General features: G+C 43.7%; 2 protein-coding genes across 5 annotated transcripts; both read left to right on the forward strand.

Annotated features, from left to right (window-relative positions):
• Positions 1 to 279: 279 nt before the first annotated feature.
• Positions 280 to 28,101, forward strand: NTPCR (nucleoside-triphosphatase, cancer-related). The gene is made up of 5 exons (XM_033963949.1): positions 280 to 410; positions 7,020 to 7,182; positions 13,759 to 13,855; positions 18,205 to 18,414; positions 27,861 to 28,101. The coding sequence occupies exons 1-5, from the start codon at positions 377 to 379 to the stop codon at positions 27,927 to 27,929; spliced, it is 573 nt and encodes a 190-aa protein (XP_033819840.1). The 5' UTR covers positions 280 to 376; the 3' UTR covers positions 27,930 to 28,101.
• An 8,557-nt stretch (positions 28,102 to 36,658) lies between these two features.
• On the forward strand, positions 36,659 to 195,336 carry TM9SF4 (transmembrane 9 superfamily member 4). 4 transcript variants are annotated; one of them, XM_033914646.1, is made up of 18 exons: positions 36,660 to 37,123; positions 43,574 to 43,693; positions 51,576 to 51,675; positions 55,246 to 55,414; positions 55,490 to 55,619; positions 55,872 to 55,995; positions 62,384 to 62,502; positions 94,297 to 94,408; positions 95,941 to 96,011; positions 136,849 to 136,981; positions 137,177 to 137,258; positions 137,339 to 137,414; positions 138,536 to 138,619; positions 144,338 to 144,513; positions 156,030 to 156,093; positions 172,868 to 172,987; positions 186,604 to 186,693; positions 194,443 to 195,336. In XM_033914646.1, exons 1-18 carry the CDS (start codon positions 36,965 to 36,967, stop codon positions 194,590 to 194,592), a joined length of 2,079 nt encoding a protein of 692 aa, XP_033770537.1. In that variant the 5' UTR covers positions 36,660 to 36,964; the 3' UTR covers positions 194,593 to 195,336. The 4 variants fall into 4 exon arrangements, with proteins under 4 accessions (XP_033770540.1, XP_033770537.1, XP_033770538.1 ...); XM_033914647.1 differs by having other exon boundaries at positions 36,661 to 37,172; XM_033914650.1 differs by lacking the exon at positions 36,660 to 37,123 and adding an exon at positions 37,400 to 38,009.
• Positions 195,337 to 209,799: the final 14,463 nt, after the last annotated feature.

The raw sequence follows: 209,799 nt of genomic DNA on the forward strand, positions 1-209,799 counted from the left end.
AAGGGAGGGTAACTTGAAGCTCTGCTACAATGCACTGGGGAGGTAAGCTGAAAAATAGGACAGACGTGAAAAGTGAGCAATTTGACAGCTATGGTACGGTGCAAGTATAATTTTGGTGTTTGTAGATGCACAGCTGGACGTTGTGAAACTGGGTTCAGCAGGGACAGTTTGAGTTTGAGTGTGCGCATGCTCTCAGACTGAGCATGCGCACACTCGATTTTCCGACCTAAACTAAATGAGAACTACAAATCCATGCATGCAATGGGACATGATGCAAGGCCCTGGTGACTATCCCGGGCGTGGCTATTATTTGGGTTGGATGTCCAGGAAATAGGGAGGTAGAAGTGATAGGTTGCATTGCGGAGTCTCGGCCGCTATGTACAAACACGTTTTCCTAACCGGGCCACCAGGTAAAGCAACCCTCAACTCCTCGAAACAGCGCCTTCCAATCTATTTCCCTTTACTGAGAGCAGACAGGCGGCGGTGTTTGTGGATTTTACTGTACGAGCGCGTAAATCCGGTGCCCGGCTCCTTTAAGGGAGGGACGAGGCCAGTTCAAGAAAAGGATTTCACTAATGGTTTGCTTTCAGAAGCTGCTTTTTTTTTTTGCTTTGAAGAATAAATCGGACCGTGTAAACAAGTAAATGAATATTACTGTTTGTAGATGCTAGTTTAGTTGGAGTCTAAGTAATATCTTAAATTACAAAAATACTTTTGTACTGTATATTTTAAATGTATTATTCACATAACATGTCAAATGTATCCTGAGTAAAAAAAAAGATAAACTTCTTAAAACTGTTAACTGTGTCAAGACTCGGTGTGTATTCCCAAAGAGTCTATACATGTTTTTTTGTAAAATTTACAATCAAATTAGAAAATAGTTAAATCATTACATTTCTAATAATATGATGTAAAGAAAACAAAAGAGCTTTCAATTAAACCAACCGTTTTTATTGGAAATTCCAGATTGGAATACAACAGGGCCATGTAAAGTCCCTTTTTTAAATAACATCTTTAAATAATATTTAAATAACTTAGAAAGTGTCTTAAGTGCAAACTGAAAACACTGCTTCATGTAAACATATGCATTGGGCATGCTCTGAAAAAAATTAATGTGATTTTTGTTGTTGCATGCATGCTGATAACTTGTCAATCCTTGGCTCATAGTGCGTTAATTTCAGAGCAACACATGCAGCACTCATGTCATCCGTTAATCTGTTTCTAGCATCAGATTTTATATGATTCAAAGCCGAAAACAGCTGCTCACAAGCATAGGATGACCCAAACAAAGTAAGAAGAGCAATCCCAAGTGCTTTCATGGACTTAAAATTGTCTGGCAGAGAATTCCACGCTTTTAGGATTTCATTTTCAGAACTGCTAGCAGTGATTTCATTTGTCACCCTTTCACACTCAATACGTTCAAGAGCCGCACGCAGGTCATTGAATTTACTTTTCCAGATAGAGCTTTCTTGAAATTCCAGTAGCTCCATTTCCAAATTTTGAATATCCAACCACTGTAAGCAGGAAAGATCAAGATCTTCAAATGTGGACTTTTCTGGGGAAGTTACAAATGAAAGGGTTGTCTCCATCTTATGGAACTGAGAAAATCTTTTACTAAAATTCTCCTTTGCTTCGGCTACAATGGTGGAATATGCTTTGTGGATTTCCTGGTGTTTTTTATGATTGTCCACAAATGTTGTAGAATTATCCAAATGTATTTTTAGGTTGGGAAAATATTTTAGCTGTCCACTCTCAAGGTCTTTTTCAAAAACATGCAATTTTCTCTCAAAAGCTTTGATGTCACTAAACAAGGGGATTGGTTATGCTCCCTAGATGTCAAAGAGACATACACTCATATTCCAGTCCAGCCTCTCGCAGATTCCTAAGATTTTGGGTGGGGAATCTTCAACTTCAGTACCGAGTTCTTCCATTTGGCCTCGCCTCATCTCCCAGGGTCTTCACAAAATGCCTGGTAGAGGTGGCTGCAACCCTGCAGAAGCAGGGTCTTCAAGTCTTTCTATATCTGGACGAATGGCTCATCAAAGCATCGTCTCAACAGGAGGTTATTGTAGCGACCCAACGAACTATAGTGTTTCTCCAAAGTCTTGGGTTCAAAATCAATTTTCCAAAGTCCCAGTTACGTCCCTCCCAAATTCTACAGTTTATTGGAACCATACTGGACACTGTTCAACTCAGAGCATTCTTGCCTCAACCACGTCACGATGCTCTCATTCACCTTTGTCAGTGAGTGTCTTCCTCACGTCAATCTCAGCAAGACACATGATGGTTCTTCTCGGTCACATGGCCTCTACAGTTCACGTGACTCCTTTTGCCCAACTTCACCTCAGAATTCCTCAGTGGACCCTGGCATCTCAGTGGCAGCAAGCTTGCGACCCACTCTCTCAACACATTAATAATAATAATTTTATTCTTATATACCGCCAAAGCCATGATAGTTTGAGGTGGTTTACAACAAGATGTGTTGGACAATCAGCGAAGTGGTTACACTATAGAGTTATCAAATATAAGCCATGTTTCGAGCCAGTTTACAACGAAAGGTGCTGGACAAACAGCGAAGTGGTCACAATACAAAGTCATCGAATACAAGCTTACAGAATGGAAGAAATGGAAAGTTATAAAATTCTTAGGTTACAAATTGAGGTAGGATGAGGAATGCGTGATAATGTTACCCAGCCAATCGTTCCATTTGCCTGCCTGGAAGGCGAGAGTTCTGTCCAGGAATCTTTTGTAGTGGCAGGCCTTTATTGTCAGATAGGTGAACAGATGAATTCTACATGTGAGCCTAATAGAACTATCCAGATTAAATTGAGAAACCAGGTATGTGGGGGCCAGACCAAATACTGATTTGTAACAAAGATAGAAAAATTTAAACAGAACTCGTGCTTCCAGGGGCAGCCAATGAAGTTTTTGATAATAAGGACTTATGTGTTCCCATTTCTTCAGCCCAAAAATCAGTCGAACTGCCGAATTCTGAATAACTCTGAGTCTTAGAATGTTTTTTTTGAAGAATCCCAAGTAAATGATGTTGCAATAATCAAGCATGCTCAAGATGGAAGATCGAACCAAAGTATTTTCTGATGGTTCTGAGTTTCCATAGTATCGAGAAGCATTTTCTAACCAGTAAATCTGTGTGAACATTTAGAGTGAGGTGGCGGTCCAGAGTCACTCCCAGAATTTTTATGGAATGGTCAATAGGGAAAGCCTGACCATTCAAGAAGATCGATGAGTCTTTAATTTTATCGTTTGGGCTTGCCAGGAAAAATTTGGTTTTGTCTGAATTGAGTTTCAATTTGAATTCGGTCATCCATAATTCAATTTGCTTTAGAATGGATGATAGTTGATCCTTTGTCTCAGAGGTCAGGGTAGTAAGGGGAATAACTATCGTGATATCGTGACTCCTTCGTTGGTGGATGCTCTCTTCCAATCTTTCCAAAGGTTTGCTTTTTCACATGCCCCCCTCATCAGAAGATTCTCACGACAGATTCTTCAACCTACGCTTGGGGGGTGCATCTCAATGGTCTCTGTACTCAAGGCCATTGGTTCAGCACGGATCGTCAATGTTATATAAGTCTGTTGGATCTCAGAGCGATCTTCAATGCTCTCAAAGCTTTTCAGCACCTTCTTCATGACCAGGTAGGGAGGAACGGGATCCTCCCTCTTTGTCAAGAAGCTCTGAAGCTTTGGAATTGGGCAATCCTTCACAACATCTTCCTGCGAGCTGTCTACATCCAAGGGCAGCAAAACTGTCTGGTGGACAAATTGAGTCTTCTTCTACAACCTCATGAATGGACACTCAATTCCTCGCCTCTACATCACATATTTGCTCAATGGGGAACTCCTCAGATAGACCTCTTTGCGTCTCCCCACAACAACAAGCTGCCTCAGTTCTGCTCCAGGATATATTCTCCTCACTGTCTCGAGGCAGATGCTTTCCTTCTGGAATGGGCGAATCAGTTTCTCTATGCGGTTCCCTCCATTCCCTCTGATTCTCAAGACTCTTGTCAAACTCAAGAAGGAGCATGCCATCATGATTCTGATAGCTCCTCAGTGGCCCAGACAACATTGGTTCTCCCTTCTATTTCAATTCAGCAACAGGGAACCACTCCTTCTACCAGTATTTCCTTCTCTGCTTACACAGAGTCAGGGTCTGTACTTAATCCCAATCTGCAATCTTTACACTTAACAGCGTGGTACCTCTCAACCTAACTGCCACTCTACAGTTCTCTCATTCTGTACAGGACATTCTAGAGGCTTTCAGGAAGCTGTCCACTAGGTAGTGTTACACCCAGAAATGGACTACTTGGTGTACTACTCATCACAATGAGTCGCAATCTACCTCCTTGTCTTCAGTTTTGGATTACCTGCTGCACTTTTATCTCACTCTGGTCTCAAATCCACATCTATTAGAGTCCACCTAAGTGCCGTTGCTGCTTTTCATAAGGCTATTGAAGGGAAACCCCTCTCTGCTCATCCTGTAGTTTCTAAATTTATGAAAGGACTTTTCAATGTCAACCCACCTCTCAAGCCGCCTCCGGTGGTTTGGAATCTCAATCTTGTTCTTACTCACTTACTCATTTGAACCAATAGATTCGGCTCATCTTAAATATCTCACTTGGAAAGTGGTGTTTCTCATTGCACTCACCTCTGCTAGACGAGTGGCAGACCCACTTTTCACAGTTTTCCATCATGACAAGGTGGTCCTCCATACTCATCCAAAATTCTTACCTAATGTGGTTTCAGAATCTCATCTCAAACAATCCATTGTCGTTCCAGTGTTTTTTCCAAAGCCTCATTCTCATCCTGGAGAAATAGCGCTTCATACTCTGGACTGTAAACATGCTTTAGCTTTCTACTTGCAACGCACTCAACCTCACAGAACTGCTCCTCAACTTTTCATCTCCTTCGATCCAAACAAGTTGGGACATTCTGTTTCTAAGCGAACCATCTCCAACTGGATGGCTGCTTGCATCTCTTTTTGCTATGCTCAGGCTGGTCTCCCTCTGTAGGGTCGAGTCACGGGCCATAAAGTTAGAGCTATGGTGGCGTATGTAGCTTTCCTCAGATCAACTCCTATTGAGGAAATCTGCAAGGCTGCCACTTGGTCCTCGATTCATACATTCATCTCTCATTATTGGCTGGATACTTTCTCCAGATGGCACGGCCATTTTGGCCAGTCAGTTTTACAACATTTATTCTCCTAAATTGCCAACTCTCCCACCATCCTATTCTGGTTAGCTTGGAGGTCACCCACATGTTGAGAATATGCTGCCTGCTTGTCCTGAGATAAAGCACAGTTACTTACCGTAACAGTTGTTATCCAGGAACAGCAGACAGATATTCTCACAACCCACCCACCTCCCATGGTTGGCTTCTTAGCTAACTATCTGAACTGAGGTACCTCACAGGAGACGCACGACCTATGTTTGGCGGGAAGGCATTCACACATGCGCGGTGCAGCACTTGTGAACTCTGAAAGTTCTACAAGCAAGTTTGCTTGCGAGGCTGTCCGCCACGTGGCTCCGTGGATGACATCACCCACATGTAGAGAATATCTGCCTGCTGTCCCTGGAAAACAAATATTACGGTAAGTAACAGTGCTTTCTAGTATTTCCCCTGTGCCGATCTCCCTGCCTTCATTATCTTACCATTCTATGATCCTCTCCTATGTACAGGGAGTGGGGAAAAAGAGAGACATCCAGGATGCATCTCTTCTACTCCCTCTCTCGTCCCCCAGATCATATGCAGAATTTTTCACCATACCCGACATTTCTCCTTCTATCACCCCTCTCCAGCACCATGTCACACCTCTTCCTCCGTTCCCACCTGTCCACCATTCCTCCCCCTTACATCCCCTTCAATCTGTCCCCTCTCCACTACCTTATCTAACATTTCTTCCTCTCATCCTCTTCGCCATGTATTTCTACCTCACTCCTCACTCTCTCTCTGCCCAACAGTTTTCCTCTTTCTTCCTTTCCCCATGTGCACCATCTCTTTCCCTCTCACACACTAATGCCCAACAATTCTCCCCTTTCTTTTCCCTCCTTCCCAAGTTAGTGTCCCCTTCCTCCCTCCCTTGTGTCCCAAGTTCATGTCCCCTCCCTTTTGTGTCCCAAGTTCATGCCCCCCTCCCTGCCTTCCAGCCTTTGTCCCAAATTCGTGCCCCTCCCATGTCCCAACGAGTTCTTTCCCCCCACTCCTTTTTCCCTTTGTCCCACATTGATATCCCTTCTTTCCCTTACTTGTTCCCATCAGAGCCGCATTCACTCTCTTTAAGCCATCCTGCTGGGCTGCTCCTTCCTGCCTTCAGCGGCATTTGATTGCATGGATGCAGCAGCAGCTCTTGCACGCTACATGTGGCTGACCCAGAAGTCATCTCTCCAATGTCAGGAGAGATGTCTTCTGGGTCATCCACATGCAGCATGCAAGAGCTGCTGCCTGCATCCATGCAAAGAACAAGTTCGGCTGAAGGCAGGAAAGAGCAGCTCACTTGGAAGGAGGACTGTTGAGGTATATGGGATTCCTGGCTGATCCACAAGGCTTCCCTCCATCAGCTCTGACATTGGAGGAAAGCTTTCCGGATCGGCTTCAGCGGAGGAGGGCATGCAGCTGGAGGGCATAAATTGGATCCCTAGTGGCAGTGGCTCCACATAGGGTGCAAGGGTGGGGGACTGTTGGACCTGTGATAGGGAGGGGAGGCTGAAGGATTCATGAGGGGGACTGCTGACCAGGAGGGGTGGGAAGGCAGATCCTTTACTGTGGGGACAAGGCCCTTCACCGTTCCACGGGGCAGTGAATGGCCTTTTCCCCATACCCGTGGCAATCAGTTGATTTTTTTCTCCCATTCCTGTAGGTTACCCATGGCTACCCGCAGGTAACAGTCATCGTGTCATTCTCTAATCAGTGCTTCAGGATTTGATTACTAATGAAACACTGTTCTCAGACAAAAAGGAAGTAAAACCTATACCAGGTAATGAAGAGTTGTTTTAATGTTTCTTTAGGAGTTGGAAAAACAACTTTAGTTCAGAAAAGCATTGAAATTCTAAAATCCTCTGGTATTCCTGTGGAAGGATTTTACACAGAAGAAGTGAGACAAGGTGGAAGGAGAACTGGATTTGACATTGTCACTCTGTCTGGACAACGAGGACCTTTATCTAGAGTTGGGTACTGACCTTAAGATAAATTTTTTTGTGTATCTGATTGTCTTGTTCCCTTTATGGATTTCCCATGTGAGATGTTTCCTGTCTTTTATTTTTATGATAAAATCCTGAGAATCCAGTTTAAACATATCATTTCACACAATGCAGGGTGGCAGTTGTCTGGGCAGCAAATGCAGCTGTAATGAAAGCAAGACAATAAATGCTGATATAGCCACAGGAACGGTGGACATTTTTCAAATAGCTCAATAGCCTATTTATTTTTTTAAAATAACTAAATAGCCGATTTATCTGGGTAAATTATTTTTGGAATTTGCCCTTATTATTTGAGTATGTATTTAATATTTAAAAGCATGATGTCTTGGGGAGGGGGATGCTTTAAGGGCCTGAAAATTAATTTTGAGGGGGTGGGGATGTGTGCCTAAGGCTGAAGGTTTGCCTAGAGCAGGGGTGCCCACACTTTTTTGGCTTGCAAACTACTTTTAAAATGACCAAGTCAAAATGATCTAACAACAATAAAATTTTAAAAAACACAAAGCACACTATACGCAGAGAAAATGTTAATTACTTTATCATTTGTATTTGGAGTTTTTTTCAGAGCTGGATCAGATTGAAAAACAACAATGTAAATTTAAAAAGAACATGACTACTGCCCAAGAGGTTGCCTTGTCTGCGCTATGTGAAGATAAAGGAATTGTGATCCGTAGGGCAGACAAAGGGGGTGGTATAGTTGTCTTAGATAAACAATATGATTATCAAGTGGCCTATTCTCAGTTACAAGACACTACCACCTATTCCCAACTCTCCCAAGACCCTTCTGATGACATTATGACTCAATTGTTATTTATTGTCAATGAAACTAAGAAACTGTTTTTTTTGACTAGTTCTGAATATAAATTCTTAACAATTCAATCTTTTCAAATTTCAATACTATACTTTCTCCCGAAGGTTCATAAAAATCTTTTGCAGCCTTCGGGACGACCGATCATCTTGGCTACTGGTTCTCTTTTGGAAAGGGTGTGCAAGTATACAGATAAATTTTTGGCCCCCTTGATGCCTTCATATTTATAAGATACTACTCAATTTTTACAAGAACTGGAGGCTTTTGATCAAATTCGGGATGTTACTTTTCTAGTTACTTTAGATGTCAAATCCCTGTATACCTGTATTCCTCAATGTGAAGCAATTTCAATTATAGAATAAAGACTGAATGAACGAGAAAGACCACATCTAGTCCCGACGGAGTTTCTTGTACAGCTTATTACTCTTGCTATGTCAAAAAACTATTTTTTGTTTGACAGAAAATTTTTTGAGCAGAAATCTGGTGTGGCAGTGGGTGCTTCATTGCTCTGTCCATTGCCAATTTATTTATATAAGTTTGCGGTGCTGCCAGATCTTATTTCTGAGTCTTTGCAGGAGTTGAACTTAGTTCCTCAGCCGACTCCATCCACCTCTTTTCTTGGCTTTGTGGTGTGCGCTCGCAGTCAGCTACTTTTCCCTGGCACCCTGATGTGAGTTTTCTGGTTTTGGAGCAGTTTGACTCCCTGGAAGGTCCTCTAAAGATTGCTAGAGCTATGTCACGCTTGTATCCTGTGGCACAGGAGTGTCAGCAGCCTCTGGCGCAGCCTTTAACATTCCTTGGTTGCACAGGTGACTAAGCACACCTCTCTGCCCAGTGAGGGTGGTGTGTTGTTGAAGGATATGCAGGATCGCAGGATGGAAGTGATCCTACGGAAACTTTTTGAAGCTGCTACTGTGGGTATTAGGGCTGCTTCGGCGATGATGTTCGTAGCATGCAGACTGTACGTTCAGCCATTGCTGCAGTGGCCCTAGGAGAGTTTCTGGATTCTCTAGATCTCACGGAAGCATACGTGCACTTTTCCATTTTTCCGGCCCCCTGCAAGTTTTTGCAGTTTCATGTTCTGGAACAGCATTACCAGTTTTCAGCCCTATCCTTTGGGCTGGTGATATTGCCCTGGACCTACCTAAGAAAGATGGGTCTCTAGGTTCACCCTAACTTGGATGACTGGCTGATCAGAGCGCTCTTTGGAAGAGGAGTTCCAAACAGTGGAACATATGCTCCTAGTGCTGGAGGAGTTGGGCTAGATTGTCAACTTCAGGAAGAGTCATCTAATGCCCACTCAATCGCTGGAATATCTGGATATTTTCTTTGACACATCAGCAGGACGTGTACTGCAGACAGAATCTGTGTGCCCAGATCTGCCCTACTTCTGTGGCTGGCTTCTTCAGCATGAGATTATCTTCAGGTTCTGGGATCCATGGTGGCAATGCTGGATGTCATCCCTTGGGCATAGGCGCACATGCGTCCTCTTCAGCATGCATTACTCTACCTTAGACTCTGGAAGCCCGAGCGAGCATGGACTGGTGGCTTCTCCCAAATTCACTTTGCAAGGGCATCCCATTACGCATTTCCTCCTAGGTCGTGGTGATGACAGATGACAGCCTTCGGGGCTGGGGAACACAATGCAATTATCCGGTTCAGGGGTGTTGGACACCCTCTCAGTGGAAGTGGTCCGTCAACCGGTTGGAGCTCCAGGACATTTGCCTAGCCCTGATGAAATTGCAGATGATCCTGGAGGGCTAGGCGGTCAGAGTCTTCTCTGAGAAGGCAACAGCAGAAGTCTATGTCAATCACCAGGGAAGGACCAAGGGCTCTGGCTCAGGAAGCCCACTTGCTGTTTCTTTGGGCGGAGCGTCATCTTCTATTACTGACAGCAGTGCATGTGGTGGGAGTAGACAATGTTCAAGTTGATTTCCTCAGCAGACAGACGCTGGATCCAGGAAAGTGGGCCCTGTCTCCAGAAGTGTTCCAAGCGATAGTGAGGCACTGAGGGCAGCCCCTTTTTGACCTCATGGCGACAGCAAGACACAGGAAAGCATATCACTTCTTCAGTTGATCCAAGCCCGGAAGCAAAGGGCTCAACGCTCTGGTACAGCCGTGGCCTCAGGAGATTCTCCTGTATGTGTTTCCTCCTTGGCTGCTGATCGGTCGGGTTCTTCAGAGGATCGCGACTCATCCAGGCCGTGTCATTCTGGTAGCTTCAGATTGGCCTCAAAGACCTTAGTACACAGATCTGATGCACTTGCTCAGAGTCACAGCCTTTACCTCAGTGTCTATCTGGACCTTCTCAAGCAGGGTCTGATTGCCATGGAAGACCCAGGTCACTTTTCTCTTACGGCATGACTCTTGAGCTGCGAGACCTTAGAGCAGTGTTCTTCAACCTTTTGACACCTATGCACCGGTGGAAATAAAATAATTATTTTGTGGACCGGCACCGGTCCGTGGACCAACAGTTGAAGAACACTGGGTTAAGTCTTGCCCATCTCCACCCAATCTCCGCCCCAGACCCCTCTCCCATAATAGTACTAATTGTAACATCATGTTTTCCATCCATTTTTCATATATACACACATATAATATAATCGTATTAACAAAATCACAAAATTAAAATACACAAAACACACTGTATGCTTTTCAACATTCATTCCTACCAGAAAACAGATAACCCCATGCAAACAAACAAACCCTTGCAAATGCAGGACCAAAAACTAAAAGTACTAATATTCACAAACAAACCCTATGAAACCCTACAAAACAAAAAGTACTAATATTCACAAACAAACCCTATGATGCAAGACTATGCATGCAGTACAATCCCCAGAGAAAAACAAACAAATGTATTTCTTCCTGAACAGTTAGGACAGACAATTAGGGCAAATGTAAAATCACTAAATAAAAAAAATAAAAGCATTTCCCCTACCGTTGTTGTCTCTCTCCCTGGCCTTCTGGCCTGCCCCCTGGTGTTAGCATCAGGCCGTCTACGGTGCGATCAACACAGGGTCTTTGGGAAGCAGCTCTTCGCGCGTGTCCCGCGCCTTATCTGGAAGCCTTCCCTCTGACGTTGCAACATCAGAGAGAAGTCTTCCGGGTCAGGCACAGGCTGTGGGTAGGAGCCTTTTCCAACGGCTTTGTGCATGGTAGCACTCAGGGAGCTGGCCCAAAGACACCGCATTGATTGTACCAAGGACTGGCGACTACAGAACAATCTATTGGGCCCGATGGAGATGCCGGCCCTGTGGACCAGCACCGGTCCACAGACCGGCGGTTAAAGAACTTCCAGTCTTTGTCCTCTTCCCCTCAAGATTGTTGTTGGGAACAGTGAATGGTACAGTAGGCATGAGGAGATTTCCACTCCAATGACATAGCTGGCCCAGTGGCTTCTTCCCCTTATGTAGACAACTTGGTTGTTTACACATATTTAGTCTGACTTGTTTAACTAAAAGTCTATAGATCTTAATGAAAGAGTATGGGAAAGTAATTGCCCCCTCCCCCCACATTTTCTATCCATGTCCCTCAGCTCCTCCAGCTCATCCATGTCCATCAGCTCCTCAAATCAGCCTTCACCATCCCATCTCTGCTCTCAAGCTCTTCAATGTGACCTTCATTCCAGTTTCCCCTACATTTTCTGCAGAGGCTATTTGGCCTCTGGAACAAATATTTTCTTCCAACAACACATGATTTTTCAGTGAGCTTGAATTGCATGGTGTCCTGATTCCTTCACTGCTCTTCCTGTCTTGTGAGAAAACGAGTCTGGAAAATACATGGTTCAAACTTACAGAGAGCAACATGGAATAGGCAGAAAACAGATAAGATGCCAGCAGCAAGTCTTGGAACAATATGGAAAAGTCAGGGGGCTGCAACTTGGGGTCAATGAGGGCTATCACTGGCCCTCAGGCCTTATATAGAACTAATTTACCTGAGTAAATGAAGTGCAACAATGGCTAGGGTTCAGTGTCCCTTTCTTTCTTCCTCCTATGTTCCCCTCACTGTCTACCAGCCTTTGTCCTCTTCTGCCCCCCCCAGCCCGCCCGCCGAATTCAATTACCTGCTGTTGCTGCCGTTGGGAGGATACATCAATGAAGTAGCAGCAGTGGGGGGTTTGAACTCCTGGCTCAGCAGCGGGTCAAGGGAGCCAGCATGGAGCGAATTGCAGGGAAAGGCCAGGCGGGTGCAGCGAAGGCTGATTGGCTGACTGGGAGGGGAGGAGGAATCAGCTTTGCAGAAGGCTGATTCGGTCATTCCCTGTATTTTCTGACCGGAAGAGGCAGTCAGAAAATACTGTGAATAACTGAGTCCGTGATTCACGAACTGCAAATTCACGGGGGAGCACTGTACTGTGTGCAATTTTGGTCACCGTATCTCAAAAAAGATATAGCAGAACTAGAAAAGGTACAGAGAAGGGCGACAAAAATGATAAAAGGAATGGGACAACTTCCCTATGAGGAAGAGGAAAAGGCTAGTCTAGACCTTCAGTCCGACGTCAGAATTGATGTTGGGGATAAGGCTTCTGGGCTGGCGGCATGCAATCTCTGCACCCACCTAGCCTTTCCTTTCCTCTTCGGGGGTTGCGGGTCAGCGGGGGGGGGGGGGAGGGGCGATCGGGGGTTCTGGGGGGCGTTCATTGGGGGAGGGGGGTTGCGTCGAGGGCAGGAGGGCCTGGGATCCCTCCTGCCCATAATGTAGTGGGGGGTGAGGGATAGGGGGTCGCCGGGGCCAGGAGGGCTTGGGCTCTCTCCTGGCCCGATGTTAATCGGCGGGGCAAGAGGGCTTGGGCTCCCTCTTGCCCCGTTGTCGGCGGGGCAAGAGGGCTTGGGCTCACTCTTGCCCCGATATCGTTGGGGAGTCGGCGGGGCAAGAGGGCTTGGGCTCCCTCTTGCCCCGATATCGTCGGGGAGTCAGCGGGGCAAGAGGGCTTGGGCTTCCTCTTGCCCCAATATCGTCAGGGAGTCGGGGAATCGGCGGGGCAAGAGGGCTTGAGCTCCCTCTTGCCCTGATGTTGTCATGGGGGGGGGGGTCGCGGTTGGACGGGGCAAGAGGACTTGAGCTCCCTCTTGCCCCGATGTTATCGGGGGGGGGGGGGGTCGCGGTTCGACATGGCATGAGGGCTTGGGCACCCTCCTGCCTGGATCGTTGTGGGGGGGGGGGGGGTTCTGTAACCGGTGTTGTTTTTGACAGACACCGGTTACAGAATCCAGCTTTTAGGCGAAGGACTGGCTCCTCCTTCACCTAAAAGTCCTTCTGTTGGACGACTTTTAGACGTAGTGGTGATCTGGGCGTTTAGTAGAGGCAGGCCATAATCAAAACAAGGACGTTTGTTTTGGTTATGGACACTTTCCCTGCTTCTGCTTTGAACGTTTAAGGACTTAGGCCAAAAGGGGACTTAGACGTTTTTTTTGATTATGCCCCTCTAAGCACTTTTGAAGAAATATTGGTTGCTAAGTGACACAGTTCAGTAAAATTATGCTATGCTGTGTACTTATTTGACTTTGGACTGAAGATACTGCAATATATCTTTAAGTTGATGCTGCAGTTCTTAAAACTGAAATCAGTGTGAAAAACTGATTTAGAAAAATGTGCTGTGTTGGCAGATGATTCAGGAAAAAAATTTTTGTTGCCTTGTTACGAAAGACTTTACTTTGGCTTATGCCACAATAATGAAAGTTTGAATATATATACACATTTTAAAATATTGAATTTAAAACCTGCTTTTGTTCTTCTTAGGTACGAGTCTTCCTCTGGTAGATGTGAGCATTGGGTTGGGCAGTATGTAGTAGACGTTGTGTCTTTTGAGCAGTTGGCTATTCCAGTGCTTAGAAACGTGAGTATGATATTACAGTTTGAAGAAGGTTTGTCTCTCATAGGCAGTATGGCCTCCTGTGCTTTATAGTAAACAGATATCTTGAGAAAGAGAAATAGTAGATCTCTTCAAATTGAGCTTACAAAGATGTAGAATATTTTCTCACACATTTCCCCTTCTTCCAAAATAGTATTTCAAACCTGAAGAACCTTGGGGGTGGGGGGGTTCATAAATATTTTGAACATGGAAAAAGCTTAACTAATTTTAGGTTTTGGTTGGCAGCAAGTCTGACAGATTTTGGCAGCAAAAAGGCTAAATTTTGCTCTGGCTGGGGATGTGTTATGTTAATCAAGTTTTCTATTCTGCCTTTACCTATTCAGTTCAAGGTTCAATTACATTACATGTATACTGTATACAGCACGTTAATAGAAAATGAAATCACATCCAGTATACATAGAGAATGAGAGAGTTTAAAGAGAGAGAATGATGTCAGTTTCCTGCTGTAGTTTACATATGGGTTTTTTTTTGTCGTTGTTAAACTGCTTAAGGACTGATCAGGATTGACTAGAATATGAACAGTGGACATGACTTCTCATGCTACCTCTCATCACCATGTCAGAGATGCTGAGTAGGAATTGCCTGGACGTGAAGCACAGTTAATTCTTGAAGTCGTCTTCGATTCTGACTTATCATTTTCTACGCATATCCAACAAGCTGCCTAAAACCTGTCGCTTCAAGCTCTTCAATATCACCAAAATTCGCCCCTTTCTCTCTGAATATACTACTCGAACCCTTGTCCAAGCTCTTGTAACCTCATGCTTAGATTACTGCAATCTACTTCCAACTTGTCTCCCACAGTGTCGCCTCTTACCCTTACAATCTATGCAAAACTCTGCTGCATGACTCATCTTCTATCAACCTCGCTACGCTCATATCACCCCAGTCTTTAAGTCACTTCACTGGCTCCCTATCCGCTATCGCATATAGTGCAAGCTCCTATTGCTGACCTACAAGCGTGTTCATTCTGCTGCCCCTCAATATTTCTCCTCTCTTCTCTCTTTATATATTTATTAATGACCTGGAAGCAGGGACAAAGTGCGAAATTATAAAATTTGCGGTCGACACAAAACTCTCCGGTAAGGTTAGCACAGTTGAGGAATGTAGAGAACTCCAAAGGGACCTGAACAAACTGAGTGAGTGGGCTAAAAAATGGCAGATGAGCTTCAATGTGAAGAAATGTAAAGTCATGCACATGGGGAAAGGAAACCCGATGTACAATTCCACGATGGGGGGGATACCATTGGGGGAGGGCAACCTAGAAAGGGACTTGGGGGTTATGGTGGATAAAACAATGAAACCGGCGGCACAATGTGCTGCGGCCTCAAAAAAGGCGAACAGAATGTTGGGCATTATCAAGAAGGGTATCGCTACCAGAAGCAAGGAGGTTATCCTTCCGCTGTATAGGGCGATGGTGCGACCGCATCTGGAGTACTGCGTTCAATACTGGTTGCCATACCTTAAGAAGGATATGGTGATACTGGAGAGGGTCCAGAGAAGAGCAACAAAAATGATAAAGGGCATGAAGAACCTTTCGTATGCTGAGAGACTGGACAGGCTGGGGCTCTTTTCCCTGGAGAAGCGGAGGCTTTGAGGGGATATGATAGAAACTTACAAGATCATGAAAGGTATAGAGAAGGTAGAGAGGGACAGATTCTTCAGACTGGCAGGGGCAACAAAAACTAGAGGGCATTTGGAAAAATTGAAGGGAGACAGATTCAGAACAAATGCCAGGAAGTTCTTCTTCACTCAGAGGGTGGTGGACACCTAGAATGCACTTCCGGAGGAGGTAGTAAAGCAGAGTACGATGTTAGGTTTCAAAATGGGACTAAGGCAGGAGACAGGTCAACGACGTTGGGAAGCTTACAACTTGCTGTTTTTACTTGCTTCGGGCCTTCCTCGTTGCCGGGTCCTGCCTTCACGGCAACAGAAAGTAGGCAGAACCCGGCAGCGAGGAAGGCCCGAAGCAAGTAAAAACAGCAAGTTGTAAGCTTCCCAACGTCGTTGACCTGTCTCCTGCCTTAGCCCGTAGCGAACTCATGCTTCGGAGCTCTAAGGCTTCTCTTCTTCTCCCCACCCGGGACGTAACTTCCGGTTTCGGAGGGAAGAGAAGGGAAGCCGGCACGTACACCTTAGAGCCCTGAAGCATGAGTTCACTACGGGCTAAGGCGGGAAATTTCCAAGCCGGTGAGAGGTGTTTTTTGAGGTTTTTTTAATGTTGAGCAGCTGCGACAGTGGCAGGATTCGCGAAAGATGGCAGCCGGGCGGTCATCTAAATTAGCGCCTGGCTAAAAGGCCCTAGGGAGAACACTGCATATAGAATGTATCCTTTATTTTTCTTTCCTGTGAATTTCCTTTTTTTACCCATTCAGGAGCAAGCTATTAAGAACATAAGAATAGCCTTACTAGGTCAGACCAATGGTCCATCTGGCTCAGTAGCCCATCTTCATTAGCCTTATTAGCTGGAATCAGAGCCTGCACACAGCCTTAAACACCATTACCCCTATTCAGACATTTATTCCTAATACAATGCGCAAAAAGTCCTGGTATCACAGCAGTCTTCACCTCCTGAAACAACAGTACAGAGTGAGTTTGGCATAAGCAACATAATTCCTCTGATCTACAAGCCTGTAGAAACCTTCAAAAGGAAAATAGCAGGATGCAAGATCTGATAACCCCCCAAGATGTCTTTTTCATTAATATTAAGACTCACTTCTTACCTTCCATTGTGCAATCTGTTTCCCTCAGCTGATGTTTTAGTGAATAACTTTCTCAATAAAATTGCTAAACTTAGACATTCATTGTTACCAACAAATTCTTCAACAGATACGAAACCATGTTCTACAGATTCTTTAGTAGTTCATTCTCCATCATTTACTACTTCTTGCCCCTATCAGACTGGTCATCTTTCTCACTTCAGTCTCTGGATAAATTATCCAAGATCCTCTCTTTAATGAGAAGTACAACTTGTTCTTTAGATCCGGACCCTTCCTCGTGGTTAAAACTGTCTGCTCACAGCCTTTTGCCACTTGCTTTAAATTTGATTAATGTTAGTTTATCATTAGATGTGGATAAAATCCCTTATCCATCCAATCCTCAAATCCAACTCTGGAGATCATTCTGACCCTAATAACTATAGATCTATCTCCAATTTGTGCTCTCTTTCCAAATTGAGTGAAAGAGCGTTTTTTGAACAATTATCATAATTCGCAGATCGAACTCATGCTCCACATCCACGACAAGCAAGCTTTCGGAAAGAACATAGTACAGTAACTGCTATTATTGCCCTCCTGAATGAAGTTCATGTCATCTTTGAATCGGCAGAGTCGCAAGCTTCCCTCCATTGCTGACGTATCTTCCAAAGGTCAACGACGGAGGGAAGCTTACAACTTGCTGCTCTTCCTTACTTCGGGTCTTTCTCGTTGGTAGGTCCTGCCTTCGCGGAAACAGAAAGTAGGCAGGACCAGGCAGTGAGGAAGGCCCGCAACAAGATGTAAGCTTTCCAACATCATTGACCTGCCTTAGCCTGTAGCAAACTCATGCATCGGAGCTCTAAGGTGTACGTGCCAGCTTCCCTTCTCTTCTCCTTCCCCCGGGACGTAACTTCTGGGTTCGAAGAGAAGGGAAGCCGGCACGCACACCTTAGAGCCCCAAAGCATGAGTTAGCTACGGGCTAAGGCGGGAAATCTCCAGGCCGGTGAGAGGTGTTGTTTTTTTTTTTAAATGTTGAGCAGCAGCGGCAGGATTCGCGATAGATGGCAGCCGGGCGGTCATCTAAATTAGCCGGGCGGAGCGCCCAGCTAAAAGGCCCTAGGGAGAACATTATGCTTGCTTCCAGGAAAGAACTAAAAGTTTAAAAAAGTTAAACAGAGGGGGGGGGGTTGATGAGTAAGGTCTTGAATGAGAGAATGGAAGGAGAGATGCCAGATGAGGGGACAGAGTTCTTGTGCTCACTCATTTTGGGCTTACGCCCACCCCATGCCAATGCTTTAAAAATTTTATTTGTATTAAAATTTTAGGGCCTGTTTTACAAAGCTGCGCTAGCAGCTGCAGTGCGGTAACGGCCCCGAAACCCATAGAGATTTAAAGGGCTTCGGGGCTGTTGCCGCGTGGCAGCTGCTAGCGCAGCTTTGTAAAACAGGCCCTTAATGCGTTAAATACCTATCTTCTAGCATATATAAATATGAATGTGATTTAATAGCACCAGAAGGCTTCTAATATAATGGAAACATGCAGACTTTAGAGATGTTTTAAATTGAGATTTTCCCATTTCCAACTTATAATAATCATTTTCTTCATGTTTTTTTCTGCAGACTGACCTAGGCAGTGGTACAAGGTCAAAGGTTTGTGTGATAGATGAGGTTGGTAAAATGGAGCTCTTCAGCCAAGCTTTTATTCAGGCTGTACGTCAGACTCTTGATGGCTCAGGAATTGTGATACTGGGAACCATCCCAATTCCTAAAGGAAAGCCTCTGGGCCTTGTAGAAGATATAAGAAACAGAAGAGATGTTAAAATGTTTACCGTAAGTTTTTTTAGCCCATCTCAGAACAGATTTTGCTGTTTTGTTTTGATATGCAGGATAAGATGATATGCTTATGGGGCAACTTTCAAGCATGTGTGAGTATAAAGTCCATGAAAGCAAAGGAGCATGTATCAAAATGGCACCCACTTGACTCCTAGCAGAGGACTTCTGATACTGATAACTTATTCACTTACGATAGTATTGTGAGACAATTGCTAAGAGCCTAGTGGTACCATTTTGACAGTGGCAACTAACAAGGCAAGAGTGAATGGGATCAGCTACCCCAAACATCCTCTGGACTCTTCAGATGATCCTCAGCTTTTGAGTATCTTAAGGTATGGGGATTCAAATAAAATTTTATGTCCTGTATCAGGCTTGGATGTTGGCAGGGTACTGCTAAATTACCAGGAATTAGAAGCCCTTTCCCATGGAGGTCTGGAGGACTTCCAATTCGATTATTAAGGTCTTTTAAGTCCTGCTGCTTCCATGCAAAATGGGGTCTTCTTAAAACATTTTTTACACTTTATCACATGTGAAAAATTTCTTATGGGATTTGTCAAGAACATTTACATCCCATTGGTTAGTATTTGAGGACTGAAACCAACTACTGTGTTTAGCCCTTAAGTGATGACTATATTCCCCTCCCTTGGGCACTGAATGCTGCTTCTACAATATTCCCATGCTCTGTCAACTTGTGGGGCTTATTATAAATACCCTTCTGGATGAGGTTTAATTTGGTAATGGAAGGAACTTGATCACAATTACCTAAGGGCTTTCTTGCTAAATTCTCATCAGAGTAGGAATTTACAGAGAAAAAAAATGAGAGAAATTTACATAAAAATTGCCATACTGGGACAGACCGAAGGTCTATCAAGCTAACCGTGACCAACCCAGGTCCCAAGTATCTAGCTAGATCCCAAGTAGTAAAACACGTTTTATGCTGCTTATCCTAAGAATAAGCAGTGGATTTTCCAAAATCATCTCAATAATGGCCTATGGCCGTCTCATATAGGAAATTATCCAAGCGTTTTTTAAAATCCCACTAAGCTAACTGATTTCACCACATTCTCTGGCAACAAATTCCAGAGTTTAATTACACCTTGTGTGAAGAATATTTTCTCCAGTTTGTTTTAAATCTACTACTTAGTAACTTCATCGCATCTTTTTTTTAGTTGTTTAAATTCATGCAGAAATAAATGGCTAGATTGAACCTAATGACTTCATTAACGCCTGTCCCTTTTTTTAACTTCTATACCATTTGAAAGAGGGCAAATACTTCTTAAATTTAGTAAAAATATTCTGGCACAAGTGTCAAACCTTAAAAAAGGAAGTCATATTGAGCATTGGAAAATAATAATAATAATTAACTAATAAAAATAGGGCTCCTTTTACTAAGTTACGATAGTGGCTTTAGCGTACGCCACGCGCGCTAGATGCTAACGCCAGCATTGAGCTGGTGTTATTTTTCCCACGTAGAGCAGGGGTTTGTGCGCGCTAGACATATGTTAGTTTAGAATAGATAGGTATAGATTAGTTTAGTTTAGGTTAGGGCCCTGCTGAAAGAGTCTACCTTGACGTGGTTGCAGGCTTACAAATCTTTTGGTCAAAGAGTGCGGTGACAGAGAAAAGTATGTTTGTATTCGGCCCATGGAGGAAGGGGGGTGGGGAAGGGGTGCATGGGGGGCCCAATAGGATTGCTCAGTAAGGGGCCCAGAAATTTCTGATGGTGGCCCTGGGTGCAATAAATAGAGCTACTGACCTGTAGGTGAAGAAAATAAATATAAACAAGAGAAAAAGGAAACCGATATGGTTTTCCAAATTAGTGGTGGAAAAAATAAAGGCAAAAGAATTGGCGTTCGTGAAATATAAAAAAATCAAAAAGAGGAGTACAGAAAGGAATATCGGATGAAACTGAAAGAAGTCAAGAGAGAAATATGTCTGGCAAAAGCGGAAGACCAAATGGCTATAAATATAAGAAAGGGGGGCAAAAAATTTTTCAGGTATATTAATGAAAGGAGGAAGACAAAAATCGGAATTATGAGACTGAAAGAATGTACGAACTGCTATGTAGAGAGTGATGAGGAAAAAGCAAATGTGCTAAACAAATACTTCTGTTCGGTGTTCACAGAAGAAAAACATGGAGAAGGACTGCAATTGGTCGGCAAAGTAACACCTGAGAATGGAATAGATACTGCACCGTTCACAGAAGAAAGTGTTTATGAACAACTTGAAAAATTGAAGGTGAACAAAGCTATGGGACCGGACGGGATCCATCCCAGGATATTGAGGGAGCTCCGAGAGTTTGGATCCTCTTGAAGATTTGCTCAATAAATCTTTAGTGATCGGAGAGGTTCCGCGAGACTGGAGAAGAGCGGATGTGGTCCCTCTTCACAAAAGTGATTGTAGAGATGAAGCGGGAAACTACAGGCTGCTAAGTCTCACTTCAGTTATTGGAAAAATAATGGAAACATTGCTGAAAGAAAGGATAGTGAAATTCTTAGAATCTAATGGATTACAAGATCTGAGACAACATGGGTTTACTAAAGGTAAATCATGCCAAAGAAGGAAACCTTAGTTAATGTTTGTGGGAAGGGTAACACCCCGATTGTCATGATGACAACTGATAAACTGGTTAATCATAAAGGTTCTTGTAGCCCCTGATAAAGCCAAGGGGAGGAGGTGTGTTTAAACCTGTCCAAACATGTCCCTGCCTACTGGTATTGTCATAGTGATGTATGCCTTAGCTCTTTAACAAGCAGAAATAAAAAATTCTGGGAAAAAACCCCCACTGTCCCTAACTACCTCTGTTAAAAGACAGAGTTGTAAGACATTTTTTTATTTAGAGCGAGGTTAACAGAGCTGACTGGAACAGGGTACAGATGAAGGAATCTTTGTTGAAGCATATTTATTATGATCCAAACGCAGCAGACAGCTATGGTGGCATTAACCCTCTACTTCAAGCGGCTAAAAAAGAGCAATATTACAGTCTGAAGAAAAGATGTGGTGGACTGGGTCGCCAGGCAAAACGCATACAATTTACACAGACCTGCTAGAATCCATTTTAAAAGAAATAAAAGAATTGTGTCAGAAGTTGACAGCCAGTGGCAAAGCGACTTAGTGGACATGTCAGCCTTAGCCCATTATAACAACGGTTACAAATACATCTTAACAGTAATAGATATCCTGTCAAAATATGCATGGGCCGTGAATTTAAAAACAAAAACCGGTCACGAAGTTACTAAAGCCTTTGAAACAATATTTAATTTAGGGCATACACCTGAAAAATTACAAACCGACAAGGGTAAAGAATTTTTAAATAAGTCTCTGAAGAATTTATTAAAACAAAAAGGTGTTCACCATTTTGTGACCCATAACGATGTTAAAGCAGCTGTAGTGGAAAGATTTAACAGGATTTAAAATAAAAAATGTGCTATTTTAAGGATCACAAAACAAAAGGAATTGACCCCAAAATATCCACAAAGAAGAAAATCCAGAGAAAACCAAAAAAACCTCTGTGGATTGATGATGTTCCTAAATGGACTTTATTTGAAAGTGTCAAAGTTCCAAAGGTACACTGAAATCATCCACGTAAAATAATTTCATCCACATAAAAATAAATCATCCACATAAAAGCCTTAAAGGACCTAGTCCGCTAGGGATACAGGACCCAACACGGACCCACGCGTTTCGACAAAAAGACTTCTTCAGGAGTCCCTGGGGGTCCTATAAAGGTGAGTACGTGGGAAACAATTGTGTGGTGAGCCAGAAGTGAGACACTGCTTGCATTTGCAGCTCTGTATGTGGATGGTGAACAAGTACCTGGGAAACCTCTACAACCCAACTTTGAAAATGGAAATTGTGTGAGAATTCTCTCACAAATTTCCATTTTCAAAGTAGTTGATTCAAGCAACCAGTAAACATCTGAAAGACAACGCTCTGCTGGTTGATCGTCAGGAGCTTTACAAAGGTTATATGCTGCTAGCCTTTGACCTATTGCCAGACCAGAAGTGCGCTGACCACTACTTGCTGATCAAAACCGGTAACCTGCGGGCTGAAATACGTTTTGCCAGAGCTTTACCTCACACTGTGAACATGATTGTATACGGGGTTTTCGACAATGTGATAGAAGGAATGTTCTTTTTGACAATTCTTGAACATGAATACCATACAGATCTTTCGTATTTTAAAGGACTCCTGTGTTGCAGAATCTTTTTTAGATGTACTGCCCAGTGACTGGTTAACAGGATTAGAAATACCAAGGAAACCTGTGGGAATTATCGTGAACACACACCCACACAACCTACCGTGAGAACACTGGTTGGCCCTCTATGTGACCAGGGATGGAACAGGAGAATTTTTGATTCTTACGGACAACCACCAGATAGTTTATTCTTTCCTAACAGCTTTATGAACTTTTTCAATAAACACTGTAAGACTGTATTATAGCATAACAGACAGTTAAAGCACCCGCTGTCTGAGGCCTGTGGCTATCATTGTGTGTGATTTTTACATCATCACTGTAAAGGGCAACCTTTTGAAAATATATTAGAAATGTATTCTAAAGATTTAATGCAAAATGATGAAATGGTACAGAAAATTGTAAAAAAACAAAACAAAAAACAAGTCTTGTGTAGATCTTTTCAAAACCCGTTTCATACTCCCCAGGGTTATATTTCCTACCATGAATGTCATGCTGTTTCTAAATAAAAAAGTAAACTTTAAAATCAAAATAAATGTCTGCACTCTTTATTTTCTTTTATTTTTTTAAGTATTATTTTATTGAAGATATATTTTTATACACTTAACCACCAGTAACTGGGAAATAATTTATGTTTTTTATGAGGAAGGAGTTCTTTGGTCTTGGTAGGTTTCGTATATAGTTAAGCAACCTTCATAGCTGGGTTCTCCTTGAGCGTAACAGTACATATCTGTTGGCAGCGTTACCTATAACTGTGGAAGGCATATTTAATTCAGCTAGGGTTTGCATGAACTCCCCCCATCCTATGGGCCTTCTTTGCTCTGAAAGAGCGTGGGTCTGCGTAACACAGCAAATGAGGTCGAGCAGGTTAGAACCACCGAAAGGATTTCCTTGGTATACGTACGTAACTTTGTGCACTGGATTGAGGGTCTTTATAATAGGCCCACGGCCCGTCTTCTTATTAATGGAGGCCTATCGTCCTCTTTTGAACTCTGCCGGGGGACACGCCAGGGATGCCCTCTTTCGTCGCTCCTGTTTGTCTTGGCCTTGGAGCCCTTGGCCATTAAGATACGTAACTGCCCTGATTTGCAAGGGATCCGGGTGGGGCGCACTGAGTGTCGCCTCACTCTATTCGCCGACATCTTACTTTTTCTCGACCAGGCTCCCATCCATTTGACGATAGCTCTTCGCTTGGTGACAAATTTTGGTGTTCTTTCAGGCCTCCAGGTCAATTGCGATAAGTCTGAGGTGATGCCCCTCACGGGACTTGGCTGGGAGCCTTGGCATGCGCCGGTGCAAAAGCCCATGCGGTATCTGGGTATATACCTCCACCCGGATCCCCGAGTTCTTTACAAGGCTAATATCCTGGACACCATCAAGAAGATTGGACTTCTCTGCGACACTTGGAGGGATCTCCCCCTGTCCCTTTTATGATGGGCTGCTCTCATTAAGATGATCCTTTTACCTAAAATTCTTTACCTGCTACAAACGGTGCCTTTTTGGATTTTGCAACGCGACATTGGTAAGCTTCGTTCTGTCTTTACCACTTTTTTGTGGCGTTCTCGTTCGGCACGCATTAGCTATGCCAAGTTAACCCTTCCTAAAGGGCCAGGTGGTCTCGGTCTACCTGATATTAGAGTTTACAATGTGGCGGCTCTTCTGCACTTTATTCATGAGGGGGTTTCCCGATCTGCTTGATTCTCCCCTCCAGGGTGGCTGAATGATTGGTGTGCTCCATTTATGTTTCTGAATGTGCTGCATTCTCCCCGTGACAGTGGGAGTGGGGGACTGTCCTCTAAGCTATGGTTTCTGAAGCCCTTTTGTTTGGCGTGGCGGTGGTGGCGTAGAGTCCAGGCGTCTCCGTTCTTGCAGTTGATGGGCAATCCGGCTTTTCCATGTGGTCTGGGATGTAGCCCTTTTGTGACTTGGGCTTATCGTGGGGCCTGTGCCCTCTATGAGATGATCGATGAGGATTCGGGCGCCTTCGCCTCGTTTGCGCAATTTAAGGACCGTTGGGCCATACCAGTTTTTTGCTTATTTCCAGGCCCGGCATTATTTCAACAGCCTTTCCCAGACCCATGGGTTGGCGTGGTTGTGTGGGCCTTTTATGCATGCCTGCCTCGATGGGGTCGCTCTCTGGTACAAAATAGCCGGTGTTGTTCCCTCCGCGGGCCATCTGTCTCAATTACGGGACCAGTGGAACCGTGATCTTTCTACTTCCTATATGCCAGATGCCTTTTGGGAGCTTTTTCAGGTTATACAGGTTTTCGTGAGATCTGCAGCTCGGCAGGAGACTCAGTTCCGGGTTCTCCATAGAGTCTATATTACTAGGCAGAGGGGGGCTCGGATGGGCCTGTGGGATGATGATTTGTGTAGTAAATGTGGGGAGAGCCTTGGGATGCTTTTGCACTCCTTTTTGGAATGTCCTCAACTCACTTTGTGGAATACGTCTTTTGCGCAGCTTCAACTGGTCTTGCAGAGGGATTTGGAATGGGATTATAAAACGTTGCTTTTGGGTGATCAATCCTTGCTGGACACTCAGGGACTCACGGAGCCTCAGCGACGTTTTGTATACCTGATTTTCTTGGCGGTCAAGTGAACTATTTTGATCCACTGGACACAAGATGGGCCCATCCCGCTCGACAGTTGGCTGGGTCAGCTGTCAGATCTGGCTAGCTTTGAGCTTTGTCATTACCGGCATTCTTTAAACCCTGAGAGGCTGGCATATAAGGCTCTATGGCATGTGTTTCTACAGCTACCTTTGGTTGCACGGTATAGAGGGGGGACTAGGGGGGATTGACTGGGGTGTGTGGTTGTGGTGTGTTTGTCGTTCTGGATGGTTGGTGTTGAGTGCTGTGGTGAGCGGCCCAGTAGGGGGAGCTGCGTTGGATGGCTGATTTTTTGTTGTTTGTTCCACTATTAAAAATTGTTGGGGGCCGAAAGGGTACCGTGGGATGACGCTTTCTGTGTCTATTCACCCCCTCTGGGGGGGACCCTTTTTTTGTATATTTTTCTCTTGCTGCTGTAGTGGGATGAATCTGCCTCCTCTTCCTCTGTTTCAGCTGTCAGCTCTTTCCCTGTCTCAGTATGTTGGCAGAGGCTAGTTCCCCGCGGGAATTCTATTGTCTCTGTACCATCTCTGTGGCCTTCTCCTAGGGTGCAGTTCTCGTTCTCACATTGCTGTTTGTACTTACATTTTTGTATTTGCACCTTTGGTGTACTTGTTGTCCTTGTTATCTTGTTGTTCCCTTCCTAATAAAAATGATTTACAAAAAAAAAAAGAGATGCTGTTTGCACCAGGGAAGCTAAACGGGGAGAGGGAGGGTGAGCATGCACGGCAGGGGGGCAGAGAAGAAGGCAAGGGAGGGCACCACCACCCCAGATGCCTCCCACCCTCGCTATGCCACTGGGAAGGCCCAAAATTTTGAAAAGGCAGGCCTACAGGGCATCCCTGTGTGGGCATCCCTGTGTGGGCATCCCTGCTGGGCATTACTGTGGGGGCATCCCTCTTGCTTGCTTTCTTCAACAAGGTATGAGAGGGGTTTTGGTGGGGGGAGTTGGAGTGGGTGTGCTCGAGCAGGGGAGAGTTCTGACCTGACACCCCAGACCTCCAGGGCCTTCTTTTGGGGACGTGGGAGTGTTTGGGAAGGGTCCAGGCTGTTAGTCAGGGGTATGGGAGTGGTCCAGGTGGCTGAGGCGGAAGGGAGTGGTCATCCTTCCTGCTGACTTTTTTCTTTTAAGTTGTTGGGGATAGGGGCCATTATCGGGGTGGTGGGGGGAGGCGGGATGTATGCAGGTGGCCGAGGCAGGATGGAGAGGCATCCTCCTGCCTCTCTTTTTATTCAGTGGCCGTCATCAGGAGGGGGCATCCGTGGGAGGGGGAGGGGGCAGCACGACTTTCGTTTTAATGTTTTTTTCTTTTTTTTAACATTGTACGTGTGTAACACATGCACATCTGTGCCCAAACAAAAAAGTCTTTCTGCCCCAAACAGCTAAGCGGTAGGAGGCTGCTTTGGGGCTTCTTCTGCCACTGAGCTGTTCGAACTTCCCCTGCTTTCGGGTGGGATTACAGCCAACCTCCACGAAACAAATTTGCATGCAAAGTCAGTCGTACTGTGGACCCTGAGGGCCACTAGATAAAGATAGAGGGCCCCCCCTTCAGAGAAAGATGAAAGATTTGTCAGAGCAGGATTTTGCATACACTAAAAAATGTTAGTCATGTAGCAGAGTTTTGCTATGAAATCAAATCCTTGAGAAAGAAATGTCATGTTTATAGTTTCAGTGCTCTTTGCTCTGATAAGAAAATAGAGCTGATTGTTTATGAAACACTGCTTGGACGTTTGCAGAAACCTTGAATCTAAAGAGGACAGAGGTTATTAGTTATTAAGCAGTGTAAAAAGAAATCGAGAATTAAGATTTTCCTTTAGGAACTTAGATACAGAGGCTTTTAGAAACGTAGATACAGAGAATTAAGAAAGGATGCTGCCTTTAGATGCAGAGTACTGTATAGTATATGCTTTATTATGTAATGTACTATTGATGGTTTTTACACAACATCATTACATCTAAATTCTGGTGCTGATCACATCTAAGTTCTGATGCCTATGTTATGATATAGGTTTTGTTAACATGAAAATGCCCTGATAGATTGTAATGAGATTACTGACGTATTGTATCAGGTGACATATTGTGTCAGATGACATGTTGATTGATAACTGCTTATTTAATTTTGATCTAATAAAAGGCAAGGGACTGCATGATTTCTTTAAGACAGTCTCGGTTGCATGCCACATTAGGCCAGCCAGAGCGTCTCCCTGAAGCTTCTGTGTTATTCAATATTGATCCATTTTGTGTACCAGTGTGAGTTTCTCTCTCTCCCTTCGCATTCCAATCTAGGTCCCCCTGCAAGGGTTGCTATCTAGATTTGTGTGTCCTTTTTGACAACAGTTCATCGATTGCCATTTTAAAATCAAATAATGAATCGGCAACCAGAAAACCACTCGGCAAGAGCAACCATTTTTTAGTGCATCTGGGTCCAAGTCTTGAGTAAGACTTCACTCTAGCCCCTGTAGCTGGTGGAAGCAAATTTAACACTAAGGCTGCACAAAAGAGAAGCAAATGTCAATTAGAAAAAAAATTCAGTAATAAGAATTTTGGTTTGTTTATTTCCATGCTAATTACAAGCTTGAGTATCTGGAATGCTTATTATTCTGCTATAAAGATTAATGATTTATTGTTATCATTTTAGGTTACCAAAGAAAACAGAGACAGCATTTTGCAAGATGTTGTGACAACAGTGCAGAACTGCACCAAGTAAAAATACGTAATATAGCAAACTGGAACTTTGGAAAATATGTGATGCTATCATGTTAAACCAAAATCTTTGCTTGTTGGAGATGTCTTTGAAATGTTTTTGTTTTAAAACTGTTTTGAACAACAGATTCTCTGATTGTTAATGCTTTAATAAACCACCCTGCATTGAGTTTCTATAGATTTGCTTATGATGTTCAGATGTTAAGGAGCCCTTAAACTAAAGCTTTCCACAAACTAATGGGTTGTGGGTTCAAATCCCACACTGCTCCTTGTTACCCTGGGCAAGTCACTTAATCCCCCAGTGCCCCAGGTACATTAGACAGAGTGTGAGCCTGCCTGGACAGATAGGGAAAAATGCTTGAGTGCCTGAATAATCTGTATTCTGCATAGAATTGTAGGATATGTGGAATATAAATAAACAGATAAATAAGTCTTAAAAAATAAAAGTTAAAAAATGTGCACTAAATGCTAAGAAGCGCATTTTCTACCAATGGGCTTCTTAGCATTTAGCGGGCTAAGTTAAATGGTCCCTAAATTTGGTTCAGTTTTACACAATGACACTGAAAAATGTATGACCACAAATTGATTATGAAGAAAAAATTTGTCAGTAAATGTTTTAGTGCATCCTTTTTCTTAGAGATTCAATTTTGATATATTTAGTGCTCGTAAGGTGTCAGATTTGAAACTTGGGACTTTAACACTGCTTGCCCATTCATTTGAGCCTCATCCATACCAAGCAAGTTTCTGGCCCCATTAGAACATTGAGACTACATTACTGGATATTACAATTTATCTTGATAAATATGTTTTCTTATCATTTGATCTTTTTTTTTTTTTAATTTTTATTTCTATTATTCAACAAAATTTTACAAGAATACATCTTGTTACATTAAATACAGGAAAGAAAAAAAAAAACAATACAGAAGTATTACAAATTCATACTCAAAAAAATAATTTTTCCTTTCTTAGACCACCATAATAGGGGAATGGTCAATCGAAACTTTTGAGAGAAATTTAACGAGGAACTTAATTAAACGATTTGGCTTTATGTTCTAAACACCAGCTATTAATTTCTATTTTTCCTCAGTCCTTGATGATTTTCTTTACATCCAAGAATTCCTTCAGATGATTAGGAGAAAAAAATGTGTATTTGACTCCCAAATACCTAACTAAGCATTTACAGGGGTATGCTAACAAGAAAGTTGCTCCCAATTTTATAGTATCTTGACGCATAGAAAGAAATTCTTTCCTCCGTTCTTGTGTAGTCTTTGCGACATCAGGATATATCCAAACTTTTTGCTCCCCAACATTTGTTCTTTCTGTTGTTTTTGATATAGTTGATCATTCCTTATTACAAAGAATGCAAGATATAGGTATATCAGGGGTCATACTGCAAAGCTTATTTTTCCTTATCTTGGTGATAGAAAGTACTTAGTTTTCAGTGTAATAATGTTCAATTCAAACAACACTGGTGTACTCCAGGTTTTTATTTTGGCATCACTTCTATTCAATATTTTTATGTTACTTCTGTCTAGTTTGATATAATCCTTTGATTTTACACCATTTCTATATGCAGGTGGCATATATGACCATTTTTGATCCTTCAAATCACCAAAATATACAGTCCATAAATGATAGACTAATGAACATATCTGATTGGTTTGTATACACAAATTATGGTTTAACCCAGATAAATTATAAAAAATATGACCTTTTCTAGAAACATGATGGCAGATAAAGGCCAAATGGCCCATGTAGTCTGCCCATCCGCAGTAACCATTATCTCTTTCCCTCTCTGAGAGATCCCACATGTCTATCCCAGGCCCTTTTGAATTCAGACACAGTCTGTCTCCACCACCTCTTCTGGGAGACTTTTCCATGCATCTACCACCCTTTCTGTAAAAAAGTTACTCCGGAGCCTATCACCTCTTAACTTCATCTTATGCCCTCTCATTGCAGAGTTTCCTTTCAAATGAAAGAAACTCGACTCATGCACATTTATATTACGTAGGTATTTAAACATCTCTATCATATCTCCCCTCTTCTGCCTTTCCTCCAAAGTATACAGATTGAGATCTTTAAGTCTGTCCCCATGCTTTATGATGAAGACCACATACCTTTTTAATAGCCTTCCCCTGGACCACTCCATCCTTTTTATATCTTTTTGAAGGTGCGGCATCCAGAATTGTACACAATATTCTAAATCAGGTCTCACCAAAGTCTTATACAGAGGCTTCAATACCTCCTTTTTCCTACTGGCCATACCTCTCTCTATGCCAGTGTTTTTCAACCGCTGTTCCGCGGCACACTAGTGTGCCGCGAGATGTTGCCTGGTGTGCCGCAGGGCCGCCGGGCCCGGAGCTTACAGGGGGCCCGAGGCAGGGGCGCCAGTAGCTCGCCAAGGCAAAGTGAGTCGATCACCCAGGACTCACTTTGTCTTGGCGATCTAATCCACAGTTCTTCAACCGCCGGTCCGCAGGAAATTTTTGCCGGTCCGCGCAGGACCGGCAAGATTGACTCATTTGAACTTCCTGCCGGTCCGCGCAGGACCGGCAAGATCAGCATCGGAAGCGTGCGCTGGGCCGGAGAGATCTTGGGGAGCCTCCGACAGTGGCTTTCTCCCCTCTCTGCAGCTCTTCTTACTTCCCAGCGCAGCGATTCACGAAGGCAGCCTCGGGGCTTTTGCTGAGTCGCGGCTGCCTCTGATGATGCAACTTCCTCTTTCCTCAGAGGCGGCGCGACCCAACAAAGGACCCGAGGCTGCCTTCGTGAATCGCTGCGCTGGGAAGTAAGAAGAGCTGCTGGGAGGGGAGAAAACCACTATCAGTCTGGGAAGCTGCTGGGCAGGGGAAAAAAGGGACAGCTGCTACTGGAAAGGGAGAAGGAGAGATGCTTCTGGGAGGGGAGGAGGGAAAGGAATCTGGGAAGCTGCTGGGCCAGGAAAAAAAAGGGACAGCTGCTACTGGAGAGGGAGAAGGAGAAGGAGAGATGCATCTGGGAGGGGAGGAGGGAAAGGAATCTGGGAAGCTGCTGGGCCAGGAAAAAAAAGGACAGCTGCTACTGGAGAGGGAGAAGAAGGAGAGATGCTTCTGGGAGGGGAGGAGGGAAAGGAATCTGGGAAGCTGCTGGGCAAGGAAAAAAAGGGACAGCTGCTACTGGATAAGGAGAAGAAGGAGAGATGCTTCTGGGAGGGGAGGAGGGAAAGGAATCTGGGAAGCTGCTGGGCTAGGAAAAAAAGGGACAGCTGCTACTGGAGAGGGAGAAGGAGACGGAGAGATGCTTCTGGGAGGGGAGGAGGGAAAGGAATCTGGGAAGCTGCTGGGCAAGATAAAAAAAGGGACAGCTGCTACTGGAGAGGGAGAAGAAGGAGAGATGCTTCTGGGAGGGGAGGAGGGAAAGGAATCTGGGAAGCTGCTGGGCAAGGAAAAAAAAGGGACAGCTGCTACTGGAGAGGGAGACGGAGAGATGCTGCTGGGAGGGGAGGAAGGGAAGAGAGTTACTGCTGGACAGGAGGCTGGGAGAAAGAAAGAAAGGGGGCAGGCAGGGAAACAGAAGGAAAGAAGAGAAACAGAAAAAAAGAAAGAAAGGTCAGGGAGAGAGGAAGAAAAAGTTGGGGGAGGGAATGAGGTGTGGAGGAGAGAAAGCATACAGGCTGATAGAAGGGAAGAAAGATTGGATGCACAGTCAGAAGAAGAAAGTGCAACCAGAAATCACCAGCCTGGCTGGGCGGAACTTCCTCTCCGATTGCAGAATTGACGTCAGGGAGAGCATGCGTCGGCTTTGGGGCCTGTTATCCATTGGTGGGTCCTGTTCCCCGATGGCAGCGGCAGTGGCAGTGGCTTGGGGAACGGCAGGGAGAAAGAAAGAAAGGGGGCAGGCAGGGAAACAGAAGGAAAGAAGAGAAACAGAAAAAAAGAAAGAAAGGTCAGGGAGAGAGGAAGAAAAAGTTGGGGGAGGGAATGAGGTGTGGAGGAGAGAAAGCATACAGGCTGATAGAAGGGAAGAAAGATTGGATGCACAGTCAGAAGAAGAAAGTGCAACCAGAAATCACCAGACAAGGTAGGAAAAATGATTTTATTTTAAATTTAGCAAAGTGGAGGCAGTATTACCACAGTTTTCAAAGGAATTTGCCCAAATAACTTAATAGTTAACTGGGTAAATTCCCAGAGATGAAAACTTCCCTTCACTTACTATGCACAGTTCTGAATTTATATCTGCTGTCTATATTTTACAATATGGTCACCTTTTACTAAACCGCAATAGTGGTTTTTAGCGCAGGGAGCCTATGAGCGTCAAGAGCAGTGCTGGGCATTCAGCGCAGCTCCCTGCGCTAAAAACTGCTATTGTGGTTTAATAAAAAGGATGGAGGGTATATTTGTCTATTTTTGTATGCTATAAAAACCAAATACAGAGAGAGACTGAGAGCTGTTGACGAAGAGCTACGTGTGTGTCTTTCTTCCATTCCAGCCAGAATATCAGCTTTGTGTTCAGCCAAACAGGCCCAGGTTTCGCACTGAATAAAGTATTTTATAATTTTTATTTCATAATAAAGTAATTATAAAATACTTTCTTTGTGTTTATTTGATTCCTATTCAAGAGAATTACTTTATATATAGTCAATATAGGCAGAGAGTTAAATTTTTTAACATTTTCTAATGGTGGTGTGCCTCGTGATTTTTTTCATGAAACAAGTGTGCCTTTGCCCAAAAAAGGTTGAAAAACACTGCTCTATGCGACCTAGCATCCTTCTAGCTTTTGCTATCACCTTTTAAACCTGTTTGGCCACCTTAAGATCATCACATACAATCATACCTAACTTGACCATTTATTTTTTCATCAAAACGGGACATCTATTAATATTCAGTCCCGCCCTAGCCCCGCCCCCAATTTCTTCCATTCATTTTTCATGTACACACAATATCTTATTATTTCATAATGGTAACCATAAAATTTTAAAAAAACCACAAAGCACCCTATACGCAGAGAAAATGTTAATTATTTATATTTGGGGGGTTTTCAACGATGTCACCTCAGTAACTATAGAAAAATAGACAAATATAGTGCAAAATATAGACAGCAGATATAAATTCTCAAAACTGACACATTTTTATCACTAAATTGAAAATAAAATCATTTTTCCTATCTTTGCTGTCTGGTGATTTCATGAGTCTCTGGTTGCGTTTCCCTCTGACTGTGCATCCTATCTTTCATTTCTTTCTGCACTCAGGCCCAACAATTGTCCCTTTCTATTCTCTCCCTCCTTTCTTGCTATGTCCTTAATGCCCCCAGTACCTTCCTATGTCAGTGTCCCCAGCGCCTCCTTCCTATGTCCTTAGTGCCCCCAGTGCCTCCTTCCTATGTCCTTAGTGCTCCCAGATCCAGTGTCAGTTCTCCTTTGTACCTTTGTTCCAGGTCTCCCTTTCTCTCTCTCCCTCCTCTGTTATGATCTTGCCTCTCTCTGCTCTTCCTCAGGGGCTCTCCCTCTCTGTCTGCACCTCCCAAAGTCCTGCTTCTGCCCCCCCCCTTCTCTGCCGTTTTCTCTCCTTCCTTCATCCCTCCTTCCTATGTCCCCTCACTGCTTCCAGCCTTTGTCCCACCCCTCCCCAAAAGCCTGCCGGCCTACCTCCCCAAAGCCAGCCTTCCCCAAAGCCAGTCTGCCTGTCTACCCCAGAGCCAGCCAGCCTGCCTGCCTACCTCCCCCAGAGCCAGCCTGCCTGCCTACCTCCCCCAGAGCCAGCCAGTCTGCCTGCCTGTCTCCCCCAAAGTCAGCCAGTCTGCCTGCCTACCTCCCCCAGAGCCAGCCTGCCTGTCTACCTCCCCCAAAATCTGCCTACCTACCTCCCTCCCCCAGAGCCAGCCAGCCAGCCTGCCTGCCTACCTCCTCCCCCCCACTACTGCGGAAAACAAAAGCCTCCCTCCAGGCCCGATTTAGGTCCGCCGCCGCTGCTCCTCTGCTGCAAACTACTCGAACCCGGAAGCCTTCTTTCCGACGTCAATTCTGACATCGGAGAGGACGTTCCGGGCCAGCCAGGCAGCGATTGGCTGGCCCGGAACGTCCTCTCCGACGTCAGAATTGACGTCGGGAAGAAGGCTTCCGAGTTCGAGTAGTGGTAGTTTCTTAAAAAGAGGCAGTTTCTTAAAAAGAGGAAGTTTTACAAATAGATAATTTTAACATGCCGGATGTTGATTGGGGTCTTCTAGAAGTAGGGAGATCCTGGATTCTCTACAAGGAAAACTGTTCCAGCAGTTGGTAATAGAAACCACATGAGATGGGGTCATACTTGACATAGTGCTTACAAATGGAGAAAGTGTTTCTGATGTTACAGTGGGTGACCATCTGTCATTCAGTGATCACTGCATGGTGTAGGGCAGCGGTCTCAAACCCTTTTGGATTTGTAGGTACTTGGAGGGCCACAGAAAAAATAGTTAATGTCTTATTAAAGAAATGACAACTTTGCATGAGGTAAAACTCTTTATAGTTTATAAATCTTTCCTTAATTGCTTCTGATAATTTCAGCTATACACAGCTGAAAGCAGTGCAATATGCAGAAAATGAAGTTTAGATAGTTTTTCACTGCTTTCAGCTGTGTATAGCTGAAATTATCAGAAGCAATTAAGGAAAGATTTATAAACTATAAAGAGTTTTACCTCACGCAAAATTATGATTTAGATTCTAAAGTATTAACTGCATGAGACAAGATTTTGGTGTAGTCCTCTAGGGGAGAATCAATATCCAACTTGTGCCTTAAGGCCTAGATTCTGTAAAGTGCGCCTAACTTTCGGCGTGCCTTAGGCGTCCTCATAGCACAAGTACCAATCTTAGGCAGTGCATAGATGTCTCCAATGCACAAAGCTGTGTGCCTCCAAGCACACCCCTCCCCCAAAGCAGGCCTCTTTCCCTCTTCCTCCCTCTTCCTCTTCCTTCTTCCCAGTTCCTCCCTGTCTCTTCGTGGCCCACCCGATTTTCTCTTCTCGCGGTCTGGCTAGCTCCCCTAGTCCCTTGCTGCCGCCGCCATCCCCTTCCCGCGGTCGACAAACCTCTTGGCTCGAGCAGCGGACGCAGCACTGTAAATACGCTGCTTCGCGGCCTCTACTGCCCCGATTTGCTCTTCCGTGTCTCTGATGACGTCATCAGAGACACGGAAGAGCAAATTGGGGCAGTAGAGGCCGCGAAGCAGCGTGTTTACAGTGCTGCGTCCGCTGCTCGAGCCAAGAGGTTTGTCGACCGCGGGAAGGGAAGGGGGTGGTGGCGGCAAGGGACTAAGGTAGCCGGCCAGACCGTGAGAAGAGAAAATCGGGTGGGAGGCTCAACGGGGATTGGGGGGGAGGGGCGAAGACGACGACGAAGATTGAGCCCTTGCTTTCTCCCTAGCTCCCAGTCCCCTACCGGTCTGTACACCGCGATTTGGAGAGCAGGGAGTGCAACGGTTGCGGCTGGCAAACAATGCGGCTGGGAAGCAGTAAGGCTCGGGACTCGCGCATGCGCACGTCTGCAAAGCCACGGACATACATCTCACGGAACAGGGATTTCAGATCACGCAGATCTGAGTGCGCATGCGCGTCTAGCGTTTTATTATATTAGATAAGAATTTAAGCTTAACGGGTTACACTTCATCTGTCTTTCTTTCAATTATCCCTTAATTTCCTGGGCAAGCTTCTTAGTATCCAAAAAGTCCTTAAGCGGTTCTGGAGCAAAAAAGACATATTTTATACCAACATATTTAACTAAACATTTCAATGGATAGCTCAACAAAAAAGTAGCACCCAATGCCTTAACTTCTTGTCTCATCTTCAGGAACAATTTCCTACGTTCTTGAGTGGATTTAGTCACGTCTGGAAAAACCCAGATTCTCTGCCCAAAGAATGCAGCTTGGGAAAACCGAAAATATATTTGCATTATAGAATTCAAGTCTTGTTCAAATACAAATGATACAAAAAGAGTAGTACAAGATTGAATTTCCAAGGATTTTCCAGCAAAACAGATAGGTTATTTAAGTCAGGAATTTATACATTTTCAGATTCAGGGGATTTTTCAATCTTTTTTTTATCTGGAAGATAATAAATACGATTTATAGGTGGCAAAACTTCAGATGGTATTTTTAAAATCTCAGAATCTCTATTGCTTTAGGAAAATTAAGAAACCGCAAATTTAACCTTCTGTTATAATTCTCAATCTGTTCAAATTTCCTTAGAGTATAAAGTTTGTCCTTTGCCATATTCCCGGTTAACTGTTGAAGGGATGATACTTCTTTGTTAATTAAATCAATTTTATCAGTTGTATCTAATCTAATCCTTAGGTTTGTATACCGCATCATCTCCACGTTCGTAGAGCTCGACGCGGTTTACAGTAGGAGAAATAGGAAGGAACTACAACAGAGGGTTAGAGGTAGAAGTGTGAAGAAAATTTAGAGGACTTGGGATGCCAAGGTCTAAGAGTTTCTTTGATTCCTAAGTTGGAGGGAGACTTACATTTTTTGAGAAAAGCCAGGTTTTCAGATGTTTGCGGAAAACTTGGAGAGAGCTCAAGTTCCGAAGAGGGGAGGTAAGGTTGTTCCAGAGCTCAGTGATTTTGAAGTGGAGGGAGGTCGCTAGCTTTCCTGTGTGGGAAATGCCTTTTAGCGAGGGGAAGGATAGTTTTAATTTGTGGGAGGATCTGGTGGTATTAGGGTTTGAGGAATTCCAAGAAAGAGGGATAAAGGGAGGGAGGATACCATATAGGATTTTGAAAGTTAAACAGGCGCATTTATAGTGGACCTTCCTTTACAAGTTCTAAAGATTTTGTTAAATAGTCAATTTTACTCGCAACCGTTGTAAACTCTGAAGAAGGTTTCGTTACAGCAGCTTCCAGCCTTTGTAGCATACACCAGGGTTACCACCGCGGGGGGAGGGGGGGGGAGAAATCCTCTCTCCCTCTCCACGAATGCCTCGAAACTCAGCGGCAGGCAACAGCTCGGCTCTCTCTGCCCGTGCTTGCAACAACCCTCCCGGGATTGGAGACGTTGCTGAAGTCTGACGCTGGCCGCGGTGGAGGCAGGATCCATGGAGGAGACAAAGATCTCTCAGGTCCAGAGGTTCCTTCCTCCGAAGCCAAAGCAGGCAGCTCAACTTCTGCTAGCAGATGGGGTTGCTTGTCGTGAAAGAATCCATCTTCAACTGTCCCGGCGTCGAGAGATTTCGTATGTGGCATCATCGAATGAGGTATAGAACGCCGATAACAACAGGCAGTTCTTATAGAAGAAACAGGAAGGTAAAAGTACCGATGTCTGACCCGCTGCCATCTTGCTTCCTCTCCCAGGTTACTGAAATTCTAAATTCAAAGTAGTTGTTCGTTTGTTTGTTTTTTCCTCTGTGTGATAAGTTATAGCCTATTTTTTTTTTACTGCCCCTCTGGTTGTCATTCTGCAGGGAATCCCGCTCTGACGTCATCTCCTTCTCTGCCGGTCCGCCCATCCAGGAAGAGAAGAATGTGTCATAAGGGGCGGGACTGGCAGAGAAGGTGAAGACGGCGTGGCAAGCCTATGTTTACTGCCGTCTGGTTGTCATTCTTAAACTAAAGGGAGTCCCCGCGTTGACGTCTTCTCCTTCTCTGCCCACACGGGAACAGAAGAGCATGTCCTAAGAGGCGGGGACCGGCAGAGAAGGAGAAGTCGGCGTGGCAGGGGGGGCTCCAGTAAATGCATAGCAGCAGCTGTGGCAATCTTAAAAAAAAAAAAAAAAAGAGGAGGTCTGCTGTTAAGGTGGACCAGGATCCGGGAAAATCTAGCAAATCTTGCTATTTTACCAGGATTTCAAAACAAAAGTCAATGAGGATCCTGCAAATCCTGGTTTTTACCCAGACCCCCATCTTAAACCTGCTATTAAATGTGGAGAAGGAGAGATGAGAGCAGAGAGGCTATAGCAAAAGAAAAAAAAAGTCATCACAATATCAAGGGAAAACGGTCGGTAAAAACAAAGTGGCGAAGTTAAAAAGCCAACTGCGGCTACTGGAGTGCCAAACTAAGGCTTGTTACTCACGGAAATACCAGTCCAACGCATTTCCGCTGACGTCGGCGTGACCTGTAGATCCAAGATGGCAGCAGCATCGGTGAGTATTCTTTTCGCCTACCGTAGTTTGTGTACTTTGTGAGCCCTTTGGGCCTCGGGGTCAGAAGTGTTAGTGCAGAATACTGACACTAGGGTATAATAGGAACTTGGATCGGAAGATCAGCAGGGGAGTGGAGATTGTGACGTAGAAACTTGTTCTAAAACGTCTTAACGTCTGTTCGTATAGTAAAGGTTCTACTACAGAACAAGGATCTGGTGAATGAAGGGACATTGAGGTTAGCAGTTTGTATTCTCGGGAACAAGAGGAGAGCGTTCTAGGGTAGGGCCGGGTTTTAGACATGTTGGAGCCCAGGGCAGAAATTAAAAGAGGGGGGCCCCTGATCTCTCTGCACTCTCCCCTTCCCCCAATATCCCCGCCTCCCATTACTACCACCTATAAAACAGCTTTAAATGACTTCTTTATAGAAAAACCACAGGCAGACCTTTACCAAATACAGAACAAGGGATCAGAAATTGAACTGGGAACCCCAAGAAATTAAACTCATTAAGTATTACAACACTGGAGAAATAAAAAAACAGATATGCACTACAGAACACTACTACTAATCACTTATATAGCTCTGAAAGGAGGAGTGTGTGGCGCAGTGGTTGGATCTACAGCCTCAGCACCCTGGGCTTGTGGGTTCAAACCCCGCGCTGCTCCTTGTGACCCTGGGCAAGTCACTTAGTCCTTCATAGCCCCAGGTACGTTAGATAGATTGTGAGCCCACCGGGACAGATAGGGAAAATGCTTGAGTACCTGATTGTAAAAACTGCTTAGATAACCTTGATAGGCGGTATATAAAATCCTAATAAACTTGAAAAGTACATTTTCACGTTTATAGATGGTCCCTGCTCAGAAAAACCTACAATCTAACTTGGACAAATATGACATATAGGGTTGGGGGTGCAGAACCCAAGGTGAGAGGAGTTAGAAGTCAAAAGCACTCTCGAAGAGGTGGGCTTTTAACTGGAACACTGCCAGAGACGGAGCCTGCCGTAGGGATTCTGGCAACTTGTTCCAAGCAAGGTAGAAGGGACAAAGTCTGGAGTTGGCTTGGTAGTTGAAGAAAAGAGCGCAGATAGGAGGGCCCTAGGCCCAGGCCCACCAAAAGTTAACCATCTCCCTTGCTGTGGCTGGTGGGGATCCCAAAACCTCCTCCAGTCTGACAGCCAGAAATCTTCAAGCTCTGTAGCTAGCAGCAGTGTTCCTGAGCCAGTTGCAAGATAAGTGCCTGAATTTAGCAAATGTTTGTTTGCTTTTAGAATTCACTAAATATTAGCACAGTGCATTTTTATTGCTTTTTCACATATATTGGACTCAACAATGAGTGGACACTGAGATATTGTATATTGAGACGGTATCATTAAGATAGAAAAATTATAATGTAACTGATGCTTTAGCGAATTGGAAATTTCCCGTATGTAGTTATTTTGAGTGACTCAAGGTTGCAGTTGAGCGACTTAACATTGCCAAAGTTACTGAAGTTCTCTCTTATGTTTAAGTACTTTTATTGTCTATAAACATTCCTAGTACCCCCTTATTTATGGAGCAGAGGTAGAATCCTGATTAACCGGTACTCAAGCAATCAGCACTCTCACCCAGCCAGTAAAAAAATAAAATAAAACTTTGGCAGTAGGAGTCCTGATGCGGTAGAGCAGGGTTGTCAAAGTCGGTCCTCAAGGGCCGCAATCCAGTCGGGTTTTTAGGATTTCTCCAATGCATATACATGAGATCTATTTGTCACCAGGTCTCCATGTCCTGTGCGGCTCCATCCACCAAGAAATTACAATGACGCCAGGCCAAGGGAGGTCTCTCTTCATTTCGGAAACAGACTCTTGGTGTTTCTGCAGGTGTGGGTTCATCTAACCGTTGAGTTCTGGACAATATTTGGTCCAGCTGCAAGCTGGCATTTGCTCAATCTCTAACAGATAGATTTGTTGGCTCTCCCACAGGGAACCCAGAAAAGGCGGTCAAAGTACAAGCCACTATGAGAAGGTTGCTTGATTATTCAGGTCATAGAGCATGTGCTGCCCAAAGCCTCGGGCTCAGGGAGATACTGCATATGCTTTATCATACTAAAGAAAGGCTCTGATGATTAGAGACCTGTTCTAGACCTTACTCATGTAAATGCAGCGCTCAGAGTTCAACAATTTTGCATGGTGATGATTTGATCTGTATTAGCAGTGGTGTCCCTGGGAAAGTTCCTAACTTCTCTAGATCCGACAGAGGCCTACTTGCATATCCCTATTTTCCTAGACCACAGAAAGTTTTTCAGATTTCATGTCCTGGAAAATCATTATCAATTTGCAACTCTACCCTTTGGCCTGGCGACGACTCCTTGTACCTTCACCAAAATGATAGTTATGGGCTTTAAGTGCTACTTGGATGACTGGCTGATCAGAGCCCCCTCGTTGTACAAGGGTTGGCGCACAGTGGATCAGGTGATATGAGTCCTGGAGAATGTGGGTTGGATTGTAAATTACCGAAAGAGCAATTTGATGCTGACTCAATCCCTGGTATACCTAGGAGTTTTGTTTGATATGGCTGCCGGCTAAGTCTTTCTACCAGAGGCATGCAGTCAGAAGCTGTTCTCTCAGATTTCTTGTCTGTTGGATAAATCTGCATGGGACTATCTTCAAGTCCTGGGGTCCATAGTGGCCACAACAGATGTGGTTCCTTGAGTGAAAGCCCAAATGCATTCTTTTCAGCACGTGTTACTCTCACGATGTCTCCACTTGGCTGGGGTGCTCATTGCAACCATTGTCCGATTCAGGAACATTGAACGCCCCTCTTAGAGGAAATAATCAATCAACAGGCTATAATTGTGCACCATTCGATTGGCTCTGGTGAAATTGCAGTAGACTCTGGAAGGTCAAGCGGTCAATCTTCTCTGACAGTGCTACAGCGGTGGCATATGCCAATCACCAGGGAGGCATCAAGAGTGCACATTTATGTCTGGAAGCCCACAGGCTCTTCCACTGGGTGGAGTGTCATCTTCAGGCACTATCGGCAGCGCATGTCACGGGTGTGGAAAATTTTGAAGCCGACTTCCTCAGTAGATAGACCTTGGATCCAAGCAAGTGGATGTTGTCGATGGCAGCGTTTAGGCCATTGTTCAGCGCTGGGGTCTTCCTCACTTTGACCTCATGGTGACGGTGAAAAACAAGAAAATAGACAGGTTCTTCAGTTGAAGATTCGAGCCCAGAAGTGAGGGTCTAGATGCTCTAGTCCAGCCAGGGCCTCGGGGACTACTCTTGTACGACTTCCCTCCTTGGCTCGTCATAGGCTGGATCATTCAATGGATTGCAAGTCATCAGGGAAAGGTCATTCTAGTGGCTTCACATTGGCCTCACAGGTTGTGGTACGCAGATCTGATGCATCTTCGAACAGGTCATGGTCTCAAGTTGCAGGTGCATCCAGACCTCCTTTCATAGGGTCCAGTATGCGTGGAGGATCCAGATCACTTTGCTCTTATGATATGGCTATTGAATGTGAAGCATTACAGAGCAAAGGCTATTCAGAAGTAGTAATTGTTACTCTTCTCAGGTCTAAGCAGTCAATCACAGTTTATGCCTATGCTAAAGTGTGGAAGACTTTCCAGCATTGGTGTGCCCAAGAACATGTGGAGCCATTTTCGGCTCTGGTCTTGGTTGTGTTGGCTTTTCTTCAAGCCGGCCTTGTGGCTTCCTTTCATCCAAGTAGCAGGGCTTTCTTGTTTCAGGGTTTGGGACCACAAAACTACTCTGGCATCTCATGCATGCATCTCATCCGAACATTGCCAGATGTCTGAAAGGTGATCTCTGCAACAGACCACTGATCACTCTACTGTTTCCTTTAGTAAGGGCAGATTCTGTGGAATGCAGCAGGCGAAAGCCTGACTGAAGCGGATCCAGAATATCATGGGATGAGTGGAAGTCCAGGCATCCACGATAAACAACATTAAAACTAGGATAAGAAGGGGAGGAGGGAGATGGGGTGATAATTGGAGGGACATGTGGGGTCCAGTGAGGGTTTCTTGAGGAGGGTTGTGACAACCACATGTTTGAAGGCATATGCAGTGGAGAGCGATAGGTTGAGGATGTGACAAATAGGATGGATGATAGAGGGTGAGATAGCACCGAGTAGGTGAATGGGAATCTGATCGGAGAAGCAGGTAGTGGGTTTGGAGAATGAGAGAAGTGTGGTTTTCTCCTCAATGATCTCAGAGAAAGAAGAGAGGTTGGCAGGTGTTGAAGGGGCAGATGGAAGGAGGGGAGGGGAAAGCAGTCTGATTGAGATCTCAAGGTGAACCAGAGTTCTTCTATGATGAGATTCAGAAGATTTTCAGGGGAGAAATTGAAGGGTGGATAGGCGGCAAGGGAGCTTTGGGACCTCAGTAAGAAGAGTCTCGGAGCTCTAGGCTCTGTCTTGTAGAGATGTTTTCCTTAAAATCTTGGAGCATGGGATCTCTCTATGCATTTTGCCTTCTTTTTTGCCAAAGGTGGTTTTGATGTTTCATGTTAAATAGGAAGTCCACTTACCAGTATTCCAGTCCACAGGTTCTAAGAAACAGGATCACATTTTCAAGAAGTCGGATGAGAGAAGAGTGTTTCGTTATCTGGAAGTCACCAATGAGTTTAGACTCTCAAACCTTTTGTTTGTGCAGACTCATTTGTCCAAATGAGGTGCAAATCATTTGCATGCATACTCCCTGACTCAGTCGCTCAGTGAGTGATTGAGTGGGGGCAGAGCCCTGACAGTAGTGACAGGAGAAGCAGCCTCCTGTCATTGCTGTCAGGGCTTCTGCTGTCTTTTTTTCATTTTTTTTAATGGGCCAGATATTTTGCATGTATTACACACACAAAATATCTGGCCAAGAAAAAAAAAGCCTCCCTCCAACATAGTTCCCCCTCCCTCCCCGAACCAAAAAATACACGCTGCAGTCGCTGCCAATGAATGGCAGGAGGGATTCCCACTCCCTCCTGCCAGAATCCCTCCTGCCATCGGCCCCTCTTCTTCCTGCCCCCCCCACACAAATGGCAGGAAGGATGCCCACTCCCTCCTGCCACCGGACGCCCTGTTCCTGTTCCCATCCCCCTCCCTGTACCTATAAAAGTTGGGAGCAGGAGGGGTGCTCAGTCCCTCCTGCTCCGTAGGCCTCCAGCAACACAACTGGGCCTTAGTCCCCGCCCCAGTGCATCATGTGATGCACGGGGAGGGACCTACAACCCTGATTGGATCAGGCGCCTCAGGTCCCTCCTAAGGGAGGAGCCCAAGGCACCTGAGCCAATCGGGGACTTCCTTAGAGAGTAGTCTAAGGAAGTCCCTGATTGGCCATTGCTTTGGATGCTTAATATTATTTGATTATGGTTTTTATTTCTAATTCTATAATTTACTGTAGATAAACAGTCGTCTTTATTGTTTGTTAACCACATCAAACTGCAAGGAGAGAAATAAAATTTTATGTTATGCTATAAACTCCTTCTAGTTATTGCTATTGTGGTTTGTTTTGCTAGACTATTAGAGACCACAGTGGTTTTTAATAAAATAATGTTAGGCTCTCACCTGTCTCTCCTTTGCAGGAAAAGCTGATTTGGCCTCTGGTGTGGTCCTTGACTCTATTAATTCATGAAGTGAACTCTTTCTATGTACCGGGTGTTGCACCAATCAACTTTCATCAGAATGATCCTGTAGAAATTAAGGTAAGTTATCAGTAGTAACTACAGAGTGGAAAGGTTAACTGATTATCACGCAAGTGGCTGTTGAAATATAGTGATTCATAATGTAACCCCCCCCCAAAAAAAATAAAACAACAAACAAACAATGTCCATTTCAAAAATTCACCATAATCTGTATCTTAAATTAGAAGGAAAGCTTTTTAGACAAAACCTGAAATGTAGCACATACCTCAATGGACGCTCGCATCTCAGTGGTCTCAAGTGTTCGACACTCCTTCGCTTCAACAGTCACTGTCCAGAGGATTGTTGTTCCATATCCCTTTTCATCAGAAAATTCTGACCACAGACTCATCCACCTATGCTTGGGGGGCTCACATGGACGGTCTTCACACACAAGGTCACTGGTCTGCCCAGGACCGTCTTTGTCATATAAATCTATTGGAACTCAGAGCGATCTACAGTGCTCTCAAAGCTTTTCAGCACATTGTGACCAACACCATCCTTCTTATCTGCACGGACAATCAGGTTGCCATGTATTACATAAACAAACAAGGAGGCACTAGGTCTCTCCGTCTTTTCCAGAAGATTTGAAACTGGGCCATTGCTCGCAATATATTCCTGAAAGAAATATATATTCAAGGGAACAGAATTATCTTACAGACAAACTTAGCAGATTTCTTCAACCACACGAGTGGACACTCAACTCTGCAGTTCTGCCTCCCATATTTTCTCAGTGGGGGACTCCTCAGATAGACTTGTGTCCCTCCACAACCACAAATTGCCCCAGTTTTGTTCTTGGCAGTACTCTCCTCACAGTCTAGAAGAGGATGCTTTTCTACTGGATTGGACTCACAAGTTTCTCATTGCTTTTCCTCCAATCCCTCTCAGTCTCACAACGCTTGGCAGGCTGAAGCAGGAAGGAGCCACCATGATCCTTATAGCTCCTCAGTGGCCTAGACAACCATGGTTTTCCTTGTGTGGCGCAGTGGTTGGATCTACAGCCTCAGCACATTGGGGTTGTGGGTTCAAACCCCGCGCTGCTCCTTGTGACCCTGGGCAAGTCACTTAATCCTCCATAGCCCCAGGTACGTTAGATAGATTGTGAGCCCACCGGGACAGAGAGGGAAAAATGCTTGAGTACCTGATTGTAAAAACCGCTTAGATAACCTTGATAGGCGGTATATAAAATCCTAATAAACTAAACTAAACTTCAACTCAGTGTGAAGGAACCAATATCTCTTCAAATTTTCCCGTCTCTTCTTACGCAGAATCACGGATCTCTTCTGCATCCCAATCTCGTACTGTTGCACCTGACAGCTTGGTATCTCTTGGCCTAACATTGGCTTCTCTTCAAGACATCATCTTTCTCAGGCTGTCAGACTGGAGGGGTTGGGGTGTTTTTTGGGGGTTCGTTGGGGGGGTCCAGCAGGAGGGATTGCCATCCTCCTGCCGGCGATATTCAGAGAGGGGGCTACTGGCATGAAGGGTTGAGCACCTTCCTGCCAGCGATTGTCAGGGGCGGGTGGGGGGGTCTTTCAGCAGGAGGGGTTGGGCACCCTCCTGCCGCTTTCGTCGGGCATGTGAATGGGGGGGTCTACCAATAGGAAGGGTTGAGCACCTTCCTGCCTACGATCTTCGGCGGTGGATGTGGGTCATTCGGCAGGAGGGATTGGGCATCCCTCCTGCCTCGTTCGTTTAGGGGGTGGGAGGAGGGGAGACTGGCGGCCACGGCCGCTATATTAATCATGGCAGGGAGATCACTTGCCGCGATAAAGTATAGCGGCCGCGCCTACTTACAATTTAGGCCAGCATTTTGCTGGCCCTACATTGTAAGCATCTTCCACTCTACTAGGGAGATGCATAGGGCCGCCTAGGTTCACCTAAGGCTACCACCTAGCCTTAGGCGGGCTTGCGGGCCTCCCTTGGCTCCCGGAGGCGCCTTCAATATAGACAGCCTGCCTGGGAGCATTTTTTTTTTTTAGAAAATGTACCTACCGATTGGCTGATTAGACAGCTGTAGGACGCCTATAGCTGCCTATAATCAGGATGCAGTTTACAGAATCCGGTCCTCAGTGTCCAAGAGAACGATTTCCACATGGTTGGCCTCCTGTATCTCTTTCTGTTATGCTCAGGCTGGGCTACAACTGGGGAGTCGTGTCACAGCCCACAAAGTCAGAGCTATGGTAGCTTCAGTTGCTTTTCTTCGCGCCACTCCTATTGATGAAATCTGTAAAGCTGCTACTTGGTCCTCAGTTCACACATTCACATCACACTACTTTCTGGAATCTTATTCCAGATGGGATGGTCACTTCGGCCAAGCAGTATTGCAAAATTTATTTTCCTAATGGCCAACTCTCCCTCCATCCCATTCTAGTAAGCTAGGGAGTCCTGTTTGTCCTGGGATAAAGTAGTTACTTACTGTAACAGGTGTTATACAGGGACAGCAGGCAGATATTCTCACAACCCACCCACTTCCCCTGGTTGGCTTCATAGCATGCTTAACGAACTGAGGAGCCACGCGATGCACATGTGAGAATATCTGTCTGCTGTTCCTGGATAACACCTGTTATGGTAAGTAACTGCTTTCTGTTTTGAGATGTGGATCAGAAGTTTCTCTATTTTGTAATCCTCAGCTTGCATTTTTAGGTCCAAGCCATGCCTTTAAGTCTCAGTATAGTTCTCTAAACCTTTTCCAAGGTGATAGTAGTGGTGGTAATAGTGATTTTCCTCCACAAGAAGGGGATTTTATTCCACTTATGAACACTAGGTCATATGGGCGAAGTCAGAGGAAGGCAGTCGTAGACACTCATCCAGGATGTTAGCCATTTTGGAGACTTTGGGATAGGCTCTTACTACCAGTGTCTCTAGAGCAGTAATTCTCAGCCAGTATGCCTTGTTTAGGTCTCAATCCCCCCTATTTTTATTTCTATTTATTTATTTTCTTTTTCTTAAGCTATTTTAAATATTCTAAATTTTTATAATTTAGAATGTAAACCGACCAGATACCTATCATGCCCAAACTACATGATAAAACAACTACAGACCGTTCAAAACACAGCCCTCAGACTCATCTACTCGCTTAGCAAATTCGACCACATCACTAATGCTTATTTAGACTCTCACTGGCTACCGATAAAAGCAAGATCACAATTCAAATTCTACTGTCTTCTATTCAAAGTAACCCACGGAGCTGCACCAAGTTACCTAAACAACCGCCTATACCGCAACCTCACACAGAACAAGGAAAACTCAAAGCCTATTCACATACCCTCCTCTCAATGGAACCAGACGCAAGAAACTTTACGATAACCTTCTGGCGACACAGGCAGCGAAAATTGACCCAACAGTCTCCAAACTGCTGACCAAAACATCAGACATCAAAGTTTTCCGAAAAGAAATCAAAACGCTTCTATTCAAAAAACACCTACCATCACTCCAACCTCCTGCCTACACACACACGCTTACTCCTTCATATCCATCACTCCTACAACACCCCTCAACGCCATGTAAGCAACCTCCGTCTGTAACCAATATTTCCTTAGCAAAGCAGCAGATGAATCCAGAGACCATTGGGATAGCTCACATCTACCAGCAGGTGGAGATAGAGAAACTGATTAACAAGTGTACTTATTTGCTGGCACTCCTCCTGTCTCATCAGTATTCTCTATCTCCCAGCAGGTTGAAGTCGCTATTCAACTAGCTCCTGGATTCTGGCTGTGACTGGAACTTTATTACCTCCTGTTGAGGTTTTCTCTTCAGTGAGACTGCCATTCTGTTTCTCCTGTTGAGATTTTTTCTCTTCAGTGAGACAGGGGTGTCCGGCTAAATGGTGCCGGCTTTAGAGGTTACACTTGGGCCCCCCCTTGTCCCTGCCTCACCCTCCCTCCGATGATAGAGGGTCTGCCTTTGTCCCTAATTTTTCTTCTTTCCCTTAAAAAAAACAAACAAAAAAACAAAAAGGGACTTCCAGCTAATGTTTTACCCTGCTAGTACTAAGCATTTGCCAGCACTACTAACAAGGTGGTGAGTATAGTGCCGGTATGAACGCTGGTGGTTCCCCGTAGAGTATTTCTGCCCTACTAGTGCTGAGCAACTGGCTCTCCTTACAAGGTTGTGAGTATATGTTTAACTCTTCTTGTATTTGACCTGCGGGTGCTGTTTTGTGCTGGGGTGAGCTCGGTTGTTTCACTGTTAAGTTGTTCTTCTGGCTAGTACTTTTCTTTTGTTAGCCGCTGTTTTCTTGTGGGGAAACGTTTGGTTTTCTCCAGAGTGGCTTCGGTGCAGGGCTATGCTTGGTTAAGGGAGCCGGTGCCTTCCCACGTGGTAGAAGCACACGCTTCTTTCTTTCCCTGGCAATAAGAGCTGCAGTGGTTGTGAGTCTCTAGGGCTGTTCCTCCTCAGCGTTACAAGCAGCCAGTGGGAGGGGGGGGGGCCATATTTGAGCGGCTCCCGGTGTTGTCTTGGGGAGACGCATATTTGCACGGCTCCCAGTGTGGCCGCGGGGAGGTGAGATCGGCTCCGGGTGTGTTCTTCGGTCACTGTCCGGGAGCCGTGTCTTTCCGGAGTGCGAACGGCGTACGCTTGTTCTCCAATGCTGTTGAGTTCATGCGCTGGCCTTTGTTTCTTTTCCTCCCCACGGTGTATTTCAGATATTTCGGCCATGGCGGGGCTCCGGTTCTGTGTTGCAGAGCGGTTCTGGGAGCCGACAGATTTTGGCGCGTAGCTTCCCGCGCTTGAGTCTCCTCTGAAAGCGGCGATGCCACTGTGTGTTCGGGGAGCGTTTTTATACTGCTGACTTTTCAGCATGTTCCTGGGCTTTTCCGGTTCGGGGTCCGGTCCATTGAGGCTGTTAGGGCAGCTTTGACCCTTGGGGCAGTGCTCAAGTTTGCTGTGTGTGTGTGTGTATTCCACTCATCTACTTCATTTGCTGATAGGCTGCTAGTTTTCTTGGGCCGGTCCTAGTATGTCTCAAGTGTATTGCCAAGGGCTTAGCGCTCAATTCCCTTCCGCTTCTGGAGCCTTTCTGGGCTTGTTACAAGGACTGGGTAGATTGCTCTTCGTTTCCTTCTCAGCTTTATATAGTTCAGTCCCTAAACAGAGTGCGGTATGTTCAGGCACCTCATGGAGAGCACGATTTGGAGTACATTCCTCACGTATTTCTTCGCAGTTTACCGAAGGCTTTATTTCCTCCTTGTCTTTTGGGGATTCCAAAGGGCTGTGCCGTTGAACAGGGTGTTCTTGTGGCCATGGCTTCAGCTCTGCAATCTTCTATGTGGCAGGCCTTGTTCAACGGGTATTCCTATTTCTGATTTCCAAAATATGGGGTATCAGTTTGGCTGGTACCACTATTTCTTTCTAGGAGGGTGTCATCCTTTCTTTTCCGTCAGGCTCGCTTTTTCCTTCCTTCTTCCTGGGAGGGGATATTGGGAGCAGTGCTTTTATTCACTGCAATTTTTGATACGTATGTCGAGTTCTCCGCGAGCTCGGTTCTATCAACTGTTAGTTGTTTATATCTCCTTTTGATATTCTTCAAGGGACGCCTCAGGCGTATGGCGGTGTACGATGCCTACTTCGCTCATTAGGTCCAGGAGGACATTCTTTATGCTTGCCTACTGGCGGGGGAGAGGGTGGCGATTGAACTTCATGACCATTCCGCTGGAGCGATGGCTGCTTCTTGGGCTTGGCCCAGAGGGTTTTGGCCTTGGAGGAGATTTGTCTCACGGCTAACTGGTCTTCCGAGAGTACCTTCTCTCCGCATCTCTGCATGGATGTGCGGGCACATGCGATAGGGGTTTTTTGATGCTTCGGTCGTTGCGAAGGCGGCGTTTACTTCCCACCCAGATTAAGGATTGCTTTGCTACATCCCATTGGATTCATCTGCTGCTTTGCTAAGGAAGGTAAAATTATGTTCTTACCTGTTAATTTTCTTTCCTTTAGAAGCAGCAGATGAATCCAGAGCCCCACCCTTTCTGGTATTTGGTTGTCGGTTTTTTCGTGTGCGACTTTTAGTGATTGGGTGTTGTTAATGATTGTATTCTGTATCGTTGCTGTTCGCGATGTGTTCTGGGAAAGAAGTTTTTTACATGCTATACCTATTGATGGTTAAATGTGCTTGGGCAAGGAGCTATACTGATGAGACAGGAGGAGTGCCAGCAAATAAGTACACCTGTTAATCAGTTTCTCTATCTCCACCTGCTGGTAGATGTGAGCTATCCCATTGGTCTCTGGATTCATCTGCTGCTTCTAAAGGAAAGAAAATTAACAGGTAAGAACATAATTTTACCTTCTTCCCTCAACGCTATGTAATAATCTCCCTAATTTGAATGTATTGCTATCCTTACCTGTGATTTAAACTTGATATGTAAACTTGTTATATTCCTGATATATAAACTTCCTGGAAATGTCCAGTTCTCTTCCAATTTTGTAATCCGCTTAGAACCGAAAGGCACAGGCGGAATAGAAATCTCTAATGTAATGTAATGTAATACCTGTGATAGTCGGTATAGCTATAAATAAACTTGAAACTTGAAGAACTGGTTGGTATTTCACCAAAAATTTGATAGATTAGACCAGTGGTTCCCAACCCTGTCCTGGAGGACCACCAGGCCAATCGGGTTTTCAGGCTAGCCCTAATGAATATGCATGAGAGAGATTTGCATATAATGGAAGTGAGAGGCATGCAAATCTGCTCCATGCATATTCATTAGGGCTAGCCTGAAAACCCGATTGGTCTGGTGGTCCTCCAGGACAGGGTTGGGAACCACTGGATTAGACAGTAAGCTTATAGTTTGCCTAAAAATGACCTGTGCTTGCAAGTTGGGGAGAGCAGCAACCGAAATCATCACTAACCAGTCCCTATTTCTACTTCCCTACTACCTCCAACGTTAACTATGCCACCAGCATTAACTAGAAATATTGCAGATCTACTGTTTATAGGTTCTGGGCAGCATATTTGCAGGGTTTTGTGTTACTGTACAGTATCTGGCAGTGGATGAATTTTATGTTATTATTGAGGCGACACCATAATTTTAATACATTTTTGTTTTGTATGGGAAGCTGTAGAGAAATACCCTCTATACTCTTGATTGGGTAAAAGTTTATTGATGTTGGCAGTAAGTTAGTATGAATTTGTCTCAACATTCAGCTCCATATCAAAAGCTATACACTGCACATTAGTCCCAGTTCATATACAGTCTGTATCTTTTTAAGAAAAAATAAAGTGTTCAATTTGTCACACATATAAACATCATCTGTCAGGTGTGTCACAGTAGAAGAAAGGTTGAGAATCACTGCTCTAGAACAGAGGTTCTCAATACGCGGTACGAGCCGTTTATTGGGGGCACGCACTGTGCAGGTCTCCTGTTCTTCTTACTTAATGGCCGCCGCGGATCCCATACCCTTTTTCCTGCCTGCCATTCTCTGCTGAAGCCGCCGCCGCTGGGGATCCCATGCCCTCCTTCCTGCCTTCTTTCACGCTCGCTCCCCTCCGCCGAAGCCGACACGGAAGGCTTCCCTACGATGTCAGAGCTGACATCAGAGGAAAACCTTCTGGGTCAGTGGGAGATCCCAGTTACCTCCTTCCAGGTGGGCTGCTGCTCCTTCCTGCCTTCAGTGGCACTTGTTGCAGGGACGTGGCAGCCGCTGCACGTGACTGACCCGGAAGCCTTCTCTCCGATGTCTCATTTGCTTTTGATACTAATTGCTTTAGCTTTGCTATGTACATCAAAAAATTGATAGTTTTATGTTCGTTAAAATATGACTTTTGTTTTTTACCTTGCATTCAAACTTTTCTCTTTTTTTCGTTTCTTCACCTCATGTTTCTCGCTTTCCCTACTTCTTTTCCTTGTCTTCCTGTGTTCATGCTTTTTAATACACGTTGTCTCCCTTTTTTCTCTTTACCTGCCAGGCTGTGAAACTGACTAGTTCCCGTACCCAGCTTCCTTATGAATATTATTCTTTGCCCTTCTGCCAGCCTGACAAGATCACCTACAAGGCAGAGAATCTAGGTAAGAAATCAAGAATGAAGGTGGGGGAGGTGAGGTTATAGATCATTGCTTCCCAACCTTTTTGTGACCAAATAAGTATGAAACCCCCCACCATCCTCTGGAGATGCAGAATAATGGAGCCCATCTTGGTCATGACCCCAAACTTAGGTTTTCTGACCCCCATTGGGGTCCTGACCCACAGTTTGGGAAGTTCTGCTTGCTTTGTCGTTCCCATACCAGACCAGCCTAGACCATTGGGTTATGTCCATCAACCAGCAGATGGAGACAGACTGAAAAAAAGTTCCATGAGAGTCGCCACTTAAGGATATAATGTAGCTTAGGAATGTTCAGTATTTCTTTCTGTCTCCAAGCAGATGGTTGACAGTACACGCAGCTCCTCTTTGGTGTTCCTTCATAGCTCCTGACCTGACATTCTACATGAAATCACTTGTACAGTAAATGTCATCTTTTGAGCAATATATACCATTGGAGCTTCTTAAATCTTACCAACATTTGACCAATGATCTTCTAGAAACCAGAAAATACATGGCACAGTCTACATTTGATGCCTTTGACATCATGTCCTGCTCCTCAACAGTGACTATTGCAATGCAGTGGTAGGCATGGCTGTGAATTTCAGAATTAGACACCAGTGTTCAAGACTCAATCTCTAATATTCCATGTATAGGAGATGATCTTTTTGTAAATAGTTTAGAAGAAGCAACACAAAAGATCAAAACTAGGGCTGTACATCAGTTAAAATTTTTAATTGCATAAAGCCCCCCCTCACATTTCCTCCTGTATAGTGCAATATATACATAGCAGATGTAATTTCTCAAAATTGACCCATATCAAGTCAGTTGTCCCACAGAAAGGTGATAAACCAAATCCCATTATCCCGTCTTACTAAACTAAAAATAAAAAATCTTACCTTTATTATCTGGTGATTTTATCTTTCGAATCATCTCGTTCCACATTTCTGGTTTGACTTCCCTGCTCTGTCTATTCATTGTTTCTTTTTCTATTTTCTTTACTTCCTGCTCTATATCCATCTTTCATGATCAACTTTACTTCCATTTTTCTTCCTCCTTTTCAAATCTGTCTAGTTTTTGTCTCTTCTCTTTTCTTCCCTTTCCTGCCATTCATGGGCACCATCATCTCCCTTCCCTTCCTTTCCTTTCTTTTCCCATCCATGGGACCCCTTCTCCCCTTCCCCCTCCCCTTTCTCCACCACTCTGTGCTCACTATTTCTTTCCTTCCCTCCTCTGTCACCATCTAAACTAAACTGAACTAAAACTTAACCTTATATACCGGGTCTTCAACCAAAGGAAGCTCGACGCGGTTAACAATAAATTAAAACAAAAATAAAGTAAACTGAAATACAAGAGTTAGTTTTCAAAATGTTTAGCGAATAAAAAAGTTTTTAGAAGTTTATGGAAGAGTTGGAAGGAACTGGGACACCTCAAAATTAGGGGAAGTTCATTCCAAAGTTGGGGAAATTTAAACATCAGAGAGCTGCTAAAATTCTCCCTTATTTTTCCCCTGCCTATTTCCACTCTTCTGTGATCCTCCCCTCCCTCCCTCTCTCTGTGATCCTCTCCTCACTCCTTCCCTTGTGATCCTCTCCCTCCCTCCGTGGTTGGGTATCTATCCTCCATCCCTCCCTCTGTGGTTGGGTTGGGTTGGTCGCTGTCTTTCCTTCCTTCCCTCTAACCTTTTATAGCATGCCAGCAGTGGTAGTGATTAAAGTAGAGCACTACCAGCAGGCTCGCTGCCTCCACAGTGTCTCATGATCTCTTCAGTCCCTGCTACACTGGAACAGCTGATGTAACTTCCTGTACCAGTGTAGCAGGGATTGAAGAGTCCACAAGAGGCTGGAGTTGGTGAGCCTGCAGGCAGTGCTCTACTTTAATTGCTGGTAGGCTATAAAAGGTTAGAGAGATGGAGGGGATATAGTGGACTGTGGTGGGTTGTGGCAGCGGCAGGTGGCTATATATCCTGCTACACTGGAATGGCTGATGTAACTTCCTGTTCTGATGTAGCAGGGATTGAAGAGACTGGAGCCAGCAAGCCTGCCTGCAATGCTCTGCTTTAATCGCTAGCACTGCCGGCAGGCTATAAAATGTTAGTTGGGGGGAGGGAGGGGATTATAGTGGATTGTGGCAGACAGCGAGTGGCGGGGCTATACTCAGCTATACTCTTTATCTGTGGCTTCCAGATATGTAGCTTGATTCCATCAGCTATTCATATTTCACTATTCAACAGTGCTTGGGGTTAATTCACAGCCAGCCAAATTTGTTGCAGCACTGGTCTGCTTACTGCACTAACAGCAGTAGGGCTCGCATCTGTTGATTGGCTGTAGATTCAACGTTGGCCTGATGTTGGATCCAGCCATGCTAGCCAGCCATTCAATTTTCTTTTGCTCACTGGTGGGCCTCAGCTCTTCCATCCATTGAGTAGCATGCTTGCTTATCCTTGTCGATTTCTTTCCTCAAGGTTTGGCTGAACTTGCAAGTACTTAGATGTCCAGTCAGTTGTTTCAGATTAGCATTCTGACCTTTCCTCCCCCTAGCACTGTTTCAGAGATAAGGAGAGCTTATTTTTGCCTTGCAGTTATTCTGCTGCATGGCAGCTCAGATGCTCTGCTTATTGTAGCAAAGGCTTTCTTGGCCATATAATGATTGTGCTTTTGCTTTTTGTTCTCTTTGGAAATTATAGATGGGCAAGGCATTACTTTTGGTGTCATTTTTTTCTACTATGATGTAGAGTGCGTTCTGAAGCAAATGGCTTGCAAGGTTCCTTTTCTTTCTTAGTTTCAAGGTCTGAGATCTTCTAAGGGTCCTATCCTTTCCATAGCCAGGAGATGTTTACCTGCTTTCTTTTCCTGTATGGCACCTGCTGTCCATTGTGGTGATCCTGACAATTGCGCTAGTTTGCTTCAAGGCATACCTGCCTCTGGAAATAGTGTAGCATAATCACTTGGAGGTGGGGGGTGGGTGGCATTGCTACTTCACCTGCTTTTTTCTGCACCTTGGGCTACTTTCTTATTACCTTTATGATGTCCTGAAAATCAGTGATACCTAGCTGCTTTGTCAGCTCCTTTCCACATCTTGGACGTTCTAGTTGTGGTTATTCTGGGCCAGAAAAATTGTTTTCTTGTCTCTCTTGTCTTTTACTACTTCAAGATGAGGAGACCACCCTCACTTCACAGACAACTTTTTCTCTCCCTGTTTCCATTTACTGGTTGATGGACATAACCCCATAGTCTGGACTTGGTGTATAGGACTAAAGGAAATAAAATTATCAAGTAAGATAATTTAAGATAATATAATTATCAATAATATATATCATTATCAATAATATATATAATATAATTTTATTATATTATATCAATAATATAATAAAATTATCAAGTAAGATAATATAAGTAAGATTTCCATAGATATTAGGCACACATATATAAAATTGTGACAGTTTTGGAAGGTATCGGTAGATTTGTTTCAGAGGGAAGGTATCATTAATGTTCAATTAGAGATGGAAGCTTGGGAAAATAAGATGAGCTGTCTTATGGTACTTCTGTTTACTTTGAAGGGGAAGTTCTGCGAGGTGATCGGATTGTGAACACTCCTTTTAAGGTGCTGATGCACAGTGATAAGAAATGTGAGGTTTTATGTTCCAAATCTGCCAAACCTACAAGCCTGAATGTGCAACAGAGCAAGCTGATTGCTGAACGCATCCATGAAGATTATTACATACATCTGTGAGTTTTGTTTTCTATTCTCTGACTTAGATTTGGATGGCAGTTCAGATCTGACAAGTAACTGTTTGCTTTTAGGATTGCTGATAATTTGCCTGTGGCTACCCGTCTTGAGCTCTATTCCAGCCGGGATGATGATGAAAAGAAGAAGGAAAAGGATGTGCACTTTGAGCATGGCTACCGACTTGGGTTCATGGACAATAGCAGGGTAAAGTCCACCAGGCAGATTAACAAAAAAGATACAGGTTGGCAATGGAACCAAGGCACTTTTCAAGGAAAGTGTTTGAAGGATGTGCAGTGGGGTTGAGAGGTTCATTATTTTGGGAAATGCATAACTGAGCACCTATCATGGATAAAACAATTACAGAAAGGGAGTGTAATAAGTGGGAGATGCATTAAAGCAAGCTATGTTGTTTCTGATTCTTGGTGAACTTCTCATTTCTGAATATGTGTGTTCCAGTTCTACCTGCACAATCATTTATCCTTCCTGCTGCATTATCATCATGAAGGTGTGGAGGAGAACCAGGAAGACATCTACAGGGTTGTCCGCTTTGAGGTAATTCCCCAAAGCATCAGGCTGGAAGGTGAGAAGGAACTTAATATCTTATCTGGGGACAAGGTTAAAAGTGTTGTTAATTTTTCTGGATTTATCTGTTTCCTTCGACACAATTGTCATCTGTTGTTATTATGTAGGCTGTCACTGTGGAGCCCAAAGAGCAGAATTTGTTCCCAGTAATCTTGTTGACTAGATCACAAAAAGGAGTTTAGGAGGATAGAGTCTAGAGCAGGGGTGCCCAATAGGTTGATCGCTATTGACCAGTAGATCGCCAAGGCAAAGTGAGTCAATCGTGGGGCCCATCCCAGGCTCCGTGATAGACTCACTTTGCCATGGCGATCTACCGGGCCGATCAGCCTTCCTCTCCCCAACGTCAATTCTGCCGTCGGAGAGGAAGTTTGGGCCAGCCAATCGCTGCCTGGCTGGGATGGAACTTCCTGTCCGACAGCAGAATTGACGTCGGGGAGAGGAATGCTGGTCGGTACGACACAGGGAAGTAGGGAGAGTTTGGGGCGATGGCGGCTTTGGGGCCTGTTACCCGATGGCAGTGGCAGTGGCTTGGGGGAGGGCAGGGAGAAAGAAAGAAAGAGGGCAGGCAGGGAGACAGAAGGAAAGAAGGGAAACAGAAAAAAAGAAAGGGGGCATGAAGAGAGAAAAAAAAGAAAGGGAGGCAGGGAGACAGAAAGGGCAGGGAGAGAGGAAGAAAAAGTTGGGGGAGGGAATGAGGTCTGGAGGAGAGGAAGCATACAGGCTGAAAGCATACAGGCTGAAAGAAGGGAAGAAAGATTGGATGCACAGTCAGAAGAAGAAAGTGCAACCAGAGACTCATGAAATCACCAGACAACAAAGATAGGAAAAATGATTTTATTTTAAATTTAGTGATCAAAATGTGTCTGAATTTATATCTTCTGTCTCTATTTTGCACTATGGCCCCCTTTTACTAAACCGCAATAGCGTTTTTTAGCACAGAGAGTGAGAGCAGCGCTGGGCATTCAGCGCAGCTCCCTGCACTAAAAACTGCTATTGTGGTTTAGTAAAAAGGAGGGGGGGGGGTATATTTGTCTATTTTTGTATGGTTGTTACTGAGGTGACAGTGCATAGAGTCACCTGTCTTGACCTCTTTGAAAAAAACCCAGAATAGAAATGATAATTAACATTTTTTCTGCGTACAGTGTTTTTTTTTTTTTTAATTTTATTGTTGGTAGATCATTTTGACTTGTTAATTTTAAAAGTAACTCGCAAGCCCAAAAAGTGTGGGCACCCCTGGTCTAGTGGTTTCCACTGGTAAAGCAGTTTGGAATATTATCATTTGTGGATGACATCCAGTTGGGGATAGAAGTAGATAACAATCAGATGACAGCATTGTGTAAGATGAATAAAATATCTTGAAGCAGTTTCAGAAATTGAAATTAAAGTTGAATCTCGGTAAACCAGAATTTCCTTATTCTGCACGACTAATTCAGACATATGATTATGCTTTCTTGTTAGCAGATGAAGGCAGAGATTTTAAAGATTGATGATATCACCAATGTGAAGATTAATGCCTCTGGGAACATTCCAGTATTCTCTGCCTTCAGCACATAATATAGGTCAATTTTCTCAATTCTATCCTAGAGTACCTCCTTTCCAGTCAGATTTTTAGGATATCCACAATGAATATGCGTAAACTTGATTTAATAATAATAATAATAACTTTATTTTTGTATACCGCCATACCCAGGGAGTTCTAGGCGGTTCACATCAATTAATCAGATTTACAAGCAACGAAGTCGTTAAGTTAAGCATGAAAGGAACGTACAAGTCATTGGAGTTAGCAGATTGGGAATGAACAATAAGAAGGAGTAAGAGGAGAGTTGGTGAAGGGATGAAAGAAGTGGAAGATGGGGGATTAGGGGTTCTGTCCATGGAATAAATGAGTTTTGAGTAGTTTTCTGAAGTCGAGGTAGGTGGGGGCCTCGAGCACAATTTGGGCTAGCCATGGGTTCTGTTTGGCCGCCTGGAAGGCAAAGGTTTTGTTGAGGAACCTTTTGAGGTGACATAGTTTTAGGGAGGGAAAGGCGAATAGATGGATTCTGCGGGAGTTCTTATTGTTACAATTCAGGTTGAAGTGTGGGTTGAGGTAGCTCGGAGATAAACCAAATACAGTTTTGTAGCAGAAGCACACAAACTTGAATAGGACTCTAGATTCAAATGGTAGCCAATGTAGTTTGTGGTAGAAAGGGGTGATGTGTTCCCTTTTGTTCAAGCCAAATATAAGGCGGACGGCGGTGTTCTGGATCAGTTTCAGTCTCCTGATGGTTTTTTTTGTGGAGCCCAAGTAAATAATATTGCAGTAGTCTAGGATGCTGAGAATGGAGGATTGTACTAACAGGCGGAATAAGATGTCGTCGAAGTAATTTTTTATGGTGCTGAGTTTCCAGGGCACCGAGATGCTTTTCCTGACTGTAATATCAGTATGTTTTTCTAGGGATAGATGTTTGTCTAGGGTGACTCCCAATACTTTTAAGGTTTGTTCAAGGGGGAAAACCGCTCCTTTCACTTGAATTGTGGTGTCTTTGATTTTGTCGTTGGGGGTAGCTAGGAAGAATTTGGTTTTGTCAGGGTTTAATTTTAGTCTGTAGGATAGCATCCAGAGTTCTATCTGAGTAAGTGAGCTTGAAAGAGAGGTGAGCAACTCTGGTGTGAAACTGGATAGTGGGATGACTATTGTAATGTCATCTGCGTAGATGAAGAATTTGAGCTTGAGGCTTTGCAGGAGGTTTCCCAGGGAGGCGAGGTAGATGTTAAACAGGGTGGGGGAGAGGGGGGAGCCCTGAGGAACACCGCAGGAGTTGTCCCAGCTATATGAGAAAGATTCGATCTTGAATACCCTGTATGATCTATTTCTTAGGAACCCGTGGAACCAATTGAGGACCTGGCCAGAGATACCGATGTAGGCAAGGCAGTCTAGGAGGATGAAGTAGTTGACAAGGTCGAATGCACTGCTCAAGTCAAGTTGCAAGATCAGGGCACTAGTGCCCTGGCTAAAGAGTGAGTGCAGGTGGTCGAGTAGAGAGGCTATAGTGGTTTCAGTGCTGTGGTCCGAGCGGAAGCCTGATTGGTTATCATTTAAGATATTGAATTTTTCCAGATATGTGGTGAGTTCGGCATTTACCACTCCTTCTGCTATTTTGGTGAACAGTGGGATGCTCGCGATAGGTCTGTAGTTAGACGGGGCATTGGGTGGTTATTTCGTGTTTTTTATAATAGGAGTTATCATAATATGGCCTTGTTCTGCCGGGAAATTTCCTGTGGATAGTAAAAAGTTAACCCATGCCAACATATTAGCTTTGAAGTGAGTCGGTGCAGTTTTCATGATGTTTGGGGGGCAGGAGTCCAGTCTGCAGAAGTAGTTAGTATATTTATTGTAATATTTGCTGAAGGTTTGCCAGTCGATGGTTGTGAAGTGGTTCCAGCTTAGGTCCGTTCTGGACCCAGGGTTAGGTTTAGATGTGTCAGTGTCAGTGAGAATAGGAAAGTACCCGTGGGGATTGGCCGAGGCCGTTATCATTGATCTTAGTTTTTGTATTTTGGAGTTAAAGAAATCTGCGCTTCCAGAGGGTGTGATAGGTCAGAGTACGGTATTGGGGTTCAAGAAGGGATTAGATGATTTCCTGAAGGAAAAGGTGATAGAGGATTATTATACAGGTCCTGGACCTGATGGGCCGCTGCGTGAGCGGACTGCTGGGTGTGATGGACCCCTGGTCTGACCCAGCAGAGGCACTGCTTATGTTCTTATAATAGCGTCTACCAGTTTCCCCGACACAGACATCAGACTCACTGTTCTGTAATTTCCTAGATCAGCTCTGGAACCCTTTTTAAAAATCGATGTCACATTGGCCACTCTCTCCTGCTGCACTAACTACCCACAGCAACCCAAGTGACCTCCTCACCTGACTGACCTCTTCCCCCCCCAGGCTTCAGGAGAGATGCCCACTCTCTCCTGCTGCACTAACTACTCACCATGATCCGACAAGTGAACCCCCTCCTCTACCCTATCAGAGCTGCTGTTGCATCATCTAAATGGGAATTCTCCTTCACGGTGCTTTTTGGATGCACCGGATAGAGGCTTGAAGCTCTGATTGGCCCAGACGTCCGGGCCAATCAGAGCCTTAGGATCCTTCACGATGCATCCAGGGAGGAGCCTGAGGCTCTGATTGGCCTAGGTTGTTTAAGGACTGTCCCATAGGAGGGGCCTTAAACAAGTTGGGCCAATCAGAGCCTCAGGCTCTGGGGAGGGGAATTCCCATTTAGACGATACAGCAGCAGCTCTGATGAGGATGTACAGGTCCCTCTGGCTCTTTGGTTGAGATAAGAGGGAGAGGGGTGGCGGAGATGGGGGTGGGGTTGGGGTCACTTGTCATGGCGGGTACTTAGTGCAAGAGGAGAGAGTGGGCATCTCTCCTGCTGACAGGGAGGGAGATTGGTCGGGTCACAGCAGTGCAGCAGGAGAGAGTGGGCATCTCTCCTGCTGCCAGGGGGTGGTCGGGTCGCGGTGGTTAGTGCAGCAGGAAAGAGTGGGCATCTCTCCTGCTGCAGGAGGATTAGGGGTGTTGTGATGCAGTGGAGAGAATGGGCATCTCGTCTTTTGTATCACAACACAGGCTTTCTAACAGTCTCTGACACTAACGGCACCTCTGGACCAGTCGGGTTTTTTTGTCACCCAAAGCCAACACTGCTTTTTGAAAATGACTCAACATTTTTTAAGAATCCGCTGGAGGGCTCATTTCATTGTTGGAGTCCATTTGCATGTCAGTGTCGGAGACTGCTAGAAACCTCGCTAAAGCCGGAGATAATCCCTTTTAATAATCCGTTGCTAACCGCCGGAAAACAGTTTAGCAACACCGTTAAAGTTTTGAGAATCTGGGCTTTAGTTTCTTCTTTTGTGTCCACCCATGCATCTACCCCTGTTTCTCTATCCCTACCACACCATTCAGCATTGCCCCCGCTTCTCTTTCTCTCCCTTCACCTATGCAGTATTTCCCCTTTATGCTGTCTTTACAACCATTTGGCATTGCCCCTCTTTCTCCCCACTTTTTATTCACTACTGCCCTGTTTCTCTCTCTCTCTCCTATTCTAGTATTGCTCTGTTCTCTGTCTTTCTCCCTCCTATCCTATTTCTGTCTGTCTCCCATCCTCCTCCATGCAGCACAATTTTCCTCCCTCTTATTATACCTCTGCCAGGCCTATTATAATGAACAATCAAGGACTTAGCATGGGTCTGCATCTCTGTTCATGTTGCTGCTTCTTGATGTAAATGGGACCAGAACAGGAAGCAGTAGGATTGCAGAGAGTCGTGGTCTTTACTCCTACCTTGTTTGTTTATTAGTGAAGACCCAGGGGTGGTACGACAGGAGAGAGAAGAGGCAGCAGCTCTGTGAGCTGGGAAGGTTGCAGTTGAGGCTAGGGAGGCTTAACCTTCTCAAGCCTCTTATACAAGCAGTTATGGATTTCCCACCAGAGGCAAAGCCAGCCCTCTGATTTTGGGGGGACCCAGAGGTGGACTGGGGGAGAAACATATTCTTTCTACTTCCTCCCTTACCCCTGTGTGCATTATAATTAGTACCTTTTCCTTCCTGTCCAATATGATTTGAGGAGGCTTTTCAAAACCTGGACAAAGTGTCAGGTTTTGAAAAGCTGTCCAGGGAAATCCGGACGTCTGGTAACCTGAATTGCAATAGCAGTTTCAAAATGAAACTTCATGCCTTTTTCTGTTCCTTTGACCCTCACCCTCCCTAGCTTTTTTTGCATGCACTTCTATCTCCCCATTTACCTTTTTCCCAGAATCTGACTGATTGTCCCTTTTTTTTTTCTCTCTCTCTCTCTCTCTCCCCTAACCTTTACCAGCTCTCTCTGTCTCTCATATGTGCTCCCCCCCTGCCTTTACTCTGTCTTGTTCCCTCACTTGATTGCTTAGATGGATACTTGCTACCCTGCTGGGTTCTCTGCCTCCTTGCCCGATGCTTCAATGGATTCTTCTTCCCTGCTGCAAAGCTTCGATGATCCTGCTTTCCTGCTGCAAGTGGTCCGAGAAAACCCTATGAAGTCCTTCGATGAGATTCCTGCTTCTCTGCCATGATTGATTTTACCATGAGGTTGAGCCGTGCTGAAACTGGAAGTTAGTTAGTCTGGAGGTATTAAGTCTCAAGATTTAACTTCCAGCATCGTATAACTCAAGCTCCTGGTTAGACCAGTCAGGGCATAGAAACAGGGAGGTTTGCGGACAGAGTTCTGGCCCGTGGGCTGTGGGTTAGACAAGCCTGTTATTAAGGGATTGATGTTGGGTTTACAACACACCTTGAGATGACATGACTAAGCTCTTTAACACTTTGTACTTGAGACTCAGTTGACCCTATGTGTTGTTCATTTGTCTGCAGATCTAAAGATTGATGAAAAAGGAGCTTGCACGCTACCTGATCCCTCTAGCTCTGCTCCTCAGGAGATTGATTCCACCAGGGAAAATCAGCTGTTCTTTACATATTCAGTCCAGTGGCAGGTAAAAAAAAAATAAAAATAGGAAATATTGTAGAACTAAGAGCCAAGTTTTTTAGTGGGAAACAATTCCTACTTCTATATTAAGGAGCTGCATGGGAATGGGGTTGACACAATCTCGCAGTGTTTGTGGGGATCCTCTCCAGTTTTATAGGGATCCCACAAGGATGGAAGTAGTTCCTGCAGGGTTCCCGCAGGAATGTACCTAACCAGGGTCCTCTAAGTCAAGATGTCCAAGCACTTCCTCCTCCTTAACTTCAATTTTAGTGCAGCCACACTTGCTTTAATAATAATAATAATAATAACTTTATTCTTATATACCGCCAGCAATCTTGCGACTTCTAGGCGGTTTACAATAAAAGAAACTGTAAATACAATAAAGAGAAACTGTACGTACAACGAATTAAAGAGTATAGCAGTGTACTTCTCGTACAACGAATTAAAGAGTATAGCAGTATACATCCGATAACATTAATAATGTTAACGACAGTTTGTGTGTTGCAAGGCCAGGAAGTGCCAAGCTGTTTACACAGAAGTAGAAATATTCCGTAAATTGAATAGAGTGTTCATAGTTAGTGATTAGGGGTTGGGGTTAACAGTTTGCAAGTTCAGGTATGTGATGATGTTACGAGGGGGGTTGATGTTCCGGTTCGTTACCTAGGTATTTCAAGAATAGGTAAGTTTTTAGGTGTTTCCTGAATTCTTCATAGTTGTTTGTGTGCGCAATTAGTTTTTCTAGGTCTTTACCCCATATGGCTGCTTGATATGATAGCAGTTGTTGATGGTGTCTCTTATATTTGCACCCTCTAGCCGGTGGGGAGACAAATTTCATGTGTGTTTTTCTTTCATGTCTGTTGGTTGGGAATGAGAAGAGGTCTGTAATGTATTTTGGGGCTAGACCATTTAATACTTTGAAGCAGAGACATCCTAGCTTGAACTTCGTGTGCGCCTCCATCGGCAGCCAGTGTAGGAGTCAGTAGGAAGGGGTTATGTGATCGGACTTCTTCAGCCCGAAAATCATCCTGACTGCTGCATTTTGTATCAGTTGTAGTCTTTGCATTTGCTTCTGGGGGATTGTCAGATGGGTGATGTTGCAATAGTCCAGGTGGTTTAGTATTAGGGATTGTACTAGAATTCTGAAAGCTGAAGTGTGGAAGTACGCCTTGATGGACTTAAGTTTCCAGAGAGTGAAAAACCCTCTTTTGATTAAGGAGTCTATGTAGTCTTTCATGGTTAGTCCTTGGTCTAGTATTACTCCTAGAATCTTCATCGTTGGTTGAATGGGGTAGTTTAGATTGTTAATGTGTAGTGATATTGTCGTATTCTGTGCGTGTGGCGAGGCTATGAAGAATTTAGTTTTTTCTGAATTGAGCTTCAGTTTGAAATCTGTGGTCCATTGTTCCATCGTGTTTAGCGCTTCAGTTGCTGTGGGGGTGATTTCAGAGGGGGATGCCGTAAACGGGATTATGATTGTGAAGTCGTCTGCATAGCTGAATACTTTTATGCCTCGCTGGGTTAGCTGCGTACCTAGTGAAGCTATGTAGACGTTGAAGAGTAGTGGGGATAGTGGGGACCCCTGTGGAACGCCTGATGGGTTTCTCCATGTTTTAGAGAGATTGCAATTGAAGCGAACTTGATAGGTGCGGGTCGTAAGGAAACCTCGGAACCTTTCTGCCCTTAACAGGCAAATGTATTCAAAGCAGCAGTTCAGACACGCTACCAGCAGCTGACCCAGAAGCCTTCCCTTTGCTGTGTTTGCATATCAGAGGGAAAGCTTCCAGGCCGGCTGCCAGCAGCTTGTAGGACCTGCTGCCCTTGTCCTTTTGAAGACATCTGTCTGTTAAATGAAGGAGAGGAGAGAGGGGTTGAGAAATCTGTTCAGGTGGGTAGGGAGGATGGAGAGAGGAGAACTATTGGGACATATGGTGGAGAGGAGGGCGAGATGGTGCACATAGGGAAAGGGAGAATTGGGCATTGGGAGGAAGGGATGAAAAATGCTGTACCGTGGGAGAAGAGGGAGTATTTTTGAACATAGTGGTGGAGAGGAGGGGGAAGAGATGAGAGAGGGAGAAATGTTGTACATAGTGGTGGAGAGGGAAGGTAGAACAGGTTCTGAATGGGAATGGAAACTGATGCAAGAAGGAGGAATGTTGAATATGATGGTGAAGAGAACGAAGGTGGAGACAGCATGGGGATGGAGGGGCAAATGGGGAGGGATAAGTGATGCTGCTTGGGGGCTTGGGATGAGAGAGGGAGAAATGTTGGACATAGAGAGTAGAGGAGAGAGGAAGAAATGTTGTGCAGGAGGGAGAAAGGGAGATGTTGGATCTGGGACAGAAGGGAGTGAGGATTCTTTAAAAGGAGAGGGAGGGAGATATGCTGGATAGCCATAGGAAGGACAGGAAGGAAGAAAGAATGGATAGGATGGATTGGAGGGACAAGGAGATTTCAGGCTTCAAGGATGGGGAGGGGAGAAAGAGGAAGCAGATGCTGGGCAGAAGGCTGAAGGGAGGAAGAAGCTAGGAATGGTGGCACCATGTAGGAGAGGTGGGGGGGGGGCAGGAAAATGAATGTACAGAGGATGGTGAGTATAGAGGGTAAAACAAAAAACCAACAGGACTTGCAGTAAAGCGAAAACAAAGCAAACAAGAACAATACTGCAAGAAAATGTACTGGAATTTATTAAAATAAAAACAAAAATCTAAAAACAAAATGCATAAGAGGTATATATCCAAAATGGCTGGTCCCAATATTCCTGTGAACCGGACACGGTCCGTGTTTTGAAGAAACACTCCTTCCTCAAGGGTCCTACAAAAGACTGTATTATAAGCAGATATGAGACATAAACAATGGAATTAAAAATAGAAGTCAAATTACAGGCCTATATCTTTAATTAATGTAGATGGAAAATTATTAGCTAAAATATTGGCAATTAGATTGGCTAAAGCTCTCCCTTTCATTATAGATGTACACCAAAATGGATTCCTTGTGAACAGACATTCTTCAAGTAATACACGATTGGCTTTTCATACATTAAATTTAACTAAAAATATGAGTGAACCGACTTTTGCTGTATCATTAGATGCGGAAAAAGCTTTTGATAGAGTAGAATGGACATTCATATACCAAGCTTTGGACTGGTTTGGTATAGGTTCAGGATTTATTCAAATGGTTCAAACTTTGTATAGCTCTCCTATGGCAAGATTATATATTAATAATAACTTGTCTGATCGTTTTCATTTGCATAGGGGAGTTAGACAGGGTTGTCCATTGTCTCCTTTGCTTTTTGATATTGTTTTAGAACCCTTATTGATAGCTATTCAACAGGCAAAGGGGATACAAGTTATTCCTTAAAAGAAATAGGAATATAAACTCTCTGCATATGCAGATGATATATTATTATATTTGAGAAATCCTGGCATTTCCATTCCTTTCCTGCTAGAATTGATATAAAATTTTGAAAAATTCTCAGGATATAAAATAAATTGGAGCAAATCTGAAATTCTTTCACTAAATGTACATTGTACAAAAAGTATGTTTGATACATTCTCGTTTGTATGGAAAAATGATGGTTTAAAATATTTAGGAATCTGGATCAAATCAACGTTAGACGATACAGTGAAGGAGAATGAAAAGTTATTGATGAAAAAAAGTAACAGAATTATGTGAACAATGGAATTCATTACATTTGTCTTGGTGGGGGAGAGTTCAAACAGTTAAAATTATGATCTTGCCTGTGGTTTGTTATCAAATGTGTATGATTCCAGTGTTTTTTCAGGGATCTTTTTATAAAAAATTGAATTCATTACTTATTAAATTTGTTTGGCTAAGTAAAACTCCCAGAATTGCTTTAGTAACTCTACAAAAATCAATTGAAGAGGGTGGGGCAAATTTCCCAAACTTTTATAGGTACCATCAAGCCTATATTTTACGTCAAGGTATGTATTGGGTCCTTAAGATTTGTTAATAACTTAACTGCTATTCCTATCAGCAAATCAACAAATCAGACCATTTAGCTAAATCCCAAGATTCAAATTGGCGGTTTTAAAGATCATCTGGAGGCATTGGATAATTGCAGGAATAAGGACTTTAAATGATGTTATTTTAAATGGTAAACTGCTTGATTTTACACAATTGCAACATAAATTTGGCATTAATAAATCACAATATTTTCGATGGTTGCAATTGAAGCAGGCCATTCAGGTAGGGTTCCCTGAGTGGAAGAGTCTAAATACTCAATTTAGTTTGGAATTCTCATGCTTTCAGGTAGATTTTCTGGGTCACCAGACTGCGCAGTGGTATAAAACTATTACTGATTTGGTTAAAAAAACCAACTAAAAACGGTCTTAGGGATATTTGGAGCATTGAGATTAAGCATCAGATTTTAGCTTCTCAATGGCCACAGATTTGTTGGTCTTGGAGGATAAGAGATACAATGTCTGCATCTATGAGACAAACATGGTTTTTTTTTATTACATAGAGCATTTTGGACCCCAGTGAGATTGGAGAAGTTGAATAGTTCAAAGTCTAATAGATGCTGGCATTGTAATCATGAAATAGGGACTTTAGATCACCTTTTGTTTTATTATCCCTATATTTTAGCCTTTTGGAATTCCATCTGGGATCAAGTAAATTGTCTATTGGAAAATCATGTAGCTCTTTCTTATGATACAGTATTATTTGGAACAGCTAAGAGATAAAAGAGTCAGATATCGTCATTTAACAATAAATTTTTATTAATCATGACTGGAGTCGCTATTCAACATATCACCAACAATTGGAAGGATTGCAGTAGGCTTAATTTTAACTTTTGGTGGAACTCATTATGTCACATGTTCAAAATGGAAAGATCGATAGCTATACAAAATGGGAATTATAAAACCTTTATTAAAATATGGGGGCCATTGACATCTTCTGTGATGATTAAACACCAATTATTCTATTATAATGAAATATACACCATGAATAATAGGGAGAGGGAAGGGTTATTATTGTATTGTGTATGTTAATAATAAGAGTGGGGAGGGGGGTGGGATGTTGGGTTTTATATATATAAAGTTGTTGTTATTCTGGATAGATTTGCAAGTGATGTTTTCAAAAGAATGTATGAATTTACTTTGTTCACTTGTTGAAAGTTTAAAAATGAATAAAGAATTAAAAAAAAAATAGAAGTCAAACATATATATATGTGACCCAAGTAGTGATGAAAAGAAAATATGCAACCAATAGTGAAACGAAATAAGGATCTGATATAGAGAAATGCCAGTGAAGATAACCATATGACCAATTGTAATGTCCCAATTACAAAAAGTGAGACAGAAGAAATAAAAATAATAAAGAAAAGAAAGATAGACATTACTTACTGGCAGTAAGTAATGTCTAAAAGACCAAGATGAAAAATATGCTATGTTGTAATGACCCGACCAAAAGGGCAGAAAGAGCAGAAGAGTAACATATATTAACAATAAAATACATGTGTCCAAAGTAAAAGACATACATATCCTACTGGTGGTACACAGAATATCAGAAAACCAGAATGGATAAGGTAAACAAAATCTATATCAATAAACGAAAAGGGCATTTTAAAATTGAGACCTTAAACACTGCACTCCTATAGTAACAACTGAGAAGGTACACACAAAGTGGAGAACATATATATCCACTATCCTATCATTACATTATAGATATGAGCAGAAGGTAATAAAAAGAAATTTTGTATGCAATATAAATTTGGCATGGCAGTGATCCATAAGAACATAAGAATTGCCGCTGCTGGGTCAGTCCATCGCGCCCAGCAGTCTGCTCATGTGGCGGCCCCCAGGTCAAAGACCAGTGCCTTAACCGAGACCAGCCCTACCTGCGTTCGTTCTGGTTCAGCAGGAACTTGTCCAATCTTGTCTTGAATCCCTGGAGGGTGTTTTCCCTTATAACAGACTCCGGAAGAGCATTCCAGTTCTCTTCCACTCTCTGGGTGAAGAAGAACTTCCTTACGTTTGTACAGAATCTATCCCCTTTTAACTTTAGAGAGTGCCCTCTTGTTCTCTCTACCTTAGAGTGAGTGAACAACCTGTCTTTATCTACTAAGTCTATTCCCTTCATTATCTTGAATGTTTCGATCATGTCCCCTCTGTCTCCTCTTTTCAAGGGAGAATAGGCCCAGCTTCTCTAATCTCTCACTGTACAGCAACTCCTCCAACCCTTTAACCATTTTAGTCGCTCTTCTCTGGACTCTTTATACTAATACTGTGTTGTCCTTCATGTACAGCAACCAGTGCTGGACGCAGTATTCCAGGTGGGGGTGTACCATGACCCACTATAGCGGCATAATAACCTCCGATCTGTTCGTGATCCCCTTCTTAATTATTCCTAGCATTCTGTTTGCCCTTTCTGCCACCGCTGCGCACTGCGCAGACGGCTTCATCGACTTGTCGACCAGTACTCCCAAGTCTCTTTCCTGGAAGGTCTCTCCAAGTACCACCCCAGACATCTTGTATTTGTGTATGGGATTTTTGATATCGACATGCATTACCTTACACTTATCCATGTTGAACCTCATTTGTCATGTCGCAACCCATTTCTCGAGCGTGGTTATGTCACGTTGCAAATCTTCACAATCCCCCTGCGTCTTCACTACTCTGAATAACTTTGTATTGTCCGCAAATTTGATCATCTCATTCGTCGTACCCATTTCCAGATCATTTATGAATTTGTTGAAGAGCACGGGATCCAGCACCGAGCCCTGCGGCACCCCATTGGTGATGTTCTTCCAGTCCGAGTATTGTCCATTTACTCCCACTCTCTGTTTCCTTTGCTCCAGCCAGTTTTTAATCCACATGAGTATTTCACCCTCTATTCCATAGCTCTCAATTTTCCGAAGTAATCGATCATGAGGATCCTTGTCAAACGCCAGATACGCAATGTCAAGTGGGTCACCCTTGTCTATCTGCCTGTTTACTCCCTCGAAGAAGTGCAGCAAGTTCGTCAAGCAAGATCGTCCTTTACTGAAGCCGTGCTGACTGGTCCTCATCAGATTGTGTCCGTCAAGGTGATCAATGATGCAGTCTTTTATCAGCGCCTCTACCATCTTTCCCGGTACCGATGTCAGACTCACCGGTCTGTAGTTTCCCGGATCTCCCCTCAAATCTTTTTTGATGATCGGCGTAACATTTGCCACCTTCCAGTCTTCTGGAATCTTTCCCAATTTGATCGACAGATTGGCTATTATTTGAAGCAGTTCAGCTATAGTCCCTTTCAGTTCCTTAATGACCCTCGGATGGATGCCATCCGGTCCCGGGGATTTGTCGCTCTTAAGCCTATCAATCTGCCTGCATACTTCTTCTAGACTGACTGTCAACCTTGCCAGTTTCCTGTCTTCGCCTTCAGCGTATTACCTGTTGGGTACCAGTATGTTGTGTATATCCTCTTTGGTAAATACAGACACAAAAAATGTGTTCAGTTTAGCGGCAAAGTTTTCATGTCTCTGATCACTTCCTTCACTGCTACAGTGAGCCAAGCTGGTTCCTTGTTCTTTTTCCTCTTGGATCCCTTGTTGATACGCGGTATATATAGATTTTACGCCTCGGTGATTGTGTCCTTAAAAAGGGACCAAGCTTGCTCTAGTGTTTTTACATTGCTTATCCTCTTCTTAATCTTCTTCCCCACCATGGTTCTCATCCTTTCGTAATTCCCTTTTCGGAAGTTCAGTGCCATTGCCGTTGTTCTAGACCGATGTTTCGCCCCTGCGTCCAGGTCGAAGCGGATCATGTTGTGATTGCTGTTTCCCAGCATCCCTTCTACTTCTACACCTTGTGCCAGTCCTCACAGTCCATTTAGAATTAAGTCCAGAATTGCATTTTCTCTTGTATTTTCCTTGACAAGTTGTTCCAGGAAGCAATCGCCTACAGCATCCAGGAACTTGGTCTCCCTAGCGCTGCTGGAGGTGCCTAGGTTCCAGTCTATGCCCAGATAGTTGAAGTCACCCATGATAACTGCATTCCCTCCCTTGCAGTTGCGTGAAATCTCATCCGTCATTTCTCCATCAATTTCTTTGGATTGCCCTGGGGTCGGTAGTAGATGCCGATCTTCGTTTCCAGTCCATTTGTTCCCGGAATTTTGACCCATAGAGACTCTAACTTATCCGTCTGTTGTGGCATGTTTTCTCCAGTAGATTCAATTCCCTCTTTGACGTATATGGCAATGCCCCCACCATTTTGAGCCACTCTGTCTCTGCGATATAGTTTGTATCTCGGTAGCACAGTGTCCCAGACGTTTTCCTCAGTCCACCATGTTTCCGTGATGCCGTTGATGTCCACATTATCTTTTTGTGCCATAGCTTCTAATTCACCCATCCTTAGGCTCCTTGCGTTCGTGTACATACACTTGAGTTTGCGGCCTGTTCCTTTCTTGCATTTTCTTCCCTCTTGTGTCTAAACACCAAAAACATATCATGACAATGTATAAGATGAACAGAAGATGATATGCAGTAGAATTATAACATGGCAGTGATTTACAACACTAGTATGCATGACATCCAAAGTCCAGTGATGACGTTATCCAAAATGAACAGAAATTGAATATTATGTTACCGATAAAATAGCAATGGTATAAATTACTTAATATACATCATATGACCTCATGTGCCAATCGATAAGATACTTTCAATGACCCGGCTGTGGTTGAGGGCTTAAGAGACGGGATCTTTATGAAAGTGAGAAATAGATGAAGAGATAGGAAAGAAGTCATAAAAAATAATAAGTAATAAAAGCCGGCGTGCCGGCTGTGCTTAGCGCGTCCTGCTAAAAATCTATGGTGAATAATAAAATACTATACTAAAAAAAGGCACAATTTTTTAGCCAGTGACCACAGCCTGGGGGAACATTTATGTGGGGAAAATGTTAATATGTCTCTATCGAGTATGTGGAATAAAAGATAATGCAAAATTGAACGTACATACGCCGAGCCCACAAAAGGTGGGTAGTGAAACAAAAAAATCCAAAAATTATAAAATCCGGGGCACAAAGGACAGCACGGAAACTAAAAACATGTAAAATAAGTGCAATAAGAAAACCACTCTGTTAAAGTGCTAAGTGTACAGCGAGGACGGAAAGCAAACATACCGGTAGTGAACAGGCATAAAACTCTCCAGGCATAAAACACTCTGTGAATCAGATAGCAAAGTAAATGCACGCCAAAAGGGATGGCAGGTAAAATGCACAGGGCGTGATGATGTCAAAGCGTCAACTGTAAAGAAAGAAAAGATTTGAATTGACATCCAGCGACCTGATAGAAAGGCAGATGTAAATGAACCAAGTATTGTGATGTGATAGAATCATGAATAAAGTAAGGGAATTGATAGAAAAATTAATAGATAAATGAACCAATGGAGGCGGAACAGAATAGAAGACTATTATGTGAATAGTAAATAATATAAAACCACACTTAATTGAGACAAAACATAACTCTAAAGCATTGAAAAAGAAGAAAGGAAAATGATAGGACATGTTTTTGACTAGGTAGGCTAAAAGGTTAGGCAAACTAGAACACAAATGTGAGGTTGTCAATTGTGTACATATGACATAACGGCGTCAAGAAATCAACTATAGAAAAGGGCAAGGATTCCAATAGTGGGTAAAAATATTGTAATAGGGAGTAAACTGAAGATGGAAGAGAATAGAATAGTGGATGCGAGAAGATGATGGAAATTTGATAGGTAGCTGAAAAGTAAAGAGGAAAAGGGAAAAAGAGGGTGAAAGTTGAGTAGACTGAGGTAGAAGAGAAAATATGAGAAGAAAGAGCTAAACAGAAAGGTCAGTATGTAGTGCGGGAATGGAACAAGACAGGAGAAAGAAGAAAAGATAATAAACAGCAGCCACTTGAAGGAAATTTTATGGAAGACAGGAAAGTGAAAAAGAGAAAGTGGACCTAACTTGGAAAATAAATGTCAAAACAATTAAAGTAAAAATAAAAAAATAATTTATTTTGAATTTATTGACTGAAATTTATTGCTGTACCTGGTGGGGATCCTCCAGCTCCTCCAGCTGAGGACCTCCTTCAAAGGTAGCTGGAATTATCTTATACTAAGTGTTGCAACATCCTTGAGCCACTTAGGTGCTAAGCATCGTAAAGGGAGTTCTTGTTCAATCCCGCTCTATTCCTGGATATGTGGGTTATGCATCTCATGTCGCCATCTCTTCTAGGAAGCTTCATTTACATACTTTTCTGACCCTCCCTCTTACTTCAAGGTCTGCCCTCAGCAAGCCAGTTGCTTTCCTACAAGCCAGACTGTAGGAGCTTGTCTTTTCTGCTCGTGTTTTTCTTTTCTTTAATTTGGAGTTCTTGCACCTTTTCGAGTCCTCGTGCTGCAGAGGTTCCCTGTGGGGGCAGCTCTGGCTGCAGGAGATTGCAGGCTTGGTTGGATCAGTTTGCTTCCTGGGGGTTTGGCTGTTAGGCAGTACTCCCACCTGGAGAGCCTGCTTTACCAGATCAGGGCTCAGGGTTGGTGCCCTTGGGAGCGTTGTTCACCCCAGGTTTGTCTGGAAAGCCAGAGCAGTCACAGAGGAAAGCCACAGAAGACGCAGAAGAAAGCCAGAGCAGGCGCAGAGGACAGCCACAGCAGACGCAGAGGAAAGCCAGAGTAGTTACAGAGGACAGCCAAAGCAGATGTAGAGGAAAGCCACAGCAGTCGCAGAGGAAAGCCACAACAGATGCAGAGGATAGCCACATCAGACCGGCAAGTGGGCAGCAATGGAAGCAGCAGCTAGAAGCAGAAAGTTGAGCTACCCAGTTTTCTGCACTGTCTACCATATGCATGACTACCTCCCCTCTGAGAGGTGGTCTTATGTATGCACTCAATGTGGGGAACTGGAGAGCCTGAAGAAACAAGTCAGACTCCTGGAGGGCAGAACACTGGAACTGGAAGGTCTTTGAGCAGTGGAGGAGGAGGACAGGGATGTAGAGAATGTCAAGACACAGGAAACTATCGAGGAAGAAGTCCTGGAGTTGGAGAAGTTCATCGAGGAGGCATACAGGGAGGCCATGGAAAGTCACCAGCAACAGTGGAACTGCCGAGATTCACCTACAGAGAGGGAAGACCATCTGGAGGACAATCACTGAGCATGGTTGCACACGCGTACTAAGCAGCTGTAAGCGGTTAGCGCTCTAGGTGTATAAAAAGTACATGAGAAATAACACGACGCAAATTTTATTAAAATAATTATGTCCGTTTAATAATTGTCAGAATGGACCTCAAAAGGGTTAATTTTGCGTCACCGGGAGGTCTTTATAGTTGCCAAACGCTGGCCTTCTGATAAAGATCTCAACTCGATAATTCGTAGCTCCCCAATGCATGACATCATTACTTGTCGGCCAATTCATTAACAGAGGCTGTCCTTAAATTTGGACAAAGAACTCTTTTTTTAACATGGAATATAAGTTCCAGAAAATCATATTTTTTGTTTACATTCATTTCTGAATATACATAAACCCATTATTTTGTCCTTCTCAAAACTTATTTCAGACAGTTTGTCTATGTAATCTGCTGAAAATTTCTTAGCTCTTCCTGTTAGCATCAGACAAAGGAGGAGGGATATTTCCCCCTCCCTTCTCTGAACTTTACAAGAACTGACAGGTTCAAATTACACTGGCACATTCCTAAGTGTGGGCTCCCAGTGCCCCCCTTCCTATGCTGGGGACTGATACAGTTCTCTGACTCTAACTTAATTATTTCCAGATGTTGCCTTAGCATTTTTCCTTAGTGTTCTTTCAGGTTTAAAATATATAAAATATTAGAAATTAAGTACACCCCATTCTTTCATATATATCTTTCATTCGTCAATCATTCCTTCGTTCGAGGCCCCTTGCACACATCCAACACACTTAATACATGTTATGCTCCATTTTGGGATTCGTAATCCAATATGCTCTTCCTAACCGGCCTTAAGCACATCTGGTATCAATTAGACCACGAGGGAAGCTCAAGGCAGGAAAAACCTAGACAGAGAAAGGGAGAGAATATAATGGAGGCAGTTTCATACCGCCATGTATTATATATATCCTGATTTCCTCTGTGGTCTTGCTTCACCAAACAATTCACATAAATATGAAATTCCCATTTTCCTATGCTACACACCGATTTCCTAGTCTCTTGTTAATTATCCTGACTTTTTCAAAGTTTTAAATGTGTTTGCATGTATATAAGACCCTCTGATCAAAACTAGGAAGGTCTCTGTCACGCCCTGTTAACGCTTCTGTGTAATATACGCCAACCCATCACCACAAGTGGAGACACAGTGGCGAGAACCCATAAGAAGACGAGTCCGGTGCAAGCCAACGACAGGATGTGGGAAGATGGAAGTGCACAGAGGACACGGACCTACTGATGGAGAGATGGCCATACACCAGGGACACGGATCTGTGACTAGAGAGGCAAGAGAAGATAGAGAGGACAGCAATAGTCATGGGGACTCCATCATCAGACAAGTCGACAGCCACATAGTGAGAGGAAGACAGGATCGGCTGGTGACCTGCCTACTGGGAGCCAAGGTAGAAGAAATAGTGAGCTGCATCGACAGGATCATCAACAGCGTGGAAGAAGAAGATACCGCGGTGGTGATCCATGGGGGGGATGAACAACGTGAGCAACAGGAACTACAACAGGGAAGTACTGAAGGACCAGTTACGGATGCTAGGAAGGAAGCTGAAGACCAGAACACAGAGGGTAGCATTCTCGGAGATCCTGCGGGTACCCAGGACCGACAAGTAGAGGCAGACAGAGCTACAAGCAGTCAACGCGTGGATGCGGCACTGGTGTGAGGAAGAAAGATTCCACTTCGTGCGCAACTGGATGACGTTCTGGGGAAAGAGCAAGCTATTCAGGAAGGATGGACTCCACCTCAGCATAGATGGAACGAGGCTACTTGCAAGCAACATCAAGAGAGAAATTGAGAAGTTTTTAAACTAGGAAGAAGGGGAAAGGCGAGCGGAAGTAGGCGGCATCCAAATGGACATCTACCCATACGGGCATATGATCCTAAATATTCAAAGGACCAATTTCCGCCGAAACTACAGAAGGAAATACTGTCAAAGACAGAAAGATATGATCAATACGAAACCAAGTGTTATGATCCCGGGAAAGGTGAGTATATTCCTGAACCTCAGGATGGAACAGGCGCCATAGTCCCGAACCTCAGGATGGAACAGGCGCCACTGATCCACCACCGAAAGAGTATCACAAAAATCAGAAAGAAGACCGCCTCTAGCTCCCAAGGAAGCAGAAGAGATACCCGACTTATCAGATGAGGGGTCCATGACTAAATTAAAATCACCCAAAAGAAGAAGTGGATCCTCTCAATAGCGAGAGCAAAGCTGCATTAACTTCTGTAGGAAAGCAGATTCCGACGAGTTGGGGCCATAAACCACCAAAAGAAGGTAGTGCTGGTCACCAAGAGTAAGACGTAAGAGAAGATAGCGACTTTCAACAGCTTTATCAAGGATCTGAACACCAAACGGGGAAGACTTACGGATTAACACAGCTATACCACCATGACGGCCGGAAGAGGAAGCAAAATAGACCTCCCCCACCCAGGAGCAACGCAATTTAAGATGTTCCGCATCCGTCAAACGAGTCTCTTGTAAACATGCAAAGCCGTTAAGATTTTAGACCGCTTAACCGGTGAGGTGATGCCCCCTAGGTTCCAGGATGTAAGTCTAAAAGGAGTGGTCATCAAAGAAAGTCAGAAGATATTAGTGAAAAGACATACAGAAAAGGACAGAACATTGACCCCCAGGAGCCCAGCCACCCCCCCCCCCCCCCGAGGCATTAGTGCAAGATACAATGCAAAATCCAAGAAACATAGCAGAAACAGTACAATATCCCAAAAAAGAAACAGAAAAATTGAAGGAGTACCGCCCACCCCCCCACCCAACATCCCATCCCACAAATCCAACTCCTACCCACCAGAAAACCCGCCCACCACAACCCAATCCCCAATCTCTTCCAAACCCATCACCCCCCAAAAATCCCTGCACAAAAACTCAACCCACTCCACTAATGCAGAGCAGATCAAGGGAGACACACTTCAATGTGAACAGGACCCCAGACCCTCCCCCACCCATCCAAAGAAACACTCAAAGGAAGTGGAAAGAATATCTACAAGCCCTAATAACTACAAATACCTGAACTCAAATATACCAGTCACCCAGCCCATGGAACCAAAATACTGAAAGAAACAGAATGAAACCAAATGTCCTCCAACCTCAACCACCACCCCATTCATACAACAAAAACCCCAAGACAAATTTAGAAAGTCGGGATACCTAAAAAGGCCTCCAGAAAAAGTAACAAACATGAAATTCAAAGTGGAAAGATCAGCATAGGGAGACTGATCGCATGCTCCATGGATGAGTGCTACAGGAAAAGCCCAGACCCATCTCATACAGTCCAAGAAAAAATCCAAGAAAAGAACACTCCGGTTCCACCACACGCTCCACACACAATTCACACATGGCTATCCATCATCCCTCCCAAAACCCCTCAGCAACCATACAAGCATACCTTACCATACAACCAAATAGGGAGTCCCGACACAACCCACTCACAAAAGGAAACGAGACAGCTTCCAAGAGCGAGCCTCAGCAAACTAACAAACAGGCGCTAAGTAACCCCAGCAATACAGCTGTTCAGGGTCGCAGTGCAGCTGAGGTGCTCAGTTCAGCAAATAGAGAATCCACAAAGGCCTGAGCTGATTCAACGGAGTCATAGTAACATAGTAGATTACAGCAGATAAAAACCCGAATGGTTCATCCAGTCTGCCCAACCTGATTCAATCTAAAAAATTTGTTAGGTTTTTTTTTTCTTCTTAGCTATTTCTGGGCAAAAATCCAAAGCTCTGCCCGGTACTGTTCGTAACATAGTAACATAGTAGATGAAGGCAGATAAAGACCTGAATGGTCCATCCAGTCTGCCCAACCTGATTCAATTTAAATTTTTTCTTCTTAGCTATTTCTGGGCAAGAATCCAAAGCTCTGCCCGGTACTGTGCTTGGGTTCCTACTGCCGAAATCTCCGTTAAAACCTACTCCAGCCCATCTACACCCTCCCAGCCATTGAAGCCCTCCCCAGCCCATTCTCCACCAAATGGCCATATACAGACACAGACCATGCAAGTCTGCCCAGTACTGGCCTTAGTTCAATTTTTAATATTATTTTCTGATTCTAGATCCTCTGTGTTCATCCCACGCTTCTTTGAACTCAGTCACAGTTTTACTCTCGACCAACTCTCTCAAGAGCGCATTCCAGGCATCCACCACCCTCTCCGTAAAGTAGAATTTCCTAACATTGCCTTTGAACCTACCATCCCTCAACCTCAAATTATGTCCTCTGGTTTTTACCATTTTCCTTTCTCTGGAAAAGATTATGTTCTACGTTAATACCCTTCAAGTATTTGAACATCTGAATCATATCTCCCCTGTCTCTCCTTTCCTCTAGGGTATACATATTATCCCAGGACAAGCAGGCAGGTATTCTCACTAGTGGGTGATGTCATCCGACAGAGCCCCGATACAGACGTCTCACAAGCATATTTTGCTTGAAGAAACTCAGAAGTTTCGAGATGCCCGCACCGCGCATGCGCCAGTGCCTTCCCGCCCGATGGTCCGGGCGTGTCTCCTCAGTTCTTTTCTTTCCGCAGAGCTGAGAAGTTTTACTTCGATTCTGCACTGACTGAATTCCCGTTTTTTGCCTTCTAACTGGCCGCGGTTTTGAGTTCTTTTTACTCTTATCGTGTGTTTTATTTCTTTTATTTCCTTTTTAAAAAAAAAAAAAAAAAATTTTTCCGGCGATTCGGCCGCATGGCTCAGGCCCCGCTCCTTTGATCTCGCGACGGAGCTTTTTCGGCCTATGTCCCGGCCAATTACCGGTTTTAAAAAGTGTAGCAAGTGCCAGCGCGTGATTTCAACGGAGCCTGCAGTGTCTTGGTCCAGAACATTTCCCGAAATCGTGCCGGCCTTGTTCCACTCTTACAGCGCGGGCGTTTAAGCGTCGCTGTTTTTTGTGGGAGTCGATGTTCAAAATGGAAGCTGCGAAAGAACCTTCAGCTTCGACTTCGGCTGCCGCTTTGCCTGCCCATGCAAAGCCCGCCACCACTCCTACTGCTCCGGGTCTCCTGAAGCCGGCTTCGTTTGTCCCGGTTTCGACCCCGACTTCGGCGCCGGTGCCTTCCTCCATCTCCTCGGATCAGGTACCGCCTTCTACCATTCCACCCGTGGTTATTAAAGTGCCGAAAGCTTCCAAGCAAAAGCACTCGACCACGAAGGAGCGCGAAGACCGTGCTGGAGGACCCCCTTTCGGTGCGGATCCCTCCATATCGGCTTCGTTGCGGTCCCTTTTGGAGGCTCAGTTTGTCGAGCTCATGCAAACCATGGGACCCAAGTTAATTGCCACCATCCAGGGTGACCTCCCGGTTCCGATTCCAGGGGGCCCCCTCCTCCTCCTCCTTGCCGGTCGGTCTCGCTGCTTGGCGAGGAGGAGCGGCGTATGGCGGCCGGTCCCTCGAGGCGGGCCTCCTTTAGTGACATGCCCCCTTTAGAGCCCATCACGCCTTCAGACGAAGAGGTCTGGAATACCTCTTCGGGTAATCGAAGCCCTGGGCATCGCAAGTCTCAGGAAGAGTTCTTCCGCACTCCTTACCAGGCCTGGACTGCATCTCGAGAGGCGTCGAATATCCCGCCTCTTCGCTCCACGGCCTCGAGTCCCATCTACTCGCTAGAGGCGTCGGGGGACCATGCTAAGCATCGTCATTCTAGATCCCCCCTCCAGACACCGAGAGGGGCATCGGTCCAGGCATTCTTCAAGGCACTCCTCGCGGCACTCTGAAGTTTCACCGCAGAAGAAGCTGGCGCGCCTGGGGTACTCTTCGTCTGACATGTCTCCTCCGCAGGGGCCGGAGTACGAGGAACCGTGTACCTCTTATTCCCCCTGTCGATCTCAGGTCTTTGTGGATCCCGAGGCCTCGACTTCGTCCAGTCCTTCTCGGAGGCCTGTGCTGGCGGATCAATTGTCTTTTTCTTCTTTCCTCCGGCAGATGGCGGATGACCTGGACATTACCTTGGACACCGGTTCTCGGTACTCCAAGGAATACCTCGACACCATGCATTTGCCTAATCCTCCTGCGGAGTCTCTTCGCCTGCCTCTACATAAACTACTCGATCAAACGTTTATGAGATGTTTTGAAACACCATACTCCATTCCTGTGGTACCGGGCAAGTTGGATGCACGATACCGCACGGTTCATCACAAAGGGTTCGAGGGCTCTCAACTCTCTCACCAGTCCCTGCTGGTCGAATCCTCCCTCAAGCGGTCTCATCCGTCCCAGGTGTACGCCTCGGTGCCTCCGGGTCACGAGGGCAGGACAATGGATAAGTTTGGGAGGAGAATATACCAGAACTCGATGATGGCTTCTCGAGTTCTGAATTATACTTTTCATTTTGCCACTTATTTGGAGTTCTTCCTGCCTGTGCTTCAGAAGTTCACACCTTACATTGAGTCTCAGGCTCGCTTCGAATTCGAGGAAGTAGTGGCCTCGCTGTCCCAGCTACATCTCCAGTTGATGCAATCCTCTTGCGATGCCTTTGAGCTTTTGGCACGGGCTGCCGCCTGTTCCGTAGCTATGCGTCGATTGGCATGGCTTCGGACCATTGACATGAACCCGAACCTCCAGGACAGACTTGCCAATGTTCCTTGTGTGGGAGCGGATTTATTTGACGAGTCCATCAAGACTGTGACGAAGAAGTTATCTGACCATGAAAAGTATTTTCAGTCCATCCTTCGGCCCAAGCCTAAGCCTCAACAGTCTCGACCTGCTAGACCGCCCTTGATCTATCAGCGGTGTTACACTCCAAGGCAGGCTCCGGCTGCGAGGCAACCAGCGAAGAGGCAGCCTCCTCAGAAGGCTCAGCAGAAACCTCAGCCTTCTACTGTCCCCAAGTCTCCTCAGCCTTTTTGACTTTCTCTCAGGGAGCATAACCAACCTCGTTCTGCATCCTCCTGTTTTTCCCATCGGGGGTCGCCTCCATCATTTCTTTCATCGCTGGGAGGCTATTACCACCGACCTCTGGGTCCTTTCCATCGTAAAAGAAGGATACTCTCTTAAATTCCATCGGGTCCCTCCGGACCACCCTCCAAGAGAGTATCCTTCCAACTTGACACAGACCGCCCTTCTTCTTCAGGAAGCTCAAGCATTGCTCCAGCGATTGGCTGGCCCAGAATGTCCTCTCCGACGTCAGAATTGACGTCGGGAAGAAGGCTTCTGGGCGCGATTAGCTGCAGGGAGGTGAGCAAAGGAGCAGCAGCGGCAGATCTGGAGGGAGGTTTAAATTGAGCCTGGAGGGAGGCTTTTTTTTTTTTTTTGGTGCGGCAGGGAGAGACAGGAAGCGATCGCCTGTCCCGTTGTCCCCGTGCACAGCTTTGGGATGCTGTCCCTGAAAATGGGACATTTTGACGTCCCGAAGCTGTGTGTGTGGACAACGGGACAGGGGATCCAAAAACGGGACGTATGGTCACCTTTACATTTACCACGCGTTCCAGGCATAGCATGTCACAAGTTTTCCTGAGTTTCTGCCCCCACATCAAACAATCGTGGTGTTTTTGCTCTCCCCCCAGCCTGTAATAAACAGGCTTCACAGTCTTCATTCTTCACACCTTGCAGACATTTCTTTATAATGCAGAATGCAGATACCCTTATAATTGATTTAAGTGCTGGCAGTGTTTTGGGAAGTCCTATGTCAGTCCACCAACCATAATCACGCACATCTTCAGGCCTTGATTTTCTGTTGTCCTTTAGTTTACGTTTAACCTTCATTGGTTCTCTTTGAAATGAGCAGAAAAAAACACAAACAGGATAGATTTATCACCGGTATGTACACCTTGTCCTCAGGTTCTTGTGATCGTGAAGATCCACCATTTCCCTACAAAAAAAAATACACAAACACATCCAGGTTCATAAACCCACCGACACCGACCCCTGACAATAAAAAGTGTTTCTCTCTCTTACCGTGGAAGATCCTGCTTTTATAACATATACGCTGCTTCATATAGTTCAATGTCGGATGCATTGTCATCTGGTAGTTCAAAGGTCGCATCTTCAATTTCTATGTCCGAATCATATAGCTTTTGGGCATCTGGAAGCTCTTGAATTTCAGAGTCTGTTCGTGCATTTGTTTCAGCCAATGGGTAACCTTCTTTCTCTGCATCACAATCTTTAAGAAAGTCACAAGACCTCTTGGAAGGCCTTTTTTCAGCTGTCTATGTATTAAAGGGGTCCACATTTTCTTTGTCTGATTCGTACAGTTTTTGTGTCCGTGATACATTCAGTTTTTTAGCCGGTGGGTAACCCTCTTTTTCTGCAACCCGGTCTTTAAGAAAATAACTCAATCTACAAACCCTCATAGAAGTCATTTTGTTCGGCTTGAGAACTTTTATTTCTGCTTGTCAAAGATTCCTATATGAAAGAGCTAAGGCATACGTCACTATGACAGCACCAATAGGCAGGGATTTTTTCATGTTTAAACCCCCCTTTATCCGGAGCTGTGAAAGTATTTATATTAACCAGCTTATCAGTTGTCACCATGAGAATAGGGCAGGGACCCTCCCACAAACATTAACCAAGGTTTCCTTTTGAAGTTCCTCTTTTTTAAAATAAAAAAAAAGAAGAAGAAAAAAAGGCATCTGTAACTGCTTGACTTTTCTCTTTTGTGTGCTGAAAAAAAGAAAATCTTAGCTCTAACAATTAGGTTTTTGAAACCTCTGTCTTATAACTATTTTTTTTTCTCTATGTTGCTTCAAAAGACAAAATCAGATGTCTTGAATCTCCGATGCCTTCACCCAGCTGTTAAATTTATCAGGCCACCCCTTCCATTTCACAAAACAAATTTTGTTCTTACCCCCTCCTTTTACCTTTAGAACCTTTTCGATACGGTATATTCTGTCATGTAGTGGTGTGACATTTAGTAATTCTTCAGGATAAAAAGAACCTTGTATAGCTTCATTATCATAATCCTGTATCTTGTATGTTGTTCTCTGACCCCTGTTTAAAATTTCTTTTATTATAAATATCTCAAACGTCCACATTTGCTCGTAACCTTTCTCAATTTTTCCTTTAGCTTTTGACAGCCTCACACGGTCTCCTTTCTTTAAGAAACCCTTGATGTTGGCACATTTAATGTTACTGCTGTAGACTGTTTTCCAAATCTGCAAAGATTTTGCGATCTAATCAAAGAATTTATTAAACTTGAAACTTAAACTTGTCACATCTACATGCCTGGCCTGTATCATTCTGTGAAAACTATAATTAAGCTGTAAAGTCCTGTTAAACCTTTCCACTACAGCTGCTTTAACATCATTATGGGTCACAAAATGGTGAACTCCTTTTTTTAAATAAATTCTTCAGAGACTTATTTAAATATTGTTTCTGAAGGGATACTTTTCATGTGTCTTGCAATTTTTCTTTCAACTGTGTTTGAAGCTGTAAATCCAGACACTGTTTGCCTTCTCTTGCTGAAATACTGCAAGGCCATTTTATGTTTGAGAAGATGTGTTCTTATCTTGTTGTGAAGTGAATTCAATTGTAAGCTGTATTTGTAAGCAGCTTTAGATAAGACAAAGGCTCTGCTGACCAAGGCACCCTTTGGACTTCAGCCTTTAGATAGAAAGATGCTTGTTATTTCTTTAAAGTTTCATGTGACCTGTGTCCATATATGGTTTGTATTTACGTCACATGCTGACAACATTGACTCATGTAAAATGATATAAAAGAGTGGTAAAGCCGACAATAAACTGGACATGTTTCAGAGATAATTTCTTGCCTCTAAGATATGTCCCCAGATGCATCTGTCTTGAAAATGACAGACAGAGACAGAAAGAGTGTGGGGCAGTAATTGGGACCTAAATCCTTTTCAGTTGGGGGCCCGCCCGGGATGGGACGATGGACATCACCAATATTTTGTGAGTATTTCTGAATTTTTTCTGTTCTTTAATACTCATTGGTATTGGCGTCCTGTTCCCACCCTTTATTTTAAGTTCAAGCTTTGGGTTCTATTACGGAGTTTTTTGGGAAAAATCTTGGGGTACTTTTGGGAAGCGCCCCTCGTGAATATAAGCAGCTGCCATTCTTTCGGGAAGAATGAAATTATTTATAGAACCCCCCCTGCCTACTCTGTCATTTGTGAGGTTAAAAATTTTATAGAGTATAAGATTTTATTGTCTCTTATTACTGTACTTCGCTTATAAGGTAAGGTAAGCAAATATTTTTGCATTGTTATATTGTTTTTGTAATGAGTCATAAAGGCACTTAGGATTCTCCCCCTCCTAGACAGATGAGACTTGTAAGGCTTATGTTGCCTGTGTGTGTGTGACATTCTTCCTTCAGCCTACATCTTTCTGTGTCACCAATCCTTTCCCGTATACGTTTGCACTGTTTATATGTTTAACACTGAGGTTTTGCGTTTGCCGCTTCGAGCTGTTGGTTGAAAGTTATACCGCTGCTCGACTCTGTGGCTAGTCATGGATGGTCCAAGAGTGTCTGTCCTTGACCAAATCCTTATTTTCTGAAGAAGCCTGATATAATATATTTCCGGGTGAAACGGAGATCTTCCGTCTTATTGGATATTGGATTTATTGGATTATATCTATTGAGCGGGCTGGGTTGTGAAGTTCGACCCAAGCTAAGTATTTTTTCAGTATTATAATCGACAATCACTTAAGCAATAAGCATTGAAAAAATTTGTCTTTGGTTATATCAGTCAAAATTGTTCACTCGAATAGTTTCTCTGAGGTTTGACTGCAGACACTTGAGATCTGTTCTCTTTACATAGTGAACTTTGACTGTCTGTATTCTTAAACAAAGTAAGCTTGACTATTTGTGATTTATTGTGTTTTACACAACAACCGTAGAGACTGTGTTAACACTGAGGTAGGACATGCTGTTATGTGGAATGAATTGCAAGCGGTGTTTGAATCAGTCTAAGATCTTTCCCTCGTAGTTTGTACACAAGAACTGTTTCTTGTCTTCCTTTTGAATATACAATAGTTTGATCCTGACTCATTTTGTGCGTTTCTTCTACGGCTTCTTCCTTTGTGTTCTCTGCTGGCAAAATTTTGTTTTGTTTTGTTTTTAGATTAGCAAGTTTTAAATTTTCTTTGTGCTTATTTGGATACCTAGTTACTGATCTTAAGGAATGCGATTCTGGTTTTCTCTTTCTGACTGTAAGCCTCATTTTTCTATTTGACAGTCTGAATTATATAAAGCACAAATGCACTTTTGATTGCCAGACTTGACTGTTGTTCTTTGCTTTCATTATCAGGGTCCGTGCATGAATGCTTTTTCCCCTCCCCCCAGACTTTCCGGTTTAGGCTTCCACTGACAATGTTGTAAGCAGTACGGTGAGAATCATGATTCCACTGATTGTCACTTTTCTTTCCTCCGGTATTATCAAAACCACCATCTTTTCTTACAATAAGCCCATCGCTCTTGTTGTCAAAGCTGATGGCATCCCCCGCTTCGTCCCAGACTTTAGGGCTGTTAATGTTTTTGTAATTCTCATTGCACCCATTGTCCCTGATGTTTCTTCCTTTCTCTCCTCCATTCCATCGGCAGCCAATGTTTTTTTTTTTCTGTCATTGTCCTAAAGAAAGTTTTTTTTAGTCCCTGTTGATGAGGCTTCTCAGCCCCTTTTTGCCTTCACCTTTAAGCAACAATATACCTGGTGTGGAATGCCCCAGGGCTATGTTGACCCCCCTGTGGTGTTCTCCATTGTCCCCCGGGCTATTCTACAGCCATGCACTGCCCCTCATGGTTCTGTCCTCATCCTGTACCTCTTTTTGTATTCCATAATTCAGGAGACCTGTCAGACTGATAGTTTGCACCTTTTACAATGGTTGTCTGTGTGTGGTCACAAGGTGTCACGAAATAAACTGCACTGGTATAAATCTGAAGTGAAATACCTGGGTTTTGTCCTGTCTCATGGTCAGAGGAAACTCTGCACTTCCCGCATTGCTGCTGTTCTGGGTCTGCCCCGCCCAGCTACCAAGAAAGACATGCTTATATGATTGGTTACTGCCGCCAATGGATCTCTGATTGTTCCTTCTATGACCAGATTTTGAGACAGACCCTGGGTTCTGAAATAACTGCTCTTATCAGATGGACTCATGAAATGTTGGACATTTGAGACGTGCTTTGGTTTCTAGCCCAGGCCTGGGTCTTCCTGATTATGACCATATGTTTTATCTCTTTGTTCGAGACCATTGTAACACCATGAAGGGAGAACATGGCAGTAAGTTACGCTCTGTTGCCTTTTTTCTTTAGTCACTCCTGTTCAAGTTCATGGCATGCTTGCCTGCTTGAGAGCCCTGGCTGCATGTGCTATGGTGGTAGAGATGGTTACTCCTCTGACCCTTGGTCACCCCACTACCCTTCACACTTCTCACAATGTTTAAGCCCTTCTTTTAAATGGGCTCCTGGATCTCAAGGGTGAACAGGATTCTCTTACTCTCTCTTTTTTCACAGCTTCAGTCCTTTGTTACCCCCCTCTGAACTTGATGCCTGGCATTTGGCAGGTGCCCAAAGCCGCCCTTTTGGACGGACTTTGGTGCAAAGAGGGGAAACCCTGGATACCAGCTGCTAGCTCTCCCTTATTCATTGCCCAATATCATGGTATTGGTTATCGTAGTGCTCGCTCGACATTTCAACTTCTTGCTAGTGATATTTTCATTCTTGACCTTTTGCTCCTTGATACAGATATGCTGGCACCAGTGTTCCCGCTAAGCTGCGTTGACGTGCGCACGCGCACAAAATATTACCTGGCAGCGCACAAGTTTCTCGTCACAGCGCACACATTGTAGAGCACAGTTCTTCAACCGCCGGTCCGCAAACAAAATCTTGCCGGTCCGCGAAGGATTCGGTCCCCGCCGCAACGAAAGGCCGGCGTCAGCTGACTTGCAACTTCCTGTTGCAGTCGCTGTGCCGGGACTCCTGCCTTCGCCGGGACTCCTGCCTTCCACCGCGTTTGCCTCCTGCCTTGTCTCCGCACCTCCAGACCAGCAGCGGCAGCTGTGTATGCTTTTAACTTCGGCACAGAGCTGCCCCTAATCAATAGTTTAGCGCGGTTTCATAAGGCAGCCTCGGGGCCTTTGCTAGGCCGGCCCACATCGCATCATCGAAGCGGGCCGGCTATCAAAGGCCCCGAGGCTGCCTCATGAAACCGCGCTAAACTATTGATTAGGGGCAGCTCTGTGCCGAAGTTAAAAGCATACAGAGCTGCCGCTGCTGGTCTGAACTCTTGGGCCGCTGAAGGAGGGCAAAAAGCAGCTATCCTGGAGGTTTCCCTTCCTCTCGCCTTACAGGTTCCTTTTTTCCACCTTTTTTTTTTTCCTTCAAACGGCAACGGGCCCCAGCATCGACATCAATCAAGTAAGTTCCACTGTCAATCAAGCGGTTCTGCTCGGCCAAAGCTTCCCCTGTGACATGAGCCACCCTCAGGGGAAAGAAAGTGACCCACAAAGGTGAGGGGAAGGGGGGCAGATGATGGAAGTTGGGGGGGGGGAGAGAGAGAGAGAGAGAAGGGGCAGATGATGGAATGGAGGAGATGAGAGAGAGAGAGAAGGGGACAGATGATGGAAGTGAGAAGAAGGGAGAGAGAGCAGAAGGCAGATGGATGTCAGTTGAGAAGGGAGAGCAGATGCTGAATGGAAGTGGGGAAAGAACACATACTGGATGGAAGGAGGAGATAAATAAAGGGGGAAGAAAATAGTAAGATAATGGAGGGGTGAGGGAAAGGGGTGACAAGCTGTGTGTAGACACAGTGAAAAGAGGGAAACGGGACTAAATAGTAAGAAAGAATTTAATTTAGATGGAGGCAGAAAATAGAGAAGGAAGACCAGAGAAGAAAAGGGAAGAGAGAGCAGAGAATGATCAGATCTGAGTGGAGGAAATGAGAAGAGAGATATGCTAAAAACCACAGGGGGGAGGGAAGGATAGAGATGCCAGACCATGAGGGGAACAGAAGGAAGATGATGGATGCTAGACCAAATTGGGGGGTGGGGGGGGCAGGAGGAGAGATGGCAGGGAAAGACAGACAGTGAATGGAAGGGGCAGATGCTGGACTGAAGAGACAGAGAAGGTTATCATGCTGCTGTACCGGGCCATGGTACGCCCTCACCTGGAGTACTGCGTCCAGCACTGGTACTTTAAGAAGGACACGGTACTACTCGAAAGGATCCAGAGAAGAGCAACTAAAATGGTTAAGGGGCTGGAGGAGTTGCCGTACAGCGAAAGATTAGAGAAACTGGGCCTCTTCTCCCTTGAGCAGAGGAGATTGAGAGGGGACATGATAGAAACATTCAAGGTACTGAAGGGAATAGACTTAGTAGCTAAGGCAGGGAGAACGAGAGGGCACTCTCTAAAGTTGAAAGGGGATAGATTCCATACAAACGTAAGGAAGTTCTGTGGTAGAAAGCAACATATTTATTTGGCTCATAACTTGCTGGCGCCCGATATTTTTAGCTCACAGTGAAAAAAGTTTGCTCACAACACCCGCCCGCTTAGAGGGAACACTGGCTGGCACATTTGTGAATTGAAAACAAATTGGAAAACACAATTCCTTTCTATTGTTTTAGTTGAAATTAGGATGTTGCTAATTTAAATGTTTTTTCTTTTTCTTAGCGGTAGTTCGGATATATACATAGCCATCCCAGATCAGTTTTGGCACAGATATTTCTAATGTTTTCCAAGGGTCCTCTTTATCACTGCAGAGATAGAGACGCTCCAAAGAGACATTAGCTTTATGCCTTTTTTCGAATATGAGATGGTTATGATATACATTATTTATAGTTTTGGTTTTTTTATATCAATGTGTTTATTTGCAGAGTTAAATTCAGCCCTGCACACTTGACAGATGGAATAATAGCTTCACGCTTAAAATTTTATGTTTTGTCTGTGTCATGTCTACTTGCTTTAGTTTAGTGGGTACCCCAGGATACATAACATTGGCCATTTCTAGAGCTCTTTTTCCACTTCTTACTAGCCTAACTGCGCAATGTTCTTTTTTTTATAGCTTTCATATTCTAAATGTAGTTTAGTTAGGGGTTATATGTTTAAGAAAAAGTTTTACTTTATACAGCGTTTATTTTGTGGTGCTCCCTACATATGATCCATTCAGTATACATTTCTGAATACATTCAGTACATCAGTATGGTCTCTCTGAAGTGCATAATAGTTATATGCAGCTCGCAAAAACATATCTTTTTGGATTGTTCAATTGGGAACCTTAAGTAACTGAGTATTGTATCTGTTTTGCCATAGCTATACCAAGTAAATGTACTGGTATTGTCACATGTTGCCACATTCAGTACAGGCAACATGGTTTCTCTCTTGTTTTCTATCTCTTATTTGGATCACACTGGAGTACAGCTGCTGAATGATATTTGGACTCTTTACAAGCCGGTGTATCTCTTTCTATATGCACAGAAATCTGGCTGCTCTCCTTTTGAGATTCTCACGGGATGACCTTTCCCTGCCCCATGGGTAGATAAACCCTCAATAGTTGAGAATAGTGATCTTCCCTTGATACAGGAGTAATACATCCAAAAGCTCATTGAAATATTAGGGCTTGTTCAAAGAAACGTGTCTTGCACTTCTCCTTTCTCTCCACAGATTTCTACCCATTTTTTCCAGCCTGGTGACAAAGCTATCGTCCAGAAGCTTTCCAAGGATAGGAAGCAGACGGATTTCCCCTTTGGCCTTCCCACTACTGCGATCGCTGTGACCAGGACCACTGTACTCACTGAGGAGTCTCCTGTTTGGATCCATGCAAGTCGCTTGAAGAGGGTTAACCTAAAACCCCAGAAGCAAGTCTTCCCTGTGCAGATTTCACTTCCTCCAGTGGAACAACATGATGATCTCATTGCAGCATTCTACCAACTTTATCATTCTCTTACTGGCAACGCTGCTGCTAGATTTTCTTCCTGTATGGATCATTTCTAACTGGGACTACAGGGATGATGTGTTCTGGGTCCACGACACTTTCTGCCCATACCCATTTGTAAATGACACTCCTGCTGTAAACAGCACCCCCGGCACCTCTTTGCGAACACGACGTCAAGCTGGACTCCCTTCCAAGAGCTGCCCTTCAATTGGAATCCAGAAAGACAGACAGTATACTACCCTTTGGTATACTTCCAGCAATGTGCACGTGGTCACCTTCACTTTTGAGTATTGTGACATTGTGGACTGTTCATCAATTGATATCCCAAGGCTGTGCCATTGGTCCTCAGAGATTCCTAAAACTAAAGACATATGTATATATATGTGTTACTGACTCACGTTGGGGGGATAAGTGTGCATTCTGGGGAGCGGTAGGGTGAAATATTGATACTGACTGGGCTTATAAACCAGAAAGTACTCTGAAAAAAAAGGTGGACCAAAATGGTAAATCACTGCTTATTCATAGGACCCTTTGTAAGGTTGGAAACTGTTATAGGAAAAGTGTTCCTGCACGAATTATTAAGCTTTCTCTTACTATTGACAACCCTAGACCTACTGATGAAGGTATGTACATTATGGGCATGTGGTTTAAGTGTGGGTCTAGCTATCCGACCCATCAGTTTTTCTTACGGGATCTATCTACCTATCCCCTTTGTGCACTGTGGTGTTCTAAATACCTTTTGCTGCCTGGACAGCAAAAGCTTGATATTTCCGTTACCATCTATAAGGGTAATTACACATGTCATGTTTCTAATCTGACACAGGGTAGTTTTGTAGGTAATTTACCCCCAGGTTATTGTTCTGTCTTGGCTCATAGGTATGCCCCATTGTTGCAGCATCAGATTTTCACCCTAGGTGATATTTACTGGCTCTATGGAGACTTTTGGCTCCCTGTTAAGCTACCCAGCCAGTGGATAGGCCAGTGTGCTTTAGCTAAGGTTACCATGCTCCTGCATATTCTTTCTGAAAGGCACCCTTCCTATTCACATGGTTTTTCCTCTTTTCTATCTCGACATAAATCTGATCTCCTTGGTTGTTTTGATCCGTATGTATACATAGATGCTATAGGGGTCTCAAGAGGGGTCCCAGATGAATTTAAGGCCCAAGATCAGGTTAAGGCTGGGTTTGAGTCTCTTATTCCCTTTGTTACTATTAATAAGAATGTTGATTGGATTAATTAAATTTATTATAATCAGCAACGCTTGTGAACTACTCTAGGGACACCTTGCAAGGTATTGCTGATCAATTAGGCTCCACTTCTCAGATGGTTTTCAAAATCGTATGGCCCTGGATATGATTCTAGCTGAGAAGAGGGGTGTCTGTAAAATTCTTCCCAGTACTTTATTGTGTTGCACTTTTATTCCTGACAATACAGGTCCTACTATGGCTATTCAGAAATTAGAAGACCTCTTTGCTGAGCTCAAATGTAACTCTGGTTTATCTAATTCTTGGGATCAGCACTTTAGTTGAATGCAGGGTTGGGTAAAAGACCTTTTTATTGTTATAATCTCTATTATTATCTGCACTCTTGTCTCTTATGTAATTTTTCGCCTGCTCATGCACTGTGTTATTCGTATTACAGCTCCTAAAACCCCTCCTCAAGAGACATATCTAGAGTATCTCTCCCTCCAAGCTCATGCTGTGCATTTATGATGTCATTTTCATGACGTAAGAGGGGATTGAAGGGATACTTTTCATGTGTCTAGCTGAGAAGAGGGGTGTCTGTAAAATCCTTCCCAGTACTTTATTGTGTTGCACTTTTATTCCTGACAATACAGGTCCTACTATGGCTATTCAGAAATTAGAAGACCTCTTTGCTGAGCTCAAATGTAACTCTGGTTTATCTAATTCTTGGGATCAGCACTTTAGTTGAATGCAGGGTTGGGTAAAAGACCTTTTTATGTTATAATCTCTATTATTATCTGCACTCTTGTCTCTTATGTAATTTTTCGCCTGCTCATGCACTGTGTTATTCGTATTACAGCTCCTAAAACCCCTCCTCAAGAGACATATCTAGAGTATCTCTCCCTCCAAGCTCATGCTGTGCATTTATGATGTCATTTTCATGACGTAAGAGGGGATTGAAGGGATACTTTTCATGTGTCTTGCAGTTTTTCTTTCAACTGTGTTTGAAGCTGTAAATCCAGACACTGTTGCCTTCTCTTGCTGAAATACTGCAAGGCCATTTTATGTTTGAGAAGATGTGTTCTTATCTTGTTGTGAAGTGAATTCAGTTGTAAGCTGTATTTGTAAGCAGCTTTAGATAAGACAAAGGCTCTGCTGACCAAGGCACCCTTTGGACTTCAGCCTTTAGATAGAAAGATGCTTGTTATTTCTTTAAAGTTTCATGTGACCTGTGTCCATATATGGTTTGTATTTATGTCACATGCTGACGACATTGACTCATGTAAAATGATATAAAAGAGTGGTAAAGCTGACAATAAACTGGACATGTTTCAGAGATAATTTCTTGCCTCTAAGATTTGTCCCCAGATGCATCTGTCTTGCAAATGACAGACAGAGACAGAAAGAGTGTGGGGCAGTAATTGGGATCTAAATCCTTTTCAGTTTCTAAGGGATCAGACACACCCATTTCCGGTAACATCATCAGAAAGTTCATTTCCAGTGATGTAGGCAGGGGGTGAGGCACGGGCAGGGCATGGGCACATCTACCACCATTCATTTCTGTGTGGTGGGGGCAGGGCCTGGGTGAGAGTGGGCAGGGTTTAGGTAAAAGTGGGTGGGGTTTGGGTGGTGGGTGGGCGTAGAGTGGGCGTGGTTTAACCCGGAAGTGAACACTGGTCGATCCTTATCTTGACAGCTGTTAATCATTTTGAAATGAGATGTACCCGTTATACTATTTAAGTCTGTCCCCATATGCCTTATGATGAAGACCACACACCATTTTAGTAGCTTTACTCTGGACTAACTCCATCCTTTTTAAAATCTTTTTTGAAGGTGCGGTCTCCAGAATTGCACATAATATTCTAAATGAGGTCTTAAACAGGGACATCAGTTGCTCCTTTTTCCTACCTGTCATATCTCACCCTAGCATCCTTTTTCCGTCAACTTTTCAATCTGTTTGGCCACCTTAAGATCATCATATACAGTAACACCTAAGTTCCACACTTCTGTCATGCACATAAGTTCTTCACCGCCTAAACTATACCGTTCTCTTGGGTTTTTGTGGCCCAAATGCAAGACCTTGCATTTCTTAGCATTAAATTTTAGCTACTAAATTTCAGACCATTCTTCAAGCTTCATTAGGTCTTTCTTTATGTTATTCACACCATCCGTGGTGTCTACTCTATTGCAGATTTTGGTATCATCCGAAAGGGGCAAATCTTACCCGACAGCCCTTCAGCAATATCGCTTATATAATTGTTAAAAAGAACAGGCCCAAGAACAGAACCTTGAGGCACACCACTGGTAACATTTCCTCAGAGCAATCTTCATTAACCACCTTCTGTTGCCTTCCACACAACCAGTTCCTGACCCAGCCCATCACTTTCTGGCCCATCCCGAGGGCACTCAGTTTATTTATTAGAAGCCTATGTGGAACTATTTCAAAGGCTTTGCTAAAATCTAAATATACCACATCTAACACACTCCTATCAAATGTTCTGGTCACCCAGTCAAAGAAATTGATCAGATTTGTCTGACAGGACCTAACTCTAATGAATCCATGTTGCCTCCGGTCCTGTAATTCACCGGATTCTAGAAACTTTGCCATTCTCTGTTTTAGAAGTGTTTCCATTAATTTGCTTGACGGGACTTACCGGCCTGTAATTCCCTACTTCTTCCGTACTTACACTTTTGTGTAGAGGGACCATATCCGCCCTTCTCCAGTTCTCCGGTACCACTCCCGACTCCTGACTTCGGTATCACTCTCGACTTGTTGAGACAAGAGGGATTTGAATACCAACAAGAGAGTGTGTGGCGCAGTGGTTGAAGCTACAGCCTCCGCACTCTGGGGTTGTGGGTTCAAATCCCATGCTGCTCCTTGTGACCCTGGGCAAGTCACTTAATCCTCCATAGCCCCAGCTACATTAGATAAATTGTGAGCCCACCGGGACAGATAGGGAAAATGCTTGAGTACCTGATTGTAAAACCGCTTAGATAACCTTGATAGGCGGTATATGAAATCCTAATAAACTTGAAACTTGATAAACTGGTAAGAGAATCATTGCTTTTGACTTACTATTTTATTTTCCTGAAATCAGTAATCTACTATTGTCAACCTTTCAAATGTTTGTGGCAGAACATAAGAATTGCCAGTGGTCCATCATGCCCAGCAGTCCGCTCACGCGACGGCCCCCAGGTCAAAGACCAGTGCTGTAAATGAGTCCAGCCTCACCTGCGTACGTTCCAGTTTAGCAGGAACTTGTCCAACTTTGTCTTGAATCCCTGGAGGGTGTTTTCCCCTATAACAGACTCCGGAAGAGCATTCCAGTTTTCTACCACTCTCTGGGTGAAGAAGAACTTCCTTACGTTTGTACGGAATCTATCCCCTTTCAACTTTAGAGAGTGCCCTCTTGTTCTCCCTACTTTGGAGAGGGTGAACAATCTGTCTTTATCTGCTAAGTCTATTCCCTTCAGTATTTTGAATGTTTCGATCAATACAGTAGGGAAGTGTTGTTTAAACTGAAGTGGTATAGAAGTAAATTTTTGTTATGTTATGATATTGTAAGTGGTTAAGTAAAATGAACAGTTTAGATGAATCCAGTATTGTTGGTCAATCCCTGATTCTGATTCTCTCATTACTTACAGGAGAGCAACATTAAATGGGCTTCTCGATGGGACACATATCTAACCATGAGTGATGTGCAGATTCATTGGTTTTCCATCATAAACTCCGTTGTTGTTGTCTTCTTTCTTTCAGGTGAGAACAAGTTGGGATAGAGAGTGGGAGTACTAAAGGAGGGAAGTGAAGCAGGGTGATGGTTGCTGAGAGCAGTAGAGGCATAAGATAGAGATGGAAACATATAGGATACCCCATCTTCTGAGAAACCTTTGTGTACCTACACTAAAACCCCCAAATTAAGAAACTTTTAAGAATTTTACAGTTTGCATATCTCTATCAGTACAGCCTTTCTGATTAGAAATACGGCATATAAATTTAGTGAAGGAAATTAAATGTTAAATATTACAATTAATGGACTAAATGTTTCAACATTCAGAGTTTATTTGTTCTTAATGTATAGTTTCAAGTTTCAAGTTTATTAAATTTTGATTTTACGCAATATCAAACATTTCAATGCGTATTACATAATTGTAATGTACAATAATAAAAAAAAATAGGGGTGACAAATACAAATACAAATAAGACAAAATTATACAGACTAATAATTATGTTCTATTGATACAAACTGAAACAAGTGGGTAAAAAATATTAATACAGTTTAAAAATAATTAAAAAAAATTTTTTTTGAACAATTAAGGTTTATACATAAGGGTAGGGTTGGTGAGAAGAGAAAAGAAAGATTAAAGTTTATACATAATAATAATAATAATAATTTATTTCTTATATACCGCTGTACCGTGAGGTTCTAAGCGGTTTACAGTAGAAACAGAAGAAATGCAATAAGTAAGATTAATTAAGATGAAGAGAGAGTACTTAGAGTTCCCTGACTGTCCCAAAGGCTCACATTCTTGCTAAAGTACTTGAGAAGAATAAATTAGTTAGGTTATAAACATAGAGTAGAAGAAGGTAGGAAAACAGTTCATAGGAAAATTAATTTTGAATACATTATACATTATATATTGTTCAAGGCGGAATACAAATTATAGGAATTACCAAAAGAATTGCGTAATAAAGATTATTTAGATAAATTACATAACAGTGATTCGTGTACATTAAATGGTGTGGTAGAGGATTCAATTTTGAGAATTACAAATCAAGGGAATCAAGTGATAACAGAATATAGTGGAGATTATCAGTATATACGGTTTACAGATTGGAAGTTACCTAATAATGAAGTAAGAAATTTATTGGATAGTGTGGAAAATGTTTATATAGGAATCAGAGTATGTATGATAGGAAAGGTTCTAAGAATTGAATGTGTTATTCTATCGAGGGAGAGCTTGTGCATAAAGGGAGGGTTGGTGAGAGAGAAAAGAAAGAAAAAAGAGACTGCTTGTATGAAAATTCCAGGAGTTTCTCCTCTGAACTGTGATATCTCTCTCCCCTGTTTTCTTGAGGTTGATGTGTTTAGTTGCTAGCATTCTCTCACCTATGAAATCTTTACATTTACAGGTACCTCCTCAGATACTAATACTCTCTTGTTCTTTGGTAATCTACAGTGCATATACTGTTGCAAGTGGGGAAATTGATACAGAATGATAGGTTTAAGTTGTGGGCACATTTCTGGAACAGATTATAGATATTAATTTAATTTTGCCATTATGTGACAGGCATTCTAAGCATGATCATCATTCGAACACTTCGGAAAGACATTGCAAACTACAATAAGGAAGATGACATTGTACGTATGATTACATGTTTTATAAAGTTCTTTGGAAGAAATTAGATATTTCATTTTAATTTATTTTGGATTTGCTAAACTGGTAAAGCAGAACTAAGGGCTCCTTTTACTAAGGTGCGCTAGTGGTTTTAGCGCGCACTGCAGTGCCCCACGCGCTAAACGCTAACACCTCCATAGAGCTTGTATTAGTGTTTTTCGTTTAGTGCATTGTTAGCGCGTGCTAAAAACGCTAGCGCACCTTAGTAAAAGGAACACTAAGTGGTTTTCAGGTTAAAATAAATAATGAAAGGAGCTTCAAATAATGAAAGATACAGGGCTCCTTTTACAAAGGTGCATTAGGGCCATAATGCGCGGAATAGCGCGCGCTAAAATGCCCCACGAGCTAGCCACTACCGCCTCCTCTTGAGCAGGCGGTAGTTTTTCGGGTAGCGCGTGCTATAGCACGTGCTAATCCGGTGTGTGCACTAAAAACGCTAGCACACCTTTGTAAAAGGAGCCCACAGAGTTTTGAAATCATTCTGAAGTCTGCATTTATCTACCAGGACCACATGCTTTTTGTTATTAATAAAAGACTTACGTTGAGCCTATATATTTTCTTTTTTTTTTTTTTTTTTTAATTTACTATGCTTTTCTTGGCTGTTTTTTCTTGCCTCTATTTTTTTATATACGAGAGGTACGCTGTTCCAGGTTGCTAGAAAAATGAAATAGAATGCTTTTTGGCTAGAAGGGAATACTGAAATTAGGTTTCACAGTTCCAGAAAACAAGATCAAAATTATTTGCATATCCTGAGTATCTTTTGGTGCAGTTAGAGTGTTCACAAAAAATAAATTATTTTTCTGTAATTGTCTTAAAATTGACTTAAAATTTAAAGCCATTTTTGACATGTATTAACTACTTTACCCCCCTTTTTATGAAGCCACATTAGCGGTTATTGCCCTAATGTGGCTTCATGAAAAAGGGGGGGGGGGTAATTTTTGAAAAATCAAAAATATGATCTTAAATTCTGAATCGTATTTCTTCAGAACCACCTGATATGCAATTTCATCTACTTTGGCTGAAACCTGTTTTAATTTTTGGATGTTTATTTCTCCACTGAAATTGTTAAGAACATATAAGAACATAAGCATTGCCTCTGCCGGGTCAGACTAGGGGTCCATCGTGCCCGGCAGTCCGCTCCCGCAGCGGCCCTCCAGGTCCATGACCTGAAAGTTTTCCCTACCTAACCTAAAATATCCATACCCTATTCGCTCAATGTCCTGTAAGGTAAACCTCTATCTGTACCCTGTTATCCCCTTCGCTTCCAGGAAGTCATCCAGTCCCTTTTTGAACCCCAGAATTGTACTCTGTCTTATCACCTCTCTGGGAAGCGCGTTCCAGGTGTCCACCACCCTCTGAGTGCAGAAGAACTTCCTTGCATTCGTTATGAATCTGTCTCCTCTCAGTTTTTCTGAATGACCTCTTGTTTTAGTTGTCCCTGCTAGTCTAAAGAATCTGTCCCTCTCCACCTTCTCTATGCCTTTCATGATTTTATAAGTCTCTATCATGTCCCCTCTCAGTCTCCGCTTCTCCAGGGTAAAGAGCCCCAGCCTGTCTAACCGTTTGGCATATGAAAGGTTCTCCATACCCTTTATCATCCTCGTTGCCCTCCTCTGGACCCTCTCGAGTATTGCCATGTCCTTCTTGAGGTATGGTGACCAGTATTGGACGCAGTATTCCAGATGTGGGCGCACCATTGCTCGATACAGTGGCAGGATAACTTCCTTCGTTCTGGTAGTGATACCTTTTTTGATAATGCCCAACATTCTGTTCGCTTTTTTTGAGGCCGCTGCACATTGCGCCGCCGGCTTCATTGTGTTATCCACCAATACCCCCAGATCTTTTTCTTGGCTGCCTTCCCCGAGTATCCTCCCTCCCATCGTATAGCTGTACATGGAGTTCCCCTTCCCTATGTGCAAGACCTTACATTTCTCCACATTGAAGCTCATCTGCCATTTTTTTGCCCACTCACTCAGTTTGTTCAGGTCGCTCTGCAGTTCTTTGCATTCCTCAACGGTTCTGACCCTGCTGGAGAGTTTTGTGTCATCCGCGAACTTGATAACTTCGCACTTTGTCCCCGTTTCTAGATCATTAATAAATATATTGAACAGCAGTGGTCCCAGCATTGACCCTTGCGGAACACCACTTGTGACCCCTATCCAGTCAGAGTAGTGCCCCTTTACTCCTACCCTCTGTTTCCTGTCCGCCAGCCAATTTTTGATCCATCTGTGCACATCCCCTTCCACCCCGTGACTCCACAGTTTCTTCAGTAAGCATTCATGGGGCACCTTGTCGAAGGCTTTTTGGAAATCTAGATATATGATGTCTACTGGGTCACCTTGGTCCAATTGTTTACTTATCCCCTCAAAGAAATGCAGTAGATTTGTCTGGCATGATCGGCCTTTACAGAAACCATGCTGGCTCGATCTCATCAGATTATTTTTTTCTATATGCTCATTGATACCTTCCCTGATCAGTGATTCGGCTATCTTCCCTGGAACAGAGGTTAAGCTCACCGGCCTGTAGTTTCCCGGGTCGCCTCTCGATCCTTTTTTGAAGATCGGTGTAACATTCGCTATCTTCCAGTCCTCCGGGATTACCCCTGTTCTCAAGGACAGGTTGCAAATATGCCGCAGTAACTCTGCTGTTTCATCTCTGAGCTCTTTCAGTATTCTTGGGTGGATCCCGTCTGGGCCCGGAGCTTTGTCCGTTTTTAATCTATCTATCTGCCTGAGAACGTCTTCGAGGCTTACCTCCATGCATGACAATTTCCCCTCTTGATCTCCCCTGAAGATTTTTTCCGGTTCTGGCACACTGGATGTGTCCTCTATTGTAAAGACCGATGAGAAGAACTTGTTTAGCCTACCAGCCACCTCTTTTTCCTCTTGTTGCTTCTGTTTTTCCAACTGTATCTGGATATATAAAGATTCAGCTTCTTACCTGATGAGTTTACATCTGTATCTATAAGGAGAATGCAGCAGTATGTTTATTTTAGGAGAGGGGGCTTCAGTTATGAGGAGTCTTCTTGGAATGCTTTCTGGGGCTCTTTTCTCAATATATATTGTTGGTAGCACACATAAAAAGGGCTGACAGCCAGCCCTGTCATCCTGCTAGCCAGTAAAACCCACATGTAAAGTTTTGTTCAGACTTTTTGGCCTTCCCCCACTATGTCCTGCCCCCCATCTCCTACTTTCTTGGCCCCTGTCTTAAACTTATACAATCTTCATTCTTTGGCCAGCCCTATTTTAGAGTACAGCACTAGAGATTACTCCTGTCCCACTTAGAACCCAGGAATCTGGTAAAAAGGTAGGAAGGATGGCAGGAAGTTAAAAGGACAGAATTAGTGAACGTTTTAGACAAAAGAAATAATTTCAGATTTTTTTTTTTTTGTTTGTTTAAAAGCAAATGATTATTCCTATATAATAGGTGAGACATTCTAGACCACATGTGTCAAACAGAAGGCCCGCAGGCCAAATCTGGCCCTCCTGACCTTTATGTGGCCCGTGGCAGTGCTCCCGAACTTCCCTTTTTCACAGCCCAGCATGTCTTCCCTCCCGTGCTGGTCCGATATTGCAGTCACGCTGAAAAATTTGCCGGCTTTGGCAGCGATTCAGCAATGTTGTCCGTGGCTCCCCTTCCTGCTTTCCATCTGCCTTGGTCTACCCAGGCGGAAACAGGAAGTTGCTTGTCATTGGAGACAGACCACGGCAGATGAAAAGCAGAAAGGGGAACTGTGGCAACTTTGCTGAATCACTGCCGAGGCCGGCAGATTTTTCAGCTTGACAGCAACATCAGACCGGCGCAGGAGAGAACACATGCTGGGCTATGAGGAGAGAGGGACCGGTGCGGGAGGGAAGACATGCTTGGCTGTGAGGAGAGAGAGAGATGAAGGGAGAAAGGTTGGACCTGGGGTGGTGTGGAGGAATAAGGAAATAGATACTTGAAGGGAGAACTGTTGGGAAGAGAAAGGGAGCAATGGTGGACCAGGAGGGAGGTAGGCAGGCAGACAGGGGGAGAGATGAGATGGGACAGTTGGGAACAGATAGTGAGATAAGTTGGATCTGGGGTTGGAATGGAGGGAGTAATGTTAGACCTGGGGCATCAAGGGGGGAAGGAAGAAGAACAACAACAGAAAAAAGAGGGAGCAAAATGTTGGACCAAGGGGAGAGAGGAGGAGAGATGTAATGGGGAGTAGATAGAAGGAAATAGGAGGCTGGGAAAGGAGTGAGATGGGAAATGGGAGAGCTAGGGACTGAGAGGAGATGGAGAATTGAGAGGTAGCAGAAAATTTAAAAAGAAGGGCAACATTGATTATATGATAGATAAAGACCCGAATGGTCCATCCAGTCTGCCCAACCTGATTCAATTAAAAAATTTTTTTTAAAAAATTTTTTCATCTTAGCTATTTCTGGGCAAGAATCCAAAGCTTTACCCGGTACTGTGCTTGGGTTCCAACTGCCGAAATCTCTGTTAAGACTTACTCCAGCCCATCCACACCCTCCCAGCCATTGAAGCCCTCCCCTGCCCATCCTCCACCAAACGGCCATACACAGACACAGACCGTGCAAGTCTGCCCAGTAACTGGCCAAGTTCAATATTTAATATTATTTTCTGATTCTAAATCTTCTGTGTTCATCCCACGCTTCTTTGAACTCAGTCACAGTTTTACTCTCCACCACCTCTCTCGGGAGCGCATTCCAGGCATCCACTACCCTCTCTGTAAAGTAGAATTTCCTAATATTGCCCCTGAATCTACCACCCCTCAACCTCAAATTATGTCCTCTGGTTTTACCATTTTCCTTTCTCTGGAAAAGATTTTGTTCTACGTTAATACCCTTCAAGTATTTGAACGTCTGAATCATATCTCCCCTGTCTCTCCTTTCCTCTAGGGTATACATATTCAGGGCTTCCAGTCTCTCCTCATACGTCTTCTGGCGCATGCCTCCTATCATTTTCGTCGCCCTCCTCTGGACCGCCTCAAGTCTTCTTGTTAACAGTAGACCACTTATCTGAACCGTGAACTGATCTTTTCAGATAAGTGGTCTACTGTTAAACAGCTTTTGTAGAGCCATAACATTTGCCACTCCAGTAGAAGCAAGAATCCTTGCTCCATGCAATGTGTTCTGATTAAAATTCAAGCACCTTTCCAGCGACATTGTACCGCTGCTGTGGGACCTTGCTGAAGAGCCTATGAGCACATTTAAATATTTAAAAGTCTTTAAATGTTATATGATGATATTATTTGAGAAACTTGCCCAGTATTGATAAGAGGGGGGTATTTTGTGTTTTGTTCAATTTTTAAAGTATTGCCCCCTCAAGTGGACTGTAATTTAAAATCCCCGGTCAGTTTGGATCAAACTTGCATCCATCTTTGGCATTAACTTAACATTCAGTTTTTCCATTTTTCTGTTTTCTTCTCAAAATCTTCTTTTCCATGTCTTCCCTTCCCTATCTATCTCTCCTTCCCTCCCTGTTTCCATGGTCTGACATCTCTCTCCTTCACCCCCCCCCCAGTGTAACATTTCTCTTTCCCTTCCTCCTTTCTGCCCTCTGCAGTTCATCTCCCTTCCCTTCCTCCTTTCTGACCCCCCTCCCAGTCCAACATTTCTCCCTCCTTTCCACCAGTCCAACTTTTTTTCTCTCTTCATCCTGCATGCTTCTCCTCTGGTCTTCCTTCCCTCAACCAAACAGCATATCTCTCTCTCTCTCCCCCCTTCCCTCCATGCGCCAACTTTTCACTCTCTGCCCTCTCCCCCTTCCCCAGTGTAGCATTTCTCCTTCCCTCCTTTCTATCCTCCCCATCCATCTTGCCCTCCATGAGTCCAACACTTTCTGCCTCCTGTGTGCTTTTTCTCTCTTTCTTTGCCTCTTCCCTCAGTGGCATCTCTCCTTCCCACCCCCCAACCCAACGTGCTCTCTCCCCATGCACCATCTCACCCTCCCCTCCAGTGTGTAGTACCTTTCCTTTCCCTCCCTTTCTTCCAGGTCCAGCAGCACCTCTTCTCCCTTCCTTTTACCTCCCCCCTGTCCAGCAGTACCCCTTCTCCCTTCCCTGCTTCCCTTATCCAGCAGTTCCCCTTCTCCCTTCCCCCCTGTCTAGCAGTACCCCTTCTTACTTCCCTGCTCCCCTTGTCCAGCAGTACCCCTTTTCCCTTTCCTGCTCCCCCCCCCCAGCAATACCTCTATTTTGCGGCCCATGGTCTGTACACAATCTCGCACACTGGGCAGGAAGAGAGGCTCCGACGCCGGCATCAGCTGACTTGAAACATCCTACCGTAGCGTTTTCCTGCCTTCGCCTTGTCTCCGCACCCCTGGACCAGCAGCAACACGCTAGAGAAATGAGGTAATGAGTCCCAGCAGATACGTGAAGGCAGGAGTCCCAGCATACACAACGGCAGCAGGAAATTTCAAGTCAGCTAACGCTGGAGCCTCTCTTCCTGCCCATTGTGTGAGATCTCGTACAGACCGCGGGCTGCAAAATAGGACCTGGGGGCCCGTATGCGGCCTGTGGGCCGTGAGTTTGAGACCGCTGCTCTAGAGTTTCTGGTCTTTCTAATGTTTGTGCTTCTGGTGATTCCCGATTGTATACGAGTGTCACATTGCAGAGATTTTTCCAGGGCTCTCAGCCCAGGTATTCTGGCTACAGGTGGTCCCAGCCTTCTGACTCCCGTCCTGCACCCTCTGCCAAAAAGGTGCAATGACACCAGGCCAAGGGATGCCCTTCTACAGATAGGGAGCAGACTCTTAGTGTTCCTGTCCACCTGGATTCACATTTCATCCGACCAGTGGGTCTTGGACTACAAACTGGAATTTGCCTGACCTCTGATGGACTGGTTTGTGGACTATCCCATTGGGCGGCTGAACAAGGTGCTCATGATTCAAGCCACTGTTCAACGCTTGCTGGATATTCAAGCTATAGAGACAGTGCCGCCCGACCTCTCGGGCTCAAGCAAATACTCTATATATTTCACAAAGCTAAAGAAAGGCTCCGAAGATTGAAGGCCTATTCTGGATCTTCAGCACGTGAATGCGGCTCTCAAGGTTCCATGCTTTTTCATGGAGACAGTGCGATCAGTCATTGTAGTGGTGGCCCTGGGAAAGATCTTTTCCTCTCTTGATCTCACTGAAGCCTATTTGCACATTCTGATCTTTCCAGTCCACTGCAAGTTTGCGCGCTTTCATGTCCTGGAACAGTATTACCAGCTGTTGGCTCTGCTCTTTGGGCTGGCAAAGTTTCTCCGTAACTTCAACAAGGTAATGGTAGTCATAGCACTTACCTGAGAAAAATGTGTCGGAAGATGCACCTTACTTGAACTGATCAGGGCTCCCTTGTTAGCCAAGGGTTGGTGCACGGTGGTTCAGGTGATCCAGAGTTCTGGAGGACTGGGGCTGGATTGTGAATTACAGAAAAAGCATTCTACTACTACAATTAATTATTTCTATAGCGCTATCAGACCCATGCAGTGCTGCACAGAATCACAAAGAGTAAGAAAACAGTCCCTGCTCGAAAGAGCTTACAATCTAAACAGGCAAGACAGACACAGTTAAGGGGAACGGTTAATCAGCGGGTTGGGTTGGAGGGCAGAGGAGTAGGGTTAAGGATTGAAAGCTATATCAAAAAGGTGGGTTTTCAGTCTGCTTTTAAACAAAGGAAGGGGCTTGATGGACAAACTCAGGTAATTTATTCCAGTCATAGGGGGCAGCTAGATGAAAGGAACAAAGTCTGGAATTGGCAGTGGAGGAGAAGGGTAATGCTAAGAGTGACTTATCTGAGAAACGGAATTCTCTGGGCGGTGTATAAATAGAGAGAAGTGAGGAGAGATATTGAGGGGCAACAGAATGAACACATTTGTAGGTTGGCCATAAGATCTTGAACCTTAGGCGACGGCAGATAGGGAGCCAGTAAAGTAACTTAAGGAGAGGGTGACATGAGCGTAGCGAAGTTGGTAGAAGATGAGTCGCGCAGCAGAGTTTTGCACAGATTTCAAGGGGGAGAGGTGACACTGAGGGATATCAGTTAGGAGTAGATTGCAGTAATCTAAGCGTGAGGTTACAAGAGCTTGAAGAAGGGTCCGGTTAGTATGCTCAGAGAGAAAGGGATGAATTTTGGTGATATTGAAGATAGAAGCGACAGGTCTTAGCAGCTTGTTGGATATACAAAGAAATGAGAGGTCAGAATCGAAGACCACTCCAAGGTTGCGAGCAGAGGAGACTGAAACAATGACAGTATTATTTACAGAAATGGAGAAAGGAGGAGGAGGAGCAGAGGGTTTAGGAGGAAAGAGGAGCAGCTCAATCTTGGACAGGTTTAGTTTCAGATGACGGCAGGACATCCAGGCAGCAATGTCAGCCAAACAAGCAGAGACCTTTTCTTGAACTTTAGGTGAAATTTCAGGTGTAGAGAGGTAGATCTAGGTATATAGGTGATGCTGGAAGCCATAGGAGGAGATAAGAACATAAGCAATGCCTCTGCTGGGTCAGACCAGGGGGTCCATCATGCCCAGCAGTCCGCTCACGCGGCAGCCCATCAGGTCCAGGACCTGTTAGTAACCCTCTATCTATACCTTTCTATTCCCTTTTCCTTCAAGAAATTGTCCAATCCCTTCTTGAACTCCAATACCGTACCCTGTCCTATCACAACATCTGGAAGCGCATTCCAGGTGTCCACCACCCGTTTGGTGAAGAAGAACTTCCTAGCATTGGTTCTGAATCTGTCCCCTTTTTAATTTTTCCGAATGCCCTCTCGTTCTTGTAGTTTTCGAAAGCTTGAAGAATCTGTCCCTCTCCACTTTCTCTATGCCCTTCATGATTTTGTAAGTCTCTATCATATCCCCTCTAAGTCTCCACTTCTCCAGGAAAAAGAGCCCAAGTTTCTCCAATCTTTCAGCGTATGACAGGTTTTCCATACCTTTTATCAAACGTGTCGCTCTCTTCTGAACCCTCTCGAGTATCGCCATATCCTTCTTTAGGTACGGCAACCAATATTGAACGCAGTACTCCAGATGCGGGCGCACCATCGCCCGATACAACGGGAGGATAACTTCTTTCGTACTGGTTGTAATACCCTTCTTGATTATACCTAGCATTTATTCGCTTTCTTAGCGGCCACTGCGCACTGTGCCGACGGCTTCATGGTCTTGTCCACTGTTACCCCCAATTCCCTTTCTTGGGTACTCTCACTCAGTAGCAGCCCTCCCATCATGTAGCTGTACCTCGGGTTTCTGTTCTCTACGTGCAAGACTTTACATTTCTCTACATTAAACTTCATCTGCCATCTCGTCGCCCACTCCCCTAGCTTGTTCAGGTCCCTTTGTAAATCTTCGCAGTCCTCTTTAGTCCTAGCCCCATTAAATTGTTTGTGTCGTCTGCGAATTTTATTACTTTGCACTTCATCCCTATTTCCAGATCATTTATAAATACATTGAACAGCAGCGGTCCAAGCACCGACCCCTGCGGAACACCACTCGTAACCCTCCTCAAGGCACCGAGGGAAGAGGTGTAGAGAGAGAAGAGAAGAGGTCCTAAGACAGAACCCTGGGGTACACCAACCGCTAGCGGGATAGCAGCAGAAGAGGGCCCACCAACACATACACTAAAGGTGCATTGGGAAAGGTAGGAGGCAAATCAGGAGAGGACAGATTCAAGGAATCCAAGCGATGATGACCTTGCAGTCGCTAGAATATCTGGGCGTTCTCTTCAATATGACAGCGGGCCACATCTATCTTCCAGAGGCATGCAGACTGAAACTGTGTGCCTAGATTTCTTTCCTTCTGAAGCTGCTGACTCTTTTGGCGTATGACTATCTTCAGGTCCTGAGGTTCATGGCATCCACCATAGATATGCCATGGGCAAGGGTGCACATGCATCCTCTTCAGCATGCCAAACTCTCTCTCTGGGCTTCACACAAGGATGCATTGCAGTCCATCTTTCCTGGAAGCTTGGGCAGCATGGATTGGTGGCTTCTCCCACAGTCGCTCTGCAGGGACGTTCCACTGTGGATTGCCTCCTGGATTGTGGTGATGCCAGCCTTCGAGGCTGGGAAGCCCATCCAGGGGTGTTGGTCACCCTCTCAGAGGAGATGGTCAATAAACCGGTTGGAGCTGAGAGTTGGAGTTGGCGCTGGTGTGATTACAGAAGACTCTGGAGGGCCAAGCGGTCAAGGTCTTCTCTAACAATGCGACGGCAGTAGCCTATGTCAATTACCAGGCAGGGACCAAGAGCACCCCTCTGACTCAGGAAACCTCCAAGCGCTATCAGCAGTGCATGTGGTGGGAGTCGACAATGTTCAAGCTGACTTTCTCAGCAGACAGATTCTGGATCTGGTGGAGTGGGTTCTGTTCGCAGTGGTGTTTTAAGCCATAATGTGGCACTGGGGCTGGTCCCGCTTCGATTTCATGGCCATGGAAAAGAGCATGAAAGCGAATCGTTTCTTCACTCGAAGATCCAAGTCCAGAAGGGAGGGTCTTGACGGTCTAATTTAGCTGTGGCCTCAGGAGATTTTCCTATATGTCTTTCCTTCCTGGCACATGATAGGTTGAATCATTTGGTGGATCATGGTCCATCTGGGTCTCATCATTCTGGTGGCTCTAGATTGGCCTCACAGACCATGGTATGCAGATCTGATGTGTCTTCACTCGGGTCGCAGCCTTCAGCTGAGCACCCATCAAGACCTGCATGGAGGTCCCAAGTCGCTTTGCTATTACGACATGGTTCTAGAGCACGAAGCCTTAGAACACAAAGGCTATTCTGATGTGGTTATTCACACTCTTCTCAAGTCTAAGAAGTCATTCACAGTTTCTGCTTACGCTACGGCATGGAAGTCTTTCCAACATTGGTATGTTCAGGATCTGATGGACCCTTATTCAGCTCTGATCTCGGTGATTATTGCCTTTCTGCAAGCTGAACTAGATAAAGGCCTCACTGTAGCATCTCTTCGGGTCCAGGTAGTTGGGCTCTTGTTTTAGAGCCCGGGATCATCGTTCCTCATTGGCGTCTCATCATGATGTCGCTATCTACTCTTTCCTTCCCTCCCTATTCCCCACTATCCTCTATCCCAGTGGTCTTAAACTCAAACCCTTTACAGGGCCACATTTTGGATTTGTAGATACTTAGAGGGATTCAGAAAAAAATAGTTAATGTCTTATTAAAGAAATGTCAATTTTGCATGAGGTAAAAACTATAGTTTATAAATCTTTCCTTTTGGCTAAGTCGTAATAATAATATTGTAATTTATAGCCAAAGAGACATATGATCAATAAACTGTTTTATTTTACTTTTATGATTATAAACATACCAAGGGCCTCAAAATAGTACCTGGTGGGCTGCATGTGGCCCCCAGGCTGCGAGTTTGAGACCACTGCTCTATCCCATTCCATTCCCTTTCTAACTTACAAATCCATATAGTCCAGAAGAAAATATATTGAACATAGTAGTGACCATATAAAGTAAAAAGTCTTTCATAACTGTAATTTGTTCAAAATGAAACTACGAGTCTTTGGAGCCAGTAATTGAATATAAGAAAACAAGACCAAAAGAAAACGCTTCATCTGTTTAAATTTAAGATGTGCTTCCGTGGCCTCCCATAGCATTAACATATAGAATTGGCTTTTCCAGTGCCAGTATGAGAGGGTCTCGGGTACACATCTGAAGTAAACACTTTTTCCTCATAAGAATAGCTTTTCATACTAGCAATTTATGATCTGTCTTATCTCAGTAATATTCAATTGGTCACATAGTATTAACTCCAAGGTTTCAGACAGGAGGGATGCCCATGGGAGTGGCCTTAGGAATCTGGCCAGTCAAAGTCTTGGACCACTCCCAGTGCATCCCAGAATGCACTGGGAAGGAGGCCTAGGACCCCGTTTGGCCCAGGTACCTAAAGTCCATCCTATGAGAGGGGTCTTAGCCTCCTCCTCAGTGCATCACAGGATGCACCGGTAAGGGGGCTTGCTGACCAAAGGGAGTAGGCATCCCTCTGGCTGGCCTTGCTGAAAAAGGTCTAAGGGGTCTGGTTTTGGGGGCTGGGGGGGTCAGGGTTTGGGGGGTCATGTTTGGGGGGAGGGTGCCAGCAGGAGAGAGTGGTCATCCCTCCTGCCGGGGATGTTCCAGGGGCAGGGTTTCCCTGCCGCAGCCGCTGAGCTGATCGTGGCAGAGGGATTCCCTTTCTGCTATCAGCTCAGCGGCAACGTGATTCTCTAACCAGTTAGGTGGACAAACGCTATTCTGTATAGGATGCCAGTATGTGATTCTCAGCTGCTTTCCTAGGCGGCTGCTGAGACCGGCATCCTATACACCAGTGTTCTTCAACCTTTTTACACCCGTGGACCGGCAAACTACTAAGACCGAAATAAAAAAACACATTTTCACCCCGTCTCCGCAAGCTTGGTCCCCACAAACCATCTGATCCCATCTGCACAAGCCTCAGTTATGATTTTATATTGAACGTATTTTATTAAAGTATAAAAAAAACAATATTTTGTACAATTGTCATTTTATAAATATAAATATTCAGAGCAAGGACCAACAAAACCCCTGTCTCCCCTCCCCTTCACATATATCCCCTCTACTATCAAGAAAACTGAACAAGCCAAATTATTACAGAATGCTACACAGAAATATCATGCTAACAGAATACTGCAGTCACACATGATAGGAATAGTGTTAGGCTTTGCAGTCCCCAGTTATGTCTCTAGCAGGATATATATTTCAAATCTGATATATTGTAATGACAAAATAGAAATAAAATGATTTTTTTCTACCTTTTGTGGTCTCTGCTTTCATCTTCTTTCCACTCTTCCTTCCAGCGTCTGCCCGTTCCATCCACTGTCTGGCCTCTCCCCCTTCCATATGTATCTGACTTCTTTCTATGCCCCTCTCCCCTTTCCATCCAGCCTGTGCCTCCTCTCTCCTTTTTACATCATTCATTCTAGCTTCACTGCTTTCTTCATTTTTTATCTCTCCTACACCAGATCTAGCATCTTTATCCCTCTCTCATTTCTCTGCTGACCCCCTTTCCAGCATCAATCTCTCTCTACTTTCTCATTCCTGTCTCTCCCCTTTCCCTCCTCTAATCTCCCTGCCAGCTGTTTCCTTCCTTTTTTCCTTCTCCCTTCCCTCCTCCCCCCTATCCAACAGTAGCTCTCTTCCCCTCTCAGCAGCATCTCTCTTTCTACCTCCCTCCAGGTGCAGTAGCAACTCTCCCTTTATCCATCAGCTTCCCAGCCTCCAACAGTGGCTTCCTCTCCTTCCAGCAGCTCTCAGTACTTGCATGCAGCAGTGATTTCCTTAGGCAGCCTTGGGTCTGTTGCTGCCTCTGAGGAAAGGGGAAGTTGCCGAAGTGAATCACTGCCCTGGTAAGTACAGAGCTGCTAGGAGAAGAGACAGCCACTGTTGAAGGCTCCCCATGATCTTACTCCTGCTGTGCCCTGCACATTCGCGACCCCCCCCCCCCCCCAAGCCGGCAAAAACAGCTTTGCACCGCAGGCCCTGCCACCCAAGACGAGCCGGAGGCCCCTACCCGCCGCATCCTGCACGTGGGCAGACTATTAGCACAAACGCTGCTGATGACCCCAATCGACACACTGACCTCCCCGCGCACGCTGACCATCTCCTCTCTGCCTGCACTTTCCCCGCGGCCTTCTTCGGCGACTCGGCAGGGGCAGCGATCAAGATAGGCTGTCAACGTCGGGATCTTTCCTCTCTGAGTCCCGCCTATTTTGTTTCAACTTCCTGTTTTCGCATAGGCGAGACTCACAGAGGGAATGCCCGACGTCGGCAGCCTGTCTTGATCGCCCGAGGCTGGGAGGAACAGAAGATTTCCGAACACCACCGGGGCAGGAAATTTAACGGCGTCCATCTCACCGGTCCTGCGCGGACTGGCAGGAATTTTCTGCGGACCGACACCGGTCCGCGGACCGGTGGTTGAAGAACTGTGCTATACACAATCAGGCCCAAAATGTTATAAAAGAAATTTAATGCCTACTTTGACGTCTCATTGCTCCTGACCTGTATTTTGATTCAAGTCATAACTGTACCAGCAGTCATGGCACAAGACATACACATAGGAATTGTATTAAGAGGCTTTGCATCCAATTGGAAGCAAAAAGAAATAATATTAGTTCTTTATACAAATTTTGGCCTTTTTTTTGGGTGCAAATATCTCTACATGTTCAATTATTTATATCACGAAAGAGTTTCATATTTGACCCGGCCTTAATGGACAGAAGTTAGGTCTCAAATGCATGCATTATTCAAATGCGTATTCATGCAGTGATACAAAAAGGGCATCTTTGGTATCCTATTGTGTAATATGCAAATGAGCTAGAGGTGTGAAATTGCAGGTATAGCTAAGCTTGGGCTTGCCATGCTAACCCAGGTTATGGCATCCACTGCTTTCACATACTCTTGTAAATGGCCCATCAAAATGGACATTTAGGCCCCGATTCTGCAAATTGCGTCCTACAGCTGTCTAATCAGCCAATTGGGGCACACGTTATTTGTCAAAAATGCTCCCCAGGCAGGCCGCCTATATTGAAGGTGCCTAAGGGAGCCTAGGGAGGCCGCAAGCTCGCCTAAGGCAAACCTAGGTGGCCCTACGCATCTCGCTAGCCCAGTGGGAGATGCGTACAATGTAGGCTAGCAAAATGCTGGCCTACATTGTAAGTAGATGTGGCCATTATACTTATTGCAGCAAGGGATTTCCCTGCCGAGATAAGTATAGCGGCCCCGGCTGCCTGTCTCCCCTCCCCCCAAATGAATGAGGCAGGAGGGATGCTCAATTCCTCCTGCCCAGAAGACCCCCACACCCCCCTGATGATCGCTGGCAAGAGGGTGCTCAACCCCTCCTGCCAGAAGGCCCTCAACCCCCCCTCTTTGAAGTTTGTCAGCAGTTGGGTGCTCAACCCCTCCTGCCGGAAGAAGGCCCCCCATTTTGATCACTAGCAGAAGGATGCCCAACCCCTCCTGCCGGAAGAAGACCCTCCCTCCGCTAACACCTCCCTTCAGACCCCCTACAAACCTTAAAAGCTGGTCAGACGGACCCATAGGAGGGGTCTTAGGCTTCTCAGGGATGGGCCGGAAAGGGGCGGACCTGCCTCATTTCAACAGAGGCAGACCTGCCGGCCGGACAGTAGGAAGACCCGTCCATCCAACTTTTAAGGTTGGTGGGGATGGGGGGTCCGGAGGAGGGGTGCGTTAGCAAGGGGGTTCTTACTTCGGGGGGGGAGGGTCTTCCGGAGATCCCTTGTCACGATAAGTGTAGCAGTCGTGTCTACACTAACTCGGTTTTGTAACCTGTGTCTGTAACATAGACGTTGGTTACAGAATCGAGTTTATTTTAGGCAGGCGTAGGCCCAATTCCGTATAGGACGCTTGTCCCAGGCGTCCTATACAGAATCCGGGCCTTAGTTGTTGGTGATTCATTGCAAGTTCAATAAAGGTTCCTAGCTGTACATTTCCAGTTTTAGTGACATAGTAGCCCATGGCTCAAAGTTTAACTTGCTAAATTATTAGATATCATTTTTCTTTGGTTTATAAGTTTATATAGTTGAAATAATATGATACAAAATTAACATTTCAAGTTCTTATTGCAACTTTTTCCACTCTTGCTGATTATGCATAATTGTGCATTTTCTTATGAAATTTCTGCTCACTATAGTCCTGGAAAAATTGAAGACCAGACAAAATCTCTTCCCTTCATCTCTCGACTGACTAGTGATAGCTTATGATTTGCTTTTCCATGCCCACTCATTCCAGCTATTTAAAAAGGATCTTGCTTGAACAAAAAATCAGGTATATTTGCAATGCATTCACTACCTAGCATTCTCCAAACTTTATTTTGTTTTATATTTCTATGTAATTGTGCTATGTGTGTTATTGCTCATTTAAAGGTTAATACCTAGAAGACTGAGCTTTGCTCGGGAAAGTGGGCTGAGTGATTATGATAGTGGTGGTAGTGGTCTCTGCAGTGTTGAAGTCTTTGTTGTCAGGGTAATTGGTTTTCGAATCATGCTCCCTCTAAATCTTGATTTTTTTTTTCTTCCTGCCACTTTCATCCTTTTCCTCACATCTTAGTACTTCTTCCCTCCAACCTGATTCTCTTTTCTCAGAACCCTTTTCTGAGCCTGGGTTACATTCCATGGACATTCCAACAGCAGACCTTTTACAGAGTTTAACTGGAACTACCTTCAAACCAGAAACAGTGCCCTAGATGCAGGCAAGGTACGAGGGTGAATAAAAAATTAAAGGCAATTGTTAAATTATGCAATAACCTATTATGCAATAACCTGAACAGAGCTAACAAAATGCAACATATGTACTCGTTCATTGCCTGTTGGATAGTTTGTCCACGCACAGTGCAACGCTTGGCCTTTGGTTGTGTGGCAGCCACAAAGTCAGAAACATGGACGCTTCATTGCAGGATTGCACCATCGAAGAACAACGTGCAGTAGTGCGCTTTCTTTGGGCAGAAGGAGTGAAACCTGTGGAAATTTACTGGCGGATATTGACTCAGTATGGACATAGCACATAAATCAATGAAAGGTTTATTAGTAGGTAAAAAGGGTTAAAGCGGGAAAAACAGGAGTAACCGACAAAGGTCTTTCTGGTCACTCATCAACATTTATTTTTTAAAATTTATGAATCACTTAAATTTAAGCGATGTACATTGACAGAGCAGATGCCTTGAATAGAAAAGACCGATGTCTCGGCTATAAATTTGGATATCCACTCAACCAGTTCTTGACCCAGCTTGTCACTTAGGGACCCATCCTGAGGGCACTCAGTTTATTTATTAAACATCTGTGTGGAACACTATCAAAGGCTTTGCTAAAATCTAAATACACCACATCTAGCGCACATCCTCTATCCAGTTCTCTGGTCACCCAGTCAAAGAAATTGATCAAATTTGTCTGACAAGACCTGCCTCTAGTGCAGGGGTGTCAGAGTCCCTCCTTGAGGGCTGCAATCCAGGCGGGTTTTTAGGATTTCCCCAATGAATATGAATGAGATCTATTTGCATGCACTGCTTTCATTGTATGCTAATAGATCTCATGCATATTCATTGGGGAAATCCTGAAAACCTGACTGGATTGCGGCCCTCGAGGACCAACTTTGACACCTGTGCTCTAGTAAATCCATGTTGCCTCCGATCCTGTAATCCATAGGATTCCAGAAACTTGACCATTCTCTGTTTTAAAAGTGTTTCCATTAATTTGCTTACTAAAGAAGACAGACTTACCGGCCTGTAATTCCCTACTTCTTCCTTCCACTTTTGTGGAGAGGGACCACATTCGTCTTTCACCAGTCCTCCAGTACCACACCTTACTCTAGAGACTCGTTGAATAGGTCAGTCGGCAGAGTTACCAGAACTTCTCTAAGTTCCTTCAGCACCCTAGGATGTATACCATCCAGCCTCATTGCTTTGTCTACCTTTATTTTAGCTAGCTTCTCATGAACACAACCCTCTGAAAATCGATCAGGGTCTATTACTCCTCTATCCCTATTCACGTTTGTCTTCTGTGGTCCCTCTCCCGGTGCTTCAGCTGTGATCACAGAACAGAAATATCTGTTAAGCAGTTCAGCCTTTTCTTTATCAGCTTCTACATGTTCCTCCCCTTCAACTTTGAGTCTCACAATGCCACTTTTGCACTTCTTCTTATCACTAATATATTTAAAAAATGTCTTGTCTCCTCGTTTACTGTGTCAGCTATTTTTTTCTTCCATTTGTATCTTTGCTTTCCTGACTACAAGACCTGTCTCTCTTAACTTTTCCAGATATTTTTCCTCTTTCTGCGATCTTTTGTAGTTTATGAAAGCTAGCCTCTTATTCTTTTTTTTAAATTTCTTTATGAATTTCTTAATACAATTAGAAGAATCCTCTTGTTACAGTAACACAGAGAAGAAACACAAAATAAAATAATATATTGCATAGTAATAAATGAAATCAATCAGAAATAGAGTTTTTAAACAATACAATCTCAAACAGTATGCAATGTAAAGTAATTAATCTTTCTTTCTTAGACCACTATACCACTATATGAGACAAGAACTTGAGAGAAAAGGAGATCTCCAACTATACTTAAATTTACCAGAGAAAATGGCTTAACGTGACTTTTTCCGGTACAATCCTAAATACAGCTCTACATATGAATCAACTTTTTCTCATCCAGAAAACTACGAAGTTGCTCAGGCACAAAATAAACATATTTAATTCCTTGATATTTGACCAAACATTTACAAGGGTAACTAAGTAGAAAGGTAGCACCTATTTTGATTGTTTCCTCTCTCATAGTCAAGAATAACTTTCTCCTCTCTTGAGTGGACTTAGTTACATCGGGGAAAATCCATATCTTTTCTCCCAGAAATAAATTCTGGGAGGAACGAAAGAAAAAATTTTCATTATCATATTTAAGTCCTGCTCAAAAACAAATGAAACAAGCAAAGTTCCCCGGTATTGAATTTCTTCCTGAGATGTTTCAAGTAGACCAATTACATTTTTTAAGTCTAATTCCTTAGGAGAGGAATTTTCCAATTTTTTTGGTAAATAATATATTTTATTAATCAGTGGTATTGATTCAACTGGCATGTTTAAAATCTCTATTAAGTATCTTTTAAAGAGATCCATTGGTGTAATCAAACTTAGTTTGGGAAAATTCAAAACTTGTACATTCAATCTTCTATTGAAATTCTCGAATTGTTTAATTTTATTTTGAAGAAACATTCTGTCCTTAGCCATAGTGGCAGAAGCTGCCTGCAATGATGAAATATCATTATCTACTTTTTCAAATTTTTTAGTTGTATCAGTTTGAAGATTTTGAACAGAAGTAGATAACTCTTCTAGTTTACTCACGACTTTTGAAATATCTTCCGTTGATTTTGTGGTAGCTGCTTCGAGTCTCTGGAGAGTCCTCAATATATTCTCTAAAACTGCCGCTGAGGAATCAATTTGCACGATTCCTACTGGAGATATTGATTCAGTGACCTGGGCAGCGTCTTGGCCCCCTCTATCTGGGGACGCCGTGCTGATCAAGTTCTCAGCGCTCCCAGGTTGTGTGCTGACCTGCGCTGGATTCTGCATTAATCAAGCTGTTGGGGGGAATAGTGATGTTTCAAGGCCCAAGGCACTGGTGACTCCTTCCAGTGGTGCAACAGCAGGCAGAGCTCCCCCTTGTTCAATGACTGGCGAGCTTGTTATAAACCGGTCCATCAGTGCTTGTCCGGGTGTGGAGAGGTCCCCCTGAATAACGCCTTTACGCTTGGTATGAGGCATGATCCAAATCACACCAAAAAAAGCTGCAATTGCTGAGGTAAGACAAACTCCAGCTCTAACAGCTCTCATGCCGCCGCCATCTTGTCTGGCTTTTTCTAACCTCTTATTCCTTACCTTCTCAGCTACTACTTTTGAGAACCAAAGTGGCCTTCTTTTCCTCTTACTTTCAATTACTTGCCTCTCAAAAGGGTTTGTCGCCCTTACAATCATTCCTTTTAGTTTTGTCCAGCGCATTTTCACTCCTTCTAGATAAGGGGTGTCAAAATCCCTCCTCGAGGGCCGCAATCCAGTCGGGTTTTCTGGATTTCCCCAATGAATATGCATGAGATCTATTTGTATGCACTGCTTTCATTGTATGCTAATAGATCTCATGCATATTCATTGGGGAAAACCTGACTGGATTGCGGCCTTTGAGGACCGACTTTGACACCTGTGTTCTAGACGTTCCCATCCAGACAATAATTCCTTGATGTAAACCCCCATCTGAACAAAGTTAGTTTTTTAAAAAGTCTAGAACCTTAGCTTTTGAATGAGCCCTCTCTATACCCATCTTAATATTAAACTGTACCATGCTGTGATCACTGGATGCCAGATGATCACCCACTGTAACATCAGAAACACATTCCCCATTTGTAAGCACTAAATTCAGTTTGACCCCATCCCATGTGTGTTCCATTACCAACTGCTGGAGCAGTTCTCCTTGTAGAGAATCCAGGATCTCCCTACTTCTAGAAGACCCCACAATAGGAATACCCCAATCATCATCTGGCATGTTAAAATCACCTATTAGCAAGACTTCCCCTTTTTTAGATATATTCTGAATGTCTACTATTAAATTGCTATCTACTTTTTCCGTCTGTGAAGAAGGCCTGCATATCACACCAATGTAAATATATTCACCATTCCCACTTTCCAAATTGATCCACAGTACCTCTTTCTTGCCCTGCAGATCCTGCAAATGTTTAGCTTTAATATGTTCTTTAACATATAACGCTACTCCTCCTCCTTTTCTTCCTACCCTGTCTTTCCTGAGCAGATTATAGCCCGGTATAACTACATCCCAGTCATGGTTCTCTATGAACCATGTCTCTGTGATTGCCACTATATCGAACTCCTCTTCTTCCATCACAGCTTCTAGATCCAGAATCTTGTTTCCCATACTTCGAGCATTAGTATATACTGCTTTCCAGACATTGCCCCCTTTTCCCATCCATGTAGAGGTATTAAGTGATTTACTTACCTGAGGGCTTATACTCACCCAGGAGCTTTGATAACTATCATATTGTAAAAGATTGTTGCAATCCATAGGTTTATGAAAAATTGTGGTAGAAAAAAGAGGACCCTTGTAAAGTGATGTTAATATCCAAAAAAGATACTGACAAATGACTCGTCATAGGAGTGAATTGAAGGTGATAACCACAGCCATTCAACCAGCCAACAAAATTGTCAAATTCTGCTACAGATTGTGACCATACCAAAAAAATGTCGTCGATGAAACGCTTCCAGTTGCACACTGTGGAAATGGTCTGAGCAGTCCAAAAATTTTTCCTCAAAGGTTGAGACATACAGGCAGGCTATAGTAGGAGCCATAGTGGCCCCCCAAAATTTGTCTGCAAACATAAAAAAATTTCCCCAAAGCTATTTGAGCTAAGCACATAAGAAAATCTACATGATCCTTGGACAGACTTAACCGACAAAGGTGCTGCTAGATAACTTCAAGAGGTTGAGCTATATTCAGGCATAACGCTGTGATACCTAGAGTAGCTAAAATGGCCCCTGTGGGAGCATCACGGCAAGCTTCTAGTATTTGGAGCATGTTTTCAGAGTCCTTAATGTAAGAACATGCCAAGGGCACCTCGGATTTCAAATGATGATCAATAAAGTCCAACAGTTGCTCAAGTATAAAGCCAATGCCGGACAATATTCACTGACCTGGAAGATCCGTCAAAACTTTTGTGAATTTTAGGAATGAAATAAATAAAGAATGGAAGGATAATTTTGTTTCAAAACTCAAAATTCTTTATCAGTGATCACATTCTTTTCCAAAGTCTGTACTAGAATAGTGTGAATATACTCACTAATCTGAGGCGTTGGATCCTCACTCAATTCCATATAGTAATTTGTATCTGGCAGCTGATAAGTCTTTGCCTCATATGTATCAGGGTCCAAAATCACTATACCGCCCCCTTCATCCGCGGGGCAGATCACAATGGACTGGTCCTGTGACAGAGTCTTAAGGGCTCAATGTTTCTCTTTGGTCAAATTCAGAGAACGTCTATGTGGACTAGATTCAATGTCAGCAATGTCCTTTTCACCCAGTTTTTGGAACATAATCACATGAGGATCCACTGGACCTGGAGGATTCCAGGCAGACGGTCTAAACAATTGATCTTGACTCACAAAGCCAGGCTCATCCTTGAAAAATAATGCCAGATTACACTTTCGAATGAATTTATTCAGGTTAACTCTTGTGCTGAAAAAGTTATAACTGTACTGAGGAACAAAGGACAGTTTGTGATGTAGCACCATTATTTCAGTATCACTTAAAGATCTTTTAGATAAATTGAAAACATTAGAAGCATTTGCTATTGATGTCACACTTGCCGAGACCCCTTGGTGACTTGCCGCTTCCTCCCTTGGTGGAGAATGTCCCGGGAAAATTTCTGGTGGTGACCCAAGTAACCACTGCCCCTTGACTGGATACAGATGACGATGCCACTGATTCATCTGAACTCCTGGCACCATCCAAGGAATCTCCAGAGAACTGTGCATAGGTTTTCTTAACATTCGATCGACTTGCCCGTGATTGGTCCTTCCATCCATGAATACACAAATCCTTTTACATAATCTTGCTCATCATGTCGTAACTTATTCACCTTGATTTTTTGAATTTCTGATCTATAATCCTCCATCTGTTTATTAAGCTGATCCAGTTTCTCCTGGAAATCTTCCTTATAGCATTCCTGGATAACACACTCTTTCGCCTGATAGTCTGACTTAGTGAACATGTGCAATGATTGAGAGTCTGGTCACAGCCTTTAAACATTCAGTATTATCTGGTGTAACGTTCTGACAATTCAAGAGCAACTCTGAGCACTGTTCTAAATGCTATATGTACTATATACTATTTATTTCATGAGTATTTTGAGTGCCTCTTCTGTGTTTATCCAGTAAAGTGTTATCTATTGAAGTTGGCAATTATCAGTTGATTTCACTTCCCTTTTGTTTTTGGATACATTAGAATGTAGCCTGAGATCCAAGATGTTTAAAACAAAGCAGGCCTCAAAGATAGGAAGAGAAATTCTACAGTCCAACCCCTCTACGTTCCACAAATAGCCACCATGGCAACGATCCCGAGGTAGTTGGTAAAATGGTCAGATAGGTCAAACTACACATGTAGCTTAAACCTCAAAGTATTTATCAGTTTTTAGAACATTTTCTTATTTGACTATCATACATACAGTCATTCAATTGGTCTAGTTGTAATGATTTCACATTCCTGAGCAAGGGAAGCCTGTATGTTAAAATCTCTTCTGTGCTTTTGAATATGTGAAATATGAATGTATGTATGTAAAAGCACAGAAGAGATTTTAACATACAGGCTTCCCTTGCTCAGGAATGTGAAATCATTACAACTAGACCAAAAGTCAGAGGGCCCTTCTACCAATCTCCTAAGCTTACTAGTTTAAACAAAGAACATAGAAAAACAGTCATAAGGTGGGAAAGTATCCTTTAGCTATAAGCCTGAAAACAAATAGAGAGAAAGAACTCAGGATTTTTATCTCACCTTCTATAAATGTCAGTACACTTAATCTTTCCTAAATCCTGTTTAATCAGCAAATTACACAATTATATATATACTAGCTTTATAGCCCGTTACATTAACGGGTGCTAGAATATATGTATGTGTGTGTGTCTGTCTTTATTTTTTTCTCTCTCTGTCTCTGTATTTCTGTTTTTCTTTGTTTTGGCTTCCACCACCACCCCTTGCGTGCTTCCCTTGGCCATTCTCCCTTCCTTTTACCTCCCCTGTTTCCACAACCACCCCTTCACTGCTCCCCTTATCCAGCAGCAGCCCTTCTCCCTTTGTTTTACCTCCCCCCTGTCCATCAGCACCTCTTCCTGCTCCCCCTGTCAAGCAGTAGGCTTCCCTTCCTTTTCCCCCCTGTCCATCAGCACCTCTTCCTGCTCCTCCTGTCCAGCAGTAGGCCTCCCTTCCTTTTTCCCCCCTGTCCATCAGCACCTCTTCCTGCTCCCCCTGTCCAGCAGTAGGCCTCCCTTCCTTTTTCCCCCCTGTCCATCAGCACCTCTTCCTGCTCCCCCTGTCCAGCAGTAGGCCTCCCTTCCTTCCCCCCATCCATCAGCACCTCTTCCTGCTCCCCCTGTCCAGCAGTAGGCCTCCCTTCCTTTTTTCCCCCCTATCCATCAGCACCTCTTCCTGCTCCCCCTGTGCAGCAGTATGCCTCCCTTCCTTCCCCCCCTGTCCAGCAGTAGACCTCCCTTCCTTTTTCCCCCCTATCCATCAGCACCTCTTCCTGCTCCACCTGTGCAACAGTAGGCCTCCCTTCCTTTTTTCCCCCCTGTCCATCAGCACCTCTTCCTGCTCTCCCTGTTCAGCAGTAGGCCTCCCTTCCTTTCCCCACCCCCCACCAGAGCAGAATCTCCCCTCTGTCTATCCCCCCAACAGTCCAGCATCTCCCTTCTCTCTATCTCCCATCAATCCATCATCTCACCTCTGTCTCCTCCTGTCAGCCACTGCCGTTTCCCATGTGGTCGATCCGCTCCCAACAGGCGGGGTCCAGCTCCGGCGCGTCGCTCGCGTACAGCAGCGGGAGCAGCGCCACCAGAAGCAGCGCCGCCATCGGGAGCCCTTCTCGAGGGGGCGGGACAGGCTGCTGAGGAGCTTTGGGGGCTGCTGAGACGACAGAGACGGAGCGGCCGAGCTGAACTTGCGTCCCTCCCCTCCTCCCCGGTGCCAGCGCCGCTCTCCCTCTCAGCTGGCCAGGCCGGAAAAAGAGGAGACTGTTGTGTGGTGACGTATAAGCGTGCATGCGCACCCTTGTGGCCACATCGCGACGGATCAGGGAACACGGCTTTAGAGTGCGCATGCGCGCTTACCATTTTATTATTATAGATTATTTATCCCCAAAGCTGTTTTTATGGGTTTTGCTTGGCTGTATCCTTTATTTTCATATCACTTACATGCTCTTATTATGGGTGTTTTCCTGTTTATCAATTTTAATTCTAACTAGCAAACCTAAGAGCAGTAAGTTTCTTTATTTTTATTTTTGTGCTCGCATACATCAAAACAAACACCTGTTACACTGTCCAATTTAGAAAGGCCTGCCACACCCTTGTCTATTTGAGCCAAAGGGCCTCTTCCTCAGGTATCAGCTGTGACTCTCATGTGCTGCCTGCCGCTAACTTGGAAGTCTTTCCTTTGCCGTGGAGAGACTTCCGAGTCAATGGTAGGCAGCGTATAGGAATTGCTTCCAATACTGCAACGAGATTCGGTGCTGATTCGCTCCCCCGCCTCCAATTCAATGGTTATTCGCCCCCCTCTGCCTCTGATCTAAAGCAGCAGCGGTAAACAGGCTGCTCGGCAGCCTCCCCGCCAGGGCTTCTCTCTGCCGTGTCATCAGTGAGGTCATCAGGCCCACGGCAGAGGGAAGGCTCTAGCAGGCTGGCCAGGAGTAGCCTGTTTACCGCTGCTGCTTTAGATTGGAGTCAGAGGCGGGGGGCGGGCCGAATCAGCATTGAATCTCATCACGGTATTGGCAGCAATTCCCACATGCTGCCTGCCGCTTACTGGGGGGGGGGAACCGAATCCATTCAATTGAATCAGGCAGCACTACCACTTACCCCCAGCAAGTGTCTCATGTACCCCTAAGGGTATGCATACCGTGTGTTGAGAAATACTGTTGTAGAGGAAAGGCCCATCTCTGGACAGCCTCTAGTTGTTTGATTCATGTGAATTTTACCATTGATAAAGTCCCCATCATACCTCCATCTGTATCATGGGACCTCAACATCACGCAGCTGATGAAAGCTCCCTTTTGAGCCATTAAATTCTTGTTCTCTGAAGTACAGAATCGGTGATAGTGTTGCCCGATTCACGATTCGAATCGGTTCACCGATTCACTTCAGGGAATTGATTTGAATCGATTTAAAACAAAAACATTTTGACCTCCCAATTCGGTAACTGACCCTCCTCCCTCGCCCCCAAAGCAGGAGCGGCAGCGCTGCTCTTGCTGGCTGGCCTCTGCCACACCTGCTTTAGAGGGCGAGGGGGGAGGGTCAGTCGGGAAGTTCTGGTATCCAGCTTCCCACCTGGCCTCCCCTACACGATTTATCTACTAGCAGCAGCATGCAGAGAAGATTGCTGGGGCTAGCAATCTCTGCAAGCTGCTATAGGTCATCAGAGCTGTTTCCTCTGCCGCGGTCCTGCCTCTCCTCTGACGTCAGAGGCAGGATTGCGGCAAACAGCTCCAAAGATCTATAGCAGCTTAAAGAGATCACTAGCCCCAGCGATCTTCTCTACAGGCTGCTGCTAGTAGGAAAATCGTGCGCGGGAGGCCAGTGGGAACACGCAAGCCTTCCGGGGTGGGTGCAGTCCTTCGGGGGGGAAGGTACAGGTCTTCGGGGGGGGGGAAGGTACAGGTCTTCAGGGGGGACAGGCAGGCCTTCAGGGGTGGGATTTGGGGGGCTTCAGCAGTGGGGTGCAGGCCTTCGGGGGGTACAAACCTTCGGGGGGACAGGCAGGCCTTCAGGGGTGGGATGCAGGGCTTCAGGGGTGGGGTGCAGGTCTTCAGGGGTGAGATGCAGGGCTTCAGGGCAGGTGCAGGCCTTCAGGGCGGGACAGACCTTCAGGGGAGGGGGGCCCTGGTGTAGAAGTACAAGGAGATAGGGAGGGAAGGGGGGGTTCAAATAGATGTGCATATACCAGACTTGGGGGGGGGGAAGAAATAATGGGACTAAGAACAGAGAAGAGGGAGAGAGATGGTGGACAATGGGATTTAAGGAGGGAAGGAACAGAAAGGGAGAAAAGTTGGACACAAGGGATGGTGTGGAGGGGGGAATAGAGATACTGGATAGGAAGGTAGTTGAGAAAAGAAAGGGAGATATGGTGGACCCTGAGGTGGTGGGGAAAGAGGGAGAGATGCTGGATGAAAGGGTAGTTGAAAAAAGGTGGATTTGTGGATGGAGACGAAAAAAAAGGAAAGATGCCAGACCTCCGGGAGAGGGAAGGGAAGCGGAAGGGGAGGACAGAGAAAGAAGAAAGAAGGAGACCCTAGCAAGCAAATTATCAGAAGACAACCAGAGCCAGGAACCAACAAGATTTGAATAATGACCAGACAACAAAAGGTAGAAAAAATAATTCTATTTTCTGTTTTGTGATTATAGCATGTCCGATTTGAAACGTGTATCCTGCCAGAGCTGGTGTTAGACCGCAAACGTGAGCTTGGATTTAATAGAGAGAGGAAAAGTCTTTTTTGTTTGTTTATTTTGTTTACACCACAGTGCCAGTGTGGTTAGGAGAAGGCAAAGGGGGTGAAGAGGCTATAAAATAAACCCACCAGGATGTTTATAAAAAAACACCCATTGGGCAGGAAAATCGAATCAAAAAATCAATTCAATAGGTTGAATTGAATCGAAATTTTTCTTCCTGAATCGGGCAGCACTAGTCATTGAGCTTCAGGCCACTTTAAATGAAATTTTATCATAACAGAGTAGCTTTTCACATGCACCCTAAGATAGTGACAGTTGCATCTAAATCAGCTGATTGTCCTTATTTTTTCAAAACCTCATGCCCATCCTGGTGAAACAAACTGCAGAGCTCTTTATGGTTTAAATTTATTTGATATACTACCCTTTAAGCAATTACAGGACAGTTAAGTTTCAAGTTTATTTATGGCTTGATATACCTACCATCACATGTATCTGGACAATTTACAATATTAAAAATTAGAAAAATAATAATGCAGTAAAACAGATTAAAAACATAAAACAAAGGAAAGGGAATGACCCCAACAGGATAGGGGTTGCCATTGCTAAATGCACAATTTCCAGTTGACTGGTAAATTGCATTTCTTTCACTTATGCCCAGGCTGGGCTGGCTCTAAAGGGTCAGAGCCATGATGACGGCAGCTCATTTGAAGTCAGCCTCTAGGAAATTTGCAAAGCTGGAATGTGGGCTTCGTTCCACACCTTCACATTTCAATATTGCCTTGAGCAAGACACACGAAGCAACAGTCAGTTTGGTCAAACAATCCTGTAGAATTTGTTTCAAGTCTATGAGTAGAATCCAACTCCACCCTCTAGGCCAGTTTTATTCTGTTTCAGGCTGCTCCTCCACAACAATGTATATATGTATTCAGGTAGGTTCAACTTTTGAACTTGGCATTGTGAGTTCCTATTGTTCTAAATTATTGTTTTTGGTAAGCCTGGTAACCAGGGATTCCCACATGTGAGAATAAGGCCTGCTTGTCCTTTGAGAAAGTGAAGGTACTTACCTATAGCTGGTATTCTCCAAGGACATCAGGCCAATTATTCTCACGTACCCTTCCAACTTCCCTTGGAGCTTACATACTAGTGGTCCTGTGCTTATGAGATGGGTGGGAAGGCACCTGACCATGCACGATGAGAGTGCTGCCTCAAGCTTTTAAAGAAATGTTACACTTGGCAGTGTTACCCACATAGTGAGAATAATTGGCCTGCTGCCTTGGAGAACATCTGCTAGAGGTAAATGCCTTCACTTTTTGGCTAGAAGAATAAATGAATTTTAAGCATTGCTAACTCAGAAAATCACCCTTAGTTCTGAGTTGTGGGAGAGCTGTTCCATCCTGGCATCATTGTTGCCTATTTGTATGCTTGATCAATCTTGCTTTTCTATGGAAAACTGTGTGAAACAATATTGTCTAGGTTCTTTTATGGGAAAGACTAAACTGAAATAGCAGAACTTGGTACTTTGAAAGGGAACATTTGTGCTGTGTAGATTGGCAGAGATCAGAGTAGAGTTTGAGGAAGTAGTTTTACAGTTAGGTAATCATTTTGTGAGTGTGGTTTGAAAAGTTTGGCACTTAAATAGTCGGGTACCTTACAGGGCACTGCTGTGAACTTGACCAAAAGGGAGCCATGTCTTCTCCTCACTACAGCTCCCTTATAGGTCATGGTGAGCCCCCCCCCCCCCCCAAACCACCTCCAGAATCCCCTAGACCCACTTATCTACCACCCCAATAGCCCTTATTACATTACATTACATTAGTGATTTCTATTCCGCTTGTGCCTTGCGGTTCTAAGCGGATTACATTTGAAGATGGCTGGACATTTCCAGGCGATGACAATACAATTATTTGTATAACTTTACAAACTTTGCAAACCTAACTTTACTTAACTTTTCGTACATAACTTTACATAACTTTACGTACATAACTTTACATAACTTTACGTGGAGTTACTTTGTGTTACTTTACATTATCCTTACCGTGCTTGCATAACTTGCATTAAGTTTACATAATTTATCTTACATAATTTATCTTACATAACTTTACAAGACTTTACGTAGAGTTATTTTATGTTATTTTACCTTATTATTCCAGTACATTGCATAACTTACATTACATGATATTACAAAGCATAACCTTATGTTATATTACAACGCATAACCTTATGTTACTTTACAGGAGCCACTTATATGCCAGTAAAAATGGGTTTTGGGGATATATAGGGGAGTGCACATATTTAAGTATCAATGCAGTGAACACGGGCTTATGGGCATGGGTCCTCCTCTCCATGAGTCCCTAACCCACCCTCAAGACGGCTTAAGCCGCCTCTGTGCTGGACGACTAGGCTTTCCTATGCCAGGCTACCAGGTGATGATGGTCTGGAGGCTGAATTTTAAAGGTATGATTACGATTTTTATGGGGTTGAGGGGGGTCGGCGATCACTGGGATAATATGTGGGGGGTCTGTATTATGTGTGTGCAGTGCTTATCTGGTGATTTTAGATGGGTTTTTGTGACTTAGACCATGTTTTAAATGGTCTAAGTCATAACGTCCAAGTTCCGTCTAGGCTCTGTTGTAAAACTTTCGGTTATACATGCTGTACGACTAAGTCTAAGCCTGCCCACGTCCCGCCCAAATCCTTCCTTGACACTACTCCTGAAACACCCCGTTTAGCTATGGTCGTTCATGGCACTATGAAGGCCTAGGTCGGTTAGAATACGTCCAAAACCCAGTTTGATTATCGGCACTTGGCCGTCTTTCGTTTATGATCGTCCAAGTGCCGACTTAGGCCGGTTTTTGGATGTTTTTCTCTTTCGATTATGAGCCCCTAGCTCAAAGGAGACTATGTTGTTTAACTTGCTTTTTTATCAAACTTTTGAAACCATCCTTGTAAAAGTACCTATATAGGTGCATGAAATTTTGCTACTATTTGTTTTTTTGCCACGTACTAGTGACCTGGATAGGATATCATGAAGATAGGCTATTGGACTAGATCAGTGGTAGGCAAACTCATTAGTCAAAAGAGCCAAAGATCAGCAGTACAACAATTAAGATTTCTTTTGAGAGCCATACCCCGCGCCCGCTTGTGCTACGACGGCTATGTCAACCCGACTGACACCCTGCTTGCCAATACGTAGTCAAAATAGATTTATGGCAGAGCCTAGAGAATGACATGGGGAAAAATTTTGTATCCGTCGCCGCGAGCTCGGTCCCGGTCCCTGCAAACCATCTGATCCCATCCACACAAGCCGCGAATAGTTTTATACTGAACTTATTATATTAAAGTATAAAAAGAAACAATATTCTGTATAGTTGTCAATTTATAAATCAGCGTCCTCAGCCCACTCTCTCTCCACTTTCCTTCAGCACACGCACATAAAAACAAGCAAGTAATTTATATTATTTTCATTCTATTCATTCATAGAAATTAAAGTCTAAATAATGCCAGTCACATAGCAAAACATGATTTTACAAAAATAATTCCCTGCACAGTCAAGCCTGCAAGGATTACTAGATGTCTTTCAGCAGCTCTCCTCCCTCCCCTTACCTTCATGGCCAAGTCAAAATGATCTACCAACAATGATCTACCAACCAAAATTTTAAAAAAGACAAAGCATACTGTAAGCAGAGAAAATGTTAATTATTTATATTCCGCGGGTTTTCAAAGAGGTCTAGGTAGATGACTTTATGCAATGTCACCTCGGTAACAACTATACAAAAATAGACAAATATACCCCCTCCCTTTTTACTAAACCACGATAAACAGTTTTTATCGCAGGGAGCTGCGCTGAATGCCTTGCGCTGCTCTCGATGCTCATAGGCTCCCTGCGCTAAAAAACAATATTGCGGTTTAGTAAAAGGGAGCCATAGTGCAAAATATTGACAGCAGATATAAATTCTCAAAACGGACGCATTTTGATCACTAAATTGAAAATAAAATCATTTTTCCTACTTTTTGTTGTCTGGTAATTTCATCAGTCTCTGGTTGCACTTTTTTCTTCTGACTGTGCAACCAATATTTCTTTCCTTCTTTCAGCTTCCTGTATGCTTCCTCTCCTCCAGACCTCATTCCCTCCCCCAACTTTTTCTTTCTTTCACTCTGCCCCCTTCTTTCTTTTTCTCTCCATGCCCCCTTTCTGTATGTCTGTCTTTCTCTCTCGGTGCCCCCTTTCTTTCTTTCTCCATGCCCCCTTTTTTTCTTTCTGTCTGTCTTTCTCTCTTCATGCCCCCTTTCTGTCTGTCTCTCTGTCTTTCTGTCTCCCATCTCACTTCTTTCTTTCTCCCTGCCCTCTCCCAAGCCACCACCATTGGGGAACAGGCCGCCGCCGAGTTCTGAGCTCTCCCTGCTTCCCCGTAAAGAGGACGCTGAAGCACCGGGCCAACCAACCTTTGCTACCCTATGTCAATTCTAACGTCAGAGAGGAAGTTCCAGGTCAGCCAGGCAGCAATTGGCTGGCACAGAACTTCCTCTCCGAGGTCAGAATTGACGTCGGGTGGCAAAAGTTGGTCGGCCCTACGCTTCAGCGTCTTTTTTATGGGGAAGGGAAGCAGGTTGGGCACACCTGCTCTAGCTAGCTGAGCCACGAGCCGCACTGAAGTGGTTAAAGAGCTGCATGCGGCTTGCGAACCGTGGTTTGCCGACCACTGGTCTAGACGGACCATTGGTCTAGACGGACCATTGGTCTGACCAGTATGTTGTTTTCAATATGCAGTTTTTCAAAATGAAAGTACACATATAGTTTCATTTTGAAAGTGATTGCAGGAAAACTATGCAAGTAGATTTATACTTGGGATGCACAGATTTTCTAGGTTAAAAACTCGTTTGAATTTTGAAAAGTATGCTTGAAAGTTCAAATCCTTCTTGGAACCTGTCGCAGACTGTGAGTAAAATTATACATTCCTTAGCAACAGCAGCAGATAAATCCAGAGACTAGTGGGATACTGCACATCTACCAGCAGGTGGCAATAGAGAACTGAATTGCAGTTGCTCTTCTTGGATAGAACCCCTTCTTGCCGTTTAGTATACTGTATCTCCAGCAGGAGGATGGATGCCAGTCTTTGGGCTCCTGGCTTTACAGACTGAAAATCAGTCAAATTCACTGAACAAGTGGATTTCACTACTGTTGCTACGGCTTCAGTTAGTACAGGGGTGTGTGGCTAAGCAGTGCCAGCTTTGGGGATTACACCTGGGCTCCCCCGTTCCCTATCCCACCCCCCTTCAGTTTTTGAGGGTCCTATGGTCGCTGTATTTTTTCTTCTTTCTCAGTTGGTAAAAAAAAAAAAAAAAAAAAACCGTTTAGAACAGTGGTCTCAAACTCAAACTCTTTGCAGGGCCACATTTTGAATTTGTAGATACTTGGAGCGCCTTAGAAAAAAATAATGTCTTATTAAAGAAATGACAATTTTGCATAATGTAAAACTCATTATAGTTTATAAATCTTTCCTGTTGACTAAGTCTTAATAATAATATTGTAATTTATAGCTAAAGAGACATATGATCAAGAAACTGTTTTATTTTACTTTTGTGATTATGATAAACATACCGAGAGCCTCAAAATAATACCTGGCGGGCCGCATTTGGCCCCCAGGCTGCAAGTTTGAGCCCACTTGTTTAGAAGGAGTAATGTAGTATTTTGCATTATCTTTCTATTTCACACTGCAACTACTGTCCCTGCAAATTGTGAGCATATATTCTTTTTATATTGTGCCTGGGTGTTCGGCACGTGATCTCTGCGAGTATGGTGTGCATTTTTCATGTGTGCTTTTTATTTGTGCGATTCATGGCCGCAGAGGGTGCTAAATGGTATTTGTGCTTTGGAAAGCGGTGTTCGCCATTGGGCCTCTGCATGGCGGGCTGCTCGGATGGTGCCCTCATGGAATCCAATATGGCGGCATGGGCAGTATGATATCCCACGTGCCTGAGGCGGCTTCGTTTATTCCTACTTCGGTCGGCCTCATGGATTTGGGTTCGTCGGATCATGGACAAGAATTAGGAGCATAAATGGACGCTAGCGGAACATCTATGGGGCTGGGCTCACTGGATCCGGCGCTTCTACACGCTGGTTCTTCGGCAATGTCGTTTTCCCCAGAGTTTGTGTTATTGATGCATCAGGCTTTTCTTTTTTTAAAAAAAATATATTTTTATTGACAATGGCAAATGGCCCAGACAAGAAATCACAATCAGCAAAATGACAATAAAGGAAGAGCAAGAATAACAATGTAAGATCTAACAATTACAAACCTTCCCAAAGAGAGGATCCAGCAGTGAGCAGGCCGGAATCCAACAAAGAGAGAAACATCTAACCAACCCAGACCCATATCACCCGCGACTGGGACAACTCTAGACTAAACTATCAGCCATACATCCCAAGCCACACAACAGACAAACAGCAAGCATACTACATCCAACTCAAACAATCTATCAAAGCATACCACCCCTATGAAGACTATTTTACTCCATTTAAGGGCCATTTATTGTTTGGTGAGGATTTGGAGAAGTTGGTTAAGGATTTCAGGGATTCTAAATCCCAGCATTTGCCACAGGATAAGCTTAAGGTTTCCTTTAAGGCACAGCTGGCCCATCCACATTTTAAAGATACCAAGAGGTATAGGCCTAGTAAGCTGTCTTACCCTTCCTCTTATGGGTCTTCGCTCCCTTCTAAGCTGAATTTTACTCAGAAGGGTTCCTTTCATCCTGCCAAAGCCTCCAACTCTTTGTTGTCCTGTCCTCAGGCCTCCCGTGCTTCCCAATGAAGGGGTCTCGGCTCCCTCAATTGATCTGATAGGGGACTGCTGTCCTTGCTGGCGGAGTGGGCCAAGATCACTTCCAACCAGTGGGTCGTAGATTTTTTCTTGGTGTCCCTGTGTTCAGGTGCTGCCAAAGTGACGTCGGTATAAAGCACCCTCCAGGTACTCCTGGACATGGGGGCTGTGGTTCCAGTGCCTCAGGAGCAGCAGGAACAGGGGAGATATTCCATTTACTTTCTGGTGCTGAAGAAAGGGGGGGGGTCTGTCTAGCTGGTTCTGGATCTCATGCAAGTCAGTTAGTTTCTCCATGTCAGACACTTCAGGATGGAGACAGTGAGATCGGTGATTGCCACGGTTCAACTGGGCAAATTTCTTACAGCTCTGGACCTCGAGGAGGCATACTTGCATATCCCCATCTGACCCCTGCACTAGCGTGTTCACCCGTATTTGGACAATTGATTGATCTGGGCTTCTTCCTGTCAAGAAAGTTTGCAGGTTACTCAGAGGGTGATTTATCTGCTGTAGTCATTGGGCTGGGTGATAAACTTTTAGGAAAGTTCCCTTGTTCCTTCCCAGTCGTTGGTGCATCTGGGAGTCAGATTTGACATGGCCCGGGGAGGGTCTTTCTTTCCAAAGACTGGGGCATAAAGTTGCAATATCAGGTTCGCTTGATGATCCGGGTGCCACGCCCACAGGTATGGGATTTTGTCCAGGTTCAGAGCTCTATGGTGACAGCTCTGAAGGTTCCCTGGGCCCGTTTTCATTTGAGGCCTTTTCAAGTCTCTTCTCTCCCGATGGTCTCCAGTGTCTCAGGATTACGATCGTTGCCTTTGATGGATGCCCCAGGTCCTGCGCAGCATGGATTGATGGCTGGACAGTGCCAGTCTGTTCCAAGGGATGCCCCTTGTGACCCCAGAGTGGCTGATTGCCACGATAGATGCCAATCTCACCAGTTAGGAGGCTCACTGTCTGCAGGCATCGGCGCATGGCATGTGGTCCCTGGAGGAGGCTCGGTGCTCTATCAATCTCCTGGAATTGAGAGCGATCAGATTTGTCCTGTTGGAGTTTTGGAATCTGATTCAGGACAGGCCGACAAGGGTCCTCTCAGACAGTGTCACAGCGGTTGCCTACATCATCAGGCAAGGGGGCACGAGGAGCCCTCAACTAGCTCAGGAGGCTCGGACTCTGCTTCTGTGGGCCGAGTCGTGTCTTCTGTTTTTGTCAGTGGCTCACATTGCGGGGTCAGCCAACATTCAGGCAGACTTCCTCAGCAGAAATCTTCTAGATCTAGAAGCATGGGAGCTGTTGTAGGAGGCGTTCCAGCTCATAATTCAAAGGTGGGAGTGTCCGGAGTTGGACCTCATGGCCTCGGCTCGAAATGCAAAACTTCCTCATTTCTTCAGCAGACGTCAGGAATCATCTTCCGAGGGGGTGGATGCGTTGGCTCTCACGTGACCTCCAGGGAGTTTTCTATATGTCTTTCCCCCGGCCAATGATAGGCCAAGTGTTACATTGGGTTGCTCACTTCAGGGGGAAAGTAGTCTTTGCGGCTCTGGATTAGCTGCGCCATCCGTAGTATGTAGATCTGCTGGGTCTGGCGATGGGGATTCCTCTCTGGCTGCTGGTAACACTCTGACGTGCTAATGCAGGATCCGATACAGATGGATGATTACTCCCTGGCTTTTGTCGAGGCTTTGGCCTGGCTTTGGTCGAGGCTGAGGCATAAGAGATTTTTGTAACAGACAAAGAAGAGGTCTACATCCAAGGCTTATGCCTGGGTTTGGAGAATTTTTGAGTTATGGTGTAGTCAGCAGGATCTTTCCCCTTTCCAGGCTTCTCTGTCTCATATTCTAGACTTCTTTCAAGACAGAATATCTAAAGGGTTGTCATACAATTCCCTCAAGGTTCAAGTGGCGGCCATTGCCTGTTACAGGGGCTTAGTGTCTCGCTCTTCCTTGGCTTCTATGCCTAAGGTAGTATGCTTTCTGAAAGGGGTGCAGCGTCTTCGTCCTCCTTTGCGGAGGCACTGGTGCTTCATGGTTTGCAAGGTGCCCCCTTCAAACCCTTGAGTGCGGCTTCCCTTAAAGATATCCCCTTGAATACAGTCTTTCTGGTGGCTCTGACGTCAGGTGTCTGAGCTGCAGGTTCTGTCCTGCACAAATCCTTTCTGTGTTTCACGGCTGCTGGGGTGTCAGTATGACCAGTTCTTTCCTTTCTTCCTAAGGTGGTTTCTTCTTTTCATGTCAATCACTTTGTTTCTCCCCTCTTTCAGGGAGGAGGACTATGGGTCGTGGAAGGTAGGCTGAGGCCTTCCACTGTTTTGCAATAACCACACAACAACCCAATTACTGTATTAAAGATATATGTTTAATAGTAATAAATCAAAAGTCAGCTTACATGATTTGGCATCAAAAGGATAAAGACATAGCAATTGAGCCAAACGGAGGGGACAACCAGATGCTAGCAATTCTGTGAAGTACCAATCCATTCTGCCTCCAATAGCTTGATCTTGATCTTTTATAGAGTTTTACATAGTTACTTGGATATATAGCTGATATGATTGGTTATCTTATAGGTAACTTAGAAACATAGAAGATGACAGCAGATAAGGGCCATAGCCCATCAGGTCTGCCCACTCTACTGACCCACCCCCAAGTCTGCTATCCTAGGGATCCCACTCCTGGTGACAGGTTCCCTTGGCTTAACCCTCTAAGGGATCCCACATGGGCATCCCATTTGCTCTTAAATTCTTGCATGCTGTTTGCCTCGATCACCTGCACCGGGAGCTCGTTCCAAGGATCAACCACTCTCTCGGTGAAGAAATATTTCCTGGTGTCGCCATGAAATTTCCCGCCCCTGAGTTTGAGCGGATGCCCTCTTGTGGCTGAGGGTCCTTTGAGAAAGAGAATCTCTTCTTCCATCTCGATACGGCCGGTAATATACTTAAACGTCTTGATCATGTCTCCTCTCTCCCTACGTTCTTCGAGTGAGTACAGCCGCAAATATTTCAGCCTTTCCTCATACGATAGATCCTTGAGCCCCGAGACCATCCTGGTGGCCATCCGTTGCACTGACTCTACTCTCAGCACATCTTTTTGGTAGTGTGGCCTCCAGAATTGCACACAGTATTCCAAATGAGGTCTCACCATGGTTCTGTATAATGGCATTATGACTTCCGGCTGACGAAACTCCTGCGGATGCAACCTAACAACTGTCTTGCCTTAGATGAAGCCTTCTCCACATGATCAGCTGTTTTCATGTCTGCGCTGATGATCACTCCCAAGTCTCGTTCTGTTGAAGTTCTAGCTAAGGTCTCACCATTCAAGGTGTAAGTTCTGCACGGATTTCTGCTGCCGAGGTGCAAGATCTTGCATTTCTTAGCGTTGAAGCCCAGCTGCCAGGTCGAGGACCAAAGCTCCAACAAATGTAGGTCCTGTGTCCTACTATCGGGTGAATTGCCGTCTCTCACTATATTGCATAGTTTGACGTCGTCAGCAAATAACGTTATTTTACCTTGAAGCCCCTAAGTTAGGTCCCCTATGAATATGTTGAAAAGGAGCGGGCCCAAGACTGAACCCTGCGGTACTCCACTGGTCACCTCCGATGTTTTAGAGAGGGTACCGTTAACTACCACCCTCTGAAGTCTGCCACTCAGCCAGTCATTGACCCATGTAGTTAGTGTTTCTCCCAGCCCCATTGATTTCATCTTGCTCAACAGCCTGCGATGCGGGACACTATTGAAAGCTTTGCTGAAGTCTAGGTATACGACGTCCACGGATTCTCCCAAGTCTAGCTGTTTTGTTACCCAGTCAAAGAAGCTGATGAGATTGGATTGGCAGGACCTACCCTTGGTGAATCCGTGTTGCCTGGGATCCCGTAGATTCTCTTCATCCAAGATTGTGTCTAATTTACGTTTGATTAGTGTTTCCATGAGTTTGCATACTATTGATGTGAGACTCACCGGTCTGTAGTTTGCAGCCTCTGCCCTGTAACCCTTTTTGTGCAGTGGAACGACGTTATCTGTTTTCTAGTCTATGAGGACTCTCCCCGAACTTAGGGAGAGATTGAAGAGTCCTGATAGCGGTTCTGCCAGGACATCACGCAGCTCACTGAGCACCCTGGGGTGTAGGTTGTCCGGTCCCATGGCTTTGTTCACCTTGAGTCTTGCCAATTCGTAGTAGACGTCGCCAGGTGTGAACTCGAAATTCTGAAACGGGTCTTCCACGCTGGGCCTTGCCTGCAACTGCGGACCGTGCCCCGGTGCCTCGCAGGTGAAGACCGAGCAGAAGTATTCATTCAGTAGTTCTGCTTTATCGGAATCTGATTCTGCGCAGTTCCCATCTGGTTTTCTAAGGCGTACTATCCTATCTGTGTTCTTTTTCCTATCACTAATATACCTGAAGAAGGATTTGTCCCCTTTCTTCATGTTCTTTGCCAGAGCCTCTTCCACTCGAAGTTTGGCCTCCCTGACTGCCGTTTTGACTGCTGCAGTCCTCGCCCTATGTTCTAGTTTAGCTTCCCTAGTCTCCGTTCATTTGTAGGAAATAAATGCTTTTTTCTTCTCCTTGACGAGGTGCGAGATTTCTGCGGAGTACCATTGGGGTTTGTTGTTTCTCTGCCGTTTGTGTTCTGATTTAATGTAGAGGCTTGTCGCTTCATGTATGGTAGATTTCAGGGATGACCACATAGCTTCCACATCATCGGTCGTAGCTTGGTTCTGCAGTGTCCGGTGGACGAAATCTCCCATGCATTCAAAGTCAGTGCCTCGGAAGTTGAGTACTTTTGTTTTCGTGTTTGATCTAGGGAAACCTTTCCTGAGGTAGAACCACACCATGTTGTGGTCGCTGGAGGCTAGCATATCTCCTACCGAGACTTTTGAGATGCTATCCCCGTTGGTGAGTACCAGGTCCAGGATCGCCTGGGCCCTAGTGGGTTCCAATACCATTTGTTTGAGTCGTGCTCCCTTTATGGATGTTAACAGTCTCCTGCTGCCGCTGGTTGTTGCTGAGTATGAGTTCCAATCTGCGTCAGGCATGTTGAAGTCCCCTAGCAGAACAGCGTCTCCCTGTAGAGTGATATTCTCTATGTCTTCAATTAATTTGGAGTCTTTGTCTTCCAGTTGTCTTGGAGGTCTATATACTACACCAAGATACAGCCATTTTTCCCTGCCTCTGGCAAGGTTCACCCAGAGGGATTCCCCGGTGTACTTGACATCTGTGATTCTGGTAGTTTTGATGTCTTCTTTAATGTATAGTGCCACCCCTCATTACAAAGCTTCGGGTGTTGACAATGCAACTTTCCTATCTATTATGACTGTGTGTTCACAGTCAAGACTCCTTGAGCATGGACCCCTCCCTCCCCTATTGACTTTTACTTCTGCTTCTTGGAGATTGTGGTTATCAGTGGTTCCAGGGTGCTGTGTGCTTCAGGACATTTGAACTATTCTTAGCCGACGCCCTACAGTACATGCCATATTGACCTGTTACTATGGCTTATCTTGTGACCCATGTACTTTTCATGGAATTTCCCTTAATAGATAGCTGGAAGTTGTCAACATCAGCTGATAGTTGTCAGCATCTGGGTCAGAAATGAAGTCTTTTTGCATAAGTGCTCTTTTGTAGAATCCATTTTCATGTTTAGCCTGTTTTATTGCAGTTCTTATCCTGTCAGCACTGTTCTGTCAGCTTTGGGTACTGGGGTCTTCTCTCAGTCGCCTTCTCGATGTGCGAGAGAATGCTGTTATACTATCTTCAAGTTAATAATGACTTTAGGCAGTCAGATCACCTCTTTGTCTAGTTCTTGTGTCCTAAGAAGGGCTTGGCAGCTTCCAAGGCTTCGGTGACCCATTAGGTCCGGGAGGCTATTTATTCTGCATAATTCCTGGCTGATAAGCCGGTTCCACTGGATTTGTGCGTGCACTTCACTAGAGCAGTCACAACTTCTTGGGTAGAGTCTTAAGAATTTTCCTTAGAGGAGATTTGTAGGGCCACGACGTAGTCATCCTTGAATACATTCTCCATGTATTACCGTTTGGATGTGACCACATTGGGGAGTCTGCATTTAGTGCTTTGGTTATCGCGGAGGATGCATTGGCTTCCCACCATGCTGAGGATTGCTTTGCTACATAAGAACATAAGAAGTTGCCTCCACTGGGTCAGACCGAGGTCCATCTCGCCCAGCGGTCCACTCCCGCGGCGGCCACTCAGGTCTGCTACCTGTGAAGTGGTTTCTGACCACTTCTATAACCTACCTCAAGTTCTATCGGTATCCCTTTATCCTCCAGGAACCTATCCAAACCCTTCTTGAACCCCTGTACAGAGTTCTGGCCTATCACTTCCTCCGGAAGCGCGTTCCATGTGTCCACCACCCTCTGCGTAAAAAAGAATTTTCTAGCATTTGTTCTAAACCTGTCCCCTTTTAATTTCTCCGAGTGACCCCTACATTCCACTAGTCTCTGGATTCATCTTCTGCTGTTGCTAAGGAAGGAAAAATTATGTCTTACCTGTTAATTTTCTTTCCTTTAGACACAGCAGATGAATCCAGAGCCCCATCCTGAATGGATTTGGGATTTTTCTGTGGTTGCTTTCCATTGAGGGGGGTTTTCTTGTTTTTTTGTGGTGTTGTTGCAGTTTGTTGTTGTTGATCCATGGTTGGACTTTGTTCTGGGAAATAAGTTTTTTTATATGCATGCAGTTGTGTGGTTCCTGATGCTTGGGCAAGGAGCAATACAAAATGGCAAGAAGGTGTTCCATCCAAGAGGAGCACCTGCAATTCAGTTCTCTATCTCCACCTGCTGGTAGATGTGTGGGTACCCCACTAGTTTCTGGATTCACCTGCTAAAGGAAAGAAAATTAACAGATAAGGCATACTTTTACCTTCTTATGCTATGCACATAACTTTACTTGCATATTAGACAGGCGATTTTGTAAAAGCCCATTTTAACATGATCAACATGGCTTTGAACTTACCCTCATACATTAACTGAAAAATGTAGTGACTATGACAATTTAAAATAAAAGACAAAGGAAAGGAAGACATTATCTATTCAAACTTTGCTTTAGTTATTGGTTTTCTTACTTGTGCAGTAAGATAGGGTAGACTAATAGTTAGGGAAGCATGGGTGTTATGTTTGTTGACTATAAAGAACATAGGCTGGAAGTATAAAATACTGGGCATTATAATGTAACTCCTGGCATACATGAAAGAGTTGGTGGGTTTGTATTTTAGAACTGACTGATGATTGAAATTTAGAATTGGTTTTCTCTCATGATTGTTACTTAGGAAGACACAATGGAGGAATCTGGATGGAAGCTAGTTCATGGAGATGTGTTCAGGCCCCCCCAATATCCAATGATAATTAGCTCTCTGCTGGGGTCTGGAATTCAGCTGTTCTGCATGGTCTTGATTGTCATATGTAAGTAACAGGGATAGGAGGGGAATATCATGAACAGGAGAGAAGAAAAGATGGGAATTTACAGAGAGACTTCTGGGCAGAGGAAGGAACACCCTTTGAAAGGGCAGAGTGATTTGAGAAAGATGGCAGAGAAAGTGGCAAGCCCTATGAGGATATACTTGCTGTTCTTAACTATATTTCTCTCTTGTTCTGCAGTTGTTGCCATGTTGGGAATGCTATCTCCTTCCAGCAGGGGTGCACTCATGACTACTGCATGCTTCCTCTTCATGTTCATGGGGTAGGTATCCCCTCTCTTTCATCACAAGTTTTATGCTTTTCCTAGTGCTCAATATTTCTGACTTTTCTGTTATGTATTAGGGTGTTTGGTGGATTTTTTGCTGGCCGTTTATATCGGACTATGAAAGGTCATCGCTGGAAGAAAGGTGCATTCTGTGTAAGTCTGTGTATCTTTTTGGATGTTTAAAAAGCTAAGTTTTAAAAAAAATTTTAAATGAGGGAAGATCTTTTTCTTCTCTAATGTACTGTGGTAGTGAGTTCCACAGTTGGGGGGCCATGACCGAAAACATATCTTGTCTTCTAATGCCTATAATTCTCAGGGATGGAATAGATAAGAGGTTTTGAGATGTCAAACGAAGAGGCCGGGAAGTGTTATAAGGGATAAGCATTCTGGTGACGAATTGAGGTTCATTAAAAATTAAAGATTTATAAACTAAAAGTAATATTTTGAAAGTGATGCGATGGCTAATTGGAAGCCAGTGGGAGTCAATCATTAAGGGCGTGACGTGATCAAATTTTTTAGCAGTTCTGCAGAATTTGTTCTCTACTTAAAACTAATTTTTCCTCTAACCTTGTAGAGCTTTTTACAGGCTCCTGTATATTTAGTGTTAAACCTCTTCCATAGGTATGCCATCTTGTCCTCAGAAAAAGCAAAAATACTTACCTATAGCAGGTGTTCTCTGATGACAGCAGGCACATATTCTCACAACCCACCCACCTTCCCTAGTTGGCTTCTCAGCTATGTAACTGAACTTAAGGTCCTGCAAGCCAACTTTGGGTGGGAAGGCACCGGCACATGTGCAGTATGGGCACTACCTAAAGATTTAAAGTGACATTGCTCTTGGCAGTATCCATACTGGGTTCCACAGATGACATCACCCATATGTGAGAATATATGCCTGCTGTCCTTAGAGTACAACTGCTACAGGTAAGTATCTTTGCTATTTATCTAAACAATGTTTAGACAATCCACAGCATACATTATACCAGTCCAATCCCATTTATGTTATTTTGACTGGGTTACTATGACCAGATTCCTAGCAGTAAGATAGGAACACAATTGACTGATCATCCTAAGCTTCCAAAATGATAAACTTACTAAGATAAATATTGGGGATCTCATAAAAGCAAAATCTATCTTCACTCCATAGTCTCTCCAAGCGAATATGCATGTATTCTCTTCGCTGGGTTAAGGGTAGGCAATTTTCAGATAGCCATTTTATCTTCTTCTCAGGTAACAAAGTGAATTTCTGATGTTTTTACTTAAATTTTTTGCAGACTGCTACCCTTTATCCAGGTGTAGTGTTTGGAATCTGCTTTATCCTGAACTGTTTCATCTGGGGCAAACATTCTTCTGGGGCAGTAAGTATATAGGTGACACTGAGTACTGGGGTAGAAAAACAAGTTAATGGGAGAGAGTGTAAAGGATCTTTATTTATTCCACAAGTAGCGCTCTTGTTTTAGAATATTTAAAGATAGAGAACCTTTATTATTGGTGACAGGGGAAAAATACATTGTTTAAATCAGATTTTAAAAAGCTGATGATAGTCAATTATTTTGACTGTAATGGCTATAGTATTGAAAGCCCTACATAAGAACATAAGAGTTGCCATACTGAGACAGACTGAAGATCCATCAAGCCCAGGATCTTGTTTCCAACAGTGATCAATCCAGGTCACAGGTACCTAGTAAGATCCCACAAGAGTAATAAAAGATTTTATACTGCTTGTCTTTGAAATAAGCAATAGATTTTCCCAAGTCCATCTTAATAATTTGTGGACTTTAAAGAAAATATCCAAACCTTTTTTAAACCCAGCTAAGCTAACTGCTTTCACCACATTCTTTGGCAGTGAATTCCAGAGTTTAATTACATGTTGAATGAAGAAATATTTTCTCTGGTTTGTTTTAAATGTACTACTTACTAGCTTCATTGTGTGTGGTGCAGTGGTTAAAGCTACTGCCTCAGCACCCTGGGGTTGTGGGCAGGGCCGGATTAATCACTAGGCCAACTAGGCATGTGCCCAGGGTCCGAAACTGTGAGGGGGGGCCCGGTGAAGAAGGGCGACTCACCTTGCTATTTTTCAATGGCAACGGGCCCCCCCACGCAGTAACGGCAACGGACCGCCCGCCCGCAGCAACGGCAATGTGGCCGGATGTGTTACTAGAAGGTCCCGCGATGACTGCTTCTGCTGGTCCAGCCCCCTCCAACGTCACTTGCTCTGGAAGAAGTGATGTTGGAGGGGGCTGGACCGGCAGAAGCAGTCATCGCAGGACTTTCCTGTAATACATTCAGCTGCGTTGGTGTTGCTGCTGTTGCTACGGGCGGGCGGGGGGTCCCATTGCCGTTACTGCGGGGGGGGCCCGTTGCCGTTACTGCGGGGGGGCTGTTGCCACAGGGAGGGGCCCGTTGCCATTGCTGGGGGAGCGATGATGTTGATGCGGGGGAGAGGCGTTGCCGTGGGGGAGAGAGAAAGGGGGCAGGATGGTATGGAAGGGTTGTGAGAAGGATGGTATGGAAGGTGGTGGAGGAAGAGAAAGGAAGCAAGGTGGTATGGGTGGTGGAAGGAGAGAAAGGGGCTGATGGAATTGGTGTGCAGGGGAAGGGGAGAGATATAAGAGGAAGGATACTGGATGGCATTGGGTTGAAGGGAGAGAAAGGGGGCAGATGCTGATGGAAGTGGGAGGAAGGGAGAGAAGAGTGATATGCCCGACCATGGGGATGTGGGAGAGGGAAGGAGAGGAAAGATATGCCAGACCATTGGAGAAGGGAAGAGAAGATGATGGATGCCACACCAATGAGGGGGGGGAAGAAGAGATGGAAGGGAGAGGCAGACAATTTCTGGAAGAGGCATAGAAGGACAGAAGATGAAAAGAAGAGTGTGACAAGAAGATGAGGAGAGCAGAAACCAGAGAAGACAAAGGTAGAAAAAAAAATTTATATTTATTTATTTTTTTGCTTTAGGGGACATCGCTGTTTGCTTTATGGGACATCGCTGTTTCTGTGGTGTTGCATTGTATGCAGAGTCCAGTTTCTTGGTGGTTTTATTTAACCTTTGTCTACATATTTATATTTTATTCCCCCTTTTACAAAACTGTAGAGCATTTTTTAGTGCTGGCCGTGGCTAAAAACCCATACTACAGTTTTGTAAAAGGGGGAGAGGTTAGTTTGTGATTACATATTCCATACTAGGCAAAGGCGTTTTCTGTGTTCTGTTTGTATGACAGACATGTTTTTTTGTTAGTGTTGACTAGCCTTGTTTGGTGAAATGCATCAGGCATGGTTCTTGGAAGCACCTTGAATTAACCTGATTTGAATCTCCTTATTTTTCTGCCAATCTTCTTTTGTTTCATGTTGGATTCTTTGGTGAACTGCTTGTCTTGTTGTTCCGTTGCAAGTTAACATACATGGAGTGGAACGTGCTAGAGGAGTTACAGATTTGCTTGTTTATACATAGTAACATAGTAGATGACGGCAGATGAAGACCCGAATGGTCCATCCAGTCTGCCCAACCGGATTCAATTTAAATTTTTTTAAAAAATTTTCTTTTTAGCTATTTCTGGACAAGAATCCAAAGCTCTACCTGGTACTTTGCTTGGGTTCCAACTGCCGAAATCTCCGTCAAAACCTACTGCAGCCCATCTACACCCTCCCAGCCATTGAAGCTCTCTCCAGCCCATCCTCCCCCAAATTGCCATATACACACCGTGCAAGTCTGCCCAGTACTGGCCTTAGTTCAATATTTAATATTATTTTCTGATTCTAGACAGTGGCGTACCTAGCATATGTGACACCCGGGGCCCATCATTTTTTGACCCCCCCTCATCTATGTGAAAAATATGATTTTTAGTAACAATCTACATATTGCACAACAAGAGTGTACCTAGGAAAAGGCAGTATTTTAAACACTGCACTAGAACACCAACACATACATTGTAAAACTAAACAAGCCAGATCCTGCACAGCATCAGAAAGCCATGTCCCTTTCATATACACAGACAGATACACCCTCACCCAATATGGAATAATCACAAACTAAAAATAGAAATATGTAGTCAAAAGTTAAACTGAACCGCCAAGAAACCAGACTCTGCATACAATGCAGCACTAAAACACCACAAAAACAGTAATACATGTCCTCTAATACTGTGCAAAATATAAAGACAGTAGATGTAAATTTGAAAAAACTGATACATAACAATCACCACTTTACAAATTAACAAATAAAAATAAAACAAATAATGAGAAATAAGAAAATACCATTTTATTGGACTTATCCCCGTAAGCTCGGTCCCCATCCCCGCAAACCACCTGATTCCATCCACACAAGCCTTGAATTGTTTTATATTGAACTTATTATATTCAAGTATAAAAAGAAACAATATTCTGTACAATTGTCAATTTATAAATCAGCATCTTCTCCCCACTCTCTCTTCCCCATTTCCCTTCAGCGTCCTCAGCCCACTCTCTTTCCACTTTCCTTCAGCGCACGCATATAAAAACAAGCAAGTAATTTTATATCATTTTCATTCTATTCATTCATAGAAATTAAAGTCTAAATAATGCCAATCACATAACAAAACATGATTTTACAAATATAGTTCCCCGCACATTCAAGCCTGCAAGGATTACTAGATGTCTTTCAGCAGCTTCCCTCCCTCCCTCCCTCCCCCTTACCTTCGTGGCCAAGTCAAAATGATCTACCAACAATAAAATGCAATGTCACCTCAGTAACAACTATACAAAAATAGACAATATACCCCCTCCCTTTTTACTAAACCGCGATAACGTTTTTTAACGCAGTGAGCTGCGCTGAATGCCCCACACTGCTCTCAACGCTCATAGGCTTCCTGCGCTAAAAACCGCTATTGCGGTTTAGTAAAAGGGAGCCATAGTGCAAAATATAGACAGCATATATAAATTCTCAAAACGGACACATTTTGATCACTAAATTGAAAATAAAATCATTTTTCCTACCTTTGGTAATTTCATCAGTCTCTGGTTGCACTTTATTCTTCTGACTGTGCATCCAATATTTCTTCCCTTCTTTCAGCCTCCTGTATGCTTCCTCTCCTCCAGACCTCATTCCCTCCCCAAACTTTTTCTTTATTTCACCCTGCCCTCTTCTTTCTTTCTCTCTCCATGCCCCCTTTCTGTATGTCTGTCTTTCTCTCTCTCTCTCCGTGCCCCATTTCTTTCTTTCACCCTGTCCCTTTCTTTCTTTCTCTCTCCATGCCCTCTTTCTTTCTTTCTCTCTCCATGCCCTCTTTCTTTCTCTCTGTCTGTCTTTCTCTCTCTCTCTCTGTGCCCCATTTTTTTCTTTTTTTTTTTTTGTTTCACCCTGCCCCCTTTCTTTCTGGCTCCCTGTGTCCCCCCCCCCCCCCCGTTTCTTTCTTTCTCCCTCCCCTCCCCTATGCCACTGCCTTTGGAAAATGCTGCCACCACCGCTGGGGAATAGGCTACCACTGCCGCCATCAGGAGCAGGCCAGCTCCGAGTTCGCCCTGCTTCTCTTCCCTGCGGGGCCGACCAATTCTCGACGCCCGACGTCAATTTTAACGTCGGAGAGGACGTTCCAGCCAGCCAGGCAGCGATTGGCTGGCCCAGAACTTCCTCTCCGACGTCAAAATTGACGTCGGGCGGCGAGAGTTGGTCGGCCCTGCAGGGAAGAAAAGAAGGGAGAACTCGGCCGGCTTGTTCCCGATGACGGCAGTGGAAGCCTTTCCCCGGGGGTAGCCTATTCCCCGGTGGGTGGCCAGCTGTGCACCCCCTTTGGATGTGCACCCGGGGCGGTCCGCCCCACGCCCCCCTTGGTACGCCACTGATTCTAGATCCTCTGTTCATCCCACGCTTCTTTAAACATATGGGTTACAGTTGGTTGATGTATGTAGAGTGAGGCAGTTGAGAAGCATTGTAAACTTGGTTATTAATATAGACATATTTCGGATAGTATTACTGCTTTACAAATATTTGAACACTTTTATATATGCATGGAAAGGGTTCAGAGTTAAAGTCCTGGGTACGTAGGTGGAAAGGGAAGGAAGGGGTATTTGTTCAGAGATGTTTGGGGGTATGCTAATCTTTGTTTTGAATTAAAAAAGAAAAGAAATACAAGGGGAAATAAAGAAGTAAACAAGAAAACAGATAACTGGGGGCGAGACAGGGGTGGGGTAGGGGTAGGGACGGGGCACGGATGGGGTAGGGGCCCAGCGTACTTGGGTGCCTAGGGGCCCTCGAAGAATTAATCCTGCCCTGGTTGTGGGTTCAAACCCACGCTGTTCCTTGTGAACCTGGGCAAATCACTTAATCCCCCCATTGCCCCAGATACATTAGGTAGATTGTGAGCCCACCGGAACAGACAGGGAAAAATGCTTGAGTACCTGAATAAATGAATGTAAACCGTTCTGAGCTTCCCTGGGAGAACGGTATAGAAAATTGAATAAATAAATAAATAATTCTAGTATTTTTGGAAAGAATAAACAAGCAATTCCATCTACCTATTATTCCACTTCACTCAGTATTTTATAGTCTTCTATTTTATCTCCCCTGAGCTGTTTCTTCTCCAGGCCCCAGCTGCTTTATTGTTTCCTCATAGGAAAGTTGTCGCATTCCTTTTATCATTTTTGTTGCCCTTCTCTGTACCTCTACAGTTTTCTATTGTGCCTTACACCAGTATTTAAAAAAAATATAAAGGGAGAAATGCTCTGCATGACAGTTACTATAACTTCAATGGCTTCAATGGCTGGGAGGGTGTAGATGGGCTGGAGTAAGTCTTAACAGAGATTTCGGCAGTTGGAACCCAAGCACAGTACCGGGAAAAGCTTTGGATTCTCGCCCAGAAATAGCTAAGAAGAAAAAAAAAAAAAAAAAAAATTTAAATTGAATCAGGTTGGGCAGACTGGATGGACCATTCGGGTCTTTATCTGCCGTCATCTACTATGTTACTATGTTACTATGTTTATCTCGAGCAAACTCTGTGGAGTAGAAAGATACTTTGAAGATAAAGCATGTTCGAGACATACCATGAATAATCATGTCATTAAATATGGAATGTATTTTACTGTTACTTTTGTTATGGTTTCAGGTTCCTTTCCCTACCATGGTTGCTCTTCTTTGCATGTGGTTTGGAATATCTTTACCCTTGGTGTACCTGGGATATTACTTTGGATTTCGCAAGCAGCCTTATGATAACCCTGTAAGGACCAACCAAATCCCACGCCAGATTCCAGAGCAGAGATGGTATATGAACAGGTTCATTGGGTAGGTCAACTGAAATTTTTCATTTCTGCTTTAGGATCTCAGGCTAGAGACTCACCATTTTATGGAAATGTGTTTAAATAGATCAGTGTCCTGCAAACTTTCTCGAGTCGCGGCACACTAAAAGCAGTGGCCATGGCTCGAGGCACTTGGAAGTGTGCAGATATCGCCGTGATGACATCACACGCATGCGTGACATCATCATGTTGATGTCCGTGTGTGTGTGAAGGCCCTCCAGGCGGGCCCTGAGATGCCAGTGGGGGGGTGCCAGAAGGGAAGAGGGCCAGAGAGAAGGATAGGTGCTGGCACCCACTGATTGCCTACAGGACGTGCCTCTCGCCATGAGAGGCACGTCCTGTAGGCAGTCAGCTGGTGCCTCTCCTCCTCCCCAGTGTACTGCGGCACATCTGAAATCTCAGGAGGCACACAGTTTGCGATACACTGAGATAGATAGAGATCTGTCTATTATCATGCCATGTGATAGAAGCTTGCATTTTCTAAGGCAAAGGACATTCTATAAGGCGAAGCAGTCCTCAATTCTCACATCTCATTGATATCAGTGGAACACAGCATGGTTCTCGACTAGCATAAAACATGCAGAAAGTTCTTGCCAAAATCGAACTGCACATGCATGGGGACCTTCCTGCTCAATGTGTGAGCAATGATCCCTCAGTCTTTCTACGTCCCCAGAGCAGACAAGACGAGTACATTGTGGTTCTTTGTGTTCCATTTGAAGTGGTGACTTCCCTTTGAGTTTGCCTTATTATTTTACTTTATTTCCTCTCATAACCCTTTTTTCTAGTGCAATAGGGGATGGTATGCTGAACCCTTTGCATCTGTTCCTGCAAGACCATTGCAAGAGATACTGATCACTGTTTCAATACCTCTTCCTCCCTGCTCTCTGCTGCCCCCAGTCAGTTATTTCTTCTGCATCTGAGCCTGCAGGATCAACTTTGATCTGATCAGTCTTCTTTTTTTGTTTTTTGCTGTTTTTCACAGGATTTTGAGTTCCTTTTCAGCTCCAGTGACTGCCTAGCCTGCATGAGAGGAGCAGACTTTGGTCTGGAGCTGAAAGACGTATCCTGCTGGGACCTGTTCAGCTAGCCTGCTTGAGCTGTGAAATTCAAGGGTTTCCCCTGCTGTTTTCTCAATCCTTGACTTGATAAAGAGTGCTAGCACAGGCTGTATGAGTGCCAATTACGTTTCTTTGGAGTGCACACAGTGTTGGCTGCACTTTCCTTTCCCCTTTTCACAGTATTTGGATTCTGGTCCTGAGGGTTGAGACTCAGTCCAGCTGTTGCCTGACTGGCAGCTGAAAAGGCAGCTTTCCAGGTGGCAGAGGTCCTCTCCTAATTCCAGTTACCCCGAGAGGAGCTGTGGCAGGCTGCAGCACATCTTCAAAGCGTCTGGCCGATGAGTTGGACTGTCACAGCCCACAGAGTAATTCGGTTGGTGGGGGAGTCTGAAATTGTGGGTTTTGAGGTTATATTTTGTTATGGCCTTCTTCACCCACCCCAGAAATCCTAAAATCAGTTTTTTTAGATCCTCCAGTGGAGTTACAGCTGTTTTTCAGTGGGAAATCCTGGTGGTGGCCATTTTGAATTTTTTTTCCCAATTTGAATTCTAGAGTTCTAAACTTTTTTCAAAAAGCCTTGTTTTTTATTCTAACCACCAGGAATAGAATCCTCATTCTCCAATGACATGAATTCATGCAAAGTTTGTGCCGGTTGATCACCTGAAGAGCGCCCTTGCACTGCGTGTTCCACCGCATATGCTGAGGAGTCAGAAACCTCAGTTTTAGTCTCTGACCTCCTTATTAATGCTGCCAAATGATTGTTGGGACAGATAGGGGACGATTTTACCCTCTTGGTGTTCTGTGATGCGGCACCAGTGCCTTATAAAGGTTCTGATGACCCTAAAGCAAAATGAAAGTGCTCTAACCCTCCTCTTGAACGGAGTTTTTGGTCCTGTATGCCAGTGTTTCTCAACATGCAGTACGCATACCCTTGGGGGTACACGGGCCGCTTGTTGGGGGTATGCGACATGTCCACCACGGAGAATATTACCTGTCCATCGAAGCTGTACTACCACCACAGGGGATCCCTTCTTGCTGCCTGCCCCACTCACTGAAGCTGCTGCCAGGGATCCCTGCCTGTCCCCTTCTCCCTCCCTCCCGTAGCTGACCCACAGGGCTTCCCTTTGATGTCAGAGCTGATGTTGGAGGAAAGTCTTCCGGGTCAGTGGGAGAGGGGAGGTGTAGGTTCCCAGTTACCTCCTTGCCACACCCGCTCCTTCTGCCTTCAGCAGCTTGTTGGGGGGTTGTGCAGACAGCGATTCATACGCTGCACGTAGTTAACCCAGAAACCTTCTCTCCAACGTCAGAGCTGAAATCAGAGGGACGTTTTGTAGGTCAGACATGTGCAGCATGTGAATCACTGCCTGCGCGTTCCCCAAGCAAGTCGCTGAAGGCAGATGGAATAAGTGCGGCTCGAACAAGTAAGTGGACACGATCTTTCTGGGAGAAAGGAGAGGGAAGGAGCCTGTTGGGACATTGAAAGGGCATGATTCTGGGACAAAGGCAGGGAGCTGGAGGGGGCACAAACTCGACTCGAAAGGAAGGGAGGTGGCATGAACATGGGATACAGAAGGGAGGAAGGGAGGGGGCACTAACTTGAGACATAGGAGGGAAGAAATAGAAAGGGAGAATTGTTGGGCATTATGTGAGTGAGAAGGAAATAGATGGTGGCATATGGGGAAAGGAAGAAAGAGAGGAAAATTGGGCAGAGAGGAGAGAGGTAGAGATGTATGGGGAAGAGAAGGATGAGGGGGAGAAATGTTGGATATGGTGGTGGAGAGGGAACAGGGACAGATTGAAGGGGATGCAAGGGGGACAAATGTTGGACATAGTGATGGAGGGAGAGATGTGGAATGGTACAGGAGAGGGAGAAATGGGGCTGGTGGCAGTGGTAAAAAAAATGCTGCAAATAGAAGGAAAAACACAAAGGGTGGGAGGGGAGAGACCTGTAAGGTGATGGAATCAAAATTGCTGAGTAAAGGGAACCTTATTCAAAGGCATCTTTAAAGAGGAAGCGTTTTAATCCTCCTTTAAATTTATTCAAGTTTTGTTCTTCCCTAATGTTAATTGGAAGAGAATTCCAGATCATGGGAGCCATTATAGAGAAAATAGAGGCCCAACGAATACTGATGATTTTTAAGGAAGGCACATGAAATAGATGTTGGGAGGTGGATCTTAGGGTTCTAGGTGGATCATGTGGAATCGGAAGTCTATCGATAAAGGCAGGTTCCTTGGTCTTTTGTGCTTTAAATGTTAAGATGGCAATTTTATAGTGACCCTCAATCGAGCTGGATAAAACATGCCAAATCGGGCGTTGAGCTCTTTGAGGCGAGGCCTGTATTCCAACAGCTGTTTTCGCAATCGCGCTGAGGTCTTAGGTCAGGCACGAACATCAAATTCCAACCCTCAAATTTTAAAGGCGCTTTTAGCTTAGCCTTTTGCATGATCTTGATGGTTTGATTAAATCGAAGAAGGCTCATTATAATCGGTCTCGGGAAATTCTTTCGAGGTGTGCGCTATGTGTTGACTCGATCAGGCAGATTCAATCTCGGAAGGTTGAGCGAAGGAAATATCGAGCAAGATAGGGAGAGTATCTTGCAAAAATTTAATTAGATGTTGACCTTCCCTTCCCTCAGATAATCCAAGGATACAAATGTTCCTCTTACGGGACTGTTGTTCGCTTCGTCCAGATCTTTTTCAAGCTGCACCACGCGCTTAAAATGGTGCTGAAAATCTTTAACATTTTCATCTGTGGCGCGCTGCTTTGTTTCTAGTGCTTCCACACAAGTATGAAAATGGAGAATATCTGTTTTCATAGTAGAAACATCTTGTTTGATGTCTTCGATGTTAGTATTTGTTTCAGAAATTATATCCTTTAAGGTACGAATTTCCTCTATTAGCGTAGCCATCTGGCCCTCTTCCAGTTTTGAAGCCTGTTTCGATGGAGAGGGAGGATCAATTTTTGTTCTTTTACCACTCTTGGATGCTGACATCTTCAATCTGATGAAAAGAAGTGTGTCCAGCAGCACACACTACTAATGCTTCAGGAGAAAAGATATCTCTATATTGAAGGTGTATTCACAAGTTTAAGGCAATGTTTTGCCGGAGCTCAAATTCAAGCTGCCATCTCTCTTGATGCTCACTAGCACCCCATTTGATTGCACTTGGAAACTATTATTAGATGTTTCCTTACCTCCCTATAGTTGAATAGTTTTCTTACATATGTTTGGGTTATCTCAACTAATAGATAACATGTTCTTTTTCTCATTGTCATGTATATTATCCTTTCTGCAGACTGCACTATATGAATAATCTTGTTGTCATGCACTTCCATATTCTCCTTTCTTTTTGAATATTGCAATTTGATATTGTATTTTTCATTAAATCAATAAAACTTATTGAACTTTAAAAAAAGTCGGTGATTTTATGAGGAATTGGCTGCCAGTGAGCTTTCTTTAAAAGGGAGGGGGGGAGACATGATCGTATTTTTTAGAATTTGTAATGATTTTAATGGTAGTATTTTGGATTAACTGAAGACATCTAATATCTTTTTGGCATACATACCTTTATATAGTGAGTTACAGTAGTCAATTTTAGAAATGATAAGGGAATTAATCAGTATGTTAAGAGATTGAGAGTGCAACCAGAGACTCATGAAATCACCAACCAACAAAGATAGGAAAAATGATTTAATTTTCAATTTAGTGATCAAAATGTGTCAGTTTTGAGAATTTATATCTGCTATCTTTATTTTACACTATATTTGTCTATTTTCTATAGTTGTTACTGAGATGACTGCATATTTTAAAGTCATCTACCTAAAGAAGTTAATTTAAAAAAAACCCTTAAGGATTGCAAGCTGAACATATTGCTTAAGGCTTGCAGGCTGGACATATTGCTCAAGAAGCAGTTTAAGGCCTTGTCTCTGATGGTGCACACTGTTGCAGCAGCCTCTTTGTGGATCGTGTGTGCCATTTTAAATTGTGTGACCTGAGTTGTATTCATTCAGAACCCCATCCGAGATGTTACTGGTGGGTGTGGATTATGTAGCTGATGCTTTATATGATCTGCTTCAGGTAGTGAGCAAAGTCTCAGCTTATTCTGTGTCTGCTTGCAGAATCCTATGGATCAGACATTGGGCTGGGGATTGTACCTCCAAAGCCATGCTCAGCAGATTTCCTTTCGGAGGCAATATGCTATATGGCCAGGGGTTGAATGACGTCATGGCTAGTTTCTAGGATCGCCACCCAGAGTCATTCCTGGTCAGCCCGGGGATCCTTTCATGATTCCCGCCGTTCACACCTTTTCTCCTCTGGGACCTCATCCCAGAGATCCTTTCAGAGCACAAGGCAGAGATTCTCCGGAAATAGAAAATCCCAGGGCTCCACCTCCAAGGGGGTCAGCCCAAGAAGTCGCAATAAATTCAGGCCCCCAACCTCCCCGAGCAAGATTGGAGGCAGGCTGCAGGATTTCCTAGCAGCTAGGGAGGCTCTCACGACCAACCAATGTATTCTGGAAATCATCAGGGATGTTCACAGGTTGGAGTTTGCTTGTCCTTTCTCTGCCTGGTTCATGGACTTGCAGCCTAGGTTCACGCGACTGTCCAAAGGTTGCTGGACATTCAGCAGATCGAGTGGATTACAGCCACAGATTTGGGCTCTGGCAGATACTTCCTATACTTTATCATGCCCAAGAAAGGTTCAGAGGATTGGAGATTCATCCTGGAAGTCAAGTATGTCAATGCAATTTTCAAAGTGCCTCGTTTTTGTATGGAGAATCTCCTTTTTGGTCACTGCCTCAGTGTAGCCAGAGGAGTTCCTGATGGCACTGAGCTTAACAGAGGCATATCTCTACATCCCAATAATTCCAGATCATAGACTCTTTCTTCAGTTTCATGTCCTAGAACAGCATTTTCAATTTGAGGCTCTTTTGTTCAATCTGCTTACAGCATCCCTGGATCTTCACTAAGGTGATGGTTGTAGTGTCAGTTAACCTCCGCAAACTGGATTGGCTGGTCAACCCTTTCTTGAGCGACTGGCTCATCAGGGCGCCTTCATGGGAGAAAGTGGAGAGAGCAGTTCAGGCCATAGTGACAACCCTTCAAGACCTGTGATGGATTGTCAGCCAGCTACAGCTCATTCAGTCCCTGGGGTATCTGGGTGCTCGATTCGACACATAGACTGGCTGGGTGTTTCTTCCAGAGCACATAGACTGAAACTTGGGAGCCAAATTTCAGCTCTCCTGGCGCAGCTGTCTCCTTCAGCCTGGGCTTGATGGAAGCCATGATAGAAGTGGTTCCTTGGGCGAGAACGCATATGCACCCCCTGCAGCGCTCTCTTCTCTCTCGCTGGTCTCCGCAGAGGGACACACTGCATGTTCGAATTCCCTGGATGATAGAGGCCCATAGAAGCATGTCCTGGTATCTTCGCCCTCACCCGCTGTCCTCATGAATGCCTCTAAGTATTGACTCTTGGACCATGGAGACAATGGATGCCAGGGTAGGCTCCATCACAGCACCGTTGGTCCATCAACAGGCTGGAGTTTCGAGCCATCCGTTTGGAACTGATTCAGTTTCAGCTCCGGTTGTCAAACAGAGTAGTCAGAGTGTTTTCCAACAATACAACAGCAATGGCTTACATCAGCAAGCAAGGAGGCACCAAGAGTATCGGCCTCTAGAAGGGAGGCAAAAGCTCTCTTCCGATTCATCTTCTAGCCATCACTGCAGCTCATGTCACCAGAGTTCAAAACATAAGGGCAGACTCTGAACCCAGGAAAGTGGTCCCTCTCGCCTCAGGCATTTCAGAGCATCGTTGACCATTGGGGCAGCCCTACATTCGATCTAATGGTGATGGTGAGCAACATGAAAGCAATGTGATTCTTCAGCTGCAAATACAAGTGCAGATTCGCCAGAATCGATGCGCTGGTTCAGCCTTGGCCTATGGACAAACTCTTGTATGGGTTCTCTCCATGGCCCACGGTAGTGAGAGTCCTGAGAAGAGTGACCAGGCATCAGGGACAGGTTATCCTAGTGGCCCCAGACTGGCCTTGACATCCCTGGTACACATACCAAGAGCATCTTCAGATCAACCGTTCTCTGAGACTTCAGCTATTTCTGGGACTCCTCTCTCAAGGGCCGATCGTCCTTCATGATCCGGAGGGCTTTGGTCTCACAGCATGGCTCATGAGCGGCTCATGAGCACTTGGCTTTGAGCTGGAAAGATTACTCGAATCTGGTTGTATGCATTCTTTTGAAAGCCAAGAAGCCTGCCACATTTGCAGCATATGCCAAATCATGGGATGCCTTACAACACTGGTGCCTCAAGGAGCAGGTGGATCCTGCCATGGCTTCTGTATCTTCTGTCCTGTCCTTTCTTCAATAAGGTCTAGATATGGGGCTGTCGTTTTTCTCACTGAAAGTTCAAGTGGATGAAATTTCGTCTTTCAGGTTACAAGGTACCAGATATTCCCTTTCTGCGCACCCAGATATTGCCAGGTACTTCAAGAGTGCTCTGAGGCTGCAGTCCCCGGTTCTCCAGTCTTGTCCATCCTGGAATCTGAATATCATATTGGAAGGGCTCTCGATGGCTCTGTTTGAGCCCTTGCAGGATGCCACCATAATGAACTTGACTATCAAGACAGTATTTCTGGTTGCTATCACTTCTGCGAGGCATGTCTCCAAACTGCGAGCCTTGTCATGCAGGGACCCTTACATGCATATCACAGAAGCTGGGGTTTCTTTGAGGACAATTCTATCTTTCACATTGGAGCACCATTCACCATAATGGATGAAATTCACTGAAAAACAAAATTCTGTCAATTTGTCATGTGACCACTAGAGGGTGCTTTTGCATCACATCCGGGTCACCACTGAAATAAAAGGCTGCTTATTTTATATCACTAGTGAAGGAAAAACACAGACTTACATTGTATATTCCAAAGCAGATAATTTTTTATTCTAGTAAATAAAAGTATTGTAGCAGCATTTGGCATATCAAAAATAAATCAGTCTGGACATATACAATAGAGAAAAGTTGAAAAAAAAAAAACAACCCAAAAATCAAAGAAACAGAGTACCAGCATATATCTATCTGTAAGTATGACACAGCTTCTCTAAAGAAACTCTGCCAAAGCATAGGGGTTATATACAGAAAGTTTCTGTCTTGCAAGACTATCCCCTGGCTCTGATTATGTACCATCCTATTGGAACAAATCTGCTTTCTATCTAGCCTACCCCCCCAGCCACACCTCCATTCTTCCCTGGGGGGTCAAGGACAGGATTATCTTCTTGAACTTTCTGCATCTCGAACTGTCCATTCTTCACATGGGGCCTGCCATGGCAGGTCTTAGATTCCCGGATGGAGTGTCCTGCTGACTTGCATTTCCTTTCATTACTGTTAAATAGCTCATTGTCTTTACAGCACTTCTTTGTGTCCTTGAGAAACTCTTCATAGCAAGAAATCTACACACTCACATGCCACATAGTAGCATCCGAGCATATGAATTGAAACCAGTCTGTACTTAGCCAGTAACTTCAGGAAAAAGCAGGAAAAAGGTCTCACAACCTGTAAAAGTCTCCCATAGTCTCCTGTCATCTATCTCAGATTGTTGAGTGTACTTTTGAATTGTACATTAAGTATGCAAAAGCAAATAATACAAGTGGTAAGGGATACTTTTTTTTCAAATGAGACTTCTGGGTGAATTAAAAGCATCTGGACTACTGCAATTCCTTGTACCTAAGTGCAGGGCATTGCAAATGATCCAGAAAGCAGCTGCAAGATTGGTTGGTGACTTATATATCCAGGAAAGAACATATTACACCAGTATTAGAAAAGTTGTAATGGCTTCTGATTAAATTTCAAATTGAATTTAAAATATTAGTTTTGATGCAACAAGTGTTATATGATGATGTTTCTGCTGCCTTGAAACAGCTCTTACCTTTATATTGTCCCAATCGGAGGTTAAGATCAGAGTCAAGAATGAAGCTGTCATTGGCAGAATATAATAGAGTGCATTATCAAAATACTAGAATGAGTTCATTTTTATTTGTGGCTCCTTTATGGTGAAATAAACTTCCAGAATGGCTGCAGCAGTGTATGTCTTTTTTTTTTTTATTATTATTATTTATTTATTCAATTTGATTAATACAAACAAGCAATAAACATACTTGTACACAGATTACACAAAATATTATAAGAGAAAAAAAAAAAACCAAAACTATAACCCCAATTCCACTTAACACAGTGTTTTGGTTACTCAATAATAATTCAAATTATTTAGTCCACAACTTTTGGAGAGAGACTTAAGAAAAAATAAAAATAAGAAATAAGACGAATCTTATCCAACATAGAAAGCGGCATTTTTCTGCGGTGCTACAGCCATTCATAGCAGGTTACTCATTTTCAGTTACAGGCCCTACATGCTCTTTAGATTCTATAAATCCTATCAATTGTTTAGGCTCAAAAAATAAGTAATTCTTATTCTGATATGAAACAAAACATTTTACAGGAAATTTCAACATAAAATTTGCTCCCAAGGCTAGGACTCTTGGCCGTAATGCCAAGAATTCCTTCCTACGCCTCTGAGATCTCAATGACATGTCAGGAAATATTCGAACATTAGAGCCTAAAAATTGATCATTAATATGACGAAAGAACAAACGTAGTATATATTCTCTATCACTTTCTAAAGCAAGAGTTATTAACAGGGTTTTCCTTTCCGTTATAACCTCTAAAGAGTTCTCCAGAAACGTCGTTAAATTCATGTTGTCTTTATCTGTCCCTTGAATCTCATTAGGAGTGGAAACTTCTACAGGTTTCTTTAGTTGCAGATAATTAGCTCTAACAATTGGTGGCAAACTTTCTGTAGGAATTAGCAAAATTTCCTTAAAGTATTTTCTTGCCATCTCCATTGGTGAAATTAAGGGACATTTAGGAAAATTTAGGAGTCTCAGATTATTTTTCCTTAGTTGGTTCTCAAAACTTTCCATTTTCCTGGCAGTAAATGATCTTTCTTTTACCAATTCCAAATCCAAAGTTTTCATTTCGGATATTCTTGACTCCTGTTTTTCTAATTTCTCACTTAAATCTTTAAGGACCAAGCCCTGTTGCTCCACTTTAGAGTGAATGGTCCCATAATCAATTTTTAAAGTGGAAAAAGATAGTTTGAGGTTAGCGTCCATAACTGATATGGCCTGCCATAAAGCCTCCATATTTATTACCTTAGGCTTCTCCAACACCCCAAAGTTGATGTTACTTCCTCCTGAAGCTCCTCTCAACTCCTCTGCAGAGTGGGAAAGCTGCTGCTGTTCTCTAGCTTCTTCAGCTCCCGATAGAATTGGAGCTGGCTGTCCTCCTTCTCTGGGGATCGATGTACCTTCCGGGGTCATGATTTCCTCAGGAACTCCCGACTCTGCACTGCTTCCGGGTTGTGGTGGTGGCTGCCTCTGCTCCGGGCTCAACAACGCCCGAATGTGCTGGCTGAGTTCGCCCGACGTATTCGGGCTTACCCCTGAAGTAGCCCCCGAAGATTCACTCGAGCGGGCTAACGCTCCCTCGATTGTAGTTTGCACCAGACGCGGTGCCGCTATCGCAGCCGGAGGATTGCTGCGAAGGGCTCCTTTCCTCTTCCCCATATCGAGGTAAGAGGGTTGCTAGGTCACTTCAGCAAAACGCCTGCCGACTGCAAGAGAGGGAGCCTCCTACTCAGGCGTCCGCTCTCATCGCCATCTTGTCTGGTCTCTCAGCAGTGTATGTCTTAAGGGTAGCGTCAAACAATGAAAATGGATAGGGAGTCAAAGTGCAGACCAAGCAGGAAGCACAAAGTAGCAGAAGGGGCCTTCAAGTTCCAAGCAATCAAAAAGCAAATTTATTGAAGGACCCGACATGGTCCGTGTTTCATCATGTCTGCCTGCGTGAGGGGTCGTTCAGTGCAATCTACACAAAGATTAGCCAAACAATACCTAATATTGAGGTGCTGATCAAGCAGGATCCTTGGCGTAGTGAGAATAAGAATGAAAAGTACACACATACATACTGACTGAGGAGAGAAGTATAGAACTTTTGCAAATTTTAAGCTAGCCATGCACTGTGCTGGGCTCCGTCGATGATGTGAGAATATTTGGCCTGCTGTCCTCTGTAATTCAGTGAAAGGCAAAATATTTGCAGTTTCATAAGCAAGTCAAGGTATGGCTTTAGCAGTAAGCATTTTAAGGCCTGAGAGATAGGCAAGCTTAGTTGGTGGTGGTTGGGATGTGTGGAGGGGAGCTGTGTGGTTGATATTATATCTGTTAGAGGGTGGAACAGATTGTGTTAGGTAGTGGAGGGAAGGGGGTTTGATGCTATTTTATATTATAATATTTGTGTTATAAGTTACTTTGGGTGGTTTTGTACAGGTGACACAAATGTGGATGAATAAATAAATAATTCTTTCCTGTTCTCTTCTGCAGGATTCTTATGGCTGGAATACTGCCCTTTGGAGCAATGTTCATTGAACTTTTCTTCATCTTCAGTGTAAGCAATTGTTCTTCCCTTTTCTTTCCTACCATATTAAGAGTGAGCCAGTCATTGATTACTGCATTGAATTTGGTTTGTGCTAGAGCTGTAAGATATCCGCTTTTCAGGATTCTATATCAGAATTTATACTAGATTTCAGGGACTTTTTTTCGTTTTTAGCATATCAGACCAGAACCTGTAGATTTGTGCCCGACAATCAGAGACAGAGAGAGAGAAAATAAAGACTTGAGCCATCCTCTATTGAAGAACATGCATCTTCAGGTCTTCAGTATTTCTCGGTCTTCAGAAGATGGTGATGGATGAACTGTGTAACTTCTGGTTATAGAAGCTCCTGAGCCAATTGGGACCCACTTGAGCAGGGCATTGCTTACCTTTAGGTTTTAGCTCCTGAAAATAAAGTCAGTCTTTTTTTTCCCCCAGGCAGCATAGAGGAGAGCTCCCTCCATGTAACATCATCCCTCCTCACTCTTGTTTAGGTTAAAAAAAACAACATTTTTAGAAGTTTTATATTTGAGGGAAAGCTGTAGAAGAACCTGTTCTGCAGCAGGATAATTCCAGGTATTTAGGTTATCTAATGTTCAGGGGTGAGTCGTTCCATGTTTGGCTAGTCCCAAGAGACTTTGGGGAGACAGTACATTTTGCATCTGAGGGTTTTAAGGTGTGTCTTCAGGCTGGGTTAGGCCACAGAATCAGCCTCAATTTCTGATATGACTAGCGTGTCTGAAATAAATCATGTCTGTAGTGATATGGAGGCCTCAGTGAAGTGCTCCAAACACTGTCAGGTGCAGGACCAGCGAGAATTTTCTGGGGACTGTGCCTCTTACCACATTGGGTCTTCTGCTGCTGCCGACTAGTGGTGAGGCCCTTCAGTGAGCAGAAAAGTGATTTGGGGGAAAGATAAGAATAATGCTCAGGCCAGACACCATGGATAGAGCAGACATTTTAATGTGCATCTCCTCTGAAATGCTATCTGCCACAGCTCATAATTTGGGGAAGTCTGACCAGCAGGCTATAGTAGAGGACCACCAGAGACACAATTTTCAGTCTTCAGATATCTCTATTAATCCATCTTTGGCTTCTGGCTGCTTGGGTGAATCTAAGGTTCCCATTTCTCTGGAGTATGTCTTTCTTTTGCATAAAGTTTTTCTATTGAAGCACTCACAAGGAAGTCAAATGGGAAATTCTTCCTTCATGATGTTCTGCAGCTGTAGAGATTTCAGCATCAAATCAGAGGGATTTGGAGATGATCAGGAATCCAATTTAATTGCTTTTGGCCACTTTCTGAGCATGAGGCATCTCTTGGGGCTAAGACAGCTTTCTTGTGTGAGCTGGAAGAAGGTGAATTCCCTGTCAGTGAGGGAGATTTCTTCTGGAGAAAAGAACTTCTCACTGTAATTGCTAGATCCTTAAATGCATTGAGCACTCCTGAAACCCCAGCTCAGCAGCAGTCTTCAGTGGGAGATCCCATCCTGGACACCTTCAAAGGCTTTTCCTATGTATTGGGCTATTCAGGTTCTTATTTTGGCAGAAGTAAGTCTTAGAGTAGGTAGAGCTATGGTTAAACTCTACTCATTGGATCCTGTGAAAAAGGAAAAGTTGAAACAGCCTAAAGTGGATGCCTTGGTTACCAAAATTACTACTATTCAGGTAGAGGGAAACTTGACACTTTAGAGATATACAAGTTGGAATGTTTACTGCAGCAGGCTTATAAGTTGCAGTATTAGGTTTCCAAACTACAGGTACAGTACATATGGTGGGGTGAGTCTTCAATTAGATTGTGATAACAGACATGAATTTGCTTGCATAGGGGGCTCACTATTGAGGCCAAACAGCACAGTGAACCTGGTCTCAAGCCAAGTAGTCCTGGTCTATGCACCTTCTAGAACTGAGTAGTTTATCTAGTATATTGAGTTCTACCAAGTAATACAGGGCAAGACAAAGTTTCATCCTAGGACAAGCAGACAGCATATTCTCTCAAATGTGGGTGACATTATCCATGGAGCCCGGTATGGATAGTGGTAAAAGTATATTTACACTTTAAGATTTTTAGAAAATTCACGATAGCCTGCACTCTGTATGAGCGGGTGCCTTTATGCCCGACGCCGGCTTGCTGTACCTCGGTTCTTCATTTTCCACAGAGCAAAGAAGTACTTTTTTCTGGACATCTGCCTTCCTGTCAGTGTATTTTTTCTTGGCTTTTTGCCACCTTTATTATTTATTTTACTATCTTCGGTCTGTTAAAAAAAAAAATAAAGTATTTTTAAAAAATTCTTATCCTTAGTTGGGTCTTTGGCTCTCTGTTTTTTCTACCTCAGTGGGATTTTCTCTTCTCAGTCATCAAGTTTAACCTTGCCACTGAGATTTTTCCATTCATGTTGAAACCATCAAGTGGTTTTAAAAAGTAGTGTTGGTGCCCTATCTCAAACTGACCTGCATAGGTAGTGTTTGCAATGTTTGGGCCTTAAACATCAAGTAGACACCTGTATGCAGCGTTCCACCTTACAAAAACGTTCATTAAAAGCTCATCGCATACAGCAGGAGAAACTGTTTGGCTTGTCAATGGACTCTGGAGAAAGCTCGGACCCTCTGAAACCAGCGGCACCACCATCAACATCGGATGTTATTCCAGCATCAGGAAAACCTGCTAAAAAGCCATCCTCTTCCCAGCAAGCGCCACAGGGCCTCTACAGCATCGAGTCCCTTGATGCAGGCCAAACCTCGACGCCAACATTCTCCTTCAGTGCAGGCTGTCTCCTTCAGGGTATGCAACCTCATCGAGGTCACCCACTCCTCGATATCCTGCCGCACCAATGGTACCAGTGTAAATTTTCAGGGAATAACTTAATGAATTTTTCCAAAGAAAGCTTGGAGATATATTCAAATTGCACTCGCCATTGGTACTCACATTGACTTCCTTGGTACCGACCCAGCCTAAGCATAGCACTCCGAGGCTTCATGGTACTGATTCTAGGTCTACACAGCAACACCGTTCTACTTCCTATTGGCGCTCTTCCAGTAGACATGGATGCTCTCCATCGAGGCATCGATCCTCCTCCTCAAAGCATCCTCATTCTTCATCGAGGCCTCGATGCTCTCCATCGAAGCATTAACGTTCTCCATTGAAGTATAGGCGCTCTACATTGAAGCATTGTCATTCTCAATCACATCGTTCCTATGCTTCCAGATGCAAGAGATCTTAGCGTCGTTCCTCTTCCTCATCTTCATTGGATCGATACCGATGACATCAAGGCAGTTCTCGCCGATCTCACCAGTCACCTGGGGCTCGTGAAATTGACTCTGATGTCTCTCGTTACCATACTGACTCTGAATGTAAGTCTATTTTATCTGCTCCTGAATTATATGGCATTCCTTCAGATCCATCTCCACCTCCTCCTAGAAGATCTCCTCCTGAAGGACTTTCAGTGCTGTGAACAAGGCTGCCCTGTGAACTTCTAAAAGCTAAGTTACTCAGCATTTCATATTCTGCTCTTTTCACTGTTTTTCAGCATTATATCTGCTTAATTTTTCTTCTCCCTGTTTCTTACTTTAAAAAAAACAAAAAAAAGCACAAAAAAAATAAACCCTTCTCTTTCCTCTGTTAAATTTTATTTCCTCTTCCTCTTCATAGGAATAAGGGTAAGACTTTATTAACTCTAATTAAATCCTGGTGCCTGTCGTACAGGGTGACTAAAGTAGGGAAAATCCTGTTATAAATCCTGTGTTTTAGGGTAGCCACTGATTTGTTATAGAGCCTGCATTTCTGTTTAAAATACTGTGTTTTAGGTGGTATAGAGCCTATATTTCTGACTTACTAGTTTTTCAGCCATTGTTTTCTGCTGATTAGGTGGAGAAGGGAGGGGCTCTGTTTTACATCTAAGGTTAACTGCATTATCTTTGGGACAGTGCTGTGAACAACGCTGCCCTGTGAACTTCAATAAGATAAATTGCTCTGCATTTCATATTATGCTCTTTTTACTGGTTTTCAGCATTATATCTGCTTAATTTCTCTTCTCATCCCTGTTTCTTACTAAAAAAAAAAAAAAAGCACAAAAAAATAAACCCTTGTCTTTCATTTGTTAAATCGTATTTCCTCTTTCCCTTTCCCTTCATAGGAATAAGGGTAAGACTTATAGTCCCACCAATCCCAGGGACCGCTTTTCATATATAGAGACCCAAATAATCAGGACTACTCAAATCAAGACACTTCACAACCAATCAAGATGACCTTTATTCTATGCAATCACTGTGGTGCTTTAATTCCAAGACTGGAAGGCTTAAGGCTTGCCCCATCTGTCTTCAACTTGCTAGTATTAAGGAGGAGCTCTGCAAACTTAAACAGGAATTGAATACAATTAAAGCAGCTTCCATCACTCCACAAAATCATACCAACTTACCACCTCTACCTCAAAGAATAAAACAGCCCAGGAATAAATGGGTCACAGTAGGCTCAGGAAGACTGCGACATGTAACACAGAAACATCCACCTTCACTAATATTACCTCTACAGAATTCCTTCGCTCCACTAGTGCACTGTGATACTCAAGAAAACAGAAGGGAGGTGGGTCTGGAACCAATGAAGGTAATTCAAGAGAACAAGCGCACCCTAAGCACAAATAAAAAAGCCAAAAACAGAAAACTATTATGTTGGGGGATCCCATCATCAGAGGCATTAACCTTGGAACACAGGGCGAGGAGACCAAAATAGTGAAATGTCTTCCAGGATCCTCAGCTACCAGGAGTTCCAGGCAAATACTGACTATAATTAAGGAAGAAACTAAGGATTTTAACATTGATGTTGTTATCCATCTGGGAACAAATGACCTGGCCAACAACTCCACACTTGCAGCACAGAAAGCTTTTCGGGAGCTTGGTGAGGGCGTGAAACCTTTTGTAAAGACTTTAGCTTTTTCTGAAATACTGCCTGCATATGGAAAGGGAGAGCATAGAGTGAAAAACACAGGGGACTTTAATAGATGGCTCAGAGCCTGGTGTCATCAAGAAGGCTTCAGGTGCATAGGAGGATGGGGAAATACATGGAAGAACAAGAAGCTATATTGCACTGATGGGCTACATATTACTACAGCAGGAAAAAGAAACCTTGCAGAGAAATTTAGACAATATTTTTCTAGGCATTTAAACTGGAAGGTGGGGGTGGTGTATGTACGAAGGACAATTATAGAGACCACCCCCGGCAAAAGAAAAGATGTGATGGTAGTAAAGACTGCAACATAAGCAATATCAGCAACTCATTTCTTAGTATTGCAACGGAAAGTGAAACGACACAAAAATCCATATGAAAAAGGAGATTATCGCTGAAAAATAGCTGGAAAGCGATGACCACAAATGCTCACAGTCTAAGCAACAAAGTTCATGATCTGCAAGCCCTGATGTTAGAGGCAGATCTAGATATTGTTGCTATCACAGAGACATGGTTCAGTGAATCACATGGATGGGATGCAAACATACCGGGATATAATCTTTTTAGGAAGGACAGAGATGGTCATAAAGGTGGAGGAGTAGCTCTCTATGTAAAGATCAATATCCAAGCGACTGAAATGCAAGGGACCTGGGGAGAGGAAAAAGCGATATGGATTGCTCTGAAAAGAGAAGATGGAACTTCTATCTACGTGGGTGTAGTCTACAGACCACCGACTCAATCGCAGCAAATTGATAAGGATCTGATTGTGGATATCCAAAAGTTTGGAAGGAAAGAGGAGGTTCTGCAGTTGGGAGATTTCAACCTGCCGGATGCAGACTGGAATGTTCCGTCTGCGGAATCGGAAAGAAGTAGGGAGATTGTGGATGCCTTTCAAGAGGCTCTACTCAGACAAATGGTGACGGAACTCACAAGGGAAAAAGCGATATTGGATCTGGTCCTCACAAATGGAGAGAGTATCTCTAATGTTCGAGTGGATGCTCACCTGGGAAGTAGCGATCATCAAACGGTTTGGTTTGATATAACGGCTAAAGTGGAGAGCGGCCGCACGATACTTACAGTCCTAGATGTCAAACGTACAGACTTTAATGCAATGGGAGAGTACCTGAAGAAAGAGCTGTTAGGATGGGAGGACATAAGAGAAGTGGAAAGACAGTGGTCTAAGCTGAAAAGAGCGATAAAAATGGTTACGGACCTGTATGTGAAGAAAATCAATAAAAACAAGAGAAAAACGAAGCCAATATGGTTCTCCAACCTAGTGGCTGAGAAAATAAAGGTGAAAGAGTTGGCGTTCATGAAATATAAAAAAACCCAAGAACAGGAGAGCAGAAAGGACTACAGGGTGAAACTGAAAGAAGCCAAGAGAGAGATTCGTCTGGCGAAAGCACAGGCGGAAGAACAAATGGCTAAAAATGTAAAAAAGGGAGACAAAAATTTTTTCAGATATATTAGTGAAAGGAGGAAGATGAAAAATGGAATTGCTAGGCTAAAAGATGCTGGGAACCAATATGTGGAGAGTGATGAGGAGAAAGCAAATGTGCTAAACAAATACTTCTGTTCTGTGTTCACAGAAGAAAATCCTGGAGAAGGACCGAGATTGTCTGGCAAAGTTACACGAGAAAATGGAGTAGATTCTGCGCCGTTCACGGAGAAGGATGTTTATGAGCAACTTGAAAAACTGAAGGTGGACAAAGCGATGGGACCAGGATACTAAGGGAGCTCAGAGAGGTTCTGGCGAGTCCTATTAAAGACTTGTTCAACAAATCTCTGGAGACGGGAGTGATTCCTGGGGATTGAAGGAGAGCGGATGTGGTCCCTATTCATAAAAGTGGTCACAGGGATGAAGCAGGAAACTACAGGCCGGTGAGCCTCACTTCAGTTGTTGGAAAAATAATGGAAGAAAGAAAGGATAGTGTACTTCCTTGAATCTAATGGGTTACAGGATCCGAGGCAACATGGCTTTACAAAAGTTAAATCGTGCCAAACGAACCTGATTGAATTTTTTGATTGGGCGACCAGAGAGCTGGATCGAGGACATATGCTAGATGTAATTTACTTGGATTTCAGCAAAGCCTTTGATACAATTCCTCATAGGAGGCTGTTGAACAAACTTGAAGGGCTGAAGTTAGGACCCAAAATGGTGAACTGGGTCAGAAACTGGCTGTCGAACAGACGCCAGAGGGTGGTGGTTAATGGAAGTCGCTCGAAGGAAGGAAAGGTGAGTAGTGGAGTCCCTTAGGGTTCGGTGCTGGGGCCAATCCTGTTCAATATGTTTGTGAGTGACATTGCTGAAGGGTTAGAAGGAAAAGTGTGCATTTTTGCAGATGATACCAAGATTTGTAACAGAGTAGACACTGAAGAGGGAGTGGAAAATATGAAAAAGGATCTGCAAAAGTTAGAGGAATGGTCTAATGCCTGGCAACTAAAATTCAATGCAAATAAATGCAGAGTAATGCATTTGTGGATTAATAATAGGAAGGAACCATATATGCTGGGAGGTGAGAAGCTGATATGCACGGACGGAGTGATAGTGTCCGAAGATCTAAAGGTGAAAAAACAGTGTGACAAGGCAGTGGCTGCTGCCAGAAGGATGTTGGGCTGTATAAAGAGAGGTGTAGTCATTAGAAGGAAGAAGGTGTTGATGTCCCTGTACAGGTCATTGGTAAGGCCCCACTTGGAATATTGTGTTCAGTTTTGGAGACCGTATCTGGCGAAGGACATAAGAAGACTTGATGCGGTCCAGAGGAGGGCGACGAAAATGATAGGAGGCTTGCGCCAGAAGACGTATGAGGAGAGACTGGAAGCCCTGAATATGTATACTTTAGAGGAAAGGAGAGACAGGGGAGATATGATTCAGACGTTCAAATACTTGAAGGGTATTAACGTAGAACAAAATCTTTTACAGAGAAAGGAAAATGGTAAAACCAGAGGACATAATTTGAGGTTGAGTGGTGGTAGATTCAGGGGCAATGTTAGGAAATTCTATTTTAAGGAGAGGGTAGTGAATGCTCTCCCGAGAGAGGTGGTGAAGAGTAAAACTGTGACTGAGTTCAAAGAAGCGTGGGATGAACACAGGATTTAGAATCAGAAAATAATATTAAATATTGAACTAAGGCCAGTACTGGGCAGACTTGCACGGTCTGTGTCTGTATATGGCCGTTTGGTGGAGGATGGACTGGGGAGGGCTTCAATGGCTGGGAGGGTGTAGATGGGCTGGAGTAAGTCTTAACAGAGATTTCGGCAGTTGGAACCCAAGCACAGTACCGGGTAAAGCTTGGGATTCTTGCCCAGAAATAGCTAAGAAAAAATTTAAAAATTTAAATTGAATCAGGTTGGGCAGACTGGATGGACCATTCGGGTCTTTATCTGCCGTCATCTACTATGTTACTATGTAGATATATTAAACAGTTAGGAAAAGCTCTCCCTTTCAAATTAGATGCCGACACTGAGCTCAGAACAGAGCTCCTTGATGCCTTGGATTTCGATGAGCCTCCTAAGAAACTTCTTAAGTTGCCTTTACTTGGTCTCCTCAAAGAGGCGTTCTTTAAAAGTTGGGAGACTCCTCTTTCTGTCACCATAGCTCCACAAAAAGATTGATTCACTCTGCAGAATAATATCCTGTCCTTATTTTGACAAGCTGCAACTTCAATATCAATCATTGCTTGTGGAATCGGCCTTTAAAAAATCCTCCAACTCCAGAGTTTATGCATCTGTACCACCAGGATGTGAGGGTTGTACTATGGATAAATTTAGTTGCCATCTGTTACAAGGCTGTTTATGGTACAGCTCATTCTTACTTAGTCAATAGATTTTCTTTAGCATCATACAGACATAGTAGAAGAACTCATCCTTTATTTAATTTTCCATCTGTTCAGGGTTGCAGGAGTAAGAAATTTCTAAATCATACTTTGGCAACTCAGGCAGCTCTTCATGACAACGAATTCCGAATATTGTTGTTTACTACCCATTCCTATGGCCATTTTAGAAAACAATTGAAGACCTTTCTTTTTTCTAAATATTGACTGTTTAACGAATCATCTTATTTCATGTAACATGTTTACTTTTATAAATTTTTGTACACCGCGTTGAACTTCTGATTACATGGTCAGTAAGCACAATGTTATGTTATGTTATGTTATCTTTACCAAAACTCTTAACGGCCTCTTTTACAAAGCCACGCTAGTGGCTGCCGCGCAACAACAACCCAAAGCCCTTTAAATCTACCCATACATATCCGTATATCCCGATTACAGAAAATTTATGTGCTTTTGGATAGCTCATCAACACTTCCAATACAGACTACTGCCATTCGGCCTAGCTTCTTCTCCAAGAGTATTTACCAAATGCCTAGTGGTTGTGGCAACAACCCTGTGTACTCATGGGTTTCAAATGATTCCATATTTAGACAACTAGCTAGTAAAAGCTACATCTCCTCAAACAGTACGCTTGGCAACACAATTGATAATAAGTTTTCTTCAGCTTCTAGGGTTTGAAGTCAGCTTCCCAAAGTCGCAATTTCAACCTTCTCAACTGCTACAATTCATAGGAGACCTACTCGACACTGTTCGTCTTCGGGCGTTTCTACCTCAATAAAGACAAGACACTTTGCTTCATCTTTGCAATCAATCTCCACTATTCAAACTATTTCAGTGAGACAGATGATGCGACTCATTGGTCATATAGCATCCACAGTTCATGTTAACCCCTTCGCGAGACTTCATCTCAGATCAGCTCAGTGGTCTCTAGCATCTCAATGGTCTCAAGCTTTTGACCCCCCTATCTCAAAGGATATCAGTCACTTCACCTCTTCGTCAATCCCTTCAGTAACTGGTGGATCCGTCAAATCTTTCCAGGGGTCTGCTGTTTCATGCCTCTTTTACAAAGCTGTGCTACAGTAACGGCCCTGAAGCCCATAGAGATTTAAAGGGGTTTGGGGCTGTTGCCATGTGGCTTTGTAAAAGAGGCCCTTAGTCTCCATTCCTTCCCGCCCACACCTAGTTCATTTCTTTACTTATAGTCTTCATTTATTGTCAGTTATTCTAATTAGGACAACAGGAGATCTCTTTATATTTCATTACCTGTAAAGAATCAAACAGTAAATAAGCATAAGACTATCTAAGAAAGAAACACTAAATAAAGCATATAATAAAATCCTAAGGTTCTCTGTACTAGTCTAATATATTCCTAGTAGCTTAATAAAGTTGGTTAATTAATTAATCAGCTCAATAACAAGATGCAGACAGTAGTCCAGCAGCAAGAGAGTTGCTATCCAGTCTTTTGCACTAAGTGTCACATGTATGATTTTCTCTCGGTTGGTGAGAAATTATGTATGTGTGCTCACTGCAAAGAGCTCCTAGCTCTCAGAGAATAAGTACATTCCATTGAGGCTAGAATAGCAGACTTGGAGGAGCTGAGGGAGACAGAGAAGTACATAGAGGAGACCTACAGGGATGTTGTAGAGAAGTCCTGTGCAACCTTGGAGGAGAGAAGTCTTCTAGAAGGAGAGCTTCACTCTGATAAAGTAGGAAATAATCCTCCTGTCGGCGATGGGACAGGCGGCCGCTATACTTACAATGTAGACCAGCATTTTGCTGGCCTACATTTTAAGCATCTCTTCCTCTACTAGGTTGACGCGTAGGGCGAACTTAGGCATCTTGCGGGCCTCCCTAGGCTCCCTGAGGCGCCTTCAATATAGGCGGCCTGCCTGGGGAGCATTTTTTTTAAAAACGTGCATCCTGATTGGCTGATTAGACAGCTGTAGGACGCCTACAGCTGCCTAAAATCGGAACACACTTTGGAGAATCAGGGCCGGAATGTATTGCTACATTTGCTAGATGTTCATCAAATACTTCTTAAATATCTAGAAGTAACTAATGAATTCTAAAAGTCAGACTGTTCTTTTCGGAGGTCCAAAGAAGAGTGATGCAGCCTCTATGGCTACTATTGCATGTTAGCTCAAGGAGATCTCATAAGCCTAAATTCTCAGAGGGAAACAATCTCCTATTGGTTCTGAGAGCTAATTCTACAGAGGAATTACATGCAGTGGCTCCAGTTGACATTTGTATAGTGGCTGTGTGGTTGTCTCTGCACACTTTTGCTAAGCATTATAGATTGGATGTAGGAGCACAAGCAGAGGCTGTGTTTTGAACTGTAGTCATTAGGGCAGGGATTTTTTTCTCACCCACCTTAAGGACTATTACATTCCATATGTTCTGGAAAGAAGGAAGAAGAAATTAAAACTTTTCTGGAAAATTATTTTTTCTTTAGTCCTGTCAGACCAGTCCAGAGTCCCATCCAAGTGCTGTACTGTTAATTCTTAGCCGTTTATTGAAGAGTACAGTTTTATTCTCTTGCTGCAAGCTTCTGTTTTTCTGGTAGTCATTTGTGCACAAAATTTGTTTCACATAGGATTATATGTATGGTATTCTCCAATCCAATTGAGTAAAGAAACATCTTGCCTTCATTGTTTTGTCATACAGATAACTAAAGACCTGAAGCTGCACAGTTCTTATAGGTCAGGGCTCATAGTTTTTGTTCTCTCTCTCCACAGGTTCTGGAGTGGTCTAGTTGAACTAAAAGAAAAACAATTAATAATAATAATAACTTTATTCTTATATACCGCCAACACCAGCAGTTCTAGGCGGTTTACATAAAGAAGAATTGAATAATCAGTGAAAAATGCAAGTTGTTTAAGAAAAACAATAATATATAGAAAATACAAAATGCTGCATTTTGACCAGTCAACTCAAGTTAAAAATTTATCAAACAAATTAGTCTTAACTAGTGTTCTAAAGGAACAGTAAGAGGAGGCCTGAAAAGTAATTACACCTAACCAAGTATGCCGTTTAATAGCCTAATACGCCAGTGTCCTTTCCAAGAACGTCTTATAGCGACAAGCCTATGGATTTGGGTAGGGTAGACTATACAGCTCAAAGTGAGAGAAAAGGTAAAATTGGAGCCAAGCCAAATACAACTTTAAAGTAAATGCAAGCAAATTTTAACAGGATTCTTGCTTCCACCGGCAGCCAATGTAACTGCTGATAATAAGGGCTAACATGGTCATGCTTCTTCAGCACAAAAATTAATCTGACAGCTGTATTTTGACCTAACCTAAGTCTTCTTAATAATTTCTAGTAGGAACCCAGATAGATAATCCTATATAATAAAACCCTAGCTGTGCATGCGCACTCCTACCTGCATGTTCCATTTTCCCTGTTCCGTGAGATGTAGGTCCGTGGTGGCAGGAGTTCGCATGCGCGGGTCCCCAGCCTTACAGCACCTAACTACACTCTCCGGCAGGACTGGCCGCCAGCACTGGACTCCCTGCTCTGGTAAAAGTAAGTTCTTCGCCTTGCCGCCCCCCCCTTCCCTTCCCTTCCCACAGTCCCGACTCCAGCAGCGTCTGCATCACTCTACATACGCTGCTTCGGGGCCGTAGAAGGCCCCGAAGCAGCGTGTGTACAGTGCTGCAGACGCTGCTGGAGTCGGCAGGTTTGGAGTCGGGACCGCGGAAATGGAAGAGGGGGTGGCGGCAAGAGACTACGAGAGCCGACCAGACTTCTAGCACCCGTTAATGTAACAAGCTAAAATACTAGTGTTACAATAATCTAAAATGGACAAATTGTCGCTTGGATTAACAGTCTAAAAGATGTAGAGTCAAAAAATGTTTTGATGATCTGCAGCTTCCATAAAATGAAGAAGCATTTCTTAACTAATAAATCAGTGTGTTCAACCAAGGTTAAATGACGATCTAATGTAACTCCCAGAATTTTGATGGAGGAAGTTATCGAATATTCCTACCCATTAAGAAGGAGTATCGTATCTATAATTTTATCATTGGGACTTCCAAGGAAAACTCTCGTTTTATCTGTGTTTAGTTTCAACTTGAAATCTATAGTCCACTTCTCAATCTGATTCAAAATAAATGATATTTGGTTTCTAATTTCTATAGAAAAAGACGTAATAGGCATCAAAATAGTGATGTCATCTGCGTAGATATGGAATTTTACATTTAAACTCTGTAGCAGGTTCCCTAATGAAGCAATATAGATATTAAACAGCGTAGGTGACAAATGTACACAACACGGGTTACTCCAAGATTAAGAGTGCTTACCATCGCTGATCACTTGGTAAGATCTCTTTTTCAGGAAGCCCTGAAACCAGTCCCATACCTTCCCAGAAATCCCCATTGCATCTAAACATCCCAACAAGATATGGTCAACTAAATCAAAGGCACTTCTTAGATCTAACTCAGTGGTTCCCAAACCTGTCCTGGGGGACCCCCCAGCCAGTCAGGTTTTCAAGATATCCCTAATGAATATGCATGAGAGAGATTTGCATATAATGGAAGGGACAGGTATGCAAATCTCTCTCATACATATTCATTAGGGATATCTTGAAAACCTGACTGGCTGGGGGTCCCCCAGGACAGGTTTGGTAACCACTGATCTAACTGAAGGATTAGTGCACTATTGCCTTTGCTAAATAAACAGTGGAGATGATCAATCAATGATGCCAGAACAGTTTCTGTGCTAAAGCCTTGTCTAAAAACCAGACTGGTAATCATGAAGAATGTTAAATTTTTCTAAGTAGTTAACTAGTTCCAAGTTTACCAATCCTTCTATCAATTTAACAAACAGGGGAATACTTGCAATAGGTAATTAACAGGTAAAGCCTAATTCTTGTAAAATACCACTTTATTCTGGGACCATTGGGTTATTACCCCATACCTGCCAGGACTTGTAGGAAGCCATATTATTCAGGCTTGAGCTCCTCCCCTTTTATCCCAGGATTGCTTCCTTAGAATCAGTTTCTTTCCTACAAGCCAGGCTGTAGGAACTTGTCTGTTCTGCTCGTGTTTATTTTTTTAAATCTGTCTTTTCCATCAGATTTTCAGCCTCGTGCTGCAGAGGTACCCTGCGAGAGATTGCAGATTTTGCACTTAATCTGCTTCAAGGGGGTTGGCTGCAGGGCAGTGCTCCCTCTGGAAGCCTGCACTTCAGATCAGGGCTATTAGGTTGAGAGCAGGGTGAGTGGCTCCGTGGAGGTGTGCCTGGGATCAGAAACTACTACATCCCTCTGCCAGTTCATGTTTGTGCTGGTGTCCAATGGAGGTGGAGGTCCCTGGCTGGTGTTGTCAGTCTGGGGGAGCTTGCTGTATTATTGAGGCAGAGGATGTCCCTGCAAGCAGTTTTGGCTTCTCTCTGTGCAGTTCCAGGCAGCACATTTGCACAGTGAGTAGACAGGCTGACAACCCGAATCAGCAATTTGGGGGGTCTCCAGAAAGAGGTTTTGAGGGTTTTCCAGGTGTGCCCTAGCCCTCCTCACCACTAAAATCCAAAAATCGCCATTTTTGCAGGGCAATTTTATGTTAAAATTGGCACCCACAGCGGCCATCTTGGATTTTCCTGATTTGATTTAAAAGTTATTTTTAGCATCTACAGGCTTCTTTTATACAAGAAAACAATCCATATAATAATAATAATTTATTTTTATTTACCACCTGGGAGTTTCAGGCGGTTCACATCAATCAATCATTATACATACAGTAAAAATAGATATTTAAAATTGAAATCATCTAAAATTCCGGCAAAGTTAAAAGCTTACAGTGGGAAGATACAAACAATTTAAAATGAGATAAAAATTATAAGTAAGCAATAAGATACATTAGGTTGCCAGTCTATTGAATAATTGAGTTTTTATCTGTTTTCTAAAATCAAGATAAAAGGAAGCTCTGTTTATGTAGGCATTTAATCCTGTTTCTTTTGAATTGTGAATATGGCAGTGCTATAGCACACCTTCTCCTGCTTGAAGCTATGTTTATGGTATAGCTCTGTTGAGTTTAGAATCCTGCTTTTCCTTGTTGATGCTTTATACTAGCTATGCTGTATTTGATCATTGCTGACACAGAGTTAAACACACATGTATGTCTAAGTTTTGTTTTCTTTTTCTGTATTGTTACCTATAATTCCAATAAGATTTGAACTAAAAAAAAAATAAGAGGAAGCTTCTAACGCAATTTTGGCAAGCCATGTATTCAGTGTGGCCACCTGAAAAGAAAAGGTTCTGTCAAGGAACCTTTTGTAATGACAGGATTTTATTGAGGGATATGCAAACAAGTGTACTCTTCGAGAGCTCTTATTAATATAACTAAGGGTAAAATGAGGGGTAAGATAGCCTGGTAGCATGCCAAACACTGCATGTAGCAGATACATGAGAACTTAAATAAGACTCTGGATTCCAATGGCAGCCAATGAAGCTTTTGATAGAATGGAGTAATATGCTTCCATTTTTTTAAACCAAAAATAAGACGAACAGCCGTATTCTGGCATCACCAGAGCAGGATTAGGTGGGCTCATGTTCTATTTTCGATGGATGGTGGTCTGATAGCTGCCATGTTCCCTGTGTACTGAGGCACAACGTGAGGGCGAACTTTGGACACCGTGCCCTCGACCTGTGTATGGGGTCTTGCCACTGTTTCTGCCCATGTGCCTTTAAAATTGGCTTTAAGGGGGCCATACAGAGTGTGCAGGCAGCGCTTCGAAGACAGCAAGTGCATTTTTTGGGATACCGCATTGCAAGTCCTCTCAGAGTGACAAGACAGGTCCGTGGAGGGTGATTCCTGTTTTAGGAGAGGAGTTTTCCCCTCAACTTCATTTTTTCTTTGGATCTGCATTTCCTGACAGTCTCCCTTCAGCAGGCATCCTTGTCAGATGGGGGATCCCTCCTGTCCAGAGCCCAGGTCATTGGCGGCCTCGGGACATCTGCATTTTTTCTGCTTTTGTCCACTGGCTGGGGGCACATTGAATGTTGCTTTGAGCATGGAGGCCCAGCTTCTTCCGGGGGGCAGAGAGACTTCTTGTGGCACTGTCAGCGGCATGCGTGGCTGGTTTAGTCAGCATCCAGGCGAATTATCTAGGTTGTCCCAGTGGGCATTCGATTACATATTGGAACAGTGGGGTCATCTCCCATTCGATCTCATGGTTTCAGTGGCCACTGAGAAAGAGGCTCAGTTCTTCAATCGACATTGCAAGGCCAGTTGCGAAGGCCTTGACTCTCTGGTTCAGCCTTGGCCAAATGGGAGAATGATGCTTTCAATGCCTCTGTTTTGGCAGCAGGTTCATCAGTCCCACCCTGATTCTCTGGGACTGCTCCGTTACATCCCAACGGACCTGGAATAAAGTGGGATTGTACAAGAACAAAAGATTAGGTTCTTACCTCTGCTAATTTTCTTTCTTGTAAATCCGCACTTTATTCTGAGAACCTGACCTGTGCTTGCTGATTCACTGATTGTCTGCCTTTCCAAGTACTGGTAAGCTGGACATGATTTCTGACAAGCCTTTCTAAGAGTGCCATCAGACTGAGTTTAGCACCCCCTTCTGACAGTGCAGACTATATCTCTGTATTGCACTGTTTTTTGTTGTTCAGGTTTATAATGTTTAATGACCTGGGTTAATTGTTTTTGATTGTTGCTGTTTTGAATTTCTTCCTATGAACAGATTAGACTGATTTGTCGGGGAGTGTCTTCGTACCCCTCTCTTTTGTCTTTGTCCTCTACGGATGTTTCTGGCTGCTTTGGCAAGAACTGGTTTCTAAGGAGGCAGTCCTGGGACAAGAGGGGAGGAGCTCAAGACTCTGAATAATGTGGCTTCCTACAAGTCCTGGCGGGTATAGAGAAATAACCCAATGGTCCCAGATTAAAGTATGGATTTACAAGAAAGAAGATTTGCAAATGTAAGAACCTAATCTTTTGTTTCTCCACATTGCTTGTCTGTTTATGTCTCTATGGAATATATGCGAGACAATAGATCCTACAGACTGTGCTATGTCTTGCAGGCAATTTGGGAGAATCAGTTCTACTATCTCTTTGGTTTCCTCTTCCTTGTCTTCATCATCTTGGTAGTGTCCTGTTCACAAATCAGCATTGTCATGGTTTATTTCCAGCTTTGTGCAGAGGTAAGAATAAGGAAAAAATGGTTTGAGTCCCCTTAGAAGATTAGAGTGAGTAAGAAGTGAGAGTTGATTGATGAAAGAGAGTTGACTGATGAAAGCTGAGATGCCCTATTCAATAGAAGATTGTTGCTTGAGGTAAGGGGAAGCTCTATTCAGAGAAGGGTTGGGGTAAGAAGTGGTAACTAGATGTTAAAGATTTGGTCAATATTGGCTTTTATATTTTGTGTAGTTTGCAATGTTGCCTACAAAAGGTGCTTCACAGGTGAAGATGCGCTGCTAGCACTTCCAAAGTAATTTGAATGACCTCACACCAACAACCCAATTGCTATATATAATATAGATTTATTTGTAATAAACAAGTCAGCTTACATGTAATAAAGTCACAGCAAATTAGGCCAATGGATAACATACAGAGTTGCCGGCTTCTGTTATGTGTGATCCGTTCTGAAACGTACTTTTATACCCTAGTTTAGTAGCCAAGGGCTAAGAGTGCTTTCTGGTTACAAATTACATACTTAGTTTCTATTGGATTGTCACAATTGCCATTTTTGTTGATTGGATGGTATGCACACTGGTAATTATGTCATAATGAAGCATAATAATAATTTCATTCTTATATACAGCCAAAGCCATAATAGTTTGAGGCGGTTTACAATAAAAAGTGCTGGACAATCAGAGAAAAAGCATGGTATTTCTTGGTGTCAAATATGACTTCTCTATTCCCCATGACAATGCATTCTTAATACTAAGATCAATGATCCCTAAGGTTGAGCATCCTCACTCCCCCCTCCTAATCTTGCTTGTAGATTGCCAACAGCTTTATTTACAGATGATGTCACTTTGACCATGTCATCTTGACCTGACATTGTGGCTTTCTTGTGGCCTGAAGCATTCCTTGGAATGTCCCAGAATAGAACATCCACCATTTGTCACAGTCAGCAGATGTTTGCCCTCTGCTAGGGCAAAGATGAAGTCCTCCTGCAAAAGTATTATTTGTGCTGACAGGAAAATATGCACTTTTTGCACAGTTCATAGACATTATGGTAGGTTTGATTCAGCAGCACAATGCCCCTCCTGAGGGGTCTCCTAAGGGTCTTCTTCCCTCTCATTCCCCTCTTGAAGCCTGAAGAGACTTCACCAAGGTAAGGATTAAAGGTAAGCAGGATCAAGGGCAAAATTGGAGTCCAAAGATGTACCCAAGGTAGCCTCCACGTCCAATGGGAGGAGGCAAGGGATTCACTGCCCAGGAATCAAGCTTAGTGAAATTAAGAAGGCACTTGTCATTTCCACCCAATCTTAATAGTGTCCTAGCCCCATTATGACTCATGAGTAATCATACCTGCTTATAATAATAATACATGAAATAAAAAATAGCATTAATCATAGAAATAATTGACCAGAAATCACCCGGAAAATTCTTACATTGATTGTACATTTGAAGATACTTTTTTATGGCTTCATCCTGTCATGAGTATACCACACCTAGAGGGATAAATTAACAAAACTCTTCACTTCAAGCTAGATTATTTTCATGCCTTTCCAAAAGAGCTGAGATCAGTGCAGACTCGGTTGATTCCAGATATTATCAGGCCATGCTCACAGGTCAAGGTGGAAGTCCAGGTAAGCACATTAAATCCTCTTACACTATTATGTTCTACATTGCACTTCTCAATTCAGAAACCGCCACCCATGGATCAGAAGAGGTGGTTGGGTTAAAGTCATGAGGCCGTATCACAGCAGTGGTGGTATCGTTACTGCTCCTTCACTGCACTTCACTTCAGCCTAGCAGCAAGAAAGAGGTGGAAAGAATCTGTTGAGGTGAGAAATAATTAGGGTGCAGTTACGGGAGTCCAAACAGGATGAAAATGCATAACAATTTTTACCTAAAAGTTGCAATCAGGCAAAGCACATGAATCTTGCAATTTTGAGTACCAACTGCACGTTGTTTCCTACATTTGCTAGTAGACATATGATTGATGTAATTTTTAGTTTGGGTGGTTTTCTTACCAACTTATGGCTCCATATTCAGTCCAAGTATCCTAGTCAGATCATTGCCAAGATACTTATTTCTATAGAGTTTCCATTGTATATTTATAGCAGGTTTTAAAATGTATGACTTGGTGGGGTCTTAACCCTTCAGCTGGCAGCTCTCACACCTATCACGTTTCAGTCAAGAAATTTTAGAACATCAATAGATACTTGCAGTGGACTGATTTTTTCAGCAATGATCTCTAAAATACCAAGGAAAGAAAAGAGACTGCGGCTATGCTGACAAATCCAAGATGGCGGAGGATAAGACAGCAGATCTTCTACTGGTTAGCTTGGCATGGGCAGCCAAAATTGTAACAGAACTTCTCACAATGGTGAAATCCTCCTTAGAGCAAAAACTGCAACAGAATCGATGAGAAACTAGATGTACCATAGCAATTATCAGATTTCAAAGATCAGTTGCAGACTCAAGGGAAATAACAACATGACATGCAAGTCTTGATATCTAAACTATAAAAGAAGGTAGACTTATCTAGAAAATACATATCGTCACTGTAACCTGCATTTAAATGGCTTGCCTGAAACAATCTGTGAATCAAAGCTCCCTACTTATTGTAAGATTGGCCAGAGGTATTGGTGCTTTCCTTATGTGTAAAGTTCGATGCGCTTTTCCAAGCAGAGCTGGGTGCTGCATTCTAATTGTTTACCCCAGTATTGACTCCCTCGATACTGGCCCAGCCTCAGCATAAGGCTATTAGATCTAGTGATACCCGAACAGCATTGACGCTCGACGCCTAGACATCAATCCTCATCGAGACACCGATTCAGGTCATCGAGACATCGTCTTTCCTCCTTCTCTCAATGGTCTACGTACAGAAAGCATTGTTCTTCTTCACGCGCTTCAAAAAGAAAACATCGCACTCCCTCATGTTCTTTGAAGAGAAAAAGAGCTTTGCATCATACCTCGTCATCGGATTGGCACCAGACTCAAGGTAAGCATCGATCTTCTCAACACACTCCTTCACCAAAGCCCATTTATGACTGACATGCATGACATTTATGACATGCATTCTGATTCAACTGAGGACTTGTCTGATTCTACAACAGAGGATTATGATACTCCCTTGGAAAAGTCTCCACAGAAGTCTCCACCAAGGGCTAAATCTCATACTGAAAAACTTTCTTTCACTAAATTTATTAGGCAGTTGGGAAAAGAGCTACCAGTCAAGTTAGAAACTGATTCTTCCTACAGTGCTGAATACTTGGAGGCCTTAGATCAGTGGTCTCAAACATGCGGCCTGGAGGCCACATGCGGCCCGCAAGGTACTATTTTGAGGCCTTCGGTATGTTTATCATAATCACTAAAGTAAAACAAAACAGTTTCTTGATCATATGTCTCTTTAGATATAAATTACAATATTATTATTAAGACTTAGCCAAAAGGAAAGATTTATAAACTATAAAGAGTTTTACCTCATGCAAAATTATTATTTCTTTAATAAGACATTAACTATTTTTTCTGAGGCCCTCTAAGTACCTACAAATCCAAAATGTGGCCCTGTAAAGGGTTTGAGTTTGAGACCACTGCCTTAGATTATGATGAGCCTCCTAAAGAACTTCTCAGACTACCATTACATGGTACTCTCAAAGAGAGTCTTCATAAGAATTTGGAAACGCCCCTCAACATTGCAGTGGCTCCCAGAAAATTGGATTCTGTATAAAATAATTTCTTCACTGGGTTTTGACAAACCACAGCTTGAGCACTAGTCATTAGTGGTGGAGTCAATTTTGAAAAAATCTACTCCATTGAGAGTCTATGCCTCAGTGCCACCAGGACGTGAAGGGCGCACTATGGACAAATTTGATCATCGCCTGTACCAAAATTCCATGTTGGCGAACAGAGTACTAAATTTCAATTTCTATATCTCCTGCTATATCAAACATCTAGTTCGGAAATTGCCTTCTTTTGATAGATACATGTCTTCTCAACTTCTGCAAGAATTTCATCTTATATTTTGTACCCTTACCTTAGCTTAGAAGGTATATGGCAAGATCTGCTTATGATGCATTTGAATTATCTTCCAGATCCTCAGCTATGTCAGTGGCCATGAGATGTCTCCCATGGCTAAAAGTCTCAGATATAGATATCAATCTTCAGGACAGATTAGCTAACATTCCCTGCTTAGGAGAGGAGCTTTTTGGTGACTATTGAAAGCTTTAAACAAAAGCTCACTGACCATGAGAAACATTGGGATGCTTTGGTTAAATCAAGCCTAAATCCTCAACTTCTAAATCTTGTAAGTCTTCTTTATATCAAAGGCGTTTTTCTTCAAAACCAGCTGCTCCTCCTAGACTCCAGCAGAAAAAGCAGAAGCAACAGTGCCCTCAGAAAACTCAATCAGCAACTCCCCTCAGTCATTCTGACAAGCTTTTAGAGAGCATAGCCACTGTTCCTCTTCCTCAACCAATTGGAGGTAAGCTCCAATTGTACTATCATTATTGGAAATTGATAACCACAGACATCTGGGTTCTAAAAGTGATTCAAGATGGATACTTTCTTCACTTCATCACTGTATCTCCAGATCATCCTCCAAGAGAGTCGTCTTTCAACCATCAGCAGACATCTCTTCTTCTTTGGGAGATAGAATCTCTTCTTCTCAAAGCAATAGAACAGGTTTCACCTCTCCAGAGGAATCGGGGATTTTACTCTCAGTATTTTCTCATCTCAAAGAAGACGGGAGGTTTATGTCAAATTTTAGTCCTCAGGGGCTTGAACAAGTTTCTCATGAAGGAAAAGTTTCATATATTGTCCCTAGCAACTTATATATCCCCTCTTAGATCGCAACGACTGGCTATGCTCTCTAGATCTGAAGGAAGCTTATACTCACATTCCTGTGCATCCGACCTCAGTTTTCAGGTAGCGCAGCGCCATTAGCAATACAGAGTCCTACTCTTCAGCCTTACATCCTCTCCCAGAGTATTAACTAAGTGCCTGGTTGTAGTGGCAGCAGCATTGCGGGCTCAGGGTCTCTCTCCAAGTGTTTCCCTATCTGGACGATTGGCTAATCAAAGATCCAACCTCATAAGGGGTGATGGCAGCAACTCAGTTCACAATTCTCCTCTTTTAGCGGTTGGGGTTTGAAATCATTTTTCCCAAATCCCAAATTCAACCCTCAGCATCTGCAATTTATCGGAGCTATGCTAGACACCATTTATCTGAGAGCATTTCTCCCTCAGAAAAGACAAGAGAATTTAATTCATCTTTACCATCCGACTTATCATCCATCAATCTTGGCTAGACAAATGATGGTACTTCTAGGTCACATGGCTTCTATGGTGCATATTACACGCTTCCACAAGATTACTCATATCCAATGCAATATTTATTGACAGTTCCCTCTCTTAAAATTATTAACACTCGTCGACAGTACATCTTCTCAGTCATGGCAGCACAAATGTGGAATTCTCTTCCAATCCATTTAAGAGAAGAACGCTCAGTGGATAGATTTAAGAGCAACTTAAAATGTTTCCTTTTTAAAGATGCATTTGATCTTTAGCTTGGTTAGTCAGGCCATCTTCATTACATTCAACTTTTCTTCTTCTTCTTGCAGAGTTAGTCTTCTTCCTATTCTCTCCATTCTCTTTGGTTTCTCCTTACCCTTCCTGCTGTTCTTCTCCTATTCATCTTCTTTCCTGTCTAATATTGTATTTCCTCCCCTTCTTTCCTTTTTGGTTCTGTAAATCCTGTGTGTCTTTTGTATGTAAGATATATGGTCTCCTTTTAATGTTGTAAATTCCTTTTTATCAATGTTCATCACTTTGAAATGTGATTAAGCGATTTATCAAATTTTAAATAAAACTTGAAACTATATGATTTTGCAGTGTTTCTTTTATGCTTCTGCTCTTAATGATGATCTTTATCTATAGAAAAGAAGTGTGATAAGATCATTATAGCTTTATTGTAGGAGTTCTGAGTTTTGCTGATGATATAGATTGTGTTTGAACAAGAGGAAAACTGAAATTTTATGGGTTATTAGGCCAAGTTTGATTTTGATGTTGCCTGAGATAATTGTTTTTTTTCAAGTAGTGTCATAGAGGTGAAATAAAGTTTGAAATTAGGAGTCTGGCCACTGTTATTTCCATATAAAACAGTTCATTAATTAATCAGTTGTAATTGATTAATTCATTGATGGTGGTTGTTGCCTGAACATCTTAGGTTGATCCGGGTACTGGGATGGTTAGATTATATGAATGCTGTTCTATTGAGTGTTTCTAAAAACCAGATGCAATAAATGTAGAATAAATGTGGCTTTTTTCTAAATCTGTATTCAAGTAAAGTTTGCTTGATTGCACTATTTGCCATTTAGTTTTAGAAGTCAGTTTAAAGACCTGGCGAAGCTTGAAGAATGGTCTGAAATTTGGCAGCTAAAATTTAATAATAATAATAACTTTTATTTATATACCACAATATCACAAACAGTTCAGAGCGGTTTACAGAGAAAGAGACTGTACGTATACAGTGATGTTAGAGAATATTGTCAAATACATTGGTAACAAATTTCAGTTACATTAGTGAGCAGAAGGAGATTAGGTATAATCGAAAATAAATCGGAGATACAGCAGGTAATGCAGTGATATAGCAGGGTAGGAAGGAATCAGAGAAATTTATCAAAGAGATAGGTTTTGACTGATTTCCTGAAGGATTGGTAGGAGGGTGCACATGAAATGAGGGTGGACAGACAATTATTCCATTTGCCAGCTTGGAATGACAGTGTTCTATCAAGAAATCTCTTGTATACACAGCCCTTCAGAGAGGGGAAGGCAAATATATGGGCACTACGTGTGCGAGTGGTGCCAGGAAACTCAAAGTAATGCGATAGGTAAATTGTGGATGTACCAGTTATGGTTTTGAAGCAGAGGCAGGCAAACTTGAAGATGACCGTTGCCTCCATTGGCAACCAGTGAAGTTTTCTGTAGAACGGGCTAACATGATCTGACTTTCTGAGACCATAAATGAGATGAACGGCGGTATTTTGGATGATTCTCAGATGTTTGATGGTTTTCTTGAAGGATCCCAAATATATGATATTGAGGTAATCCAAGGTACTCCAAAAGTCAAGCATTGGTCCAGGATGACTCCAATGATTTTAATGGTGGAATTGATTGGGTAAGTTAGCCCGTTTAGGTTCAGAGAGGTATTAGTTAGTTTATGGTTGGGACTTGCGAAGAAAAGCTTTGTTTTAATTTTAGTTTGAACTGTGTGGTCCATTGTTCTACCATAGTGAGAACAGAGGAGGTGAGTTGTTCAGTTTCTTGTGTCAGTGAGGTTATGGGGATGATAACTGTAATGTCATCTGCGTATATGTATGATTTCAGGTTTAAATTGGAAAGCATGTGTCCCAGAGATGCTATGTAGATGTTAAACAGAGAGGGAGAGAGAGGGGAGCCCTGGGAGACTCCACAGGGGTTGCACCAGGAATGGGAAAAGCTTCCATCTCTATGGACCTGGTAGGTATGGTTTTTTAGGAAACCTGTGAACCAGGTTAGTACTTGTCCTGAGATGCCTATAGAATCGAAGCATCTGATCAGAATGGCATGGTCGACAAGGTCAAAGGCACTGCTTAAGTCAAACTGAAGTACCAGTGCGCTTTTTCCCAGAGAAAACAGCTGGAAGAGGTGGTTGGTTAAGGATGCTAAGACAGTTTCTGTACTGTAGTTTGTGCGAAATCCTGACTGGGAGTCATGTAGAATGTTAAACTTCTCAAGGTATGTCATGAGATCAAGATTAACTAGATCTTCCATTAGTTTGAGGAAGAGAGGTATGTTGGCGATGGGTCTATAGTTGGCGGTCGAAGAGACTGGTTCTTTGGGGGTTTTGATGATTGGAGTCACCAGAATGTGCCCGAGTTCCAGCGGGAAGTAGCCGGTGGTCAGGTAAAGGGGGAGACCCAGTGGTTCCAGATCATGTCAGCACTAGAGCCTACATTTGCTAGAGCAGGTGGATTGATTGATGGGTCTGTGCTTGTAGTTGTGAGAGACATTTTCAAATTGTGAATTTTTGTGGCAAAGTAGTCAGCTAGGTTTGCCGCTGAGGGTGGGAGGTCTGAGTGGGAACGTTAATGTAAATCGATATCAAATAAGGAATTGACTATTTTTAAGAGTTCTATGCTGTTCAGTGAAGGAGAATTGATTGTTTGGGAGTTAATATTTGCAGCGCTTATCTTTGATCATTTTTTTGTACTCAATAACTTTTAGTCTGATCAATCCCTAAAAAAAAACCAAACAAACAAAAAAAACACCTCTATTTCCTATTCTTGGCTCTCTCACTCAGCCAGCCTAATTAAGTCCCCTGCTCCTTCCTGAGCTAACACTAACCCCCCCCACCCCGCTGCAGACTCTCACGCACCAACCATCTAGTCCTAACCCTGCCATTAATCCATCCTTCTGGATCCTTCTCCTCCTACACTGCTCACCTCTCTATACTTCCCTCTGTCTGAAACCTCCCTCTTCCAACCTACTCGACCCCGCAAACACCAGTAATATCTGCCCTGGCCTCAGAATCCCCACATTGATACGCACCAGAAATCACCCTTTCAAGAAAAAACCCCGAAAAGTCAACCACGATTCTCTAAAGCCCTTGCCCCCTGCCAACCTTCCCAACGTTGCCTCTGACTCTTTTACCCCAGTCCTGACACTTTATTGCAATGCCAGATCCGCATGCAACAAGACCCAAATCTTGAAGGACCTTCTTGACGATCTCGACCCTGGATTCCTGTGCATCACGGAATCATGGATCGCCAAAGACGATCTATTCACACAAAACGAACTCCTCCCCCACGGTTACCAAGGTCTCTTCTCTCCCAGATCCAATCGAAACGGAGGCGGACTGGCACTCCTCTATAAATCTTTCTTTGATGTCCAGCTCCTCGAGAAGGGCAGTCATGCCTCTCTAGAATATATGCTTGCCTCAGTCAACGATGAACTCCGCACTCACCCACTGGGTATCTTGTTATTACCTACCCCTTGGATCAACTCCTCCAATCTCGTCTTTGAGGCCATAACAAACGCCTTCCTTAAATTTCAAAGACTACTGATCGTTGGTGATATTAATCTCCACCTTGACGATACCATCAGCAAGGACATGATTGAATTTAACAACTTCCTTACCTCTCTAGGTTTCCCCCCACCTACCTCCTCTCCAACCCATGAAAAGGGGCACACACTAAACTTCACCAGTTTCCTTGATCTTACCGCTTTCAAAACTTCAACCGACGACACTCGTTGGGAACAAGTCCCTTGGTCTGACCACTTCTTAGGGGCTACCTGTCTCCCCATTTTCATGTCACACCTTGAATCCCCATCCCGCTCCTCCCACTCCATAACCTTCCGCAAAAAACATCGAGCGATCTATTCTGGTCCAAATTCCTCAATCAATTCTCCAATCCTAAGCCTACAGATTCTGAATCCAATTGGCGCAACTGGATCTCCCTCTCCGAATCCATCTACCACTCCCTTGCTCCAATATCCACTAAAACCATCTCCTACCCTCGAAAGGCCCCCTGGTACCTCCCACTTCACAGAGAACTGAAACAGAAATGTCGCGCTTTGGAGCGCAAATGGAAAAAAATCTAAATCCCCTTCAGATAGACAGACCTGGAGGGTCAATATTAAACTTTACAATTCAACACTAAAAAAATCCAGGAAGAACTTCTTCGGAGATAAGATCTCCAGATCCAACAACCAGAACAGTGCGTTGTTTAACATTTGGCGCTCCTTAACTACAAAAAAGGACCCCACCTTGCTCCCCTCGTCTCTGTCAGCCGATGCCATAGCAAAATTCTTCAATGAAAAGGTTACCACCCTAAGATGCTCCTTCCCGCCTACAGTCTCCTACAACTCCATGGCTTCTACTGACCTCAACCCTACCCTACCAGTCTCCAATCCCATTCCAGCCGACAGATCCTGGACTGTCTTTGAGCTTGTTTCCGAATCGCAAGTCTCCAAACTGCCTCAAACTAAAAACTTGCAAGTGTACCTTGGATCCTTTCCCCTCCTACCTATTTGAGAAAATCTCTACACAGGCCATCACTTCCCTCACCAAACTTATAAACTCTGCCCTAACATCGGGCCTTTTCTCCTCTGAAATGGGACACATTGCTCTGACCCCTCTACTGAAAAAGACCGACCTTGACCCCTCCATACCATCCAATTACCGTCCAATAGCAAATATCCCTCTCCTAACCAAGATGTTAGAATCTATCATATCCACTCAACTCTCATCCTATCTAGAAAGATTTTCTATTCTCCTACCCCACCAATTCAGCTTCAGACCCAACTTCAGCACCAAATCCCTATTGGCCTCACTAATCTCTAAGGTGCAACAACTCCATTCTCACAACAAATTCGTTGTTCTTCTACAATTCGACTTCTCCGCAGCTTTTGACGTCGTCCATCATGGTATCCTAATTTTCCAACTCTCCTTCTTTCCCTCCTCTCCTTGTCCAGCAGTACCCCTTCTCCCTTCTTCCCCTCCTTCCCTTGTCCAGCAGTACCTGGTGCACACTAGGCAGGAAAAGAAGCTCCGGTATCGGCATCAGCTGACTAGCAACTTCCTGCAGCTGCATTGTATGCCGGGACTCCTGCCTTCACGTATCTGCCGGATACACAAAGGCAGGAGTCCCGGCATATGGGACGGCAGCAAGCAGTTGCTAGTCAGCTGATGCCAACACCGGAGCTTCTCTTCCTGCCAGTGTGCAAGATCGCGCCAGCATCTGCTGACTTGCAACTGCCTGCTGCCATCGCGTATGCCGGGACTCCTGCCTTCGCGTATCTGGTAGATACTGTCACCAACCCTCCTCAGCGCAGAGTTATCGTGTGACAAACACTGGGATTCTGGCGTGTCCCCTCTAACCAGGGATATCTTCAGGACTTTTCAGTTGGCCCTAGGCGACTGCCTAGCCTGGGAGAGACAAGGTAAGTATGGGTTTTCAAAACACCACCAGTCACACCACTTTCTTCAAGCAAGAATAAGATGTTTATTCTGACCTCAGTGGTCAAAAAGGTGCAACGTAAAACAAAGTCACTTTAGCATTTCATTCAAAACAAAGTCCATTGCAAAAATAAAGAAATACCAAAACAGGTGGTTTTGCCTGAGACCTTGTATTCTGATTCAGAAATGCACTTTATAATGGTGTTCAAACACAAGTTAAATTCTCTCCCAGCAATATTTGTTAGAGGCATGAAACAGCTGTCTTTCAGCAGTCAGGCAACTTTCAGAACAAACCCTTGTTACAAACAATCTTAGATACCTCATTAGGCAGTAAACCACAGCACAGCCTTGCTCAGCACCCAGCCTTTCTTCAGCTACCTCATGGAAGGCAAAAACAAACAGCTGAGGGAGATAAGCTAATTAGCTTCCCAGGAACAGGAACCACAGCAGGATTTTCACAGTTCAAAAATAAACTTAAATATTCAACCTTTAGGTTCTTTTGCTCAAACTTGGCTTTAAGTAAATCCAGTAGTCAGTATTCAGGTAAGTATTGTGCTTAAACAAAAAATCATAATAAAGCCCAAACACATAGCAAATTCTTCAGGCTTTTCTTGCACAGAAAGAAAGCACAAGAAGAAAGAAAAAACCAAAACACTAATTGCTTCACAGTTACTCACTTCCTTTCATTCAATGTCCATGCATTACGTCTGGCTCTCTATCATAGGGCCAGTAGCTTGTACCTCCATTCCTTCCACACAGTCAGCAATCTGGAAGTCTGAGGTAGGGAAGATTTCTTCCACCTCCTGCATAGGCCAATCTGAAACTGTTGGCTCTGCTGCTGGGCTGCACGGCTCCTGCCCTGCCTTGGGCTGTGGGAGTGACTCACCCTGGTCACTCGCTCCTCCTCCTCCTCCTGCTGCTTGCCTCAGCCTGCTCTTATGCAGCTCAGAGCCAATCCCCTTCAGCCTGTAGCGGGGGATGGGCTTTGGTTCTAAAGCAGCCTTTCTCTGCCTGGGTTTACTCAGTGCAGCTACATTCCTTCTGGCTTCTCTAGCTGCCCTATAGCCCGGAGGCTGATGTTGCCAGTCTGCCTGCCTCTGTTCCATACCATTATTGCTCTGAATATAGGGGCAAGAGAGGTCAGCCACAAGTTGACCGCCAGAATCAACCTGGTCAGCTCTTCTGCACCGGATCTTACCAGGGGCAAAACGAGCTGGTGCTGGGTTTGTCACAATACGTGAAGGCAGGAGTCCCGGCATACACGACAGCAGCAGGCAGTTGCCCAGATTGCGGGATTGGGTTGCCCAGTTGCAGTTGCCCAGATTGCGAGTTCAGGTACTAGACCACGGGCTGCAAAATAACAGCTGGGGGGGCCGCATGCGGGCCACGAGTTTGAGACCACTGGTTTAGGGGGTGAAGAACGACAGAAGAGCGGGACTTGGGTGTGATTGTATGTGATGATCTTAAGGTGGCCAAACAGGTTGAAAAGGTGACGCGAAAGCTAGAAAGATGCTAGGTTGCATAGGGAGAGGTATGGCCAGTAGGAAAAAGGAGATATTGATGCCCCTGTATAAGACTCTGGTGAGACCTCATTTAGAATATTGTGTACAATTCTGGAGGCCGCACCTTCAAAAAAATATAAAAAGGATAGTCAATCCAGAGGAAGGCTACTAAAATGGTATGTGGTCTTCATCATAAGGCGTATGGGGACAGACTTAAAGATCTCTATCTGTATACTTTGGAGGAAAGGCGGGAGAGGGGAGATATGATAGAGATGTTTAAATACCTACGTAATATAAATGCGCATGAGTCGAGTCTCTTTCATTTGAAAGGAAACTGCAATGAGAAGGCATAGGATGAAGTTAAGAGGTGATAGGCTCCGGAGTAATCTAAGGAAATACTTTTTTACAGAAAGGGTGGTAAATGCATGGAACAGTCTCCCAGAAGAGGTGGTAGAGACTGAGACTGTGTCTGAATTCAACTGTGCCTGGGATCTCTCAGAGAGAGAAAGAGATAATGGTTAGTGGGGATGGGCAGACTAGATGGGCCATTTGGCCTTTATCTGCCATGTTTCTATGTTTCTTTGATAGCGGATGTAAAAAATGTCCCTGCTGGGTATCTATGCTCTGTGGAGAATAGGATGTTAGGTGTTCCTGAAGTAAGCCTACATGATACTAGAAATCAAGCATTTTTCCGTATGGCCCTCTGACTATGAATTCAAAAGAGGTTTTGTGGCTGCCTTGGTTTTGGATTTTAGCAAGGAGTATAAGGCTTTTTTTATTTGCGGTGAGGAATTAAAATTTGTGATTATGGGGTTGGTGAGTAGTGGAATGTTGTCATTTTTCTACATGATTATGAATTGAGATGTTGATGTCTCTGTTGTGGGATAAATGGGGTATAGGAGGCTTTTGGAGGGTGGATGCAAGTTAGGGCTTGTGATGGGGTTAGTATTGGTAGTGATAATATAGATGTGTGTCTGTGTTTTTTTGTAAGCTGCACAGAGCTTAAGATGAGAATGAGATGTAATAAATAAATAAGTAAATATTTGTTATGTGTAGAGAATGATGAGAGCCAGAGGGAGGTCAGGTATATTACAACTATTTATTTGATATGCCTTTCATCTTTTTATCTATCTTGTCAGGATTATCGATGGTGGTGGAGAACATTTCTGGTTTCTGGAGGATCAGCTTTTTACGTGTTGATTTATGCTATTTTCTACTTTGTAAACAAGGTAAGATAATTAGTATTGGGTTTGTTCATTCTTTTCTAGTGTCTTAGGAAAAGTATGAATTCAAGAAACTTGAGAAAAGTACATAGGATTTCTTTATATTTTTATTGAAAATTTTTCTTTAAAATACAAATATCAAATAATAAACAGATTCTAAGCCAATCTTGGGCTATTTGAACCATATTAAATATTAAATCATATTAAATAAACATACACTTGTTCTCCTCAATCCCTCCCCTCTCCCTTCCTCAACCCTCCCATCCTACCCCCCAAATTCCCCTCTCACTAAATCCCTAAATCATCTTTCTAGTACAATTGTATTGTTAACTTTTAGATTATCATCTTAATATCTTTATGTACTGGAGACCTGTAAAATCAGTTATCCCAGGACAAGCAGGTAGCCTATTCTCACAAATGGGTGACGTCATCCACGGAGCCCGGATGCGGACAGCCTTGCAAGTAGACTTGCTTGTAGAAAACTTAGAAGTTTCGAGTCTGCCGCACCGCACATGCGAGAGTGCCTTCCCGCCCAGCACAAGTCATGTCTCCTCAGTTTTCCACGGAGTCGAGAAGTGTGTTTTTGACACTCTGCGCTGAACTTCGTTCGCTTCGTGCCTTCTCTTCACCGCGGTTTGTGTTTTAATTTCTTATTACCGAATTGGTGTGTTTTTCCTTTTCTTTTACTTTAAAAAAACAAAAGTTTTATTTTTTCGTCGACTGACTGGCGGGGCGGATCGCGCGCCCGCAGCCAGCGGGCTTCGACTTCACAGCAGCTATCTTCCCTTCTATGTCCCGGCCAGTCACAGGCTCCAAGAAGTGTAGCCAGTGCCAGTGTGCGATTTCCTTCACGGACCCACACCTCTGGTGTCTCGGGCATAACCATAGTCCGAAGTCATGTGCGCGCTTTGCTACCCTTCAACCTCGAGCCCTCAAACATCGTCGGATTCAAGTGGAAAAGCTGTTTAGGATGGACTCTTCAGCTACACCCTCGACTTCAACTTCTGACTCGGTCAAGCCTTCAGCGGGGTGTCCTCCTGTCTCCACTACTCTGACCTCGAGTCTCATCAGACCTTCCTCGTTTGGATCGTCCTTGGCCTTGAGTACACCCATCTTATCTTCCCCTGAGCTTCCCTCAGGTCAGATACCTAAGCAGAAGGTTCCTGCGGTGGTCCTCAAGATATCCAAGCATCAATCCTCTAAGTTGAAGCGTGCTTCTCCCACCACCTCGGAGACTTTAGCCTCAGCAAGTGGTCCAGTTTCAGACTCGGATCCACAATTGCAGGCTACTATCCAGACCATTTTAGAGCAGGAATTTGTTCAGTTACTGAGCAAATACAGTCTTACCTCGACTCTGCTTCCTGCAGTCCAGCCTGGGCAGTTAGCAGTCTCACACGAGGTCGAGTCCCTGCCTGTGCCTCGAGCTGAGTCTACACACTATGCAAGGAGTCGAGTCTTTGCGAGTGTCTTGATTGGAATCTTCACACTCTATGCAAGGAGCTGAGGCTTTGGGAGTGCTTCGAGATTCCGTAGTAGTCGTTCATGGGGTACCTTGTCGAAAGCTTTTTGGAAATCTAAGTATACTATGTCTATGGGGTCCCTTTTGTCCATCCATTTGTTTATTCCTTCGAAGAAGTGCAATAAGTTCATTAGGCATGATCTTCCCTTGCAGAAGCCATGTTGGCTTGTTTTCATCAGTTTATTCCTTTCTAGATGCTCATCGATGCTATCTTTTATCAGCGCTTCCGCCATCTTCCCCGGAACCGAAGTCAAACTTACTGGTCTTGTGGAATCTTCATTGAAGAGGACCCATCCTTCCAGGTTCTATGCCACAGTACCTCCTGGAAGAGAGGGTAAGACCATGGACAAGTTTGGCTGTCGCCTTTATCAGATTCGATGATGGCTTCCATAGTTCTCAACTATAATTTTATTTTCACTACTTTAAGTACCTGATTGATATACTTCCAGGTTTCACAAAAAACCTTGACCAACATAGACATTTGAAGTTCCAACAAGTCACTGCTACCTTGGCGCAACTCAACTCAACTCAACTCAACTCAACTCTTCAGTCATCTTATGAACTTTCCTCCAGGGTCACTGCATTCTCGGTAGTGATGCGCCACCTGGCCTGGCTTCGCACCATCGATACGGATCCCAATCTTCAGGATCGTCTGGCTAATATTCCTTGTGAGGGCAATGACTTCTTTGATGAATCCATAGAGGCTGCCACCAAGAAATTGTCTGAACATGAAAAATCTTTAGCTTCTATTTTCAGACCAAAGCCTAAACCAGCTCCTGCAAAGCCTTCTCAACCTCTTCCATCCTACCAGAGGCGTTATCCTCCAAGGGCAGCTCCTTACACTAGAGCACCTCCCAAGAAACAACAGCAGCAGAAGCAGCAGAAACCTCAGCCTTCTGCTGCACCTAAGGCTGCTTAGCTTTTTTGACTATCTCAAACAGAGCATAACCTCCATTGTTCTGCCTCTGTTCTCCCCTCTTCCCATAGGAGGTCGTCTCCACCATAGATGGAAGTCCATTACAACCGACCTCTGGGTACTGTCATTTATCAGGAAAGGATACTCTCTTCATTTCACTCAGATTCCACCAGAGTCTCCTCCAAGAGAGTATCCTTCCAATCCATCCCAGACCGCCCTTCTTCTTCAGGAAGCTCAAGCCCTGCTTCATCTCCGTACCATCGAGGAAGTGCCCTTGGAACAGCAGAACAAGGGGTTTTACTCCCATTACTTCCTAGTTCTGAAGAAGACGGGAGATCTGCGACCCATACTGGATCTCAGGGTTCTCAACAAATTTTTGGTCAAAAAAAAGTTTTGCATGTTGTCCCTGGCATCCCTTTATCCCCTTCTAGATCAGAACGATTGGTTAGTCTCTCTGGATCTCAAAAAGACTTACACTCACATTCCCATTTATCCAGCCTCCCGTCAGTACCTCAGTTTCGGGTGGGGAATCTGCATTATCAATACAGAGTGCTACCCTTCAGCCTTGCATCATCTCCAAGAGTGTTCACCAAGTGCCTGGTGGTGGTAGCATCAACTCTAAGAAACCATGGTCTTCAGGTGTTCCCATACCTAGACGACTGGCTCATCAAAGATTCAACAACTCAAGGGGTTATTGTAGCGACTCAAGGGGTTATTGTAGCGACCCAACGGACTATGTGGTTCCTACAAAGTTTGGGATTTGAGATCAACTTCCCCAAATCCCACCTTCAGCCCTCTCAGAATCTACAGTTCATTGGAGCTGTTCTGGATACTGTCCAACTCAGAGCATTCCTTCCTCAACAGCATCTGAATGCTCTTCTTCAGTTGTGTCACAAAATGTCTTCCCTTCCTTCACTTTCAGCGAGAAACATGATGGTACACATGATGGTCATATGGCCTCGACCGTTCACATGATTCCTTTTGCCAGACTTCACCTCAGAATTCCTCAGTGGACCCTGGCATCTCAGTGGGTGCAGGCTTGCGAACCACTCTCTCGACACATTACAGTCACTTCTTCGTTGAAGCAGTCTCTCCACTGGTGGATGCTCTCTTCCAGTCTCTTCAGAGGTTTATGGTTTCAGACACCCCCTCATCAGAAGGTCCTCACGACAGATTCGTCGACCTACACTTGGGGGGCTCACATCGATGGTCTCTGTACTAAGGCCATTGGTCCAGCACGGTTTGTCAGTGACATATCAATCTGTTGGAACTCAGAGCGAGCTTCAGTGCTCTCAAAGCTTTTCAACATCTTTTTCACGACCAGATAGTCCTCATTCGGACGGACAACCAAGTCGCCATGTATTATGTCAACAAACAGGGAGGAACAGGATCTCTCTCTCTTTGTCAAGAAGCTCTGAAAGTTTTGGACTGGGAAATCCTCAACAACACCTTCCTGAAAGCTGTCTACATCCAAGGGGGTGAAAAACTGTTTGGTGGACAAATTGAGTCGTCTTCTGCAACCTCACGAATGGACACTCAATTCCTCGCCTCTTCATCACATTTTTTCTCAGTGGGGAACTCCTCAGATAGATCTCTTTGCATCTCCCCACAACCACAAACTGCCTCAGTTCTGCTCCAGGATATACTCTCCTCATAGCCTCGAGGCAGATGCTTTTCTATTGGAATGGACGAATCTCTTCCTGTATGCATTTCCTCCATTCCCTCTCATCCTCAAGACTCTTGACAAGCTGAAGAACGATCATGCCACCATGATTCTGATAGCTCCTCGGTGGCTGAGACAACCTTGGTACTCCCTTCTACTTCAATTCAGCAACAGGGAGCCATACCTTCTACCAGTTTTTCCATCTCTGCTTACACAGAGTCAAGGGTCTCTGCTTCATCCTAACCTGCAGTCTCTACACCTGACAGCTTGGTTCCTTTCAACATAACTTCAGTTTTCTCAACCTGTACGAGAAATTTTAGAGGCTTCTAGAAAGCCTGCCACTAGACAATGCTATCACTAAAAATGGACCAGATTTTCTAAGTGGTGCATCTCTCATGACAAGTAGCCTCAAGATTCCTCCTTATCTTCTGTTCTGAATTATCTTTTGAACTTATCTACCTCTGTCCTCAAGTCTACATCTATCCGAGTCCATCTCGGTGCAATTGCTACTTTCCATCAGCCTATCAAAGGGAAACCCCTCTCTGCTCATCTGGTGGTTTCCAAATTTATGAAAGGACTTTTCAATGTCAAACCTATTCTCAAACTGCCTCCAGTGGTTTGGGATCTCAGTGTTACATTACATTACATTAGTGATTTCTATTCTGCCATTACCTTGCGGTTCAAGGCGGATTACATCCAAACTAAAACAAAAATTACATTCAAAATTTGAAGGAATAGAATAAGCGATGACATAGAATTTTTAAGGTAATATATGTTGGGTAAAGAGTTACCAAAGGGAAGTGGAGGTCTTTAGGAGATAAGAATAGGGTGAAATTATGGGTTTTAGATAACGTTTGGTAGATAAAAGAGTATTAGAGAGATCTAAGGGTAAATAGAGTGTTAGCTATTTGGTTGGGATTGGTTGTGCTGGATAGGTTTTATGTGTTTTTTGAAGAGTATGGTTTTAATATCTCTCCTGAAGGCTTTGTAGTCTGAAGTCGAAGATAACAGAGTAGTGATTTGTCTGTCCAGTTTAGCTGCTTTGGAGGCTATTAGGCTGTCATAAAGTTTTTTTTCATTTGACATCTTTGGATGATGGGTGAGAGAAAAGTGAGTGGGATCTTCTGTGTCTGGTTGAGGAGGATTGATTTAGTTGGCTATTCCAGTAAGGTTGGGCCCTCTCCATTGAGAGCCTTGTAAAGTAAGCAGTAGAATTTGAAGTACTCTCGCTTCTATTGGAAGCCAGTGCGAGTCATGGTATGCCTCTGTGATATAATCATATTTTTTTTGGAAATATACAAGTCTCAGGGCTGTATTCTGTATTGTCTGCAATTGCTTCATCATGGTCGTGGGACAAGGTAAGTATAGTATGTTGCAGTAGTCTATCATCCCAAGGATAAGAGATTGTACCAATAGTAGGAATAGCTTCTTTTCGAAGAATGTTCGGATTTTTCTTAGATTTCTCATGGTCATGAACGATGCCTTTATTATTTTGTTAATTTGGGGTTGCATGGTGCAGCCTCTGTCAATTGTGATTCCTAGCAATTTTAGTGTAGGTTGTATTGGATATGAGATTGAGTTTATTACAAGATTAGTTAATGTTGGAGTTTTATTGTTTTCTAGTAGGATGAAATTTGTTTTGTCAGGGTTAAGTTTTAATTTGTGCTCTGTCAAACCAAATTTCAACTGATTTTAGAGTTTTGTGTATTATGCTAGTCATGACAGGTTCTGGTTGGTCGAAGGGCAGGAGAATAGTGATGTCATCTGCGTAGCTGTATGAACTTATGCCATGATTATCTAGGTAGTAGCTGAGGGAGGCTATGTATATATTGAATAGTGTGGGTGATAGGGGTGATCCTTGGGGAACTCCGCAGGGGTTAGACCATGGTTCTGATTTTTCTTGCATTGTTTTAACTCTGTAAGTTCTTGATTGCAGGAATCCTTTGAACCATGCAAGTACCTTGTCTGAGATTCCTATTGAGTCGAGAGTTTGTAGAAGCATGTCGTGGTCTACCAAGTCGAAGGCTGCAGAAAGGTCTAGTTGTATCAGCATGATTTTCTTGCCTGTATAGAGGTGTTGTCATTGTCATTATATTTTGCAAACAAGCTAGTATCTATGTTTGATAATATTGAAGATGCCACACCTCTTTCAGCATAATAGGCAAGATTTTCAGTAGCTCATCTATTATTTGCAATGTCCATGGACATTTTCAGCCTGCATATAATGCAGCCAGTTTTCAGAGAAACTATTCCTGTTTCTCTTTGAAAATTAGCAGCTACAAATTGTATGTGCTAAAATTGACAACATAATTTATACTTATTTGTAGGCATAAAATCCATTGTGTGTCTGTTTTTACTCCCACAGAAATGTCTTGTTTCAAACTGACTAAAAATGTGCTTTGTGAAAGTCCATGCACACTTATTATACTCAGGCAGTGAAGGAATAGTAGTCACACCAGTTTACCTAGGCCAGTGGATTTGAAAGGTGGTCTCAATATGCTTCATGAAGAACATAGATTCTCTCTGCTCGATACTGAGATTGTAGGAGGCAGCCTGGGTACCTCCAGCGGTCTGCAGTGATCCAGAGTTCCAAACTATTCAATGCCAGGTCTCTATACGGACAGCAGCACTGAATATTTGGGTCAAAGTTCATTACCATGGTCTTAGCCAGTTGCTGCCAATATTAGTAGCTGGCTTCTAAGGCCTAGCAACCAAAAAAAGACCTGACTTTTTAGGCGGGTCTTTCTAGTCACTAGCCTTAGCTAGCTAGGGTTACTCTATGGCTCCAGAAAAAGGAGGATGGATTGAGACATCCAAGTTTTACTTTCATTGCTTTTAGTGGAAGTAAAACCCAGATGTCTCAATCCGTCCTCCTTTTTCTGTAGCCATATAGTAACCCTATCCTTAGCCAGCCAGCTATTGAATATTGTCAGTGATTGGCTATGTCATGCAACATAGCTGGTTACCAACCAATCCAGGGACTGGAATATTCAGCAAGAGATAGCAAGCTATGTGCTATTTGGCTGGCCAGGAATCATTCCCAGCTGGCCAGATAGCACTGAATATCAGCTGGTCTGTCTTTAGAGTTCTCTTTTCTAGATGGTCATCTTTTGTGGTTTTGTAGAGTAGTAGAGCTAAAATGATGGGCAATACAGCTTTCATTATATACAGGATTGCCACTATTGGAGGGGTGTGTTTGTTGAGACTTGGAAGTTGGTAGTGATATCCAGGGTGAGAGTATGCCAATAAATGTTTGAATATGCATTTAAACATTCATGTCAGAGTATGCTTGAACTGGAGTTTAGCACACTCATACTGGGAGAAAACAATGAAAATTATATTTATGGAGGTAAGGAATAGTAAAGCTCAGAAACGTATAACTCAGGGGTGTCCAACCTTTTGGCTTCCTGGGCCGCATTGGCTAAAAGAAAATGTTTCTGGGGCTGCACAAACACTGCAGCAAGACAGAGGAGGGAGCTGGCAAGATGGTAAACACCCAAGGGCAGCAGAGGAAAACACTGCATCGCCCTCGACCGGGGCCACACAAAATACTTCACCGAGCCGCATGCGGCCCTCAGGCCGCAGGTTGGACACCCCTGGTATAACTGATACTTGCAAAGACTAGACTCACATTGCTGTATTTTTTTTTTTTTCCAGCTAGACATCGTGGAATTCATTCCCTCTCTTCTTTACTTTGGATATACAGCTCTGATGGTTTTGTCCTTCTGGCTTCTCACTGGCACCATTGGCTTCTATGCAGCGTATATGTTCATTCGCAAAATATATGCTGCAGTAAAAATTGACTGACTAAACAGTTTCGCGCAAGCTTTCAGAGTGTCATCCTGAGATAGAGGATAAATTTCCTTTTCAAAGGAATGAAAAACTGGATGAAGGAGAAATGAACCGTATTTGGAACATAATTTTTGGCAGAATTCTGGATTAGAAGGAGGAACCAAGAAAAAATAAATAAATAAATTTAAAAATATATATATATATATACATATATATATATATATATGTATGTGTGTGTGTGTATGTGTATAATTAACAAATATCACTCTATGAAAGAAACATTTGATCATTTTCTTTTTTTTAATTGTGATTGGGTGTGAAAGCAGTAGAAGTGTGTAGAAATATGATTTGATAGTACCAGAGGCTCTTTAGTTCTTAGCTTTTCACTTTGTTCCGTGCTCTCTGTGATCCCTGCCTACACACAGATTTTGCCTTCAAAGCATGCTAAGAATGCTGTTAAAGTGGGGCAGGAGTTTTGTGAGACTTAATTTCATCTGACAGAATTTTTTGAACACACTGAAGTAAGCGGTGCTAGAAGAAGCATTGGACTACATGCACTGGAAAGAAGAGTGTATTTCTTCCATCTTAATCCTACCTTAGTGTTCTGGTGTATTCTGAGGGAATGACAAACCTGCTGCATTTTCATTTGTATGACTTGTTTCTATAGAATAGAAATGACAAACATTCTTCTGAGGCAGCAGGTATGTTTACAAATGAAAGTTACTGTCAGTTGAATATACAAATGAATCTTTTAACCTGCTGAGCAGTAATATCTGGAAAGTCTGTACATGAGGTATATAAGAAGATTAGAGAACGAGAGATGGTAGGTGTGTATCAATATTTTGTACAGAGAGGCATTGTTTGAATATAAGAATGTTTCATTTCCATTTGGGTTAGTTAAGGAATGAAATCCAGCTCAATTCAATACAATACAGAAGGTCTAGCATTACAGGAACAAGACGTAGACAATCTAGCACATTACTTTCAAGAAAAAATCAGAATCCTGAGGCTGTCATTCACACAAGACCCAGCAGCTAACAGAGACCATTACCCAACCAAAAACGACGGGGCAAAGGAAACCTAGCTGCCAGATACTGGTCAAAATTCACCGTAGTTAGCATGCAGCAGATCTCAAACTGGCTGAAGAGAATATCCAGAAAGCACTGCCACTTGGATATTCACTTCCCCCTCTGTATTTGCGGTTTCATTAGCCGCAGTTTTCGGTTATTCGCGGTTTTTCGAACGGAGGCTCTGCCCCCAAATTTACACCACAGGAAATTGGGAGAGAAATCACCCGAAACCTACAGCCGAGGTGGAGCTCGTGAACTGACAGGATCCAGCGCTGTTCCCAGAGGCCCGCCACCCCGCGCACGTGCCTGCAACTTAGTGGGCATACGCCGACTCTGTACCTGGTATTTGCTGGCGCTAGGTGCACAGTCTGATCTGGATGTCCCCTGCAAAACCACAGCTACTGCTGCTGCTGCTTGAACGCCCAGAAAGCGACTCCCTGTCGTTTCTGCTCCCAGCCCGCAGACAATCCCATTCTACCATTCTCCACCCCTAAGCGGACGCATTGAACCCACAGGCTGGTCCCAGCGCGCATGGGTGGGAGGGGTGGTGGTAGGTTACTGCTCTCTCCCTCGCGCAGTGGTAGCCCTGCACTTTGTTCTGGATGCGATTCTCAGGATCCAGACCCACACTTTACTTTACAGCCGGTGGTATTTGCCCAAGCGATGCACAGAGAAAATCGCTGCACAGGAACAGGTCAGGTTATTTGCGGTTTTGTGCCTTTTCTAGTGTTTTTCACAGAAAGGTTATTCACGGTTTTTCTGTATTCATGGCCATGCTGTTCCCCTATCACCGTGAATACGGAGGAGGAAGTGTATATCCAGCTAGCCAGTTTACCCATGCCCCCTCTAACTTTCTGCTATGGTTGACAGACCTCATAAACAGATGCTTAGAAAATGGTCTCTACCACAAAACAATATCAACTATAGCATTGACACTCATACCCAAAGGCACAAACCTTGATCTGACCAAAGTAGAAAACTTTAGGCCAATAGTGGGGATTCCATGGCCTGCAATTCTGTGTAAGGATTCAATTAGCTAACTTCTTAGACCAAACAGATTCCACAAATCACAACATAGCTTCAGACCAAGGCACAGCACTTGAATCCCTGTTACGTTCAAAATAAGAAATCAACTCAGCAGAGGCAAAAAAAATCTATACTATTACCATTTGATATCTCTGCAGCATTTGATGCAGTAGACCGCTCTCTTTTACTCCTCAAATTAAATGATGACCTAAGTTCATGGATGATGAATAACTTTATCAAGCTAAAAAAAATCTAAATAAAAAATATTATGGTTCGGAGATTATAATTCGTTACCAAGCACAGAACTAGAGCTATCTACAGGTGAGAGGCTAAAGAGAAAATTCCTCCAAGGTTGAGGGAGTCACACATGACTCAAATCTAATCTACAACATTCATATCAACTCTCTAGTGAAAAAATTATTCTTTAAGTTTCTTTAAGATGAAACAGCTCAGGGCAACTTAGACCAGCTATTGAACAGCACAATCTGTTCTAATATCCCACCTGGACTATTGCAACTTACTATATGGGAGCATTACAGAAAAAAAAGCGAAAGAGACTCCAGCTACTACAAAACACAGCTGTAAGACTAATCCTCAAAAAGAATCAATTTGAAAGGGCAAGTCCACTATCGGAACATCTGCATTGGCTACCAATGAACAACAGAATCCATTTCAAGATAGCCTGCATGGTTCACAAAGCGATCTATGGAGAAAACTCGGAGGAACTGACATCTGATATCAAAGTTCCTCATTCCTTCTTCAACTTACGCAAAATACGCTTCAAACTACCCCTCCCATCAACTCAAAAAATACAGCGGAAGATGATGTTTAAGACTACCTTCAAATACCAAGCTCCCTACATCTGAGACAAGCTACTGATACAACTAAGACAACCCACCACATACCTTGACTTCAGGAAAAAAACGAAAGCCATAGTAACAGAGTGATATCAGATAAAGACCCGAATGGTCCATCCTGTCTGCCAACCTTACCCCCCCTCTCTTTAAATTATTGATTTAATTTAAATTTTCCTTTTTCTTAGCTATTTCTGGGCCAGAACCCAAAGCTCTGCCTGGTACTGTGCTTAGGTTCCATCTACTGAAGTCTCCATCAAAGCTCACTCCTGCCCATCTTCACCCCTTCCTCCCAACAACCACCCCCACTCTAATAATGTAACTTCCAAACTTAATCTAATTCTTATTGTAAACCGCATGAATTCCTTGCAAAGAATTTTAGTATATTCGACACTGTATTGCATTGTATTTTGTGCCAAGAAGACAGATGATATTCAGCATTCAGACTACAAATGGCAAAAAGTTTCTTAACTGTGACAATGGTCATGTGGTGGTGGTTTGAATGTTTCTCTTTTCCTCTCTCTTCATCTGTGGTGAATGTTGCTGCAGCTCAAGTTTGAACAAATGTTTAATTTTGTTTTGATTGGGATTTATTAACCACCTTTTCATGAAGAGATTAAAGTGGTTTACAATACATTGAATAGTAATCAGTACTCTTAAGTATATTTTCCCTATCAGTCCCAGCAGGCTTACAATCTAACTGTGGTAGCAGATGTAATAGAAGGTTAAATGACTTGCCCAGAGGCACAGAAAGTAGGCTGGGATCAAACTCACAACCGTAGGGGACTGAGGCAACCGTTCTAACCACTAGACCACTTCTCCCCTATTTTACAGGAGTGATGTGGATTCTACCTCTGACATCAGCATAAAAGACCATCAAAAATATTTATACCTTAATTTCATTATTATTAATATTACAAAAATGGATTTCAGTGAGCTTACTTTCATTGCTGAGAGGAATTTGACAGTTCAGGATTGCTTGAATAGAATACTCTTATTTAAAACAGACCTTTGACATGAATACACAGGACCATCCTGATATTATCATTGGATTATTTACAGCACAGGTAAATTGTTAAGATCTCCTTTATCCTATGTGTCCTTTCTCTCTCTTTCTCAAAAAAAGCCAAAAACAAAGATGCTTGTATTGTGACTGAGCTCTTAAACATTTTTACATGTTTTTTTAAGTTCTCGTACAACAAAGCAGACAAGAATAAGAAGGTACGCTGATGAACGGTGTCAGGTCAAAAGCGCGCCGGGACAAAGGCGCGAGCAGACAACTGAGCGCAGCGCGGAGGCACGCGCCGAAAAAAAAGACTGTTTTTAGGGGCTACGACGGGGGGTGTGGGGGGGAACCCCCCCACTTTACTTTATACAGATCGCGCCGCATTGTGGGGGCATTGTGGGGGGTTTGGGAGGTTGTAACCCCCCACATTTTACTGAAAACTTAACTTTTTCCCTGTTTTTAGGGAAAAAGTTACGTTTTCACTAAAATGTGGGGGGTTACAACCCCCCACAACGCCGCCGCGATCTGTATTAAGTAAAGTGGGGGGGGCTCCCCAACAAAACCTCCGTCACAGCCCCTAAAAACAGTCTTTTTCTTCAGCGCGCGCCTCCGTCTTGCGCTCAGTTGTCGGCGCGCACCTTTGTCTTCCGCGTTACTGTCTATGAACCCTGATGAACAGAATTTACAAAATGTAGCTAATAGATACAGATATCTGAATGTTTCTCTTAAGAGATTTATTTAAATGCTGAACTATAGAGTTCAGTTATAATTGTTTTAGTCTCTTTTTTAAAGGTCTCATGTAACATTTGGTTGGAGAGGTGTCTTGTCCACTCTTTTTGTTCAGACATATTTTCCAAATTATCATTACATCAAATAAACTGAAGCAGAACTATCAAATTGCCAGAATCTGACAATGCCACTAGTTTATGGAGTTTGAAATGTTTTCTCCATGGTTGTTTTTATTGGTTTCCTATGGCTACATTTTATCGTTTTTATTCAAAAATTGTTGGTAATACTGAATGTACTTACTGGTAAGTAAAATGTACTAAAATGTAAATCAGTACCAACTAGGATGTATGACTAAATAAAGACAGTATGATTTTCCCTTATCCTTGTAATTTTTATTTAGTCTTGAAAATAACATACGTTAAACTTTTCAAAGAAACTACCAATTAGTTTCTCTTTTTATTAGAAAGAATAAAGACATGTACATTAAACAATGACAATATATTTTCACTCCTAAAGGAACAAAGTATAACATAAGAATATGGAAAACTATCCTCCATTCCATCTCTCCAAATAATCATATAGAATAAAGGCAGGACAATAAAGTAAGCTGAACAACATCATAACTCCTTATGACTCTTCACTAACTTAACCTCAAGCTCATAAACTCCCAGTACATTCCCTATCCCAGGGGTGTCAAAGTCCCTCCTCGAGGGCTGCAATCCAGTTGGGTTTTCAGGATTTCCCCAATGAATATGCATGACATCTATTAGCATACAAAGAAAGCAGTGCATGCAAATAGATCTCATGCATATTCATTGGGGAAATCTTGAAAACCCGACTGGATTGCGGCCCTCGAGGAGGGACTTTGAAACCCTGCCCTACCCTAAGCCCTTAGGGCCGGATTCTAGAAAAGGCACCTAAAAAAATGGCACTGTCAACATGTCAATCACGCGCAGGTGCCATTACCAGAATCATGGCTACTGTTAAACATAGGTGCTGGTAATGTAAGCCAGGGTTTTGAAGGCCTACATTAATAGTGCCTATGTTTGACATACATCGCGTCTACAGAGGTGCATAAGATCATTTCTGGAGGAAATCACGCCTACTTTGGCCTTAGGCGCCTCTGTAGATCCAATACCAGCACCCCTTTTGTAGGTGCCTGTGGGCGCCTACATTTTTAAAATTAAGTTTTCATTGGTTTTAACCTAGAGAGCTGCACGGGGCAGGGACGACGGGAATCCCGCGGGACCCGGGGGTTCCCCCTTCGGGTCATAGGGATCCCATGGGGACACCCCCTAGGGTCGCGGGGATCCCATGGGGACGCCCCTAGGGTCACGGGGTTGGATATACTCGCGAGGCTTGTCTTCTCCCTACCTGCCCTGCCGCAGCACACAGCCGATCGGAAGTCTTCCATGATGTCAGCGCTGACGTCGGAGGGAGGGCTTAAGCAAAGCCCTCCCTTTCTCCGACGTCAGCGCTGACATCGGGAAGACTTCCGGTTGGCTATGTGCTGCAGCAGGGCAGGTAGGGAAAGGCAGTGGCGTACCAAGGGGGGGCGGGGAGGGAGGTCCACCCCGGGTGCAGCCTTAGGGGGGTGCACAGCCGGCCAGGTTTCCTTACCTTTGTGGCACTTCCCCCGACCGACCGACAACAGGCCCGGTCCGACAAACCTCCCTGGCCTGTAGCTACGAATCTAAATTACCTTCTTACAGCAGCTTCAATACTCCAGCTTCTTTAAGAAGGTAATTTAGATTCACGGCTACAGGGCAGGAAGGTTTGTCGGACCTTGCCTCTTCTGTTGTCGGTCGGTCAGGGAAGCGCCACGAAGGTAAGGGGCAGGGAGAGAGAAAGGGAGGTAAGGTGGAGTGGAGAGGAAAAGACACTTAAGGGAAATGGTTAAAACTGAGGGGGGAGAAGGACGCTGAAAGCACTGGGGAAGACAAAGGGGTGGAGAAGGACGCTGAAAGCACATAGGGAAGACGGGGGGGAGGACGCTGAAAAGATGGGAAAGACGGGGGAGAAGGACGCTGAAAGGACATGGGGAAGACAGAGGAGGAGAAGGACGCTGAAAGGACATGGGGAAGACGGGAGAGAAGGACGCTGAAAGCACATGGGGAAGACAGAGGGGAGAAGGACACTGAAAGGACATGGGGAAGACGGGGGGGAGAAGGACGCTGAAAGGACATGGGGAAGACGGGGGGAGAAGGACGCTGAAAGGACATGAGGAATACAGGGGGAGAAGGACGCTGAAAGGACATGGGGAAGACAGGGGGAGAAGGATGCTGAAAGGACATGGGGAAGACAGAGGGGGAGAAGGACACTGAAAGCACATGTGGAAGACAGAGGGGGGAGAAGGATGCTGACAGGACATGGGGAAGATGGGGGTGGGAGAAGGACGCTGAAAGGAAATGGGGAAGAGAGAGTGGGGAGAAGACACTGGCAGGGAAGAAGACAGAGATGCCAGACTATGGGGGGAGTGGAGGGAAGAAGATGGGTGCCAGACCAATTTGGAAGGGGGGAGAAAGGGAGAGGCACAGTAACAGAGCAAATGGAAGACACAGAGAGAAGAGAGATAGTGGATGGAATTGAATGAGAACATGAGGAAAGCAGAAACCAAGCAACAAAGGTAGGAAAAAAATTATATTTCTTTTTTTTTTTTTTTTGCTTCAGGATAAAGTAGTATATTAGTTGTGTTGATAAAAATTTATAAACATTAGAGGCTCTGGTAGAAACCCATTTACAAAGTATGTATTCTTCCCAATTAATATTTCCAAATTGTCTTTTTGCTTATTTGTAAATGGGTTTCTACCATAGCCTTTAATTCAGTAGCATAATTAAATGAAATAACTATTTCTGAAGTTTATAGAGACGGGCGGGGATGGAAGGGATTCCTCGCGGGGATGGGTGGGGATGGAGGGGATTCCTCACGGGGATGGAGGGATTCCTCGCGGGGATGGGTGGGATTCCTCACGGGGATGGGTGGGACTTTGGCGGGGATGGGTGGGATTTCTGTCCCCGCGCAACTCTCTATTATAAACAATGCGATCAATTACCATGCTGATTAAAGCAAGTTAAATCAATTAATTATGGCGCCGTTTCCAGAATCAGCCAGAGTTCATATACTCTTCTGTCTGTATCCTGAAATCTATTCAATGCTTAGCTTTGTGCTTTTGGGAATATTGACTGGATATAATTTTCGCAAATTGAAAGGAGCACTTTTTGTTTTTTGGGATGCAGCTGAACTCCACAAAATTCCCATACCATCAATGCATGAAATTTGTTCCTCCAGTATGAAAAAGGTTGATCTTGCTTTAATTAAATCTTGTAACTAAATGCAACCTTTAGGATGACCCACATCCATGCTTCATGCTTTCAATACATAAATTGCTTGCTTGTGATGTCAAAATCTATAGAGCTCCTTATGGAACCAGGGCATAAAAAAGCAACTACTGTACCATTTAATATAAACAGCCATTTGGAATATTTAATAAATGACTTGTATCTGGTGATAATTTGTATCATGTTTCAACATGAATGCAGAACATACAGTTGAAGAGTGACCTAAAGGACAGCTATTTATAAGAATCTGGAGTGTGGTTGTCTTTAAAATAATAGTCTAATAGAAGTAACATTAAAACAAAATATCTTCCGTGTTTGTTTTTGGAAACATGGAATAAATTCTCCCAACTATGGTGGTATAATAGCAGTGTTAGTCTACTTTTAAAGGTAATAAATAGGAATAAAACATAGAAAAGAAGGTAAGGCAATACCTTTTTTATTGGACTAACTTAATACATTTTTGATTAGATTTGAAGGCAATACCTTCAGATGAGCGAATGTTGACAAATATAAAAGCATGCCAATGACATTCTCACTGAAAGAGGATAGGGATGGGTTAGGTGGGAAACAGGGAGAGATGGATGGGTGATAAGCAGTATAGTTTTATTGTTTATAATGTAATAGAAAAGGATTACCTGATGTGGTGTTCAGGCACTGTTGGAGGGGTGGTGGCAGGTTACTGCTTTCTCCCTTGCGCAGTGGTAGTCCTACACTCTGTTCTGGATGCGATTCTCAGGATCCAGACCCACACTTTCATTTACAGCTGGAGGTATTTGCCAAAGTGTGTGGAGTTTTTTTCAGACCAGTGAAGATACAGATGGCTTAGGGTGCAGTGCTGTCCCGGCCGTCTGTGTACGAGGTCTGTTTTTCTCAAATTTTTTTGTGCATTTATGATTTATTTTCTACTCTGATATATTTTTTTGAGTGGATGAATGTGGAAACCTGCAAAACATATTTACAGTATGTTGTAACTGTTTTTGTTGTTTGATTTTTATATGGCTGTATTTTCCCTGAGATTAATTGGTTTATTTTCAACTCCATGAACCCATCCAGAGGGTGGTGGATATATGGAATGCGCTCCTGGAGGCTGTGATAGGCAGGAGCACGTTACAGGGCTTCAGAGAAGGTTTGAATAGGTTCCTAGAGGACATTTAAGTTTGATAAGATATGTGTTATCTTGTTGTGAGTGACTTCAATTGTTTTTATAAGCCGTATTTGCAAACAGAAGAGGCTTTGCTGGCCAAGGCTCTTCTGACCTTTTGGACTCCAGTCTTGAGATAGAAAAAATGCTGATTTCTTTAAAGTTTCATGTGACCTGTGTCCATATATGGTTTGTGTTTACGTCACATGCTGACACATGCTGACAACACTGATTCATGTAGAATGATATAAAAGAGATGTAAAGCTCATAATAAAATTGGACATGTTTTTGTAAGATGATTTCTGGTCTTTAAGATATGTCCCCGGGTGCACCTGACTTCCAAATGACAGAGACAGAGAAAGTATGGGGCAGGAATTGGGACCTAAATCCTTTTCAGTTGGGGGCTCGTCCGGGATGGGCAGATGATATCACCAATATTTTGTGAGTATTTCTGAATTTTTTCTGTTCTTTAATACTCACGGGTATTGGTGACCTGTACCCACCCTTTATTTTAAGTTCAAGCTTTGGGTTCTATTATGGAATTTTTTGGGAAAAATCTCAGGGTACTTTCGGTAAGCGCCCCTCGTGAATATAAGCAGCTGCCATTCTTTCGGGAAGAATGAAATTATTTATAGAACCCCCCTGCCCACTCTGTCATTTGTGAGGTTAAAAATTGGAGTATAAGATTTTATTGTCTCTTATTACTGTACCTCGCTTATAAGGTAAGATAAGCAAATATTTTTGCATTGCTATATTGTTTTTGTAATGAGTCATAATGGCACTTAGGATTCTCCCCCTCCTAGACAGATGAGACTTGTACGGCTGTGTGTGTATGACATTCTTCCTTCAGCTCACATCTCTCTGTGTCACCAATCCTTTCCCGTATACGTTTGCACTGTTTATATGTTTAACACTGAGGTAGGACATGCTGTTATGTGGAATGCATTGCAAGCGCTGTTTGAATCAGTCTAAGATCTTTCCCTTGTAGTTTGTACACAAGAATTGTTTCTTGTCTCTCTTTTGAACATACAATAGTTTGATCCTGCTTTATTCTGTGCGTTTCTTCTACGGCTGCTTCCTTTGTGTTCTGTGCTGGCAAAATTTTGTTTTGTTTTTAGAAGATTAGCCAGTTGTGAATTTTCTCTGTGCTTATTTGGATATCTAGTTACTGACCTTAAGGAATGCGATTCTGGTTTTCTCTTTCTGACTGTAAACCTCATTTTTTTCTATTTTGACAGTCTGAATTCTATAATGTACAAATGCACTTTGACTGCCAGACGCTGTTCTTTGCTTTCATTATCAGGGTCCGTGCATGAATGCTTTTGCCCCTCCCCCCAGACTTCCCGGTTTTGGGCTTCCACTGACAGTGTTGTATTTCATGTACCCCCTATAGTGCTTCTTTGAGAAGTTTCTTCCTCTCCTCCATTCCACCGGCAGCCAATGTTTTTTTTTTTCTGTCATTGTCCTAAAGAATGTTTTTTTTAGTCCCTGATGGTGAGGCTTTTCAGCCCCTTTTTGCCTTCACCTTTAAGCAACAGTATACCTGGTGTGGAATGCCCCAGGGCTATGTTGACCCCCCTGTGGTGTTCTTCATTGTCCTCCGGGCTATTCTACAGTCATGCACTGTCCCTCATGGTCCTGTCCTCATTCTGTACCTCTTTTTGTGTTCCATAATTCAGGAGACCTGTCAGGCTGATAGTTTGCACCTTTTACAATGGTTGTCTGTGTGTGGTCACAAGGTGTCACGAAATAAACTGCACTGGTGTAAATCTGAAGTGAAATACCTGGGTTTTGTCCTGTCTCATGGTCAGAGGACAATCTGCACTTTCCACATTGCTGCTGTTCTGGGTCTGCCCCGCCCAGCTACCAAGAAAGACATGCTTATTTTTCTTGATATGATTGGTCACTGCCGCCAATGGATTTCTGCTTGTTCCTTCTATGACCAGATTCTGAGACAGACCCTAGTTTCTGAAATGACTGCTCTTATCAGATGGACTCATGAAATGTTGGACATTTGAGATCTGCTTTGGTTCCTAGCCCAGGTTTGGGTCTTCCTGTTTATGCCCATATGTTTTATCTCTTTGTTTGGGACCATTGTAACATCATGAAGGGAGAACATGGCGGTAAGTTACGCTCTGTTGCCTTTTTTTTATAGTCACTCCTGTTCAAGTTCCCTGGCTGCATGTGCTATGGTAGTAGAGATGGTTACTCCTCTGACCCTTGGTCATCCCATTACCCTTCACACTTTTCACGATGTCCAAGCCCTTCTTTTAAATGGGTTCCTGGGTCTCAAGGGTGAACAGGATTCTCTTCCTCTCTTTTTTTTTCACAGTTTCAGTCCTTTGTTACCTCCCCCCTCTGAACTTGATGCCTGGCGTTTGGCAGGTGCCCAAAGCCGCCCTTTTGGACGGACTTTGGTGCAAACAGGGGAAACCCTGGATACCAGCTGCTAGCTCTCCCTTATTCATTGCCCAATATCATGGTATTGGTTATCGTAGTGCTCGCTCGACATTTTAACTTCTTGCTAGTGATATTTTCATTCTTGACCTTTTGCTCCTTGATATAGATATATATAGCTCGATAATTACAGCTGGCATGTTTGTGAATTGAAAACAAATTGGAAAACACAATTCCATTCTATTGTTTTAGCTGAAATTAGGATGTTGCTAATTTAAAATGTTTTTTCTTTTTCTTAGCAGTAATTCAGATGTATACATAGCCATCCCAGATCAGTTTTGGCACAGATATTTCTAATGTTTTCCAAGGGTCCTCTTTATCACTGCAGAGATAGAGACGCTCCAAAGAGACATTAGCTTTATGCCTTTTTCCAAATATGAGATGGTTATGATATACATTATTTGTAGTTTCGGTTTTTTATATCAATGTGTTTATTTGCAGAGTTAAATTCAGCCCTGCACACTTGACAGATGGAGTAATGGCTTCATGCTTAAAACTTTATGTTTTGTCTGTGTCATGTCTATTTGTTTTAGTTTAGTGGGTACCCCAGGATACATAACATTGGCCATTTCTAGAGCTCTTTTTCCACTTCTTACTAGTCTAACTGCGCAATGTTCTTTTACTTTTAGCTTTCATATTCTGAATGAAGTTTAGTTAGGGGTTATATGTTTAAGAAAAAGCTTTACTTTATACAGCGTTTATTTCGTGGTGTTCCCTACATATGATCCATTCAGTATACATTTCTGAATACATTCAGTACATCAGTATGGTCTCTCTGAAGTGCCATAATAGTTATATGAAGCACACAAAAACATATCTTTTTGGATTGTTCAATTAAGAACCTTAAGTAACTGAGTATTGTCTCTCTTTTGCCATACCTATATCAAGTAAATGTACTGGTATTGTCACATGTTGCCACATTCAGTACAGGCAACATGGTTTCTCTCTTGCTTTCTATCTCTTATTTGGATCACATTGGAGTACAGCTGCTGAATGATATTTGGAATGCTTTTCAAGCATCTCTTTTCAAGTATCCCTTTCTGTATGCACAGACATCTGGCTGCTCTCCCTTTGAGATTCTCACGGGATGACCTTTCCCCGCCCCATGGGTAGACAAACCCTCAATAATTGAGAGTAGTGATCTTCCCTTGATACAGGAGGAATACGTCCAAAAGCTCATTGAAATATTAGGGCTTGTTCAAAGAAACGTGTCTTGCACTTCTCCTTTCTCTCCACAGATTCCTACCCATTTTTTCCAGCCTGGTGATTGTCCAGAAGCTTTCCAAGGATCGGAAGCAGACGGATTTCCCCTTTGGCCTTCCCACTACTGTGATCGCTGTGACCAGGCTCGCTGCACTCACTGAGGAGTTTCCTGTTTGGATCCACGCAAGTCGCTTGAAGAGGGTTAACCTAAAACCCCAGAAGCAAGTCTTCCCTGCGCAGATTTCACTTCCTCCAGTGGAACAACATGATGATCTCATTGCATACCAACTTTATCATTCTCTTACTGGCAACGCTGTTGCTAGTTTTTCTCCCTGTATGGATCATTTCTAACTGGGTATACAGGGATGATGTGTTTTGGGTCCACGACACTTTCTGCCCATACCCATCTGTAAATGACACTCCTGCTGTAAACAGCACCCCCGGCACCTCTTTGCGAACACAACGTCAAGCTGGACTACTCCCTCGCAAAGGCTGTCCTTCAATTGGAATCCAGAAAGACAGACAGTATGATTGATATAATTCCAGCAGTGTGCAAGTTGCCACCTTCTCTTTTGAGTATTGTGACATTGTGGACTGTTCATCAATTGATATCCCAAGGCTGTGTCATTGGTCCTCAGAGATTCCTAAAACTAAAGACATATATATATATATATATATGTGTGTGTTACTGACTCACGTTGGGGGGATAAGTGTGCATTTTGGGGAGCGGTAGGGTAGAATATTGATACTGACTGGGCTTATAAACCAGAAAGTACTCTGAAAAAGTGGACCAAAATGGTAAATCAATGCTTACTTGTATGACCCTTCATAAGGTTGGAAACTGTTATAGGAAAAGTGTTCCTGCACAAATTATTAAGCTTTCTCTTACTATTGACAACCCTAGACCTACTGATGAAGGTATGTACATTATGGACATGTGGTTTAAGGGTGGGTCTAGCTATCCGACCCATCAGTTTTTCTTACGGGATCTATCTACCTCCTCTAATTTTACCTATCCCCTTTGTGCACTGTGGTGTTCTAAATACCTTTTGCTGCCTGGACAGCAAAAGCTTGATATTTCCGTTACCATCTATAAGGGTAATTACACATGTCATGTTTCTAATCTGACACAGGGTAGTTTTGTAGGTAATTTACCCCCAGGTTATTGTTCTGTCTTGGCTCATAGGTATGCCCCATTGTTGCAGCATCAGATTTTCACCCTAGGTGATATTTACTGGCTCTATGGAGACTTTTGGCTCCCTGTTAAGCTACCCAGCCAGTGGATAGGCCAGTGCACTTTAGCTAAGGTTACCATGCTCCTGCATATTCTTTCTGAAAGGCATGATTCCTATTCACATGGTTTTTCCTCTTTTCTGTCTCGATTTAAATCTGATCGCATGTATACATAGATGCTATAGGGGTCCCAAGAGGGGTCCCAGATGAATTTAAGGCCTGAGCTCAGGTTAAGGCTGGGTTTGAGTTCCTTATTCCCTTTGTTACTATTAATAAGAATGTTGATCGGATTAATTAAATTTATTATAATCAGCAAAGCTTTGTGAACTACTCTAGGGACGCCTTGCAAGGTATTGCTGATCAATTAGGCTCCACTTCTCAGATGGTTTTCAAAATCGTATGGCCCTAGATATGATTCTAGCTAAGAATTCTGTAAAATTCTTCCCAGTACTTTATGCTGTTGTACTTTTATTTCTGACGATATAGGTCCTACTATGGCCATTCAGAAATTAGCAGACCTCTTTGCTGAGCTCAAATGTAACTCTGGTTTATCTAATTCTTGGGATCAGCACTTTAGTTGACTGCAGGGTTGGGTAAAAGACCTTTTTATTGTTACAATCTCTATTATTATCTGCACTCTTGTCTTGACTGCTCATGTACTGTGTTATTCGTATTACAGCTCCTAAAACCCATATCTAGAGTATCTCTCCCTCCAAGCTCATGCTGTGCATTTATGACGTCATTTTCATGACGTAAGAGGGGATTGAAGGGACACGTCTTGTAGTTTTCCATGGAATGTGTTTGAAGCTGTAAATCCAGACTCTGTTTGCCTTCTCTTGCTGAAAAATAGTACAAGGACATTTATGTTTGATAAGATATGTGTTATCTTGTTGTGAGTGACTTCAATTGTTTTTATAAGCCGTATTTGCAAACAGAAAAGGCTTTGCTGGCCAAGGCTCTTCTGACCTTTTGGACTCCAGTCTTGAGATAGAAAAAATGCTGATTTCTTTAAAGTTTCATGTGACCTGTGTCCATATATGGTTTGTGTTTATGTCACATGCTGACAACACTGATTCATGTAGAATGATATAAAAGAGATGTAAAGCTCATAATAAAATTGGACATGTTTTTGTAAGATGATTTCTGGTCTTTAAGATATGTCCC

This window comes from Geotrypetes seraphini, chromosome 11 (genome assembly GCF_902459505.1).
Source record: "Geotrypetes seraphini chromosome 11, aGeoSer1.1, whole genome shotgun sequence".
NCBI classification, from domain to species: Eukaryota; Metazoa; Chordata; class Amphibia; order Gymnophiona; family Dermophiidae; genus Geotrypetes; species Geotrypetes seraphini.

Excerpts from the sequence above, each read along its gene's own strand:
- TM9SF4 (XM_033914646.1), top strand. The coding sequence starts at position 36,965 with ATGGAGGAGACAAAGATCTCTCAGGTCCAGAGGTTCCTTCCTCCGAAG. Across the intron at positions 43,694-51,575 it reads ATGATCCTGTAGAAATTAAG|GCTGTGAAACTGACTAGTTC; the intron begins GTAAGTTATCAG and ends TTTACCTGCCAG. Across the intron at positions 137,415-138,535 it reads GGAAGAAAGGTGCATTCTGT|ACTGCTACCCTTTATCCAGG; the intron begins GTAAGTCTGTGT and ends AATTTTTTGCAG.
- NTPCR (XM_033963949.1), top strand. The coding sequence starts at position 377 with ATGTACAAACACGTTTTCCTAACCGGGCCACCAG. Across the intron at positions 7,183-13,758 it reads GGACCTTTATCTAGAGTTGG|GTACGAGTCTTCCTCTGGTA; the intron begins GTACTGACCTTA and ends TGTTCTTCTTAG. Across the intron at positions 13,856-18,204 it reads CTATTCCAGTGCTTAGAAAC|ACTGACCTAGGCAGTGGTAC; the intron begins GTGAGTATGATA and ends TTTTTTCTGCAG.